This window comes from Siphateles boraxobius, unplaced genomic scaffold, assembly GCF_051911475.1.
Source record: "Siphateles boraxobius isolate OS27281-9 unplaced genomic scaffold, OSU_SipBor_1 5, whole genome shotgun sequence".
In the NCBI taxonomy this organism is placed as follows: domain Eukaryota; kingdom Metazoa; phylum Chordata; class Actinopteri; order Cypriniformes; family Leuciscidae; genus Siphateles; species Siphateles boraxobius.
In genome coordinates this window covers 17,321,973-17,559,026 of record NW_027509141.1, presented here as the reverse complement: position 1 = coordinate 17,559,026, position 237,054 = coordinate 17,321,973, and the positions used below count along the sequence as shown (strand labels likewise).

General features: G+C 37.4%; 8 protein-coding genes across 39 annotated transcripts in view; 5 read left to right on the top strand and 3 right to left on the bottom strand.

Moving 5' to 3' along the window:
• Positions 1-4,224: 4,224 nt before the first annotated feature.
• Positions 4,225-77,172, bottom strand: slc4a10a (solute carrier family 4 member 10a). Of its 9 annotated transcripts, none has more exons than XM_077202990.1 (27): positions 76,915-77,172; positions 69,130-69,156; positions 33,183-33,264; positions 27,598-27,741; positions 27,365-27,503; positions 26,004-26,164; positions 23,142-23,330; positions 21,370-21,458; positions 20,712-20,869; positions 20,511-20,598; positions 17,665-17,811; positions 15,518-15,618; positions 15,228-15,402; positions 15,012-15,145; positions 14,240-14,485; positions 14,018-14,123; positions 12,504-12,665; positions 11,883-11,996; positions 11,609-11,770; positions 11,255-11,506; positions 11,073-11,141; positions 10,237-10,410; positions 10,027-10,149; positions 9,833-9,897; positions 9,084-9,194; positions 8,275-8,311; positions 4,225-5,741 (listed from the first exon to the last, which is right to left on the bottom strand). In XM_077202990.1, the coding sequence occupies exons 1-26, from the start codon at positions 76,960-76,962 to the stop codon at positions 8,299-8,301; spliced, it is 3,279 nt and encodes a 1,092-aa protein (XP_077059105.1). In that variant the 5' UTR covers positions 76,963-77,172; the 3' UTR covers positions 4,225-5,741; positions 8,275-8,298. The 9 variants fall into 9 exon arrangements, with proteins under 9 accessions (XP_077059105.1, XP_077059106.1, XP_077059107.1 ...); XM_077202991.1 differs by having other exon boundaries at positions 8,275-8,290; positions 76,915-77,163; XM_077202992.1 differs by lacking the exon at positions 69,130-69,156 and having other exon boundaries at positions 76,915-77,170.
• Positions 77,173-79,610: 2,438 nt separating this feature from the next.
• Positions 79,611-85,243, bottom strand: tbr1a (T-box brain transcription factor 1a). Of its 4 annotated transcripts, none has more exons than XM_077202998.1 (7): positions 84,648-85,243; positions 84,092-84,264; positions 83,688-83,809; positions 82,576-82,734; positions 82,422-82,483; positions 80,766-80,846; positions 79,947-80,645 (listed from the first exon to the last, which is right to left on the bottom strand). In XM_077202998.1, the coding sequence occupies exons 1-7, from the start codon at positions 85,187-85,189 to the stop codon at positions 80,063-80,065; spliced, it is 1,722 nt and encodes a 573-aa protein (XP_077059113.1). In that variant the 5' UTR covers positions 85,190-85,243; the 3' UTR covers positions 79,947-80,062. The 4 variants fall into 4 exon arrangements, with proteins under 4 accessions (XP_077059112.1, XP_077059113.1, XP_077059114.1 ...); XM_077202999.1 differs by having other exon boundaries at positions 80,766-80,843; XM_077202997.1 differs by having other exon boundaries at positions 79,611-80,846; positions 84,110-84,264.
• A 1,777-nt stretch (positions 85,244-87,020) lies between these two features.
• On the bottom strand, positions 87,021-102,384 carry psmd14 (proteasome 26S subunit, non-ATPase 14). The gene is made up of 11 exons (XM_077202986.1): positions 102,277-102,384; positions 101,623-101,679; positions 96,116-96,187; positions 94,805-94,924; positions 93,946-94,016; positions 93,712-93,862; positions 90,734-90,841; positions 90,515-90,589; positions 90,307-90,432; positions 90,151-90,213; positions 87,021-87,206 (listed from the first exon to the last, which is right to left on the bottom strand). The coding sequence occupies exons 2-11, from the start codon at positions 101,668-101,670 to the stop codon at positions 87,108-87,110; spliced, it is 933 nt and encodes a 310-aa protein (XP_077059101.1). The 5' UTR covers positions 101,671-101,679; positions 102,277-102,384; the 3' UTR covers positions 87,021-87,107.
• Positions 102,385-121,741: 19,357 nt separating this feature from the next.
• On the top strand, positions 121,742-140,782 carry rbms1a (RNA binding motif, single stranded interacting protein 1a). Of its 7 annotated transcripts, none has more exons than XM_077203072.1 (14): positions 121,742-122,353; positions 126,698-126,879; positions 131,908-131,966; positions 132,935-133,026; positions 134,484-134,641; positions 134,760-134,839; positions 134,997-135,103; positions 135,352-135,398; positions 136,174-136,252; positions 136,359-136,409; positions 136,646-136,756; positions 136,870-136,950; positions 137,614-137,695; positions 138,603-140,782. In XM_077203072.1, the coding sequence occupies exons 1-13, from the start codon at positions 122,300-122,302 to the stop codon at positions 137,689-137,691; spliced, it is 1,179 nt and encodes a 392-aa protein (XP_077059187.1). In that variant the 5' UTR covers positions 121,742-122,299; the 3' UTR covers positions 137,692-137,695; positions 138,603-140,782. The 7 variants fall into 7 exon arrangements, with proteins under 7 accessions (XP_077059187.1, XP_077059185.1, XP_077059184.1 ...); XM_077203070.1 differs by having other exon boundaries at positions 121,993-122,353; positions 134,997-135,112; positions 137,617-137,695; XM_077203069.1 differs by having other exon boundaries at positions 121,995-122,353; positions 134,997-135,112.
• A 3,213-nt stretch (positions 140,783-143,995) lies between these two features.
• itgb6 (integrin, beta 6) lies at positions 143,996-162,414 on the top strand. 4 transcript variants are annotated; one of them, XM_077203065.1, is made up of 17 exons: positions 143,996-144,122; positions 148,226-148,295; positions 149,253-149,332; positions 150,332-150,530; positions 150,782-151,028; positions 151,256-151,421; positions 151,526-151,687; positions 152,762-152,857; positions 153,217-153,306; positions 155,348-155,482; positions 155,855-156,120; positions 156,196-156,347; positions 157,341-157,563; positions 158,701-158,795; positions 161,354-161,470; positions 161,574-161,740; positions 161,865-162,414. In XM_077203065.1, exons 2-17 carry the CDS (start codon positions 148,241-148,243, stop codon positions 161,952-161,954), a joined length of 2,340 nt encoding a protein of 779 aa, XP_077059180.1. In that variant the 5' UTR covers positions 143,996-144,122; positions 148,226-148,240; the 3' UTR covers positions 161,955-162,414. The 4 variants fall into 4 exon arrangements, with proteins under 4 accessions (XP_077059180.1, XP_077059181.1, XP_077059178.1 ...); XM_077203066.1 differs by lacking the exon at positions 143,996-144,122 and adding an exon at positions 147,850-148,107; XM_077203063.1 differs by lacking the exon at positions 143,996-144,122 and adding an exon at positions 148,075-148,138.
• A 620-nt stretch (positions 162,415-163,034) lies between these two features.
• Positions 163,035-190,929, top strand: pla2r1 (phospholipase A2 receptor 1). Of its 2 annotated transcripts, XM_077203049.1 has the most exons (30): positions 163,035-163,277; positions 165,266-165,646; positions 166,213-166,386; positions 166,837-167,001; positions 169,613-169,726; positions 169,821-169,967; positions 171,762-171,950; positions 172,028-172,185; positions 172,499-172,609; positions 174,735-174,847; positions 176,004-176,173; positions 176,259-176,467; positions 176,609-176,754; positions 177,816-177,900; positions 178,080-178,212; positions 179,620-179,655; positions 179,737-179,894; positions 181,238-181,293; positions 181,621-181,718; positions 181,810-181,946; positions 182,483-182,600; positions 182,812-182,924; positions 183,011-183,146; positions 183,835-184,073; positions 184,158-184,323; positions 184,415-184,546; positions 184,653-184,775; positions 186,396-186,572; positions 187,340-187,375; positions 187,616-190,929. In XM_077203049.1, the coding sequence occupies exons 1-30, from the start codon at positions 163,127-163,129 to the stop codon at positions 187,831-187,833; spliced, it is 4,389 nt and encodes a 1,462-aa protein (XP_077059164.1). In that variant the 5' UTR covers positions 163,035-163,126; the 3' UTR covers positions 187,834-190,929. The 2 variants fall into 2 exon arrangements, with proteins under 2 accessions (XP_077059164.1, XP_077059165.1); XM_077203050.1 differs by lacking the exon at positions 163,035-163,277 and having other exon boundaries at positions 165,531-165,570.
• A 2,101-nt stretch (positions 190,930-193,030) lies between these two features.
• Positions 193,031-225,020, top strand: ly75 (lymphocyte antigen 75). 2 transcript variants are annotated; one of them, XM_077203048.1, is made up of 35 exons: positions 193,031-193,364; positions 196,226-196,594; positions 200,636-200,809; positions 201,426-201,584; positions 202,004-202,120; positions 203,768-203,902; positions 203,986-204,183; positions 204,296-204,453; positions 204,615-204,722; positions 204,905-204,993; positions 206,598-206,767; positions 207,523-207,731; positions 207,823-207,965; positions 208,080-208,158; positions 208,292-208,363; positions 211,658-211,781; positions 212,079-212,114; positions 212,220-212,389; positions 214,122-214,189; positions 214,299-214,366; positions 215,215-215,351; positions 215,432-215,540; positions 215,637-215,800; positions 216,870-216,999; positions 217,088-217,308; positions 218,604-218,766; positions 218,919-219,077; positions 219,326-219,448; positions 219,995-220,183; positions 220,972-221,195; positions 221,305-221,488; positions 221,596-221,754; positions 222,160-222,282; positions 222,462-222,644; positions 223,746-225,020. In XM_077203048.1, the coding sequence occupies exons 1-35, from the start codon at positions 193,271-193,273 to the stop codon at positions 223,916-223,918; spliced, it is 5,181 nt and encodes a 1,726-aa protein (XP_077059163.1). In that variant the 5' UTR covers positions 193,031-193,270; the 3' UTR covers positions 223,919-225,020. The 2 variants fall into 2 exon arrangements, with proteins under 2 accessions (XP_077059163.1, XP_077059162.1); XM_077203047.1 differs by having other exon boundaries at positions 193,057-193,364; positions 203,983-204,183.
• Positions 225,021-226,783: 1,763 nt separating this feature from the next.
• The window catches only part of myom2a (myomesin 2a), a 23,734-nt gene continuing 13,463 nt past the window's right edge, over positions 226,784-237,054 (top strand). For 5 of the 10 annotated variants that reach the window (XM_077203044.1, XM_077203038.1, XM_077203037.1 and 2 more), the window contains exons 1-10: positions 227,222-227,340; positions 228,602-228,704; positions 230,677-230,769; positions 230,944-231,079; positions 231,283-231,434; positions 232,187-232,279; positions 235,317-235,405; positions 235,488-235,529; positions 236,640-236,804; positions 236,885-237,046. In XM_077203044.1, the coding sequence (XP_077059159.1) occupies positions 228,625-228,704; positions 230,677-230,769; positions 230,944-231,079; positions 231,283-231,434; positions 232,187-232,279; positions 235,317-235,405; positions 235,488-235,529; positions 236,640-236,804; positions 236,885-237,046 (1,012 nt within the window). In that variant the 5' untranslated portion in view covers positions 227,222-227,340; positions 228,602-228,624. Of the gene's footprint in view, positions 227,046-227,159; positions 227,185-227,221; positions 227,341-228,601; positions 228,705-230,676; positions 230,770-230,943; positions 231,080-231,282; positions 231,435-232,186; positions 232,280-235,316; positions 235,406-235,487; positions 235,530-236,639; positions 236,805-236,884; positions 237,047-237,054 lie in introns of those variants that run through there. The other 5 variants (XM_077203042.1, XM_077203041.1, XM_077203045.1 and 2 more) reach the window with 4 other exon arrangements.

Sequence of the window (237,054 nt, the reverse complement as noted above, 5' to 3'; positions counted from 1 at the left end):
CCTCTAAACACTTCTGTGTAAAACTGCACCACACAAATGCATAATTATTATTATTTTAAAACATAATTAAATATATGGAATGTCATAAATTCCATTTATCAAACCATATCTAAACATCATAAATAACATTCTGTACAATTGTTACATTTCCCATTCATTTCCCCATTTTTAGTTTTCACTTATTTACTTACATTTTGTGGAGGAGCTGCATCCACACATGGCTGAGCTGGGCTCTTTTCCACATTTTGATGTGAGCTGAAGGGCTGTTATCATCTTACTTGACATTGCCCTTGGGAGCCAGATCCTTTTCCAGGAAACGCACAGTGATGGGAAGCCATCTGTGCTCGTGCCATAACATGTAAACTTATTGTACATGTTTCACACAAAATATTTAGTATACATTTATTTATACCAAAATAATTACATAAAACAATGCAGTTGGAAATGGAAAGGCTAGCTAAAGTAAATAAATGCCCAGATAATTGCATAGAGAAAATGTAATAATTCAGAGCATAATAAATATTGAACTACTGCTGTTTAACCGGCAGGTGGCGCTGCAGGTACAGTAACAAACCACAGCAATGCAAGAAACCTGACCTGCGGCGCCTCCAGCTGGAACACACGAGTATGACTGTGACATTCATGTATCAAACACGCTTGATTGTACATTTTGTACAAACATTATTTTTGATCAATTAATATCGCCGTGGCCGATCGACTCAAAATACTGCATATGATCAAATAAGGTCTACTCCTGGCTTATCCTAAGCCCTGTCAGTGAAACCATTGATATAGTTTAACCAGATCTGATATTTATATCAAACTACACACTGAATGCTCTTTTGCAGCGTTATGAATTTTTTACCATACCAATTGGAGTCCCGAGAAATTAGCCAGGTTGAGACGAGGAAGAGAAAGCTATTTCTATTGTTGTCCGGTGAATTAAAAAAAACACCATCCTCTCTGTAGATCTAACCAATAGAAAAGAGCATTTTATATCTCTTAGTAGTTAATTTATATGCACGTACACTTTAAAAGGACGCTCTAACTTGTTTGTTGTTTGAGATGTTATTATAAACCGATAAAAGAAAGAAAAGGGGGAAACGCTGCTCAGCCATGACGTCCATTTGTAGGCCCACAGCTTCCCTCGAGACTTCACGACTCACGAGGATATCGGTTTTAAGTTTTATGAGTAAAATAACGCCTGTGATTTAGCATTAGGCTATTAGAGCTTTGTTCTCACGATCATACCTTAAATGTGAATTTTGAAGCCACCGTTTTTAACTAAATGTTTATCACTGATGTGTCAACGTAGGCCTACTTTATCGAGCAACTTTTTTGCTACTTAAATTGTACATTTAAGCTTAAATTTCACGATTGGTGTATGATTGTGTGTAATTTGTAAATCAAAACATGAAAGTCTTTTCACAAACTAACACAGAAACTCGAAACTAACCTTTTTAGATGGAAACCACCAGATCTTCCATGTTTTACAACTACAGCTTTTTTTGAGCATAGGCCTATTACACTCCCCAAAAGCAAAATACAAAACAACTTAAATTGATTTACTCTGACCTTTCAGTGTTTAACTTGTTTGATTGAGTACTTCAGTTTTCCTTAAACCCACTGTAAACGTTTCTCTTTATGAGCTTTGGTTAAGTGGCTGAAATGCAAATGTAAGCAACTGCCAGCCAGCATGATTTTTTTTTATAGCGGTCCTATTAATATAATAAATAAAAAAATTGACAGAAACTTGACAGAAGCCTTTATCTGGCCGAGTTCTTTTGTGCTGTCAATTACTCCCAAATCTTATGATAGTTTGATCATCTCCATTCAGTTTTCACACAATATTAGTTGTTTATTACGCCTTCGCATTACATTTCACCATTTCATGCTTTTCATCTTCAGAAAGATCTTTCTTCCTCCCCATATTGAATGAGAACTGTGACTTGTAATGAGGAACAACCTCTTGAAGTAGGGTTTCCATTTACCTAAGTTGACCTGGCAAACTATTTAAAGTCCCCCTATAGTCAATAATTTTATCCCTTAAAACTCACCTTAGATCACCAAACTGACATACCATCCCGCTAGCGGGACGCCTATGTTTACTTCACTATATTACAATTAAATCCTAATCTAATCATGACCTACTATATATCGTTGGAAAGGTATAAGACTCCTAAATAGATATATTAGCACTGCTTTTTGTTACAAATTATGTAGGAACAGTAATAGATGAATTTATGACAAGAGTGCACCTAAACAAATCTACATCATAACAGGAGTTCTGACCTTTGTCACAAAAAGTCGTCGCACACACTTTGAAACTTTGGTTTTCATGCTAAAAGTTCATTATAAAACATATAATCTAGTATTTGTCAATAAAAAATTATAAAATAATAATCCTCTAAAAAGTATAATAAATATATTATCCTCTAAAATATAATATTATCTTTTTTATCGCCTTTTTTATTACATCACATATTTTAATAGTTATCATAAATTAGGTATCATTTGAAAGCTTACGAACTCAGAATTAATCTTGTGAAAACTGTTAAAATTGATTGGACGTTGCGTTACCATAGAAACAGTACTCTAAATTCTTTTATCGGGCTCCTCCCCTTTTGGGCGCCATCATGTTTCATCATTTACGATCAAAACCTTTTCTAATCTTGAAAAAACACATATTGTCAGAAAGGTCTGAGTCTCAAGGTTCCATATTTTGTTACAGAAGTGATATTGGGACAGAAATTTATTAATTTGTTACGGTAGAATGGATACAATTAAATTCAATGAAATGTATGTCACCCAGTGGCTATTTTTGGTATTACACCTAAACAAAATTTGGAACACAACTTGGTTGGTTAGATATATGGCTTTGATTTTATAGTAATTTAATAGTAAAAAAATATTTTGTAAAATATATAGTTTATATAAAAGAAAAAATATTAAGTATATTATATTTTATTTACTGTCAATTTAAACTTCCATAACATTTTCATACTCATTTTTTGAAGTGCTTTCACTTCAGCAATAATCTGCTGAGTGTTTTCTTTAAAAAAAAAAGAAGACATTATGTCTATATTCCAAAGCATTCTTGAATTACACCCATTTAAGTTTGAATAGTGTATTTTAATGTCCATTCTCAAAAAGGGTGACAGTTAAGGGGTTAAAAGTTTTTTCCTTGAAAAGAATTATTCATGCCTTAAAATAGCTTGAATGTAAAATAAAACAGCGCTACACCCTTGCCTATTTTGGTATATGCGGTTCTATGAATATGCAAATTATCTCCGCCTCCACTCACTCACACCAGCTTAGAGATCCAATCGTTGATGATCACACGTTGACGTGATTGGTTACAAGGTAGTTTGCGACTCAGAAAAACCAGCAATGGTGTTGACTTATGAATTTGCACATGGTTTGTCTTAAAGCATATTAAAAACACCACATCCAACATCGGCTAATTTGCTATAGCTAGCCTCTCTGAAAATCACCTACCCTACCTAAATACGTGTGTTCGACTTCATGTCTAGCGACTCGAAAGCAATGTATAAGCACTAAGCTTCCAATCATGTTTTTTCATGTTGCTAGCAATCATGTTGTTAACATGTCTTAGCATGTCTAGCATTATTTTGCTGGCATGTTTATGGATTAGCATGTTACTAGCATGTCTTACCAATTGCTATGTTTTAACATATTGCTAGCATGTTTTAGCACATTGCTAGTATGGAATAGCATATTGCTAACATGTTTTAGCACATTGCTAACATGTTTTGTTTTAACATGCTGCTAGCATGAATGAGCACGATGTTACAGACATACCACCTCTCCCGGAAGTTCCAGGAGTCTCCCGCATATTGATAACCTCCCTGACGCCGCAATTTATTTTTGCTAACATGTACTAAGCTAGTTGCTAGCCTTTGCTAGTGGTAGATATGGTAAATGAAGCTAAAATACTCAATTAAAGTTATGAGGTGGTCAAAACTTTTATATATTATAATATATAAAAGTTTTGACCACCTCAATGTAAGTCTATGATTGTCCATTTAACGAAAACCATATCCAATCCAAAAAATATACAACCCGAGTTGTAGCTTTAAAGCTCTAGGAGGAGATAATGATTAAATTGTGTCTTAGAAGAAGCTTAAATATAGAATTTCAGTATGTTAGCTTTGTCATGTCAACATAAATATAAAGCATTACAAAAACACACTTTAGTGTCAGTTTATTTGCAGTTACATTTATTCTGATGAAAACTTCTCACAGTTGTAACGATATATGTTCATTTGAATGAATAATTTAACAAACAACAGTGGCTGTTTCCAGGAAGAAATGCTTATTTTACAGTAAAATCAACAGAACTTTGTCCTGCCGACATGTGCATGAGAGATAATGCGTGTCATAGTTTCGTCAACCAACCTCAAAAATGGCAAAACATTGTAATAACACTGACAGTAACATGAAAACATTCATTTCCCCCCACTTTATACATATTTAAATCTAACTACACATTAAATAACTTTTGTTATTTAAAATGATACACATTGACAAAATACAGAATCACATGTACAGTGCATGTGTTGATGATTAATGTTAGATTCATCTCAGGTATGTACATGGTATAATGCCCCTCTTATTAAAATTAATATTATTGCATTTCTTGTATGATATTTGTATTATCGGCAGTAATAGTATAATTCGTTCGTTTGAGCGATGAGGTCTCTTTTCTCGGTTTGTAAATGAGTCTTGCAGAGGAGACAGATACTCTGTCACGCAGAAACATTGTGAAAACAACAATATACAGTTATATTATTTGCAACGTTTTAACAAAATATATGTTTACTATTATTTGCATGGTTAAGTGCTACACAAAATGAGAAAGCTTTGTAATAACAGTTTTCAAAAATAACATAAAAAACAGTCAAAACGACCAGTGAATTTATGAATATGGATGTGTTTCATATCAAGAAGTTCAAGAGAAAATGTTAAAACGAGCACAGAGCACTCGGACTGTAAGTTTGTGTTTTTAGGGAAATATTACAATAAAATTCACAAAATGGGAAAAAGTCATAAAAGTACTTAAAAAAATATTGGTCACTGTTCGTAAGTAGCAAATGTTAACATCAAGTGTCTTATTTAGTGGTGTGGAACATTTTGACGTAACCGCACAGACATTGAAAAAGCTGACAAAACTGCATTTGCATCTTCCGTCAGAAATTTCTTCTTCCTATTATGATATTTTAACTATGCCCACAAATTAATATTTATCATTTATGCATAATAAAAAAAGAATTAATTTTATACAATAAACATATTCAGGCTATAAGACAAGGAATTTCAATAGGAACTACAGTCAAAAAAATATAAAACATACAAACAAAAACTGGTTGAAAAGAAAAGTAACCTTAATTGTTTTTACATTTCTATAGGTGAAACTACAATTGGACCGTTAAACACAACCCAACAATCCTCCTTGTGGCCGGCATCAGACACACACACACACACAACCCCCCTAACCCAACACACACACACAAACACAAACACACATAAAAAATATGTAAATATAACAAGGTGTACATACTGGCACACACAGACCTACAGAAGAGAAGCATCTAGTGGTGCTTGTAGTGTGGCACGATACTGTGTTTTGAAATACATGAACTCACAAACTTGTCTCTCTATCCAAATCTGTCTCCTTTTCATCACCTCGCTTATGTCCAATGGCACCCACAACTTTTGAGCTGAAGAATAATAGAGAAAGATTTACATCACCACAAGGAAAAAAAATGTATAGTCGAAAAGCTGACGAGAAACAGTGAGTCACGAGTTTGTTCTTGCAGCGAAAGAATACGTACAGTTCCCTTTCGAGGTGGAAGTCGACACTGAATCTTGGATTGATGCTACAGGGAACGCAATCATTGTGACCGGTGTCTGAAACACGTGTGTGTTCACCAAATATATAGTTTTGGTCTATATAGCTAATTTTGCCCTTCACGGCAACTGTGAGGGGGAGTGATTTTATTTATAACTCGTCGGTTTAAATTATATTAAGCCGTAAAGTTCTGCATAATTAAGGGCGTGGCCACTTGAGTGACAGGTGGATTGCCGCTGATGTCACTACTAGCCGTTTGTCTGCTGTCTGTTAGCCGTCACGACACCTCAGCTAATCCCGCCTCTTTGCCCAGTTTAGGTTATCCGGGAGCGACGGGCTGCCAAGATGGCGACAGCCGGCTCCGTCCACTTTGGGCTTCAAAAATGCTCTTCAGAAGAGACCTACGGGTGACGTCACAGACACTACGTCCATTGTTTTATACAGTCTGGTGTACACAACAATTTAACTGGCCGACGACAGTCCATGACATCATCGCCGAAGCGCCCGTGAGTTTTAGAGGGCGCCTGCAATGTACGTCATCCACTTTTTTCTCTTTAGGAGCCGTTTGTTTTTTTGTTAGCGGAGTGGGTATTTGTTCCCCATAGCGTCAATCCAAAACGCAGTGTTGAGTTCCACAAGGGAACTCCTCGGGTTCTCCATTTTAGTCGTTTTTTTTTAGTATATCAATTTAAACTAAATTAAAATGTGAAATTTTGCATTGCAAACTAGCTGAAATGAAATAACTTTAAATGTTTGTATATTTAAGTTTATTTTTATTTTAAATAACAAAAATGTTTTTATGGTCTTAATTTTGGTTTTACATTAAGTTACAAGTTACATTATTATTGCTGTCAAATTACCAAAATAATTCATTATTGTAATTAATAACTAAATATATCATATTATAATTATCTAATTATTACTATTTATTATTTTTAAATATGTAGCATTTTATTATTATAATTTAAAATATACTTTTTATAAATTAAATTTTAAATAGTAAATATTAATTAATATTAAACACTTCTTTTATAATTCATCTGTTGAAGCATTATATGGAAAGAAAAATAAAAGTCTAATTATTGGGTTGACGACTCTCGTAATGGAGTGTGCATATCTATGAACACTCTATACTTTTTATTGATCATCCCACATAGGTTTGATTTATAAATAATATGGTATGTACAGAATTTACTGATAAACATTACTGAGTTCTACTAGTGACTGAATATTCAGATTCACACAGGACAGAATGAAACAGAGGTCAAATTAAATATCAGACTTAAAAACAAAAAAAGAGGGTTTAATACATTTCGTTAACTGTATGCGTTAACTTTGATAGTCATTATTTTACATGACCATCTGATCCCAGTGAGTTGACCTATCTGAAATCATGCTTTTCCATGCATTTAACACTCAACAAATACACACAAACATGCACACAGAGGCTAAAATGCACAGGAAAAAAGAGCTTGAATCCCTTAGGAGGCCTGTGTTTTTAGAAAGATGCCCTTTGTAAACACTGGAATTATTTAATTAACATTATTACACGGCTCTGTGGAATACTTGATTCTGATTGGTCAATAGCGCCATCCAGCGGTAAATTATTCCCAGATAACAACCGCTTAAAAAAGGTAACGCAGGCTCATCCGGGTTACTGAAGTCAGCAGTGGTATCCTCCTGCTAGGAACGGGTTTTTCTTCATGGAAGTTTTGTAGTTGGTGAGCTAATAAAGTATTAAAACTCAGTCAAATCAATATTTTGTGTACAGTTATTTAATTATACCAGTATCGTGGACTCGCGCTCTCTTGTTGCATACAAACACAGCTGCTGCCATTTTGTGACTATTGTTTTGTACACTGTTGGATTATGAGATACAAACAGGTACGAATTTAAAAAAGTTTAATCTGAAATCAATATATCTTATCCCCATAATTATTTATGTGGCAAAATGCTGTGTAATAAGTGGTATGACTGTATACCATATCTCTTAAATATCCGTCTAGTTTGAAATTGCCGCGCTAGCAACCACTCTCCGCGGAAGCTTTGCGTTAAACACCTAATAAAATATTTCAACTGAAAGATCAATATTTCGTGTCTAATTATTTACTTGTGTGGCAAGTACCCGTGTAATAAGTGGGATAATGTACATCCAGCCGGTGGTTCTCTCAAAATAACCCCCTTCGGGCTGATTAAGATTCCTCATCACCCTGTCGGGGGTTATTTTGAGAGAACCACCGGCTGGATGGTCATTATCCCTTACTTAACCTCTAAAAAGGAAGACGCAACGTTTTTCAGAAAAAGGAGAAAAGGTTTGAACATTTAGGAAACATGAACCATCGTACCCACAGCACTAGTGTATATACAGTGATCATGCACAGACGGGTTGGGTTGTGTCTTACCTTTGGAAATCAGCATCTGAGACATTAAGAGAGGGAGCTTATGAGTGACAGGGATGAAAAATTCAGTCATGATATGAGCCTGATATTCACACTTTCATTTTTAAGAGAATAGCATGTTTGAGGAGTTCACTGAAAACATATATTGCTAGATTGCTAATTGCTAATTCCATTTTTTAGGGGCTCAGACATGACCAAACTCTGCTCTGAGAATGAAAATGTTTCTTATTTGATCTTTGACAGAGTTTTTAAAGGGGTCAAATAGAGAAATCAAATTTTCCTTGATCTTTTGACATAAGAGGTCATTGTACTATTAAAAAATCCTGTAAGTTTCATAACTTAAAACTGCTTTTATTGAAACCAAGCTCGCAAAACAACTCGTTTCGGATTTTGTCACGGTATGGCGTAATAGTGCGATGAAAGACAGTCTCTGCAGAAGAAGATCAACGCCTACCTCTCTTTGGCCCCGCCCACCAATTCACACCATGTCATGTAGTAGTAAATACGAGATAGATGCAAACACAGGAATATTCAAGCAACAAAATGATAGAGATACCTGTGATGACCTCAAAGAACATTAAAAAATGCAGTTCATGACCCCTTTAAAAGTAGGATTTCAGTTCAATGTTCCAAAAGGGGGAATAAAAGCGTGCCGTCACTGAATCGAGAAACTGAAAATGTCCCATGGTAACATAAAATACTATGTATTTTCATCTATCCTAATGCATTGTTTGCGGTGAGATTAAAAAGTGACATGTTTGAATATTGTTATGCATGCCAGAGGATGGTCTGAGGGAATATTCAATTCAAACCTTTTTGAGCTTTGATCTTTGTTGGTGCTGTCAGAGTTGAGGCCTTTCCAGACGTTTCCAAAAGACGTCTTTGTCATTTCATCTGAAATGTTGACCGTTGATGGATCGTCCCTTAATAAATGCAAACACATTAGCATTTTTAATGACCATGTCATATTTTGAAAGAACATTTTGAAAGTTTGTCCTTCAAAAAGAGAGGAGGCTATCTAAACATTTTTACATAAAAGTTTGATGCAGGCTGTTTCTACATGAAATTATACATTTTTGACAGTATGCTTTGTATATTCCGCTGAAAAAATGTTTCCTTCTATAAAAAATAAACAGTACTCTTCAAAAATGTTGTGTCTATGATTTTTGAAAGTAGTATCTTATGCTCACCAAGGCTGCATTTATTTGATTAAAAATACAATAAAAACAGTAATATTGTAAAGTATTATTACAATTTAAAATAAATGTACCTATTTTCTATTTTAAAATGTAATTTATTACTTTAATGTATTTAATGCAAATGTCATAGGTCATTCCTCCAGTTTTCAGTGTCACATTACCTTCAAAAATCATTCTTATATACTGTATAATTTCTTTTTAAAAATCTTAAGGGCTAGAGCTACGGGTTAGATTATGTAAAAATGGTTTCAACAGGTTACCAATATTAAGGGCTAGAGTTACGGGTTAGATTATGTAAAAATGGTTTCAACAGGTTACCAATTTTACAGTGTACAAACACTGTAAAAACAAACCCTACTTACTTATAATGCCCCTCTAGGGGCACTTGTACAATTCCCTCCTCCTCCATCAAGACACACTGATTCTCCTGAAAGTGAGAGAAAGAACATGTTGGTGATCTGTCCTTTTAAAACATTGCCTTCAGTGATTGGTCAATGCCGGCCAATAGCGTCGCCGCAGGCTGCAACCACTAGCAGTGTGTGATTGGGGGTGGTACCTCTTGCTGTGCATCTTCCATTTTTTTCTTCTTGCTCTCTGGCATGAGGTCATCAAGCCAGCTGAGATCTCGCTTAGAGAAGAAAAAATCCAACAGCTTACGGATGAACACAAGGGCTAAGACCTGCAAGAAAACACACAGACATCATGAGATCTTGATGATCATGCATGCACACACACATACAGTAATATACAAACATACACGTCTTACCATCATAGGAAAGACTATGGCGGCTCTGGAGGTTTTGATGACCCAGAGAAGCACCAGGCAGCTGAGCTGGATGATGGTGAACAAGTGAACTTTTCTCAGCGGGACGTGTCTCAGGTAAATAAAATCAGGCTGATGTTTTGTCGGCATCCCGAACAGTCGCAGACGATCAAAAAACTGAACGACAAACACGAACACGCCAACACGGTCAGAACTGTACAATATGACCCTGTATTTGGACACAATTTAGTCTTGTTAACTAAAGATAAAAACATTTTTTTTTAAATGTGTTAATTGAAATGAAGCTGAAAAAAATTATAAATTTAAGATGAAAAACTTAAACTTAAAAAAAGTAACAAAAATAAAATAAAATAAACCTTTTTACTAATTTTTAGAACTAAAATGTAAAATAAATACAAGTAAACAAATACAAAAATAAAATAACTGAATACAAATGAAAATAAAACAAAAAATATTATTTTTTAAATTTATGGTAAAAAAAAAAATGACAAGAGCACATGACAAAATTACTATAAATTACTTGATGAAAAATGAAAATGTAAAAATAAAAGCTAATTTCAAATATGAATAAATATTATAAAAGTATAAAAATAATACTAAAATAACACTCTAATTCAGCTTTCACAATCAATAAAATATATAAAAACAACTCTTTAAATTGTAATCTTATTTCACAATCTTACAGTCTTTACTGTATTTTTTAACAAAGAGCATAAAGGACTTATATAAATAATACTGGGACACATGAGCCACACCTACAAATGTCAAAATTAACAACTGTTAGGCACAATACAGTATATGACTAGTAATTGCAGTACTTGTATGCCCCTGAGAGACGACGCTCCCATATAGAGGAAAACTCCGTATAACACAGGCATCGGAATATGCTGAGGACAAAAACAAAACAATAATCATTAAAAGATAAAATCCCGCAAAAAAATTCGTATTTATTGCAAGCAAGTTTGTGACTATCATCAGTTGATCAAAGAAGATCACTGACCTTCAGTACGGAGGTCATAAATACTGAGCTGCCCATGAGGACGAATATCATGAGGCCGGTGAAGCGCTGCTCTCTGATGCCCAAGAACTTGGGCTGTTCACCGGGTGCGGAGCATTCGGACTCCAGTTTCAGGCTGTTCACGTGACTGATTGACAGCACCGTCGCAGCCACGAACCACGGGAGGCCCATGAGAGAGCACACCCCCAGCATCACAGCCACCACAAACAGGTCCAGATGATACCCACAGCCTTTCTGTGGATGCACACATACAAAACGAAAGACATGTGACATCTCATCAAGAGTACAAGATTATTTGTTAACCAAAAAGGAGCATATTGTGAAGTAGTGACAAACCTTCAGCTTGTGTTCCTTCCTGTTAATAATAACGGCAGTGATTTGTTGGTCCATGAAGATGAGGATGGTGCACAACAGAGCTGGGATGAAGCTCACAATAGTGGTCCACCACGGGTTTGGTCCCAGCGGGCTGATGAACCAGCCCCTGTCATCTCTGGTTGGCTGCGAGAGGTCATTTGATCAATTACAGATTGATATTCCGAGGATGTGGATTTATGTGAAAATCTACAAATGAAAATGACACAGTAGCGTAATACTCCTCTTAACGACTCACTTTAAACTCATTAGGAACCTGTAGTTTTGGAGAGGGGACCCCCAGAGCGTAGTCGGTCAGAACCATGGTCAGGATGGTGATGAAAACAGCAAAATCACTGATAACTGCCCTCACCTGTTGAGAAATACACACAATTGGAATAAGTGCTAGAAACTGAACATGAACAGAGCCTTGTCTCTGTTAGCCAGGTACAATGAGTCTAAAATTACTATATTATATTAGGCAACACTTTATTTTAATGGTCCACTTAAGACATTCTACTAACTATCAGTAACTTTGCAACTACATGTCAACTACCCATCATTAAATGATTAGTAGACTGTCTGCTTAATATCTGTGAACACTTTATTTTGATGCTCCCCCAACAGACATACTACAGACTATAAGTAACTTCACAACTACTTGTCAACTTATTCTACTAATCTGAACCGCAACATCTAACAGTCTACTACAGTCTACTAATACTTTAATGAGAGTTAGTTGACATGGAGTAGCAAAGTTACTTGTAGTTGGTAGAATGTCTCAAGTGGACCATTGAAATAAAGTGTGACATTATTTTCTTTCTTTCTTTTTTCTTCACATATTTAGATTTTTTCACAGGTAAATCCACAAGGTTCTTGCCTTGGTGGGAAAGTAACGGCTTGTTTTGAACTCCTTGAGGAAGGAGGACATAGCAACCGTAGAGAAGAAGAGAATGACAGACCAGAAGAGGACGTCAGGTACGTATGGACCATGATGGCCACAGGCGTTGCCTAGAAACTCACCCCTGTTCTCCACACAGCCCTGAGACACAACATAAGACACAATAATCAAATCTGCTTCTGATGAAGAACAAAGAAAAACACAACATCAAGAAAAAAAGGATAAAAATTCATATGCAGTCATGTGTTACTGTGGAAATATCACAAGGATTTGTTTATAGTGGATTAGATTGTGTGTGTGTGTGTGTGTGTGTGTGTGTGTGTGTGTGTGTGTGTGTGTGTGTGTGTGTGTGTGTGTGTGTGTGTGTGTGTGTGTGTGTGTGTGTGTGTGCATGTGTGCGTATGTGCGTGCGTGTGTGTGTGTGTGTGTGTGTGTGTGTGTGTGCATGTGTGCGTATGTGCGTGCGTGTGTGTGTGTGTGTGGGAGCTTAAATATAAACGGAGGGGAACTGAGGTGAAACAGCAGAGGATTTGTTTTTATTAGAGTCACTGAAATGTATTAACCTATATCTGAGCCAGAGAAATGAGACGCAGTCGTAGACGTCTGTGGGAATGTTCGGGATGTGTATACTACATACTGTTTTTGAAAGAAAGTAGTATGCAGTGTGTATGCCATGAACTGCATGCACATTTTCTGTATGCATCGATGATATACAACTAGAGCACAGTATATGTGGAACACATTATCCCACAATGCAATGCACTCGATGACATTTCCTTTTTGAGAGTGATAAATGAAGTACTGTGCTGTGTATTAACACTGTCTTCACTCATTATTTGGTCAGACTGGCAAAAAAAGACTTTCATTTTTAATTCGTACCATAAAATAACCATATTTATATTTGTCCAGGACAACAAAACAGTTGTGACAATTTCCAAGATGACATGCTATGGAGTTCATGTAACAATTTAGCATACTATTACTCCATTTAGAACATAGCCATATGGTGCATTCAAATCATGTTGGAAAGATCATATTTATGAGTTGAACGCACAGGAACACCACAGAAAAGTTATAATTACAAGTGGGAAACTTTTAATAAACAACTTTCTTTAAGCCCAAATTTTGGAGTTAGTGACGTGTCAGTGAGAAAACATGGTGGACATCTGATGATAAATGAAGAAATGTAGAAATTCAGGCTATTGTTATTTTTTTAATTTACAATAAAACTAGTCGCACGTACAAAATGCAATAGTATTGTACAGTTATGATAGGAGATATTACGATTCAAATTACCTTTGGAAATTGTATAAAAACATAAAAAATCTAAAACACCTGATTCCTATTCTTTATTCATCATTAGAGTTAAAAAAAATACTGCTGAATATTTTCTGCTCCTGAGTCCTGACTTAAACGTACCTGACGTTGTAATTACGACTTCCCAACTCGTAAACTTCCCAGGAGGATTTGAATGCCCCAATAGTCACACTCACCTTAACATCTAGGCCTAACCAGTCAACCTCAGATGCAGTGATGTTTTTTTCCTCCCAGTAATTCAGTGTGGCATTACTGGGTTCTGTAGGCATTGTGCACACACATCTGAAAAACACACACAAATACATCAAAATATTTCACATTGATAACATTATCAACATGTACAGCTGAATTATAGCTGTGAACTTGAGGAAGAATGATATGTGTGTGTCAGTACTCACGAGTACTGAGTGAGCTGGTTGAGGTTGCTGTGCATGTTGAAAGGGTATGTCTCTCCCAGATGAATAAGTTTTTCCAGAGCTTCGTAGATAAAGATGATGCAGATGAGGGAAGCGAAGGCTTCCTCTGTGAATCGCGTAATGTAACACACCAGAGAGCTGGCGTCTGTGGCAACCAGCAAAAGACAGAAAAAGGCCGTCCACAGACCGATGCACACGCGTAAGGAGAGGTAGGACAAACCATACTCTCTGGGGAGAAAGACACAGATAAAAATGAAATTGACTTGAATCAATTTATACTTTCAAAAATGCTCATTTGTTGTAGGGGAATACAATCGTATATATCCCTGTGTGATATTTTAGCTAATAAAAATAAATCTTTTATTATTATTATTGTAGTCACGAATCCCCCACAATCCATGAAAATGTATTATTATTATTTTTTATTATATCATTATGAACTAATACATTTTGATTTGTGAGAAAGTACTTTGTATTAGCTCTTTTTTTTAAATTGTCCCAGTAATTTAGACAGACAGACAGACAGACAGACAGACAGATAGATAGATAGATAGATAGATAGATAGATAGATAGATAGATAGATAGATAGATAGATAGATAGATAGATAGATAGATAGATAGATAGATAGATAGATAGATGTGAACATAAACAACGCTATTAGCACAACAGTTCATTCTTAGTGAATTGGCCCCATTATTCAGACTTTGAAATGCTTTTAAATGCTTATTGCAAATGAATCTAAGGAGCCTCACTTGCAGAATTTGAAGAGGATTTTCTCAAAGACCAAGACAGGTCCCGTGCTGCCCAGGATAGTGAGGGGCTGCCCAGCAATCAAAGAGTACGCTATACCCGTCATAGAGGCTCCAAACAGAGACTCAATCGCACTCTAAGAGAGAAATGGGAAGAATATATCATCAGTCACAGCATAATTAATCGATATACAGTACATGTCACTTATGTGTTCTTACTATGCGTCCTTCTGTAGCTTCTCCCAGGAGACCTCCGAAGGTGATCACAGGAGACATGCAGGCGCAGTACAGGAAGAGGAAAGAGGCGAGACACTGCAAACTTATGGCATCTGTGTAATCTGACAGGTAGTGAGGAGCCTTACGCTTGATGTCCAGAAATAAGCCACCAAATACCCTGTAGATATAATTAAAAGACATCATCTGGGATCTGGGTCTGTCTCAGACATGGAGATTGACAGAATTTATGAACACAAAAAGATATGGACAGTACATATTCACAGATTACTCACCTCCCTGTGCGCTCTAGCTCTGGTCCTCCATGGCCTCCGTGCTCCTCATTCTCCCCCAGATCAGCCCCTCCATTGGCCAGAGGAGGAACCTTCCGCTTCTCCTGCCAGATTTAGACATAAACCAACATTACCACTGATTTCAGACTGGAGATAAGAATATGAACTATTCCAGCTAGTGATGCACAGATGCACTGAAATTAATTTGTTACCATTTTCATTTCAGTGTCTCATTTCATTAAAGTTTTCATTCAGCTTAAAACGAAAAGAACATTTAGTTAAACAAGTAATTAAATGTATTTAATAATCAACACTTAATTAAAAACTAGGGATGCTCCGATTGATCGGACGCCGATCATGATCGGCCGATATTGGCTAAAAATAGATTGATCGGCGAACCCCAAAAGCGCCAATCAAAAAAGCCGATCACGTGACGTAAATTACTCGCGCGACTTTTTCCCACCTGCATGCGTGGCGCACGGGCACACAACAGCAGAGTGGAGCTTGGCAGTGGCAACATGAGTTCTCCTTCACCGGAACAAATAGGGAGTCTCCCAACGGATTAAAGCGCGCGTCTGAGTGAAGACCGTGCACCGCGCGAGGCACAACAGAACGCAGTATCTGCGCCACTGATCGGTGCGGCAACGAGCACTTTGATCACTTGATAAAAAAAAAAAATTTCAGCGCTAGATCGCCTCTTATTTAACAAATGAACAAAATGAATGCTCTGAGTTAACTGGAGATGTTTTTATTTATTTGTATTGGTAAATTCATGCCGCGAGGTTTGTGTCAAAAGTGGTGGTGGTATTTTATTTTTTTTGATCTGATGTACTTGGTTCCTCAACTACATCAGATTCAGATTCAGATTATTTTATTTAATGCCATGTCAGCATTCAAATCTATTTTCATTGCAAAAATTCAATTATAAAAATACAAATATCATATAAATACAATAAAACAAAACAAATATAAACAAGAAGTCATTTTATACAATATATATTTTTAAATGAACATATGATAAAAAATCCAAAACCTTTTCAGGCATAATCTCATTAAATATGTCCTTTAATGAAGTAACTTCATAAAAGAGCATTCTGCTCAACTACATCAGACGTTCATAATAATAACAGAAAAAACTTGCCATAGTTTTGTCCTTTTATCAGTAGCCAGTTTTGGTGTAACAAGTTGTACATTTTGTTGCCAATTAGTAAATGTAGTGGGTGTATTAAGAGGCTACAATTTCCAAATATGCCTAAGTGTAACTTGATCCCCTCCCATTAGGCTGATCTGATGTGTGTTGGTCTGCCTGACCCCTCTTTGTTTGGAATAATATAATGTTACTCTGCCTTATTTGGGAAAGCTGGCCTATAGTAGCCTTAAGACATCTCATTTTCTAAATACAATTAAATAAACACATTTCTACAAATGGTGCAAACTCTGCTAGATTATAGATAAAAGATTCAAATTCCCCTGTCATTCTGTGATCGGCAATCGGCAGATCATGATTTTGGTGATCGGTAATCGGTGATCGGCCCCAAAAATGCTGATCGGAGCATCTCTATTAAAAACTAAATTTGATTTTAACATTTGCACAAAAGGCAGTTTTATATCAACTTTTAAAGTTAAAATAATGTTTCTACTCCAATTCTTTGTTGAAATATAAACATTTAAACAGTGGCTGAAATAAAAAAATATTTTCATGAGTTTTATTTAAACATACAATAAAAAAATGTAAAGTAAAAATATAATGAATATGCAATATATTGCATATATTTACCAAAAATTCTTTCCTGAGGTAAATGTAACTTTATGTGACATATTGTTTACAATCTAATTGAGTGATTACATGAGACATGATGATACATTTCAGTAGGTATCTTTCAACATACCCTATGATGTTGATTCATGTTTATTTTGTACTATAACAATTAGTAAAGATGAAAAGAATCATCGGTTCACACATACTCCGCACTGACGCTGAATGCTGAATTGGGATTCTTCCCAATAATTTTGGCCCTCCAAAACTTTTGGCCAAAACCGAAAATTCATTTTTGGCTGGAATATTTTCAGTTGTCGAAATTTCAGGGCATCACTAATTCCAGTATCAGATCTGTGAGGAATTAGCACATGGAGTTTGAGAACTGGGTTACCTGTGAGGGCACGTTTTTGGGCGGCTCTATTCTGATGGTGGGATCCCACTCGCCAGGGGGCAGCACAGTCACCTGGTCCAAAAACTCATCGATTCCTGCCACAAGGTCAGAACGATCCTTTGCTTTATAAGCCACATCATGAAACACCTGAAAAAGAGACGTTCATGTGAAATTATCACACATACAGTAATAGCCAGCTGCCTATAGTATATCATAATGAACAGAAATAAACAGTAATTAGTTATTGCCCATAACTAGGGGTGACCCCGAACAGTCGAAGATTCGATGCAACGATAGGAGGAGCCTGATTCGACTACCAATCTCACAGTCGAATCTTCCAGAGGTTATAGGGGTGCTCAATGTCTGATTTCACATAGAACTACTGGTTTTCTGTCAATACGTTAATATAGGAGCCTATTATGATAATGCTGTAAATACAAATGTGCAAAGGAAGAAGCTTTAAATAAATATTTTTAACGTACATGAATAAATACAAACACCCCGTGCAGGGGCGTGGTAGCGGGGGGAAAAAGGGTACAGAGTACCCAGGGCCAGAGGCAGGGGGGGGGGCCCTTAGAAGCCGGAATGCCATTAAACCTCCAAGGTGTACGAATGATACTTTCCCCATTTCAAGTTGTACTCCTCCACTTTATCAAGCAACCTATAGGACAGTTGTTCAAGGGCAGCCAGCTGACCCAGAGCGACGTGCCACAAATCCAGTGCTGGTGCAGAAGGGGCTTTCCATTCTTTGACCAAACGTTTCCGGCCTAGCATGATGACAGTCTGGGTCCAGTTAGAGAGTGGAGGGGTCAGGTCACTTAATGCAGAGGGGTCCCCAAAAATAAACAGACTAGGGGTGAACGGGATATTCTGGTCGAAAATTTTCTCTACGATTGCATGTAGGGAAGACCAAAATGCCTGAATTTTTGGGCAACTCCAGAGCATGTGTACTAGGGTACCATTTTTGTCCCGGCACCTCCAGCATTCCGAGTTATCAACCAGACTAACCTTATGCAGCCTGGATGGTGTCCAATAGATTCTATTCAATATTTTGAATTGGATAAGTCGTGTTCGCAATTCCCTTGACATTTTTTTTCCCATTTCTAAGAATTCTGCCCCATTCTGCATCCGTGAATGACACCTTTAGGTCAGTTTCCCATGTCATTTTAAGGGACAATATATTAGAGTCTGATGCCGCAAGGATCATAGCGTAGTAGGCAGAAGCTTCATGGCCGCGCCCATAAATTGTGAGAACCTTCTCCAACAAGTCACCACTCGGTGGGACTACTGAAGGAGAACCGAAGACCTGCACCAGGAGGTGTTTTAACAGAAAATACTTCCATTGTTGATTACGTGGTAAGTCAAATTCCTGTCTAAGTGCCTCAAAGGATTTCAATGTCCTATCATGTTACAAGTCTCCGAGCACCCTAATACCTTTTTGCAACCAAAACTTCCAAAGGAAGGGAGATTTATTTATACAGAGCTTGGGATTTTGCCAGATCCCGGCAGCCTGGTGCAGATACGGATCAAATTTAAAGATCTTAGCTACTCTCTTCCAGACCCATTGAATGTGGGACATAATGGGATGTGACTGATTCTGTTGGGCTAATATAGCTGTAATGCATGCTATAGGTGTGAGAGGGGAGGACACCGCGCTTTCGAGGTGGTACCACTTGGGGGCTCTCTCCGGGGGTGGTAATGGTAAAAGAGCAAGTTGGGCACATCCAATCCTCCTAAGTCCACTGGCCTCTGCAGCTTACGGAGGTTCATTCTGGGGCGTGTGTTGTTCGATAAAAATTTATTAATAAAGTTGATCGAATTGTTTGAAATAGCACAAAGGAATTCGGACTGGGATAGCCTGTAGCACGTAGTTGAATTTCGGAGCACAAATCATTTTAATGATGTTTGCCTTGCCCCACATAGAGAGATACAATGGAGACCACCGCTCTATATCAGCCCGCAGTTTGTCCAGTAGTGGGTCAAAATTTGTTTTAATCAGATCCGTCAATATGGGGGGGAATGTAAAACCAAGATATTTAATGCCTTTCTTAGGCCAGGCTAAAGTGCCTGAATTGAAGAGGGATTTGGGACAATATGGTGTGAGAGGAAGAGCCTCAGATTTTGTCCAGTTGACTTTATAACCCGAAATGGATGAGAATTTGTCAATAATTTTAAATAGTGATGCAAGAGAATGTTCGGGATCTGTGACAAACAGAAGGATATCGTCTGCGTACATCATCAATTTATGACATTTGTCACCGATTTTTTTTTTTTAATTTATTGATCACTCAGGGTAATTAACTATTTGTGGCTTGTGTTTTGAATATATGTTCCCCTGCACTTTAGGCACTTTACACACATTTGTTCTGCATCTTGTGACTTGATTCAGATTTATTTTGTTTTTTTTGTTTGTTTTTTTTAGAAAGGTATATTCTGTTCAAATTTAATTCTGTAAATTAATTGTTGATTATTTTTCGGTGCATAGATGTTGCGCTCTGTAGGTACTCTGTAGGTACTCTGTGGTACGGTAGGTACTGTGCTCGCACAGGCAATTTAGCCGATTTAATTTGATTTGCATGTGAAATGCAAATCCTGTCTGCAGTGTGGCCTCTCTGCAGTTATTAATGTTATTTCTTAGTTGTATTGATCCGAAATGTTTTTCTACATTTTTTTCTATATCTTTGTGTGATGTTCTGTACATCGCAGCTTTTAAATGTTAAAGCCCCGCCCCCTCCCTAACCCCACACACACGATTCGACTATTAGTCGACTATAGGGAAGACTTGACGATTCTGATTCGACTATGAAAATCCTTAGTCGGGGACACCCCTACCCATAAACACTAACCTCGTCTGTCATGAGGGTGGCGATGGAACGGCCAATCTCGTGATACTGAGGCCCTTTCCCCATCGGGCCCAGCAGAATGAAGAGAAACCTGCACAACGACAAAGGGCTTGGGAGTGAACTCGGAGGCACACCACTCTGCAAAATGAACTTGAATGATTGAGACATTTTATGTGTTTTTTGCACAGATCACTCTGCTCTTACCTGGTGGTGATGGGAACCTCTGCCAGGCCGTTGAGCAGCACAGCGGGAGACAGACGGATGAAGGCCACCACAGGTTTCTCCAGAAACTCTAGCTCACCCACTAGGATGTTGGATGCCTCAGCCCCCGGTGGGATTTTCTTCATGAAGTGGAGGTCTATCTGCAGACACAAAAACATGCTTCCTCAGCAACACAACTTTTTTAAACCATCAACACTGACACTATCATGGTATTAAAATTGTTGGTATTTTACCAACTGTTGATAAACCATGCTTATAAAGCACAGTGTTGCCCCTAAATCTACCTGCCTTTCTAGTTATCATTATTTAAATTATGTAATTAAATGTATTTGATCAAAAGTCTGATGTTTTTGAAAGAAGTATGCTTATGCTCATCAAGGCTGCATTTATTGATCAAAAATACGGTAAAAACAGTAATATTGAGAAATATTATTACAATTTAAAATAACTGTATTCTATTTTAATGTATTTTCTAACAATGTAAAAGTCTTTACTGTAACTATTGATCAATTTAACGAATCCTTGCTGAAAATTCCTTTAAAAAAAAATCTTACTGACTCCAAACTTTTGAATGGTAGTGTATATTTGGACATTTATGTTCTGGAGTAAGATTTAAAGCTGTCTGAAATGTGATTCTTACTTTGCTGAAGTCAACAGCACTGTTCTCACGACTGCCATCCCCACGTCCCTCTGTAGTGGTGGGCTGAGCCTGAGGAGACACCATCTGACCTGGAAGCAGAGCAGCAAACACACAAAGCAGAGGAAATATATAACAGACTATCATATAAAAACAAATTTGATTGTTTAGAAGAAAGACAGTAATGTTAAGGTCATAGAGAGATTAGACCTATGCACACTTACCTGGTTAAAATATTTGTAAGAAACAGATTAAGGAAGTCAGTTACAAACCTCCTAACATTGTCTAAATCTAAATCAAATTTAAAACTTTAATCTAGAAGCAGTGAAGAAGCAATTAGATGAGGTTGGATATCTAATAGTCAAATATAAATTGCAGTACTCTAAAAACTACTTCATATGTGGTAAAATGCAAATTAAGTGGTTAAATGCTACGTTAACACTAAGGGTGTGTTCACACTTGGCAGGTTTGGTTTGATTAAAACTCTGGTGTTGCTCTGTTAGTGCTGTTCAGTTGAAAAAGTTTGAACGCTCCCATTCGAACTTTGGTGCGCACCAAACAAGTGGACTGAGGATGTGATGTCACAAGAAAGATGCAACCCTGAAAAGGACAGAATGCTCAAGGATACCTGGTTCTTCTCGTCATTGGAGATATGTTGCACATTAGTTTGGTAAAAGCGTCGGAACCGCCATCTCCTTACTGCTGTTTTGATTAATTTACACATTTTATAAGCTCTTTGCGACTTCTCAGCTGGTAAAAGTTTTAAAAATTGTACACACTAACAATGAGCACTTTAGCCCAGCATCGCATTGTTATGCACAGCACACGTCATAAAAACGAATGTTATTCACTTTTGAATGCAAAGCGAACCAGGACTACTGTAAATGTAGCCTATCTCCTTTTTTGGGGTTCGGACCAAAAGAACCAAGAGAACTGAACTATAAGTATGAACACACCCTTAATAACTCTTTACTCTATCAACTATTGCTAATTACCATGATACATTTGCATATCCACCACATTGGAAAGGCCCAGATTCACCCATAAACATGCAAATGAACTGACATGGAATCACCTGATTACGGTATCTATATATTCCATATCTATGCGTTAAGGTGTGGTCACATTTATCCACAATTTCTGCAAGCCAAATCCAGTTATTTCAATAGGAATTTCGCATGAGGCAAAAGGGCAAGAGGGCGATTTCTGCATGCGGATTTCGCTGTGGGTTCAAGTTGGTCAAACAAATGAACCAACTGAACAAATGTGGCGATGCTTCATACATCACCACTCTATTGATAATGGACTGCTTCTGGTTGCAAAATATTGCTGAAATTTCAATAATGTGACTGCACCTTTAGAGTACAAGCGTATCTATGATCATATTGCCTGATAGTGGCTCTTCTTCAGGGTCGATGGTGGGGATGACATGGTAGCCGGAAGGCAGGCTTAATCGTTTGCTGAAGGGGATGAAGGATTTTTTGGGTCGGATGAGGGGGTTGTCTGGGGCAGGGGGAGCAGAAGAGCATGTGTGGGGTTTCTGGGGAGCTGACGCACACTTGGGATACCTAATGGACCAGGCTTTACATAAGAGCACCTGTCTGTTTCTGACACTGCGACTGAACCTAGACCAGAGAGAGGAGCGGGGACTGGGGAGCGAATTGGTCATGAAGATAACTGGGAAACACAGACAGACACACCATTAAAAAAGAATGATAAGACACATGCATGGCAAATGTAGAACAATGCATCTGCTGGAGCGTGTGGAGCAGTACCATTCTTATCCATGGAGTGTGGTTCGGACTGCTTTCTGCCGATATCTGCGAAAGAGCGTACGATGGGAATCCGGTTAGCCAGTTTCTTCTGGTTCTGATGGTGGTGCTGTTTAAGGAGAGCATTTCGGACCTTCTTCCTCACCTCCTCTCCCAATAAACCTGACGTCTCGTGTTGGTCCAAAACCATATCTTTAAAAAAAAGAAAATAAATAAAGCCATTTCTATAGAATTTACATGACCATTCAAAAGTTTGCGGTTAGTAATATACAGGTGAAACTCGAAAAATTTGAATTTCATGCAAACCTTCATGTATTTCAGTAATTCAGATTAAAAGGTGAAACTAATATATTTATTATATATAACTATATACATATGCATGATTATACATATGCATGATTATACTTTTCAGAGGGCCGACATTTCTGTATTTAAATTTTTTTTTTATTGATTTCATGTAATATTCTATTTTTTTGAGATTTTGAATTTGGGGTTTTCATAAGCTGTAAGCCATAATCATCAAAATTATAAATTTTGCATGATATTCTAATTTTTTGAGTTTCACCTGTGTATATATTTTTTAATTAGCACTTTAGCAAGGAGATGTGTGAGAGTCCCAAACCATGTAATGGAAAGGGTTAGGGAAAGACCTGAAACTGAAGTGCATACTAATTCATATGGTATACTAAGTTCACCTTAGTGATCAGGAACACTTAAGTGATAAGTCTTGCTGTTTTATTGGGCTCTAAATATGAAGTGACACACAGGCCAAATTCCTATTGTCATCCATATGGGAAAGACCTGAGAATACAGTAATGTGTGACAAAAGGTTGTTGATAACCTGCACAAATCATGAAATGACTATAAGATTATAGTTTAATTGTTGGAATACTCATTTCCACTATCTGGGCAATAATTAAGAAGTTTAAATCAACTGGAGATTGTAACACCTGGAATCTACCTGGAAGAGGATGTGTGTCTATATTGGCCCCAGACACACTGAGGAGGTTGTTTGAGTCGCCAAACAAACAGTAACATCCAAACAAGGCTAACATCATTGTGATTGATAAGAGGCACCCTCTATCCTATACTTTTAAACTACTACCATCAGGCCGACGATATTGTGTCCCTAGATGTTTAAAAAATAGGTTTAATTTTTTTTTCCCCCCCAAGCAATCAAGTTTTTAAATTATCCTCCCTCTAGTGGTAGTAGATAAATAGACGCCAGACTGGATATCTTAATCAGGTTTACTATTAGATTATTTTTTATGTATTCAAATTGTAAATAATATGTCAAATGTGAATTTGCCAAATGTTGTGTGAGTGTACGCTGCAAACACAATTTCCCTACGGGGATAAATAAATACAATACAATACAATTCAATACAATGTAAGGATCGAAGTTGGAGAATTGCTGATGCTAGCTGGGCCTTGGGGTCAGAAAATCTCCAAAACTATGATCAGACCTCACCAATATATTCACAACTTGTTTGGGAATGTTGCAATAAAAAAATCATTTGGTGACATCAGACAGCAATTGCATACACCTACAGTTTGCCAGGTGTTACTGGAACCAGGGTGGGAATTATGTAATTTTAGGGGCAAGGCCATTTGGCCTCCACCTTTTATTTTTATTTTTTTGGGGGGGGGGGGGGGGGGGGGGGGGGGGCACCTAGGCCATATGACAGGGCACAAAGGCCATTGAGTACAATTCGATGGTTTTCCCATTCAGATTGATACCATAACATGGTAATTCCCTGTGCATCATGGTGAGCCTGACTGGCCTTACTGCAATGGATCCAGAGAAATCAAATTGTGAAATTTACAAAAACACAATTGCATCGGGAAATGCACATGTGCTGATCTGCAATGTATTGTCTATGGAGGCCTATACGATTGTACAAATAAGAAAATTCAGCTTGAGATCAGGGCTTGTCAAATGCAGCAACCCTTGAATGTATTGAAAGAGGTCTCTGTTTCCAACTACAACCTGTTAAGCTGCAACCCCACTTTTGAAAAATCCCCAGAAATGGCATACCCAAACTGAAACAGATACAGTTCATGAACCCTTTGTAATGAAAGCACAAGTATGATCTCATTTGAAAGCTGACACCTGGTAGTTTATTGTAAATGTAGAATTAATTATTGTCCTAAGGAAAAAAATAGTTATAAATTGATTGACCAGATGAGACCAAAATAAAGCTCTTTGGAAAAACCCCAAGGTGGGTTTGGCATTGACAGAAACATATCCATGTAGAAAAGCATCCCCACTGGGAAGTATGGTGGTGGATCTTTAATGCTGTAAACTGGGCCGTGGTTTGATGTTCCAGCATGACAATGATCAAAAGCACAACCCAAAATAAACAACAGAATAGCTCACTGACCACAGAATGAAGGTTGGGTCCCCTGACCCATAAAAAACCTGTGGGATGAGCTAAAGAAAAATGGAATAAGGAGGGAATGGTCTCAGATCTCTTGCCATATGTTCATCAACCTTATCTTGGCAAAGAGAGGTTGCACAAAGTATTAAATGAAGGGGTGCCAATAATTGTAGCACGCATTAGCATATTAGCTGAAAGACATGCACAGATCTCGAAAATCCACCCTAAAAAGTATATCAACAAGCAACTGTAGCACAATATTTTCAATGTACTATAATTTGTACTATAAACTATAACTAATCTAATCTTGAATATAATTTAGCATGTGCAGTATGTTAAGTGGGACACTAAATGTTAAATGGCCCTATATTGCAAACTGAAAACAGCAAACAGCTAATCCTAATAATTAAAATGCTGATTGCTTTAGATCCATGAGGAAGGACTTTAGAAGATCAGGTTTGGGCAATGTTTTCAGACTCTGTACCTGCAATCTCCTCCAGTGAGTTGGCCCTCATGTCCAGCATGACGATGCCATTTAGGATGCAGCTCCGCAGCTCAAACAGGCTATGAAGGGAAAGAGTAGCCACGTATGGCTTACTCCACCTCTCCCCTCCATCCTCCACATCCTCCTCAAACTTCAGCCATCTAGAGACAAATAAGGGACATGAGAGAGAAGAATAGGAAGAGTGGGAGAGAAAAAAAGAGAGAATGACAATTAAATTAGTTTTCTCATTTAGCTGCAGTACCACAAACTGGTATTGCATTAGCTGTAATGGATACATGCCTAATCCTCTCCTAATCTCTTATTCCAAACCACAAATATTGCTCTTAAGTAGGTTTGCTCTTGATTTAAAATACTTTTAATCACACTCCACTGTTTGGTTATGGCAGGTCATCAAACGCTCTGTGACCCATAATTTGGACTTCTGAAATTAGAAGCAAAGTCTCCTTATTTTGTTAAAGTCTTTGTGTAGTTCAATATAAATTCAGGTTCCAGTTCAATTAGGGTTACAACCTATACTATATTTTTAAAATTATAATTTTTATGGGCTGAAAATGAGAAAATATCCAGTGAGTGGAAGTTCTAGGTGAAACTGCCTTGTTTAAGCCAGAGTTCAGAGGAGAATGGCCAGACTGGTTCAAGCTGATAGAAAGACAACTTAAATTCAAATCACAACCAAGATCTGCAGAAGAGCATCTCTGAACCTTGAAGCAGATGGGCTACAGCCGCAGAAGAACCCTCCTGTCAGCTAAGAACAAGAAACTGAGACTACATTTCGTACAGGCTCACCAAAATTAGACAATAGAAGACTGGAAAAACACTGCCTAGTCTGATGAGTCTCGATTTCTGCTGCGACATTTAGATGATAGGGTCAGAATTTGGCATTAACAACATGAAAACATGGACCCATCCTGCTTTGTATCAACAGTTCAGACTGCTGGTGGTGTAATGGTGTGAGGGATATTTTCTTGCCATACTTTGGGCTCCTTAGCACTAATTGAGCATTGTTTAAACGCCACAGCCTACCTGATTATTGCTGCTGACCATGTTCATTCCTTTATGACCACAGTGTACCCATTTTTTGATGGCTACTTCCAGCGGGATAACGCTCCAAGTAACAAAGCCTCTCAAACTGGTTTCTTGGTCATGACAATGAGTTCACTAAACTAACCCTCCACAGTCACCAGATCTCAGTCCAATAGAGCACCTTTGGGATGTGGAATGGATCCTAATGGATGTCCAGCCGACAAATCTGCATCAACTGTATGTGGCTATCATATCAATATGGACCAAAATCTCAGAAGAATGTTTTAGCACCTTGTTGAATTTGTGTAGATTCGTACCTAGCCGTCTCTTTCCATTCTGCATCCTCTCCCTCTTTCAGGCAGATCTCGTCCAGCTCAGTGAAAAGAGCATGAGGAATATGTTCCTCATCATCCTCCATTCCCAGCAGAAACTGTACACGCTGTGATGGTGTGTCCGCTAGATAGAAACAAGTTTTTACATCTTATTTCTGTCCTTTTTGACATAATCAAACAAAAAGTTTTCATTTATCCTTCAAGAGTGTCAGTCCTACTGTATGAAGGTGATTCTCTGCCATCTTCGGTTCCAGAGTCTCTTTCCCGTGACCTCTTCCTGTGACGGTGTCCATGGTGACGGTGCCGTCTGTGTGATCTCCGACCCAAAGGTACATGCACCCCAATGTAGAGGGTACGGTGGCCTGCCAGGGACAAACAGAAGAATGTAGTTATCACAAAATCAACTTAACAAAATAACTACTATATAAATTCAATGGAATCATTCACCCAAATTGAAAAATAAACTGGTTAACCCACTGGACTCCCCATCTTCACAGCACAGTTAATGATATGCTAAAGGCCTCCCACATGTTGATGTGATTGGTTACAGGGTAGTTTGTGACGTAAGAAGCAGGCGATTTCAAACCGTGTTTTTGAAAATGTCTCGAAGGACTCAATTTAGGAAATTAACTAGAAAGATTTCTATGTCAAAGAGAGCAGAGCCCCAAAGCGCACCTACCTATTACGTAATCACCATGGACCAATGGTAGTTTGAAGGTGTTAACCAACTTTTACAGAAAGTTCGCTTTGGCAAGCTGTTTTGGAGTCCTGAAACAAACTTTATTTTAGCCTGATTTTGTTCAAAATGAGGTCACACCAGTTCATCCTTTGATTTCGCTTTAAGTATATCGGGGCCACTGGTTTGTAGCGCAAATAGTTTTACTATTTTACTGCACTTTTTTATTATCCTTATTTACCTATAGTGGCTAAAGAATTGTAAGTCTCACACATTCACAGAAAATAACTAACTTCCATATTGCAAAATATTGTGGATAGTTTTGTGGGGAGGGGGATATTTCATTATATGTTCATAAAATTTACTTTGGCTTCAATACAATGACACTATAAAAACTAACCATTTAATTTTGGAGCTGTTATTGTTGAACTGTTACTTTAAAGCTGCAGTCTGTAACTTTTTTGGGTTAAAAATTATCCAAAATAAATTTTTGAGCAAATAAATAACCAGCCAGTGTTCAAAACTATCTGCTTGCCTTAGCTCGATTCAAAATGGTAAGCTTGTAATAATGTTTTTAATTCCAGAGGTACTGGTGGATTTCCGCGGGAAATTCGAGCATGTCTTTGCGTCATTACGTCACATCTGTACACATAAAGAAGGTGTCTCGGTTAGTAGGCTATATTGCGTGTGAGGATATTGGAGGTGGAGATTTATAGCCTTTTCTCACAGCACTTGATAAAATTAAACTTATCAGTTTGATGGTGGATCCAGAAAGGTTCAAACGACAATCACCAGTGACCACTGGCGATTCAACCGTTGTAAAATGCAAAAGACTTCGGACTACGGAGTGGCTACAGAAAAAAGAGACTGCAACCGGGCCCATACGAAAACAAGGATAAATATTGGACTGGCATTTGAAAGGTGGCGTGAACTCCATGTTTTGAAGGGGTTCAAAACGGACGCAGAGACGGCTTTTTTCTGCTGGACAGGTAAGACATTTCAATAGTTCAATTATGTAACAGTAGCACACTTGTTCGCTTAATTCGGCACAACCCACGTAAACTTGATAGTTCCACGAATAACTGCAATTGCAGATTTCGAACAGAGGTGGCGACAAAGAGGAAAAACTACGGACTGCAGCTTTAAGATGAAAAGTTCATTTATTTGTTCATCTTAGAAATGTTTAACAGATGTAGAAGACTGTTGTGTAAGATTCAATATCTGTAGCCATATAATCAGATTCAGTGATTCTGTGCTTTGTGTTTCTGTTCTTGTTTACGGTCTCAGATTAAACTATACTGTAGCATTAAATCCCTCTCTCTCCCTCTGCAGCCCTGTCCCTCCAGCTCATTGTGTCTCTCTCAACATAAATGAAGCCGGACAGTTTTCGTCTGTGGGGAGAGTGTGTGTGTGTTTCCAGCCCTGGGCACAGACACAGAAAACCAGGAGCCACAAATCAGACCTTTACGTCACGACTTGAGTGTGTGAAGCAGACAGATGGGAGACCAAAAGCAGATCTGCATATAGAAACGGCTGATGGCCCATGCTGACAGTGTCTTCTGAAACACCTCATCAGTTTTTAATATAATCTGCGTCTCACTCTTCAGAGATACACACTCTAATGAGCTTTAGTTTCATCTGCTCACTCAGTCATGCAATTTAGCATCTAAATAAGTGATAAAGACCTCCAGGGCCAAAACAAACACACGCATGTGTGCTTTTATCTCATTACCTTCAATGATATCTTCCCCCTGCAGTCTTGAGGTATGTGTGTGGCCATGTGGTAGTTCATACAAAGCTGAGTCACTTTCTCTTAAATCAGTGAAACATCCTCTAAACAACATTTAAACACTACAATACAGAGCAGTTATAAAGACCTTAATAATATTTTTGGGTATTAAATTAATAGGTCAGTTTGTGTTATGCATTTATTTCTTCTGCAGAGTACAAATAAAGATTAGAGATGCACCGATTACAATTTTCTAGGCCATATTTGGCCTGCCGATACCGATTTTAGCCGATTCCGATTTAATTTTTTCTAACCACTTTACAGCAAACAAAAATATTTATTTTCTATCTTTTCTTTAATAGAACATTTAACATAGAACATACAACATTTTTTGAACAAATAAAATAAAATAAAACTATATAAATTATTACTCCTGGTGTGGGAAATTCACACATATCTAAATGCAGTGTTATGGTATGGAAGAACCATTTTCATTTCCATATATTCAACTAAAAAAAAGTGATATATTTACTTATTTACTAACTAAACGTCTGTATGAAAACAGGTAATGGCAATAAAATAATATATAAATAGCAAATAAAAATAAAATAAATATAGCCTTGCAGTATAAAGATGTTTCTCAAAACACACACACACACACACACACACACACACACACACACACACACACACACACACACACACACACACACACACACACACACACACACACAGCCTATTACAATCACTTGTACATGGCAAGTTTTATTTCGCAAACAGTTCTTCTCTCATCTGCCACATGTCCAGCCAGGCTAAACAATCACTTTAATTGAGCACGAGAAGCGCAGCAAAAATAGACTCTGCGCCGAAACCTCGCTTCACTGCTGCTCACGCGACGCTCCTGCTCGCCGCTCACGCGCTGCTCCTGCTCTCGGTGTGAATGCACTCATTGATAAACATGCACGCCGGGGGAAAAAAAACCCTGCGCTGCTCACGCTTGATGTGTGAAACGGCCATAATTCACGAGGTTTCCGACATGTGCGTTCTGTGTGCACGTGTGATGCTGATTTTGCAAGATGTTAATCATGCGGCGCCTGAGTGCATTTGACCGATCACGTGAAAATCGGCCGATTCCGATCACCAGCCGATCAATCGGTGCATCTCTAATAAAGATTTTGAAGAATGTTGGGAATTAAACAACATTGGAGCCCATCGACTTCATTGTATGGACCAAAAAAAAGACATTCTTCAAAACATCTTCCTTTGTGTTCCACAAAAGAAAGATAGATGTTAACACTTTATTTGATGGTCCCTTTTGAACATTCTGTTGACTATAAGTAACTTTGCAACTAGATGTCAATTTATTCTAACCCTAATCTAACAGTCTACTAATACTCTACGAATGACAGTTAGTAGACATGTAGGTGCAATGTTACTTATAGTCAACAGAATGTGTTAAAAGGACCATCAAAATAAAGTGAACCCAGAAAGACTTAAGTCTGGAATTACATGATGATGAGAGTTTTAGGTCCCTTTAACAAATTTTAACCTACTAAAATCCAAAAATCACAGGTTCTCTATTGGGTCTGAGAGACCCCAAGGCTATTTCAAGAACTAATACTTAAAAAATAAAATAAAAAATTATATATATATATATATATATATATATATATATATATATATATATATATATATATATACTGTATATATATATACTGTATATATATACATATATAGTCTTTATATAGTTTCTGGGGCAAACTGACTGCAAACAGAAACAATGTTACTAGCAAGCATGGATACCAGCCTTCTTTATGAAATGTGCATGCATCATTTATGGTAAAACATATGGACAAAGTTTCAATACTGTCATCTTAACATAAAATTCTTAACATAAAATAGAACATAGAAATAAAAAGTTTACAGACACACACTATTCACACACCCTTTCTCTGAAATCACACGGTCTTCACAGGGGTTAAGTAAAGATGAGGATGAAACATACTTCAGGCACAGACACTCTTTGGCTCAGTATGTGTGTGTGTGTGTGTGTGTGTGTGTGTGTGTGTGTGTGTGTGTGTGTGTGTGTGTGTGTGTGTGTGTGTGTGTGTGTGTGTGTGTGTGTGTGTGTGTGTGTGTGTGTGTGTGTGTGTGTGTGTGTGTGTAGGAGCTGGAATGAAATATTTCTCTAAATGGAATATTTCCTCAGGACTAAGAACAGCTAATGTCAAACAGTGGATTCATTTCCTCTCTACTTCTCTGTTCTCTGAAAATAAGGGCAGCATTCCACATTGGGTTTTTGAGCTTGTATGTTGGCATCTATGAGTTTAATGCCTGCTAAATGTCTAAATGTTTAAAGTTACTTTGGTGCACAACCAGTGCTGTGTAGATTACTTACAAATAAATTGTAGTTGGTTACTGATTCCAAAGTACATGAGAAAAATTGTAGTTAGTAATGTAATCCATTACATTGCACGTTTAAGGTCATATAATCAGACTACAATTTTCTGATTACTTTTACAAATACTTTTGACCTAACTCCTTAATCACTGATTTTTGATTGATTTGAATAGGATAATCTTGTACCATATTGAGATAAAAATATAAAGAGAAAAAAATATATCAATTTGGTTAATGAAAAGCTATTAAGTAATTAAATCATCATGTAATTAATAATGTAAAATTAAAATAAATAAAAAAACACTTACTAAAAAAAAAATGTAAAAAAAATTATTTGTTATACAATATGGGACCTTTAATGTGTTTGAAAGACAAAAGCCTTCCAAAGACAGTAAAACATGTTTAAATGACTGAGTGATAATTCAAACAATAAATAATGTGTTCGTCAGGAGCTGATTAGATATGCAATGTTGAGATCAAATGCTCTGTGCATGGGTCTCGGTTTTCAATGATCGGCACATGACTAGTGGCTAAGTGCAATTCCACAAACCTGGAAGACCTTCTCAATGTACATTAGCAGAAGTCTATTTTTAGAAAGTAAAATTTTAAAAATAAGTTGTACAGGTACTGTAGGGAGAATCAATGAATTATGAATAATTGTGAGAATAACTTGTAATCAATAAAAAAATAACTATAGTCTGATTATGAGTATTTTAAAATATCATAATTTTTGGAATATGATTACTTTTATTCACCAGAGGCCTTTAGACTACACATACATAATTTAGAAATCAATTGTTGTAATTTTTGCTGTTAGTTAAAGGTTCTACTACTATAAGGTGTGAGTAACAACATGCAACAATTGCACAAAAAGCTAAAAATTTAATATCCTGTATATATTGTGCTTATTTAACAAACATTTAATTTAATTTTTTATAATAATTTATCAGAAAGTGTGTTTGACTCATAGGTTTAGCGTGTGTTAAAGCTTCAATTACCTTCCAGCTCCTCTTTCTCGAAATTCGTGTTGAGCATGGAGCGAGTTCCACCCCTGTCCAGCACAGCTTCCTCATCGTTTCTCTGCCAAACAAAGCACAATGATTAAACACACAGTCACACATACAAATTCATGTTCTCTTATAGATGACCACTGACAAATAACTCATTGTACAATCAATATCAAACCTAAGCCTACATGCCAAAAATACAAGCAGAACAAACTTTACACATATAAACACATACACAATGCCATTCAAAGTCTGTAAGATTTTACCTTTTTAAAAGAAGTCTTGTATGCTCACCAAAGCATTAATTGAATCAAAAATACAGTAAAAAAAAAAATGATATTATGATTTGCTGCTCAAGAAACATTTCTCATTATTATTAATGTTGAAAACAGTTGAGCTTGCTTACAGTAATATTTTTGTGGAAATCATATATTTTGTTAGGATTCTTTGATTAATAGAAAGTTCAAAAGAACAGCATTTTTTTGAAAAAAAAAATCTTTTGTAAAACTTTAAACGTTTTACAGTCACTTTTGATCCATTTAATCATCCTTACTGAACAAAATAATTAATATCTTAATGACCCCAAACTTTTGAAAAGGTGTGTACAGGTATATACATACTATATACGTTAATGTTATTATCAGATTCATTGGTTAGTCATTGCAGCCATACTTGACTTGTTTTGAACCATGCAGGCACTTTTAACAAATGCACAAGGGAGGTTGGGACTCCATGAGTCACAACTGAAAGGATTTTTTTTTTAAAAGCAATTGTTGGGGAGCGCTGGCGAGCATCAATGGAGTAGGACGTGAGTTTGTAAGCTCCTGCCGATTTCGGTTAATATTATTATTTTTCTGCGCTTTTTCGTTACATATTTAGTATAGTCTTTACTCCGCAGTATTTTTTTACTAGAAAGTCTAAATCCGGAATGCGTAAGATGGCTGGAAAGAATTCTAAAACTCGCAAAACTATTCAGACACAACTGCGGCCTGGCCTGCAAGCTGCAACCACATCTTCGAGTGGATCATCTGTTACCTCAGAGGTCGAGGTCGCCTCGACGGATGCCAACCTTGACATTGCTGCACTCAAGCTCGAGTTGTTGGCCTCGGTGAGGAAAGATATCGCTGAAATTCTTAAAAAGGAACTCCAGGATACTCTCGGGGATGCATTGCCTACTATTAAGCTTGACCTGCAAGCGATGAAGTCACAGCTGGCTAATGATAAAGCTGCTACCGATTCTACCATGTCTGAGCTAAAAGGTACGGTCGGAGAGATGGAGCACGCACTCTCCGTGTGCTCCGATGATATCGTCGAGATGAAAACAACTATTGAGCGCCTCACAGCTAACATAGCCATGCTTGAAAATAAATGTGAAGACTTGGAGTCCAGATCACGGCGTAACAACATCAGGATAGTGGGAGTACCGGAGGGCCCTGACACCTGTACCACGGCTGCTGTGGCGGCCTTACTGAGGGAAGTGTTCAATCTGGAAAAGGAGCCGCTTTTGGACCGCTCCCACCAGACCCTGAAACCCAAACCCAAGCCTGGTGATCGTCCACGAGCCATTGTGTGCAGATTTCATTATTACAATGACTGTGTGGATATTGTCCGCCATGCTAGAAAGCTTAGACAGATTAAAGTCAGAGGCATGACCGTCTCAGTTTTCCCTGACCACACTGTCAAGATAGCTCGGGCTCGGGCTGCATTCAACGAGGTCAGACGCCAACTTCGTGGAATTGCCGGTGCTCAATATGGTCTGTTTCATCCAGCGCGACTTCGCATCACATACAATGGTGTTGAGAAGGATTTCGTTTCTGCGGAGGAAGCCAGCGACTTTGTCAAAACTTTGGTTCCTGGGTGAGGTCTAGCGTTTCAGATCTGTGTTCTAGGGGTTACCTCGGCTCTATATGACCATTTTAATTTTTTTCTTAAAATGGTTAATGGCAATATAGATCCCAGCATTGCTGGGTCAGGCACACCTCTCAGATTCATCAGTTGGAATATCAGAGTTTTTTTGCAGGAGACTCGTATTCGCATTAAAGACTATTGTAGGTTACATTGCCCTTGGGTAGGTCAAGTCTTTCACTCAAACTTGAATTCAAAAGCTAGGGGAGTCTCTATTTAATTAACAAAAAAGTTCAGTTCTCATCCACTGATGTTATTGCTGATAGGAATGGCAGATACCTCATGGTTGCTGGTACCCTGATGCAAAAAAAGGTTTTGTTGGTAAATGTATATGGCCCGAACTTCGATAATGTTGAGTTCGCTAACAGATTGCTGAGTAACATCCCCTTCTTGAATACACACCTGCTGATTTTCGGTGGGAATCTAAATTGTGTTTTCGACCCAATCTTAGATCGGTCTAATCCTCGAAATCTATCTTAATCTGCTATGTCTAAAACATTTTCTGTTTTTATGAAACAGTATGGTCTTATTGATCCATGGAGATCTCGTAACCCCTCTATTAAAAAATTCTCTTTCTTTTCCCAGGTGCACCATTCATATTCTAGGATTGATTATTTTTTTATTGACAGTATGCTTAATTCATGTGTTAATTATTCGGACTATTTAGGTATTGTAATATCCGACCATTACCCTTTATTATTAGATATTCAACATTCTACCTATAAACGTAGCCCACCACTTTGTGGAGATTTAACTCTCTCCTTTTGGCAGACCAAGAATTCTGCAAACTCATTTCAAACTTTATTGATGAGTTCTTGTCTTTGAGTTCTTGATGAGTTCTTGTTCAATGGTCTTCATATTCATTGCTGTGGGAGAGACATGTTACCTGAGAGGTCAAATTATTTCTTACTCTGCTCTTTCTAATAAGAAGATTAATGCCAGGCTTAATGCACTTACATCTGTGATTGTTGTCCTTGATCAAAGATTTGCGCTGAACCCTTCTCCAGAACTACTTAAGCAGCGTCTTGATTTGCAAGCAGAATTTGATCTCATCTCAACTAGAGAGGCAGAGCGCTTGCAACTACGCAGCCGCGGCTCATATTACAAATATGGCGACAAGGCAAGTCGTTTACTGGCACATCAGTTACGACGACAGGCCACTTCCCGTTTGATACCTACTATTAAAAACACGTACTATGACACTATTACTACAGACCCCTTGGAAATTAATGCTACTTTAAATCATTTTACTCTTTATTATATAAATCTGAATTTCCTATTGACAACACTAAAATGAATACATTTCTTCAGAATCTTTCGAACCCTGTCATTGATACAAATACTGCCACGCAAATGGACTCTCCACTCTCTCTTGAAGAAGTATTAATAGCAATTAATGCTATGCAATCTAATAAAGCCCCAGGCCCCGACGGGTTTCCGATTGAATTTTTTTAAACATTTAGTGGCAAATTAGCACCGTTACATTTATCCGTATTCAATGAATCCCTAGAAAGTGGTTCATTACCACCTACCTTGACACAAGCCACTATTGCTCTCCTTCTCAAAAAGGACAAAGATCCGACCTCCTGTGGGTCTTACAGACTGTTGGAGCCATTATGCTGAAATGTATTTTTTTGTGACACTAGAGGGCGCACTAGTATTTTGAGTGCATTTAAGCGCGGTGGTAATGAGTAACAGGTGCGCTTATGGAAGGTCAACAAACTTTTTGATCGTGCCGTGTCGTGCTGTGTCGTGCTGTGTCGAGCTGTGTCGAGCCATGTCATGTCATGTCATGCTGTGCCATATGGACAGTTGGATTATGCTCCTGCTTAACAGTATGTTTGAATCAGAAGTTTGATTTAATCCTTTATTTTGTTTATTTTGTTATTTGCAATGCCAAATGGACAATAAAAGGACTTGGCTTATATGAAATCGATTCTGAAGGCATGGACATTTGTTTATTTGAGTCAAGACATAAGCACGCGTCAGAAACAGACAATGGAGCCATATGCGTCACTATATTAAGTCAAAAAGTTTGACCAAAGGAATCGGAATGAGGATTTATCGACATCGACTGGAGCAGATCGAGTTTGAGCGACTACAGGAAAAGTCCGCGGATCTGAAGTTGGATAAGGCTCATTCGTAACAGTTTGTTGGATTATTTTGTGGATTGTTGCGTGGGTTTGATCGCCGCGGATTTCGAAGGACTACAGACCCGCACGAGGAGAACAGAGCACACGATCAACAAAGTCTTCAACGCCTTTGAACTGAGGTATGAAAGCGCCATCACTTGAACTTGAGTCAAATGGCCATATATAAAACAGTGTGCACACAAACAAACAAAGACAAATCCAATGCATTGGTGGTAAAAAAGGACATGTTTGAAAAGGAACTGAACTGTTTTATCATTATGAAATGCTTGTGTTTTCCCATGTTTTCAGTCTTTGAACGGATGTTTATGATGTAAATTATGCAGTTGGTAAAGGTTTAATAATGGCGGATGATGAAAATAAGTTGCCTGCTTCTGAAATCGAGCAAGATGGGGCTTCGATTCAGATAGCAGAGGTTGAAAATGTTGAATTGTCTGTACGAAAACGAGAGGTTAAACTTACTGCAAAGGGTTTAATGGCAAAACTCGATATTTTACAAAAACAAAGAAAGTCAAAGTTTGACAAAGCATCCCAATTGAAAAAGACAATACTAGAGTTAATGGGTAATAAAGAGTATGGAAATGAGATCAAGTGAATGTTTGAAAAGTTTGAAACACAATGCAAAGAAGCAAAGGAAGCGCACGAGTCTTTGATTGTTTTATTGCCTGATGAAGAGAAAGATCGGCATGAAACATGGTTCAAAGCAAAAATGATAGGGGTTGTGGAATTCAGCACTGTGGTATATAAATGGTTGGAAACGCTACAGGAGGAATGTGATTGTGCTGCAAGCGAAATTGAACCTAATGATAGCATTTCGAATGTTGAAACGCGGGTTAGCGGTCGCACTTCTCACAAGAGCAACCGCCACAGTTCCCGCTCCAGCCAATCTAATGCCTCTGTGCAACTGGTATGCATTCAACTTGAAGCAGAAAAAGCCGCTCTTGTTGCTCAAGCAGAGTCTTTAAAAACTAAGCATGATATTGAGCAACAGTTGGAAATGTTACAGAAGCGTAAGGAACGAATAGATATTGATGCAAAAATCGCCGCATCCAATGCAAAGATATCTGTGCTCAGGACGTATGAACAACGAGCAAACAGCATTATATCAGATGGAATGGAATCCTATGTCAGCAAGCAGGCAAAGCAAGCAACTGCATCTCTACATCCAGAAGTTGAGAGACAATCAAGAGCTATATTGCAAAGCAACTCAGGTGCTGCCTCACAACCACCAACATCATCTCATTTACAGCAACCTGCATCTTCAAGACCCAGAATTGCCACTTCAGTAGATGATGGAAGGTTTGATTTCAAGCAAACTATGCTTCAAAAACATCAAGAAATAACAGAGTTGTTAATAAACCAGCAAAAGTTTCAACATTTACCACCACGTGATATTCCAGTGTTTGAAGGGGATCCATTGCAATTCAGTTTGTTCACTAAAGCTTTTAAACACTGTGTGGAGGACAAAACGAATAACAAAGGTGATTGCTTGTATTTCCTTGAAAGATACACAAGAGGGCGCCCAAGAGAAATTGTTCGAAGCTGTATGAATATGGTACCAGAAAGAGGTTATGATACAGCTAAAGCTATGCTTAAACGGCAGTTTGGAGAGGATTATTTTGTTTCTGCTGCATATATGGAGAAGGTGCTAGGATGGCCTATGATCAGGTATGAAGATACAACAGCTCTTCAAGATTATGCACTCTTTTTACGTGGATGTTGCAATGCTATGGCAGATCTTCAGTATATGCAAGAACTGGACATGCCAACAAACATGAGAGCAGTAATTTCAAAGCTTCCATTTAAACTCAGAGAAAAATGGAGAACAGCTGCATGTGATATTATGGAAAGAAAGAAAAGAAGAGCCCAATTTAGTGATGTTGTCAATTTCATTGAGTACCAGGTTAAAATCATTTCTGATCCAATATTTGGATCTATTCAACATGTAGAGATGAGAACAACTGGTAAACCGAAGGATGTCTACAAATGGAAGTCACCATTCCAATCAAGGCCAAAGTTAAAGGGAGATAGTTTTGCTACCAATGTTACCAATGTTAATAAACCCAGTGTTGGTGAAATCCAAAGGGTAAATGCTAAACATCCTAGCAGGGAATTCAAGAGTAACTCCACTTGTTTGTTCTGTTCACAAGGTCATTCTTTGGAGCAATGCAAAGAATTTGAGAAGAAGATGCATAGGGAAAAGGTAAACTTTATAAAGGAAAAAGCTGTCTGTTTTGGTTGCTTACATGTTGAGCACATGAGCAAAGAATGTAAAAGACGCTTAATGTGCAAGGTATGCAACCAGAAACATCCCAGTGTTCTTCACATTCATTTTAAGGAGATTAAAGTTGATAAAGCTGTCAACACAAATCATGAACAGAATGTAGAACCAACTATCAACAATACCCTTGTATCTGCCCAAACGTGTGGTCATATTGGGGCCGGGAGTAGCAGTGGTATCTTGCCTATTCTTCCAGTCCAAGTAAAGTCTGCAAGGGGCAACAAAGTTATTCAAACATATGCATTTCTGGACACCAGCAGTACCTCTACCTTTTGTTCAGAAAGCTTAATGAGGAAGTTGCACCTGAACGGACGAAAGACAAATATTTGTTTGCTTACCATGAGTCCCAAAACAACAGTCTCAAGCTATGTGGTAAGCAACTTAGAAATTTCAAGTCTTGATGGTAATCATTTTTATGAATTACCGGAAGTGTACACACAGAAACAAATGCCTGTAAATCAAGCCAACATGGTCAATCAGGAAGACCTAACTAAATGGCCATATCTTAATGATATTCACATTCCGCACATTCAGGCTGAGGTGGAGTTGTTGATAGGTACCAACGCCTCCAAATTACTTGAACCTTGGGAAGTGGTAAATAGTCAAGGAGATGGTCCCTATGCCATTCGAACCCTATTGGGGTGGGTTGTCAATGGTTCTCTAGGCAGTGATCAAGATGAACTACACACTGCTAGAGTAAATAGGATCTCTGTGGAATCCTTGGAGTTGCTATTGGAAAAGCAATACCAGCATGATTTTAATGAAAGAATGTCAGAGGACAAGGAAGAAATGTCCAGAGAGGAGGCACAATTCATGGAAATCATGGAGAATTCTGTGAGCTTCAAGAATGGACATTATAGTTTGAAACTGCCTTTCAAAAACAAAGATATTGTTATGTCTAACAATCTTAACATTGCCCAACAGCGTCTTGTGGGAATAAAAAGAAAATTTGAAAGGAATGTTAAGTTTCAGCAAGAATATACAAACTTTGTCAACGATATGGTTATCCAAGGTTATGCTGAGAAAGTGCCAGAGCATCAATTGGATAGATCTGACGGTAAAGTTTGGTACATTCCACATCATGGTGTGTACCACCCTCGTAAAGGCAAGTTACGTGTGGTATTTGACTGTGGAGCAAAATACCAGGGCACGTCTTTAAACGATCAACTACTACAAGGCCCAAACCTCACAAGCTCTTTAATTGGAGTTCTTCTGAGGTTCAGACAAGAACTTGTTGCTTTCATGACTGACATCAGAGAAGCTTCAAATGTGACACAGTGGAGGTATATTCATACTTCACTAAACCCTGCAGATGATGCATCCAGGGGAATGACTGTACAACAACTAACAACCAATAAAAGATGGTTAAATGGACCAGAGTTTCTGAGAGAACCAGTTTCGAAGTGGTCAAATGACAACATTGAGTCAAGCATTGTGGATGATGATCCAGAACTAAAGAAAGAGCTTTCAACAAATGTTGTAAATATTGAAGAAGCCAATAATGCAACCCATAGGCTGATCAATTACTTTTCTGATTGGAAAAGACTCAAGACTGCAGTTGCATGGATGCTGAAAATAAAGAAAGTTCTACTTGAAGTAAGTTGGCAAAGAAAACAATTGACAACTTTAAATGATTCCAATGTGTTGGAAAAGAGGTTGCAACAAACCAAAGCTTCTTATGGAGGCATATCCTTATCTCCAGACGACCTTGCGGAGTCGGAAAAAGCTATTATCCAGTTCTGTCAGTGGGAAAGATTCGGTGTAGAAATTTCATCACTGAAATCTGGACGATCTGAAATCAGAAAAGACAGTTCTATTCACAAGTTAAGCCCCATTTTAGAAGATGGATTGTTGAGAATCGGTGGCAGGTTATGCAAAGCTGCTATGCCTGAAGAAAAGAAACATCCAGTTATTTTATCTAAAGACCAGCATATTTCCAAGCTGATTCTTAGGCATATTCATGTGCAGAGTGGCCATAGTGGAAGAAATCATATGCTGTCTATATTAAGAGAAAAGTACTGGATTACTCAAGCCAATGCAACAGCCAGAAAAATTCTTTCAAGCTGTACTTTCTGCAAACGAAACCTAGGAAAATTAGGTGAGCAAAAGATGTCAGACTTACCTGAAGAAAGAATAACTGCAGATCTACCTCCATTTTCTAATGTAGGTGTGGATTACTTCGGTCCTATTGATGTGAAAAGAGGTCGAACTTCTGTGAAACGCTATGGCGTAATTTTTACATGTATGGCCAGTAGAGGAGTCCACTTGGAGGTGGCATACTCATTGGACACTGATTCTTGCATAAATGCATTACGACGATTCATATGCAGAAGAGGTCAAGTATGTCAAATGAGGTCCGACAATGGAACAAATTTTACTAGCTCAGAAAAGGAATTGAAAAGAGCACTGGCAGAGTTTAATCAAAATAAAATCACAAAGGTTTTAGCGCACAAAGGAATTAAATGGAGTTTTAATGCACCCACAGCTTCACATCATGGTGGTGCATGGGAACGCATCATCAGAATGATAAGAAAGGTGTTGTCCTCCGTTTTGAATCAACAAACGCTGGATGATGAAGGATTACACACTGTTCTGTGTGAAGCGGAGGCAATTCTCAATAATCGACCCATCACTAAAGTATCCGAAGATCCAAATGATCTTGAAGCACTTACCCCCAATCATCTGCTTACTATGAAGAGAAACCCAACCTATCCTCCTGGTCTTTTTGAGAAGTCAGATCAGTATGTAAAAAGAAGATGGAAACAAGTACAATACCTTTCAGATCTCTTTTGGAAAAGATGGATAAAGGAGTACTTGCCGTTGCTACAGGAAAGGCAAAAATGGACAAAAGAGAGACGTAATCTTACAACGGGTGATATTGTACTCATTGCAGATTCTACAGCTCCACGCAATTCTTGGACTCTTGGAAGAGTACTAGAAACTTTCCCAGATAAAAGAGGTTTAGTAAGATCTGTGCGAGTTCAAACCAAAACAAACACAGTAATAAGACCAGTAACAAAACTTTGTCTTTTATTAGAAATGTGATAAAAGGTTATTCGAATGCATGGTTTACTTATGTATAATAATGGTTTGTTTGATGGCTCCTTATGTAAATATATGATTTTGAATTGTTTATGCCTTGTGTCATTAACAGTTCAGGGGCCGGTATGTTGGAGCCATTATGCTGAAATGTATTTTTTTGTGACACTAGAGGGCGCACTAGTATTTTGAGTGCATTTAAGCGCGGTGGTAATGAGTAACAGGTGCGCTTATGGAAGGTCAACAAACTTTTTGATCGTGCTGTGTCGTGCTGTGTCGTGCTGTGTCGAGCCATGTCGTGTCATGTCATGCTGTGCCATATGGACAGTTGGATTATGCTCCTGCTTAACAGTATGTTTGAATCAGAAGTTTGATTTAATCCTTTATTTTGTTTATTTTGTTATTTGCAATGCCAAATGGACAATAAAAGGACTTGGCTTATATGAAATCGATTCTGAAGGCATGGACATTTGTTTATTTGAGTCAAGACATAAGCACGCGTCAGAAACAGACAATGGAGCCATATGCGTCACTATACAGACCATTGTCTTTGCTTAATGCTGACGTCAAGGTATTGGCTAAAGTAATTGCATCCCGCTTAGAGAATGTGCATCCTCATATTATATCTGATGAGCAAAATGGTTTTATAAAGGGACGTCAACTGTTTTTTAATACCCGTACACTCTTCAATATAATTTACTCAAAACACTCAGCTGAACTTCCTGAGCTTCTGATTTCTTTAGATGCCAAAAAGGCATTCGACAGGGTAGAGTGGGAGTACTTGTTTGCAGTTTTGAAAAAATTTGGATTTGGTGAAAAATGTATTTCTTGGATTCGCCTTTGCTCTTTGCTATTGCTATTGACCCTCTGTCAATTACATTAAGATCTTCCCCTTTATTCAAAGGTATCACCCGTAATGGATTCGAATATAAAATATTGCTTTATGCGGATGATTTGTTATTGTATATAACTGATCCTACACTTTCCATCCCTTCGGGTTTGGGTATTCTGGAGAACTTCAGCGCCTTTTCGGGTTACAAATTAAATTTGGAGAAAAGTGAGTGTTTTCCCATTAATACTGCAGCGTGTCAGTTGCAACAGTCAGATTTGCCTTTTCGATTTAGTCCAGCAGGGTTCAAATACCTAGGTGTTAACGTCACTCGTTCTTTATCTAGCCTTGCGTCTGCGAATTTCACTCCCCTAATCTCTAGGATTGCATCCAATATTCAAAGATGGGGTAACCTCCCCCTTTCACTAATCGGCAAGATCAATGTTGTTAAAATTAATATTTTACCGAAATTTCTATTTTTATTTCAGTCAATTCCTCTTTAAGAAATTCCTCTTTCTTAACTTACTATTGGGCGGCTCAAATCCATAAACTTTGCTACAGGTTAAAATCCCCCGGATCCTCTTGGTGTAAATTGGAACTATCATCCAGTAGGGGATCTTCTATACCTGCTCTACTTTATTCCTCTTTACCTACAAAACCTTCTCTATACACTGATAATCAAGTGGTTCTTAACACACTCAAAATCTGGTATCAATTTAGACGACACTTTAAATTTGTAGATGCATCTTTCTCGGGTCCTATCAATAACAACCATTTATTTCCTCCATCACTTTCGGACTCGACATTTTCATTGTGGTATGACAAGGGTGTTACACAATTTAGAGATTTATATGTAGATGATGTCTTTGATAGCTTTACCAATTTGTCATCTCGCTTTGAACTCCCTGTTACTCATCTGTTTCGCTATTTTCCAACTCGCAACTTTGTGGCTAAGTGTTTCCCCAATATCCCCTCTTTACCTCCAGTTCATCGGTGGGAAACCATGCTTTCATTTGTCCCTCATCACAGAGGAATCATTTCAAAGCTATATGACATTATCTTAACTTTTAGCGACCATTCAAATGCCAAACTTAAGTGTACATGGGAAAGGGAACTGGGAATACAAATACAGGAGGAATCTTGGGAACAGGCCATAGAGAGGATACGTTCTAACACCTTTTGTGCTCGTCTTGGACTTATTCAATTCAAGGTTTTACATAGGGTACATTTCTCTAAGCTTAGACTATCTGAAATATACCCAGAAGTGGAAGACAAATGTGATAAATGCCATGGCTCTCCTTGTCATCTTAGCCACATGCTTTTTTTTTTTTTGTCCTGATTTGGTAGATTTCTGGGTGGGTTATTTTAATATTATGTCCTCTGTTCTTGGGGTAAATCAGCAAACCTGGCCCTCTAATTGCTATATTTGCGATTCCTGACCCCTCACTGGCACTTAACCCTACACAAAAGGACATCATAGCTTTCACATCCTTACTAGCAAGACGCTCCTTATTGTTACATTGGAAGTCTGCTAAATATCCTTCTATCTCCCGTTGGCTCAGAGACATCATGTATTTTTTTAAACTTGAGAAAATTAAATATACGTTGAGAGGATGTACAGTCAAATTTTTCCATAAATGGCAACCCTTTATTTCCCATTTCACTAATTTAAAGGTACTACCCAATTGAATGTGCACCTGTTATTGTTGTACTGTTTGTATTGCATAATTAACCAGTAATATGTGTGTTGGTCGTGCTGAGCTGAGTGGGGGAGTGGGTGGGGGGTTGTTTATTGTTTATAACAGAGCACTCTGTGATCTAATTTGATTATTTCCTCTTACATTCTTATTAGAGTGTTTTGTTTTTTATTATTATTATTCTTTTATGTGTATATGTGTCCGTGTACATGTACATATATGTTTAAAAGTGGGGGGAAAAAACAAAAAGGGGGAAAGGATAAATTGTATCTGTGAATGGAAGTTCTGTATTGTTTGTTATTGTTGTATTGTTTCCTTTTCCTTCAATAAAAAAATTAACCAAAAAAAAGAAAGCAATTGCTGGACACCGCAAGCTCATTGAAGTGTTTTCATTCTCATTCTTCATTAATCTATTTTCCTTCAAACAGGACCAGTCAGAATCATTTCCCCTGACTGTCTTTGTTTTACTGACGTCACATACGTACGACACCGGTCCATTTCATGTTTCCAGGGCAAAATATACACTTAATGATACGTTTCATCATTTACTCCTAATAAATGCCACACTGATGCCATAACAGACAGACCCTCGTTCCTGCTCACACCACCAATGGATGACATCCCGAAATAAGCAGCCGTCTGCCTGAGCCTAACCTTGGCAGACAGTTTCCATGACGACTAATGTGGCATGCCGCTAGCTGTCCCCAGAACATAAATGACATTGTTTTGGTCCCCCGTGAAGCCAAAGTCTCACTAGCCTGTGGCTCAGAATCCAAATCACCCACAGTCCAGAATAGATGGAGTACTCATTCATTCTCTTTAGCAGGGTAAATAACCGCTCACACATAATCAGTTGCATGTCTTTAGAGTAACATCTGGCTACGGCCCACAACAGAACCAAAGTAATTCATTTTAAAGGGACAGATGACTGCAAGATGATCCACATGAGAGCAGAAAGAACGATGGCATTATGGATGGACGACATTAACGGCCATAAGAAGAGAAAGACAAGATTGTTCACAGACAAGGAGAACTCAGGGCTGGATGAGACACGGACCACATGGGAAAAGATTATAAATGTGTGCTGGAACATCCCAACATACATAAGAGGATCCATGGGAGAGAGCCAAGGGGATCATGGGAGAGATCAGAATTATGCTGCAAGTTTGGTTGGTTTGACAACAACAATGGATATATGTGGAAACAAGGAATCGTAAAGTTTCATATTAACCCTAGAGTTCAACAGTTCCTGACACCTTTTTCAGCAGCGTTGGCTCCGGATGTATTTTTTCCATTCCTTTTTCCCAAGCGGATTTTTAAACGGTCTTCGTTAAAGAGTTATAAGCCATGAACCAAGCCAATCAGCTATGAGGTGAATCATAGCATTACAAGCTTTGATTTGAAGCAACAAAGTATATGAAAATCGGACAAAACGACAAAGGAAGGCTGTTGTACTTAAAAGGTGTTAGTGAGGGAAAGAACTACAATCCCATGAAGCACATAGCTAATCAGCATAATCTAATGAAAAACGATGGAGAAATAAAAAACTTTTCTTGTACAAATGTTGATTATATACATAAAAACAATACATTTTAACTTTTATTGCAAAATATGCATACACAAATAAAATATTTAGTATTTGAGATCGACTCGAATAAGTCATTTACGGTGCTTCATGGGAGTGGGTGGAGCTAAAGAGCAATTTTTGGAGCATGTTGCTTTTTCTGACTCACCAATTGGTGTAATTTTCTGTACAGCATCATGGGTAATGTAGTTTATTCACTGTTAATTCCGCTGTTACAATCGATTATTTAAAAAAATAAACTGAAATAATTCGGGCTGACGGCTTCAACAGAAGTACTACAGATTAACAACTTCATTGCTCACAGTAGGTCTGTCTTTAAAGGTTTAAAAGTTATCGATAAAAAAAAATCAATTTCTCTGAATAGAGTTTTTACTTCCGGAACCCGACTGTTGCCCATCTGACATGTCTGTCAAACTCTCAGCACTCTTCATTTCTTAATTGCATATATTAAATGTAGTGGATGCCAGGACGTATAAAGTTGCTTAGGTTTCCTTAGTGGGTTTTTAGTGAGTTTATATACATGCAGACTCAGGTCAGTAATGTTAAAGCAAAGCATCAGTAATAGTGATGTTTGCCTAATAAAAGTAACAATCTCAGAGCATCACTGCCATGGTGAGTCATTTTCTTGAGCTGTGATGCGTGCGTGTGTGGTCTGAGGTGGTGGCGGAGCACTCATGCCTGCAAGGAAACCATAAATGGGAATCCAGGATGAACTATATAGATTACCATGGAAACTCAGCCCAGCAGACTCATGGGAAGCTCCATTCAGTCTGCCTGTGATGTCATCAAAATGAGCCCTAACCTCTCCATCTTGTTCTTGGAGGAGAGATGAAGGACACACGTGCACACAGATGTTCGGACAACTCATTAGCACGTCTGTCGAACGCGTCATTAGAACGGCACATAACGAGGGGTTACTCTTATAGACATGGAGGGGAAAAAACAGTTTACATTGTTTTGATCGAGATGAAACCTGTGCAAACACACAGACAACCACACACACACATGATCGCGCCCTTGTGTGTTCAGACCTTACTAATGAAAGCTAACAGTGTGTCTCGCAGGACTGATCCTCTTTATGTTAATAAGCATCTTCCTGTGTGCAGCTGAGGTGTGACATTATATCCGAGATTATCTGAGATCCCCCAGGTCCTGTCCTTCCTGGCTTGCTATTGCTCTGTCATCCCTAATCTTTCACACTTCTTTTTCCCTCTCTTTGTAATCCATTTTATGTCCTTCTCTCGTTCGGTCCCTCACAGCCTCTGCAGCTTGCCGGGTACAGAGTCACATGACCGTGGCTGCTCCTGTTGAATAATGATGAAGCAGATGTGGACATAAATTTACATACACATGGGGTGGGGGAGGGATTGGGGTCACTCTCATATGCCGGTTGCATGTAGAGCAGAGAAATTTGGAGCTTTTTCTATTGTTATGTAAAAACTAGGGCTGTCGATTGATTTAGATTTTAATCAAATTAATTATATAATATTAAGAGATTAATTAAATTGATTGCAATTAATCACACAATTCAATATTTCATGTACGGTTCAAGGAGCACGGTTCCTTTCTGCATAATGTTTTTAGAATTAAATCAACATCTTAAATTAACAGTCAAAGCAAAATCACAATGGATCAGAATAATTTGGAAAATACTAAATGAGATAATAAAGCACAGTTCAATGGGATGTTAAAAAGATTCACTATAACAGCGATGACTCTTACTGCAGTTTTTCCATTAAATATTGAAATATATCATGAGCTTGACCTCATTTTATACTTAAAAACAGATTTTACTCCCTGTCTTCCAGAAACACAAACAAGCATAGCATTTACACAGGCTTAAAGACATGAACGTTGCTTAAGCCAACATGAAATCAACATTTACCATATTTTTAGTTTTTAATACATGATTTTGAAGATCTGTTTGTGCACAATTCATCAATCCATATTATTCCGAATATTAAAAAAAACGTACAATCTAAACATTTAGACTGACAACACAGATCATTAATTTTCAACCCCTTTCCTAGAAACACCTGACTTATGGTATGCCCACTTTTCATAATCCAATCAATTCCCAACAGATAATATCAAGTCCTGCATTTTAGTATCACTGAATATCATGTTTCTCCTGGAAATAAGTCAGATCAGGAAAGTAAAATTAGTTGCTTCTTTAATTTTCTTTTATTTTTCATTGTTTGTTGACTATATAAAGCTAAAGACTTAAAGGCACAGTATGAATTAAAGTCACAGTATGTAAGTTTCGCCGCTGGACGTCGCTTATTCAAAACAATAACAAAGCTATTATACTATTTTAACCAAGTAAAACCTGCGTTACTCCACATTTTTTTATTTGACAAATAAAGTGACCTGTGAGTAGTGATTTAGCACCTGCGGCTATTTGAATGAAATAAATCACACGGTGAATGAGCGTGGAATCATGGGAGTTGTCGTCTTCACCTCCAATCTGACAGGACTCAGGCAGAAATATGTTCATAGATGAGCTAATGTATTAAAGTTTTATTAATGTTACTGTGCTAGGAAGTACCAAGGACCAAGAGCCAGGGTCATTTTACATTGCTGCTTTTATTGTGCTTGTATGCCGCAGTCAGGCGCTGTTGCTCCTTTCATTTTGTTGTTTATGCTTATTTTATTATTAAAGTTACGTTAAACTTTCGCTTCCATGTTATATTATTTTATTCCAATGATAAGGCCGCAAGGGCTAAATTATTATTCATACAGGTCACTTTATTGGACAAATAAAAATGTGGGGTAACACAACACTGTTTTACTTGGTCAAAACAATATACTAAACATACATTTGAGTGTGCTGAAAGTTACATTATAACTTTCGCTTTATCACTCGGTGGCTGATGTTGCACACTGCAGTAAGCTAGATTGATATTAGATATATTAATATTAATAATAATCATTTTAATAAAAGATATATATATATATATATATATATATATAGCCATTTTACCTTTTGTGTACAAAAACACAAACTACTTTGTGTTAGTAGCGGTAAACCAAGATAACAACACAGTCGAAAAATAACTATATAACAATGATTAGTTTTCTGTCAATAAATGTATCCAAACAGCTGATCACCTGTCTAATAAAACACATAATATATTAAAGTGTCTTTGGTGTTTCCATGGTATTTACAGAAGTAAGACCGGAAATCAAGGGTAACACGGATGTGACGTCATTGACAGGTGACGCAGTGGCATGCAAAATCTTACATATTGTGCCTTTAAAACATTAAAAGATGATGGAACAAAACAGAAAAAAAAAATTTGTTCTGATGGAACAAAATAATGTTCATACCATTTGACCTTTGACATCGTAAACTTTCTAGCAATAAAATAACATGTTTAAATTGATCAATTTTATTTAAAATTAAATTAAATGTTTATATTCACTATTTTGTATTTAAATAAAAATACTAAAAACTATTTTTAAAAAATTAATAATTTTAATTGTTTTCATGGTCTGAATCATTTTATTGATATTGAACCGATTACTGGGAAAGAATAACCCTGCCAAATAAATTGTATTAGAGATGCACCGATTACAATTTTCTAGGCCGATTCAGTTTTTCCGATTTTTCATGAGTTTGGCCTGCCGATACCGATTTCAGCCGATTCCGATTTCATTTTTTCTAACCACTTTACTGCAAACACAAATATTTATTTTCTATCTTTGCTTTCATAGGACATTTTACATAGAATAGAACATTTTTTGAACAAATTAAATAAAATAAAACTATATAAATTATTACTCCTGGTGTGGGAAATTCACACATATCTAAATGCAGTGTTATGGTATGGAAGAACCATTTTCATTTCCATATATTCAACTAAAAAAAAAGTGATATATTTACTTATTTACGAAACTAAACTTCTGTATGAAAACATGTAATGGCAATAAAATAATATATAAATAGCAAATAAAAATAAAATAAATATAGCCTTGCAGTATGAAGATGTTTCTCAAAACACACACACACACACACACACACACACACACACACACACACACACACACACACACACAGCCTATTGCAATCACTTGTACATCAATGGCAAGTTTTATTTCGCAAACAGTTCTTCTCTCATCTGCCACATGTTCCGCCAGGCTAAACAATCACTTTAATTGAGCGCGAGCAGCGCAGCAAAAATAGACTCTGCGCCGAAACCCCGCTTCACTGCTGCTCACGCGACGCTCCTGCTCGCCGCTCACGCGCTGCTCCTGCTCTCGGTGTGAATGCACTCATTGATAAACATGCACGCCGGGGGAAAAAAAACCCTGCGCTGCTCACGCTTGATGTGTGAAACGGCCATAATTCACGAGGTTTCCTACATGTGCGTTCTGTGTGCACGTGTGATGCTGATTTTGCGCGATGTTAATCATGCGGCGCCTGAGTGCATTTGACCGGCAAAATAAAAAATCGGCATATGTCAGACTGACCGGCCGGTCGCCGATCATGGCCGATCACGTGAAAATCGGCCGATTCCGATCACCAGCCGATCAATCGGTGCATCTCTAAATTGTATTATATCACTTACTGTATAATTATATCAGCCAAAATCCACCCTACAAGATACAAACATCTTCCTTAAAAAATCCCAAATAGGTTCAAAGAATCCAAACTGGATTCTTTGCTGTCCAGCATCTCCCAGAACTTGAAGATAACGACGGCCTATCTTACTCCAGCAGCCGGAGAGTATCTCCAGCACTTCATCCTTTCAGTGTCACCCTCTTACTGTCCTCATGCCCCATTTAACGTTGACAAAGAAGGCCACTGTTAAAAGCATAAGAGGAGCGAAGCAAGACGGCAGAAAAAGAGACGGGACACTTTGAATGTGGGTGCCGAGATACATACTACCTACATTTGCCTCTCTGTTCAAACTATACTGAACTAAACAAATCAACATAAATAAAAGACAAATGTTGTTGTGAATGAATTAAGCTCCTATATATTTACTCCTTTATTTTCTAGAGTCCCAACAGATTGGACATCTTACAGGAAATTCCAGTGCCAGAACTGTGCGTATTCTCTAAACAGCATCCATTAACTCTGCAGAAGTGCACATGTATATTCACACAGCATTCCTGAATAGCAATGGATCTCATTAGACTGAATAGGAAGATTTTCTGCTCTGAAAGGCTCTTTTGTGCCATACTGTAAGAATTACAGTCTGAATTTGCACTAACATCTCTGTTCTTTAGCCATGATGACATTCTCAAAGTCTTCTCTCTGCATCTAAGGAGACTTCGGTCAACTATTTCCGCTAACAACGCAAGCCTCGAATAAAGCTGAGACAAAGAGGCATTATGAGGATTCGAGGATGTATAATCTGTCATCAAATGTTGCATGTTTTTTATGATATCAGACCCAGCATTAGATCATAACAGCCTTATGGAAACGGTTAATAGCGGATAAAAGGGTCAGTTATATATGGTGCGCGTGACGGATGTTGCTTTTCTGCTTCATCCGGAGCAAGTGAGCTGTAATGTGCGACTTTAAGGCTTTAAGAGATTGATGCCGGATTGGTTTACGCTCATGGTTATCAAGGACATTTAAAGGGTTAGTTCACCCAAAAATGAAAATTATGTCAATATTTACTCACCCTCATGTTGTTCCAACCCCGTAAGACTTTCGTTCACCTTCGGAACACAAATTAAGATATTTTTGATGAAATCTGAGAGCTGTCTTTCACAGGTGAAAGGTGTGTTGTCTCACCTTTCACACTTTCCCATCAAATGATCGTAAGCGCCATCTTCTCAGTTCTCGCGCATGTTTCGTGGCGCTCTCGTGAACTCACATCAGAGGCCCACAAGGAAGAAAATGAATAGTTGAATAAAGCCGTTATTTTTAGGGGGTTTTGCGCACAAAAAGTATTATCATCGCTTGATAAACTTAAGGTTGAGCCACTGTAGTCACTTGGACTATTTTAACAATGTCTTTACTAACTTTTCTGGGCCGGCAGATGCAATTACCTAGCAGCCTATGAAGGAGTGAGACAGCTCTCAGATTTCATCAAATATATCTTAATTTGTGTTCCAAAGATGAACGAAGGTCTTACAGGTTTGGAACAACATGAGGGTGAGTAATTACTGACAGAATTTTCTAGGGCTGCAACAACTAATCGATAAAATCGATTATAATCGATTATGAAAATCGTTGTCAACGAATGTCATTATCGATTAGTTGGTCTGCTTACGTCACGGGGAGCGTTTACTGGTACGCACACACACGCAAGGTCTCTCTCCCTCAGGCGCTCTGCCGAGCGCGCGCGCTACACGGTTTGGAGCAGTCTCCTCTGTCTCGCATGCGCGCTCTTGCTTGCGCGCTCTAGATTTCGGGAGTTTGAACTAATTCGCGGGCATCAGGAGACTCCCGGGATGTCTTGGGATGTCTGTATTTTGTCTCCAGCATCAGGTTGCGCAATCAGTTCGCTCGCAACGTAAGTGATGGATTAAAATAGCGCTACCGCAGAAATAGGTTAAATTAAAACGGTCTTTACAAAGCGAAGCACTAAATATAAAGGCAGTTAATAACAGCAGCAGTAAAATATTGTTTTTTAGTCACTGTACTCAGTGGTTTTCAGCGAATGCTTGTGCACTAATGCATAATTTCTCCTGTCCTTTACTCAAGCCTGTTAGCTTGCTGGGTAACGTTACCTCCATTCCGTTCTCTTTTTATAGCATTTGTCTACTAAGTTTTATTTGTTTTTCAAACGCGATCTACTGCGGCTCTACATTCACACAATTGTTTTCAGTCTTTCTATATTTATTTAATCAATTTATCCTTATATTATTATTTTATATATTATATATAATATATATTATATTCTTTATCCTTATATTCCTTATATATAATTAATTTTAAATAAAAATTAAATGAATTATATATTTTAGATGTTTTTAGTTTGTTTTTAGTTCAGATATTCACATCTGAACAACATGTCTGTGTAAATTTGTTTTAACAAAAATTGTGTTAAAACATAATATGTTGGATATAATTTTTTTAACAATAATCATGTTTGTCAACTTGCCATCAGCAATTATCATTAAAAACAATGCAAATATTGATATTAGTAAAACTCAATGTGTGGCTTTTGCACTTTTTAAAGTACACTTTTACACATAAATACCCTGATTTACGGTTTTATTTAGTTATAATAAAAAAAAAATCTTATTTAATTTCTATCCGATTAATCGATTAATCGAAAAAATAATCGTCCGATTAATCGATTATCAAAATAATCGTTAGTTGCAGCCCTAGAATTTTCATTTTTGGTGAACGATCCCTTTAATGCAAAGAGTAGTCAACAAACTACAACAAGCTGAGAACTGTGCTGAGATTTGTACTGTATAACACAATGAAGTCAACACAATGCAACTCTAGAAGGGTCTGCAAGAGATGAAACAAGATCAGATACTACTGGACTAATGATTCTTACTCCTAAATATGAGCAGACAGAGTCACCTCTGAGGAGGGACATCCAGTCAACTGTAGATGAACTGCAACTGAGGGCCTGGAGGGTCCTTCAGGCGATGTTCTCTCTAAAGTACACCATAAACACAACAGAAGTTTAATGGTGACAGACAACCAGATGCATAGTTGAAGACCCAATAATTTAATGTCCATGGAAGTTGGGGTATATGGATTCTAAAATCGGCTTTAAGCCATATTCGCTACAAATTCATTTATGGCACACAAAACATGATTTTTAAAACAAAACGATGCATCCCAATATAATATTGTACTGCAATGATCCATTGTTGGTTAAGATTTTTAGGCTAGTTATTGAAATTATTTGGATAAAACTATTTGGAGTTTTATTATGGACTCACAGATTTTTTTAAATTGTGGCCAATAATTTCATGTTATAGCATATAAACAATTAATTAAAACTCTTTACTATTTTTTCTAAACAAATAAAAAAATAAGACACCAAAAAATGTAATTTATAGTTTTATAATAATCAAGTCAATTTAGGCATCACAACCTTATAATGTCCAGAGTGAAAAAAATGGATATTCATTTTGGGATTTGTCTAAAATCACATTTACAGATTAAAGTTTTATTAGATGATTTTAATGATTAACGATATTGACTAACAATGTTGTTAACTTTAAAGCTGAAGTCTGTAGTTTTTCCTCTTTGTCACCATCTATGTTCGAAATCTGCAATTGCAGTTATTCACGGAATTTTCAAGTTTACGTGGGTTGTGCCTCGGCACGGCACAGCGCGGATGAATCCAATGTTTTGAAGAGAATGTGTGGCTGTCAGTCACCGTGCCGGTGTGGATACTGTCATTCGGAATCACAGATTCTACTTTTTGGAAGTATGCCCAACATAAGAATTTTCACCGGAAAATGTAATCTGAACAATAGCCTAAGTAACATCCACTTTTGTTCTGACCAACTAAGGGGAAAAAAGCATTGCAGTAAATCGGGCTGATTAAATCTAATGATCGTTTAATCAATCACATTAAACCGTGCAAATTATATTTTGTTCTCAAATTGTGAGTTAACAACATCAGCATTGCGTGACAGTGATCCAGAAACTAACATCCAAATCAAAACAAAAATGGGTCATGGAGCAAAAAATCAAGCATCTGCAATGGCCATCCCAGTCCCCAAACCTGACTGAACCCTATAGAAAATGAGTGGGCTGAACTGAAGAGAAGAAGCGCCAACATGGATCTGGGTTCTGAAGGATCTGGAGAGATTCTGTATGGAGGAATGGTCTCTGATCTCTTGTCAGGTGTGCTCCAAACTCATCAGGCATTATAGGAGAAGACTCAGAGCTGTTATCTTGGAAAAAGGAGGTTGCAAAAAGTATTTAAAGGGGGCAAATAATTGTTCCAAATGTGTTTTGGAGAAAAACATTTAATTCATAATTTCTAATTGCGTGTCTCTTAGTCCCACCATATTTGCCATAAACAGGCCTTTGCACATGCTATCACTTTCTGTTAATCTTCTTCAGGCTCTGCAGTTTTCTGGGTCACGGTACCTTGTGACCCACTTCTGCCTGTGGAACTTTATTAAATGATTAAACTGCATTTTCTGCATGCAGTCATCTCCATAAAAGATCACTTTTCAGCACAGTGCCAGATCATGACGCCGGACCCTTTTAACAGCCGAAACAGAACAACGTGTCACCTGCCACGGATCACGTTATTCACCAACTCTGTTCGTCTGTCCAAGAGATTTCCCTGCATGTGAGCCTTCAAAACCGCGTGATCATGCAGCAAAAACCGTGAGCGTTGAGAGAGGGGATTACTGGGACGGCTGAAGAGACAGAGGGGGGATGAATGGGATCTGAGCCATTCAATTGGTCGAGAGCAGCGGGACTGATCCCTACAGATGGCTCTGGTTACCATGGTAATGGAAGGATCAGCATCAGCATCCTTCTAGAAAGCCGAAAGCACTAGCATGAAACTCACACAAACAGCCCGTGACTCATCAGCATAATTAAACAGCACATTTGCAGCTTCATCCATCATCGAACTAAATATTTTCTACAGTCAAGTACAATATTTTCTTCCTCTGACCTTGTCGTCCTCTTCTTCCGGTCCATGCTATTTATTACCTCAGAATAAATGCTCACACACGCTTACAGCTGCATCCACCCTAACCCTAACCCTAAAGCTCACCCCTTCCGTTTGAGGGAGCTGGATCAGAACAACCCCCCTCCGACAACCAGATATAATTCCTTTCCCTCACAGAAAACAGAGAAAGATGAAAAGGACGTGAAGAGAAAGAACAATGTGAAACTGCGGAAGGACAAGAGGTACCAAAATAGCTTCTAGAAGATGGCAAACAGAGAAAGAGAGTAGTAGAAGATGAAGGTGCACCTGAACCAGGATGAAAAACACATCTTTAACCGTTATATAACAATAACTCAACGCTGAATCAACCACGTCTCTACAGACACAAGCAAACACTCTCAAGGACACAGGAGAGACACTCAGGATCCATCCTACCTGACAGTTAAAGCCAGTATTTTCAGAGGATCTGTGCTGCATGCTGTCTGCAGCAAGTCCAGACGACTGTCCCTTATCCCAATGTGAGGAAATTCGCGGAGAGGATGCACCAGACAGCAGCTGAGGTTCCTCTGCGCACCTCTCGCCGCACTAACCCTTCTGACACGGCAGTAACCCTGTTCGCCGGGCTGTGTTGTCCAACTGTTGAGATCGAGACGTGCAGCCTATGTTTGACAGAAGTCCCTCAACCAATCAGAGCGGAGATTAGAGTGCCGACATCACTTGGCTGCGTGGACTGGTATCTGGGCTCGGAGTGTATGAGCGTGTGTGATCTATGATTCACGTTCTGCGTGTGAGTGTTTTGAATGGACTGTGCACAGCTCTTGAGCTCCCTCCTCTCAGTATTCCAGCAAAAACATCAACTTCCTTATCTATCTAATGCATGATGGGAAATGTAGTGTTTCCATCTTAACCTTTATAGAGACACACAGACTGCTGTTTAATTTTTAGGAGCCAATTAAAGCTAGATGTCTATAAAATTGGAGTTATTTGTCCTATCAGAATCAATTTTAAGATTTTGTCTACAAAACAAGCAAACATCTTAAGGCTTCAGGCAAAACCATTTTTTCCTTTTCCATTTTGCAGATGTTACAACAAGGGTTGTGCACCCCTGAGAATTTAATAAATTCCGGAATTTGATTTAAATCGAAAAGATTCAGTTAGATAAATATTCTTTTAGTCAAAAATAGTCACAATTCATTTTGCGTTTTGGTCGATCAGATCACATGTGGACAATGCTAAATGCAGGTGTAAACATGCTCTAATATGTTTTGAGATTGTCCACTTTCGACCATTTCTAGAGGTAGTTGAAAACGCATTTGACAGGATTGCTTTCGTAGTGTAAACGGCACTCCCCAAAAAGACGTCTAATAGCCGTGCAAACACAGCCCTGATGTCTAGGCTAAAACAAGGCAAAATTTGGGCTGTCAGTGAAAATTTAATAGACGTCTAAACCATAGCCCAAGAATAGCATAGGCTACGCATAGAACATGTCAAAGAAATAAAACCAAACACCTTGTAATCACTGTTGACTTTGCTTACATGATGGAATAGCATAAATCTTGCAAGTTGTTTTTATCAAGTTATCAAGTGGGTTACACATAGATGGACTATATCGGGTCTATAGTTAACCTAGATGGTGAAATGCGGGATATTGCTGGGTCATGTGGTCAAATGTGTTCTAACAGTAACAAAAGACTGCATACTCTCCACCTACTGAATTAACAAGTAAACATTATGAGAAGCACACTAGTCGGATGGGAATTAAACTTTGTCGGCTGAAGACCAAAGTTTGGCTTGAAGACGAAAAACATATCAAGCACAATGTTCTCTCACCATGATTTCTAACACATACTCATCACAGCTTTCGGCATGGTCTTGTGGCTATCAGAGCCTAAATGAAAGCTCTTGGTATGTTTTTCTGTCCGCTCCGTGCGCAAATTACACAAGCTTATTTTGTCTATTATATCCAACGATCCTAAAAAAAACATAAATTTACCCGTCTATAGACCCTCTTCCTCAAAAAAATCAGAACAGAAGTGGTTGGAAGTAAAAGAGAAAAAGAAGGATTAACACACTAGATGTAAACGGTATGTGTCTCATCTACTTGTGATCCAATAAACCAAAACGCATTTTAATACCAAATGTAAACAGGGCCTTAGATAGAGAGGGCCTTGGATAGAGAGAAGAGGCTGTTTTTGCTGCTGTTCCTTTAACTGATTGATCCTTAAATATCAGCCTCTTTTTAAAGCTGGGCCAAGTTTCTCCTTTAGGCATTGCTGATGTGCAGATGTAGGCGGTATAGGGCATTTATTATTATTTCTAATGTCAGATGTCTTTTCAGCTGAGATAAATGCTCTTTTGAACTGGGAAGGAATATTTGAGCTCTGAAAGTTACTGTATATTTTCATAGAACAATAAGCTAAAAAATACATAGGAAAATTATTCCTCATGACATCACCCCTTTAAAGACCCATTAAAAAAAAGTCAGACCTGATTGGTCTGTTTCCAGTTTTAACAGTTATATATCATTCTGTTCTGTTTTGGATACGTTTCATTGTGCATTAGGGGCTGTTTACATCACACCATTTTCAACTAAAAACGTACTCGGTTACTAACGTAACCTCGGTTCTCTCTAGAGAGGGAACGAGTACTGCGTAATATCTTACGCTATGGGGAAAACCTCTTTTCCACGAGATATTGAAGCCAAAAATTATCCTTTAATTTTGATTAATGTAAAACGCTGTGCGGCAGCGTGCAGACATAGGCAAGACGGCTCGCGCGCCTATTGGCTGCCCTGCGGCCACAGCAGCAAGCCTATCGAGAGAGGCCCTGCGTGACGTGACGTCCAATGGGGGTACTTCGCGCCCATTTCGTCGCGTCCCGCCAGAATAGGCGTGGCCTTGGCCTATAAATACGCTCGACAGGCTGATACAAACTGGTTTTCAACGTTGAAGCGAACCAGCGCTGTTGTATGCACGGCAAGATACGCAGTACTCGTTCCCTCTCTAGAGAGAACCGAGGTTACGTTAGTAACCGAGTACGTTCTCTTACGAGAGTATCTCTCGTACTGCGTAATATCTTACGCTATGGGGAACACAATGTAAGACGCCGTGCGTACTGGGATCCGACACCAAAGTCCCAAGGGCAGTAGCCCGGGGCTCATATAGTGCATAATCACCGTAGACTCACAGAGAGTCGGAGAAGAGAGGCTACCAGCATCATTCCCCACGTAATAGCATCCCATAGGAGCTAGTTATGTCAACAATATATCCCGCAGACAGGGTGAACGCGTTCAGCCTGAACTGGGCAAAAATACGGGCCATTCAACACCCATGGAGGTGTTCCATCGATCAGTGAGTGATACTCAATCAAAACTCAGCATTTTGCGCCGGCGCAGCGGGACAGATAGTACTGAATTCTAGACCGACAGCAGCTTGGCCTGTAAGGCGGGAACTTCTAGGTTATAGAACCTTATAAATGTAGACGGCGAGGCCCAGCCTGCCGCCATACAGATATCATGCAAGGAAATCCCACTAGACCACGCCCACGAAGAGGCCACGCCTCTCGTGGAGTGCGCTCTGACACCCAAAGGACACTGCAGGCCCTTAGAGGTGTAAGCCAGCGCTATGGCATCGACTATCCATCTGGATAGGCTCTGTTTTGATGCGGCCAGTCCCTTGGAGCGTCCGCCAAACAAAACAAAGAGCTGCTCGGTCTGCCTGAAGACAGACGAGCGGGACACATAAGCTCTCAGCACCCTGACGGGGCAAAGGAGATTAGCATCCGCTTCCTCATTGTTCACCGGGAGGGCGCACAGGGAAATAACCTGGGCCCTGAACGGTGTGTTGAGGGATTTTGGCACGTACCCGTGCCTTGGTTTGAGTATGACTTTTGAGTCATTAGGCCCAAACTCAATACAGGACGCGCTTACTGAAAGCGCTTGCAAGTCCCCCACGCGCTTCATTGAAGCAAGAGCCACAAGAAATACCGTTTTGAAAGACAGGTGCTTCATGTCTGACAAATGGATTGGCTCGAATGGGGCACCTTTCAGGGCTTCCAGAACCGTAGAAAAGTCCCACATAGGGACTGAGGGAGGTCTGGAAGGATTCAGCCTCCGCGCTCCCCTGAGGAATCGCACGACAAGGTCGTTCTTCCCCAGTGACTGGCCAGACGTCGGTTTTGCAAACGCCGCTATGGCCGCCACGTATACTTTGAGCGTGGACGGGGTTCTACCCTTATCCAGCAGCTCCTGAAGGAAGGAGAGCACTTCCGTAACCCCGCAGTCTACGGGTGTAAAGCCCTGAGCTTGACACCAGGTAGAGAACACTGACCATTTCGAGGAGTAGAGCCGTCTAGTAGACGGGGCCCTAGCCTGCGTGATCGTGTTTAACACTCCCTCCGGGAGGTTAGCGGGTACCCGTTGATGGCCCACACATGTAGGGACCATAACTCCGGGCGAGGATGCCAAATCGAGCCCTTTGCCTGGGAGAGGAGGTCTCTCCTCACCGGTATCGGCCACGGGGCAGTGCTGGCCAGCTGCATCAGGACTGGGAACCAGGTTTGGTTCGTCCATAGCGGAGCCACGAGCAGCACTGGGCATCCATTTTCCCTGATTCGTTCCAGCACTTGGGGCAGGAGCGAGACGGGGGGAAAAGCATAGAGGGGGCGTCGGGGCCATACGTGGGCCAGCGCGTCCCTGCTCTTGGAGAAAAAGTCCGGACAGTGAGCGTTTTCCTGGGACGCGAACAGGTCCACCTGCGCTCTGCCGAATGTCTCCCACAGCAGTTGGATCGTCTGCGGGTGCAGCGACCATTCCCCTGCTGGGACATTGTTTCTGGACAGTCTGTCTGGTCCCAGATTCAGGTGACCAGGCACATGCGCTGCTTTCAGTGAAAGCAGGTTGTGCTGAGCCCAGCCCAGGAGGCGTTTCGTCAGCCTGTAAAGGCTTCGGGACCTGGTGCCGCCCTGGTGATTTATGTATGCCACCACTGACATGTTGTCCGACCGGACTAAGACGTGGCGGCCTTTTATCTGGGGACAAAAACGCCTTAGCGCGTTGTCTACTGCCAGCATTTCTAGACAGTTTATGTGTAGGAGCTTCTCCCGTTCTGACCACTGGCCAAAGAACGGTCTGCCCTCGAGCAGTGCTCCCCACCCCGAGGTGGAGGCGTCCGTGGACACCACCATCACACTCAAGGGAGTCCCCAGACTCACGCCTGACTGGTACCAGTCGGCTTTTTTCCAAGGTTTCAGAGCCGAGACGCATTTCCTGTCGACCCTGAGGCGAAACAGACCAGCGGCCCAAGCCCCGGGCGGAACTCGTGCTTTCAGCCATAACTGCAGTGGGCGCATGCGAAGCAGGCCCAGCTGAAGTACTGAAGATGCTGAGGCCATAAGGCCCAGCATTTTCTGAAACCGTTTGAGCTGGACTATAGAGCCGCGGCGGAAGGATTTCACGGCGCGCTGAATGTTCAGTCCTCGCTCCGGCGACAGACGTGCTGTCATAGACAGGGAGTCCATCACTGTTCCCAGGAAGGAGATTTCCTGGCTGGGAGACAGCGAACTCTTCGCCCAATTGACTTTGAGACCCAAATTCTCGAGATGCTCGAGTAATGCGGTCTTGTGTTCTATGAGCTCTGATCGTGATCGAGCTAGAATCAACCAGTCGTCCAAGTAGTTCAAAACTCGCATGCCCTGAAGTCTCAGGGGTGCGAGAGCCGCGTCCATGCACTTCGTGAATATACGGGGTGCTGGAGACAGGCCGAACGGTAGGACTGTGTATTGATATGCCTGGCCCTCGAAGGCGAATCTCAAGAATCGCCTGTGACGTGACGCAATCTGTATTTGGAAATAGGCGTCTTTCAGATCTATTGACATGAACCAGTCTCCCTGGCGCACGTGCGCGAGGATTTTGCTGGTTGTCAGCATTTTGAACTTGCGTTTCAGAAGCGCTTTGTTCAATTGTCGCAGATCTAGAATGGGTCTGAGACCCCCGTCTTTTTTCGGTACCAGAAAATATCTGCTGTATACACCCCCTTCGCTCTGAGCCTGAGATAAAGGTTCTATGGCCCCTTTGCTCAGTAGTTTCGCTATTTCGGTTCGAAGTAGATGAGATACTTCGTTGTCCACCGTGGTTTCGACACGCGCCGTGCAACGGCGGGGACGTCGAGCGAACTGTAGCGAATAGCCTCTCTTTATAGTGTTCAACACCCATTCTGATACCCCGGGAAGCATTGCCCATGCATTCGCGTGGATAGCTAGAGGCAGAATGATATCCGGGCTCTGGCCGCGGCACAGCGGCGGCTGCAGAGCTTCGGTGTGCTGAGACATGAACACTGCGTTTAGAGTGCGCGAGGCGGGGGGCGCGCCGATCACGGCGGGTAGGCTGTTCGCACTCGCTTTCTCTATGACACATTGTGGAGAGAGAACGAGCGGGACAAGCCCCGTAGGGTTCAGCGTGTCTGTGAGTGAATGTGGGCGCGGGACAGCGGGCACATTTACTGCACTGAAAACACCGTCGGCTTGCGCTGACTGAATATGTGTTGGTTTCGTTTTTACAGAAACCGTGGGACACGCACTGTGTAGTGTTTGTGGGCACTGTGTCGTGGGCACATTCACTACGTTTGCACAATCGACATGAGTCGATTTTATTTGTGCTAGCCCTGAACTGTGGCGGGCTGTGTCTGTGTGTGGGAATGGGCACTGTGACGTGGGCATTCTTACAACACTCATAACACCATCGGCTATGGCCGGGACACCAGAAAATACACTCTTTATTGGATTTATCTGGGTAGCCGTAAAAACGGCTGTTGTGTGCAGGCAAGCGGGCAAATGAACCGACTTGTTGACTGCTAAATACACTGGAACAGTCACATCGCATGGAACTGGACGAGCGAAATGTTTCGGTGAAAATCCGGCCGCAGCGAGATTTGAACACCGTCGCTTTCCTAGGATGGCTAGGAAGGCTTTGAGACCTCGGGCTTGATCTCAATCCTCGGCCGGGGCCCGCGCTGAGGGGGGCGGCGTCCAGCAGAGCGAGAGCGCGGTCTCTGTTCTCGGGCCTGGCGGCGCTGAGAAGCGGCGGCGGGTGGTGCAGGCTGTGGCTGTGAGCTGCGGGCAGACGGCTGTTTCGAGCGACCTGCTGCGGAGCTAGAGCGCTTCGGGAGGAAGTGCTTCATAGCCTGCGATGTCTTCTGAACCTCCTGGAATCTGTCCGCGAAATCTTTGACGGCAGATCCGGAGAGGCCCACTGGCGAAATGGGCGCGTCGAGAAACACAGAGCGCTCCGAATCCGTCATTTCAGACAGCGTTAGCCATAGGTGTCTCTCAGCCACGGTGAGAGAGGCCATGTTCCGCCCAACGGCCTGTGCAGCAGATTTAGCGGCGCGAAGAGCCAGGTCTGTAGCGCTCCTTAAATCCGCAACGCTGATCGATCCCACGCCTTCCTCGTCCATTTTTCGGAGAAGGTCGGCCTGGAAGATCTGCAGGATGGCCATTGTGTGTAGCGCCGACACAGCTTGCCCGGCGGCGGTGTAAGCGCGACCGTGCATGGCTGACGTCACTCGGCAGGCTTTAGATGGCAACACCGTCTGTGCTCGCCGTCCAGCAGAGGGCGGGCAGAGATGTGATGCTACCGCTGCTTCCACAGGAGGAAGAGAAAGGTACCCTCTGTCTTTCGCACCGTCTACAGTGGAGAATGCAGCAGAGACAGATGTACGCATTCTGGCCGAGAAGGGGGCGTTCCAAGACCTCGCGACTTCTTCGTGAAGCTCAGGAAGAAAAGGCGCGGGTCTGGACTGTGATGGGGCGTGGTCCTTCTTGAGGAAACATCCATCCAGTCGGTTGCGCGGGGGTTGCGCGGGCGCCTCCCAGTCGAGGCCGAGGTTGTCGACGGCTTGAGAGAGCAGACGCATCAACTCAGACTCAATGCCCGCTCTTTTCCCGGAAGGCTCGCGAACAGCGGAGGGGAGGTCCACAGAGCTCGCCCAATCTTCGCTGTCCGACGCCAGGACAGAACAAGCCTCGGCTGTTTCGTCGATCTCAATGGCGGAAGCGGTGGCAGACGGCGGCCGCTGTCCATCGGTGAGTGACTCGAGCGATGCCGGCGAAGCTAGCGGGCGAACCGGCGAGCTTAGGCGGGCAGGAGAGGGCTCGGGAACGCGCTGAGCGCGGCGCTTTTTACGGCGCGGCGTCACAGCGGGTTGAAGTGCAGGCTCTGAGAAGGATGCCAGGCGAGTCCTCAGAGTCACCATAGGCATTAGCTCGCAATGAGGGCATCCGCCTTCGACGAGAGCGAGAGCCGCATGATCCTCACCCAGGCAGGAAGCGCAGATGACATGACGGTCCCCGTCGCTGAGTGTGGCTCGGCACGAGCCGCAGGATCTTTGCATCTTTAAAAAGACGCTTGCTCTTTTAGAACAGATAGAAAACAGAGATAGAGTGTGAGTCGCAGCGGCGAACACACACTCAGCAGTGAAAAGGATATGAACGCCGGAAAGCGTAGCAGGTACGGCGGCTGAAGGCGGCGAGGTGCAGGCCAGCGACTTCAGGCTCGAAGGCTCGTCCCGCAGAAGGCTTACAATCAGACGGCGCGGCTTCTCACTCCGGATCCAGCGATGCAGTAGTGCTTCGCTGAAGAGTTGAAAATCAGTTTGTATCAGCCTGTCGAGCGTATTTATAGGCCAAGGCCACGCCTATTCTGGCGGGACGCGACGAAATGGGCGCGAAGTACCCCCATTGGACGTCACGTCACGCAGGGCCTCTCTCGATAGGCTTGCTGCTGTGGCCGCAGGGCAGCCAATAGGCGCGCGAGCCGTCTTGCCTATGTCTGCACGCTGCCGCACAGCGTTTTACATTAATCAAAATTAAAGGATAATTTTTGGCTTCAATATCTCGTGGAAAAGAGGTTTTCCCCATAGCGTAAGATATTACGCAGTACGAGAGATACTCTCGTAAGAGAACTTATTATGTATTTTTGGCCGTTCATTTACACGACAATGGCGTTTTGGGTCCCTGAAAACCCAAACTTTTGAAAACGGATTTCACAGTGCAAGTTTTTTAAAAACAGTCTCCGTGTAAACAACAAAAACGTGAATACAGTTTTTAGTCATTTTCGCGGATCCATGTGAATGGTGATCGTTTTGAGAATGGTGTCATCTGTACGTGGAAAACTCAAAGAAAAAACTTCTCTGTTTTAAGCATGTCTGTGGCGAGGGGTGCGTGGTTCAGCGAAGTCTGTAGGGGGAGAGCAAGGACGGAGCCGAGCGGTGAGTAAGTAGGTCAAGTGCAAAATGACGAACACCTGTCTCTGATTGCAGTAATTGGCGTGGGGAGACCGCATAAAAGCCGACTGGTGCGAGACAGCAGAGAGAGAAGGACTGGGTACTCGTGCACGACACGCGAGCTGACACTGAGAACGAAAGTGGAAAGAGTGTTGCCTGATATAGTGGAAAGAGTGATATTTTACAAAGTGGAAAAAGTGATATTTTATATAGTGGAAAGAGTATTCTCGCAACGTGAACGAGGTTTATGTTAAAGCGCGCACAGCGCATTTTTTCTGTTTTTGGACCAAATAAAAGTGTACGAGTCCCAGTTACGCCGACCCCTGTCTTCTTCCATCACACCTACACTGAACCTTCACTACAATGTCATTGTCGTGTAAACATACCCTTAGATCTGAGGCTGTTTGCCTTTGGGACTCAGGCCTTGTCCACAGGGACACGGGTAATTTTATAACCGTTACTTTTTTTACGTGGTTCAGCCATTCTTCCACACGGAAAAACAGTATCAGGTCACTGAAACCGAACATTTTGAAAACCCCTGCCAGGGTGAGGATATTCAGAAACGCTGGTCGCAGTGTTGTCGTATAGACAGTAAAACCAGGGCTTTTGCCTTGTGACGTCAGAGTGTGCGCCATTATCCGCTGTGTTTGACGTCAGATTGTGCGCGCTGCGTACGTCTTGACAGCGCTTGATAGCGTGTTTTTGCGTTTTCATGAGAAGGAGATTTTTTTAAACCGAGCATGTGTGGACGGGATTTTTTTTTAAACGCAGGAGGAAAAACTCTGGTTATAAAAATACCCGTATCCATGTGGACTAGGCCTAAGTGTCCTAGTGTGTGCCAGTTTGTTCCCTTTATTGATTATTTAGTTCATCTGTTGCCCAAGTAATTAGCTTTTTTGTTCCTCTGTGTATAGGCCCTGACTTCCTTCAGTTCATTGTTTGGTGTCTTCAATGTTAAGAGGCTGTTTCCCAGGCTTTGCTGTTATGGATGGATTAAAGATATTCTCCTTTGTTATGTGCTTCCTTGCACAGCCTTCTTTGTTTTAATACACTTTTTAGAAATAATAAGCAAGACATCATTTGACTATATGATTTAGAGATCATTCATATTGTAAGCTTTCTCGCAATCCATCTGGTCTATGTACATACATCAGGGCCCATATTCAAGAGTTCAAGAGTTCTCTTAAATAGCAGTAAAAGTTCTTAGCTAAGAGTTTTCTCTTAAAATCTATTCACAAAACTGTTGAGACCAAAGGGAATAGGGTAAGTGTACCTATTAAGCCCACCAAAATCTAAGTCTGGGTATTTTTCATAGATATTGACATAGTTTATAAGAAAAATCATTTGTTAAAATGCAAGATTTATCTCTCATTTGAAAATGTATTAATTATGAAAATGAATTAATGTATTAAAAAGTTAAGTAAGGTAAGGTTAAAATGTTGCTTTTACCTTAGTAAGGTAAAAAGCACACAAAGAAATATTATCATTAAACACTTTCAGAAAATTTATCAAAGTTTGCAATTAAAGGGATTCCTCATTGAAACACATAAGGTGGGCTTAAATTTTTTCCACTGAATAATCGTGAAAAAAGACAATGTTTTACTTTAAAAATGTAAGATATGTTTACAAATGCATGGAGCTTAAAGAAAAATTATATAAAATGATAAAGTACTATTTGTTCATACACAAAAAACAATACATGTATCTCTTATTTGATATAATATCAATGTTACCAAAGAAATGGCTGAAAATTGCAGAAATGTGTTGATTCCGAAGGGTCCCGAAACACCAAAGTTTTGGGGTGACTTTGTGTGAGGTCCCCTGAGACAGCATGCACATGGGTGGGGGTAACTCAACATTGCCAAATGTGACTGGTATGCAATAAACAATGCCAGGGAAGTAACAAATCACTGGATTGGTTAAAATAATAAGCAGCATGAAATATTATTTTCTCTTTTTTCAATTTGACTTCAGAGTTGAAAGTGGGCTTAATGGGTACACTTACCCTACCAATATGGTGGCACGGTGGCTTCAGTTTTAATGATGTCATGAGCAATCCAGTCATATCAGTGGTTGGACCCCCTTTTTTCTGGTCAGAAACAATACTCAGGTAGGCTGTGGCATTTAGACAAGTGTGCAAAGAAAATATTACACACCATTATACCACCAGCAGCCTGAACCATTGATACAAGGCAGGATGGGTCCATGTTTTCATGATGTTAAAAAGAAATACTGACCCTACCATCTGAATGTCGTAGCAGAAATCGAGACTCGTCAGACCAGGCAATGTTTTTCCAGTCTTCTATTGTCTAATTTTGGTGAGCCTATGTGAATTGTAGCCTTAGTTTCCTATTCTTAGCTGACAAGAGTGGCACCCAGTGTGGTCTTCTGCAATTGTAGCCCATCCGCTTCAAGGTTCGACAAGTTGTGTATTCAGAGATGCTCTTCTGCATTGCTCAGTTGTAATGAGTGGTTATTTGAGTTACTGTTGTCTTTCTATCAGCTCGAACCACCAGTCTTGTCATTCTCCTCTGACCTCTGGCATCAATAAGACCCTTTTGCCCACAGAACTGGCGCACACTGGAGATTTTTTCTTTTTCAGACCATTCTCTGTGAAGCCACATTCATGGCCATTTAAATCACCTTCCCTTCCCATTCTGGTGCTCAATTTGAACTTCAGCAGATCGTCTCGACCATGTCTACATGCCTAAATGCATTGAGTTGCTACAATGTGATTGGCTGATTAGATATTTGCATTAACAAGCAGTTGAACAGGTGTACCTAATAAAGTGGCCGGTGGATATATATAGATATAAATAGATATAGACACAAAAATGTATTATTTTAATATGATTGTTTTTTAATTAATCTATATCTAAACAAATAAAAAGTGTTAAGTCTATAACAAATTTAAAAAAATAGTATTAATAGCATTAATATAGTTTACACTTTCTTGTGAATCACCATTTCCAGCAAAACCTCTTGCATTTGACAAACCAACTCTTGGATGATGACATTCCCATGAGCTCTGTGGGCTTTTAAGCAGGGTGTGTTTGGTTATTAGAGTGATGAATCGTGCATGCAGTCCTCTAAATCTCTGGTTATAGAGACGTGTAGCATGCTGAGGTTCCCCACAGGTCTCAGAGCTCCATGTCCTCCAGAGCCGCATGTTTCCCCCGGTCACGCCGTCTGCTCACACTGGCTCTTCTCCAGCTCACTATATGAACAAAACTACAAGCTGTCCCCTCTCTCTCTTTAGACTCACAGCTACTCTAGACTAAACAAAGATCGGTGCCTAAAACATCTCAATATCTCTTCAACTGTACCGCTGACCAAAAGCTTGTGGATGGAGATTTGAATTAACAGTAAGTGACAAGCTTTACTGCATGTCTACAAATATCCAGTCAAGCGGTGTCACTCTCACATGAAGACATTAAAAATTGACTGACAATCAGTCACAATGAATCGCATCATTTGAATGCATGAAGAAGAGAAGACACTCGCTCATTCTCGCAAACAAACTAGGCTAGTAATTAATTTCAAAATTCACTGCATTGTGCATCCTGTGAAAAGCATAACATAGGAAATAAAGAACTGGGACTCACCCCATTATCACTAGCAGGACTTTGAACCTGCAGAGGAGCAGAAAGGCAAAAAAAATAAAAAAATTCACACACCATCACTGATTTTACACAATACACATCATTACAGTCAGAAAGATCTCAGACTTTTACAACCTACCTGCAATGTTTTCAATGTTAATGCATGAAACATTACAACAACAACAAAAATGGTTGCTAAAACAAACTATTTTAAAACTACACTGTGTCATTTTTTAAGTTGATTCTTAGCAAAGAACACTTTGTTCTTTCAAAATATGTGCTCATTCATGTGTAATTACTTTCACCAACTAATCAAGTATTCTCATAAGCGTATTCTCGGACATACGAGCGAGTCGCTCGAATAGCGACAGCCATGTTGTGCCTCCATCTTGAAAATACATAAGCCAAAGAGGGACATACCTGGAAGTCAGTGGCACCGTGACGAATGCGAGGGGGAGATTACTCGCGACTGCCGGCAGATTTAAAAGCCTGTTGAAGATGGAGGATCACGCCTATTCTCGAGGACATGTAACAGAGTCGCCAAGGAAGCGAAAGAGAGAATTAAAACGACAACGTGACAGGCAAATCAACAAGACCAATGTCAATATTGAAGAGGCTTTTCGAAGATGGAAAGAGCCCATGAGGAGCAAGGATTTTAAAAGCGAAGTTGCCTGCTTTCTTCTCGACAGGTAATTCAGCCTATTTGTGTAAATTCGAAGTTTTATAGGTGCTTGGCTAACTATGGGTGTGCATAACTAGAACGACATCTAGGATATTTTTCCTCGCGACAATGATGAATAAGATGAATAATTTTAGTTATTTTTCATTGCTTTTACTTTGTACACAATGTAGCCTAATCTGATAATCCTGGGGTAGCCGATTCCAAGGGTGATATATAATACGGCCACCGAAGGAGTTAAAACGGCCTCGGAATGGGAGGGGCTAGAAAAAAATATTTAGTTGGTAGTCATACATTTTCACTGCTAGATGGGAGAAAATCTTTCACAGTGTAGCTTTAAAAAAAGTTAATAGAAATGTAACATTTGTGTTCATGTTGGTTTCATGTGGTTTTGAAAAACCTTTCAACCATTTTCAAGAAAGGTTGACATTCGACTCTAAAAATGTAATGTGGTGTAACCATCAAGTAAAAGTAATAGAGTATTTTTCTTACACCTTAAATACATGTGAGTGTACACATTTTAATTATAATTTAAGTTTAAAAAATATATTTCTAGATCAAAAGTATTTTGACAAATATCATAAATTATCAATTCATAAATTCAATTCAAAGTTTTTGGGGAGTCACTAGGGGTGTTAATCTGTCTGATTTCCCGATTCGATTCGATTACGATTATTGAAGTCCCGATTCGATTACAGTCAATTTTCGATTATTAACGATTCTCGATTAGCGATTATTGATTTTCCATTTCACAACAGTAAACGAAAATACACTACAAAGTGATTGCAGTATTAAATAAAGTCAGCTGCTGAATTACTTTACTCTTTTATTGAGTAACAACAACTCAAAGCAATTTCTGTGTCGTGTAGTTATAACTTCAGAATTATTTGTATGTAGCTTATGTTCTGTAGAACACAGAAATGAATACATCACATTGTGTTGTGACTCATCAAGTTGAACTAAACAATAACAAATAAATGAAAGGCTTATTTCCTTTAGGAAGTAGATCAGAACCAACATACTGTAGAAATTGGACAATTTTCTTCTAGAAAGACAAGGTGTTGTTCAGGTGGAGGAAGACTACAGGTTGCAGTCGAAACATATCAAGGTAAAGAAAAGTTTTTTTCTCCACCTGAACACCTTTCTAGAAGAAAATTGTCCAATTTAATCATTAAGAAGACAAAATGAACATTTTTGAACAACTTACTGTAACTTCAGTAACACCTATAGGCCTGTCATGATAACAAATCTTGCTGGGCGATAAATTGTCCAAGAAATTATTGCGATAAACGATAATATTGATAATAAAGTCGTTCTGAGACCATTTTCTTCTAAAATAATGATAATGGCATAATAATGAAGGTACACCTTTTCAAAGATCAATACATTTTTATTTCTAAAGACTATTTAAATGAACAAAACAACCAAACACAATAAAAGCAATGGACTCTGTGTGTGCTCGCGTCTCATATGAGTATGTGCACGGAGAGTTTGTGTGTGTTCCGTCTCATTGAGTTTGTGCGCGAGTTTGTGTGTGTGTTCTCCGTCTCATTGAGTTTGTGCGCAAGTTTGTGTGTGTGTGTGCTCGCGTCAGTATGTGCGTGGAGAGTTTGTGTGCGCGCGCGCGCGTCTCATATGAGTGTGTGCGCGTCTCATATGAGTGTGTGCGCGCATGTCTCATATGTGCGTAGAGAGTTTGTGTGTGCCACGCGTGTCTCATATGAGTAGGCTATGTGCGTGGAGAGTTTGTATGTGCGCGCATCTCGTGTGTGTAGAGTTTGCGTGTATGTGCATGAGCGACTTTAGGTGTGTCGTTGTGCATTTCATATGTATTTGTTTGAGCATTCAGCAGTATACATGTATGTTTGACTACTTAATATACGTGTATGCAAGTGTTTCGTATATGTGTGCGTGAATGAAGTTTGATATAAGCCCTAAACGGCGCCTTATATGAGGGTAAGAGAGCGCGCGCGAGAGAGAGGAGAGAGTAAGAGGTAGTGCTTGCGCTACGGCGCTCTGCAATCAAATACGATTGTAAATAGGCTCAGTAAAAAAAACAATAATTAAAAAAACATTCGAAAATCAATGTGTGGCGGTTAGCGTTGATATTGTCATCCAGTCTCTTTGGTAGAGAGAGAGAGAGACGAGGAAAACAAGCATGCAAATGGAAATTATCGAGCTATTTTTTTTCATCGTGCGATTAATTGATTTATTGATTATCGCGACAGGCCTAGTAACACCCTGCCTCCTCTGGATGAAAGCGGGAAATGTGGGCCCTCAAGTTGCTCGTATTGCCGCAGTACTTCAGTTTAGTGTGGCAATGTCGACAGACGGCATGCGTCATATCAACATGTTTAGAGCTCCTGCCATGAAAACCAAAATGAATCCACACGCTTGCTTTGAGCCCAGATGGAGCTCGTTCCTGGTTCTTCCATTTTACACATCTGCTCTAACTCGCTCTGGCTGGTTACACCATAGACAGTGCGTTACACGCGGTTGGGCGCGTTCGTGACGTTCAACTTCCGGTATAAAATTTTTTACAAAATAAAATAATGCAATGTTTTTTTAAATAAATAAAAAATCGATTTTTGAAGATTTAATAATCGATTCATACTCGTCACGATATCATCAGTGCTTATTTCCACCAAGTAAAAAATAACCTGCCTTGTTGCTGTTTACACTAACTCCACCCACCATTGTCTGCTTGAGCCGGAAAAGAAATTCTGAAGAAATGCTGATAACAACAGGAGCAGTGCTGTGGAGAGCAAGGTGGCTGGCGTTAGCTTGTGACATGACCGACCTGATTTCGAATCCGACTTTTACCGATCTCACTCTTTGTCACGCTCACCAGCTGGTGGGTATCAAGGGCACTCTTCTCTAGTCCATTGCCATAAATGGACTACATTTCCCAGAATTCACTGCCCAGACTTATCCCTGATTGTTGTCAGCTGTGTATCATTAACCTTGTAAACTCTGCCTATATAAACCTGGTTTATTCAGTCATTCATTGCTAAGTCTTGTGTGTGTTACACTGCATTTCTGAGTGCTACTTCTGGTTTACGTGTCATGGTCTTGACCATCTGCCTGTGCCTTGGACTTTTGTTATTATCTGTTTGGTTTGCTCTGTGGTTTTCACCTTAAGCCTTTCATATGGATTACGATTGTGGATTACCCTAATATACTACTGCATTTGGATCCTCAACCCATGTTTCAGTGGTTAGGGGTACAGTAGGTGTAGGGGAGGGCTTTAGGGACAAGGACAAGTAATGTCCCAATAAAGCAGCATCCATTTATGATTTTAATAAAAAAATAGTCATATGAACTGAATAATTTGTTATTTCATACTTTTTTATAATAAACTTTTTTTATAATTTATTTACAGTAAGTGCAAATAGCGATAGATTCCATTTACACCACGTAAAATTAGCAGTATTTTCTTTGCAATAAGTGTAAATATTAGTTAGATACTATTTGCACCGCAGTATTTTAGTACATTATGAAACAGTATGCAATAACATAGTGACTACGTTTACATGCAGCCAATAACCCGTTCAAAACCGGGATATTAGCAATAACCCGGTCACGCATGGCCATGTAAACCCCGGCAAAACCCGAATATGCTCATATCCCGGTTTTTAAAAACCCGGATATGATACCTGGGGTACCCCTTTTCTAACCCGAATTTTTGGTAATGTAAACGCGTATCGGCATATCCCCATAATGATTTGTGTTCTGCGCATGTTCTATTCTCCAGGAATCTTGGTCTTTTGAGTAGAGGAACTTCTCGGCGCATAGAAAAACCTGCGTGCAGTATACCGGAAGTAAACATGGCGAGACGCAGCATAGCATACATTTGGAGCGAGGTCAGTGCCAGCACCAAAGCGCAAACAAAGTCGATCGCTATCTGCCCCGAACTATTCATTATCCGCGTGCTGCTGTTGTTGTTGTTGTCTTTGGATACAGGAAGAAGAATTGGAAATGATGCATATTGCGTCTTAAGGTTGTCCGTACGTCTACGTTTACATCGGGATATTGCAATTCCATGTAGTAACTCTCTCTGCTCACGCATGTAAACGGGTTATTTCTAATGTTTCAGAAACCCGAATAGTGACCTTAACCTGACCATAACCCAAATATTGGCTGCATTTAAACGTAGTCATTGAGTGTAAATGATTACATTTATTAAATAAATGCCGCCTTATTAGGACAGTAAAGCCCTACCTAGTCCCTACACTTACAACCTAACCCTACCCGATAAACACTTTACCATTAAATAACCGTTAGGGCACTTTAATTCCACTTTTCACATAATTTACTGAAAATAAATGCTTACCAAACTGATATGCGATGGGAAAAGTGAGGAAAAGAAGTTTGGCAAAATTCGGATTCGAACTCAGGTCGATCACATCAAAAGTATCTGCAACGCACCTTACTCCCTACGCCACGGCTGCTGACAGGTCACAGGCGTTTTTTGTACTTTTATCTGGCCCAACTAGACATTGGTGGGTGGAGTTGGTGTAAATAGCCTCTGCCAACAAGGCGGGCTATTTGCACTTAGTGAAAATAGACACTCCAAAAATATAAACAACCTCAATGCTAACAGACATTCACTAAAAAAACTCCCATTGTGCCAAATACATATGTAAACACATACATTATGTAATTTCTGTGTTAAGGCTAAAGGACAAAGATTTTTTCACTTTTCTTTGACCCGTTTAATCACACACACACACACACACACACAAACAAATACACAGCACCAGCTGCAACTAAGCGGACAGTGACTTCTGAAGGTCTGAAAAGGCCCTCTGGGACACGGATCACTGGCATCAGTTCAGCTCACATTGAGAGCTACAGATAAATATACCAGCCCAGTGGAGTCAATCGGCACACCAGAAACAATTCAACCGACCGCTGGATCTCTGCCAGTGACGTTGTGTTCAATCTGTCCCTCAGCTCAGCCAAAAGATCACAAAAAACATATATTTTACTGTGTTATATTTAAGCTACATTTTTAAGCCTTTCTATACTGTACACTTTGTTCAATTTTTCAACCTGTACGACATAAATATATAAAAATTGCAAAAATGGATCCTTTAACTTAACTGGGGCAGTAAAGGATGCTTAATTGATCAAAAGTCACAGTAAATACCTTCATAATTTTACAAAAGATTTGCATTTCAAATAAATGCTGTTCTTTTGAACTTCCTATTCAGCAGCAGAGAAAACAAAATGTATCAGTTTCCACAAAAATAATGGAATGGAAACTTCCAACACATTCTTCAACACTATGAATATCCTCTTGGTGTATTTCTGAAGGCAGCATCTGCTTTTTGTCTTGCACTACGCTATACTGAAACTCTGGTTTTCTGATGCGTTTATTACATGGCTAAAGTTCAAATGAGTGTTCGAATAGTCGGAGTGTCTGATAAAGCCTTAGTGCTGCATATGCACAAACTGTACTTAAGGATTTTGTAAGTGTACACTGCTCTTAGCAACGTTTGGAATCCTTTGAAGCGTGCACGTAAGGGATAAGACAGGAATGCAAACCACAAGCAGAGTGTGTTTAGCTGTGAATATATTCTGAGGAGCCAAATGATAGCAGAATCAATAAGACGTGGGCCAACTCTTCTCAACTCCAGCACCAAACTGTAACAGAGTAAGGAGCAGAGACCCTGGCAATGACCCATATTAAGATCTTTTCCTTTTTTCTTTTTTTTTTTGCAGGGATGAAAAGCAATTACAGTAGAAGGTTAGAGAGCGCTGCTTGTTCAGGGGTCACTTAACCAACAGATTATGAAACACAGACTGGAAGCGCCATGAAAAGCAATATGCTGTGATTAATCCAGGTGTTTTGGCTATAAACCAGATGACCCACAATGTTCTTATTTTCCAAAGAAGAAATAAAGTCATGCAGGTTTGGAATGATGTCAATAAATGATGACAGAATTTTCATTTTTTAGTAAACTATCCAACAGAGGCTCAATGGGGGGGGAAACATGCGTGTGGTGAGATTTCAGCATAATGATAGCCTATTACATTGCCTCTTGCACGTTTTGCGACAATTTTGGGTGTCCAGTGAGTTCCGCTAAAAGCAAGTTCACTTTTGACAAAAACGAATTAACGGCAAGGTTTTATTTCATTGGTTATTGTAAGTATCACACAAGTTCGGAAATTAAAAGTCTGGTTAGTGGTACTAAGCAACCATGCATTTTAGTCTTTGACAAATCATGCCCTGTGTTTCCCGAACATTGCAAGCTGTAGCAGGTGAGCTACCGAGCAAGTTTGCTATGTCAAAAAAGCCATACGAAGGTGGTTATGTGACACAAATGTCAAAATGTATTAGTTTACAACTCATGCACAATGATAAAAGTGTTCAAAACACTTTTACCATAGTGAATGGTAAACTAAACAAGTCTTAATTAATCGATATACTGCCGATGTAATCATAATATGTGTGAAAGGGAATAAAGGATGTGGTTTTATTGCCACTGGTGTTCATTTCAGCTGGAAACTACAGTAAATGGTATCTACGCAGTTGGTACGAGTTTTACACAAATGCAGGTGGCATGTTTTTCCATTGTGGCTAAGCTGGAACTATCTCTTTATTTTTTCATATGGTCTCTCCAACCATAAATATGTACATGTCCATGACATTGGCAATAAATGTAAATGAGGTGAACAGGTGGAATCTCGTGTCAAACGTGTGAAGGTCTCATCAAATTCAAGAGTAATGCAGGGGAAATTTGATTTATGCAACTCATGAGAATGCTGAACACACACACACACCGCATATAGGTCAATACACAATACTAAACGTGTGTAATTAAATGCATAATCCAGGCAAGCCGGTGTGTACCTTAGTCACCCCAAAAACGCCGGGTTCATGTAACATGAGCCATTTTCCCAGTAAATGAGTCTGTATTAAAGGTGCCATGAATAATTAAAACAATGTCTTCCAATGGTAGTGGGTGAATGATGCCCATAATGGGCTCTAACCCAGTGCAGCTCGAACCACCGAAACCTCTTTTCCGTAACACGCAACAGCATCATGTCTTCATTGTTCTTCCATTGACGGATCCAACATGAAAGATGAAACTGATTCTTACCGCAGGAAGAAGCGGCTCCATCTGCGCTCCTTGATCTTTCACATCCATCCCTGATATTTTGGCTTAGCCTTGTCTTGTTCGTCTGTTGTGACCTTTCTCCAAAATACTGATAGGAAGGAGGAAAAAATTTAATGTATATTGATGCGGTTTAGGTAGCGGTGTAACAGTTAGTGACCGTTGGGTTTTTTCGTTCTTCTTCACTCGTTCACGTCCTTGCGTGCGCTCCTTCAGCGTGTCATTTGCGCGCTCGCGTGACGCAGCTGCTACCGGCAGCACGTGAGTTAACAGAAACCACCGGGACGCGATGAGTAAATGGATTAAACACTCCGGGGACAAACGGATAGCATACTTGAGGCTTCGGTTTACTACAGTGTGGTAATATTATTTACAGAACGCCCTTAGTTAAAAAATGCAAATCTAAAAACGTGCCTCAGGTTATATAACATTAAATAAACTGTTTTTTTTTTATGTTTATATATATATATATATATATATATATATATATATATACACATATATATATATATATATATATATATATATATATATATATATATATATATATATATATTGACATAAAATCATTGTTTAAACCTATTGTTTCTATGCAACAACAGTGGAAATGTCCAATAGCATACTGTGCCTTGAAATTGACTTTCAAATATAAATCCATCCTCCCTCCAAATATATAGGCTACACACAAGGCTATAACTAACTTTTCAGCTGAATAGCCAGCAGTAGAATTGCAGCAAAAATTAAAACAACATGATTTAGGGGGGAAGTGTAAGGTTACCAGACCACACGTCTTAAACAATTAAATGTAAAAATGAACAGTAAATTTATGCAGTGATATTTCTACCCATCCAACCCTTAAGCTCAAGGAATTCATCCCTTCATAAAGACAATGAATGTGGTTTATCTACAAACTCGCATAGAATTGTACATAAAGCCTATATCACCTGTGGCATACAGTTTATCTAAAGTGCTTTACACTTTACAACCAATCAATCAATCAATCAATCGATCAATCGATCAATCAATCAATCTCTTACATTAGACTTTGACGCCACCTTGTGGTATATATATATCATATGCTGCTACACGAATTAGCCTAATAGGCTACTAGACAGTTTTGGAATAGTTGCAACGCAATGCTTTCGTTATTTAGGCTACTCACCTTCATGGTTTTCGAAATCCAGATTGTTATTTTTCTGTGGAACAAAAAAAAGATATATGCTCAAAATCTATGCCTAAAACCCAGACAGCAGGCAGGCCTATACATCTCTAAGATTTATGCTAAAGAGCGCTTCATCTGGAAAACGTCTGCTGTAGGCTACAATCTAAACGTATCAGAAAAAGGCAGTTTTACACATTCTAAATAATAAACATCTTAAAGACATTTTCTAAATGTTTATTTAACGTCTGACAGGAAATCTCTTCGAGGCATGCAGATGAGAAGACACTAAAAAATACATCTTGCAGATGTAAATGCAGATATCAAATAAACGTCTCCGTATGTGTGCTGTCAGGTACAAGAGGGGGAAACACATTAAAAGCACTATAAATATAACCTAGTTCATAGGCTACCAAAAGACATAGGCCTATGTTAGCTTTTTGTTAAAAAAAAAAAGATGCCTGAAATTGGACCTCTTTCTTTCTGCGTCCTTTCTTCCTTTTCTTAACCGCTAAAATAATAGGCCTATCAATTCCACATACGCAAACTGATGCAAGTGTTTGAGTAGATAAAAGCAACCCAGGAAGCCATAGCAGAGACCGATAGCTATAGTCCATCTATGAGTAGGCCTAACCCACTTCTATAGCCATAATAACCTTGAATTTGGTTGCATGTCGTTTTTGCCAAAATAACTTACAAGATGTAGCTATGATATTCCATCATGTAAGCAAAGTAACCAGTGATTACAAAGTGTTTGGTTTCATTTCTTAAATCTTTTAATTTGTTTGTTATCTAATTGATAATCGTCTATTCTTGGGCTATGGTTTAGAATCTATTAAATTTTCACTGACAGCCCAAATTTTGCCTTGTTCTAGCCTAGACATCAGGGCTGGGTTTGGACGGCTATTGGACGTCTTTTAAATGCAAAATTGCTTGCTGGGAATGAACAAGTGGCATTTTCGGTGTCAAGCCTGGGATTTAAACTTATAATTGGCGAATGAAATGGCATGAAGGTGAGGAAATAGTAAAAACATGTAGGCCTAGCCTACTTTTTGAGTGAACTATTCATGTAATGTTCATATATTCTACACATAAATCGATATATTAGTATTTAGAAATATGTAAGAAACAGTTTAGCCAGCAGAGCTGCTTTGTTTAGGTGGATCCCTGCTGGTTATTTCGGGTTCAACAGCTGCTGAAAGAGCTCCATTCTTCACTTGATCCCTTCACTGTAATGTACACTAAGAGAGTTTGTAACGGCATTTAGTGATAGATTCTGCTTCCGTGTTTAAGCCTATTGCTTATCGTACAATTAAACTGTTATTTCCTCCGGGTCAAGGACACATAAGCGGTGTCCCAAAACCTGGTCAGCTGCTTACATATCCCTCGTAGACTGCATTCGAAAGTGCGTTCTTGTATTCGCCGCTAGGTGTCAGTGGTGTGAAGTATTATACACCCACACCAACGTGTAATTTAATGCAAATAATACATCACTAAATAAAAAGACGAATCTCAACTGTAATTTACCTTGCAAAGACTTTGGGGGGATTTAATATGCTCAAAACATCTGACAGATATTTTAACATTATACATCAAACATTCTGACACCAGCAGAATGTCATGACTTCACATTAACATATTTTACAATACGCATCCAATCAATCTGTTTTGATAGATCACCATCATTAAATTCCCATATTAAACACTGTTGTGATTTTAAGCTAATAACAATTTATCTAGATTCATTATATTGGGACTGTATGTTTTAACAAACACTCATATGACAGTCTATTGATGTATGTTTTTGTCCTCTCTTTTTTCATATTAACATCACTGAAAACAAAAATACACCTAATACTCAGTTCAGACATGGTGCAGCAATGGTGTCATTAACATTAAAATAAATAAATATTGTATACATAATGTTATTTCTATACTAACAACATTTTAATTGCACACTCAGCCCAGGCAGGTTTACGTTTGAGTGCCAAAGTGAAAAAAGTCAGATTCTTTGATCACATTTCTTTCCCTGTTCTGTGAGAGCTGAATGTCTTTTGCAGTCTGAACATCTGAAACAGGAGTGATAGAGGAATTTCTCTGTTGCGCTTCTTCCAAAATCCTTAAATCACCGGAATCGACTGATTTAATGGAAGATTGAGTCTCGGTCCATGTCGAATCCGTGGCATTTTTTCCTTGAAGCTCCTCGGAAACCTCCAGAGCAGATCTGTCTATTTCCAACATATTTCCATCCTCGAGCATGTAATTCGCTTGTGTTGATCTTCCAAGAGTCGTATCTATGACCCAACCGGGCAGATTTGAGGCGGTTTTACTGCTGTTCTCTAGCGAACCCCTTGAATCCCATCCAGTAGCATTGGTGTAGTAATCCAAACTGTTACTAGTGCCACCAGTACTAGTAAAAGGAAGACCTTTGACCCCCGCTGTGGCGTAAGAGAGCAGAGCTGCTGTGTTAATATCAGTTTCGTATGATGGAGCAGCTGAGGACGACACAAACCAGCGCTGTCCGGAGTTGCTGCTCTCTTGGGTTTGGTCTGATAGGCTGTTAGTAAACATGAGTGGTCGGTCAGTAGTGCCAGGGTCAGGGCTAAGAGTTGTAAAACAGGATTTTGTGTAACTGTTGACTAACTGCTCCTGGAATAAGGTGCTTGTCATTGCGTACCGTGATCCAAGCAGCAGCTGAGAGTGTGGAGAGTCGCCGGGTGTCGGGGTCAGTCGGTCAGCGTCGCAGCCACTGTAACTTCTGGAGAAAAAAACAGGAGGAAATGAGGTAATACTGTAAGAAAAAGAAAAAAAATAATGTTTAAGTACAATCAACTCTGATGTTTATTTCATTTCGACTTCAATTTTGTTGAACTGACTGTAAAAAATGAGTTTTATGAGAAAAAAACATAACCAAAGTTGAAAATTGCGTAACTTATTTTAATGAGTTTAAGCAATGTAAAAACATATGTTGTCATAACTTATTGATCATATCATTTTTACAGTGCACCCTCTTCCTACGCCCCATGACGCTTTGCAAATTATGAGAGTAACTACTTTTGGTAATCTTTAAACAATCAGGAAAAGGTTGGCTCTGTGAACGCAATAATAAGCATTTTCAAAAGCATTTCCATCGAACATTAAAAGGAAATTTAAATAACAAACAGTATAACCCCAAAATCTCGATTAACTTCCATTGCAACCTTGCAGACATGCTAAATATCACTGTAGTGTGTCTGTATTATGTGACGTAATCCAAAATGTTCAATAACGGGTACATAGTAATATTATTTCAAAAGTGATTTTTCTGCATTTTGACAGAACAGTAAACACCGCTAATAGGGATTAGAAGTGAAATGGGTAGACAATTACATTTTAAAGAATCTGTGTGAAAAAAAAAAAACTGGAAAGAGACGTGAGGAGTTGGGGAGAAAAGTGAGAGATTCTTATCGCATTCCAGTGAATCATTACTGGATTTATTGTAAATTAAATTGGGAAGGCAGACTGCAAATGTGCAGTACGCTGTTTAAAAAAACAAACAAACCAAAAAAAAAAACTTGCTACCTTAAATTCAAGTACAATCACCTTGGCTGTTTACGTCATTTAAACTTAAATTACATAAAACTGACTTAAAAAATTAGTTGAATCTCGTATAACTTAAAAAATACAGTTTAAAATGGCTTAACTTCTTTTGATGAGTTGAAGTAATGTAAAAACATATGTTGTTGTGACTTATTGATCGTGTCAATTTTTTATGTTGTCTTTTCTCAAGAAAATCAGTACGAAAGAACGTAGCGACTGAAAAGAGCTCTTACCATAGATATTATTGTTATGTTAAAAAATACCAAGCGTTATTCTCCAGTCTTAAAATAGATCATGAAGGAAATTTTACAGCTAGTTCAGACAAACTGACGGATGAGGAATATACATTGTAGCGCGACCTTATGATTTGAAATTATTTGTTTCCGTCTATTTGAGTAGAACTTCCCCAAACAGGAAGTACTTCCCATAATCTAATATGCAGTGGGATTGTTAGGAAAAGGGTGAATAATAATGTCCATTGCTTCTGTAATTATTTAAATTTGGAATATGTAACATGGACATTGTAATGTACAGACCAAAATAAATGTTTTAGGATTTAATTATTATTAATATCATCAACAATAATAATAATATCATCATAATATTGTTGTTAATTTTAATAAATTCAATTTATTTAAATGAATTTTTAAAAACATGTTAATTTCCGCAGTCAAGTCAAAATTAAAATTCAGATCCGAAAAACCTGCAAGAGAATAAATTATCAATGCATTCATTTGCATGTAAATGGACTTACGAATCATAATTGTCCCGAAATCCTTTAGCAAATGGATTGTAATCAATTTTTAGTTGGGTTATCTGAGGAAATAAAGAAACATATCAATTAAATCAGTTCATATTCCTTAATTTTTTATTTTTGTAAATGAATGCCGTGAAAGACTAGTTCTTACATCAGTGTTCTGGTAAGCTGTGACGGCTCTGAATTGCGTCTCGGGAAAGGTAAATGTCTGTACTCGATCAGGATCACTTGTATCTTCATCTCCACTCTTGTTTATTTCTACCACGTGCACCCTCGGCTGATACTTATGAAGAGACTGTAGAACGATCATCTTGAAGGACAAAGAAAAAATATGTATAAAAAAAAATCACATTCCACACACCCTAAGAAACCTCACAAGCTGCCCATAAAAAATAAGGAATACATATATAATTTCCTTGCTTGCTTGTTACTACACCATACATTACAGGTATAGATTCATGTTTGTGCTATTACACAGTCTACAAACAAGGAAATAAAGTTGGTTGTAATATGGTTTATGACATTTTAGCTCATAATAGAGTGATAATAATTAAGGGATTGTTCAACCACATGAGGGTGAGTAAATGATGACAGCATTTTCATTTTTGGGTGAACTATCCATTTAAAAAGCATCACTTTATCTTCACTATAGTTCACTTAAAAATGAAAATTCTGTCATAATTTACTCACCCTCAAGTTGTAATATAATATAATGAATATATATTATATAATATAAATTTCTTTGTTCTGCTGAACACAAAGGAAGATATTTTGAAGAATGTTTTTAACAAAGCAGATCTCACCTCCCACTGACTACCATAGTAGGAAAAAAACACTATGGTAGTCAATGGAAGGAGAGATCTGCTTGGTTACAGACATTCTTCAAAATATCTTCCTTTGTGTTCAGCAGAACAAAGACAAGTTTGGAACAACTTGAGGGTGAGTAAATGATGACAGAATTTTCTTTTTTTGGGTGAACTATCCCTTTAAGGTAACTTGTTAAGATAAAAGTGAGACCCTCACAAACAATGTCATTTTGAAACAACATTGCAATCGTTTAAAAAATAAAAAACTTGAGAATATCTTTTTTAATTTTTTTCATGTGCCATGAAATCAGTTGTCCTGGGCTGCAGATGGCAATCGCTGACACATGAAAACATATTGTGAATGGCAGTCATTGTTGATGATTGACTCACCCTATATATTTAGACTAAAATCTTATACCGGTTCATTTCATGAAAAGAAAAGCACATAAGAAACCACCTGAGTGGAGTTGCTGGAAGCTCCCTTGTTGTTTGTCAGTTTCAGTTTTCCGAAAGAGATCTCCTGACGCATCCAGTGCGCGCCGGTGTTTGGAGAGTCCGGGTGCGTGTATACTTGGTTTCCTTTAAATAATAAATAAAAACATTTTAATTCATCTGTTATGTCTACTATTGAACGAAAGTAACAAACTTTATTATTACACTGTATTTAATATGTATTTATTAATATCTGAATTTTTTCCCCATAGTAGTTATAATTTGATCATGAGGTTATAGCTTTGGAAAAAGGAAGGAACATCGTCACAATTTTGATAGCCCACTTAAAACAACTGTGACTCTTTTTATCTGCTCGGTGCAAAGCTTCGTGTTCATTTCCTCTCCAGTCGGTTGATAATTAGAGTTTACCCGTAACAGGGGGTTTACCGGTGACATTAGTGTCCGCTTTGCCACAGGGAACCCATTTTCCGCCCTGGAACCTCCAGTGGTTTGGATCCGCCAGAATCACATCCACAACAATATTATAGTGACACGTCGGGTCAAGACCAGAAACACTAAAACTAAGAAACGGAAACATCCGGCTGCAGGAAAAACCGAAACAACAAATTACTTTTCAAAAAGCAAATTATATGCTAAGTAGGCTATTTAAATATTTCAAAAAGTAACTAAATAAAATATAGCCTACATATTTATATGTTTTACGCACTGAAATACCAGAAATAGGCCTAAAATCCGCCTGCAATAAATATGAAAATATGACTGAAAAATGTTAAATCAATTTATAATACATTATAACCAAAGTAACTAAAACAATTATAAACAATTTAATATTAAAAAAAATATATTGGGGAAAAAAAATATTGTTAAAAAATATAGGCTAAGACCATTCTTTTGATTTCTCTCTAAGCTTTCAAAAAATTCTGTTACAAATCGATTTAATAGATAAATTAAAAAGTAGACTTACCGTCCCTGTTTAGTAATGATCATTTCTGTTTGGTGTCTGTGGAATTTGAACCACAGCGCCCGGTTACACAGGTAAACCTGAGCTTTACCGGGCACCGGGTGGAAAGGATAGACTGCGGCGTTTGTGTGTCCGTACGGCTGTGAGTACGCGTAGCTCAGCCCGTTGTACGGCCCGTTGCTGATGACCGGGTGAGGCGTCATGTAGTGACTGGAGAGTGCCGGGAGCGCAGGCACTATATGCTGACCCGAATACGAGAACATTGCAGAAGACGATGCGAAATCTGTCCGCGCTTGACTTGATTCAGGTAAATTACACTTGTCCGCGCCGTCACTCTCATCCCGTGCCGCGGAGACGCAGTCCAGAGCGTTTTGGGTGTTTCTCATCCCTGTTGAAAGTCTTTTGAAAGGTGGCTCGTTCTCCAGGGTGTCATCGGAGGAGGAGACGCGCGCGTCCCCTGCGGCGGTGATGTGCGTAAAATCATTGTCCACACTCACTGGTTTGTTGGCCAGTGCGGACGGTGAAGGGAGTTGTTGCAGGTGCATAACTCAATGGGAAAGTTCTCGGAGTTGTTCAACCTGGGTTGAGAACTTCAGACCTCAGACTTAGACATGCTTTGACTGGGTGTCCATGCCCTCTGCTGCACGTGCCAGTCTGTTAGAGCGTGTTCACACCGAGCTTAATATAGGAAAATGACGTTGCTCCGCAATTTATAGCAGCAGAATGGGGTGGTATTTGCATTTAGATTGGCATTAAGCATACTTAAGCGGTTTCTTGGAGTAGGTTAAGAGTGTATAAACTGTTCCAGCTACCTGACAGATATCACTGGTGTCCTGACATCGAGTGACACCTAGCTGTAACTCAAAAGCTGTGTTAAACTCAACCACTTGGTTTTATTTTTTAGCACAGTTCTGGATATTTTTGTTATTATTAATGGTCATTATTTTTGGTCTAATTTAGCTTGGTGAAGCTTTAGAACATCATTTACATTAAGCAGCTGTAAGCCTTTTTTTCTAGCATACAAAGCTGGCCTATATGGTCAAATAGGCCTAAATATTGCATAATAGCAGATGTTGTGCCAAATTATTACCCTCCCGGTATTGGTAGGTTTTTAGGATTATTTGTGGGGAGGGGTGAGGATTAGGCAATCGAGAGGGGTAAGAATTTGGCAGGGAGTCGAAATTCGGCACAATACCGGCCGCTGTTTTTATAACTATCAGCGTGCACGGGCTCCTTTCAGAGAATGGATCAATGGCACGCCCTTAAGATTTAGTTATCAGTTGGCTAAAGGAGATGCAGACTTCCGTATTCACCTTGAAATAAAAACTTTTTAATGGAATATTGTAGTATTTATTATAAATGATTTATCCGTGCATCTTCTTAAAGTTTGATCAAAATAAATTCTTGCAGCAACACCTTATCTCTGGTGATGACGTATTTACTGGCGCGAGGGCGGAACATCCCGTCACTCACATGTCGTCACAGCAATAGCAAACCATAACGGCCCAATCAATTCACAAATCAAGTCCCGCCCTTCTTTTTTTTCTTGTTCGAGAAGTCGTTTCATTCAGATGTCACACAATAGGGAAGAAAAGCCTATAGCAACTTCCTTTTCATGCCTACTTCAATTTTAATATACAGTGAGCAGAAAACTGATACATTTCTCGAAGTTTAAGAGTCGGCATGACAACGATAACATGGTAGGAAATTGTAGCTTAACAAGTTAAAGTTATCTAATTAGCCCATAGAAAAACATCTCTCTCTCTTTCTCTGGCAGTGCTTAACACTGTTGCTAGGACTGTTGTTTTCTACATTATCCTGGTCTTTTTTCTTAGCGGTAGCGATAAAGTAACCTACAAGTAAAATAATTTACAGCCAGACAGTAATTAGAAGAATAATAGGCCTACTCTTATATCACCTTGAAGGGGGCTGTTGTGCAATAGTTACATATTTGCTTAATATCAGAGACAATGTTACTTAATCTAAGGGACAGAATTCGAGAAGGGTTTAAAAAGAGGTGCCATCAAAATATTTCTGAAATCAAGTGAAACCGTTTAGACAAGAACAACCATGTTTACCGAGCACAGAAATAAATATTTCACACTGATGCTCACTTAAGCATCGTCCTGAAGTGCTGTCATCTTAAATAAGGTGTTTCATTGTTGTTCTCTGAAAATCTCCCTTAGAGATTGCATTCCTTAGAAACTTCAAGGGGAAATGCAAGGACAAACTGATTTACACTGAAACAAACCTTTGCAGTAATAATTCAAGATCTATATAATAAATCTTAAAGAGTTTGGTCATTTCTAGAGTTTGAACAATTGTTTTCTACATGTGCAACCTTTCCTTGATGTCCATGAAGGAAAGACAATGGCGTTACTGGAATTTTGTGTTTATTTCTTAAAAAGACAAAACAGTTGTAGAATATGAACATTTATGCACAGACGGAAACGGAGAGGGAAATCACTGGAACACAACTGTGTCCAACATTGCTGCGAGGCACTGCACAATATTGGATGTCATAAGAACATCCACATGCTCTTCCAAATGCCGTTTGGGATCCTACAGAGAGAAAGAGAATAGCAGACATGTGGTCCATTAAGTCCTGTAAACCTCTGAGACTACAAAAATATGTTAAACACTAGTATTTACCAGGTCACCTATGGTTTACATTGATTACTAGGACTAGGCATTGACACATATTTCACAATTCGATTCACAAGCACCCCAATTCGATTTCGACTCTGTACAAGGAACCCTAGTTGGTTCATCACTATAATAACTACAAGGTTAAAATGACCTGATTTGTAGGCAACTTACATTTAAATTGCACATAAGGAAGTTTCTTATAATAATAACTTTATAATTAGGGTTGGGTATCGGTTGGGTTTTATCCGATACCAGTACCTACTCGGTATTTTTTAAACGGTTCCGGTGCTTAAACGGTTCTTGAACTGGTACTTAAGAAAACGAAACCGCACACACTTGGTCAAAAAATAATACAATTTTATTTACAGGGCTAAACTGGACACAATATTAACTTAAATCTTTAAACAATATAAATACAAGTAACATATGGTAATAATAAATAAACCAATATAAAATAAAAATTCACATTTACAAAATATCAAATAAAACAATATTGTATCAAACAATGTAATAATACTGGAGATTAATAGAGATTACTACCAGGGTAATCTAATCTCACATGGCTCCAGGTTCCCATGTTTTGTCTGCTTGCACCAGTCCTGCAAGTTATCTGGTCATTGTACTAGTTACGGCAGCGCTTCGCTTAGTATTTCGTTCCCACTTCATGGTACGGCTCGGTACGGCTCAGCACGGTTCGGCTCGCTTCGCTTTTCCACTGCGTGGTACGACTCGGCTCGGCGCGGCTCGGTTCGCTTTAGCTCGGTTGCTTTTCGACTGCAGTTAGTACCGCTTCAAAGTGGGTGGGATTATGACAGATCGTTATAGTTTATCCGCTCCGCGGCAACCAACAAGAGGAACGTCTGCACTTCTCGTTCACTGACCACGATTCAGCCATTTCTTTTTTGGAAGTTTTTTTTCTTCAAGAAAGTCAAGCAAGTAGTTTTAAAACAGCTGCTACAGCGGTGGCTGTTACTGGCTATTTAAATCTAGCGGGTTTGATGTCTCGCAAATACAATGACGCTGGTAGTGACGATTCTGTCTGTCTGACCAATCAGTGAACTGCAGTGTTTTCACGTCACATTTTAGTATCGGTACGGTACGCTTGGAACCTCAACAGAGGTGGTACCATTTAAAGCGAGCCGAAGCGAGCCGTACCATGCAGTGGAAAAGCGCCAAAGCGTGCCGTACCGAACCGAACCGTATCGTACCATGCAGTGGAAAAGCTCCTTGTGCTGCCGACAAGCTTCCTTTTTCGGCTGAGAAATCTGAGGAGCAGATAATGTGCGCGCAAATATAATATGGCGACGTAAGAGCATCGAGGCGGCGCCCGCGGCTTCAATCAGCACAGAGAGGGCGTTCTGACGCGTAATTTTACACTGATGCCCGCAAATTAGTTAAAATCTCCCGGAATCAAGAGCGAGCGAGCAAGAGCGCGCATGCGAGACAGAAGAGACTGTGCTACAAACCGTATAGCGCGCGCACGGCAGAGAGGGAGAGAGCGAGAGACCTTGCGTGTGTGTGTGTGTGTGTGCGTGCCTCATGAAGCGCATGTAAGACAGAGAGTCAGGCACCGAAATTTTCGTTCTTATTCGGTCTCGTTACTACCGTTTACGTCGGAACCAGTTTCGTATTGGCACCTTGTTTCAGTACCCAACCCTAGTTATAATACAACATTATTTTCTTTCCTTTTTTTGAAATAATACAATTTTAATTGTGGCTAACATGACCCATTTATTTAAAAATACATTAAATATTGAAGTACAGGTTAAGTACAGATAGCTGACTGATGAGTTTTGAATGGCTTTTCTGAGGTAAATGTAATTACGTGAGATTGTTTACAAGCTGTTTTATTGACATCTTTTAGCAGTTGAAACACTAAGCGATAACGTGACGATACGGATTTCAGTAAGTTGTACTGTATCTTTCAACAACATACCTTCTGATGTTCATTCATGTTTATTTAATGCTGTAACTAGTAGTAGAGCGAAAGAGATCAGTTCAGGTGAGGCTACAGTGAACGGTCACACCACATTAAGAGCGCCAAAACGGTATTTATTGTTTGAATTTTGCAATAAAATTGACATAATATGAAAGCTGAAAATTTGTTTCATATCAGAAGTAACAAAGCTTATTGCGATTTATTGGATGGGAGGTGCGCTACAAAGTTTAAACTGAAATCATCAACTGAAAACAGCATAGACTGAAAGATCGATTCATGGAATTTAAGGGCCCGTTTACACCTGGTCAACTTCATGTGTTTTTACTGATCGGATAGCCATCCGATTTGTTAAAACGGTTCCATTTTCACTTGGCCTCATAAAAGCGTCTCAGCAAAAAGGATATAAATCCGATCTTCAATTCCCACACTATATCCAGATTTAACAGTTTACATCAGCGAAAGGCAGTTTGCTGAACAGATACTCGGCTACTCATCTGCAATGATGCGTGTTGCTGTAGCGCTGTCATATCTGGCTATAACGTCATACAGCCTTTAACACGCTCTCACGTTTATTTTGGGAGGAGTAAAATTTACATATGTGGTTTCAACAACCAGATGCATTTACACTTGTCCAGTTTCCTCTGGAATGTGTCTCAGACCACCTCCTGAAGTTAGTTGAGTGATCAGATATAAATCAGTCTCAAAAGTTTTTCGGTGGGCCTGTACACCTGGTCTTTTTTTAATTTTTTTATTAGAAAACACATGAAGTGACCAGGTGCAAACGGGCCCTAAAAATCAATATCGGTCTTTAAAAATGAGAATTGATTCAAATCGAGAAATCCATATATTTAACTCAGCCCTAGTAAATATGACAAGCCACTAACAATATAAAGAAAGAGACAAGAAAAAACTAAAAACCTGTTTTCCAACGTTCTTAATGGCAAGCTGCTCAGGAGTCATCTTGTCTTCTTCCTCCACAGCCTGAAGGGACGATTTTTTTTTTTTTTTAATCAAACATACTTTAACTATTCAGACTTGAGAGCAAGACACCCACGTTCCAGTGCATTTTCTCACCTTATTGTAGTTCTTGGCCAGTTCGAGCATCTCCTTGACGATGGTCTCGTTCAGTTTGCAGTGTTCACTGTAATCCTGCAGGGTCAGACCCTCCATCCAGCTTTTCTTATGGAGGTTCAGTAACATCTGAACACATAAACACAGTATGACTGTCTGGTCTTAACAAACAAAGAACTAAAAGCATGTTAAAACATCTATAAGTTCAAACCTTCTGTTCCAATTCATTTTTCCTGTAGTTGATAGTAATGGAGTAATAATGTCTGTTGAGTCCATGAATCAAAGCCTGCACAAGATATACAACTTTTAGTTAAAGTCTACATTAAAAGTAATATATACATTATTTTTATTTCATAAATATAATCAAATAAAATAATAAATATAAAAATTTGACACTTATTCTTTATATATATATATATATAAATGTAACCTGAATAGAGGGCTTGTTGAGGTGTCCCAGGTTAGAAGTGGTTTGACGTGGCTCATGACCCAGTACCATCATATTGGCATTTATTAGCCTGAAAGCGTCAATAACAACCTGGAGGAGGAAAATGAATAGTGGTGTTCACATTCTTACGTAAATCAATAGTTTATATAGAAAAAGGAATTTTTCGTTAGAATGCATTATGGGAGCTACAAAATAACCTCACTCTGGTTTTAGAGTAAGAGGACACCAGTAAATAAAATCTGATCTAATCCAGAGGACAGAAAAAAAGACATTTATAGTAAGAGCGCAGGCTTTGTGCTGCTGTCACATCACATATGCGATGATAACGCACATGAGCTCACACACAGGTCAAGCCTGCCCACATGAACACTGTTGAGCAGAGCAACCGTCACACACAGAAACATCACAGCCATGTACACACATAATGGAAGAGAGGTGACAGACGATTTATGGTGGCGACTATATAAACCTCTTTTCCAGCATCGAGCTGAACACCTCTTGCAAAACCGTGACATTCTGTGCCCCATTGTGGTTCTAAAATTGTAGGATTAGACGTTACATTGGTGGTTTAAGAGTTGGCGACAGCTATTTACCGTAAAAATTGAAGGAAGTGTGCCATGGAGGATTTTATTATATAATATTATATTATTAGACTAGCTGCAAAGGACATTTATTGACAATAGTATACAAGTAATATATTGATATAAGAGTTTACAAAGGAAAAAGTGGACGAGTGAAATAAAATTAAAACAAGATGAGAGAAAAAAAAGAAAACTAATAAATAAAACAAAGTTAAGAAAAAAATACCTTTGGTTTAGATAAGTGATGTCTTTATATTCAGGATGTAAATATATATTCCATTTTACATATATATTCTGAAATGCATATACTTCCAGATGACTTTTCATATACATATAAGACTAATATATTTATATTTATTTTATTAATATCATTTTTTTTAAACCTGAAGAAAAAATGCTTGAAAATGTTTAGTAAATAAAGACATGGAAAGCTGGTTAAACAGTTTTTCATATTTTTAACCAAATATAGAACTGTATAGTGAAATTTTATGATGAATTACATTGTATTAATTATATTATCATGGTCTATTTCCAAAATTAAAGGGAATATGGCGATGTGGGCAGATTTTTACAGCATAAAGAGGACCAGCAACATAAGACCGTACAATAATAAAATTATAATTATAGCCATAATAAAGAATAAATAATAAAGTTGTATTAAAGCTTTAAAAAAAAAAAAAAAAAAAAAAAGACTTCATTATGCATCATACCTTGTTTCACATGCAGTGTCACAATTTTTTATTAGGCTTTTTAATTGGGTCTCAGGTACACAAAACACCTACTGATGCTACTGATTTTAAATAGGATGTGATGGAGAATATAAAAAGCAGAAAGAAGTGAAATAAAACACAAGTAAAGCCTTAGACCAAATCACAGCGATGGGAGTGTTTGTCTTGGACAAAAGAGTGTTAAGTAGGAGAGGGAGCAGATTGTCTGGAAGAGCACAAAGTAACGCCTCTTGAACCCTGGGGACTCGTTAGATCCTGACTGAATGAACTGGTGTAAAATCCTGCAGTGCTCCACATCTGTGCTGAGGGGGACGTTCCCTCTGGCAGGGTGAGTGTGTGATGCTCGGAGGGTGCACAGGAGAAAGACAGACACACCGTGTAGAGCTCCTGACACCATGAAGAAGTCACAAACCCTTTTTAAACCACTTGTACTGTGTTCAGAGAGACGTGATGATACTCTGGAGGTGTGGTACATGAATATTTTAAAACCGAAAAGTGCAATGCAATGAAACCTTTCAGCTCAAATACTAAAGTTTAAGTTAAGTCAGCTAAATGTTTAATTCCAGTCCCCCTCCACCACTCAAATATGTTAAGTAAAAATCTATTTTATTATTGGTCAAATTGACTCTCGGTGCACATAAATAATAAATTAGTGTAATAGATGTATTACAATAATGTAACCATCATAAAGAAGGTACACTACTGTTCAAAAGTTTAGGGTCATTAAGATGTTTTAATGTTTATGAATTAAATCTTTTTTTTATTAAAAACAAAGTAAAAACAGAAATATGTTAAAATATAATTACAATTTTAAATAACAGTTTTCTATTTAAATATACTTTATTCCTGTGATGGCAAAGCTGATTTTTTCAGCATCATTACTCCCGTCTTCAGTGTCACATGATCCTTCAGAAATCATTCTAATATGCTGATTTGCTGCTCAAGAGACATGTATTATCATCAAAAGTTGTGCTGCGTAATATTTTTTGTGGAAACCATGATACGGAAGAACAGAATTTACTTTTATTACTAGAATTTACTAAATTTTCCTTTGTTACATTAAAATGGCTTTGCTGTCACTTTTGTTCGATGTAATGCATCCTTGCTGAATAAAAACATTAACCTCTTTACAACCAAAAAATCTTACTCTAAACCTTTGAATGGCACAGTTAATACATTTTTATATGCATGTTATTATTGGTCAGCCTTAAAAATATTTACATCCATAATCAATCAAACTGAACTATATCTATGTTATTTGCTTTCTCGTTTTCATCATTTATTAATGCCTCCTTCCTCTTCCTATAAAAGCATCTCCTCTTCCTGTCCCCATCCCCCTACAGAGGACTGAGATGGAGATGGAGTCCTCACACTATCTCACGTGGTTCAGAGGGTGCTAATAGAGCTCACAGCGGCAAGCAGACAAGAAAAATCACAGACATCCAGACACTCTCACACTCTGACAGGAAGTGTGAGCGCCCGTTCACATACGGCAGAAAAGAAAGAAGAATCTCTGCAGAATGTGTATGTGAAGCGGTAACATCTGTTACTGTGCGTTCAAAAGAATAGGAGACCCAAAAATGAAAACACTTTTATATAATGACCAATACCATTAAAACGAGTGTTGCATTGTGTGTTTATGGACCGCTACCTTTCCCTTGACGCTCTGGATGGGATCGACCACCACGGCAACAGCGCGCTCCGACAGCGCCTCAAAACTCTGCTGTGTGTTAATGTCCACACCCGACAACCAGCAGCCAAAACCAGGGTGACTGTGGTACCAGCCCACCACCATCTCAGGCCTACACAGAGATCCCAAGCCCTCATTATCTGACATTCAGTTTTATATCAGAACAGGTTTTCATTATCACTCAGATTCTCTCACCTTCCCGTCTGCTTTAACATATCCAACATCTTGGCTTGAAAAACAGGGTCTACGGCCTCAACGCTCACACCCTGTCAACAGAACAAACAGTCAGAATCGCTCTAGGAGTGTAAAACACACTAAAGCTTGCTGTCAAATACATAGATTTAAAGGTGATGTGACATCTTTAGAAATACAATAGTAATCAGAGTATCTGCAGGGTTTTTAAAATCAAATATAAGCCCTGCACAAATAAAATTGCCAAATTGACAAGATTATGCAAAATCTATGGTAACATCCAAACCATAAAATGATGATTATATATATATCCTATTTGTTTAGATTTTTATAATGCGCATTAGCTTCTTTTCGATCCATTCGCTGAATGAAAATGCAATATCACTCTCTCTATGGAACAGAAGAAATATAACGGTTACTCTGGTAAACCCTGTATTCAATGCAGCTATGCTTTTTAGAAATGCAATGAGTTTGCAGATATGAGATAATGACCATAAGGTAAACATTGTCATTATTCAGTAGATAAGCAATAAGCAATCTCTTGAAATAAATGTGTGGTACTCATTGATTCCAAACTGCTCTGAAACTATGAGCCTGTAGAACATCCAGTGTTGCGTTTTTACTTTGAAACATGCAGTGCTCGATTAAATCAGTCTTTTGAAGTTTAATAATTACATTAAATCATATTGTGATTCCTGATTTTCTGTCCCCAAATTTAAGACCTCTTGAAATGATAATGAGGACTTTCCTATACCCGTTAATATATTTCATTGGCCTTACATTTGATACAACTTAATTTAAGACTTTTTAAGGACCCCCCGGTGACCCTGATAGAGCCATGATATCAAAAATGTTCACTCACCGTTCCTGACTGCGGCATGGCAAACACGTCAATCACGCGTACAGTGTAATCATCCACAAACTCTCCCAGCATCAGACCCATGACTTCCATGGGCACACCAGCACGGCCATGTTTCAGCATCTACACACACAACCAAACATGGAAGGAAAGAGGAAAAATAACAATGGTTCTTTTTCTCTTAAAGGGGTCATAACATGAGAAATCAAATATGCACTCAGCTATTAAAGGGGTTTTATGCAAAATGTGTTTATGTGAACTTTGTGTGTTTTTGACATAACCTTTCGTGAATTTTACAGCTTAAGCAATAAGACGTGAAAGAGACGCGAACAGATTCTGGCCGTCTGACAGCCAGCTTTCCGTGCGTTCAGAAAACCATAGAAGTTTAAACTGATATGGCTTTAAAACTTATGCACATAATACCTTTCTTGATGTTGAACTGCAATGTCAAGTAATCGTGTTGGCAATAGAGATAATAATCAAAATCAAACAGATGTTACGTGTGTGGCAGAGTGTCCGAGGCACCAGCTATGAAGGCATGAAAAAAGCATGTTTTTGCTTCAACTCAAAAATGATCTGTGGGGTATTTTGAGCTGAAACTTCAGAGACACATTCTGGGGACACTTGTGACTTATATTGCATCTTGTCAAAAGGCCAGGGGCATAAAATGTCCCCTTTAAATGAAAGATAAAATATTTTAGAGCAATAGAATAAACAGTGAAAGTAACAGAAGCTTGTACAATACATTTTAACAGGTTTACTAACAATACATTATACAGGTCTACCTAACATGTTTAAAAATGGCAAATGCAGTGAAGATACAGGTATTGGTATCAGCGAGTGCCAAAAATGAAAGAATCTGTATCGCCCTCGTTCTGGAAAAAGTGGTATCTGTGCATAACGAGGATATACATTTGCATATGACTTAAGCATATCAGCAAATCATACCAGTGGCCGTTTTCCGACAGGCCTTAAAGGAGTAACCCTTTAAAAAGTGATCATTTCAGACAGAAGGTCAAATTGAGGGTTGAAAATCATTTTACTGCATATACATTTGCTTGTTTTTTTTGTGCAAAAAACTTTATCAACATGGTAGGCCTACCTCAAGGGGGAAAAAATGCTTTAATGCTTTTAATATGGAAAATCAGATTGGTATAATAGACCAATCACAGCATTAAAACTATGTTTGTGGCCTCAAATTAGTCTAATCATACACCCCTAATAGCAACATACAATGTATTTACAGAATCAAACTGAAACCGCGACGACAGAACTAAAACCAGGAGAGAACGTGTGTGCATCCTGAGTCCTGACCTTCAGCAGGGCGAGAGAGGAGATGTACACCTGTTCAGCTGTGTCCACAGCAGGGGCATCTGTGGGAGGACCCTGCAGAAAACACACACAGTTACACTTCAGTCCAGGGGAATCACATCTCTTTAGCAAAAGACTGCTCATATGCTCTATGGCAAGCCGATTTGACTTCAAACCATTCCCAGGAAACTAGTTTTTTATATCAACAATTCTATTTCCTCTAGAACAAATATGAATTTATGATATACAAAAAGTACATAAATACTAGGGGTGTGATGATAAACTTAGCTCACGAGACGATACACGATATTTGGGGGTTACAAAAACGAGACACTGTTAAGAAACACTGTATTTACGAAATCTTCAATGACAAAACATGGCTGGAAAAATAGTCTATTATTCGAAAAAAGTCACAAAATGCAAAACAATGCAGGTGCATTTTACTAATTTAACAAATCTAGGGCTGTCACTAACGATTATTTTGGTAATCGAGTAATTGCCAATTATTTTGAAGATTAATTGAGCAATCGGATAATATTTTTGTGGTAATAAAAAGTGAATACACTTTCAAATGACTTAAAATACATATATAATAACAACGAGACAATAATAATCGGTTTACATAAAGTATCAAAAGCAAGAAATGTTATGATTTTATTAAACAATACTGTTAAAATCCATAATATTATAAACAATAACTTATATGTATTATAACAAATGCCTGCAGATGGCGCATGGTCAAATCTTTGTTTAATATTGGCCAAACTCAATTTAATTCACATTTCTACAAAATCTTTAATATTTGGACACTTCTTTACAAAAGAAATGCCACTGCCACTGTCATTTCTTGAACAAGAACATGTGGACATCAAAACATACAAACTAAGAGCGAGGGGTTAAACGTATCTTGAAATCATGAACAACAATTCGCATATTTAGAAACATACTGATGTATTCTGTGTTAGTGTAGGTTTATAAATGACAGCACTATACTGTGCTATATTATGATTTTAAATTGTTTTAATATATCGAGCAAATTTGTGTCAGCCCTACACTTATCTTGTAATGTCACTTCAGTTCTACATTCTGAGTATGAATCATATGGAATACAATACAGCAATAATGCAATCACTGTAAAAGATTTAGCCACAAACTCAACTCAGCCATGTTGATATCGCAAGACAGCTTTTCACCTCAACGAGATAAAGATATATATTCACTTTTTAATATAGCATGGCACAAAATCACCCATGTAATAACTATCTCATAATTATAACACCCCAAATAATTACAAAATATGAATTTTTGCTAAAAAAAAAAAAAAATTATTCAGACTATTAAAAACTTAATTTCACCAGTTAAATATTCCATTCAAATGCAATTACAGATATTTTTACTTGCTGATATTAAGAATTAAAGAGCCCTTTTACAAAGTCTTAATTTTGTTTTTGGGGAGTACTAGAATATGTTTTCATGCTTGATGAAAAAAACACATTATTTTCCACATATTATACATCATTACAGCTCCTCTCTCCCCAGTCTGGTTAAACGAGTTGTTTTCGATGAAGCCCCTCCTTCCGAAATACGAAATGTGCTGTGATTGGTTATCAGGCCCAGTGTGTGGCAGCGCTTAGCGTGTGTTCGGGAAATGTCACACCCCTTCATAACCGCAAGCTCTAGCCTACTCTTCCTCTTCTCTAAAGCAGCTCAACATGGCCTCAACTCCTTTGTTGCCTGTTCCGGGGGGCAGGGTTTATGTCAATTTTTGGGTTTATGTCCATAAACCAACCTGGGAAGAAGCTCGTTGTAGCCCCTACCAGCAAAAGAAAATATCTCCCTTTGCATTGAATTTCAAGAGTCGTAACTTTGCAGATGTTGTTTATGCTCAAACAGCAACATTACACACCACCTAAAGTTAAAAAAGCGAAATCATAATCAAGAACCCCTTTAAGATTTGAACTAGTGAAAATTTTATTGTTGACATCAAAAACTCATTTCCCAACCCTTTATATAGAGTAAATCCATTGTACATGCGACCAAATTTCAAATACAAGGCGACAAAAAAAAGCCTTGCTAATGTACACATTCAAGCACAAGACGACGCAAAAGAGAGCTCAATTCGGTACTCACGCTGTGTGAGAAGTTTTGTATGCGCACATTCAGAAAGCAGTGTCTGACAGCACGTGAATACTGAACTCATTTCTCTTTCACATGTTCTTTCTCTTGAATTTCACACTAAATTATGTCAAAATGCCTGTTTTGCAGAGTATCCAAGTAAACATAGCCGGTTATGTCTTAAATGAACGTAGACCGACAAAACGCATGTGTACAGTATTAGTTTATTGGATCTGTGCATTGCATCTTAAAGTGACAGTAGCCTAATATTCCTTTTAATGTAATCCAACAACAAAAGACTCCCTGCAAAAAAATCACTCAATGCTCTAAACTATAACTTTTGTTACTTTAAAAATAATTAATCTATATGAATCTATACAGTGAAGACTGTGCGGTGTTTTACATTTGATTACTATAATTAATCCAACTGTATCCAACTACTTAGATCTACATGAAAAAAAAGCACTGTTTACTTAATTTATATCTTTGTTTTATTGTTTTTATTTGTGCCATTGCTTGAAGTTTGATTGTTTGTTCTTATTTTATTACAGACTGTTACTGTTTACTTCTTTAATAAGGCTTGAAATTTATATTTTCATATTTATATCGATTTTTTATTTGCATTGTTCTTGCATTCCTTGTAAAACGTCTGGCGAGTAAAATACATTTTGTGCCACAATATTTTTTAACCAGCCCTTAGTGAGACATGGGTTTAATGCTAGTGAATGGATCATCTGATCTTCACTGGATCCGTTTACATCTATTATTAAAATTCGCCTCGGACAGAGCAAAACATGTAAAATAAGAGAGATAAATTACCTTTTCAAGCTAGGTACAGATTCAAAAGATCTATCTTTGGTATGTCTGACATCAACATGCAGTGAAACAAAGTAATGCAGGAAATCGCAAAATCAGAGACCCAAACTTTGACACAACAGAGGCGGATGTTAATTCCAGGTGTCAACAGAGTCATTAATTAGGCAGCTTATTACAAAATCTTTGAAACATCTACTAATACCGTGAGAAGTAGAATGTGACTACCGGATCTTAAAGACTGAGAATTTGTGATAGTACTAAATGTAATAAATCTGCAAACAAATGTAATGTGTAATAAAAATGATAATGGCAACAAAAAGATTGACTGATGTTATTTTTATTGGGGATTTAAAGTTTTTTTTTGTTTTTTTTTAAGATATGAAATAAAGCTGCTTTCCATTATGCGATTCCAGAAATTTCAAGAACTGCGTGTTCTTCAATAGGAGCAATATTATTTAACTTATTGAGGGGAGAGAAAGAAAAGATTGCAGTTTACTTGATTATGTTTTGAATTTATATTTGAGTTTGATTATTTTAGTATATTCATAATAATGTATTCATTTAAATATTCCATCCTATGGAGGAAGTTATACATTATCAATGTTGTACCAGTACTTTTTGTAAAAAATAAAATGTATTCAAATCCGAACACAAATGCAGGAGCAGGAATCGTTCCTAGATTGAGAAGTGCGGTCTGATTGACAGCTGCCCCCTAAAGCACAGGATTGATGCCAGCGTGACACTCGACAAACAGAAGAGTGAAGAGATATCCTGCAAAATCTATCCATCACCTTAGGAAACATCTTTTCGAGGTTAAGCGACCCTTGTGTAATTGTCATGTACACATTTATGTACCTCAATAATCATCAAATACACACACATTCGGCCATATGGATATGTGTGAACACCAAACAGCCAATCAAAGCTCACGAGGACTGAGAAAATGACATTTGGAACTGCAGAAATCCAATCAACACTGTCCAAAATCCAATCAATCCTTTACCAAATATTATCAAGTTTTAAACATTAGGAATATGCAGCTGCGGAAATAAAAGTATGAAACCAGCACGGATGAAAAGAAAGGAATAATGGGCGTCCCCCCGTCCCGTTTTTTTCCCCCTCTTTCTCTCTCTTCCGTTCTGCCTGCTGGAGTGGGGTGTGAATGAGAGGCAGCCTGATACTGGAAGTGTTAATTGGCAGAGAGAGCTGAGAGACATCTCTCTACCCATCATGCACAGGCCTTGAGAAAAAAACACATGAGGACACTCTCAGAATACCGACACCCTCCCCCCTCAATAACACCACCCAAAAAAAGCATCCCATTTTGTGCACCTGCTTACCACCTGACACATCTCTGCTCACATGAAGTTCCCAGAAAATCTCAAGCAAAGGGATTTTCACTAACGGGAAGCGTTTGCAGTAATACAGATGTCATTATGTACGAATCAAATGCTTTTAACCTTGCTGGAAAAAAACAAAAACATCTTAAAACAGTCTAAGCTGGTGTGATGGCCATAGTTGATCTCTCACTCTGGTTATAAAGGGTTTTAGGCATATTTTATATGGTCTCAAGGGCTGGTTTTCAGATTGTTGTTTTTCAGTATGAAATAGTGTTTAATTGTACACTGTCGTTCAAAAGTTTGGGGTTGGTAACATTTTTAAATGTTTTTGAAAGAAGTCACACCAAGGTTGCATTTATTTGATAAACAATACAGTAAAAATAATATTGTGAAATCTTATAAATTCGAAATAACTTTTTCTCTATTAACTAATTAATTTATTCTTGTGACGGCAAAGCTAAATTTTCTGGCATCATTACTTAGTCTTCAGTGTCACATGATCTTTCAGAAATCACTTTTTAAATCATGTTATAAATCACTGAACAAAAACATTTCTATCAGTGTTGAAAACGGTTGTGCTGGTTCATATTTTACATAAAAAAGTTTAATGAATAGAAAGTTAAAAAAATAGCATTTATGTGAAATAGAAATATGTAACATTATAAATATATTTACTGTCACTTTTCAACTTTAATTTAATGCATCCTTGCTGAATAAACAATTTCTTTAAACAAATAATGCTATAATTTTGCAATAAAGGTTCCATTTGTTAACATTAGTTAACTACATTACATAACATAAAATAACAATGAAAAATACTTTTAAAGCATTTATTAATTGTACTTTGTTCATTTTAACATTTACTAATACATTTTAAAAATCAAACACTGTAGGTCTTTCTGTTAATATTTAATGGACCTGAGCTAACAATTTAAATTTAACCAGTTCTAAATTAAGATATACATTTTTGTAAGACCATTCGCCTTAATGTGAACCTTTTAATGGACATTTATCAACTTTAAATATCCACTAATAACATGCAAGTGCATAATGAAGATTGTCAGGGATTATCTCGCAGTGTGTTTGATGGCAGTTATAGTAAACATCAGTGTTGATGTGCTGAGTGATGCAATCTTCAGTATTCAGCTGTCTAATGACTGCAGGCTCCTGTCACAGTAGATGCCATTCACAACATCATGTTTATCAGATATATCTGAATATCAGAATAAATATTATTACCTGGCTGAGTCCCGGCATCCCCCCTCCAAGCCTCAAAAGCCGGTCCATTCCTTAGATCTAGACACAGAGAAACAAGGAAGCAGATGTTTTTAGTTTACGAGCTTGTCAGGCTTTCTTTTTTTTTCAAAGGAACTGGGCAAGGTTGTGAATGTTGCTGAATCATGAATATTCATTCACATAGTAGTAGGTATTCAAAAACACCTACCTATCATAATGAACTGTTTTTGAACTGTATCTAATAAAATATTCCAAGGTGTCACCCTCAGATATTAATATTAAAAAGCCGTTATTTGTGACATACTCAAGACAGTTTTTTAATTCACTGCCAGACCTCAACTGCTATCATGCTAAGCTATTTAGCATGGTGCTATTTACACGGGCACATGAAACTTCTGAGAACACACACAAAGGGAAAACGACAATGTGTAGACATAAGATATACTGTAAAATAAGAGAAATAATTTTAATTTTATTCATGTATAATTTAACTTAACCACCAAACAACTGTAAGCAAGGCTAATGATGCTACAGAGGCAAAACTAATACATAACTCAACAACACACAAAGCGTTTTTAATCACATAAACAGCCTCCGCAGACTGCAATATTCCATAAACAGCTATTTAATGATAGAAAATATGTATTATTCTTTTACCTGTGGAGTAAGAATGAGATAGTGTCAGAATGCCAGCTAAGTTTCAGCCCGTCTACAATGAATCAGCCAGAATTACCAACGTGAAATGTACCACAACAGGATTATACAGGACAGGCAGATCGGATTTTCAAAATAAAAGTCTCTTAAACGTTTAATTAATTATCCGAATTTAGAGCTATATCACACGAAATATAACACAACATCGTTTAATTCATCATATAGTTTTTTGTATAAAATATGCTTAAGTTTTAATGCTTCATATACTTTATCAGCATTTACTAGCTGCCAATCAACGTTTCTATTCTAATCTATTCTATTTATTCTATTCTATTCTATTCTATTCTATTCAATTCTATTATATTCTATTATATTCTATTTAAATTGCCAAATCCCTAGCTTCACAAACGAGGTGGATAATAAGCAATTGTTTACTCTCGATCACTGTTTTTAACATAAACATATTTTCCCTTTCATTTCCTCTTCTCCCTCTAGGCAATTTGACACCTAGCAGGATGTTCAGTCTCCTGCTGCCCTTCACTCATAATCTGAATCCTGCCTCCATCCTCCCACCAGTGTGAGGTTCTCATGACCTCAGAAGATCAATGCAGAGAATAACATCTGATAATTGTGTGACAACAGAGAACCATCTGCTCATGTTGGACCTCCCTCTAATTTGCAGCTTTATATTGGATCGTATACAATGGATATTTATGTTGTTTCACTCAGACAGTGGCTAATGTGGTATAGAGAGAGAGGGGGGGGGGGTATGTATCATGTGCTATATGTTATTTAGAGCATTTGGAAATCTCTGCATTTTTATTTTATTTATTGTTTATTTTTTATTGTTTATTTTGAAACTGGAAATGCACAAAACATTTTAGTATAAACATTTAAGCTAACTCATGACATGAAAAGAAATTCATGAAGAGGTGCTAAAAAAAATTCTTGACACAACAGCGTCATATAGCTCAAGTGATATACACTTCTCTCTATGGGTAGAGCTCTCCTGTGTTGTAATGAGAGATAATAACCACTAGATGGAAGAGTTGAGCTGTGATCCGGTAACTCCTTATCCGGAGACCTCCATCCAATACAGCGTGCCCAAAAGGCTCAATTTCCCCTGTGACACTTCACATTTAAAATAAAAATTGTAAACCATATTATTTTTGCTACTTTAGTTTGCTAAAAAAGAAAGAAAAGAAAAAGCCTTTTTATGTGTACATTATTATTTTATACTTGTCCCACTTGCTACTTTTAAAAATATTTAATATTTATTACATTTTAAAAGTCCACTATAATAAAGTTTCATAAACAATTTCTCTATTTATTGTGTGTAATTTATTTATTTATGTTTACTCAAATGATGAATCTCAGTCTCTCAGTTGTTGAATCATTTCTACCACAACCAAACAAAAGTCTATCAGTGAAGAGGTTGAGATTATGTGATGACTAGAATTATAAAAAAATTATTGAAGGTAAATATCACTTGTGACCAAAATATTCTTGTGCACCATTTCCAATCAAGCTGTAATTATTATTACCTTAAATAATGCTTAAAGCTGCAGTCCGTAACTTATTTTTTGTGTTCAATATTTACAAAATCTACATAATAAGTGAGTACATCATGAATCTTTTCCAAACCGTGTTTTGTCTTATCCTGAATCACTACGGTACACCTATAATAAGTGTTCATATTCTGACTATTTTTGTACCAGATGTGGGCCGGATCTGGGTCGACACTATGTTGCTGTCTGGGAAGTAGCTCAGGCTACAATGTTCTTCCGCAAGTTGCATGCATTTATTTTTATTAACCGCCAATTATTATGGACTGCAGCTTTAAGGATCATAAAGTTCATATGGTCATAAGTTAAGAATGCACCACAATTACATTTTAAAATAAATAGAACATTTTAGAGATTGCAGAGCCAATGGGTGGAGCTTGACGTACAGCTCCTCCCCCCTAGTAGTGAAGTATGTGATTTTGGATCCAGCCATTGTCAGAGGCCCTTATGAACACATTGTTTTTTATGTGGATAAAATTCCACAAAATAACATTTCATAATAACAGTCCAACTAGTTCTTGTCTATGAACTGGCAAACATTCCCAGAAAAATAAATGTTCCTTCATTTGGTGCGTCACAATTCTCAGTATGTTTCAGAATGATGTTTAATAATGTTTAATGTGGAATCCAAGTGTACCAGATGTAGGCCGGACCTGGGCCGACACTATGTTGCTGTCTGGGAATATGTTCACCATGGTCCATTTCTGTATATAAAGAGTATAAACTGTATCGCATTCGCATCTTAGTGAGATATGTCAACATTTGAACCGCTTTAAAGATTTTTTTTTTGTATCATTAGATATTTGTGTAAATTGAAACCTAATCCCTAACCCAATCCATAATTTACTAAAATCCTACAATTAATTAATGAGCTTATTAATTGTAGCATTGCAATTAATAATTATTAAACTGATTCGGAATTAATAAAAAAAAAAATACCATGCACGATAACTTTAGAATTGATTCACGTAATACTTCACTATAAATTCTCAGCAGGTCAAAGTTCAGAATATGACCGATAGAAAGAATCCCGTCCACCAATCACAGCGGAGCTCGTTCGTGTTTCCACGGTTGCTGAGGTGTCTGTTCAAGTAATTATCCCCACAGGACTCCAGCGCTTATGAGAGTCAGGCATGACCTCAGGGTAAAGTTCAAAGGAGACCTCTTGTCCTAGCAAAAACGAATTGTTCTCCAGAGGGTGGCAGTATTCCTCTCACCGGCGGGAACCTCCCGTGGAGAGTTATGGGGCGTGGCACATTAGGGTAGAGCATGCAATTTTGTGAGCTGTCAGTTATGATATGTGACAACCTAAAGCTTTGTAGCCTTTAAATCTTCTTCAGATTATATCAGTATCTGGTATGCAACTTTTTCTGCTGTGAAACTTGAGCAACTTCCTCTGGTACAGCCCCTAACAGGAAGTGGTACAGTGAGAGGTGTAGGATGACTTCCTGTGGATCTCTTTACTAATCAAATCAGATATGCTGAGCCTCGTCTGATATTAGAACCACCTGACAATAAGGCTAAACAGCCACTCTTCATGTTTATGATTTCACATCCGAGAAAGTACTCTGTGGTTCTCAGCTGGTTTTGCTTCAGGCCCAAGATTCTATAGCTTTAATGGATATTGTGGGGCGAAGCAACATCAGAATACTTTTTATTCAAAATAATAATACATATTATTGTTAGATGTATGTCTTATTTTTGATGGTTTGCTGCTCTCAACAGCCAATAATGCACTGCATGAAACCATGCTTTTCCTCGTCGTATTTAATGTGTTCTGCGTTGTATTTTAGACATTTATTTTACATTTACTATGCTTTTATCTAATGCAACTAACAGTGAATGTTATTTTATCAATATATTATTATTATTATTGGTTTCTAAATATCTATTTTTAATTTTATTTTGATGGTTTTTGTTGTTTCAACAGCCAATAATTCACTTCATGAAACTATGCTTTTCCTTATTGCATTTAATGTACTGCAGTCTGTGCTGTATATTTTTTTGCGTTTAATATAGTTTTATCTAATGCAGCTTACTGTGCATTCATGATGCATTACCTGTCAAATCCATCAGTTTTTTTCTTTAATTTCAAGAATGTTATGCTAATTAGGCATCCAGCAAGCAGCAGATCAAGTTAAGATAAAATAGAGCAGCGATTGATTAAATGCACAACCTTTGACGTTACCAATAAAAGATAAGGAAAGCAAACGTCCTTAACTATCCTAATTATAATTATATTGTCAATTAGCATTGCACTACATGCATTTAGCATAGTTTTTCCATACTATCCGTGACCAGAACAGACCTGCAATCCAAGTGCTCATGACTGCCCAATATTTTAGACCTACAACATACATGTAGGATGATGGTATGGCACAGACACAATGATGACGGCAGATCAACAACACACTGGAACAGCAGGAACAGATACAACAGCAGAGTAGAGACTTTGGAAGATCATTTCAGAATAATTTGATGGATTGAGATACAGTCTTCTCTTTTGTAGGTCGACGACAACATACTAGGCAGCAGAAGAGATGGGAATATGACAGGACGATGACTGGGAAGACTTTAAACAGGACTTGGAAGACTAACAAAAGGAATCCTCAGATGAGTAAGGAAGGTAAGTGAGTCTGTATACTCTGATGAGGCCTGACCACGTGTGAGTGTGCGTGTGCGTGTGTGTGTGTGTGTGTTTGTGTGTGCTATAGTACTAGTTGCGTCCCAATTCACAGGCTGCATCCTTCGAAGGTCTGACTGAGCATTGTTCAATGGGAAGGTCTAGACTACGGATGATTGTTATTGTCGCCTAGCGACGAAAGCTGTCTTTGATGAGTGACAGTAACGTTTGTACTAGACCTTTTTGAAAGTTATATTAAACTGTCTGAAAACAAAACAGGGTTCGCAAACTGTCTAAACCCAGAACATATTGTCTCCCCAGATCCGGCCCACATCTGGGCCGTGTGGAATCCAAGTGTTCAAGATGTGGGCCAGATCTGGGCCGACACTATGTTGCTGTCTGGGAATAATGTTCACCATGGTCCATTTCTGTGTATAATAAGAGTATAAACTGTATCGCATCTTATGCCGACTTCACACTGCCTGATATTCAAAGTAGTCAGGGGACAGGTCACTGTTCTTTTCACACTGCACGACTGGGGTAACATTCCGTTGCTGCTGTGTCCACACACTGCACGATGGATCGAGGACAAGAATCGCAGACACAATCTGTCTTGTCCGCCAACTACGTTTCACAAGCAAACACGCGAGAAGTGATGAGGAAGTAATGCAAGATCACGCGTGCGTGAGACCAAAATTATTATTAAAAATGATAGCCCGCAAGAAGCTTGCGATCCAAATTGTCTGTGCGCTGATTTACAGCGAAAAGGAGAAAAGGAAAAATCTATTATGCAGGAGGAAATGGTTGGGGAGACGCGGGGAGCAAGGATTGTGTGTTCTGCGAAGAGAGTTGGGGGTAAATAAATAATTTTGCAATGCGCTGCTATTGCTTCTGGTCAAGCAAATGTTTGTGCTTTATTTCTGTTTGATATAATTGTAAATCTAACTATTAAGATACTGATATTCTGGTCTATAACTCCTCCCCGAACATCCTGCTCCCCTTTATCTTGCTCTCTCTCATTGGCTGGTGGTCATCGCCGATGTAATTGTCAGTCAGAACACTTTCATATAGCAGGATTTTTAATCACTGACAGGTCCAGATATTTAGCATTCCAAATATCTCACGGCAACTCATCGGCGATTCTCGATCTCGTCTTTGGTAAAACACACACTTGTCTATTATTATTATTATTATTATGATTCCGGGCATTTGTCGGCGATCTCTCAAAACCTTTCGGCGAGTGAGAACCGGGGCTAAAAGTGTGCAGTGAACTCGGCATTAGTAAGATATGTCAACTTTTTAAACCGCTTTAAAGGTGTTTCTTTTTTTTACATTTGTATCATTAGATATTTGAGTGAGCTGAAACACAAAACTTGCTTTTAAAAGTTTAATGAGGCAATTTCTCTAATACAAAAAATCCTGTCGTCACTGGCGCGCAGTGAATTCTGGGCTATGCAAGGATCCATCTGCTGTCTCCTTCATTTCTCGGGAAACGAAGGATGCATTTGAAGGAGCCTTCGAATTGGGACAGCCTTCGTCGCTCAGCGGTGGTGACGCACTCGGCCTTCGAATGCGGCCTCTGGATTGTGACGCAGCAAGTGTTTGTGATGAGGGCTGATGAGTGACAGGTATGTGTGGTTAAGAGCCAGGGAGGATCATGGAGAATGCAGTCCTTGACAATGAGGTATAATATTCTAATACCACAGCAGGGGGAGGGACGGGACAGAGAGAAACATGGGATACGTAGCATGTAAAAACACTTGTTTTATAATCCCAGACTGACCCTTCACCTAGAACAGCAGTTCCTTTTCCATCTTCTTGTCACAAGAAGTGATACGATATGGCTGTGAGGCAGCAATCCGTACTGCTTAATGTGAGAAACACAACGCTTTCAAAACCACAGACTCCATCATCCGCGTTAGTCATTTGCCCAACGGGTTCATCTCTGTTACCACCAGAGATTATATGTTTAAGTATGTGAAACCGATCTTACATTAGCACATGCAAGGAATGTGTTAAAAGCAATCATAAACCCCTGGTGGGGGTGAGAGTATGTGCTAGATATCATGCAATAGTTAGTATGAGAAAAAGGGGGAATGTGTGTGTGGCTGGTAAACCTATACAGAAATGTTTGGTCCCCCTGAGGAAAACAGCTTATAAATCATGTTTTTGGATACGAATATACAGTTTGTACAGTATAAAAGTCATTATGTCTATGGAAAGTCCCCATAAAACATGGAAACACAATGTGTGTGTGTGTGTGTGTGTGTGTGTGTGTGTGTGTGTGTGTGTGTGTGTGTGTGTGTGTGTGTGTGTGTGTGTGTGTGTGTGTGTGTGTGTGTGTGTGTGTGTGCACTCTAAAAATTAGCTTTGCAACCCACTGATGGGTCAAAAATTGGTTCTTCCCATAGATGGAATGATTTTTTATAATGTACAAACTTAATATTCTATCCCTTTACACTAATATTACTATCGCCATCTTTCTGGGGACATTTTGTCTCCATAATGTAGGGTTTACCAGGCCACACACACACAAACACACACACACACACACACACACACACACACACACACACACACACACACACACACACACACACACACACACACACACACACACACACACACACACACACACACAAAAGAACAAATTTAAAGTCACCCAGAAATCAAAATGGACAATTCTTGTTTTTATTGAATGTCGCAGTATGTATTATAAATAATTTATTTGTGCACATCATTATTTTTTAAAAAAATTCACGTACCCTTGTAAGCTTTTATCAAAATAATCTCCCTCTTGATACATAATCTCTTCTCTCAGATTGCAACAATAATAAACCCCCGATTGTAATGTATAAGCATTTCATTTATTCCGTGATTGGAAAGTGTTCTTATATCCATGTCTACTGGCATCCTTATAGTTGGCTCTACAAACATACATGTGATTACAAAGGGGAGTGACGTTACACTGATGAACAAATCAAGTCCCACCCTGCATTTTTTCTTGTTTGAGAACACGTTTCACTAGGATATACGTCACAATAGAGAAGAACATAATGTGTGTGTGTGTGTGTGTGTGTGTGTGTGTGTGTGTGTGTGTGTGTGTGTGTGTGTGTGTGTGTGTGTGTGTGTGTGTGTGTGTGTGTGTGTGTGTGTGTGTGTGTGTGTGTGTGTGTGTGCGTGTGTGAGAACAAGACAGGATGAGAATGGTTGTGAAAACCAGACTTCTTCACTGGTATGTCAGTAATGCATTATGTACCCCCCCATCCACCGAGGGGGGTTTGGTGGAATCTCAGTCTCCAGACCCCTCGGCCCCTCAGCCATAAATGCCTCCAGCCTTTCTCCGACCACCCACCTACCCACCCTTCCCATCTCCTGCAGGACAGGATCCCGTTACAGCCTTTCCCTCTGGCCAGCTGGAGATAAGACTTAAGACTACAACTAAAGATTGCAGATCATACCTAAACTTGCTCATTATGCAGCCGAGCTTTCGTTCTGCGGTCCTCGCCTATCATGTTACTGCATTAGAGACTGGGCCTCTCGAGTGGATAAAAATGCAGGATTAGAGTGCAGTATTATACCGTGGACTCACTAATGGAGCTGCTCATGGTTCAGAACAACATTATCGTAGTTCACCAATGTGAAAGTGATTGGAATGTGAGTCATTTAGTCAATATGTGGAGAATTTCGTCATGACCTGGCGGTGGAGGATGTGTGTTTTGGTGGTGGAAGGGGGGGTGGTTATTCCTGGAATGCTGAGAGTAAAAGTTCATAGATCAGATTACAGGAAGGAAACCACAGGGAGAAAAAAAAAACACTGAGAGGAAACAGGCATCAAACTACCGCCTGGTTTTTAGACTGTGCAAATTCAGTAAAATACTGAATACTCTGAGTTCTCCGATTCAGTTTCAGATCTCATTCAGAACTTGATTCAGTTTCTTTTCTTTTTAGAAGGTCGCACTATTTTATTATTATTTTTTTGTACATGAAATAAATTACTTTCATGTCGATTTTGTCATAGACAACATTTTTTCATTATCAAATTTTTCCAAAAATGATTACTACCCTCAATTGTGATGTCATCTCTACCAAAACTAAAATTCCCCTATAATAGATTTGTCTTGGAAACCATATTACTTTTGCCTTTTATGTGTACATTTTATTATCTTACATTATTATTTTGTCCCACTTTAAAAAAAAGAAAATATCATAAAAATATGTACTATTAGACGATTTCATAAACAATTTAAATATTTATTGTGTGTGTTTAATGATTTTACACAAATTACGAGTCTCTCAGTTGTTGAATCAGTTCTACCACAACCAAACAAAAGTCTCTCAGTAAAGAGTTTGAAAGGATATATGAGATGTGAATAAAATATAGAAAATTGAAGGTAATATCCCTTGTGAACAAAGCATTTTTGTGGATCATTTACAATCAAGCTGTAATTTTGTCAAATTGGGGGAAAAATTGTGAAAATATTAATTAACTGTGTGTATTTAAGTTATATAAAATGCTATATATGAAATTAGACGAGACAAAGAACGATTTTTTATGGAAATTCTATCACATCTGTAATAATAGAATGTGATTAAACAAACACAATAGCCTAAATCTTTACATACAATTCAAATTAAATGGACAAATTAAGAGTGTAACTATAGAAACAAACTAGAGTTTATTTTTTTAAATCCTCAAGGTGAAAAGTCGGAAGAAACACCCGTCTTTTTCTTTGTGTGACTACTCTTTCCCAAGCTGCAAACAACCCCTGATTCCTTTTTTTTTTCTCCCAACCCAGCAGATTTTGTGTGGTTTGACCGGGTCTTTGGAGCAGTAAAGACTGGGATCCATTTGGCCAATAAGTGAACCGTGTTCGGGAGCCTCCCAGTAGGTGATCGCAGTGGGCCTGAGGGAAGAGGAAGCTCCTCTGGGAATAAGAGAACAGCACATGCCATCTATTATTCAGCAATGGGGTTTGAGATGACGCGGGCCCAGAGCTTACGGTGAAATATACCCTGTTATTTTGCTCTTAAAATAGATGCAGTTCAGGTTTTGCTGACCGCTATCTAAAACAAAAGGAGAAAAGAATGTAAAATAGAATAGAAATCCAACTGAATAGCTTTCAGGGAACAACTTATGCTGTTATTCACGTTATTTACTGCCATAGAATGTTTAACAGAAACATATGTTGATGGCGCCATGCCTACAAAGTATTTCTGCTATCACTGGTGCCTTTAACAATCCAGACTTTGTTATTTTCAAGACATATTTCAAGATCATTCCACATTTATGAGAAGCAAATGAGTTTGGCTTATGATGTATGTTAAATTGCTTTCAGCTGAGCACAACTGTTTCCTCCGAAAGGATTTTAACATAGTGGTTGAAAAGCATCCAGTTCTCTTGGCTCAATATAGCTAAACAGGCTTTACTGTTACACGCTCGCCTGGCTCAGATCAGTCATTAAAATTCATGCATGTTTAATGCAGCAAAATTGCTGTATAGATCAATCGCTTTTGGGAGAAACTCTAAACCGCAGTGTTTTAAATCAAAAGAAGAGAGAAGTAGATCCAGCATTTCCAGGAAAGAACATCGAACATGATGTGCCATAAATGTACGACGTGTGGTCGCACAGCTCTTCGTATCAGGATTGGACTGGGCAAATGGATCGCTTTCTCAGACTGAATAATTAAAGAGGCGATGCAAGAACATCCCCTCTGTCGGATATGAGCTATTTACCCCCCTTCATGAAAAATGATCCAGCCCATCAGACGTAAAGCACCTCCAGCTGATAACATTGATCTAGGTTTGAAAAAGTTTGACTTTGAAACATTGGTACATCATGTGCTTCAGTTAAATCTCCAGATCAACATTCTCGAGCATGTACTGTACATGGCACATAAATGTTACAACAGATTGATTTAACTGATGCACGTGATGTACTGTAGGAAATGTTCAATATGAACTTAATGATGGTGGTTGGGTGTGTTAACCAGTTTTTGTAATTTTGGCTCTTCTCTGCTCTCAAGGGAGATCATTTACTGTGATAGGCTACATTTTATGACTGATGAACTAGATTATATAAAATGTGCATTGTAAACCTGGCAGACACTGTGGTATTGCAGTTATTAGAGGAATGAGAACGAAACTGCAGCCATTGGCCTTATGGCGTTTTAAAATTAAAGAACAATATGAATGTTTGCCTGAATGTTTAGTAATGGCAGACAGAGTTAGCAAAAGTACATTTAATAATGTTTGTTCAAGATCAACTTGAATACATTAAGTTTACGCTAAAATAGCTTGTAAAGGTGCACTCAATGTAATGTACGGAGCCCCAAAAGGGACATGGTGATGGATGAAAAAATATGAGATTGTGTTCTCTCCCAAAATTTTAATGTTCCCCTGAGAAACGTTGCGTTCCCCCGATACACTTTGTGTTCGCTCACAAAAACAAAGTTCGAAAGCAAAGTTTCTCAGGGGAACACAAACATTTTTCAAGAGAATAATTAATATAATCATCTTGGGTAATGACACCTAATGGTTTAGCTAGAAATTAGCAGTCAAAATGTCCAATAGCAGGGGTGTTAACAAGATAAAGGCTGTGCTGGACTTCTGATTTCAGAAACTTTCAACTTCCTGAAGTGACATTCGTGTGGTGTTTTGCTTTCTTTATTGCAGTCAAATATTTTTTTCAGATAAGGAGAAGTTTGTAGTATTCAGCCAATCATGTGAACTCAAAATGGCAGCCTGAGGTGACCAGTTCAATGTAAAAGTTTTATTTTTAAACGATTTATAATTAAGTTATAAAGCTTTTATTAGACTGAAGTCTTCAATCAACTCATGTAAGAGTACAACATCATTTTCTACATTTGTATTTATTCAAGTGAAAAATATGTAATGAGGGGGAAAATTACTAACTGTACCTTTAATCGTAAGATCTATGATTTTTTTATTTTCAGCTGCCTTGGTTCTGGACGTATTTCTCCCAGTAATATTTCACCACAGGAATTAAAAAAAAATTCTTTGTTTTAAGATTTATAAACTGTTAACCAAGCGAACCAGCTATGAGGTGAATCACAATACAAACATTTATTTGAGACAAAAAAGTACTTAGAAAATCTGTCAAAAGTAGTTTGAGACCGTTGGAATACTGCCTTGATTACATCCTTTGCAATGATTTGTGGGAATCGGGGTGTAAAAGTGCTCTTTTGGTGCAATTTGCTTGACAAAATTCTCTGGTAGGTGGAAACATCCCTGCGAAATCATGGATAATGTAGTTTCTCTCCTGAGCCCACTAAAACCCACTAAACACAATTATTTAATTAACAAATAAGTTGAAATAATGATTATAGCTCACAGTGTATCTTTCTTCTCAGTTTAAAGGTTAGTTAAAAATTATTAAAAATACATTTTCCTGTGGAGAAAATGAATGGGATTTTTGCTGTTGCAAAAAAAAGCAACAACTGTTGCTCAACAGGTTTCCTGAACACACCCTTCATCTGCTATTGGCTAGAAAAACAAATAGCCCTGCCCCCAAAGCACACCATTGGTTGAGTCACTGTTTATATGTCATTCTAGTCAAGAAAGCAGTATTTAAAAAAAAAAATGGCTTTGGGATTTTATGGCTGTTTGCATATTAAATTAGGGGAGATTAAAGCATTTCAATATAATTAAAGATGATCACAGCTTTTCACCACATACTCACTTTTCACAGTGAAATTGCATAGTTTCCAGATTTTAATAAAGAGATCTGCCTCTCAAAGGCATAAAAACTATGTGTTCGGCTCTTCTCTGATCGTACTCATGTGGAAAGGATGATTAGTTTATGGGTCATGCATACTTACATTTTCCCATTGGCTGTTTAATGGAAACAATGAGCGGTAAATTAAACTCTAAATTTAGATTGTGTCAGGTAATGTTGTATATCTACACTGTGAGCTTGACCTTTCCCCTGCTGCCATTCATGAGTGTGCCATGGGAGACTAGAGTGTTGTAGAAAGAGAGAAAGAGAGCACGTGCTCACTGAACTGCTCTATTTGTGTCTGGGCATAAAGCCAAGCGTTCTGGCTATACACCATAGCCTTGAGTGGGGCCATCGGCCCTTTAAAATACACCATTGTGAAGTGTCTCCAACGTACGCGAGGCTGTATGTATATGTGAATGTGTTGGTGTGTGTTTACCTGTGACTGAACTCTGTCAGCATAGCGTGCTTGTTGTTTGTGCAGCCCTGCAAATTTATGGAAAAGGACATGAACGCAACAGGGGATTGCACAAACACAAGAGCCGAGCCGAGACGAGACTCTTGCTGCACGCAGACTCAACAGTGTTTACTGATTCCGTTTGGATGGTTGCACGGCAACGGCAGCAGCCCAGTCACTACGGGCCACTATTGCTTTGTTTTGCAGCATTGTAACTGTGGGGAAAAGTGTGTGTGTGTAATGGAAGAGGAATGCATGTTAAAACCCATGACTTTTGGACAGGAACTGACTGAACACCCACATGATTCCTTGCATGTGTGTGTGTGTTTGTGTGTGTGTGTTTGATGGTTGAGTATGTATCAGTACCATTTCTAGTGTAAACCTGACAGACTAGAATAGCATTAAATGTGCAGAATTTGTTTGTACTATCGCAATTACAACGCAAAGATGACTAAGTAAGCCATTCTTAGGTTGTCTTCCGGAAAAGTGTAAAACAATGTGGCTCTGTGGTGCTTTAAAACATTGAGCAATGTTCCGACATGTCACATTCTAGCCTTAAACAATGGCGAGTTTGGGGTGGAATTTCCTGTTTGACATCATTATTGGTGTTATAAATAATTATGAATAATTTCTATTGCTCTTTCATATGCCTAAAATATACTTCGGTATTTGCGCGTATGCTAGGGTGCTGTAAATTTTCGCACATGCGCCAAGAGCGTTTTTTGCTATAATGAAAGTAGTTAGTCCACAAGGTGCGTTGTTTTACAGTCGAAAAAAGAGACAGAGTAGACGGAACAAAGATAAACTGCTGGAGACAGCAACAATAATAGATGCCTGTGCTAAGACATTTTTATCGGCCATAACTTCTGGAGAGAAATAGTGCACACACTGGAAATAGTGGACAAAGACAAAATTTTCTAGTGCACGTTTTGAGTACCTAAGTTCATGCATGCTATCCAAGCACCAACCCTCTGTCTTGAATCCAACACGGAAGTGGCTTAAACTGCAATTCATCAACTGGCCGCTAGAGACAGGCTCCAAAAGAGAGTCAATCCCATAGACCCTCATGTTAATATGCCCAACTTTACAGCAGAAACAAATATGTTTACAGCCTGGTACAAAAAGTGCTTTTGGTCTATATAGCTAATTTTGCCCTTCATGACAACTGTGAGGGGGTGAATTATTTTTATAACTCATCCATTTAAATTATATTAATCCTAAAAGGCCCCCCGGACAGCATTGTATGATGCGTTGACTTAATTTCCACAGAAACAGGAAGCTGAGGCGTGACATATTGAATGGCTTCTCCGCCTTTTCAAATAGCCAATAGCGTTTTGTTTTCCTCACAGACTGCGAGTCGTACTTGACAGCACCATGGAAACGAATCTGAGCGCTGATACGTTGATTCAATAGTAGCGTTAGAGGTGTGAATAAATTCTAGCCATTTCATTCTGAAAACGGAATAAAACTTGAGCGTTTGAGCAACCGAACACATATCTCCAACCTATATTTCTCCGTAACGTGACAACGGTAGTGATGTCCGGTCGAACCAGTTCACCAAATCGAACTGGATCGTTCAAAACAGAGTCAGCGCTGATCCAGTTACTCACTTTCGGACGTGCCTGACAGTCACTCCGACTCAAAATACTATCCCGGAGTGTATGTTACTCCATTAACTCCGACAGTTCTGATGGAACTGGTGAGCACGAGCAGCTGACACTGAGCATGCGTTTACTGCCGAACGTATAGTCAGGTACAGCCAGGGTTGCTTTGGCCAGGTGGTAGATTGCATATGATTGGACAGAAGATGTGATGAGAAACTGAAGTCCGCGGTGACGCCATACAAATCCGTGATCCATTTTAGCGGAAGTGAGAGACTCTAAGTTTTGAATGCTTATATCTCCTAAATGCGAATTTTGTCATTGTTTTGGAACACACCAGCTTATTTATGACATTAAGGCTAACATATTCATCCTAAGAGCTGAAAAACTTGTCTATATCAGGGGGCCTTTAAAGTTCTGCATAATTAAGGGTGTGGCCACTTGAGTGACAGGTGGATTGCAGCTGCCTCCACTACTAGCTGTTTGTCTGCTGTCTGTTAGCCGTCATGTCACCTCCGCTAATCCCGCCTCTTTGCCCATTTTTGCTTATCCGGGAGTGACGCGCTGCCAAGATGGCGACGCTGGCTCCGCCCACTTTGGGCTTCAAAAATGCTCTTCAGAAACCTATGAGTGACGTCACAGACACTACGTCCATATTTTTTTACAGTCTATGATGCTGTCGCATGGAGTAAACTTTGAAAAGCTATGCATTTGGCTGTACACATACACTTAGCGTTAAAAATCTAACCATACGTGCTTTGTAATCGAATCTTGCACATGCGTATACCATTTTTTGGGGATTTATTCGTCCACAAGGTTAGCAACACTGCCCCGGCTCATTGACTACGTTTACATGCAGCCAATAACCCGTTCAAAACCCAGATATTAGCAATAACCCGGTCACGCATGGCCATGTAAACCCCGGCAAAAACCCGAATATGCTCATATCCCGGATTTTAAAAACCCGGATATGATACCTGGGGTGCCCCTTTTCTAACCCGAATTTTTGGTCATGTAAACTCGTATCGGCATATCCCCATAATGATTTGTGTTCTGCGCATGTTCTATTCTCCAGGAATCTTGGTCTTTTGAGTAGAGGAACTTCTCGGCGCATAGAAAAACCTGCGTGCAGTATACCGGAAGTAAACATGGCGAGACGCAGCATAGCATACATTTGGAGCGAGGTCAGTGCCAGCACCAAAGCGCAAACAAAGGCGATCGCTATCTGCCCCGAACTATTCATTATCCGCGTGCTGCTGTTGTTGTTGTTGTCTTTGGATACAGGAAGAAGAATCGGAAATGACGCATATTGCGTCTTAAGGTTGTCCGTCAATGACTACGTTTACATGCTGCTTGTTGGCTGCATGTAAACGTAGTCATTGTTTGACAGTCAAAAAAAGAACTGAGTTAGGCGGAACAAACACAATTTGTGCTCGAGAAAATACAACAACAGAAGATATTTTGAGAAATGTCTATTTTCAATGGTACCAAAACAGTTTGGTTAATTACAACCAAAATTCTTTAAAATATCTTCTTCTATGTTCCCCAGAAGTAAGACATACAGGTTTGGAATGACATGATAGTGAGTAAATGATTAGAGTTTTCATTTCTGGGTGAACTATCCCTTTAAGTACTGAACTTTACTATTTTTTCCATGCAAAAGAATGATAAAGATCATCATTTTTTTACAGCCATTGTAGAACCTTAGCATCACTCACATTTTCTACAGAAAATGTAAAAAAATATATTTTCCCTACATAATAATTTACTGCAAAATAGACATATTTCCTCTGAATATTACTCCACAAATGCAAAGCCAAAAGCTCACCTGACAATGTGACACTCTGAACAGACTGTTACAATCTGCTGTTCTACGTGATTCTCCTCAGTGACCTCCCACAATGCTGAGTCAGAGCTTTCTACCTCTCAACTTCTCTCCCTCTCCTTTCCCATCTCTGTTGACCTATTGAATTTTCCCTTACAGCTTCATGGACTGCTGGGCTTCATTCTGTTTGACCTCTGGTGTTCAGTGACTGACCCTGTGCTGTGAAGGCACGCGCCCCTGGAGACATACAAAGCCTAGGCTGAATTTCTCTTCATCCGTCCTATGGAGACCTGACCGGGTCGAACAAAAGCCGTCTTGCTGAACTGATCTCTGGTACTCGCAACAGAGAATACAGAACATAGCTTGCTTTTCAAGCACTTTAAAAGAGCTTGTCTACATCAAGTCCCCTAATTGACTCTGGGGGTGAAAAGAACTGCCTAATTGCATGATTTAGTCTCTCAATACACCCTGACAGATGACACTAATCACAGTGGGAATTATTAAGCCATTTTTCTTGCTTAGACAGCAAATGGGATGCGATAAAAGGTCACACATATTGGTCTTATGATATGAGAGCAGATTGTGGTTAAAACGGCTCATATGCAGCATTGGCCGTGTGTGTGTGTGTGTGTGTGTGTGAACTCACTCATCGAAATGCTTTCAGCAGAGCTCGATATTAAACCGTGTTTAAATGTGGCCCTTTGCACCTGCACTGTCCCAAAAGATAATAATGACACGCAACTAACCAAGATTGATGAGATGTAATTAATATATGATTGTCAGTTTATAAACAGTCCCGAGTGTGTGTGTGTGTGTGTGTGTGTGTGTGTCTCTCTCTCTCTCTCTCTCTCTCTCTCTCTCTCTCTCTCTCTCTCTCTCTCTCTCTCTCTCTCTCTCTCTCTCTCTCCTGGTAAACCTTACAGATGGCAATTTCTGAAATCCTTGCCCTTTTTGGGATTTTTTTTTGGTCGCAATGAGGAAACCGCTTATAAATCATATTGAGGGATGTTTTTGGAAAATGTAAAAATGCAGAAAGTTTTCTGTGATGGGTAGGTTTATGTTAGTTAAAGGGGATAAAATATATAGTTTGTACAGTATAAAAATCATTATGTCTATGGAGAGTCTCCATAAAACGTGTGTGTGTGTGTGTTATTTTGCTATTGGTTAGTATATTGTAAATTACTGGCAGGCTTTTTCTAGATATTTAACCATACAACTAATGTCAAGTATGGGGTTTTCAGGTTGACTGTGTTGGGCTGGTGTGGTTGGGGTTTTTGGTTGTGTATTTGGTCAGTGATGGAAATTCAGATTTACTTTTTTCATGTTTGTCTGATTATCATCGGAGGAACGTTTTACTTAGTAATATATTAAACTACTGGGTTAACCCATGATTTGGTCAAATAGTGAAAAACCCAAGTGTTTAAATTTTTTTATTACATTTTTAAACCCAACGGTTGGGTTTGTCCATACTTGACCCAAACATGGGTTGAAACAACCTAGCATTTTTAGAGAATAAGATTAATAAACCATGTTTAATACTAATTTTTATAGTTAATATTCAAATGTACATTAATAATTGTTATTATATTTATTTATATTTATATATTTATGATACCATTTATTATCATATTATTATATTTATCATTATTATTGTTGTTGTTGCTGTTAAACATTGTTTTTTGAATACTATTTTCTATTTTTAATTTTTTTTATGTATATTTCATATTTGATTGTATCTTCTTTATTAAAGCCATAAAAGATAATGAAAGAAATAAAAATGTATAGAGAGACAAGAGTGTATGAGTGAACGAATGTAATATAGACCATTTACTTCTGGTCCTTCCCTCCATCAAACACTTTCATTCGTTCTGTTTTTCACATGCACATAATTCGAGCTCGGTGGCCTCAGATTCACTCTGGCTTTCAGCCTCACTTAACTCTCACACACATCACAAGGCGAGTGGAATTAGAAATCACTCTTAGAGGGTGTGTGTGATGAGATGAAATCTTTCTCTGTCGGCAGCAGAGTCTTTGTGCACAAATAATTATAATATCACTGTAACAGCTTTCATTGGACAGTAAACATGCAAGCTGTTATAAGACACCCGAGAAAAACAACAAGCTTGTTTTGACACTCGTGCAATTTCCAGTCACAGAGGCATGAGAAAGATACTCAACTTAACAAACCTAATAAGACAAGTCAAGTGAGCGCTTAAATACTTTCTCATTAACCTTCCAAACACATGTGTGGCATTTTAATTTAGGCCTATTTGTCCTGCACCAAATTGCAAACTGTCATTGAATAACACTATGTGTTGCTTGAATCAGTACATAAGCTGTGAAATGTGATTACAGACGAACATTACCATGACAAAAAGTAGATAAGACATGCCCTGGGGAACCCTCTAGGAGGTGTCATTTCATTTCAGCCTTGCTATTATTGTTGCAAGAGGGAACTAGTTCACACCTCCCTGCTATTAAATACCACACAGGACATTTGTTTCTATTAGTTTAAGTTAGGAAGTTAGTTGATGCCCTCATTAAGTTTTGTTGGCATGTGGCTGTCTCACTCATCTTAATAGTAGTAAGTGCATGGTTTTGGACTTTATATGAACATCTATACATTAAATTTGATTACTAAGACCCTGTTTACACCTGGTATTAAGATGCGTTTTGGTCGATCGGATCACAAGTGGGCGATGCTAAATTCAGGTGAAAACGGGGTCTAAACCTTTTGACCACTTCCAGGGGTATTCGAAAACACATTCGACCAGATTGCTTTCGTAGTGTAAACGCTCATGTGATTGAATGTGCTCGAACAGCCACAAAAGACCGCCTACTCTCCGCTTACATAATCAGAAGCGTGCTAGTCAGATGGGATTTACGCTTTACCGGATGAAGACCCATGTTTGGCTTGAAGATGAAAACGTACCAAGCACAATGTTCTCCCACCATTCCTGATTTCTAACACACACTCTTTGCGTGTGTAAGAGCAGAAATGAAATCTGATGCTCACCATTTGTTTTTCTCTGTGTTGTAAATTGTGCGATCTAATTTTTTCCATTAGATCTGAAAAAAAAATCTATCCGCCCATAGACCCTCCCCTCAAAGAAATCAGGACAGAAGTGGTTAAAAGTGGACAAAAGAGAAGGATTAAAACACCAGTAAATGGGTATGTGTCTCCCTCGTCTACTTGTGATCCGATCGATTACAATGAGTAAATTAATTAAAACACGTTTTTAAACATATTAATTAAACTCGGCATGAAATGTTAAATGTTATTTATTTTGACGTTTATCCAGGTGAAACGGCTTCTCGGCCAAGATTTTTATTTGTTATTTCGTCCATCTCATGTTGGTGGCAGGTTGTCCCGCCCTGGTGCCAGTGAACACGTCATCTGAAAAGATGTCACTGCAGTAATAATAATAATAATTTAATTAATTTAACTAATTAATTTCATGGTGACTTTAAAAATGCTATTCATTTCTTTAGGTAGGCCTGCCATATAACTTTTTAAATAAGCAACAAAAAAAAAAAAAGTAAAATCACCTTTAAATCCGTTCAGAGCATTCAAATTTAAAGAAAATTGTTAATTAGGGTGTATATATAGGCAGGGACCACCACCCAGGCCATAGTGGGACGTTCTGCTGTGTGTATTGTAGATGGGATCTGATAGCGAGGTAGTGGAATGTGTTGCATGCGTGCGGGATTGAACCAAACCTCGTGTAGGGGGAGACGTTTGGCGCTGACAAAATATGACATGGTTTGTGTCTATTTTTTTTTTAGAATTTAAAAAATGTTTTGAGTTTTTGTAATAGATATTTACCGATTGTGTATAATTTAGCTTTATACGTCGAAAATACACGTCATATAGGATTAATTAATACGCCATCACCCTGCCGCCTGACTGCAGAATGGATCGTTCCTCAGTAGGTGGGTCTACGCTGCGGGCAACAGTACCGAGATCAATGAACCAGGCGATTTACCGAAACTGGTCGGACGAGCCAAGGTGGGAATAAACCATCGATCAAGAGCGAGCTTTTTATTTAGCAGAAATATTTATCTGTTCAAGCACGGATTATAACTTCACTCCAAAGCCAACATTAAAGTGTGCGATGTGGAAAATTTACAGTTCTCTATTGTAACCTAATATCAACTGATTTTGAGAGTAGATTTTTAATTCATCGTTGGGTCACATAACAGAGGGGAATACAGGATGATCTTCGCAAATACGGCCAATCCACTGAGAACTTCGTCATATCGAAAGCAGGTAGGTAAAGTATGGCATTGCAGTTGTAATGATGATAGAGAGTACAGGATGGACTCGCAGTGGGTCAGTAGATCCTTTACCTGGGACAGAATGTATTTAACTCCTCTTGCTCGTGCGTGCGCGTTCTCGCACAGCGGCTGTGTCTCAACATCTAGTGAGCTGCCTGCCTAGACAGCATTTTAGGGCGCGTGCGGCGTTTTTGATCTTTGCTGTCTCGGAACGGGATTATGGTGGACAAAATTAATGCACGCACATTTAATGCTAAAACATGCCAAGTCCCTGTGTTTTGAGACGAGGACATTGCCTTTAAAGCTATATTTAAATATTAATCGTACACATTTATGTTAATTTGGTGTATTACACAACACCACTTCATTTGACCTACAGTTGCACAGTGTCATATTTATAAAGTCTGTTGACAGAACTGAAAGCGTCTTTTTCCAGCTTTGGGATGTCACACTGAGTCTAGAAATAGAAATGAGACCATAACGAAGTGTCATTTCTGTAGTGTTCTTCACTGAATTACTCCTGACCTACTACATTTGTTAAAGAAATTGTGTAATAATAATGTCACTGTCTTTTTAAAAAGAAGAACATTAGCATACTTGGTGTTAATGAGTGAAGGGAGATGAGGATGAGAGAAGCCTGTGGTGAAAGTCTCCCATGGCAACTTGTGTCAGTAGATTCTTGGGTGTGTTATGAAGAATCTCAGCCTAATTAATATTCACGAGTTTTCCAGCAATTGGTGGGCCAACAGTGGGTGTGGCCTGCGGAATTCTATTTAAACATGTCTGTCTATACATTCCAAATCTGCAGATGTGAGAATTCATGGATGTCACACACACACACACACACACACGCCCTGCATGAAATCACACATTTACACATGCATTTGCATAGGCGTTCATGTGGTGGAGCTGAGAGTGATGGCTACGATAGAGGCAGCAGAAGTTAATAGGCTTCAGGATTTCACAGTTTATAGGAACCATATGGTCGAGGATGACTACAGCGCATAGCTCAGGACCCAAGGGACACGCCGACGTATGAGAGATGGCTTGGATATTGAATGTGACCCGAACCCCCCCCATTCCTCTCCCATTGCTTTTTCTATGTCTCAGTTAACCTTCCCATGACTTTGTTATTTTCCCTATTGATAAAACTGGACATGTTGCCTTGAGTACAACACTTGAAATCAATAGATTTTCATCATGAAAGGGAAAAGAAAGACAGAAGAAAGTGTACGAAAATTATCATCTCCTTCTTTCATTCGACAGATTGAAGAGAAATTTAGGACAGGATCTCCTTCTGTCTGTCCTTTTCAACTTTCTCATTACATTTTGTGGATGAGCTCTATGAGTTGCTCAGTTATGTTACAGAAATCATCCATCCATCTCAGCATGTGATTTTCATGCTGTTGTGTAAGGAAAAGTGACTTGATCTCTTGCCTCAGTAATTTACAGGCGCTAACAAGCTTATGGGACCACATCCAGTTTCACCTCAGCGCACAAGTGTGCGAGTCGCTCATGTGGAAATGGGTCAGTGTGTCAAAAATGGAGTACTCCCACTAACCCAATAGAGTTACAGTCAGGTGACCGCACACATACTGACTCAGTTTTACATGCATGTATATACATTCATATATGTATATGATAGTTTGCGTGCTGTAAGAGCCACTGTCTTTTTTAACTGCGTGTGACGTTTTGAGGTTTTGGTGTCACTTTTGTGGTGATTTGTTCTGTGAACAGTCACCCGCTGATGTTTAACAGGCAGCCATTTTGTGACGGCTGAGAGAAATGGAGCCGTTTTAATGAATGACTAAGAAACAGGAAGTGAGTCAGTGATGTGGTCTGTGGTGGCCGCTGCTCGGGGTGGGTGAGAGGCCCACACATCCTGTATCCCAGAGCGCTCCTGTATCATGCGATCTTTCTCTGGAAAACATTCCTTCCTCTTAGCTAAAGCAGATTTATGGAGAAATCGCAACTCTCGGTTTGAGTGAACATGCCTCAGTCTGTGGTGAGTTTGGTACTGCGGTTTGGTAATGAGAATGTTTGGCACTGAAAGGTGAATAAAAGCATCATTTTCAGATATCCCTCTAAATTCTCTGAACATTTTTTTTTTTTAGGATGCATTTTCAAAATTGTTCGACCTAAAATGAAAATTCCATCATGACTTGCGTCCCGTTGACAACAAGGAGGATAACTAACTAGGCCTATATAACGATAAAGATATAGTTCAAAAAATCTTTCAAAATGTAAAGGAATAGGAGAGTGCACACCACATATATAACGTTAACGGCACAGTAAAATTATATAATGTTGGAATCACTTTCAGAACATTTTTTTTCCCAGGTGATGAACGATAAAAACATTGACACAGCCAAGCCAATCAGAATCCATCCTGCTTTAAGGAGCTTGAGTATTTAAAGTGGCAGATGACAAAACTTCAGCTTGTGCTTAGAATTAATAGAATGACATCACGCGTTGGTGTAGACACTAATATAGTTATTAAAGTTATCTTTATTGGTATCGTTCTTGGTGTGAACGGGCCTTTTTGGCCAACAGTAATACTATTTGCAGGATGTGCTACTTATGCTATACCAAGGTTAGGGTTAGGATTAGCAGTCAGTCAGCACTGTGATTGACATGACAAATTAAAACTTTAGAACTGACTGTGGGGCGGGGTTTCCGTTGAACGATTCGAGAAAAGAATTCATTCGCAAGGAAAGTAATGTCTCAATATTTCACTATTTAAATTTCGGTATGTTCCTCAAACAAAGCTATCGTATGACGTATGATTGGAAAGTAGCGCCTAAGTTGTACAGGCCACTTTAAAGGCCCACTGAAGTGCCTTGAAACGCGCAGCATTATTCAATGTGTTGATGTTATTTCCACTGAAACAGAAAGACAGGGCGGGAAACATTGATTATCAGCTCCTCCTCTTTTTTAAAATAGCCAATAGCATTTTGTTTATATCACAGCTCGACCAGAGCCGTTGACCTCTGCAAAGCCCCAGTTTCCTCCTAATCTCTAACTCTTTCTTCTCCTAATCTCCTCAATATCGCTTTACATTACAATATACAATTCTGTGGAGAATTCAAATGGGGTTTTATGGTCTGCATAATGAGTTTCATGGACTCACGCATATGATCTGCTCTGTGCTATCGTGTGGACGCTGCGGCGGTTCGCGTGACACTAACTGACTTCATTCACCCCAGTGGAAAACATATTTACACTATCTGAATCATTTCCTATCCCCTACATAGTGCACTATGTGCCATTCACAATGTAGAAGATAGTAAATGTGTGAACAAGTGACTGATTTTAGCCACAGCTTCAGCCTCTATTTGTAGTGTAGGGGGCGGGACGCTTTAGATTCTAGAGAGCATTTGATTGGACAGAGAATCTGATGAGAAGTTAGTTAGTGCAGAGTGATGTCATCAAAATCATTGATCCATATTGGCGGAAGTGAGAGACTGTAAGTTTTGAATGCTTGTATATTCCAAATGCAAGTTTTTCATTGTTTTGGAGCACGCTAGCTTAAAGATAACCTTAAGGCTAACATTTTCATACTAAAAGCCAAAAAAAAGGTAAATCTTGGTTTATTAGGGACTTTAACGGTACCTTTACATCTTGTTTGAAGCTCGAAAGCTCTCCATCCTGTTCAATTTAATTGCGTGAAAAAGAAAAGCCAGCACATTCTTCAAAATGTCTCCTTTTGTGTTCTACCGAAGAAAGAAAGCCATATGGGTTTGGAAAAACATAAGGGTGCCTACAGATGCCAGAATTTTCATTTTTTAATGAACTATTCCTTTAATCATTGCACATTGTGGCAAGCGTTGAAAGAAATTGATGCCGCATTAGGAATTTCTCCAAAGTTGCATTGGCTTTCATCCAGTGAAATAATCCCAACACATTCAGCTCTGGAGGAATGCGTAGATTGGACTGATATGAGAGTTGAAGGGCCGACTGTGCCTCTAGGCCTGTTTGTGCTTCGCTTTAATGGGAATTAGGCTGTAGGGAGCTGTGGATGTGGGCAGACTCACTGGCGATGGCTGACTGTGTAATAACAACACCAGTTCACTACAGATAGAGGTTATGACGAAAGGAGTCTGACGAATGGGTTTGAGGGAAGGTTGAGGTGGGGCTATTTTCTTTCTATGATGATATTATTGTGGTTATTTTTCTTTCCTTTTAAGAAACTCATATAGTGTTTGGTGAAGTTTGTCCATGGTTTGATTTGGAAGGTGCTATTTTTGTTTCTACCCCAAAAGTTTCAGTTATGTGATGTCATCTCCTACGCATTTCCATTTGTCAAATCAATGAAATCTTTGTTCTCCTATGACAGCCTCCTGTTGCTCCGCCCAGCCTCCCAATGGCCCCGCCCAGCCCGAGCACCAATAGCAGCACCAACAACAGCAGTAGCAGCAGCAGCACGACCGGCTGGGAGCAACTCAGCAAAACAAACCTCTACATCCGCGGCTTACCACCAGGAACCACCGATCATGACCTGGTCAAACTCTGCCAGCCGTGAGTATTTACTGTTATGTCATGACAAAATCACCAGTAACTGTCCTGGATGTATGTTAAACAAAATAAATGCAGTTTTTGATCTGTTTTCCCCTTGGTGTGATATTCTGCAGCACAGCAGGGCCTGTTGTCTGTTAACAGCTTGAATGTGTGAGATTGTCAGAATTGGGTCAAGTTATTGGATAAATCCTCATGAGCCCCTGTTTACCCGCCAAACATCCTCCACAATCAGCTTTTTCAAGACTATACCTCTAATAACCAGTTAAAACCACCTCTCTCATGTCAGTGATATCATAGCCTATCACATACGGTGGGCCAGTAGTGCACAACACAACACAACAAAACCTAAAAAGCAAACATAAGTTCACAACACAACGGAATCAAGCCACAACACAACGGAAAAAAGACAAAACACAACGGAAACAAGATACAACACAACGGAATTAAAAAAGGCAAACATAAGTTCACAACACAACGGAAACAAGGCACAACACAACGGAATTTAAAAAGGCAAACATAAGTTCACAACACAATGGAATAGCCGCAACACAACAGAATCAAGCCACAACACAACGGAAACAAGCCACAACACAACGACATTAAAAAAACAAACATAAGTTCACAACACAATGGAATCGCTGCAACACAACAGACATTCTCCTGACCACTAGGGGGCAGTTGGTCTGCCGAAATGGGCAATTGCTCGCGTGGGTTTTTGCAGGTGGTCTGGATGCTTTTCACTCGCAATCTTCTGCTCGTTTCATGAATCGATACATTAAGATTATTAGGATATCAAAACATTCAGTAAAAATATAATTACACATATTAAAATCACATCACTTACGCAGAGAATCTCTTGTCGTATCAGTTTTTCAGTGCCCACACTGCCCCCTAGTTATCGGGAGCATTTACATTGTGTTGTGGCTTGTTTCCGTTTTGAACATATGTTTGCTTTTTCATTGGGTTGTGCACTTCTTGGCCACCGTAGAAACATGATTCTCATCAAGTCAACATGAAATGTTGTTCACAACCAGTTTTACTTGGATAAGTCTAATGTATTCCCAAGTTTAATAGGATATTCCACACAAAAAAATTAGCGCAGAACTTGATTTTCTCAATTACACTGTGCTGGACATTGTGTCCCTCAATCCAGTGCCTGATTTCTGCATTTTAGGATTTTAGCAAAAATTTTACCGGGATGTCTTTCTTTACTCGTTATTTCAAAAATAATTTATTATTTTAAAGTCAACCTAAAATGACATTTGCAGCTGTTTTATATTCTGGAAGCTGATGTATTTCTGAGTGAAACGGGATGTTAAACAATAAAAAAATCATAGCTTGGGACATGGCTTTATCCACCAGGAATTGATTGGATCATGAATAGTGTATGTTAATTACCAGGATAAAGAATTTTGGAGGGAAAAGTAAAAAGTAAATAAAGTGCAAAAGTTCTTATTCACTTTTTCTGCGGCCTTGGTTCTGGTATTTTTCCGCACATTTTTCCCAAAGGAGTTTTTAAAAAAAGGTCTTTGTTAAAGTGGGTGGAGACTAAAGAGATTTCTTTGGGAAATGTAGTTTCTCACCAGGAAAACATGATTATTTATTTTAAAAAAAAAAGTAAAAAAAAAATGCAGGATTATGGCTTCAACAAAAGCATGTACAATCAATCAACAACCTCGTAGCTCACAGTAATCTTTATAAACTTTATAGATAGGGTTCTTCTCATTTCATGTTGACTTTTTTTAGTATTTAAAGTATTCAGTATTCATTTAGTTTTAGCATTACAGTTTTAAAAGAATTAGATCGTATTTGTTAATTTTCTGTTTTTAAACTAGAAACCATGAATGTGTAATGATATACTTTTAACGTCAAGTTTCGGGTCAGCTATTTATATATCAGGGCTTTCTCCTCTAGTTATTCGTAGAATACTCTTCACGCATCACCCTCTAAAACTCAATACATACACACACCAATGAGTGTCTGTTTGTGATCGTCTGGTTCATAAGAGCCATTCTGCCTGCAGTATAAGACCAGCAGCCATGATTCAGCAGTTACTGGAGCAGGGAAAGTCTTAAACAGTTTAAGTTCCTTAAAATTTTGCTGTTACTACTGTTGCTAATTTTATCTTGCTGAACACAATGGAATATTTGGTCATCTTATTATGGACACCCATCTTCACATCGAATTTCATACGTTTGTATCGGCGAGAGTGCTTGTTTGTGCAGAGGCTTTCTGATCCCACATGTATTCCCTTCAAACATTCCCACTGTGGGTTAATTTCCCCCTCGCTGCCCCCAGGAGACCAGTCATCACCATGGTAATCCTTCAAATTGATTCGAAAGAGTCAGATGGGTGGCCCATAATCCTCTTGGCTAGTATTCTAGTTAAAAATGAAGCTGAGGTCATATGTACATTATAACTATACACAGTACAGTATGGATTCACGCTTATGATCATTTTGGTTCAAACTATGAGGAATGTGTCAGTTCAGCTTTGAGGTATCGCAGTGACATCGTAACCTCGCTTTCCAGAGCCGTTTCAATCACAGAGAGTGACCGTTCATGGCAAAGCCGCGGATTGATTTGCCTCGATCTGCATCAGGCAGAAAAACAGCGTCGCTCTGGGAGCTTCTGACGGAATTCTGCCAGTGGGGGCAGGAAATGGGGCGTCCCCGCTGGAGCGCACGGGTCAAGGCCAAGGTCGCGCGCTCCTCTGGCGCGTGGAGTCTTGTGATCTGTGTGTGAAACGTGATTGGCTCCACTTTTCCCTCCCTTTTGACAAGGCCCAGGACGCGCCCCAAAAATGCTGTTAAGTGTTTGCTTTGCAGCTCTGCTGAACGTCACACTGAATACATATTTATTCGTCTAAGCCAAAGTTTTAATGGCACAGGAAGGTGGTTTATAAATATATGAACGTATTTAAATTTCAGTTTGGAAATGGAGCCCTCGGTGAAGGTGAATGAAAAGCAGTCCTTAGCCTGTCAGCACTCCTGTCACAGCTCTTTCCTGCACAGCCTTCGTGAGAGAGACATCAATAAATCTAAGCCAGCAGAAATGTGAATTTATTTTTCAGTCTACAAGCACTTGGTGTAGCGGTTAGCGTACACTACTGTTCAAATGTTTGGGGTCAGTACGATTTTTTTGGGGGAAAGAAAATAATACTTTTATTCAGCAAGGACACAATAAATTGATCAAACATGACATTAAAGACATTCGTAAATATTTTTTTTTTACTGTTCTTTTGAACTTTCTAGACATCAAAGAATCCTGAAAAATATATATTTTGGTTTCCACGTAAATATTAAGCAGCACAACTGTTTTCAACACTGATGATAGTAAAAAAATATTCTTGAGCATCAAATCAGAATATTATACTGATTTCTGAAGGATCATGTGACACTGAAGACTGGTGTAATGATGCTGAAAATTCAACTTCACAGGAATAAATTACATTTTAAAATACATTGTAATTATATTTCGAAAAATTTCTGTTTAATTGTATTTTTTATCAAATAAATGGAGCCTTGGTGAACATAAGACTTTCAAACGCACAGAAAATCTTACCAGCCTCAACATTTTGAATGGTATTGTAAATATGATGAATTAAACAAGGTTTATGCTTATCATTTGGTAGTAAAACAAAACAATTCAGTAACATTTTACAATAAGGTTCATTAGTTATTATTGGTTAACTACTAGTTAGTTAACATGAACTAAGAATGAACAAAACTTCTTCAGCATTTATTAATCTTCGTTAATATTAATTTCAACATTTACTAATACGTTATTAAAATCATGTGAACTAACATGAACAAACAATGAAAAGCATGTTAGTTCATATATTAACTAATGTTAACTAATGAACCTTATTGTAAAGTGTTACCGAGTATGTTTTACAAGAAATACCATTTCAGTCTTTCTATACTTAAACAATTTGTTTAATTCAATATGTATCTGTCCATACATCCATCTATCTTACTGACCCAAAACTTTTGAACTGTTGTTCCAGACATTGTGCTTTGGTGCTTGTGTGGGAGATTTGGGTTTGATTCCCATATTTTGTCAAAATCACATGTTCCCTCTGTCTCGCCGTCCTTTCTCTCAACCATCATTCCGAATAAAAAGTGTCTGAATCCAAAATAGCATATTAGTGTACTATTTCTGCAATAGGAATTGAATGATATGTATGCATTGAATGCTCTTATGACCTACTAAATTTGACAAATGTAAACTGCACTAGGTACAGTATCCCACAATGCAATGCCCCATTCAATTTTCAGTGTGATAAATAAGCCAGATATACTATTTTTACTTAAGTCTTTAACATTTAAATAGTCTTCCAAAAAAAACAAGTATTAACAAATTAAAAATGTTGGATGCCACTTGGAGAATTAAGTATACAACACGATGAGGTCATGCTGCAGTTTGTAAACCGTTTGTAAACATAATCCGTACTGTTTCGCATACTATTTTTAAAAAAATAAAGTGTAAAGATGTGTGAAATCGTATGAATTATGCAATGATAATCGCATTCAGAAAGCAGTACGCTGGTATGCATTCACTTACTCCAGTGTTTACCCCTTGTTCACTGCACCATTAATGGCGAGTTCCTTTTCACACACACACACACAAATGCGTGCGCTGAGACAAGCGTTTCCTTTGAACCGTGGTGATTTGTGCGCTGTAATAACAGGTTTCACATGGACACTCCATTAAAGCAGCTCAATTCTCGTCTGTCACACAGTGACTCTAAAGCACCTGGGCTGTCAGCATCAAGTGTCCGTGGATGATTCTGTCACAAGTAACTCTTTGTTTCTGAATTATATGCGTTTCAAGCTGACTTTAAAAGCTCTTTCGGGTGGTGTTATTTTTTCCCAGCTCATGGATAATGGTAGATCTTGTGTTTCATGTGCTTTAGGTCATGAATTCCTGTGCTGTTGTGTCATTTGACACATTGACTGACTCGTGAGCTGAGCCCGTGTTTAACTTCTCTCATTGTCTTTCTCTCTTTTTGTCTGTCTGGAAACAGATATGGTAAAATCGTGTCCACCAAAGCCATTCTTGACAAGACTACAAACAAATGCAAAGGTTTGTCATGTAATTTTACTCTTACTTGTATTCATGTATTACCAGGGTGACTCTCATATCATTCAATATAATATATTACGTGGCACAATAATACAATATATAGAATAGGATAATAATAATACAATTAAAATAATCCAAAATACAGTGCCATGACCTTTAAAAAATATGGTACTTTTTTTTAATCAACTGACAAAAAGTTAATTTTGAACTTTGTGTTACCGTCGTTATACAATGTTTTTTTTTATTTCTATTAATTTGAATTACCATGGTATTTTTTCGAAATTGTACCATATACACTACCGTTTAAAAGTTTTAGGTTTGTGAGTTTTGAAATAAGTCTCTTATGCTCACCAAAGCTGCATTTATTTGATCAAAAATGCAGTTAAATCAGTAATATTGTGAAATATTATTACAATTTAAAATAACTGTTTACTGTTTTGATATATTTAAAATATAATTTATTCCTGTGTTGGTAAAGCTGAATTTTCAGCATCATTACTCCAGTCTTCAGTCACATGATCCTTCAGAAATCATTCTAATATGCTGATTTGTTGCTAAAGCAACATTTATTTCTGTTGAAATTGGTTGTGTACAGTTTTTTTTACAGGATTTTTTGATGAATAGAAAGAATTGTTTTTATTATTTGAAATAGAAATATTTTATAACATGTCTCTATCACTTTAATGCAAATTCTTTCAAAAATAAAAAATCTTACTGACCCCATACGTTTTGAACGGTAGTGTAAATACCATAGTACATGAATACGGTAATCATTTCGTACCATTGTGTTTGTCTGTACTTTGTACATCCGATACCATCACTAACTGATCATTAAAAAAACACACAAAAAAAAAACATGTACACATTGTGACATCGGGCAAAATTAAACAGAGTTGTTATTTAAAGATGTGTGGTTGGTCTAGCTTTTTACTGTTAGTATGTGGTAATGAATTGTGTCCTCTTCATAGGATATGGGTTTGTGGATTTTGACAGTCCAATGTCCGCGCAAAAAGCCGTCACAGCACTAAAGACCAGTGGAGTTCAGGCTCAAATGGCCAAGGTGAGTCATCCATTTTTTACATTACTTCCTCTTCCTAAGTAACTAGTTCATGACCCATCTGTGAGGACGATTCAGGAAATGTCGATCTAAAACATTAAAATTTAACCTCTGGTGTCTTTTCATGTGTTTCTCCCTCATTTCCTCTCTTACACACACACATTTCCTGTGTATCTTTTTGCCACAGAGAAATGTGTGTGTGAAAATCCTGCTGTGACCTTCTCCCTGGTTCTGCTGTGTGTTTCTGCCTGCATCGTCAATTTTTAATCTGCCCTCTTTTTCCTCTTCCTCCCCACTGTCAGCATATTACTCTTCCACTTCCCCGTAATGCGTGTGTGTATCTTGTAAACATGTTTGACGCATACATGTTAAGGAATGTTGACGTCTTAACTCATTTCTGCTGAGGCATCTAGAATAGCGAGCTGAGATTCTGCCTTCAGCCAATCAATTGTCAGATTGAAATCCAGCTTAAGAACATATAAACCACAAAGTGATTTTCTATCATTTTTCATTTTTAAGACACCAAATTAATCAGGCACAGATAGCTAAGCTAGCAGGCTAATCAGTTAGCATTATATTACGCTTGCAGGCCAACCATTTAAACTCAGTATGAAACGGAAGTTGCAAAATTGTTTTCGTCTCTATTGTGATGTATATTAGAGTGAAACGGCTTCAGGAATGAGAAAAATGTAGGGCAGGATTTGATTTCGTCCTTCGGGAATTGATTGGATCGTAGGAAGTTGGGCATTGTTAACTAAATGGAAGCAGATCTGAATTTAAGTTTGCAATTAGTTGTGGAGGATATTATGTTGTGAGACATACGTCATGAAGAGAACAGATGTCGTTTCTAGGGGAAGTGGAGGTTAACATTTTCTGATTAAAAATTACGAGTGCACATGAATAAAAAAATAATAATAATTGTCCATACAATGATGTGTATGGATAAATCATTTATAATAAGCACTGCAACATTCTGTAAATAAATTTGGATTTCATGGTGACTTTAACCATGCTAAGCCAGCAGACTAATCGTCTAACAATATGCAAAGGTTAGCATTTAAGGTAAATAAGTAGCTTTTATACATGTGCTTTAAAAAAAAATGGTAGTGACATTTTTTAAGATCTGTCAGTGCAAGTTGCTTTCAGTTAAAACAGATCAAACATGCATTTTAGTCTGGGACTAGACTTAAGCCTTGTCTGTGAAACTGGGGGTAACAGTAGTATGCTAAGCTAGCAGGATAATCAGTTACCAGTGTGCTAAGCTAACAGGCTAATCACCTAGCAGTAGGTTTATGAGTTAACAGAAAAATGACAACATTGCTTTGACCATTACATGAAGTACATAAAGGTCTTTGGACTCACTCAGTCCTCACAGTGGCTATTATGTCAGCTGAATAGACATATGAAGGATGCTTAATTACGTGTGTAATATCGTGTTGTGTGTTTCATGTTTTCTACAGCAACAGGAGCAGGACCCGACTAACCTTTACCTGTCCAACCTGCCCGTGTCTATGGATGAGCAGGAGCTAGAGAACCTCCTCAAACCCTTTGGACAGGTCGTGTCCACCCGAATCCTCCGCGACACTAATGGAGTGAGCCGGGGAGTGGGCTTTGCCAGGTTAGTGAGACTACTGAAATGTGTGTGTATGTGTGTGTTCACGTGTGAAATGAGGTTAGATCTACACTGTTCATGCATGTGAATGTTTTGTGATATCTTTATTCCGCTCTATTTCAAGGATGGAGTCTACAGAGAAGTGCGATGCCGTGATCTCTCACTTCAACGGGAAGTTCATTAAGTCATCCTCCGGGATGCTGGGTGAGTATTCAGCACAATATTCTTGTGGAGTTTTATTATAATGCATATTTAGTCTATATGTAGGCTACAGACGGTAAGCTATATAGTCTTTGTCTTCAGTACTGTTAAGCTAAGCTAAGCGTGTGTGTGTGTGTGTGTGTGTGTGCGTGTGTTTTAGGGGCATCAGAGCCTTTGCTGTGTAAGTTTGCTGACGGTGGTCAGAAGAAGAGACAAAGTCAGGCTAAATATGTCCCTAACGGACGAACCTGGACACGGGACGCCGAGGTGAGACTAGTAAGTCCTGTTTACAATTGCGTATGTGTGTGATGCTGACGGTGACGGCAGGTGAATAACCATTCTTTAATGACATCATACGTCATCCTTTGTTTGGTTTCCAGCTATTGTACTATAGGCTAATTAAATATAATAATGGACATATTTTAACTTTAATTTTGTCAATTGTATAGTGAAACTGCGTTTATTTGTATGAAACCAGCTGTGGTTGAAACCTATTTTTATTTTACTTTCTTTAGAGTGGAATGACCTTGACCTATGACCCTAATACCGCCCATCAGAATGGGTAAGAACAGCTTGAACATGTCTTCAATTTATTTTTCACATTATTTTAAGTTTATGATGTTTATTTTCTACGCTATTCTACAGAGCCCAGCAAATAACATGCGGAAAAAATTATTTGTTCCTATGACTTAACTAATTCCCTAGTTTTAGTTTAATCATTTCCATGTTGTACTGATTCGTTCCCCTCATTTTTATTTCAACTGTGGACACATTGTACTGATTCATTACCTCATTTTATTTATAACATGGCCAAATTGTATTATTTTGTTCCCTCGTTTTAGTTAAACTGTGGCTACTGATTCGTTCCCTGGTCTTAGTTCAGTCGTGGCCACGAGTTAACTAAATTAAAACCGGTAAACAAATTAGTCAGTTACAGTTTATAAAATTACAATTATGGATTAATTTTCTTACAAAAAAGCAATCTCTTCGCTTCAGAAGGCCCTTATTAACCCCCTCGAGCCGTATGGATTACTTTTATGATGGATGGATATGGGGTTTTTTTGGGCTTCAAAATCGCAGTTACTATTCAGGAAATGTTTTAATATAACTCTGAGTTTGGCTGAAAAAAGAAAGTCATATACACAGAGGATGGCTTGAGTGTGAGTAAATTACGGGATAATTTTCATTTTTGGGTGAACTAACCAACCAACCCCACAATGTTCAGATGTTTTTCTCAGATGTACGTTGTGCATTTGCCATTAAATAGTTAAATTATGTGTAAATGTCATATAAACCCTCAGAAACATTGAATCCTTTTTTATAATGTGTTTTTATAGGTACTATGCTGCTCCTTATGTTATGGGAAACCGGTTAATGGCTCAGCCAGGAGTGTCTCCATACATCTCTACATACCAGGTACTGCTTTTCTTCACTTCCCTCAACTTCACGGTCACGTTGTGTTGATGTGATTGTTTCTGACTACCACCTGCTTTCTTGCTAACATCTACGTTTGTGTCTCCAGGTACAGAATCCTTCATGGATGCAACATCAGCCTTACATCATGCAACACCCAGTAAGGCCAAATTATTCTCACTTTTTTTCTTTAATCTCGTTATATCTCTCCATTTATTCTACAGGAGATGACTCACAACCAAAGTCAGAAAGACGTGTGTGTGTGTGTGTGTTCACACAATGTTCCCTGTTTTTGACCTATTGTGGGCATAATTTCTCTGTTATTTAGTGCTGGATGTCTCGTTCTTTCTCTGCAATTGCTAAATATAATAGCTATATTCTGTTTTTTTGACTCAGGGAGCCGTTCTGTCGCCCTCTATGGAGCATCCCATGTCACTTCAGCCGTCCGCTATGTTGGCTCCCCTCACCCAGCAGATGGGCCATCTCTCTCTGGGCGGCACTGCAACCGTATGATCCTATCACACAGATTGCAATACTATGGCACAGGCGTATATGCTAATTAATAAGTAATATTAACACCTGTGATTTTAATAAAGCCACATAATTCTTTTCTCCTGCAGTTTATTCCTGCCAACACAGCAATGCCAGGAGCTTACATCCCTCAGTACGCCCACATTCAGCCCGCTGCCATCCCACCTGAGGTCAGTCCTACACTCTGGTTACCAGTGACAGTTACACCGCAATTATAATCGGCATTTATACCACAGACTGCCATAGTTTTCTGTATTGTCAAGACGCCTGTACAAATTTAGTTGATCTTGCTTAAAAAAAGCTATTCTTGTTTTCAGAGAATGAAATTACGTTTTTTTTTTTCTTCTACTAGACAGGCTTTATTTTTGCTACCAAATTATAAGCATAAACCTTGTTAAAATGTTGAGGATGGTAAGATTTGTTGTGTTTTTGAAAGTCTTATGCTCACCAAGGCTACATTTATTTAATCAAAAATACTGTAAAATCATAATATAGTGAAATATTATTAGAATTTAAAATAAATGCTGATTATTATACATATATATATTTTAATTAAATGAATTATTGTGATGCAAAGCTAAATTTTCAGCATCATTACATTACATTATAAATATCTTTACAATCACTTTTGATCAATTGAATGATTATATTATATTATAATATATTATATTATATTACAAAAAGAAAAGATTAAGAAAGATAGACCACACTTTAATATTCTCTGAAAATGACTCATACAGTTAAAGTAAATTTAGCTTAGATTATTATTATTATTGGAAAAACCACACAAATATTGAAATAAATGTTACAATTTATTTGTTTGTTTTTTTCAGCAGGAAAGTGGTGTACAGCCACAAGATGTGTCCTCTTCGGATCCTTCATCGTACTCTTTTCAACCCAACAAGCAATAAAACGGTATTTGATTTTCATCTTTTTATTGTTGTGGTGGTCAGTGTTCTGTTCACTCACTCTATGTTCTGTCAAACCCATATGACTTCCTTTTTTCTGTGAACACAAAAGGAGAAGTTGTAGAATGGTGACGGTGCTCTTTCCCATACATTGAAATCCCATTCACTGGGTAGTGGCAGTAGTCTCATGGACGTCAAAACCTTGTTCGATACATTCCACATTTGAATGAGATTTTAGAGATACAGCAGTTCAAATTTAAGACAAAGCCATTTTGTGGCTTCAGAAGACTAGGAATACAGCACACAAGTCTTATGTACTACTTTTATGGTACTTTTTGGACTTTGAAAGCCCTGTCCACATTAGTCTCGCATAGCTAGACCTAAAGACCTTCAGGACCGCCCAATGGGCAATTACTGACATGTAAAGCAACCAATCACAGTTTGTTTTGTTCAGCATCATGTTTAGAGGCGTGAAAATGTAAAGTCGATGTCCTTACAATAACAGGAAAATTCTTGGACATATTTCAAAGAGTCTACGTCGGCTTTCTTCTTCCATGAGGGGGTTTGGCATCACGCCGGCTTTGTTTCCAGGCGGACCGTTAAAGAACGCGACAAATCCTGTAGAATTCAACCAATCGGACGACGACTTGGAAACTCTTGAAGTGTTTCCAATTTTGTGTGCCATATGCATTTCTGGAACCGTCTGAGACTGAGAATGTCCACATTAACTCTCTAGGACGTACTACAAAATCACGACTTTTTGTGTTTCACTGAAGAAAATTTTTCTTTTTTGGAGGAGCTATTCAATTATACGGAGTCTTAAAATGATTTTGAGTCAACATTAACATAATTCCAGAACACCTCTTACATGTCCATAGTGTTCAGTATTTGACTAGTGTTGTTTTTTGTTTCAGGTTCTGAGATCAGAGCCAGACTACCGTACAAGACGTTGCTACGGTAACAACGTTTGTTTTCTCTTAGAGGAAGTGACATCATAGAGGAAGCGACGCTCACGCACAGGTTCCAGAAAATTTGTCCATGATTTAATCATCTACTAAAAGAAATCAACAAGAAACCTCAGAAAACTCATGTGCAAACATTTTCTCCAACAAATCAAGACAAGGCAATATCACATCAACTATGGACAACAAAAGGGAGCAGAGTTTTATTTTGCTAGAAAGAGGAAGGAGATGATGACAAATGCTTATTTTTTACCAAGAACTTTTAACACAGACCATGTCTGTGAGTAACAGTGAGTGATGATGACACCTTTCGATGCATGATGTTTTTTTAAATATGGTTTTTATTATGTTTTTACGGACTGTTTCTCAAACAGACAAAAGAAAAAAAATGTGCAGGTTGCAGTCGAAATGAAGAGGTTTCTGTTTGCTTTTTGGTCTTCCACTCTTTGCCTTTTTAGTAGTTCAAATAGTTACCTTTTAAATAAGGTGGGTGGGGTTTAGACTGACTGATGCAATGCTTGCTGGCTATTGGTTCTTGCTCCTGTCTCTCAAAGCAATGGCTTTCCTGTTTCCTTTTTTAATGTTGCTCTGAATCAAACATGATTTGTTTCAGAGATTGTGTGTCTGTTGTGGAGGAGTCTTTCTTTCCATTGAATTCATGTGTAAAGTCTTTCGGTAGATGTAGAAGTGGATGTTGAGACGAAGGTGGGTTGGGTTTCGTGGGAGGCGGGGCATGAGTGGGTGTGGTTAAGATAGCTGAGGTATGTGGGCGGGGCTAATAAAAGGGATATTATGGATTTGGGAAAGCTGACATTTTTCCATCTGTTCACAGGATGATCGCGATTTTTATTTTCAGTGCCATTTTTTATTTATTTTATCTTTTTTCTTCAACTTTTTTTACACAACACATCAGGATTTCTTTGATGCGCAGATTAAAGGCAGAAGTGCAATGTTTCTTTAGGTAGAAAAATTTAACCGAATAGTTGAGGCCTAACAGATTATAAACATAAAATAGAACAGTTTTGCAAATGAATGCATTTCTGAATAAATAATGTAAAACATTCAATTTAATAAATAAATAATTTTAACAAAAAAAAAAACATGCAACTTCAAGGCAACTATGACACTTTCCACCAAAGACCTTTTCTGCCTACTATTGAACACAATAGTATGGACTACTGCAATAGGTTTTGGTCAAACTGAATGGTAGTTTGTGTCTTTTTCGTCAATCTCAGCTTTAATCTAGTTTTCGTAGGTGTGGACACATGAACATCTCTAAGCAGTTGGATGGAGGGAAGACTTGATCGCGGGTTCATAACATGGTTGTAAACAAGGCTTTCATCCGTCTGTCTTACAGTTAGTTAAGCAGATTTCTGTGTGTCTGTGTGTGATTGTGTATTTAGATGTCCAGGTCAGCTTGGCCTTTGATCTACCTCAGAGTTGTATCTGTTGTCTGATTGGTCGGGCTGCAGGTCTATCCTGTCCAATCAGATGTAAAAGCGCCAGCTCAGGAGCTGGTGTCATGCAGAACTTCATCTTTAATGCGTCTATTTGTCATCCTCTTTAAAGTAACATCTATGTTTTGTATCTGTATGTCTTTCTGTTGGTGTGTTTTTTTTTAACATTGCATTGAGATGTTTTGAGCTTGATTGTGTGGAGAATTTCTTTATGTTCTTCTTTGTTTGGTCCATTTTCTTCCTGATAGGTGCAGTAAAAAAAAGAGAGGCTTGTGTAATTTTTCCTGCATTGGTTTCATTCATTTTTTTTCAAAAATCCATGTAAACTACCTTCTCTGGATTTTTTTCATTTTTCTGTAGCCTCTCCATGTTTAGAGGCCTAATCTGAAGAACCAAAGTTAAAAATTATCATGGTGACTAATGTGCATCAAAAAGCAGCACATCATAATTTCATTGGACAGATACAGTGTCTTTATTTTAGTCAAAGTAGACGTTTCAGAACGCAATCATTCACGCAGTGTAAATAGAGGACTGTTGTTGAAATTATTATTTTTTTAATTGTTTTATTGAACACCTGCCACTTGCTCGTCCAGACTTTTTTGTTTGTTTTTATTTCTACATTTTCTTTCTGTTGTGAAAATATTTTTTTTTTCTTATTAAAAGAGCTCAAACTTGTGTTTTTGAGTTTGGTTTGTAATCCTGTGATCTTTAGGACCTGGTAAGGCTATATTACCACATGCTTAACTTGTGGGAACGAACTGTAATTTTATAGGAAATTCTTGTCTTGAAAAAATATCAACCATGATATTTATCATAATCTGTAGCAGCTTTATTATTAAAAACATCTTCATCAATTTGTATTTTATTAGTTAGGCTACACTATAGAATTTCTTCTTCTTTGCTAAGAACCCAACAAAATGATATTAGGGAGTGCAAAAAAAAAACTTCTTTCAAATCCTTTCTTTACTTAAATACACTTGAAAAACCTAATAATGATTTATAATTTTGAGGTGAAGAGACGGATATGGCGGGAAATTGCATGGATACGTCATTCGCCCGAGCGAAACGTCATATGTGCACACAGAAGTTTCTTCAAATTGACTTCAAATAAACTGACATTAACCTGTAGGTGGTGCTCTAAGCCATACAAAACCAATATTTAGAATGCTTGCTCTCTTTCTGTGCCTTGGGTGTTTCCATTGTCATATCTCATTCTCAAGTAATTCTCAAAGCCTACCTCAAGAATATTCAGTGTAATATCAAAAGACTAGATCAACTTCAGTGTATGTCGACTCATGTAGCTGTAAATGTCTGTGGACGAGGGGTTCATAAAAAGTGCGTGTGTCTGTGTCCACAATCTGTTTGAAATTTTCAAAAGCAGATATATGTATCACCTCAAGTAATCGGACTTACGTTTCTTCGCCAAAAATCGCATAGGCCTACTGAATGTAACCGGGCTCTGGTGGAACCTTTTACTGTCTATGGGTGGAACCAAGATCAAAATATCATTTAGGGCAAAGATTCTTTCGACGTCAGTAAGCAACCCATGAGCAACGTGCTAAATAGATCACAGAACACCTTAGTAACTACATAAAAGTGACATTCATCATTCATCCTTTTTATAAAATCTAGTTTATAAAGTGACTGTAAATCGTTATAATTTAGGATTGTCTTACTGGCATTGACCAGCAGATGGCGTTATAGTTTAAACCACAAAACTATAAGCAGGCCTAGGCCTATCAGCTCATCTTTAGCATTTTTGTCTTTTGCCTTGATTTTAAACTGAACTGCCATAGAAAGTACATTTGCATTCAGGACTATATTTAGATAATATATATTTGGCAGTCATCTCTTTGGAAGGTAATTTTGCACCTTAGCTGAGAGGGGCCTTCCCGATGGGCACTTTGTAATATCAGCCTGCTGGGTTTTATCATAAATCCAGGAGATTATGTCTAAGACCCACAGGCACCTTACATATGTCTCTGTCTTTCGCACTGTGCATGTGTGTGTGTGTGTGTGTTTTCCACTGTCTAATTGCCACATACTCAAACTCTAATCTAAGAAAGCATATCTGCGGTAGTCCTCTTCCTCTGTTTCTAATCCTTTTTACTCTCTTTTTCATTGTCTTTCTTATTGTTTCTGTCAGATGCTGGCTTCTTGATCTATATTAATGACAAGTTCATATTTAATAGCATGTACACCTGTCTCTTTCCCTCCCCCCAGACAGCTGAGAGGACACACACCCTGTATCCTGGTGGGAGTGTGAAGTTTAGGTGCATCATGTATGTGCGAGTGTTTGTGAATTAACATGTCGGTGCTTGAATGTGTGTGTGTGTGTGTGTGTGTTGCATATATAGGAGATCTGTCTCTGACTTTTTAAATCTAAATACCACCATCACCACCAACCTGTCAATCAAAACCCACATGCTGAGCCCCACGATGGAAAGAGACCGTCACAGTTCATTATAAAGCTATTTGTTTAGGACAAACTGTTGGCTGTTATTTTGAACTGATAATTTTGTGTGTTTGTGGTTTTGTGTAGCTTTACTTTCAGAGCAAAATAATCCCCAGTAGTCTGCTAAATCTGCTTGAATTAATTAATTAATTAATGCAAATGTATTCATTCATTAAAATGAACAAATAAAAAAAATTAATTAATTGAATATCATTAAATAAACAAACAAACAAACAAACTCCAAATGATGATCCTTAAAGGTAAAACTTAAGACTATGGTGCATCCTCATTCATCGAAGTATTAATGTCTCATAAACATCTGAAGTGCTCTTCTTTTAAAAGGCCAAATCATGGTTTTGCTTTGAATCTAATAAAGTTCATTGTAAGATCATTACCTTACTATGTAACCATTGCGTTACTAATAGAGCTTCTAAGGTCTCACTCTCTGTGTGTGTGTGTGTTTGTTTGAAATAGTTCAACCACAAAGCTCTCTCTGCCCACCTTATTTTCCCTTTGACTTAATATAAAAGAGACACTTTCCCTCAGTGTCTCTCATTCTCTCTACTTTCTGTCTCTGTTTCTCCGTGTTCCATTCATATTTCAGTGAGGAAGAATGAGTCTTGTCTGTCCCATTCATTTCCGGTGAGTGTGACTGCAGCGCGCGCACACACACACACACACACACACACACACACACACACACACACACACACACACACACACACACACACGCACACACGCACGCACACACACACACGTTTGCCTTTCTATCATTGTGGGGACTTTCTACAAACTTCAGTTGTTTTAACACTGAGCTGATGATGTTTTCAATCTCTTAACCCTTTAACCCCTTTTTTAAAGTTTTCAGTAATATGTAATTTAGTATCTTTGCAATGCCATTTTCCTCATGGAACCCTTGGCTGAGAAGTCGATACATTTTTGTGGGACAAAATTCTCTGGAATAAATATGTTTTTTAACATTGATTTCCCCATGTAGAAAAAACCTGACGCGCGCATATTCACACATAGAAGACATGCCAAGGCCTGTTACTAAACAACAAGAAAAGCTCCTGACACTGATGGTGGATTTTACTTGCCACATAATCAGTTTCACTGTCTTGACAGACAACAGAAAAAACCCCATTGACCTACATGCTGTGCACACACACATTCAACACAATACACAGTCACACATGGCCATTTGGCCTGTTAGTCTCTCTCTCTCTCTCTCTCTCTCTCTCTCTCTCTCTCTCTCTCTCTCACTAATGAAGAAGCTTCATGCTGTGTGCATGTGTGTGTGTGTGTGTGTGTGTGTGTAGTCCTGCAGTTGCTGCCGTCATTCATGCAGAAAAGTGTGAGAGAAAGAAAAGGGGGTGAGGAAGGGAGCGCAGGCGTCATGCTCCATAAAACCACTGTGATAGTTTCAGCGTACTATTGCTTCCGACTCACACTTCCAGCCGGATAGACATTCACACGCTCCGGTATCGCTCTATCCCACTTGCTGCTGTGGTTTTGGTATTGAGAGAGAGGACAGCATGCTAGCTGCCGAGGCCTCCAGGGGTGAGTTACTCCGTTCTAATACATCCGAAATGAAAAAAGAAGAAGAAAAGGTTAAAGTTTATATAACTCATGGGCAAGTTCAAAAGTTAGTTAAAAAATCAGTCACACACATACAGCCAATGTCAAATGTAAGACTAATATATGTAGGATATTATAGATTAGGATAGAATTATAATAGGACAATATATCTGTAGGATAGGATATACATAGGATATGATAGAATAGGATGGGATGGGATAGGACAGGATGGGATATATAATATAGGACAGGATATGATAGGATAGAATGGGATATATAATATGATATGATGGGATATATGATAGGTTAGGATAGGATAGGACAAGATTTGGATAATATAGGAAGGGTGATAGGATAAGATAGGATAGGATCGGATATATAACAGGATAGGATAGGATATAGGACAGGATTGGATACATGATAGGATAAGACAGGATAGGATGGGATATAGGATAGGATGGGATGGGATGGGATGGGATGGGATGAGATGGGATGGGATAGGAGTGTTGTAGTGCTTGAGTTCAGACAAGACCAGAATCAGGTCCATTTCAAGTCCAAGACCATTTTCTCAGATGCATTCCTGGCCTGGCCTCGAATAGTCATACAAATATGGTCTTAGGGTGTGTTCACAATTGTAGTTTGGTTCTCTTGTTTCTCTCGGTCTGGAACAAAAAAAAAAGAAAAGAAAAGAAAATTATACATTTATTCCTGGTCCCCTTAGCGATCACGCTGTCATTTTTAAAACCGAACGTAAAGACAAAAAAAAGGCTTTTATGACGTGACGGAACTTCTAAAGCTAAATGTGCTTGCTGCATGTGCCTACATATGATGGTATATGATGGAGCTGACAACTTGTGTAAAAGCACACAAATGAAGCTCTGCTGTGAGGAGACGCGGTTCTGATGCCTGAACTATGATGGGCAACATCACGACTATGATGAGAGAAAAACAGGTATGCTTGAGCATTCTTGTGACCGGATGTCCTGTTTTTGGTTTGTTTACATGTCTTTGGTCCGTGTTGCGTTCATATGTCAGTCAAATTACACCAAAGTTCATTCGAAAGTGGACCGAGATCCATCTTTTCAGGGTTCTCGATCAGCTTGTTTTGTGCGCACCAGGCTTCGGATGCCAGCGTTCACACTTATTCAAACCAAATCGCATTAACAGAGCAATCGCACCAGAGTTCGTTTTTATCGAAGCAAACCTGCGAAGTGTGAACACACCCGAGATGGGCTTGAGTCAAAGTACGGATGCAAGTATTACAATACTGTAGGATAGGATAGGATGGCATATAGGATAGGATAGGACAAAAGAGAAGAGGAAAAGTTTGAATTGTTAAAGGTTTGAGTCATGGTCTTAACTGCAGTTATACAGCGCCTTGACATCTTTATCTCTCTCACTCCTCTTCCATCCATTAATAGCTACATCTCCTTTCTTACTTTGAAGTTTCACTTGAAATGCCATTGTTCTAAATGGAAGTGATTAACCAAATACACACTTCAGGAAAGAAAAATCACAAATGCGATCTAATCTCTGAAATTTTAAATCATTTCAGTTGTAGAAATTGAGAGTAAATGAGGTTCAATCTGGTGCTTCTCAAACTTTGCTCCGAAGAAAAAGTCCCCAGTAATCTCATGTCTCTTCTAGAGTTTCAGAAGACATCACAACAATGTCTCAAACTGTGCTTGGATTTGCCAAGGAATTTTAGAAGGAACAGAGTTGACACTTTGAAATGATACATAACCAAGTATATTAAGTCGAAGGCTGTGAATGAGCAACGTCTGAACTACAATATTTCCTTGTGGTCACACACTGATCTTGAATTATGCTTGTAAATGAAAACAATACGTTATTCATTCTATTGTTCCTGTAACAGTAAAATCTATCCCAAGGCCTCATCCACTCATTCCCACTGGTGGCCATCCCGACAATTTTATAATCAGATGTTAATCATTACATTCTGTCATTCTTTTGAAATATGAAAACAATGACCTGCGGTCATTTTGTATTACCTGATCAGTTAAACATTGACTTGGTTTTATCTATATGTCTGTGCTCTCAGACAGAGTCTGAGTCACGGCTCTTCACGGCCAGGCGTGGCTGGCTCGCGTGCACGCACGCACACACACACGCACGCACACACACACACACACACACACACACACACACCTGTTTTGTGGAATGTGTCACATGCAACCACACTTAACAAATATTAATATCAGTCAAGGCCATGGGGATTCCCGGCTTTGTTGAAGAATCAAGCTGTTCCCAATGGATATACAGTATATGGCAATACACATATAGTCAATGAGAGTGCTCTGCAGAAAACAAGATATCAATGGAATTGATTCCCAAAAGACGTGTTTGCGAAAGCCATATTTAGGGGTGTTTTCAGAAGTAATCCACATTATGATTGAGGTCAGTGACGGGATTGGGCAGATGTTTGATATCTAAAGTAATGTGCTGATAAGGCATGATTCATTGCAGGGTCATAGCCTGAGGTTAACCTCTATGTTTGCTTTAGGCTTGCTGTCAGTCTTAATTACATTTAACTGATGAGTGTGGAGGTAAATACTGTATAATTATATACTGCATCAACTAAACAATGAAAGCAAAGATACATGTTTATGTGTAGTTCACACTGATTGCTATTTGCAGAGACTATGTGACCAGAAAACATTCGTTTTTAAACTTGGCAGGTGAGTGACAGGTGATATTTTTATGTGCAAATGTGGCATTATGGGCGACTGCCAAAAGGAGTCAGTGAAGCCCTTGTGATCTGATGCCTGACAAGATAGTCAAACAGGAATCACAACCAGTATAGTGACTCGGGGGGCCTCCATTGATTTAATTGCACTCAGTTAGGGTGTGAATTATGGGGCTTGATTCCTCTAATTAAAGCTCAAACACCCCTAAAAGAAATCAAGACTACAGTTAGCATGTACTACGTTTTCATAATTCATGCAAGTCTACATTTATACATTTCAACAGCATTTTCAAACATTTCAGAAACCACAAAATTAGATTACATGTTCGTCAGCATAATATCTCAGAAACGTCAGTGTTTTTTAAAAATGCCTTTAAGGTTAGCCGTTAGCTATGTGGACAACAAGACGTGGGTCAAGACCAAAGTCAACAGACTATGCTGTTTTGTTTATAATGTTTTATAAAAGTTGAGTAAATTAAACGTCAGTGAATAGGCTAATTCACGCAATGCTTTGAAAGCTTGTTTACATATCCTATATTGTAGCCTACATAGTATTTGGATTTTATAGATAACAATATATAGCCTAAATCAAGTGGCTGCATCTTATAAATAGCTTTAACTTTCATAGTCACATTTAACATTTAATATTTAACTAGTGCCAGAGTGAGTTTAGTGAATGGAAGTCACTTCCCCTCAAGTTCACACATGGAGTCCACTGAACAATGTGCAGTTCATTGCATTAACTATGTTGTATGGCCATGTTAGACCAATATTTTACAACCAGAGAGTATCTAAATACTTTTAATCTTAATTTTTTAAACAATATTTTGTGATGTAACACAATAGCATGGACATTTTACTAAGACGAATAATTCACTCTCACTGTCGCAACTTCTAACCACATTAAACCGTGTTTGCAGAAGTGAGAAAGACATCTGAGCAGAACAGCCAACCATAGAAAGTGCCAACCTATATATTAAACAAACTTGATCATTTCTAGACAATGAAAAAGGTAGAACTTCGTCCGAATTGTATCGCTGAATAAACTATCTTACGACAAATTGATTATTAGAGAGAGTGTAGTTCTCAATCTAGCCTACTCTTGTAAAAAAGCCTACTCTTGTCAATCTATTTGTGTGAAATAGATTGACTACTGCTGTGCTGCGACACAAGTATTTGTGTGAAATACCTGCACTTGTGAGAAAGTGACTTACCTGTTGTGTTCTCACTTGCACGGAAGTGCATATAAAGGTTGGGCAGGTAAGCGCACGCGCTGAGTGTGTCTGTCCAGGTGAGCTCAGACCTGCTCGCGCTACATGATCGCATCCCGCGTTTGTTTGTGTGAGAATATGAACTGTATTTTTTCTCTTGTGATCAGAAACCGTAAGGACTAATGGGGATTGTTTCATTCTACCTTGTCCTTCACTTCTGGCTCGGGACTGTCGGAGGTAAGACTGAACACATTTTTGATTAATCACACACACATAAAGTACAGTCTATACGTGCAGTTTCGCTCCTCGTTCAGCCTAATTCCGGCTTTAAAAATATATAAAATATGAATTAAAAATATGAATAATTTAGAACTAACTTTAGTTTTTATTTATTTTTACTTGCATTACTCACACTTAATTAAAAAATATTTAATTAAAAGAAAAAATAGTTTTTTTAAATCTGCATTAATGTTATAGATATGTAAATCTAAAGTCTGTAATTTTAAAAAGAGCTCTAGGTAGGTTGTTTTCCTCATTTGCATTTAAATTGTTTAATAATGTGCTTCTTATAAAGGTGTGTTTTCATGAGAATAATGTCAGCGTTCTTGTTGACTTACAGTGACATAGATAGGCTAAATACTCACCTGAAGGCTCTCAAGATATAAATCAACCAATATGTCACATATTAAAACTTGGTATGAAACATGACAAGGAAAATAATTAAAACTGATGATTTTAATAGTGGAACAAACTCATACGGACATCACAAGACAACAAGTTAATAAACATGACAACTGCAATAATGTAAAAAAAGGTTAAACAGTAAAAAAAAATTAAAAATGCTACATACGTATTTACCCTAACCCTAGTGCATGCTGGGAGATGAACCACAAACCCTTTTCTTTCACAACATGTGTCAATCCAACTCACCTGCTATGTTTGTTGGTTTCACTTTAAAAACAAAAACAGTATATTGTAATAGAAAAGTAGAAATATGATGTGTTCTTGCAAATGAAGCAAAAAACTAAAACAAAATAAAATTGATTTAACAATAATCTTTATACTTTTAAGTGTACTTTGTTGCTCAGAATACTTTTTTGGCAGAGAGTAGAAATATCAGCTGACTTTCTATGGTTTTGATGTTGCGTGAGAAACAAGCGAACCGCTTCCACAAACCACTGTGCACTTGTGCAGGGACGTGTTCTCAATTCAGCGCTGTGTCCTGTGACGAGTGTCTGCAGCTGGGGCCGCAGTGCGCATGGTGCACACTACAGGTAACACAGCACTCCCATCAGAACAGCTTTGGAACTATTTGTGAAATGTATTAACATTAGTCAAAATTGTTTAAAAGGAAATCCTTTACGCTGAAAAAATTATATGATCAATAAATTATGACAAAATATGTTTTTACATTGCTTTAACTCATCAAATTAAGTTAAGCAATTTAAAAAAAAATTGTTATACATGATTCATTTTTCAAGTCAGTTTAATGTACTTTTAAGTTGAAATGACTTAAACATCCAAGTTAATACTTAAAAATTAAATACTTAAAAAGCAACTTTTTTGCACTGTACACATATTTTGCTCTCTCTTTCTCTCTCTCTCTCTCTCTCTCTCTCTCTCTCTCTCTCTCTCTCTCTCTCTCTCTCTCTATATATATATATATATATATATATATATATATATATATATATATATATATAATATAGCAAAATTGGCAGTAAATGTTTCTTCACATCACAATTTTTAAACGAGTTAATGAATTATTAGGGCGCATGAAGTAAAAAATATTTTATACCATTCTCAATTGAAATATTATTTAATTAATGACATAAATGTTTTTTTTTCTATTATGGATTTAATGTGTTTTATGTGTTGTGAATAAGATGTAGGATATGTGTATGTTGTTACACTAAGGGGGCCAAAAACAAAATTCCATTAAAATGGATAATACAGTGAATTTTACAATTCATTACAAAAAAGCGGCAAGTAACACGTTAAATTAAACATGAAATTTTGAAGTAAATATTCTTGCAAAATATAATTCAATAATCTTTGTTTTATTTACACCTTTCAAAAAGAATCAAATCACTGTTATATTATATTATATTATATTATATTATATTATATTATATTATATTATATTATATTATATTATATTATATTAATTGTAAAGCTGCGTGAAATTATTTTTATTTCTATTTTGGTTAATTATGTCACTCTGCAACACTGTAAAGCATTACTACTAATAATAGTTAAACCTGTTTATCTAGAATTTCACAGACTTTTTCTCAATTGACGAGAGATGCGACACACCGGAGGCTCTTCTGCAGAAGGGATGCTCTGGCGAATTTGTGGAGTTTCCCGTCACGAATGTCAAAGTGCTGAAGGATCAAGGGTTAGGAAAGCGCACCGGCCACACCAATGTTTCATACATCGCCCCTCAGAAGATGCGCCTCCAGCTTAGACCAGGTATAAAAATGGGTGACACAGATTTTGAAAATCAAGTGTGTCTCTCTACCCACAGCTGTTGAGGTACTTCCCCTGACGGTAAGATCTCGTCATTCAGAGACCGAAACCAATCTACAGACAAACTAAATAATGTCTACTGGTTAGAGTGGGCACTGAAGATCACTCTGACCTGGAAAACATTTGTACCACACATGGAATCTTAGAATGTGCAATTGGAATTTTGAGCTTTAGTTGTCATTTCTCTTCCACAGGAAGTCAGCAGACCTTTCAGATTCGAGTCCAGCAACCGGAGGACCATCCGGTGGACATCTATTACTTGATGGACCTGTCAGCATCAATGATTGATGATCTGAAAAGGATCAAAGACTTGGGTTCGACTCTCTCAAAAGAGATGGCTAACCTTACCAGCAAATTCAGACTAGGATTCGGCTCCTTTGTGGAGAAACCTGTTCTGCCTTTCATCAAGATAACACGCGAGGAGCTGGCCAATCCCTGCAGGTATTTCTCATAATACACCACCATAGCCAGATCTAAAGGGTCGGCCAGAATAAACGCATAGTGAGATGAATCGTGACAGCCGATGGGACATCAGTGGGGGAAATGTGTGATTTAATTTCAACCAATCATGTTTATGACCAGTGCGTTACATCATCTTCCATTTAGAAGTGAATGATGAACTGTTTCAGACAATAGCGACCCACTTTTATCGCTTTTGTCTTTCGCAGGAGTGTTGATTTTGAATGTCTCCCCACATTCGGATACAGACACCTCCTGTCTTTAACAAGCAGCACCGACAAGTTTAATGAGATCATCTCAAAGCAACGGGTATCCGCGAACATTGACGTGCCAGAGTGCGGTTTCGACGCCATCATGCAAGCGGCGGTGTGTGGGGTGAGTCGTTTTCCAAAGACGCACTTGAAATCCTACTCAGTTTTTGCTTTTATGGAGGAATGCCATTTTATTCCAACTTTCTGGAAATGTCCATGCCACCTCAGGACAGGATTGGCTGGCGGAACGATTCCATGAAGCTGTTGGTGTTCGTGAGCGATGCTGATTCTCATTTTGGGATGGATAGCAAGATGTCCGGCATCGTGGTCCCCAATGACGGAGAGTGTCACCTGGATGGCAATAATGAGTATTCAATGACTGCCCACCTGGTAAGGTGAAGTCTGCAGCTTCAATTCCTGAGTAATCGGGAAATTTGGATCACTTAAAGGAATATTCCTGGTTACAATAAATGGAAATGAAACTCTATAGTCATTTTTCATCAGATACAAATAAATAAGAGGCTGTGAGGGATAGATGTAGTTTCTGGAAGCGAATATTGTCAGTATTTCATCGGCTGAACAATCCATCAAGATAAAAAATAGAGAATAAATTTGATCCTTCAGTTTCTCAAAGGAAAAGTAATATGTTTACCGGTATGCGTTTACAATAATATTCATTTTGGTAGCTGATGGGAACTACTTTTGGGAAGTTGTTTCCTGCGGTTTGACACGCTAATACTACTACAACTTTTGTAAAAACCATCTTCCTGATTTTTATTAAAAATAAATTAAAAGCATTTTTATTTATAATTTGTATTGCAGATTTTATTTGTGGTAGTCATTAAATGAATGCATTCATTGAATCATTATTAAAAATATATAATATAATGTAATATATAATATAATATAATATAATATAATATAATATAACATAATACAATATAATACAATATAATATTATATTATACAATATAGCCCAATATTATATAATATAATACAATATAATATAATATATCATATCATATCATATAATAACACACTATAATGTAATATTTTTTTGTAAAGCTGCTTGAAGTTATTCTTATTTTTGTTTTAGTTACTTAAAAAATTAAATAGTGAAAAGCTCTACGGAAAAAGAAACATTTTATTCATCAACTACTTCCTCACAATAGTAGCCTGTGGGAGGAAGTTGTCTAAAAAGGTTTTCAAAACAGAAAAGATAATATTTTTGTAAAAGCATTTACAGTAATTGTTCAAATAGATACGACAATAGAAAACTTATCATTTTCAGAACGTAATTTGTATTAAACCTGGAATATTCCTTTACAAACTGCAATTTTGAGTTGTTGTTTTTTAACAAAAATAATGAATTATGGTTTTTTAAACAAATGTCCTTTTTTTTGGTGAATTTGTTGTTGTGTGACTGGGTGTCTTGTTTTTGGTGCTTTTGTCCTCTATATTTAGGAGTATCCAACATTAGGGCAGCTTGTCGACAAACTGGTTGAAAACAATATCCTCCTTATATTCGCTGTGACTGATGAACAGAGACAGAATTATGAGGTGAGAAAAGAGTTAGGGAATTTTCATATTAGGCCACAGTGAGGCAAACAAACAGGTGTGTGTTTTTCTGTGCATGTGGAACCTGAAAGGACCTGTGAAGGAAAATATATCAGAATGTGAATACACTGCATGAATCACTAGTGTATTCAGTTCTCCTATAACATGTTCAAACACAGTCTTTATCACATCACCCAGACCGACCTCTCACGACACCGATATTTAACGTTATCTGAGTTCTCCTTTTCATTTCTTCTTCCCTCCCTTTCTCCTTATCAATCTCCCACATCTCAAATTCTGTGGCTGTTCTCCAGGAGTTTAGTGTTGATGTTTAACCACTTTTTATTCTGCATTTCTGACAGAATTATGCGAGTCTGATTCCTGGTGCTACTGTGGGGGTGTTGGCATCTGATTCAAGAAACATTCTGGAACTCATCATGACCTCATATAAGGTAAATGAACACATTTTAGTCTTCACAAGTCTTTCTGGACGTCACCTGCCATATCAGGCCAACGTTCACATTTAATGATCATGTACGGGGTTTTATGGTTTGCAAACTTGTTTATGTATTGAATGTTTTGCGAATCCTGAAATGTTATCTAGCAGGCCGACGTTGATGAGGCTTCAAAATGGCATCATTTTCCAGCAAAGATGTTTGAATTCTTGCTGTGAGATATTGCAAATTAAAAGTAAATTATTTGTTGTAAAATAATTTTCTGAAAGAATCCATAAAATATACATTGATACATTGTATACATATATGTACAAATATATATTAATGTTTTATAATGCTGGGCAACAATTAATCACATCCAAAATAAAAGTTTATGTTTACATAATATATGTGTGTGTACTGTGTATAATTATTTTGTATATATAAATACACACGCATGCATGTATACATTTAAGATTCTTTATTTATATATAAGATATTTATATATAATATAAATGATGTATAAATATAAATACAATTTATACATGCATATATTTCTTAAATATATACATGCATATGTGTGTATTTATATACATATTATGTAAACACAAACTTTTATTTTGGATGAGATTAATGGTTGCCCAGCACTACTGTTTTAACACCTTTAGAATCAAGCTATTTAAAGTTTTAAGTAAAAATTATTTATTATAAAATAATTTATAATAATACCCAAACACACCACCACCACCAACAACCAACAACCAAAAAAAGAGCAAAAAAAACAGTTATAATTAAAAATGTAGTCCATCTCTGTTAGTCATTGAGGAACTATTAAAAAAAGCAGAAACCAAATTATTCATGATGATTTGCAGGAAGTTACAAAGATTACCAAATGATCACTGAGTATGAAAGAATAGTTTATTTATGTTTTCATGCTGACATGTCTTATCTGTTCAAAATTTCCCCTCCCTTTAACCCCCTCAGCTCATTTTCTTGAGAATCGCCGTGTTCACAGAGCGTGTCTGCACTCGTTCTTTGGCTGTTGTTTGATCTCTTCATCTCCGCTTCTCCATCCCCCACTCTCTCTTTCCTCTGCCTGCACTCTAATCTTCATTAGAACCCTCTAAAAACGGCGCATCCCACCGACCTGACACAGGTGCACTATGGTGCTGTATTATTAATTGAAATGTGAAGTCTATGACAAACCCCAGTCAAAATAGTAGAATAGACTATTTGAATTGAAGTTGACCATCTAAAAATGCTCTGGACGTGTTGGCACCTGGTATGCTCATATTGCTGACTCGACACGTGAGTCATTCAGACACATGATGGACTCCAGCTGAGTATACCGCATACTTTAGGTCAAGTCACCTTTATTTTTAGCGCTTTAAACAATACAGATTGTTTCAAAGCAACTTCAGTGATAACAGGAAAATGATTCAATGATGCAAACAGTCCTTTTTCACTGCAAAGCAGCTCTAAAAGAAAACTTTGTCATGGTTCAGCTGAAGTCAGTTCAGTGTTGATTCAGTTCTGTTGTAAAGATCATCAGTTTTTAAACTTCATCTATAAGGCTGTTCTGCAGTAAACAGTGATGTCATCGTCCAGCTCAGTTCAGTTCTCATCCAATAGTTTCAGTCATATAACATTGGTTTGAGGCCTTGAAGCTGATTGGCTGACTCACTGTTCTGATATTTAGTTTTCTTTGTTATCCAGCTCTATGAAATACTTGATTATTATTAAATACAGCATTATAAAATGACCACTAAACATAATTTCAAACTGCGCTAGTTTAATGTCTCTCATATCACTCTACTGTGATCTTTCAAATGAAATGTATTTTGAACTCAAAAATGTTTTTTGTTGTTTTGGCTGGTTTTTTTGGTTTTTTTTGCTATTGTGTTTTGTTTTGTATTGTTTTGCTTTGCTTTGCTTTGTTTTGTTATTGTTTTGACTGGGTTTATATTGCAGTAATGACCGGCTCAAGTTTTTATAACACTGAGAAAATGACACACTTCACACATTAAAGGAGTTTATGTATCTGTTGTTTGATTGACAGGAACTGAGGTCGGAGATTGATCTGGAGGTTCTGGGCAACACTGAGGGTCTGCAGATTTCCTTCACGGCACTCTGTCAGGACGGGACCATCATCCCCGGGCATAAATACTGCTCCAATGTCAAAGCTGGTGATGTGGTCAGTTCTTTATTCTTTATTTGCTTACAATAATACTGCCCTAATAGGATAAAACAGGACTGAAGCAAAAAAAAAAAAAAAACCTTTCCTGTGTCCTGCATCTGATAATGACGAAATAGCAAGTATGTCATGCTTAAGTATGATATATAACGCCATGAATATACCATTATTTTAGTTTAGAAAGGTCTTTGCTCTCATTGTTTTGTGTACATAACAGTTTTGTATTCAAGCAAATCAAACGATTTGACAGCTACAAACAAACCTCTGCAAACAAGTTGGACACGTTTAGAAAATATTAGCTCGAAACGTTGATAAATATGTCCTGTTTTCTGTAACAATCACTTGAAACAAAACTGATTTTTTTTCACTCAGGTATCTTTTAACGTTACGGTCGAGTTAAAAGGCTGTCTTGCTGGCCCACGGCTGTTTTACTTGCGGCCGGTGGGTTTCCAAGACACCCTGGAGATCGAACTGGAGTCCCAGTGTGTGTGTGACTGCCATCAAACCCCCGAGGCGAACAGCACACACTGCAGCCGAGGGCACGGGGCGCTGGAGTGCGGCGCCTGTGTGTGTGATCCGGGTTTTGTGGGGCCGAAGTGTGAGTGCACAGAAGGCCAAGACCAAGTCAGTGACTGCAGGTGAGAACGAGCGTCGTGGAGTGTTTCCTGCGAGGCGCGCAGACGCAGTTTAACGCAAGTTTATGTGTGTGGCAGGGCATATGAAGGTGCGGAGATGTGCAGCGGCCAGGGCGAGTGTTTCTGCGGACAGTGCGCGTGTCACCCGTCCAATTTCGGTCGCGTGTATGGGGCGTACTGCGAGTGTGACGACTTCTCCTGCCTCAGGTTCAGAGGAGAGCTTTGCGGAGGTCAGGACACACTTGTGACACTGTGATAAAATTTGAGGGGAGGAAAAGAAAGCGCTGATGGAGTGGGGGGATATTTGATCTGCTCTCACCCTGTGGAATGTTGATGAAAGAATAACACACTGATAACTGCCAAAACAGTTGCTGTGCCCGGGAGGACGCGGGCGGAAGGGTTTAGTTTGGGCCATCCCATGTTTATATTTATGTCCATGCAAATGTGCAATGGAAGTTTATTTATATCAATTTTATGGCTGTCAATTTAGTGTGATAATCATCACAATCATTTATTATAATTATTATAACATATATTATTTATCATAAATTATTAAAAAAAAGATTTGAATAATTAATCCCCATATCTGACTGGTCTGACTATTTATTAGTTAAGTATTTATGGCAACTATATATACAGTATATATATATATATATAATGTATATATATAATGTATATATGTACACGATCACACACACTTTTTGAAAGAAGTTACTTGTGCTCACCAAGACTGCATTTATCTAATAAAACTGTAATATTGTGAAATTATTACAATGTAAAATAACTCTATAATTAACTTTTATTTGAAATATTTTATTATGTTTTAAAATGTAATTTATTCCTATAATGGCAAAGCCATTACTGCAGTCTTTAGTGTCACGTGATCATTCAGAATTCATTCTAATGATGTTTTGGTGCTCAAGAAACAATTCTTATCAATGGTGAAAACAGTTGTTCTATTCAATTAAATTTTTTCAATTCACATTTATTTGTATAGCACTTTTCACAATACATATCGTTTCAAAGCAGCTTTACAGAAAATGTATTTGTCTACATTACAATTTAGAGTGATCTGTTATCAGATGTGACTAAGTTATGTATTTCAGAAATGTACACAGTTAGCTAAAACATTATTAATTTAACCAATGTAATAATTTGAATATTTTTGTGGAAACCATGATAGAAATCTATAATTTTTCCCATCATTCGTGCTGTTTGTGTAGGTCACGGGGAATGTGACTGTGGCGAGTGTGTGTGTCACAGCGGTTGGATGGGGGAGTTCTGTAACTGCAGCACCAGCACCAGCATGTGCACATCAGCGGATGGGTCCATCTGCAGCGGACGGGGCAAGTGTGTGTGTGGGAAGTGCGAGTGCACCCTTCCCGGAGCCTCGGGAGAGCGCTGTGAAAGGTGCCCAACCTGTGAAGATATCTGTAACTTACCCAGGTAAAGAAATGCACATTTATCTGTGACAGAAACTGACTTTCAAAATCCGTATGAGGCATTTAAAGTCATTTGTTTTGACCACCCACAGCCTGTTTGAATCATTGCGGGCTGTCTAATTTTTTTGTAATCACCAGTTCAAGAAATTATTCTGAAACAATTTCTTCCCCACAAATAATTAAAAAATGTTTTTAGAATCGTGAGATTTGTTTATTTATATATATATATATATATATATATATGTTTATATATGTACATATACATATACATATATACACGTGCGTGTGTATTATTTAAATAAATATGTATTAAATATGTTTATTTTTTTAGAACGATAATTATTTTAGAACATTATTTAGGAACATCTGTTATTATTTTCAATTGGAAAATTTGCTTCTTAACGCTTTTTATTCTTTCGGCTCTAATGCTCTGGGGCCAGTGTTATTGTAGTATCATTCAGTCATTCAGATATTATTGTAGTTTTATTCATATTTTGAATTAGATTTTATGTTTATATTTTCCATTTTTATTTTCATTTTCGTTGAAGTTTTAGTAATTTTGTAGTTTCTTCTCATTTTAATACAGTAAGTTTTTGTTTTTTTGAATGTCTTTAAAAATAAATATGTTTTATTTATTTTAGTATTTTAGTACATCAAATAAAGCTCTCTCTCTCTCTCTCTCTCTCTCTCTCTCTCTCTCTCTCTTATATATATATTGCATACAAGAAATAAACTACCTAACTAGTAATACAATTTTTGCAACTGTCATACAATGTGAAACAGTACATAATTTAACATAATAAAAACTAACATGAATTGATTTCTTTGATTGACATTGCACCCCATGTCTTCACCTGACCAGGCCCTCCCTCTGTGTTTTTCTCATGACTGTGTGTTTGTGTGAGTCTTCCTCTTGTTCACTCATATCCAGAGGGCATATATGAGCACCAAAAGGCATGTGGCAGCTCTGTGGGATTGCATTTCCTTCACACTAAAGATCCGGTCACCCTGTGGGTCATTTGACTCTATGATAGAGAGATACAGAGAGAATGAACTCGCAACGAATACAAAACTAAGCCTCCTCTAGAGACAAACTCTCTGTGAGGTCGACAGGTTAATGTTGTCATTATGTGTCCCACAGGTCTTGTGTGGAGTGTTACCTAAAAGCTAAAGACCCATCGGACGAGTGCGCCGTGAAGTGCAACTCCCTACATGCCACTGTCAGCAATTCCACAGGTCAGAATCCATTGTTTTGTTCTCTGCAGTGCTCTTTTATCGGTCACCGTGATTTTGCCAAGTAAGACATGTTCCTGGATCAACATATTTTGTTGATCCTGGAATAACATTCCTGTCCCAAAATTTTGTCCTTACCCTATCCCTATCCCTACCCCTAAACCTAACCCTACCCATAACTTTTTCCTAAAATCAGAGGGAAATGATAGGTGAATAACACTGATGTTGAAGCACCTAACCCTGGTTGTAAGCCTAAACTTGACATAAACTGTAAACTTGTCCCTCAAATCTGATTGGTTGATCTGAAAGTTGTTCCAGGATCAACAAAGATGTTGATCCAGGAACATGTGGTACTTGGTGAAATCCGGTTCACCCTCTTTTATCCGTGCTCACATGTTCAGTTAGGTAGTTGTTTATTAGGCAAACATTTTACTTTACACCTCTTTTATAGGTATAGAATAGCTAAAAAAAAATTCATTTACTCACCCCGATGTTACTCCAAACCTGTATATTCATTTATTTTAACTCATAAAGACAATTTTATGATACTTTAACCCTGATTTCTTGATATACTCATGCACGCACATAAAAAGCAGCCATTCTTTAGATCATCCCTCTTGACACTTTACAAAGGAAAACACGCTACTTAGCTTGTTGAGTGGAGAGCCTATTGTTGGGGCCCATTGAGTCTCAAGACCCTCAAGTGTCTATACAAGATCAGTCTATTATATGAACCCTGAGATCACAAGCCAGCTGGTATTGTGGAGGTGGATACGGCCTCTGACTGGGAGACGATGAAAAGACACAAAACGCGGTCTGTCTTTGATAAAGACTCAAGAGGAACAAAGGAAAGAGATTAAGCGAACAAAATGAGGTTTGAATGGGGTAATATCTTGGTCACCGCCATTTTACCAAGTAATGCCGGGCGTACACCAAAGGATTTTCACAGTCCCAGACTAAAGACCGGCAGTCTTTAGGAATCTTACTGGAGTCTCGGCGCGCTCCCGTCGTCTCGATCGTTAAATGTGAGGTGATAATCTGCAGTCGGCGACCCGATTTATGCCAGTCTTTCTCTAGTCTTTCATATCAAACATGTTTGATATTATCGCAAGTCTTTAGTCTGAGACTAAAAACTGTGAACCCAAGTCTTTAGATGTGAGCTGATAATCGTATAAAGTCTTTTCTAAATCTCTTCAAAGTCTTTAGGTGTACAGAAAGCATTAGACAAGTTCCTGGATCAACATTTTTTTGTTGATCCTTGAACAACATTCCTGTCTGAAAACATAGTCTTATCCCTAACCATAACTTAATATCTGAGAGAAATGATAGGTAAAAACACTGATGTAGGAGCACCTAACTCTGGTTGTAAGCCTAAACTTGACATAAACTGTAAACTTGTGTCTCTGACTGGTTGATTGGAATGTTGTTCCTGGATCAACAAAGACGTTGATCCAGGAACATGTTGTACTTAGTGAAATCCGGTTCACCGTAATATCATGCATGCGTGACACTGGTGAATTTTGGAGTGACGAATAACTATTTTTGAGAACAGAATGTAGTACATATTTAATTTCGTCAAGAGTTGATTGGATTGTGAAATGCGGCTCTTATAGGACAGGTGGTTGGAGAGGCTGGGTTTAAAAATAAGAGGGCTTGGTGTTGTCATCAGAAAAATAATGTTTTTTCCAAAGGTGGAGCAACTTATTTTACATGAATTAAAGATTATTAATTCAAACCTTTTCTTTTTTCTTTTGAATAATCCTAAATTTTGTCGGTCTTATTTCACACATTTCAGTCTGGCAATAGTTCAACTAGTAAAATGTGTACAAGTTCATGTAACAGTAACATGCTGACTAATGTAAGTACGAATAAGTAAGTAAGATTTACTGATGGTATCCTCCATTGGATCAAGCCACACATCGCGTTCTTCTTCTCCTGAGGTAAATTCAAGGCTTATTCCTCAAAGCGAGTATTATTCTTCCAAACTCGATGAAAAGTAGATGAACCTGATGAAGCTTGATGGTTTGTTTATGGAGGTAATGGGGGCGTTTACAGGTTTGCGTGCCTCACCGTGTGAATAGCTTGCATAGCTTGTGGGTGTGGCTGTGGCCACATTAAAAATAATGAGCAGTGGCGTCAAAAACTGTACCTCTCGTTGGCTTCATATGGATTACATAAACCGAGAATATTTGTTTTCGATATGAATTACTTTTTTTAAAAGTAGACACATCAACCTTTCTAAAGACATATATCTAATGTCTGTGTGGCAAGTATTCGCAGAGTTTCGGTTCATTTTTGAAACTCGTTTCAGAAAAAAGTTCACAGAGACTGAGATGGCAGAAAGCGCACGTTGTTGTTTTTCGGGTGTACGCAAAAACAATATACCATTTACAGTTTCAAATGATATATTACTGTCTGTATGACAAAAAATTACGGAGTATTTTAAGTTCTTTTCACCATTATCAGGAAAAAATGCAAGTGATCGTGCCGGCGCCTCCTGAGGGTTAATACAATATTCTGTACATTTTTTTGGTAATCATTTTATTTATTTATTTTTCTAGATTTTGAGGAAAGTCGGGCAGCATTTTGCACCTTACAGAACGAGGACAGCTGCCTACTATCTTTCAGCTTGGAGGACAGCGATCACGGCAGCATCATTTACAACCCCAAGCTTTACGGTGAGATTAAAGAACATATGAACATATACAGTTTAACTAATACATTGTGGCATTATACACAAGAACATATTTAAAATAGTTTGTGTCTATAATTATCCTACAGCCTGCCCTGAGCCACCGAACGCACCACTGATTGCTCTGGTCGTGTGCTTGTCTGTCCTCGTCGTTGGCATTACACTCCTTGTGATCTGGAAGTTTCTTGTTTCTGTCCATGACCGGAAAGAGGTTGCCAAGTTTGAGGCAGAGAAGGCGAAAGCAAAATGGCAGTCGGTATGATAACATTATCGAGAGTTTTTCCCTATACCAACATGTTTACTCGTGCATTTCACTGCAATTTCCATTCATTTTAACGTGTTAATGGCCCTATTTGCTTTTATTTATCTTTTATTCCCAGGGCACAAATCCTCTTTTCAGGAGCTCGACATCAACATTTAAAAATGTGACCTACAAAAGCACAGGGCTGCAGAAGAGTGATATTTCTTAGGGCTACTGACCAACTTTGTGTGTTGAAACAGAATGTAGGCTTCTATTTACCAGGAGCAAATACTGTTTTTATTTTTTATTTATTTTCTTGTACTGTACAAGTGGGACACTGTGTGTGTGCAATTGTGTGCTTGTAAAGTGGGGGCAGGATTGTCAATTACTGGGAATGAATTTATCTTAAAAAATGTAAATAATTTTGAACAATGTGTTGTGCTGCTAAAGGTGGTAAAGGTACTGTTAAATCTGGGCAACACTGGATCTTCTTGTTTTACATTTAACATTTCTTGTGGTTGTTGTAGCGAAATGTTTTTTTCTGTATTGTTTGTGACCGTTGTTTGTGATTGTTTAGTTGAGGCTGAGCCTTTTGTAATTAGATTTATTAATTCATTATGATTTTGCAGGATCAAATGTAAAAAGTCTGTTTTGTACTTGTGTTTTTTAATATATTAGATGGTTTTCCATGTTGAGTCTCGCATTATTTCTCAAATGTATTTTTTTACATGGCCAACTTATTGCTGTAGGCTTGTGTGATCCAAAAAAGTTAAAACGTTTTTATTTATTATTTTATCTATTAACATATTTATTCAATTTAGTTCAAGCTTAGAGCTTTTCACAATACATCATTTTTCAAAGCAGCTTTACAGAAAATGCTTGTTTCAATGTTACAACTCAGGAAGTATTCACTTATCTATCAGCCAGAAATGAGTTTCAAAGTAACATTGTTTTCAAAATATGATTTCTGCATTTGTAATTAATGTGTAAATGCAATTATGATGAAGAGTCGTGCAGTGTAAGGTCATTTTTCGTAGGATAGGCCTATAACCAAGCAACTTCAGATGCAGCTTCTTTGCCGCATTTTACAGTGCAGTGATTTAAAACAATTTGTATATTTAATTGAACATGTAATATAAGTATTGCTACTTTGGTTAATTTCTTGCTAAATGTTCGATTTCAAGAGAAAAAATGCACGCGAGTGAGGCGACTCAACGGGAATTTAAAACGCGTCTTATCCGGTGGCGTCACGTTCAGAGCAGACGGGCTGTAAGAAGAGAGAAATATTTTGCCTTTTATTGCCTCATAGAGGGACCAGTGACGTAAAGAACCTAAAAAACTTTCGGAAAGTGTGGAGAAAAACAGGCTGCAGTCTATGCGGCGCGCGCAACTCCAGTGGAAATGCAAGGATACACTCAAACTCTTCGTATTCGCTTCCATGAAGCGCTTTATGCCCTTTATATCCTGCTTTATATCAACTTCGCTTGTGCTGCTGTGGAAGCGTCGAACATAACTGAAGTTTGGGACAAAACTCAGCTTCTCGAGCTGTACAGTAAGTGGATTCGGCCTGCGCGACATATCTGTGACATTTCTTACTGAAACGATACTTTGCGCGATGGCATGTGCGCGTGGGTTTGGTCAGGATCAAGAGTTTATCGTGTAGATTAAGTGTGTTGTGCTCTGCAAATTACATTAGTATGTAGAGCGCATAGTCCAGCTCTTCTCTATGAAAGACTGACCGTGGTGTGTCATTCCTCGTCTGATATAAACCTGCACTGATTATTAAATCAGCCTCAAGCGGGAGATTATATAAAATATGTTTAGTAATGTGTTTTTAAGACGTGCACAACTGCTGCCCATTTAACTTGTTTAAGGGAAAGTTAACTGCACACAAACAAACCGATAGGCGCCTGCTCATCACATGATACAACAGAGGCAGTTTGGACGGAACTCAAAGTACACTCAACATTTTTAAATAAAACGAAGGAATTTTTTTGAGTGCCCGTTTCCCCCAAAAAAACCCAAACATTTTATTGAACACACGTTGACCGTTGTGACAACATGACCCTATGGCAAACAGAGTAGGATATGTATTCACAATGACATTTGACATTCTACAAAACTGTAAAAGGAAACAACAGACAAATATACAAAGCCACTGCTAGAGAAAATAACCTTTTAAAATAATAATAAAAAATAGATCAATAAATTAAAAACATTACATTTACTTTCATGCATTTGGCAGATGCTTTAATCCAAAGTGACTAGCATTGCATTCCAGGTATACATTTACTTGGGAACCAGCATTGTGAGTCACCCCACTTGTTATGAACAGGGTCAGATGAGGTTAGCACCACATACATAAACACACACCTACACCCTCGCTCAGACCCATAACAACACCCTCGAAATACCTCATTTGGGTCTTGCAGTTCCAGAATTTTATGATCTTACATAGCAAATAATTAATCTGTCTCAGAGATATTTAGGGTTGTTGAATACTTTCAGTTTTGTTTCAAGAAGTAGGAAGAATTTAGGTAAAGTAGGACATTAGTTTTGAACACAAAAGAAGATATTATGAAGAATGTTCCACTGTTTTTGTTCATATAATGAAAGTCAATGGGGCCCAAAACAACACTGGACCCCAAAACAAATGTTTCAAGATATCTTTCTTTGTATACCTCTGAAGAAACAGGATTGGACACACTAAGTGTACTGAAAAAAATTAAGATAAACGTGGCAAAAATAAACAAAATTAAAATAAAATAGAAAAAAAGGTAAAGATAACTCTAGGACATATTTGTCTCCTTAAAGTATTCCTGGAAAGGGCACTACATTTTAAAGTAAAACTTAAGCTTTCACTGTGAATCTAATCTTTTCCATTTAAAAAAATTTGTAAAGATCTTCAGCTATATTTAAAACGGTGTTGTGTGAAGACTAAGCCATTTTATTAACATATTTTGAAACATTGCAGATGAAAAAAAGACAATATTGTTCCGATTCCCAGCACAAGCACGAGAAAATCCTATACTTCCTATATACTTTCCGACTCAGACATATGGCGAGGATAATGCATAACTTCCCTTTGAAGTTTTAGAATACTCTGTGTGTGTACGACTGTTTGAGAATATCTTTGTCTTTGGCCCGTATCTTCAATTACTCTTTCGTGTCAACGCCCACAAAAGACCCTCAGCCCTGACGACTCTGAGAACTCTGAAATATTAAGCCCCATTTTGTGGAGGTGAAACTGGAGAGAGCAGCTCTATCTTTCTATCTATTCACTGGATAATCAGACCTGTCTGATACCTCAGTGCCTCTGAAAGGCTTAGAATCTCCAATATCACTTGCCATTATAATATAACATGGCCCTGCATGTAAATGGCTATATAATACTCCTAAAGAAAGGCTTTTCCCACTGGTCAAAAAACCCAAGGGCCTCACATCTCCCAAATTTATTCGACAAGAAAATATGCTTTACCTTGCCATATTCGAAAGCTGCCATATTCAATATTGTCGTGCATCTGTGTTTGTGTGACACAGGTAAAGGAGTTTTCCGGTTGGAAAGTGTATCGCTGGAGGGTTGCCTGTCAGCAGACTCGTCCGGTCTATCTCTGGCCAGCTGTGACCCCCCGTCTGGCGCCCTGCTTTGGAAATGGGTGTCCCGGCACCGTCTCTACAATCTGGGCACCAATCGATGTCTCGGGATAAACACGACCAACCAGCAGCCTGTGGTTGGCATCTTTGAGTGTGATGTTTCCCTCCCAACCATGTGGTGGCGCTGTGGGGGCAGCATGTTGTACGGAGCGATGAATAATAAGCTAGCGGTGGTGGACTCAAAAGTGGTGGTAAAGAAAGCCGTTCTGCAACAGTGGAGGATTTATGGGGCGGCTGGTGAAGGGCCGTGCGCTTACCCGTACGAAGGCAAGATGTCTTCAGACAGTTTTTTCCAAACAAATACGAGTGTCCGCGATAAAGATAAAGTAAATATCTAGTTTAAAGGCGCGTTCACACCACGGATAATAACTATAACGATAACTATATTAGCGTCCACACCTACACCAAAAACACATGTACCAAGTTCTGGTGGACCTTGTTGATTTCGTATGGTTCTGAAAACTTTTAAACCATTTTCAAGAAAAGTTTCAGTTTTTTATTGAATCAGACAAACTTAAAAAGTTTATTTGATATTTTAAGGGACCTTGACAAAAAGGTCATGATGGTCATAATTTCCTGTTTTATGTGTCTTTTCCTGCATGGTTTTGCATGTTGGTTGCACCACATGACTTTGATGTGGCAGAACTTAAACTAAACTGCTGTCAACGCGCTCTCTAGATGTCTGTATCAGCGCTAAACTGATGCCCCATTTTGGTTGACCACTATCAAACTAGTGCATTCAGTGGATTGTTTGATGAGGTTTATTTGATGTGGCCGGAGTCAGACAGATTCTACTACGTGTTCTGTAACTGTTGTTTTCTTGCCATTGGCAGACATCCACACACTACAGGGAAACTCTCATGGCATGACCTGCTCCATACCCTTCAAATACAACAATAAATGGTTCTGGGATTGTACCTCTGAGGGCAGAGAGGACCGTCACCTCTGGTGTGCCACCACAAACCGCTATGATCAAGATGAGAAATGGGGCTTTTGCCCCAATTCAGGTAAAACCATGTACTAATTCATTTTTCCTTTTTATACACTGCCATTCAAAATTTTGTGGTCAAATTTCTATTCAGTTAAATTGATAAAAAGTAAGGACATTTATCATTTTACAAAAGATTTCTGTCATGGTTTCCACAAGGATATTCAGCAGAACAACTGTTTTTACCATTGATAATAAAAATAATTGATTCTTGAGCACCAAATCAACTTGTGATTTCTAAAGGATCATGTGACACTGGAGTAATGATGCTGAAAATTCAGCTTGAAATTATTAAAATAGAAAACAATTATTTTGAATTGTAAAAATATTCTACAACATTAAATTTTGATCAGATAAATGCAGCTTTGTTGAGACTTCTTTCAAAAACGTTCCCGACCCCAACCTTATAAATGGTAGTGTATTTTGAGTGGATACTAACTAACTAAAGATCTATGTGTGTTTTCTTCAGTGTCAGGCTGCAATGAATTCTGGGAGAACCATCCGGAGCTGAATGCCTGTTACCAGTTTAACTTGTACTCCATCCTCACCTGGAGTCAAGCTCTTACTTCCTGCCGAGCACAGGGTGGGAGTCTTCTGTCCATCACACAGTCCAGTGAACAGAGCTATATCAGAGGTATACACGCTCAAATGTCCGCACATTCAGATTATTTTGACAACATTTCTTTGTGTTTCTTTGCTGACATGCATTGGGTTATGCTGGTTTAGGTTTGGTCTGACTGGTGGATAACTAACATAGCTATTGTATTTGCCAGATATATTTAGCTGGTGGAGATGGTCTATGAGCACGGTCTGTCTGGTGAAGCTAGTTTAAGAAAGTCATGCTAGTTTAGCTAGTACTTACAAATGAAACTTTTGTCATCATTTACTCACCAGCTTGTCTTTCTAACCTTGAATTATTCTTTTTTTTCTTGTGATACACAAAAGAAGATCTTTTTCCATTGAAGAAAAGTACACTACCAGTTAAAAGTTTGGAAGAATTAAGACTTTTTATTGTTTTGCTCTCATGCTACATTTATTTGAAGAAAAATTCAGTAAAAAACAGTAATATTGTGAAATATTATTTCCGTTTAAAATAACTATTTTCTATTTGAATGTTTTTTAAAATGTAATTTATTTCTGCAATGGCAAAACTGCATCATTACTCCAGTCTTCAGTGTCACATGATCCTTCAGAAATCATTTTTATATGATGATTTGGTGCTTATTATAAACATTTCTTATTATTATTAATGTTAAATACAGCATTACTGCTTAATTATTTGTGGAAACTGTGTTTGGTGCAAGGCCGATTTTTTAAACATGAAATAAATTAATACTTTTATTTAGCAAGGACACATTAAAGCTGCAGTAGGGAGTTTTGAGAAAATGTTGACTTAGCCTGAAAATTTGAACAAGCACAACTTACAGGTCCAACCCCCTTGCTCTCTGCTGCAGCCCTCCCCCCACAGCGGAGCCTGCCGTGAACGCGCAGGCTAGTAAGCAGGACCACCGATGACGGCGGATTATAAACACTTATGGAACATTCACTAATAGGGACGAAACATCAACAATATGCTTTACATTGACTGTGGCCTGCCCATACTTTGACTACAAACTTGGTCCTCAAATCATTATGTATTTTGCAATACATGTAACTTTATATGGTTGCACTCTTTCTATAAGTTATAGCTACTAAGATAACGTTAAAGGATTAGTTCACTTTAAAAAAAAACTTTTGCTGATAATTTACTCACCCCCATGTCATCCAAGTCCATTTCTTTCTTTGTTCAGTCGAAAATAAATTAAGTTTTTTGATGAAAACATTCCAGGCTTTTTCTCCATATAATGGACTTCAATAGGACACAAACGTTTCAAGGACCAAATGACAGTTTCAGTGCAGCTTCAAAGGGCTTTAAACGATACCAGACGGTGAATAAGGGTCTTATCTAGTGAAACGATCGGTCATTTCAAAAATAAATAAAAAACTTTAAGTTTTATAAGCACAAATGCTCGCCTCGCTCTGTTCTGTGATGCACGTTCGTGATCCTGTTCGAACTTGTTCATCCAAATGAACAAATCTTTTTTTGAGTCATTTCGTTCGTTGAATGAACGAAATGACTCCGAAAAAGACTCGTGCAAAATGAACAAATCTTTTTTCGAGTCATTTCGTTCGTTGAATGAACGAAATGACTCGAAAAAAGATTTGTTCATTTGGATGAACGAGTTTGAAGAGGAGAGTCACGAACGACGGAACGCGCTCGCGCTGTGCAAGAGAGGGGTGATCAGCGCGTACTCGAGTGTGATTGACACTGCTAAGACATTCCTCCTGGCTCTGATTGGTTGTTTCTGACCGGGAGCGGTGTATTTCTGCAAATGGCAGTAGGACCACAGGGAGGAGCCAGAGGAGCTTGATTTTTTTCACAGATTATCTGTCTCATATTCTACTGTCAGGACATAATGACAGTTTTAACAAATATTTGTTTACAAAAGCTACCAACTGGAGCTTTAAATTGACCAAAAGTTACAGTAAGATTTATTATGTTACAAAAGAAATGTTCTTTTGAATTTTCTATTCATCAAAGAATCGTGGGGGGAAAAATATCACTGTTTCCTTGTTTTCAACACTGAAAACATTACGATTTTTTTCTTGAGCAGCATATTAGAATGATTTCTGAAGGATCATGTGACACTGAAAACTGGAGTAATGATGCTGAAAATTTAGCTTTGCCATCACAGGAATAAATTACATTTTAAAATACATTAAAATAGAAAACAATGACATAAAATGTTAATATTTCACAATATTTTATTATTATTTTTAAATAATAATAAAAAAAGAGATACATATGCAGGATGTTCATTATATCACAATGGAGGAAAACAATAAGAGACAAACAAATGTCCAATATACATCACATTGACCACATTTCTATACAATAAATGTAGCCTTGGTGAGCATAAGAAACCTATTTTGAAAATATCAAAAATTATTCCTATTATTATTATTATTATTATTATTATTATGAATTATTCCAAACCGTTGACAAGTGGTGTATATGGCTAGTTATACTGTCTTTCCCCAAAAAAAGCATTGACACCTTTTATGGTGCTTTTGCTTGTTTTGTTGCAGCTTAGCATTATACATTTCCATCCACTATTGCATGGAAAAGATGAGCTCAAACATTCTTCCTAACATGCTGTGTTTCATGGAAGTGTTTCATTGATGCATCATTGTCGTTCCACCAGAAAGACTCTCAGATATGGGTGTGATGGTCTGGATTGGATTAAACCATCTCAGTCAGCATGGGGGATGGCAATGGTCTGATGGATCTCCTTTGGCTCTTGTCAATCATACCTCAGGTATAACTGGCTTATGTTTTTAAGTAGAAGAATTGTTCTTCATGGGTAGTATTAATTATTAAATGCCATATTCACTGTTTATTCATCTGTCCAGATCTGACCTCCACGCCGGTGCAGCAGAACCAGCAGTGTGGGGTGTTTAACTCCACGCAGGGTTCCTGGCAGAGTCTGTCCTGTGAGTCAGCCTTGCCCTACATCTGCAAGAAAACCACCAACTACAGCCGAAATGCCGAGCCGCTTGGTAAAGAGATGAGTTATCTGACTGCTGATTCATCCTTCCTTTCATTAATCCAGCTTTTTTGTCCGTCCATCCATCCGTTTCTAATAGCCTTGTGTCTTTCCCTCTAACATAACTTTTCCCAGACTCTCCATCCACCTGGTTTTCTCAAGTGTTGTCTAGTTTAGCTTCAGCCTCAGCATGTGACAATCATTATTACGTAAAAAGTGTGTCATTTTCCAGTGCTCATTATTGAGGGAATGAGCACGCTGTCAGATACACCAGTGACTATTGTTTCCATGATGGTCAGCATTGATTGTGATTGGTTGGAAGAGAAGAATGTGGGTGTCTCCTGAGATTTGTTCAAAGGCACAACAGCTGTGGCTCATCTAGAGTCTGAACTACTGCCCCTGGCTATCAAACACACACAAATACGCACATTCTCACAGTGTGTGTGTAAATATAGAAACGGTCGGGGTCATCTGCAACAGTCTAAAAATCAGTCCTTTCCTTACAAGGGTTGGCTTGATACCAACACTTTATATATATACAGTATATTATATAAATTAGTAGTACTACTAAAGGCCGTTGTTTTTGAAAGATTATACATTATACAATGTTGTGATGTTATTTCCATCAAGAGGTGCATCAATTTTCGGTCAAGCTCTTGCATTGACAATGCGAGAGTCAAGCACTCTGTAAAGTCTCCTCCAGTTTATCCCAAAGACTTTCAATGAATTTAAGGTCTGGACTCAGAGGAGCCTATTCATGTTCGAAAATGATTTTTCATGTTCCATTCTTTCAACCATTCTTTCACAATTTGAGCCTGATGAATCTTGACATAGGAATATGGTCAAAATGTGTCTCCCTACATGGTTGTTTAAGAAATGAAAAGCTACACACTCCATCGATTAGGGTTAGAAAAACTGTTGCCAGGCAGTATATATATATATATATATATATATATATATATATATATATATATATAAATATGACAAAGATTTAACTTTTAGAATCACTATTTCTTGAAGAGCGATTTCTTATAAAATTGTTCTAAGGACTTTCATTCAAACACTTTTTCATTTATTAGGCATCACATAAATTGATTTGACATGGTCAAAAATTGATTGATTTTCATTTTGATTTATTATTATTTTTTATTTTTAGAATTTAGTTATTTAGAATAACTTAGAATTTAATTTTGATATCAGCAAATTATTCATAACTTGAAAACAATTTTTTATATTGGCTAGTAATGTATTATTAATGCAGCCATATTGTTTTGGCCAAAAATTACCATTAAAAGTTTGGGATTCTTAATATTTAAAAAAAAATATATATACTTTTATTCAGCAAGGATGCATTAAATTGATCAAAAGTGACAGTAAATACATTTATAATATTACAAAATTATTATTAATTAAAATTATTGTGAACTGTCTAGTCGTCAAAGAATCCTGGAAAAATCTATAAAAGGTTTCTACAAAAATAAGCAGCACAACGGTTTTCAACATTGATAATCATATAAGAAAGTTTCAAATCAGCATATTAGAATGATTTCTGAAGGATCATGTGACTGAAGACTATAGCAATGGCTGCTGAAAATTCAGCTTTGCCATCATAAGAATACAATTTTCAAACATTTTACAATTGAACAATTGTTTGTTTTTACTGTATTTCTGATCAAATTAATGCAGTCTCAATTAGCTTAAGAGCTTTTGTACAAAAACATAAAAAATATCTTTCCAACCCAAACTTTTGAATGGTTGTCTATACTGTAGTATTTATTTAAAAATATTCTCTCTGTCTGTCTTCAAGATAACTGGCAATATAAGGAGACGATTTGTCCCGACGATTGGTTGGACCACAATGGGTTTTGTTACCGGTACCTGGAGAAGAAGTCGAGCTGGGACGGCTCTTCGAGCGCATGCAAGTCTCTTGAAGCAGAGCTGGTCAGCGTCCACTCCCTCTCCCAACAGGAACTGCTGCTGAAACTTCTCTCGAATGGTTGGCTGGATGTATTTCACTTTATAGTGTAATTTATTAAAGTTACAGTGATCACAATATGTAATTGGTTGTGTCAGGATCCAACTCTAAGGTGTGGATCGGCTTGCACAAGGAAGTTAAACTTCCAGCAGTCCAATGGTCAGACAACTCTCCTGTCACATTCACATCCTGGTCCTCTCAGGAGCCTTCCCATCAACATGGCGACAAGCGCATCTGTGTTACAGCGGACTGGAAGGTAAGTTCAAAGGGTCAGAGATCAGATTAATGTCACAAGACATTAGTCATAAACTGAGCATACAGTATGTGGTCATAAAGGAGGCACGTGTCCAAGAATCACCCCATAAATCATACAGCAACTGTGTGTTAGATGAACACGACGAGATCTGATTTCAGAGACAGTCACTGCATGGAAACGTTATCCTGGGTGATCAGATGCACAGTCACCAGTTAGTCACAGTAGTAAACCAGCAGGTCAAGTGACAGATCTGCTCGTTCTGAATTTTCTTCTGTGCTTGATGAAATACTTATTGTGTGTTTGTGTGTTTTAGGAAGGCAGATGGCAGTTTGCGGAGTGTGAAGAGCAGCATGCCGCAATCTGTAAGGTGTCAGGTCTTGTGTCTCAGCATCCTGCTGGAGAATGGGATGAAGGATGTCCAGAGGTGAGAACGTAACACACATACACACACACACACATCATAAAATCATTTCTGCTTATGTTTTGTTAGCCAATACAATAGCTGTATGTTTTCATGTGTCTGGTATTTTCTGCAAGCTGTGTAGAATCAAAACTTTTGATGTCTATCAGTGTTGTCATTGTTAACTAAAACTATATAAAAAACAAAAAGTTTTTTTGGTTATTGAATTAAAGTGGTAATAAAAGAAAATATAAATATTACTTGAAACACTTATATGAAATGTTGCCTTGGCATGAAAAAGTTTAAGTCGAAGTTCTAAAATTACTAAAACTAACCTGAAATGAAAATAAATTAAAGCTATATAGAAAAAAACTAATAGAAAGTACATCAATTAATTTAAAAAAAATCAATAAACAATTTAAATATACAAATAAAAGCTCAATATATATATATATATATATATATATATATATATATATATTTAGTCCTTTTCAGTGAAATTATTCACTCACAATATACAGTAGGTTACTGTAAATATCCTGAATTGGTTAGTCATTTATTCTGAATCATTCAAACCATTCATTTTATAAAGAGAGAAAGAGAAAGAGTAGTTTTGGAGTAGTTTGCTCAACATTATCTGCAGGTGTATTTGCCACCTCCCATTCATCTTTTGCCGATTTCGTTTTTGTTTTTTGTGTGATTAATTAATAAACTGACTATGTAGAATAAAGTAGATTTTTCTTGGGCACTAATATAATTGAAGGTCATATTTCATAATAAAAGCACAGCAAGAACAAAAAGTCAGAACCAAAAGTTTCCCAGAACAGTCACACACACACATTTACCATGTCATTCCAAATACATTGCGTGAGAAACATGAATAAAATGCAGTGAATGAGCGGAGGTCCTAACAAAAAAACTCCAATAACGAACCTCTTTTTCCCGTCAATCTAATTACCAGCACTCTCATTCCATCTCCATTCCTGCATTTCTGATTGGTTGTGCTTGAGATGTGCTTTGTGTGGGGTGAGGAGGGCAGACAGGCTGTGTGTCTAGAGGATGGAGCGGCCGTCAGCGAGCGTAAGAGCGGGTCACGGCCGGAGAACAACAGACTGATTCAGATCTGCTTTCTGCTTTTACTGGCTGTGAAACAAGATGGCTACGAGAAGGACGAACGTGACGGATATGGCCAAACAGAAAAAGGGCACTTTTCAGAGATCCACACGTGCTAGTGAACGCTTATGTGTCACACCCACACTTACTCATCTTGTACTGTGTGGGAAGAACAACCATTTATCAGTACTGTATCTACTGAAATGGTTTTGTATTCTTCTAAAGGCAAAAGAGTGTAAAATGATGAAAAAACATATCGGTTTTAAACTAAAATCTTGATCTTGAATAAAAAGGTTCAAAGTTCAGCATCAGCTACTCGAACGAGTATGTTTGTAGCTGTTAAAACGCTTGTTTCAATCTGGTCCAGGTTATATGAAGGACACTGAATCGAGGCCATTAGACTCAGGGTTAATGGAGAACAGGTGTGAAAACAGAGCTAGATGCCAATGAAGCTAATGCTGCATACCAAATTACCTGCGTTTACCATGAACTATGCTCTATTTATAGTATAAGTAGTATCGTATACCGTATCTGAGCCACCCGAGTATGAGCTAAGATTTACTATCAGCTTGCACCAGCGCACACCCTAAAGGCATTAAAAAACTACTGGAATTTACTACATGCAGTAAAAAATTGGCGATGAAAAGGCATGGACAAAGTTATTTTTGTGACTGACCTTATTGCATACTCATTTGTTTCCTTTTCAGACGTAAAGAAAAGCTTGTCTTAACTATTTTTGCGCTTGACATGGCTGCATCTGTTCTTTAATTTGCACATTGCTTGGCTTACAAGGCTTAAGCAAGGCTTACTTTGTTGTCCACAGTACATGACACATTAATCCTATACCTATACTACATACTACAAACCATAACAATCAGATTTTGTGAGGAAAATCTGTATTACATTCACAAATATCTCAGCATGTTAATATTACTGTGTTCTTTCAAGTCTTCATTTTATATGATTAATATATCTGTATATCAATGAAAGGCCTTGCTGAATCTATTTAAAGTTTGCTTATTGTGTGCATGTGCAGGACTGGAGGAGGAAGGACAACTGGTGTTATAAGATCACCGATCAGGAGCAGACGTTTGATGATGCAGTGAGAGGATATTACTGCAAATCTCCTCTTGTTACTGTAGAAAGCAGGTATGTAGAAAACTTATTGATGGAATTTAGTTGGTTTTGAACAGAATATGCGGTAACTGTGAACGGTGGCAAATTAGTTTGTACAAATTAATTTGAATAGAGTAGAATTTAGTCAAATAAACAACTTACTCATACGCTACTTTTTTATTTGCTACAATAGCTTGGCAAGTGCATTAAATAAAACATGAAATATGAAATTACCTAAAATGTCTATTTTATTCTTAACAACATCACTTTAACTTTTTAAAATCACTTGCACATTGTATTTACCATTTTGGGGGAAGAGCAAGGGGTGTGTAATAATAAAAAGTTAAGAAGTCTCTAATGCTCACTAAGGCTGCATTTATTTAATTGAAAATACAGTAAAAACTGTAATATTTTGAAATATTATTTCAATTTAAAATAACTGTTTCCTATTTTAATATATCTTAAAGTGTGTCTATTCCTGTGGTGGCAAAGCTGAACATGATCCTTCAGATCATTATATTATATTAAATGTTACAAACAGTTTTGCTGCTTTATATTTTTTGGGAAATCATTATAAATTTTTTAGGATCCTTTGATGAATGTTACGTTCAAAAGAATTGATTTGAACTAGAAATATCAGTAACACTTTAAGGGTTCAATTCTCACTATTAACTAGTTGCTCATTAGCATGCATATTACTTTTATTAATACTTACAAAGCACATATTGATGCCTTATTCTGCATGACCATATTCTACATCCCTTAATCCTACCCAATACCTAAACTTAACAACTAGCTTACTAACTATTAATGAGCAGTAATTAGGAGTTTAAGTCAAAAGTGGTAGTTAATAGTTAATAGTGAGAATTGGACCCTAATCAAAGTGTGACAGAAATATCTTTTATAGCTTTAAAAATATGTCACTTTTGATCAATTTAATGCATCCTTGAGGAATAAATGTATTAACTCCCTTAAATAAACTTCTGAATGGTAGTTTATGTAACTAATGGAACTTCCCAGGATCACAAACCGATCTGGAATAACCAGGTAAAGCGTTTCATAAAGTGTTAACCTCAAATGAGTAGCTGAGTCAGACAATGCTTAATATACAAGGATAATTACGATGTTTACAACATGAAAGAAGCAGATACATTCATCACAATTGAAGTGTGTGGTTTCTCTGTGGCAGGTTTGAGCAGGCCTTTCTAAACAGCCTGATCAGGGAAATGGGGGGTTCTGACTCCCAATCCTACTGGACAGCTCTACAGGACAAGGACAGAATCGGAGAGTACCGCTGGCTGACCCTGAATGGCTCGTCGTCACCCCTCAACTACAACAACTGGAATAGACACCAGCCAGGTAAGCCTTTAAAACATTTACATCATAAACCTGGGCTCGCAGGCACAAACAGACTTTATTTGATGGTCTCTCCCTCTGCCTGCAGTGAGTAGTGGGGGGTGTGTGGTGATGTCTGGAGGTCAAGCACTGGGTCACTGGGAGGTGAAAAACTGTAACACCTTTAAGGCCTTGGCTGTGTGCAAACAGGAAGTGAGCGACAACCATGACACCCTGATGCCTGTGCCACACATAGATATAAATGCACCATGTCCGACAGGATGGGAGAGCCGCAAAAGCCTGTCTCACTGTTACAAGGTGCAGAGAGTATACACTCATAAATCAACTATAGAGTAACTGCATGCTCTCATTGAATCTTTTGTTTGATACATTTTTACCCATTGTTTACTTAATATTTAGGATGTTTGTTGGATCATGATCTGTTTGTTTGTTGTTTAGGTGTATCACAGTGAGAAGATCCTGATGCAGCGCACCTGGACCGAGGCTCAGTTCTTCTGCCGGGCTTTGGGTGCTGATCTGGTCAGTTTTCATCACAATGAAGATCAGACTTTTGTCAAAAATCTCCTTTCCATGATGTTCCAAAGGTTGGTTTACACGTTTACCCACGACAGGTGGGGGTTTATAAGCAATTTTTGAAGTTTTGTTTAGATTTTTTTTTTTAAAGAAGTCACTTATGCTCACAAAGGCTGCATTAACAGTATTTATTCGCACAGTAAAACTGTAATATTGTAAAATAATATTACATTTCAAAATACCTTTTATATTTCAATTTAAACTCAGATATGATCTTAATTTATACTAATATATACCAAAATAGAAGAACATTATTACTATCAATGTTAAAAACAATTGTGCTTCTTAATATTTTGCTTAATTAGCTTTTTTTCAGGATTCTTGTAACTTTTGCAACATTTTAAATGTCTTACTTTCACTTTTGATCAGTACTAGTGTGGGTGTATATACATAATGCTAAATAAAAGTGTTAATTAAAAAAAAATCTTACTGACCCCAACATTTTGTATGGTAGTCTATGTAAGTGGGCATTATATATACTGTAACATATCTCTCAAGACCACATTGAAAATAAAGGATTGAAAATGTAGTTTATACCTGAAAGGTTTAAATATTATGTAAATAAATTTGTAAGGTTCTGAATTATTTATAAGTAAAATAAACTAACCAAACAAAATAAATAAAATAAATGTTTGACATTGTCAGGTTCACAGACTTTTGGACCCCACTGTATCTGGATATATTCTTAAATGTTTTGTCTCCAATTTTGACAAGTAGCCTAACTTATACAGTATAATAATTGATTAAAAAAATAGAGTGAAATACTTTTTATTTATTTTTTTGCAATTCTAAATTTTATTGATTTATTTTAGTGCTGTAAAATCGATTAATCTAACATAAAAGTTACACACACACACACACACACACACACACACACACACACACACACACACACACACACACACACAAACGAATATATATATATATATATATAACAACTTTTATGTTAGATATAAACATAGTTCTATGCTAGATGAGATTTATCGCGACTAATTGATTTAACAGCTCCAATTTATTTTTATTTATTTACTTATTTTTCTCTCTCCTTCCTTTTCTTTTTGTCTCTTTTCAGTACAGAGGGTCGCTGGTTTTGGGTGGGCTTTACTAAGAGAAACCCCAGGTCCGAGGGAGCCTGGGAGTGGTCAGATGGCACGCCGGTAAGAATTCAGAGAAAAAAAGAGATACAAACAAAAAGGAAAAGAGAAAGCAGAGAGTCGAGTGATTTGGATATGTTTGAATATATTATCTACATGTATAGAAAAAAGACTTTCATGGAGGAACCAGCTCATCAGCTTTAGTTATTTTAAATAATTGTCATATTCGTACCATTCTGTAGGTGGTGACATCGTTCTTTGAGGATATGAATGAAGTGGATTCTCACATGTGTGCTGTGTACAGTGACCTCACAAACACTCTCACGGCCCACTCATGTGACTCCAAATATGAGTGGATTTGCAAGGTCCCCAAAGGTTTGTGTTTAGGATGTATGGATATACATTTCAAATATTTAATGAAAAATTCATTATCAACCTGCTGAAAAGACCAGGGGCCAGTTGCATAAACAGCCATTAAGTTAAGACTGTGTCTGAAGAACTAGAATGACCAACTAGCAGTTAGTTTAGGGTAATCACTCTTACCTTTCAGTATCAATTTAGACCGATTTACGTTTTTATGTAACTGATTTAAAAATCTATGAACAGAAAAAAATTTGATTACTAGTGTTAGTGGTTAATATGGAAGCCCATTTCCGCCACAGCCCATTTCCGCCATTTCCGCCATAGTCATAATACTTATCTCATTATATTGAGAAAGTTTCTCGTAATTATGACTTAACATCTCATAATAATGAGAAACTTTCTCGTAATTATGACTTAACATCTCGTAGTAATAATGAGAATCTTTCTCGTAATAATGACATAGCATCTCGTAATAATGAGATACATTCTCGTAATAATGACTTAACATAATGACTTATTTTCTCGCACTTCTACGCATGCGCAAAGCAGTGGAGCAGAAGGGAGTGCCACGCTAGCGACATCCACTGGTCAAAGCCGTGTAAATGCATCACAGCAAACATGGCACAGTCTGCAAAACAGTTGTGATCTACTAAGTGCAATCTGTAAATATAAATATATATTGTATGGTAGTCAATGGCGAGAGACAACAAATATTTGGATCCCGTTTGAATTGTGCCCTGAATTACACATATGATTTTTGTCAATTTAAAAGATACATTTTAAAGTCAAGAAGTTGACTTTAAAGTTTCTCATTATTACAAGAAAGTTTCTTATTATTACGAAAAAGTTTCTCATTATTACGGGATGCGTCATTATTACAAGAAAGTTTCTCATTATTACAAGAAATTTTCTCATTATCACGAGAAAGTTTCTCATTATTACGAGATGTTAAGTCATCATTACGAGAAAGTTTCTCATTATTATGAGATCTTAAGATATTATTATGAGGAAGTTTCTCATTATTATGAGATCTTAAGATATTATTATGAGGAAGTTTCTCATTATTATGAGATCTTAAGATATTATTATGAGGAAGTTTCTCATTATTATGACTTACAGATTTATATGTGGCGGAGACGGGCTTCCACAGGTTTATGCAACCCAGCCCTAGCTTAGACATTCTTAAATTTCCAATTTCCTTTAAAGCTAATAATTTTAATTGTTACCTTTTTAATTATTTTGTATTTCATTGAAAGACGTCTAGTCATGGTCTCTGATTTATAACAATACTAATAACAATAATATGCTTTTTTTGAGGATAAAAAAACAACATGCTTGTTGTCTTTTAAGCAGGAAGAACATCCATAAATCTGCACTGAAATATAAATGAATTGTTGAAATGTAGGCATTTTTCCTCAGGTGTGGAGTTGGTCAAGCCATACTGGTACAGCGACCGTAAGTACAGTACAGGTAAATACTATAAAGGCTCACTTGTGATGTTGATGATGATGACATTTGTTTTTGTTTATGGTGCAGAACATGAGCCATGGGTGTTTTTCCGTGGAGCTGAATATTACTTTGCCAGTAAGCCGTTTCCCTGGGAGGCCGTCGCCTTCGCCTGTAAGATGATGGGCGCTGATCTTCTCTCTGTTCACTCTAGCGAGGAACTGAACTTCATCAGAGAACGCATAAAGGTTATTATATAGTTATTTACTTCTGTACCATTAAAAAATCTGGGCTCAGGAAGTTTTTTTTAAAGAAATTAATACTTTTATTCAGCAGGGATGCATTAAAGTGATCTTATACTACGGGGCTGTTGAATGCTTGAACTTGATTAGTTGACAAACGTTCTAAGGTGTGCAATTATTTTCAGGGAAACGCACGGCTAAAGTAGTTCCAGGCAGGTCTTGACCACATTACAGTTCCATATCACTTCGCCAAATGATTTCAGTTATTTCAAAGGTCCTTACAGACTACAGAACCAAAACCCACAATGACACTGACCAAGCAAATAAATCTAGTAAACAATAGGATAAAAACAATTAATTATTTCAATGTTTTATTTGCCACAAAATTACGTTTTATGTACGGAAAGCACATACTCTCGCTCTCTCTCCCACTTAAACGCACACACATACAGTACGGGCACACACTCGCACAGAAATCTGATGATTTTATCAGTAAAATAGTGTAGCAATTTAAAAGCTACATGACATTTCTCACTAGCAATTTAATAATGGCACTGATTTTGAAGCAGATAAACTTACAGTCTCGCTATTAGTAGACGCTGCTGCCGAACACTGTGGAGAGACAAACAGACTCAAGTAATTCACATATGCATAATCTCTCTTGAACAATGTCTTGAAATACATCATCTGAACAATGTTTTGAGGTGTGGTAACCATATTATAAGCAAAATAATTCTCTGCTTGGCGTCGTGGCTGCAGTACCACCTTGGGTGTGCATTATTTTCTGATAATTCAATGGCCCGTCGTCAATCATTCCTTAAAAAAGTGACAGTAAAGACATTTATAATGTTACAAAAACTTTCCTGTTTCAAATAAATGCTGTTCTTTTGAACTTTCTATTCATCAATTAATCTTTAAAAGGTGTATCATAGTTTCCACAAAATATTAAGCAGCACAAGTGTTTTCAACATTGATAATAATAATAAATGTTTTTGAGCATCAAATCAGCCAATTAGAATTAATTAATGTGACACTGAAGACTGAAGAGTAATGGCTGCTAAAAGTTCAGTTATGCCTTCATTGGAAAAAATTGCACTTTAAAATATATTCAAATAGAATATATTTAAAGTAATATTTGTTTTACTTTTTTTTTTTTACTGTATTTTTGATCAAATAAATGCAGCATTAGTGAGCATAAGAGACTTTAAAAAAAACGGACTGACCCCAAACATTTGAACAGTTGTGTGTGTGTGTGTGTGTGTGTGTGTACTGTATATATACATAAATACATATACTAACTATATGTATGTATATAAAAGAACATCTTTGTTTGTGTCTTTGTTTTTTAGGACTCTAAATATTGGTGGATTGGTTTGTCTGCTAACAGCAATCACAATGGCCTCAGGTGCCTTTCTTTGACTACCATAATGAGGCTCTTTTACAGTAGAATTAAGTTAAACATTTGACTTTTTTATGTATTTATTGTTTTATTATAAGTGAAAGATAAAGGCAGAAAGAAACAGGAGAAATGTTATTTATTCAAAAAAATGATTGCATTTTTCTCAAGTTAACTTGTCAAGATAACAGTATTTTTGCAATTGCATTTGGTCAGCAAGTATTACAGAAATCACACACTTCACCTTTAAGAAAGAAATATGAGCATAACGGATACTATACAGTATGAAGCAGACTTGATGTTGGGATTTGAGGGTTTTATGTGTGTGTTATGCAGTTGGACTGATGGATCCGCTCTGGATTATGAGAACTGGGAAAATGGTCGATTTTCCCGAAAGCTTGGCCAAAACTGCATCCAAATGTCGTCTCAGTCTGGTAAACAATACATGCCCACACAATATTTTAAGCACACACAAGTACCATTATCCAGTATACTCAAACACAGCTTATCGGTGTTGTTGTGCAGGTCAGTGGTCGACAGGAAGCTGTAAAGATCTTCATGCTTACGTGTGCAAGCGCAGAACGGTGTCTTTAGTGGAGGATCCACTCGAGCCTCACTATATCGGCAGCTGCCCTGAGAACTGGTTTTACTTCGGACACAAGGTTCATATACCTTCTAGAAGCTGGTTTAGCAGCCTTGTGAGAATGTAACCTAAATCAGTGGTTCACAAAGTGCATTTTCCTTTCATATTGCTCTTGCGAAGTAGTATCATTTCATTTATATATTTACTGGTTTGTCTATTTACTTTGGAATGTTTTTCTATTTTCTATTTTTTGTACCATTTAAAATGTCGTTTTGCAGCACAACTTATATTAAACAACAAAATCCAATTCATTTTTATTCAAAAAAATCTAAAGCTTTTAAAAATTCAGAATTTTTTCCACTACAGTTTTTCAACAACAACGTAATTTAACAATGAACTCCTAATATTTTAGACTCATACCTTTTCTCTTTCACATGTATCAGTTTTTTTTTTTAAAGGAAATGATATTAATAGCTCACCAGAATTATTTCATTGAGTATGTTTCTATCCATTTTCTTCAGAGATGAGCTTTAGAAACCAACAATGTACTGATCATTTTAGGTTCTTGTGTTTTGTTGTATGATTGAGAATTGCTTGTTTGTGATTGGTTGCCAGTGTCTGTTTCTGCATCTCCCAGCCCGTCCGGAAGAGGGGAAAACTTGGCAGGATGCTCAGTCCATCTGCTCATCCTATTCGGGATCTCTGGTGTCCATAGAGGATGAAATCGAACAAGGTAAAGATCACGCTCAATTCCGATGACATTTCCGATGTTGAACTTATTCTAACCCCAACCTAACAGTCTACTAATACTCTACTATCCCTCTGATGAGAGTTAGTAGACATGTAGGTGCAACGTTACTTATAGTCAACAGAATGTGTTAAATGGACCATTAAAATAAAGTGAAAGTGACATTTTTTCATGACTTTTATCTTTATGGTTGAAGCCTACGTCGTCATGCTGCTTCATGGCAGGTCAGCGGGGGTTTGGATCGGTGCACAGGGGCGTTTTTCTCCCAAATGGATCAACGAGAAGCCAATCGTCTATGATAACTGGGAGGTATAAACTCAAGATTTAATATATTTGAAATGTAACTTGATTCCAATATTGTTTTTAAATGTTTTTTTCTATGTGTGTGTCTACAGAAGTCTTATTATAGATCTCCTATGGAACCTCATTGTACTTACCTGTCCAACAGTCACATCTTCCGTATGACAGGGGAATGGCAAGATGACGTCTGTACTGAGAGCATCTATGGCTTTGTCTGCCAGAAGCTACAAGGTAGGCTCATTTTCACAAAATAAATAGATTTTTCACAATAGAGATTTTTATTTATTTATTAGTATCGACCGATAGTAGATATTTATTTAATTGCGGATACACATTTAATCAATTTTTACATTTATCTTGCCTTTGCCGTCATCATCATTAACTTAAAACACACGTGATTTAATAACACTGTTAAATGTTATCTTTAGCAAAGCTAAAAAAAATATTTTTAAAAAAATTCTGTGAATTACATTGTTATGAAGCTGAAATTCACTTGTTGCATTTAAAATTATTGATTTATTTAGACAAAATAAAATAGGATTTTATTGCCCAGCTAACAGGGAACATTCTCAGAACTTTGGCTAACGTTCTGGCAAGGTTCGCTCAAGGTGATGAATGTTTTTTATCAATGTTTTAGTTTAGTCTAAGACATTTTTTAAATGTTATTGTTTTAGAATTTTCTTTGAACATTCAAAAGTAACGTTACAATAATATTTTACAAATTATAAAATGTACCTTTGGTTAACGTTCATATAATATTATATATATATATATATATATATATATATATATATATATATATGTATATGTTTTGAATGTTCAAAGAAAATTCATATTTTTGTTAACTGGGTGGTTATTGTTCATAACATGAAAATAATTCTAAGTTTTTAATACCAATGCCATCCCTACTTTATCTCAGACATCACCAAGCGTCCAACCCAGCCCTATTACACCGCTTCCTCTCTGGACTCATCTGAGTATAAGAACCACAGTTACCGAATCATCCACGGCAACTTGAGCTGGTACAAGGCCCAGAAAGCATGTTTGGAGAAGGGGGCGGCACTTGTGCGGATCACAGACCCGTATCAGCAGGCCTATCTCAATGTGCTCATCAACAGGCTTGAAGCCCCGCTCTGGATCGGCTTGTACAGTACAGATGTAAGGAGGCTTTGAAATCACATTGTGATGTATTTTGATGAGTTGTATTGGTGTATTAAACAAGAGCGCCCTCTATCTCCATAGGATGATATAGATCACCAGTGGTCCGATGGCAGTGAGGGATCTTTCAATAACTGGGAAATGCCAAAAGGAGATGGAGACTGCGGGTTCATGGATGTTAATGGACGCTGGAAAAAAGCAGAATGTGACATGCTGTTATCAGGAGCGATATGCTTCATACCTCCTTCGAGTGAGTCCATTCCTCCTGTCTTTCGATTCATTTTATTCGTTTGTAAATTTTTTGAAATCGGACTGAGATTCTTGTTTTTGACCTCGCACAGAAAGCATTGCCTACTCCTATGAAGTGGTATGTCCTGAACGCTGGCTGAAGTTTCGCGGGAGCTGCTATTATTTTAAAAATGTTGTTGCAAAGATGACCCTGGAGGAAGCGAGAAATCACTGTAAAAAGAATGGTACTACATTTTAAAATTTAGATCAAGAGCTCCACCTAGCTCTTGGGGGTTTTGATCATCGTTGGTTGCATTTGCATGGTTTAGCAAGACTTTTATTTTTTCTCAGGAAATTCTTCAGACCTTCTGACAGTTCAAGATGATGAGGAGAGCCGGTTCGTCATTAACGAGTTGGTGCGTTATTACAAGGGGCCTCAGAAAGTTTGGCTAGGAATTTTCTACAACACTGACAGTAAGAGCCTTATTGTTAAATATTGAGCATTTAGTAAATGTATATCATAAATATCATATTATATAAATGAAAAAATATATAATGTATTTAGAATTAACCCTCTATATATACATATATTACAGTTTTATAAACTTGTGTAAAATTAAACCAATGTATAAAAATAATTATGGATAAAAGTATAAAATGTTTTATATATACTATATATATATATATATATATATATATATATATACACACTTGAAAATTAATTTTAATTTAAATTATTTTGTATTTATTTTAAGTTTTATATGAAAATGACTTATTATATTGATATTTATTCTTATTTATATTTTATTTTTATATACACATTGTTTTATCTTGAATTTAAAATATGTTATATTTAAAGTGCCCCTATTATGCTGTGTAACGAGGTTAGATGTTATGGGAAGAAGGAGGCGGGAACCGGCGAACGTTCACACACATTTTAATGACATCAAATAAAACAAATACAAAATGAAAGTAAAAGCCAGCAGCCCCTCACGGACGACTGCTGTCACATATAACAAAACAAACACAACACAAGTTTAGGCCTGTCCTCTCTCGATCTCCACTGTCGTCGCTCCTCCTTTTACGCTTCCGCTCGTCTGTGAGAGATTCGAGACCGATGCTTCTCATCACGCCACCGGCCAAAAGCCGTTCTCTCATGTCCCTCAACCTCATCCTGCTCGCCACATGCTATTTTAAAGGTTCCTACTTCTGTTTTTGAAGTCCCCTAAAATAGGTTTACATGCTTCCAAGATAAAAAAAATAAAATAATTATATTATCGGTTTTTAATTTAAAAAAAAATTTTTTTTTACATTTTCTCATAATATACATTGCAGCATCACCTCTTTTCTCACAGTGTCTAAAACAGTTCAATAAAGGACCCAGTCGCTCTAAACCCCTCCCTTCCTAGAGCCTACTCTGCAGTGATTGGTCAGATGGCCCAGTCTGTTGTTATTAATTTACTGCTCATGCTCCTTATCATATCTGAATTTCAGTTCCAGATGCTTCCTCACTTGTATACACAGTGATTTGAACAGTAATGATGGCGTCGGTTGTTCCATATCATTTCGAGCCCGAGTCCTCATCCTTTGGGAGTGCATGCAGAGTGGATTTGCTTTTGCAGCACAGAAAACACTGTTTTTTTCTACATGTCAGCAATACGGACCAAACTCTTCCTGGGCTCATCAAGAGCTACAGTGTTTGAGAGCAGGTCAAAGTAGAAGTTGTTCACAGGCAGCCACTGAAGACCATAGGCTGGCATTATGCAAATGTGTAATGAACCTATATTGGTTCCTGTTGGAAGTAAGACTGGAATTACTGACGGCTCGTTTCAGGCAGTTCAGAATCGGTTCTTTCTTTTGGGAGACGATAACTCCATTTAGCGTATTTAACACTTGATCTTTGAAACTTTGCAGACCCTTTACATTCATAAACACTACACTATTATAGGAGCACACTACATGAAAGGTAATATCTAAAAAAACATAATAGGGGCACTTTAAAGTTTTAATGCGAACGTTTTTATGTTATATTTATTGAAAGTTTTATCTGAAAAATAAAATTGTCCTTATGCTACCAAAATGCTTATTTTTTAGAGAACGCTTTGACTCGACTGGATGGCTCTCCGCTCCAGTACACTTACTGGCGCTCCAAAGCTCCAGATCCCAGTGTCATGAGGGCTGGTCTGTGTGTGACTATGCGGATATCAGATGCTATGTGGCAGTTAGACAACTGCACTGACACCCAGGGCTTCATCTGCAAAACCTCATCAGGTAAAAGGAATGACCTTTGACTTCATAACCACCACAAACCACCAGCAGAGGCTCAATGTAGTCCCACACAGTCTATGTTTACTGCAGAAACCGAACAGGAAATGACTATTGGCCTTAGAGTGGCAACTTCTTTGTTGCAGTACTGTGTCATTTGTGTACTGACTAACAAGTTTCAAAATAAGAATCTGTTAACGCCATCCTATCCTTCCGTAGTTGTAATTAACCTTTTCCTCATGGGTCAAAATAGCCCGAAGCCCTAAAATTATACTCTTTTTATTTTGTCCAGAAAGCTTATATCATTTCATTTTGATAACATTTTTTATTGCAAATTGTTTGAGAGATTTTTTTTTATTCTATTTACCTTTAAATTACTATATTTTATCAATAAATTATATAAACTCAGCACATTCTTTACATTCTTTCAACTTTATATCAAAATAATCCCCCCCGTTTACTTCTTCAGTATGCAGTCAGGTATCTATTTTTTGTAAAGTTTTAGCATTTTTAATTTGGACCATTTTTTATAAAGTTTTTCTATTTATACTGAAGTGTCAGATATTGTGACAATTAAAGTAAGTAAGGTGGACAGCAGGAAAAAAACTTTTTATATGTTATAAATTCACCATTTATGTTGCACACGTGTGGGGTGGGGTTGTTCTGCATTGTAAATGTGTTCAAATCTAAAGGATTAGCTCTCACAAATGTAAATAATAATAATTTTTAAAAAAAAATCATTATTTATTCAGATGTTTTGCTTTGAATCACAGGAGCCATCAAAGAGGTAGAAGTGGAGCCATTGAAAGGTTAGAATAATCTTTTTAGCTGAATCAACTTTTTGAGGAAGTGACACTTCCTCTGTATACTCTGCAACACCATCAGCGCTATTTTGAAGCGATAACTATACAGTACCTCAAAAGTGTAAATAATTTTATAATTTGTCTACAGTGTTTAGTTATCAGTTTCAATCATGGTCAGGCATCATATGAAAAAGGAAAACATGTTATAAAGTATGTTCTAAGACTCAACGTGTCATTTCGTTTCAGGTCTGCACCGAGGTGTGATCTCAGTGGCTGCTTTGGTGGCCATTGTATTGTTTGCTCTGGTGATTGGATCATTGTGGCTTCTTTACAAGAGAAACTCTCTTTGCATCCAGAGGCTTCCGACCTTTGGCAGTGCCTATTACAGACAGACAAGCTCCCAAACCAGTGATCAAGACGAGAACGTTTTACTCCCAGACCTAGAGACACAAGCACGGGACTAGTGTGCGTGTGTGAGTGTATATGTCCATGAGTGATTTGCGTGAGAGGGTGTTAGTTCAGTCAGGGAGACTCCAGTGGGAATATGGTCAAGATATTTGAGTTTTCTGTCCGTACTGTAGCTACAGGAGGATATTGTGCACATACAGGTGTGCACAACTACAGTCCATTTAAAATCAATATGAAAGGGATATTCTTTATGAAGTAGGAAATGGGGCTTTTTACATTTTGTCTCATATTCAGGACAACAACAGAATTCCTCTAGAATGTAAAAGTTAAAATGGCTTGTTGGTTGAATGTGGTTTGATATTGTTTAGGTGTTACGGCCTGTTTTGCATCAACACGAATGTTCAGCATGTAAATTTTAGTGCAATTTTCGCGTGCGATGTCTGTTCAGACCGATGCGTAAAAACCGTCAGGTGGACTGAATAAAACGGCAGTTTCACTCTCTGACAGTAAGCCGAAATACCAAAAGGTGTCTGAGAAGAAAACAAACCAGTTTGCTTATCAAAGTATTCTTTTTGTGAGCACCACCAAGTCATAGGCTGCGTCCGAAAGCTTAGGCAGCTGATTTGTTGCCCCGCCGCCTTATCAGGTAGTGACAGGATTTGGCAACGAAGGGACCTCATGAAACAGTTTAATGATCTACAAAATAGAGAGCAAAACATTTCTACAACAGTAATTTCTCACCAGAAATGACATCCCGAATGGAAAACTTTGGTCAAAAGTGCACATTTACACACAAACTGACCAGCAACCACAACTTTCTAATGGCATTTTATTTTTAGCTTAAAGGAATAGTTCACTTCAAAATGAAAGGAGGCAGGAAGTGAAGCTAATATTGGTTTCAGACGTGCTTTGATGCCTTCATATCTTGGAATGTATCCTCCAAAGGCAGCGTTTTTAAGCTTTCGGACGCACACATAGTTTTATGGAACAGCAGTGGCTCTAGGCATGTGACTAAAAAAGTGTGAATTTCATTGGTTGGCCAGTTCATCACCAGCAATAGAAAAGAGTTTACAAGCCTTCTCTGTTCCATCACGTTGACAGCATGGGGATGTTTGGGAAGGTTTAACCCAGACACATAAACTTCCGTTCATTCCAATTCAAATGTTTATTGCACTTATTTTGCTTCGAACATTCGGCTTTTTGTGAACAGGCCTTTAAAGTCAACATGAAATCAAAATTGTCCCAATTTACTTTCGAAGAAGTTGATGAAAAATTATTAATTTGAAGTGAAACATTTAAATTGAAATAAATTAATAATCAATAACAAATTAAACATATGAATAAGGACATTATCATAAAAAATGGCCATTTTGGATACACCTCTTTCTTAAAGGTGTACGCACTATTTTTTTTCCTTAAAAGTTGTACACATAAAGATTTTTTTTATATGAAAAATGTGTCAAACAAAAACATAACAATTACTGAGTGTACTTTCAATGCGCATTCCTATTCAGTTTGTGCAAGTTTTGCCTATCTTTGTAAGAAAAAATGTATCAAAATGTAATAACTCGCTCCTCTGAAACGACTTTCCTTTTAAACAATGATTGACTGCAAACTTTTGTATGAAACAGCCACTTTTAATGATGTTACAATTTGAAACATCCATCACATTGTAAAAGTAAAAGGGCTAGTGGATGTCATTTCATGTTGACTTTATGTTTTACTCTTCAACTATTGCAACTATTAAACAATGCAACTTTCGGATCTCTGTCCCAGCTAACAAAAATATGTTCAAAGAACTTTTGGCTAACGTTTCCATTAAGTTAACATTCAAAAGGTCCATGTTTGTTTTAAAAACGTTTAATGGGAACATAATGGGAACGCTTTGAGAGCATTTAAAATGTTTCCATGAATAATGTTTAATTACGAAATAAACGAATAAACGAAAATTCTATTAATATTACTGGAAGAACATAAATTTGTTCATAAATTTGAGAGAATCGTGCCAGAACGTTAGCCAAAGTTCTGAGTAGGTTCCCTGTTAGCTGTGGTGATCCTCCTACCCAGGACCAACAGATCTTTTGAAGTCTTTTAATAGTTCATCTACAGCAGGAAGCTTGTTTTTACAAGTAGCTTGTTCTAGATAGAACAATAAACCACAGTAAAAGAGTCCACATATTCAAAATAAGTCACTGCTCACCAAAGCACATCAGAACAGTGTGGCCATGACTAAATGTTTACCTTGCACAGTTGGTGGTGTCATCAGTAATACAACCTTATTTTAGTATTGTATTCTCTCCTTTGATACCTGAAACTAGTTTGAGCTAAAGTGTGTTTGTTTGGATTACAGGTTTGTTCTTTATACACCTTACCTTGCACAGTTCCTATACTTCAGATTCTTCTTCGGTGGTTACAAAACCTGACCCAAAGTTCAAAGTTCAAATCTTCATTTCGGCTGTTTTGCTCCTCTGTATTTTACTGAATGTGCTTCTTTGACTTTTTGAATTGTCTAACGGAAATTAGGCTATTAGTGCTTTATTAATTTTCACAAAAAAAGTGAATGAAGCACACACACACACGAAAGGCTGCACGTTTCAGTTTCAGGAATCCCCTTTGTAATAAGCAATGAATATAAAACTGGCTTGGAATTTTTTTTATTTAATTTTTTTATATCTGGCATGACAATCGTGGCTTCATAGTTTTTGTTTTTATTTAAACAACACACATTTCATGTATTTTTAGTACATTTTGATAAGCATTTATATTCTGAACTTTTATGTTACTGTAAGACTGTGTGTTTATATTTGTGATTGTGTTTAAAGGGTCTTCATAGTATTATTGCGTGTCACTGTTTACATTTGTAATGTGTTTATCATCGTTTAGCAGGTTCGTTTTTAAAGAAATACAATGGTCAGTGGACTTTTTTCTTTTCTTTTTTTTTCTTTTCATGTCCAGTTTTCAAGAAAACTTTGAAAAAATATTAAAATCTTCTTGTCTTCTATAATTATACAATGAATCTATAAACACAATTCATTTGAATTATAACAGCAAAGAGCAACAAATTAATTTGTACCACCTCATTATATTAGTCACAGGTTAATGAAATAGATTGTTCATATGTAAAACCAATTAACCAAAATAAGCAATTGATATTGGAGTTTCTGTGTCATCTATGTAGTAACATTGTTCTTATTTTATTGCTTCTATTACTCTCCTCATTTGTAAGTTCTTTGGATAAAAGTGTTTGCTAAATGATTAAATGTACTAGGCCTATAACCATACTAAAAAACAGAACAAACACATGCACACACCCACATGTTGGGTTCTCATGTTTTATGGAGACTTTCCATAGACATAATGATTTTTATACTGTGCAAACTGTATATTATATTCTCTAACCCAAAAACCTTTTGACCTAATAAGGACCAAAATGTCCTCACTAGTCAGTTGTCATAATATTTCACTATAGTGAGGATATTTGGCTCTCACAAGCAGTGTTGGTGAAAGTTACTTTTTAAAATGTTTTACAATATTGCATTACTCCTAAAAAAGTAACTAATTGCATATACTTTTATGGAAAGTAATGTGCTACGTTACTTTTGCGTTACTTTTCCCCATCAAACCTGGGCTTGCTTGTTTGTTTTTTAATAGGCTAACAAAAAAGTTATATTTTTGGCAAATCTAAAGGCCATTTTACATCAAAGGGGAAATTAATAACCTGGCTGAAGGAAATGTAAATTTACACATGTACAGCTCAAACAAACCTTTTAGCTTTGCTGCTGAAGAAAGTTCAACAGTCTTACTTCGGCAATAAAAACAAAAAAATGTGATGTTTATCTAAAGTTATTTTTGTTTATTGGTATGGTTGAATTGGATAAAGTATATTTGTGTAATTTAACATATTTACTTATTGCAGGTTTGCATATAATTCTGAGTATGCATGCTACTGTGTACTGTTATTTTGATAAATACTGGATACTTGTGTGCAAGTGAGATGAGTAAACGCCTGCCCACATGAACTACAATAACCATCGCTTTTTAACTTAATCCTGATTTCTCTTAATTAACATGGGGATTGGAGAGGTGTCAGTAAATACATGGCATAACAAAGTAACTTGCGTTAGCTACTTGTTTGAAAAAGTAACTCTGATATTTTGTTTTACATTTAAAAGTAATGCGTTACTTTTACTAGTTAGGCTACTTGCAAAAAGTAATTGATTACGTAACTACCGTAGTTACTTGTAATGCGTTACCCCCAACACTGCTCACAGTATACCCCCCCTTCCCCCCCCATCACAAAAATTCCTCAACGTGAAGTTCCACTCCCTCCACTTGCTGGCAAAAAGCTTGCTCGCGAGTGGCGAACATGACTTCTTTGTCAGAAAGATGTCGTTAGTGTAGACACTAGTCAATCAAACATGTCTGACCAATAGAGAAGAACCCGCCCACTGCGGAACATTTGTGTCAAAATGATTCAATCAAAAAAATTTGAACTTCAAAACTTTTTGCACTTCAAAAAAAAATTTATTCAATCAAAACAATTTGAACTTCTACATTTTTTTCACTTCAAATAAAAAAAACAACAACGAAAAAACACATTCTCTTCAATACTTTTTTTATTCACGGGGTAATTTTTTTTTTGCATTTGAACAGTTTTTTCTTTGATTGAAAATATTTTTTTTTGATTGAAACAACTTTTTTGGAATTGAATGATTAAGACACAAATGTCCTACCCATGTATGGCCCAAACACAAAAAAGATTACTTCAATCAAAGAGAACATTGTCAATAAAAAAACAAAGTGTTCAAATGCAATTTTTGGAGTCTCAAATATTTTATTTGCTTTCTAAAACGATTTTCTATATTTGAAAATGTTTATCTTTTAATTGAAGTGACTTTTTTATTGATTCTGTTGTTTGTTTGTTTGAAGCAACTTCTTTTTTGATTGAATGATAAAGAAACAAATGTCCTACCTATTATATGGTCCAATCAAAAAACAATGTTACTTCAATTAAAAAGGTTGCTTTAAACAAAACAAAACGGACTTCTATCAAAGAAAACATTTTCAATCAAAGAAAAGCAGTGTTCAAATGTATTTATTTGAGTCTCAAATATATTTTTGGATTCAAATACTTTTTTTCTTTGATTGAAAAGTTTTTCTTTTATTGAAGTGAAGGTTTTTTTAATTGAATTTTTTTTTTTTTTGATTGAATAATAAAGAAACAAAACTACCTCCATAAAGCAGCAGCCCTTTATAGGGCGTGGCGTTTGCACCATGACGTATCCTACTTGACAGCTGACACACACACACCACAGCGGCCCTTTTGCGTAGCAATAAACACAACCGAAAATGTTTCAGGAGTGTCGAGGCAACATCATCAAGGGGGATTTTCCGCCGCTTAAAGCGTGAGAGCACAAACCCGGCCTTTACAAGCATATGTAGTCTGGAGAAACGTGGGACTGCAGTCAGGAGGGATTGTTTACATTTCTCATCATGGATTGGAGCACACAGAAGTTCTTTTACACTATTATATTCCTACTTTCAAGAGAAAGCGTAGCTCCAAGTTACGCATCAGCTGTAAACAGCGGTAAGTCTGCCTTTCTCTTCTGTATGATATACATCCTGTGTTACATCATACTAACTGCTATTTATACAATTATTATTGAACCATTTTGAAATTTAAAACTTGAAAAGCCTAAAATGACCGAAGCCCGCCGCTAGTCTGATAGTGAAGGTGCTGTTACCTCGAGAGGGAGTTAAAGCAGGTTGTTTCAGTTCGTTATAATTTATGCGTTCTGAAGCACACTCGTAAGTGGGCCATTTGTTAATTCAGTTTGCATGTGTGAATTCGTGGGTCTGGTGTGTCGTTCACATGCTTCCTTTTAGAGGGTCATGACCAATATTTGGAAACCAATACACAGTTTTTTTTAACAGCACTGACACAACAAGCAGATCACGGCTCATATCCGCCTTCTGCTAAATACATCGTCATATTTCTGTGTGGTGTTTGTGAAAACGTTCATTAGCCTACACCATTTTTCGCCCTTTAGCCTTCATGGTGAAGTCCATATCCTTTATATACCACATCAGCTATTTTTACTGTATTATTTATATTTAAGTTGTCATTATATACCCAATACGTAGGCCTATATGTATAAATATCATTGATTAAACATTCTAATTAATTAAATATTTGAAATACAATATATTACATCAAATTGTATTGATATATTTAATAACTATATTTATACAATATTTATTTGAGTTAGTGGGGGAGGAAGTGAGACAAAGAACCATTTTAACTTTCATGACACTTTTTATGGCCTCACGCCTTTAAACTGTTTTCCTTTGAGGTTTCAGGTTTGCCTTGAATTTTAAGGATTTACTATATCATTTATATTAGTTTCCTAAACATAATTCGAACACATAATTTAAAACGGTTTATATTATAATATATATCAACGATCAGATATGATTACAGTATATATTAACAAGCATTTATTTATATTATATTGTATTAACATTTTCATAGTTTATTATAGTTAAGTTAATTATAAAACTATAGAACAAGATTATGTTACATTCATTAAAATACGTTATTATATATTAAATATATGGTAGCACTTTACAATAATGTTTCATTAGTTAACTAACTACTTTAGTTAACATGAACTAAGAATGAACAATACTTCAAAACATTTATTAATCTTGGTTAATATCAATTTCAACATTTACTAATACATTATGGAAATCATATGTTGTTTTTGCTCTGTGAAGGATTAATGCTCTGTGAACTAACATGAACAAACAATAAATGATTGTATTTTTATTTACTAATATTAAAAAAGATTTATAAATAAAAAAAATGCAACAAATGTACTGCTCATTGTTAGTTCATGTTAGTTAATACATTAGGTAATGTTAACAAATGAAACCTTATTGTAAAGTGTTACCGAATAGATTATTAATTTCTAGCATGCCCACACATATGCGTTTGTATGTTGGTTAGGCTAAATAAACAATCAAACAAAGATTTGCAGCCGTGTTCTTCAGAGAAATGTTGATGTAGTGTTTGTTTTGTTAGGCCTGCGGTGACGCGCCACCCTCGACAGAGCTCTCCATGACTCAAAAAGCCCTTTGTCTTCTGCCTGTTGTTCCAAACAGCGAAGTGCAAAGCAGAGTGCAGACACCATTATGACACAACTATGACACTGTATCAGATGTGGAAAAATAACTTTTGGAAGAGAGAAATACCAATTAATAACCCAGTGTTTATTTAAATGCGCTCCAAGGCTGCTTCACCAATAACACACTGCTGTATAAACAAAGATTGCAGCCGACTCTAGACATTCTGCACATCTATACAAATAGATATGTCTTGATTAACCCATAAACACATACCTCGGGTCTTTTGTGGCCCGGGACGCCATTCACTACCCTTCTTCTCATTCATTTTTTTGAAGTTAGACATCAAACTTCTTAGTATTCCTTTATCAATTCATTATAAAAAAATAAAAAAATAATAAAATAATGTTAAATGTTACAAATATAGTTTTTAATTAATTTTTTGTAAAAAATTGTTTAGGGTCGCTAACGACCCGAGGTGTGTGACAAAACAGTGTAAGCATATTTTTTCTGCACACCAGTAATTGAAACTTTGATGAGTGAATAATTGCAATTCACCTTTATTCCACAAGGTGATACACAATGGTGAAGTGACGTTTCTCTCATAGTTATCGCAGGCAGAAAACAAAAGAATGGGAAGTATCATCGAAACTTGAAATGGCTCAGCGATTTACTGCAGAGCTGAACTGAACGCAATCAAATATTAGTGTCACTGTCACTTGATGGTGGAACTGGTGAAGAAGCTGTCGGCGATCAAAATATTGGTTTTTGAAGATGTTAAAAATGATAGTTTTAAGAATATGTTTGAGATTGAATATGAGCCAGATGCCGAATGTACTAGGAAATGAGTTCTGACGAGGACAGTGATGATGGTGTAAAACATCTGCTCAAACTGAAACCTTCCAAGCTCCAAAAGTTAACAAAACATGCCTTGTTTTATTCTTTTGTTATTGTTACTCTAATTTTAGGAGAGTTTTATATTATCGGTACAGGTAGAGATCCATCCGTGTTAGATATAGACCCGGGTTGCTTAAGACCTGAACATATAATAATGATTGGCAAAACATTTAAGGGTTAAAAATGTGCTTTCCTCATGTGTTCACCAAAACTTCTCTATGGCGTCTGTAAAAAAAAGGGCATCTAAGGACACTTGGATCTTAATTATCGTTGTTGATTTACCTAAAACAGTGATTAAAAGCACACAGTGGTTATGAGACATAATACAGTGTTTGGTTTTTGCACGTTAGATTTCAGAGTCGTTTTCTCTCCACTGTCATCTTCTCTCAGATAATCATCAAATAGCAAACTGTTTTATTTACGCAGGAGATGACACGTTTACTATCCAGAACAATGGGAATGGGAAATGCCTCCTGGTCCAGAACGAAGCCTTGAAGTTGGGAGATTGTTCGTTAGTCCCGGCCGTGTCGTGGAAGTGGGGTTCGGCCCACAGGCTGTTCCACGTGGAGTCGTCTAAGTGTCTGGGTCTGGAGGTGCGCTCCAAAACCGTGACCCTGTCCAGCTGCGACTCCAAGGAGATTCTGCGGTGGAAGTGCTATGAGGACGTCATCTACACAGAATACCAAATGAAACTCAGCGCCGGGCTTAACGACTCTGTAACCGCCAAGAGGGACGGACAGGACACTTGGAAAAGAGGAGGGAGCTTGGATGACATCTGTCAGCGGGCGTATCGAAGTATGTCACTACCGCTTTCTATATACCTACACTACATGTCAATAGTTTTTGAAAAAAGTATCTTGTGCTCACCAAGACTGAATTTTTTTTTTTAAATAAAAAATACAGTAAAACAGTAACATTGTGAAATGTTTTACAATTTAAAATAACTGTTTTCTATTTTCTATTTCAATATATTTTAATATGTAATTAATTCCTGTGATGGCAAAGCTGAATTTTCAGCATCACTCCAGTCTTCAGTGTCACATGATCCTTCAGAAATTGTTCTAATATGCGGATTGAGTGCTCAGTTTTTATTAATTATTAATGGTGCTAAATTATTAATAATGGTTCTTATTATTATCAATGTTGAAAATTTTGTTTTTGGTGCTGGAAAACGTGATGCATTTTTTCAGGATTCTTTGATGAATAGAAGAAGATAAAAATTTGAGCATTGAATCCACATATTAGAATGATTTCTGGAGGATCATGTGACACTGAAGACTGGAGTAATGATGCTGAAAATTCAATAAATTATATATTAAAATTAGGGCTGTGAAAGGATTAATCGCATCCAAAATAAAAGTTTGTGTTTACATAATATATGTGTGTGCACTGTGTATAATTATTTTGTATATATATATATATAAATACACACGCATGCATGTATATATTTAAGAAATATTTGCATGTATATATTTATATATAATTTATATTATATATAAATATAAATATTTTATATATAAATTAAAAAAAATTTATGTAATGTAAACACAAACTTTATTTTGGAGGCGATTAATCGCGATTAATCTTTTCACAGCCCTAATTAAAATGTAAAAATTAAACAGTTATATAAAATTGTATTATATTTCACAGTGTCACTGTTTTCACTGATTTTTGATAAAATAAATCCGGCATTGGTGAGCATTAGAGACTTAGGTTATTTCAAAAACATACAAATACTTTATGCTGTAATGGGTCATAGGTAGCTGAATAGTTTCAGATTCAAAGCCCAGAAAAGATAATGCATGAACCATTGTGCCTTTGAAAAAGGTCATCCAGGGTGACTGACCTTATAAATCACTTTAGATAAAGTTATCTGCTATCTTGACGATCTTACAAGCTCTAATCTGATTGGCTGACTCCACAACTTATTGGATTGAGGGCTGACTCCACAACTTATTGGATTGAGGCCACACAATTATATATTTATTTACTTTGTCAGTTTGCCTGAAAATAAAGTTGTGTTTACGGAATGAGGTTGACACATTGAGTATTTATGAAGACATTATCATTTTATTTTATTAAAAGGGGATTTCCTGTCGCTACATTGATAGATACAGTAGGTACATTTAGAAACATTTCTGTGTTTGTGTTAATGTGGTTTAATGTGTTTTGTGCTGTCGGTGGGGGGGGGCTGCTGTGGTTTAACTGTTGTTTAGATCATCTGGTTCATCTGCTTTCCGTTGCTCTACCCTGCAAGAATAGTTTTCGGTTTTGCTCTGGATATTTCCTTACTGGTTTAACCACTGTTGTTGTAACTGTATGTAACTGTAGCAATACTGGAATGGAGTTTCTGGGAAACTCCACCTGCTCATACAGTTTTATGTGCACAGCGATTGCTTCATATCTGGCCGTATACAAGTTTGACTCGTATGAATTTACTTTCTGTTTTTCTTTTGACAAATTTTTGTTGCTCTGTGCCCAGCGAATCTGCACATTCTCAGATAATAAAGATTTCGAAACCAAAATGTTTGAGAATTTGGTGTCAGGTCTACTAAATACGTTTCTATTTTCATCTTTTAAATGTGTTCCTGTTTTTACATAAAATATGCACTACCATTCAAAAGTTTTTTTTTTTTACTACCATTTAAGTCTCTTATGTTAACCAAAGCTGCATTTATTTGATCGAAAATAAAATACAGTATAAAAACTAATATTGTGAATATTACAATTTAAAATGTATCTGTTTCTGTGATGCAAAGCTGAAGTCTTCAGTGTCACATGATCCTTCAGAAATAATTCTAATATGCTGATTTAGTGATAAATCAGCATATTACATATTACAACAGCATATTACAACAACCCCTGGTCAGAACCTGATAAATTTGAAAAAAAAATTGAAAAATGCTGTAAAAGTGGGCAGAGCCCAGCGGAAGGGGGGCGTGCACCTGAGAGCCACATCTCCCCGTAGGCAATGGCGTGGTGAGCTGGTGCCATAGATATAAACACTAAATGTCGCCTTGGCTACGGCAGTTCATTGGAACGAATGCGTCAATAGAGCCGCCATCTTGAAACAGGGGAACCCCTCATCAGCGTCAATGTAGGAAAATGTCTAACGGAAATAAAATCACCATAAATCCTCATGAATGCGATTTTCTAGTTGTTTTGGTTCATTCCAACGGTCAGACATGTATTTATTATAGAGTCCAGAGAAATTTAAAAAAATTTACAAAATTTCACAATCTTGTGAAATGTAATCCCTTGCTGTCTGATTTTTAGATTTCGTTCGTGTAAACATCCATACGCAGCACAAAAGTCCGGCATCATCCATGATTCAGCGTTACCTAGCTACTTCCTATGACAAGGCCCCTGTTCCAAGATGGCGGCGGTTTTGACGCATGTTTAGAACCCCAAGGCGACATCTAGTGTTTATATCAATGAGCTGGTGCTTGCTTACTTCATGCAGTACAGTACCACAACATCCAATAGGAATTTTCAACTGCAGCAGCCACCGTTCAACCTGAAGAGGGCAGCACTCAGACGTTTTTACACCATATATTGTAGAATTAAAACACTTTATACCCAAATGTCAAACAATGTACTCTAATCAATGAACCGCATTAATAAAGCCCCAGTCTTACAGATCATTAACTAAAAAAAGTTTTTTTAGGGTTTAGTTACCCTTAAGAAACATTTGTATTATTATCAGTTACACAGCTGCTTAATATTTTTGTGGAATTTTCATTTTCAGGATTTCAGCATTTATTTGAAACGAATCTTTACTGTCACTTTTGATCAATTTAATACATCCTTGCTGAATAAAACTATTAATTTCTTAAAACAAAAATCTTAATGATCCTTCATTTTTTAATGGTGGGTTTATTTTAATTTATATAGTGAATTAAAATATTGTATTTTGTATGTAAAATTAAAGTAGTAAATTAATAAAATAATTATATATTAATTTTAGGGCTGGGAAAAGATTAATCGCGATTAATCGCATCCAAAATAAAAGTTTGTGTTTACATTATATATGTGTGTGCACTGTGTATAATTATTTTGTATATGTATAAATACACACACATGCATGTATATATTTAAGAAATATTTTCATGTATATACTGTATATATTTATTTATAATTTATATTATATATATATATATATATATATATATATATATATATATATAAATGTTCTTATATGTATACATGCATGTGTGTGTATTTATATATATACAAAATGATTATACACAGTGCACACACATATATTATGTAAACACAAACTTTTATTTTGGATGGGATTAATCGCGATTAATCTTTTCCCAGCCCTAATTAATTTATATAATTATTGTTTTATTATTTGTTGTTATTATTATTAATGTTATTATTATTACTGTAATTTTTATAAAAGTTAATTTGACTTTAATTTCAAAAAATAATATTTTCATTTTATACTTTTTATTTTTTATGTAATTTTATATAATTTTATATTTTTTGGGGGGGGGGGAACTCAAACTAGATTTTTAATGATGATTTTAACTTGTTACTCACTGACTACATGGATGTATCCATGAAGGTCCTGCTAGAATTCTGTTATATATTTTTGTGCAGTCTTGGTCTTTACTGTATTTTTTCAGCCATAGTCTGTTTGCTAAACTTTAAAACTAAATTTACCCCATGTTTCTACCCTGAGGAACATTTTCTTTTATGTATGAGTCATTTATTCTTTTGAGGATGTGACCGAGGGGACATTTTGTCAGATTTAGTGGACTTCTGGTGAGCAAAGCATAGCTACATAAACCCACAAACAGTATAAATTCCTGTTCCTCTGTTTTTCAGGAATGCACACAAGGGGGGGGAATTCTAACGGGGCACCCTGTGAGTTCCCCTTTCTCTACAATGGGACCTGGCACCACAGCTGCCTGCCTGGCACTGGCGACAGAACGCTGGACTGGTGCTCTACTACAGCAAACTATGATCTAGAGAAGAAGTGGGGAACTTGTCTGAAATACGGTAAAGTTTAAATCCACCACAGCTTCTGGGGGGGTTTTCCAGAGAGCACCTGAAAAAAATAAAAAATAATGTGCATTTAAACATATGACTCATTTTACAAAACAACATGACATTAAACTACTGACTATTGGATACTTTTATTTATTCATTCCAACGCAATTACAACTGATGTAAACATTGGTATAATAAAGGGACACACTTTTTGTAATTGGAAGCTGTTTTTCATTTATTAGTTTCTTAATAAAAAAAACAATGTGTGGAGATAAATACATTAACATAAATTACCTACCTTGGTTGACTGTTTTCCCACAAACACCATGCTGACCTACTTAATGCGGAACTCATGCTGGTTTAAGCTGCAGATTTCAGCAGGGAAAAGACATTGACTTGCACTGTTCTGTTCTTGCAAAGCCACTATAACTCCTGTTTGTTGCACATTCCTGTATTGTGGCTTCCAATAATTTCTGAAAAAAATATATGGAAGAAGATTGCAGAGTTGTTCAACACTTCAAAAGTCAGAGACAGAATGATAGAATCACATATGTGAGACAGACATATGGAGGTCTGTACAGTGGACGAATTTGAACTAACCTCCCACCTGTTTTCTTTTATTTAGTGGAAGGATGTTCTACTTTATGGGAAGAAGGCCCAGTGAAAGGACGCTGCTATCAGGTGGTGTCCACAGCGGTGGTGTCCTGGCACGAGGCAAGGGATGCCTGTCGGAGTCAAGATGGTGATCTGCTCAGTGTGTCTAGCCCTCAAGAGCTTGAGTTCTGTAAGACTCATATCTCATTTTCACTTGCTTTCAAGTTTTTTAACCAGCTCTATTTCTGAACCTCCAATAGCAACCAACCGGAACTCCCTATTTACAGTATATTTACTATATTTACAGCATATTGAACAGCCTAGTAACTGGCTAGCAACACACCAGCAACGACCTAGAATATTTTAGCAACCGCATAGCAACACCCTAGTAATCACCCGGATTACCCTAGCACCTTCATAACAACACCCTATAAACCTCACATAACACCCTAGCAACAAATTCTAGGCTTTCTCAAGTCAACAAAGTTTGTCTTGACAAACTTTTTTATCTAGTTATTTTTGCAATTCCATTTGGTGGTGCCGAACACTGATCTCAAAGTTTGAATCCATACTTTATTTATTGTTCATTCTCTATCTCTTTCCATGCAGTTAAAGTGCGGAAAGACTTGCCAAGCAAGCTGTGGATTGGCTTGAACCATCTGGACTGGATGCAGGGTTGGCAGTGGTCCGATGGATCAGCTTTATCTTTTGCCCCTTGGGAAACAGGTGATTTCAAGCACATGGTATATAATAACTAATATTATTGTAAATCATTGCTTTTTATTCTATGTTTTAAAGAGATATTTCAACCAAAATATAAAATGATGTCATAATTTACTCAAGCCCTGTGTTTTTCAAGCAAAATTCTAGGAGAGGTGAAATGTCTGACATACAGTAGTACATCTGACATTTTTCTTTTGAAAGAACAAGGATTTCCCTTTTACAACCTGCTGTGCCACATTCTGTTGCGTCCTACAGTGCATCTACAGTACATTTACAGTGTTCTCGGAGGATCTATTCTCCATCTTATCTTGACACGAGTCTGCCGTTGGCACTGACAATGACACTTCTATCACTGTTAATGTGGCAGTGTGTGTATGGGCATACAGTGAGATTTGTTTTGCTGAATAACAAACTAATGAGTTGAATGGCGTCTTTATGCAGTAAACACAGGCAGAATCAGTCTCTGTCTCTGAGGACAGTGGTGACAGCATTATCTCTGACTGACGGTCAACTGTGATGATGTGGGCGTTCTGTCTCTCCTCGCCCCATGTGTGTGTTGTCAATGTAATGAACTGTGTCTATGAACACTTTTTTATGCCAATTATTTGCATACATTATTGGAGATGTTACTGCAATAATGCAATCCTAATCTAGATAACTAGATTTGAATGGCATTAATAGTTGCTTTATTTTATGTTAATTGTCACTTTACTGACTAATTAATTAATTTTTAAAAACGAATTAAGCTCTTGTCCTTTTTTTACTATATCAACAATAAAAGGATGGAAAGCAAATTGTCATTTCAATTCTCAATGCAGTTGAGACCTTTTTAGACCTGTATTGTAATATTATTTTATGCAAGCATTATTCTTTCAGGTTAAAAAAAAATTCTAAAAAGCTATAATTCTATGGTTTTGAAAAACTTTTACTTTTATAATATACTGACTAAAAATATCATATGCTATGGCCATCTTGTAAAATAACAACTTTAATACGTACACGTCTGAAAGTTAAATGGGTTGTTTTTTACGGTTGGGTTATAATTTTTTCATAAATACTATTGTTTTTTGGAGAATTGCACCATGTGATATTTTAAATCCTGAACTAACCTTACCCTGTCCTAAAAATATCAGATAATTAAAGAGAATTTTTAGATAATTTAAGAAAATATTAAAATACATTTTAATTGAGACATCAGAATCATAACTTTTATAGAAGTGGTGCATTTAAGTCATTGAATGAATGATTTGCATTTTAATTTATTTTTGGATGAAAATAATAATTCAGAAAAAAATGGGGATATAATTTATGCATTTATGATATTGTAAACTATAATAATTGATTATATCTTTGGCTAATTCTGGCACATTAACAGTATTGTTTATTAATGTGCACTGCCCCTGCTAAATAAACAAACAAATAAATATAACATTATTGACACTTAATAAAAAAAATGTTTTGGGATATTAAATTTAGGCATAATACTAGTAATTTTTCTCCATAAAATAAACATAAACATACACACACACACACATATATATATATATATATATATATATACATACACACGCAAACACACATATTTTATATGAATAAAAATATTTCATGTTTGCTTAAATTTTTGTTTGTCATTTGGCATATTTTTTTTAGGGATCCCAATAAGATCACTTTTGTCGGACGAGGATTGTGGGGTTCTGAAGGAGCCGCTGCATTTTGGCGCAGAGAAGTGTGAAAATCGTCTTCCATTCATCTGCATGAAGAATAACAAAGACAATACGAGTACAGGTCAGAGACTGTTCTCTCGTACTGTTTTCGTTCTTTTCTTTCTCTCTTTCTCTGCACCATCTCCCTTCCTCTCGTTTCAGCAGTCAGGGAGGTCTATAAGCCCACAGTGTGTAAAGATGGTTGGATTGGGTGGAAAGGATTCTGTTATAAACTCCACAGTGCAACAGAGTCCAGACTGTCCCAGCATGAAGCTCAGGACATGTGTAAGATGGATGTATCTGAGCTTGCCAGCATGCACAGTTTAGAGGAAATAGAAATGATACACACAAACTTTCACGCAGGTAAACACCTCTCACTACACACATGTATCAACAACATGTTCTGAGAAATTATATATAACTGTTTTTGTTTCTTGTTATATCTGTCCAATTTGCATTATAAACTGTGTGACAGATCTGAAGACCGATGTATGGATTGGTCTTTTGGGTAATGGAAGCACGTCAGTCTTTGAATGGATTGATAAAGTACCAGTGTCTTTCACATACTGGGCCAGAGCTCAACCTCCACCACTTCTACCAAATACCATCAACTGCGTGTACTATGCAGGAGAGGTGTGTGTGTGTGTGTGTGTGTGTGTGTGTGTGTGTGTGTGTGTGTGTGTGTGTGTGTGTGTGTGTGAGTGTGTGTGTGTGTTTCATCAAGTCAGATTTTACTTGAGCAGTATCACATGAACATGAGCACTGTTCTCTGATTTCTCTATTCATGTTTGTAGCATCACACATGGTCTGTGTCTGACTGTGAAAAGTCAAAGGCTTACATGTGCAAGGTAAAGGGGGACGTGAATGAGAGCGCCCCAGAGGAAGGCTGCCCTCCAGACGGGGTGAGTGACCATTACTGACTGACACTTGACAGAGAGGGCCACTATTGAACAATTCATTGTAACTCCAGGGGAAATACATCAATCATGTTGTTGTTATTGCCATCCATTTAGATTCCACATGTGAATCTGATTCCGATATTACTGTATAAGCAGACATCTGTTTTTTTTATTCTACTCTCTAGAACTGGAAGAGACATGGTGATGCTTGCTATAAAGTAGACACTGAGCTTATGCTCTACAAAAACAGCTGCCACATCACCATTAATAACAGGTAACAGTTGAGTAATTTGTAGCGCTGTCAAATCGATTAATCACATCTAAGATAAAAGGTTGTGAATATATGTGTATGTATATATATATATATATATATGTATATATATGTATATATATGTATATATATATATGTATATATATATATACACTCCCCTAAAGGATTATTAGGAACACCATACTAATACTGTGTTTGACCCCCTTTTGCCTTCAGAACGGCCTTAATTCTACGTGGCATTGATTCAACAAGGTGCTGAAAGCATTCTTTAGAAATGTTGGCCCATATTGATAGGATAGCATCTTGCAGTTGATGGAGATTTGTGGGCTGCACATCCAGGGCACGAAGCTCCCGTTCCACCACATCCCAAAGATGCTCTATTGGGTTGAGATCTGGTGACTGTGGGGGCCATTTTAGTACAGTGAACTCATTGTCATGTTCAAGAAACCAATTTGAAATGATTCAAGCTTTGTGACATGGTGCATTATCCTGCTGGAAGTAGCCATCAGAGGGTACATGGTGGCCATAAAGGGATGGGCATGGTCAGAAACAATGCTCAGGTAGGCCGTGGCATTTAAACGATGCCCAATTGGCACTAAGGGGCCTAAAGTGTGCCAAGAAAACATCCCCCACACCATTACACCACCACCACCAGCCTGCACAGTGGTAACAAGGCATGATGGATCCATGTTCTCATTTTGTTTACGCCAAATTCTGACTCAACCATCTGAATGTCTCAACAGAAATCGAGACTCATCAGACCAGGCAACATTTTTCCAGTCTTCAACTGTCCAATTTTGGTGAGCTCTTGCGAATTGTAGCCTCTTTTTCCTATTTATATTGGAGATGAGTGGTACCCGGTGGGGTCTTCTGCTGTTGTAGCCCATCAACCTCAAGGTTGTGCGTGTTGTGGCTTCACAAATGCTTTGCTGCATACCTCGGTTGTAACGAGTGGTTATTTCAGTCAAAATTGCTCTTCTATCAGCTTGAAGTCTCAGTCTGCCAATTCTCCTCTGACCTCTAGCATCAACAAGGCATTTTCGCCCACAGGACTGCCGCGTACTGGATGTTTTTCCCTTTTCACACCATTCTTTGTAAACCCTAGAAATGGTTGTGCGTGAAAATCCTAGTAACTGAGCAGATTGTGAAATACTCAGACCGGCCCGTCTGGCACCAACAACCATGCCACGCTCAAAATTGCTTAAATCACCTTTCTTTCCCATTCTGACACTCAGTTTGGAGTTCAGGAGATTGTCTTGACCAGGACCACACCCCTAAATGCATTGAAGCAACTGCCATGTGATTGGTTGATTAGATAATTACATTAATGAGAAATTGAACAGGTGTTCCTAATAATCCTTTAGGTGAGTGTATATATATATATATATATATATGTGTGTGTTATATAGGTTCTTGTTGCTAGATAGTTGCTTTCTTCTCTAAGTGAAAAAAAAAGATTCTGTTGATATGACTGATTAACACTTTTGTTCAAATCTCTAACCCCCAAGTATGATCAATAATAACAGTGAACCGCTAATTACATAATAGAACTCATGCTTATTTTTCACATTTTCTAGTAACATAAGGATGTGTATTCCTATATTTAGATTTGAACAGGCCTTCATTAACAGTCTTCTGAAAGAGCATATCAGCTCTGGGGTTTTGAATTTCTGGACGGGGCTTCAGGACACTAAAGGGTCCAGGGAGTACCAGTGGATCAGTCAGGATGGGAGAGCAGATCGGGTCACCTACACCAATTGGAAATGGCTAGAACCAGGTGATGCATATTATAGATTTGGCTGTGGTTGTTCAATATCCTAATACATTTTTTCAGCATGATTTGTAGCATCTTATTACTGTGCATCAGGGCTATCAATGGATAATTTGTTTACTCGCAAATATTCGCACGCTTATTGTGAAATTAAGCATGTACCATTTCTCTAATTTAACATGTTAATTGTCATCTATTGCTATATCCAGCAAAGTAAAATATCAGATTAAAGGGTGACTTTCACAAAACTGTATTTTCTGCAAGCTTTTCTCAAGTTAAATTTAGGTCTCTTTCAAAAAAAGGACACTTTGAGACTCTAAAAGGACACCAAACAACCAAATGACATGAGTCGTTATAATTTATAAATGTATGCACACTGAAGCACCTATTAAAAAAATAATTCACTTTGTATAGTATGTGTACAGTGCAACAGCAAAGATAAGTCAAGTTACCGAACACACAGAGATGCCGAAAAACGAAACCTAAACCAATAGCCTTTACATATAACTATTACAGTAGACGGATCCATTCAGAATTACTAATCACAGCAAAATACACATTTCCGGATAATGTGTTGATCTGTCATGTGTGGAAACACTGTGAATTTAGTGAAATTTGTCTGTGCATAAATACAATATACATGCAGGCATTAATAAATGCATCCATGCATCCAAGAACACAATATCCTAACTTTTTAAATATCATAAATTAAATAATTCAAAAGATTTTGCATTGAGTTTGAATGGGAATATGTGTTCCAGCTTTCGCCGGTGGCTGTGTGGTGGTGTCTACTGGGAATCCTTTGGGCCAGTGGGTTGTCAAAAACTGCACTCTTTTCAAAGCTGGTAATATCTGTAAGAATCCCATAAAATCCATGGTCCAACCCACCCCAGATCCAATTGTGCCCAACCCCAATGCTTCCTGCGCACCAGGATGGGTCTCAAGGGAAGGCCTAAACTACTGTTACAAGGTGTGTTAAGTTTGTATTCATCAAGACAATGAAGACATTTTCTCGTTAGATCCAACTGACATCTTTTTGAATGTGTTTTCCGGGTCTACAGGTGTTTCACGAGGAGCGTTTGAGCCGGAAGCGCTCGTGGGAAGAGGCGGAGCGTTTCTGTGAGGCGCTGGGAGGTCATCTGCCCAGCCTCGCTGAGACGAAAGATATGCAGGCGTTACATTTCATCCTGAGAGACTCTATCAGGTACAGTTCGCACAGTTTTTTTCCCCCTATAACTCCTATTATCATACCCACACACAAAACCAAATACTGTGAAATGTATTGATTTATATTTGTACTCTTTGTTTCCCTTTACAGTGATAACCGTTTTTTTTGGGTGGGACTAAATCGTCGAAATCCAAATAACAACAACTGGGAGTGGAGTGATGGACGCCCGGTGAGTCATTGACATGTGATTTTTCCAGAACAAAATAAAGCCATCATTTGCTTCTTTATTAGTTTGTGTACTAAAGCTAATGTGTGAAATGTGTAGGACGGTGTTGTAATTTGTTTCTGTGTCTTGGTAACAGGTCTCTATGATGATCTTTCCTGAGGAGTTCAACGAAGATGATGCCTATAACAGGGATTGTGTTGCCTTTAAGGTGTGGTAAACAAAACCCCCGAAACATTACCCTAGCATTGCATGACCTCTCATAACATTGTAATTCTGCTATATAATGCAATATTATATATAAAAAAAATATATAATACACAAGAAAGGCTGTTACAGTCATAATTTCCATACTAATAAAAATACATAATTACAAGTTAAAATCTTTAGTAACTTGACCATTAGAGATATTTGGATGGCTGTACTCTTTGATATTTCAAATCATTTTAATATTACAATGTCTTAATAAATAAAATTTTATTTTATTTTATTTGACAATTAGCACACATCAACAGTAAAGTCAGATACAGATTCATTTTTGTAGATTAATTACACTAAAGTAACAATTTACAATAAGGTTGCATTAGTTAATTTACTAATACAACCCCATTTCCAGAAAACGTTGGGACATTTTGTAAAATGCTATAAATCAAGAATCTTTTTTTTTTTTTTTTAGGTAACACTTTATTTCGATAGTCCACTTTAGATATTCAACTAACTATAAGTAACTTTACAGCTACATGTCAACCAACTGTCATTAGAGTATTAGTAGATTGTCTGCTTAATATCTGCTAACTCTATATTTTGTTGGTCCCCCAACAGACATTCTACTGACTATAAGTAACTTAGTAACTATAAGTCAACTTGTTCTCCTAACCCGAACCCTAACACCTAACCCCTAACCTAACAGTCTACTGACAGTCTACTACAAGCTACTAATACTCTAATGACAGTTAGTTGACATGTAGTTGAAAAGTTACTTCTAGTTAGTAGAATGTCTAAAGTGACTATCGAAATAAAGTGTAACCTTTTTTTTACTTTTATTTACCTGACAAAAGTACAAAGAAAAGATTTTCACTCACCGACTTCGTTGTATTTTGTAAATATAAACAAATTTTGATTTTGATGGCTGCAACACACTCCAAAAAAGTTGGGACAGAGGCATGTTTACTGTGTCACCTCACCTTTCCTTTTAATTACACTTTTTAAATGTTTGGGAATTGAGGACACTAATTGTTGCAGTTGTGCAAGTTTTTGAGTTTTTGCCCAATCTTGCCTGATACAAGACCGCTGCTCAAGAGTCTGTGGTCGTCGTTGTCTGATTCTCCTTTTCATGATGGGCCATACATTTTCAGTATAGTGTAGTAGAGTGTCTAAGAAACCACTCTGTTTTAGGATGTGTAGAATGAGGCCTGCCATTGTTTTGCTTCCCATGAAAGATGTATTCTTGATGACAGTTTATGTCTGTGTACAATCCCAATACATCTCCATGTATTGGAGATTGTAATGGTACCCTCATACATATGCAAGTCACCATACCGTTTGCACTGATGCACCCCCACACCATGACAGATGTTTGCTTTTACACCCGTCGCTGATGAAAGTCTGGATGGTCCCTTTCGTATTTGGGACTTAGAAATCAATGTCCGTTTTTCCCCTAAACAAGCTGAAACGTGGACTCCTCTGACCACAGCACACATTTCCACTGTCTTTTAGACCATCTGAGATGAGCTCAAGCCCAGAGAGACTGTGTTTAAGTGACAAGACAATGGTTTTCCAAAGTACTCCCATACCCATGTGGCTATTTTTTAACACCATAGCATGATGGTTTCTCATGAAGTGCCATTTGAGGACTCGAAGGTCACACACATTCAACAGAGGTTTCTTGCTTTACACAAACTGAGATTCTCTGGATTCCTTGAATCTTTTTTATGCTAGATGGTGAAAGACCTAAATGCTTTGCATTCTTGCATATAGAAATGTGATTTTTGAATTGTTTGACAAATCTCTAATACAAATGTGGCACAAATTGTTGAGCCACGACCTAGCTTTGCTTGCAAAGACTGAGTTTTGGTGAATGTTCCTTTTATACCCAATTACTGTATTCCCTCCTATTAAAAGTTCACCTGCTAATTGTGGACGGTTTCCAAACTTGGATATTCTAAAATATAACTTGGATATTCTGTAATCTTTGCACTTTTATTCTGTCCCAACTTTTTTGGAGTGTGTTGCAGCCATCAAAATCAAGATTTGTTTATATTTACAAAATCCAGTTATTTTGGCCAGTGAAAACATTGAAATGTTTTTCTTTGTACTTTCGTTAGTTAAATTAGAGTTCAAGAGAATTAACAAATCACTGATTCTTGATTTGTATTGCGTTTGAATTGGGAATTGGGGTTGTACAACTGAAAACTCATCTCTTCCGTTAGCACTTAACATAGGGGAAAAAAAAAATTCTTTCATTTTCCTTTAAATCCTCCCTACTCTGAGCAATGCCTGAACTTTGTATTTTGAGCACTTCTTGCGTTGTTTTTGCCTCTTCACAATGACTTGACTTGTCTTTAGTCCTTAGTTGTAGGTCACTTGGGATAAAAGCATCTGCTAAATGTAAATGTACATTGATAAAATGAAAAGTTGTATATTAATATTATTTAATGGACCAGTGATAGCATGAGCTAACCATAAACACTTGTATTTTTATTAACACAGATTAATAAATACTGTGACAAATGTATTGGCCATTGTTAGTTAACTTGCATTAATTCATGGGACCTTATTGTAAAGTGTTACCAATAATGCAATAAATGTTTCCTAAACAACCTAAAATGTTAGATGAAACACTAATGTGCATAACTGATCACAAAAATTAATAAGAAACATAACTATTTAAGTAAAATGTAGTGAAAGCTAATGCATCACATAAACATTTACTTACAAAAAACATACTTTTAAACATCATTTTAATGAAAAAGCTAAAATAGTGCTTAAGGTTATCAAATTTTCGGTTATATAACTAATTAACAGGTTTTTCCTGTAGCATTTTATTCTTTTTTCATTAAAATGACATTATAATGTAACTTATGTAATTCAAACATGATGTGAAAACAGTGTTAAAGTTAATGAATATGTGAGTTTGATGTTTTAGTTTCACTGGAATGTGTACATGTTGAGGAGGGGGCAGTAATTGACACAAAACAGCCTTTCACCCATTGGCAAACAACAGCCAATCAATAATCAGAAACCTAGAATAGTCACAGCCTGACCTACATATGGCCTCCACCTTCTATTTGGGAGTAGAGAGAGATGGGAAATAAATCAGATCGATGTATTGTCATCAAAAAAGATTCAAATACTCAAAAACACATCAGAGTTATCAAACTGCCAATAATAAGAAGAACAAGAAAAACCTGGACAGTAGATGTTACACTGTAGAAATCAAGAAATTTTGAATTAAGACAGCTTGTGATAATTATTACTATTTTGTGTTTTTGTGTTTTATCTTCAGTCTTCGAAAGGAACCTACAAGCCGTTTCTCTTCTTACTGTATCATAATGTTCTTCCACGGTCGTTTTATCCCAGCACCTTTCACTGTCACGCCAAACTGGAATGGGTGTGTCAGATTCCGCGAGGTAAACAACACCCAAAGCTTTTAAGACTGCTTCCTGGCAAAGTGTAGATTATAGTTTTAGTTAATACTGCTCACATAGATTCTATATTTGCTTTGCAAATTTTTTTTATTTTAATTTGCAATTAAATGAGTTTGAAAAGTTCAGTTTCCTTCATTGTAATACTGTTAAAGTGTGACAAGTGCATTCAGAATTTATATTTTCTAAGGAAAAAGTAACTGCAAACAGGTTTGGAACAGTGTTAATATGTTTTTAACAAAAGCATTTTGTGATTTCATGGTGTTTTGCATATTTCTTTAGGTCAAACACCTAAAACTCCAGAGTGGTACAACCCAGGTAGAGCATTCATTTCAAATGCCTACATTTTTTTTTTTTTTTTGTGGATTGTGGGGGTTTTTTGTGTGCGGAAATCAGTGACATATTTTGTTTTACTACTAACAGATGGGCACCATAACACATCAGTGTTTATAGACGGACAGGAGTTCTGGTTTGTAACAGAGCCAAAGCTGTCGTTTGATGAGGCCATGTTGTATTGCAGCAGCAACAACAGCAAACTCGCCACACCCGCCAGCATTAATGCTGCCCGCCACCTTCAGGAACATCTTTTTCAGGTACAGTACCAGAGAGGGCCGACATTTGAATTACAGGGCAGTTAAGGGGTTGACTGAGCCCTTGATTAAAACTTTACCTTCTGAAGAATGTCAAAACAAAACGTTTGTGAGGTCTTAAAAAGTAGTAACGCAAGTAAAAAATACAAATGCTGTTTATGTGTAACAGAGCCAAAGTTCATGCAAAGACAGACCACAAAACATTATTTAAAAAAAAAAAGTTTTACTTTTAATCTGTTGTCATTATTTAAAAAGTAATTTATATAGATATTTTAAAAATGAACAAATACAAAAATTAATTTTGTGTTATTATTTTAGAAACTTATTCAATAAATACACTGCAGTTCAAATGTTCTCTAATGCTCACCAAGGCTGCATTTATGTGATCGAAAATACAATAAAAACAGCAATATTGTGAAATATTATTACAATAATTATTAAAATAATTGTTTTCCATTTTAATAAATATTAAAATGCATATTTTAAAAGCTGAAATATTAGCTTAATTACTCTAGTCTTCACTGTCATGTGATCAGAAATCATTCTAATATGCTGATCTGCTGCTCAAGAAACATGTATTATTATCGCAGTTGAAAATGGTTATGGCGATTCAATATTTTTTGTGGAAACTGTGATTAAATGTTTCATGATTCTTTGACGAATAGAAAGTTCAAAAGAACAGCATTTGAAATCGAAATCTTTTGTAACATTGTAAGTGTCTTTACTGTTACTTTTGATCAATTTAATGCATCCTTGCTGAATAAAAGTACTCATTTATTTTGTACATTTACTGCCCCCAAACTTTTGAATAGTAGTGTACTGAACCAGATATGAACCAAGCTGTCTGCAAATTTACTGTCTTTTATTTATTAAATAAATAGCATTGAAATAATATCATGATAATCAAGTCAAGTCAGAGTCAGTATAGATTGCTTCAAGCAGTTTTACTGGGATAAACAGGAAAATAAGGATCAATGATGCAAACAAAGTTCAATTCTGCTGTAAAGCAGCTCTAAAAAGACAATAGTGTCATTATTCGGCTCAAGTCAGTTCAGTGTGTACTTAGTTCAATAACAGTTTAAAGTTCATCAATTATGGAATTAGTTTAATTCTAATAGCAGCGCTACAGATGACAATAGTGTTGTTATACACTGAATCAGTTCAATGTTAATTCAATTCAGTTCAATAACCGTGTCAATGTTGCAAAAATGAGTCGAAACGAAGTCGAATCAGCTATAAAGCAGCTCTCTAGACAAAAGTGGGGTCATCGTCAAGCTCAGTTCAGTTCAAGTTTTGATCTCATCCAATGGTGTCAGAGCAGTCAGATCAATAATATTACTGAATATTAAAATGATTATTTAATCACAAATTTGCAAAACTAAAACTGAGCTTGCCATTTTACCTTTTGCAAAATAAACACACGTGGAAGTTGCATTCATATATATATATAGCACCACTTGGCTATGGGTGCATTTATTATTATTATATACATAATTTGGTGATTTTTATATACTTAGTGTATCAAAAATTAAACAAATTAGTTTGTTTCTTTTTTAAATGTTTAAAAACCCCTATACTCTGTACATATAAATGTACAATGTTTGATCCACAACACAAGAAAGTAGAGATCTGTTGGGTAATAATTAAATTATATATAATGATTAAATTAATATGAGTGAATATGTGATTGTTCCTATTAGCCAGTAATGAATTTAATTGTAATGACCTTTTGTAGCATGCAGGAAAAGAGTTTGTGAGGTGGTGGGCAGACCTGCGTTATCCTGGTCCTCATGTTCCCTTTATGTAAGTTGGTGTATCATACCTTATCTAAACCACAATTACTGGCATGAACCTCTCTTTTATTAATCAATGATTGTCTTTTTATGTGTGTCTTTATTGTGTGTGCTTGCAGGTTCAGCCACTATCATCCAGCGTTCCTGGGCAGATGCCCTTCCATCACTCCCATCTCTATTGAACCCGGTATGAGAGTTTTATTGTGATTCCTTAAGTAATTTCAACATCTTGCAGAATTGATCTTGGAGCAGCTTGACATGTTTTTCATTTGAAGATGTTTCATGGCTCATTCATTCATCCTAGTTGTTGCAGAATGGTACATTTCTGTGAATGTCGTAAAACCCATAAATCACTTCTAGCTTGGTCAGGCTTGTGATTTCTTTTTTTCTCTTTTTATTTGCCCTGGTGACATTTTCACTGAACTCAAGCAGAAATGAAAAATGTTGAGTAAATATCAGTATAAATTTTATAAAAAAATTAATTGTTTTTTAGGGTGTGTTGGTTCGCTTGGATTATTTGCTCCGGACAAAAAAAAAAAAACAACAAAAAACATTTAATTTAGTCTTGGTCCGCTTAGCATTCACATTGGCATTTAAACACTGAACTTAAAGGCTTAGAGATATGTTCACAACCTGATTGGTCGGCTTTTATTGCGTATATTTTCCAACGGATCTTACTGATCATCCAAATCAAAGCTGTGTGCTGGGCTAAATGCTCTCATACATATTAGTCACTTTGATTAAGTTTGATAAATTTATAATTATTATTAATTTTCTTCCAGACACACTACTTCTAAATGACCCCTCCAAAATGTTGTTTATTAGTACTATTATATAATTATGAGGTCCATTTTGTACAAGAAAAGCCAATAAAGCATTTGAATTACTTTCATAATATTACGGATACGAAAGACAAATTTAAGTGTAAAAGATAAGAAAATGTTCTAAAATAATATCTCTCTGAACTGAAAGCAACAGTTATGATTTATGAATCAACTAAGATGATCCTCTTTAATCTTTTTTTTCCCCCTGAAGGTTATACCAGAAGCTGTAATGAAAGACAGCCATTTGTGTGCGAGACCCTGAATGTCACTTCTGCGGAGAAAGGAACCCCAGAGCCGCACCCAGCCGGCATCTCATGTGAGGGAAACTCCCAACACTTCAAAGACAAGGTCTGACATGCCAATCACATCCCTTGAAATTTGAAGATGTGTGTGTTTTTTAATGCCATCATTGTATATGTGTATTGCAGTGCTACAGGCCTTTACCTAAGTCTAATTTCCAAAACTTCAAAGATGCCAATGAGTTCTGCAAAAGCCTGAGAGGCTCGATGCTCACCATATCTGACCAAGTTGAACAGGGTTTGTTTGGTTTGAGAACTGAGAACATATTTAAATATTAACGCATATTTAACACACTTAACAACTTTCCATCCTGTGCATCTTGCCTCCATCTAGACTTCATCACTACAATGTTACCGCAGTTACCCGGGCAGCCTCAGAAGGTCTGGATTGGTCTGAAGTTCAAGCTTCATGACACTCAGTGGGTGGATAACTCGCCAGTTGAATATCTGAACTTCAATCCTCTCCTGCATGGCCAGTTACGACCCATATTCATCAATGCAAGTGTCCATCTGCTTTAATAATCAACAGTCTATGTACAGCATTTGCGGCATGCGGTGGATTATACAGAGAATAGTTTTGTTTCTCATTTTATTAAAACAGGAAATATGTTTAGAATAATGGAAGAATGGAAGCTTCTTTTATATAGGTTAGTTTACCCAAATATTAAAGCCTCAGAAAATATATATATATTTTTTTTAGCATGAATGCATTATATTGATCAAAAGTGACCGTAAAGGCATTTATAAGGTTACAAAAGATGGTAAAGATTTTAAATGTTAAAAAAGTATATTCATCAAAGATTTTTTTTTTTACACGTATCCATAAATTATTAAGAAGCACAACTGTTTTGAACATTGAAAATTATAAGAAATGTTTCTTAAGCAGCAAATCAGCATATTATATTTATTTCTGGAGAATCATGTGACACTGAAGACTGGAGGAATGATGCTAAAAATTCAACTTTGTTACCACAGGAATAAATTACATTTTAGTGTACATTACAATTGAAAATGTTTATTTTAAATTGTAATAATAATATTACTATTTTACTTTATTTTTGATCAAATAAATGCAGCCTTGACTTATTTCAAAAACATATAAAAAGTCCCTAGTCTTTAGAATGGTACTGTAAAAGCAACATAATATTGATCATCACACTTGAATTGTATTCTGAAGTCATACAATAACTTGAAAACAGACATGCAAGAATATTTTTGAGCTTGACAGCCTCAGTCCCCATTCACTTTTCACTGTATGGAAAAGAGCATCATGAACATTCCCCAAAACATCTTTTTATTTGCTTAATGGAAGAATGAAGCTCATTGTCGTATAAGTTTTCATTTTTATGTGAACTAGTCACTCTAATGCAAAATGAAAAGTGGAGGAACACGTTTTTTTTTAATAATCTCCCATACACCACGTCATGCATTCAGTTGGCTTTACTTTTAATATCATAAGCAAACATTTCATTCAGAATTTTACTTAAAAACATTTTGAGGCCATAGATTAATCCCTTTACACCTAATCTGACTTATTTTCTCCTTTTCCTCTTGTATTGCTTGGCAGACGTTTGAACAAGACTCCCTGGAGCTCTGTGCCTACATGTACAATGATGATCATTCTGACATGATGGGCACCTGGGACTACACCTCCTGCTCTGACCGGCAGAATCTCAGCATCTGCCAGCATTACGCAGGTTTGAGCCACCAGCGACCGTCTCAGTCTTCTGTATGTTAAATTAAATGGCATTCTGTTGATTAACATCCAGCTGACAATTTCCCCAGATAAACCAGAGGAACCTAAGCCTGAGGATAACTTCACAGTTCATAATCATACATTTAAGGTGGTACAGCAGGACAATTTAACATGGTCAGAGGCTCTTCAGTTGTGCCGGAACAACGATATGGACTTGGCCAGCATACCGAATGCATATGTCCAAGCAGTGCTTACTGTGCAAGTTTCTCGAAGAGGACAGCCACTCTGGATTGGACTCTTAAGCGAAGACGTGAGTGAAAATCACACACTTGCATACTCTACCGTTCAAAAGCTTGGGGTCGGTATGATTTTTGAATGTTTTTGAAAGAAGTCTCTTCTCAGCAAGGCTACATTTATTTTATCGAAAATGCAGTAAACAGTCTATTGTGAAATATTATTACAATTTAAAATAACTATTTCTATTTCTATATATTTTTAAAATCTAATTTATTTCTTTGATGGCAAAGCTGAAGTTTTCTTCCAGTTACGCTCCATTTATCTGTCTGCTCTGGCACGAGTGTGCTCGTTGTACTATTTTCTTTAATCTTCTGTTAAAGACACAGTTGCGCAAAGGAGCAACTGTGTCTAAAGTGCTAGAAAAGAGAGAGTCAAAAGTTTCTGTTGCAATATCGAGTTCTTCTAAGCTATCTGGGATGCTGAGAAGATGAAACTGATCAGGAATATTATTAATAAAGCAATCTTTCGTGGCAGAAGTGATAGGTCTAACATATTTGTAACACCGAGTTCACTTTGCAGCCTTGGCTAAAAGAAGTTTACACGAGACTAGATAATGATCTGAGATGTCATCGCTCTGCTGTAGAATTTTAACGGCATCAACATTGATTCTATGTGAACATATTAGATCTAGAGTATGATTACGACAATGAGTATGTCCTGACACGCATTGTCTAACTCCAATCAAGTTCAGAATGTCTTTAAATGCCAATCCCAATGCATCTTTTTTGTTATCTACATGTATATTAAAATCACCAACAATTAGGACTTTATCTGCAGCCAGTACTAACTCTGATAGAAAATCAGCAAAATCTTTGATAAAGTCTGTATGGTGCCCTGGTGGCCTGTATACAGTAGACGGTACAATACCGTATTGTGTAAATAAATACATGTTTTTACATTGTACTTATATATAAAAATACTTTTAAATTACATCTGTAATTACTTCTTCTATAATAACACTGTTGACACTTCCCTTACCCCATAACCCACGCTTAAACTTACCCATACAACCATATTGTTCATAACCTTACCTGTATCAAACTACAGTAGCATCAAAAGTGTTTTTTTGTAATTGAACATGAGCACAATACGTACATTGTAGTTAACTACACCTAATATAAAGTGGGACCAATCATTCTAATATGCTGATTTGTACATTTCTTATTATTATCAATGTTGAACCGTTTTGTGTGTTAATATTGATATTGTTAAAAAAACAAACTTTTTTTACACTAGTTTATTACTTACTGTACAGTACATACAGTTCAATGTCATGAAAATCTTTGTTCGTTTTTGTTTTTAATCAAGGAAGGGGAGCACTACCACTGGACAGACCACAGCCACACAGAGTTCAACCGCTGGTCCTCTGAAGCCACTGAAGGGGCCTGTGTGTATCTGGACACTGATGGTTTCTGGAAGGCCACCGAATGTGAAGAAGAGCTTTCAGGAGTGATCTGCCACATCCCACACAGTGAGGATCATTTGTTCCAAAGCTAATTAAATTCATAAATACTAACTGCTAACCTTATCTAATGATATTGGCATAACTGGAACTGACATTGGAACTGCTTTTCATTAGTTACACTCATATGTTTTGCTTTAAAATGCATTTTCCCATAACAGATAAGACCGTCACTCCTGAAGTGGAAACTGTCACATGTCCCCACAAAAGCAATGGACAGAGCTGGATCCGCTTTAAGAAGAACTGCTACACAATGCTGCTGGGTTCTCCCAGGTGGGCCAACAACAACATCGGTGAACAGCAGACCTGCAAGACTCTCGGTACGGATGGTGCTTAATCATATCTGGGACTTAAAACACTAGATTAGCTATTCTGCAAAATATCTTGTTCATGTTTGCTTTTCGTCTTTTTCAAAGTTTTATTGTATGCAGAAACAGCAACTCTAATCAGCCGTGGTCAACGCTGTTGTAAAATGATTATAGACATAAATCCCAATGTTTGATGACTTCTAAGGAGCATTACCTGAATCTCATGATTTTGAATGGTAAATCCTTCCTGTATGTTTTAGCTGGGTATGGAGAAATCCTGACCATTCGTGATGAGGCCGAGAATGATTTTATCATGCTGCAGCTGCGGCCGTTCAGAAGCTTGGTGTCGTTTGTGTGGCTGGGAATGAACCGAAACAAGACCGGTAAGATGATCACTTCTGAAAGTTCAATCTTGTCAGTTGTGTTAGCCATTTATCAGACAAAATATTCCCAATTTTTATAGACTACACAACTTTTAAAATCTGATTTTAAAACACTAAACATGATACATTTGCTGACTTTGTAAATGGTTAGAGAGAAAACACTTCCAGACCTTCAAGTAATTCCAAATTCCTGCAGAAACATGCACCTTTTTGCTAGGAGACGCACGACAATTGAAAATAATATATGTTCTAAATTCAGGTAAAATATCAAACATGTTTGATCTCCTCTGGATGGAATCATTGTCCGAATCTAAAAAATCGGAGCCCATCATACAATGCACAATTTTCTATGAAATTGGTCAACTTCGACTTCTAAAAATCTGCAGGCTAGCTCTGACTTTTGCTAAGTCAGAGTGATGGACTCCTCCAGACTGTTAACTAGGGCAAAAATCTTTCCAAAAGTCATGCCAGCTTTTATAGGCAAAGATGGATTGAGTAAGAAAGTATCACATATGGTAATGTATGGTAATAATGTCTTTGTTTTAGATGAGCAGCTGAAATGGCTTGATGGAAGCAATGTGCAGTTCTCCAACTGGAAATATGGTCAAAGACCAAACATCACAGAACCCTTTATGGCTGGCCTCAACGTGATTGGAGAGTGGGAAATAATAACCAACCAACGTCTTTTCAATGCCTTCAGACAGCGAAGTATTGTGGTGTGCAAGATTGAAAATGGTAAAGCAACACCAATAAGTTTTCAGCTTGTTTTACCCTTTATATACTATACAAGTATATGGTGCCAGCAACCATATCACCCTGTAGCCCAAGACTGGTTGCCCACTGAAGATAAGCAGGGTTGAGCCCCAACCATGATGGGAGAGCCCCAGTGTAGTGATGGGAACACTAAACCGAGGTCCTCACTCTCTGTGGTCACAAAAAAAAATCGATGTTATTCTTTTCTTCCTTTTTGTAACGTATATCAGAGTGAAAAATGTAGGGCGGGACTTGATATTTTTTCTGATCGTGAATAGATTATATCAATTGATGGTTGTGGTTTGCTATTGCTGTGATCTCAAGTGAGTAACATGTTGTGCTACCCTCATCAGAGAAGAGAAGAGATGTCGCTACAAGAGGGAGGGAGGATATTTTTGATTAAAGATTATGAGGCCACATTTAAAAAAACTGTTTAATAATGCAATATTCCATAAAAAAAAAATTGTCCATTTTGATTTCATGGTGACTTTAATTTTTTTGTTGAAATTGTGATGCATTTTTGATTTTTTTTGGTTAATCGAATGTTCAAAACAACAGCATTAAGTATTCTAAACAGCATTACGCATAAGAATAATAAACAGCATTATTATTAGCATTTGATGGGTATTACAATTATCAGTCCTTGCTGAATAAAAGTATTAATTTCTTTTAAAAAATTGTAGTTTCGGTCCCTTACATCTATGTAGATAGTAGCCAAAATTCTTGATATAGCTTGTTATTTGTCAACTTACGAAAAATGTCTTTTACAGATTCCAAAGATGAATTCATGAAGGGCGTGGTTGACGTCAATACTCGGGATGGCATAAGTTACCGTCGAGTGGCCAAGAAAATGGACTGGTATCAGGCACTGCAAGAGTGTGGCAGCAATGGAGGCCATCTTGCCAGCATTAGTGACCAAACGACTAATGACAACATGGCGCTGATCGCCAAAAGGGACGGCTTTTCACTGTGGATTGGCCTCTCCAAACAAGATGTACACAGTTTTTGTGATAATAGGAACAATTGACCGCAATTACTAACTGTGAGCTTAAACTTTTTCTCTCAATTGTTATAATTATGAATTTTTATGGCCTTTTCTCTAGATAAGCGGATGGCCCTTTGAGTGGTCAGATGGGACCGCGGTACAATTCCAACCAGATGGATTTGTATCTGATGGCCGTGATTCTGAGGAAAAGTGTGTGTTTGTTGACTCCAAAGGCAGCTGGTCATCTATCAACTGCCATGCAGCCCAAGAAGGGGCCATCTGCTACAACAACATCAATGAAAGTAAGACAAGCATGCAATAACACAACACAAACGCAACTGTTGTTCTGAAAAGTTCAGTCTGAAACTGTTTTTTCTTTCTTTCTTTCTTTCTTTCTTTCTTTCCCCAGGAAGTAGTGCACATCTCTCTTCTCAGTCCAGCAGAAGTTGTCCTGAGAGTGATAGTCAGACCTCTTGGGTCCTGTTTAAAGATCACTGTTATGCTTTCAACATGTACAACTACTCAGTCTTTACCATGGAGAGTGCCAAGAACGTGTGTCAGAATCTGGGTGAGTATTCTACTGTGTCTTTAGCTTGGTTAGACAGGAAGCGACAACACACACGCGAATGACCAGTTTGGCGAATTACTATTTTGGGGCATATCTGAAATGTATGTCACCACGATAACCGACCAACATGATAAAACACTCAAAATACAAGTGGTTTTACAGACAAAATCTTGTGTGCTTAAAAGTTGTAATTTCAGTCATCTCTTGCCATTTTTCTGTGCAATAAGCACCGGATGCTGGGTGAACAGACGCAGACTAACTTTCAGTGGCACTTTACATGGTTACTGTTATTTCTACCCCTATTTTAGGAACAATTTCTCAAATCCAAACCCCTACGTAATCACTAGAAACTGTACAAACCACCCAAAAATCTATCTAACAACATCTTGTATTTCTCCTGTATAGATTCTTCCTCCAAGCTGTTAACCATCAAGAGTAAAGAGGAGAATGATTTTGTCTCCAACTATATGAGTAAGAACCCTTCCATCACCAGCCGAGTGTGGCTGGCGCTCAACATTGACGCCAAAGGTAAAATAATAATTAATCTACCTTCAAGCTCAGCATGTCCTTTTTTAAGACTTTTTAAGAGTTATATATTGCAGCATGGATCATTAAATTACACAGTGTAAAAATAGAAATGTTTAAAAATGAGAAGAGATAAACTTTGTGGACTTATTTTAGCTCTGTAAATCTTTGTTTCCTCTAAGGTAAGCCCACTGGTTGGCAGGACGGCAGTGAACTGGACTTCTCTAGCTGGGATGAAAAATTAGGGCCGAATTTATCACCGAACACATCGCCAGTCTGCGCAGTCATGGTCTCCAGCAAAGGCATCTGGACCAAAGCCAACTGCTCGCACAGTCGCAGCCGACTCGTCTGCAAAGCACCTGCCTGTGAGTCCTCAGCTTCTCATCTTCAAAATGCCTCATAATATACATGTAATCAATAATAATATGCGATAAATATACAATAAAGTTAATATATTCTATTAATAATTCATAATTTGATTAACTTTATTGTACACACACACACACACACACACACATATATATATATATATATATATATATATATATATATTCATTAATTGTATTATAAATATATTTTATTTTGTACATTTTTGAAAGTGGATGTAAAAGTCTACATACCCATGTTCAACCACGATGAATCATATCAGAACTTTTGCACATTTAATGTAAAAATTACAACCTATGCAATGCCACTGAAAAAACATTTCAGAGAAAACAGATAAAAATAAAATTAAAATAAAAAACTTAAAATACCCTAACTGCAGAAGTTTGCAGACCTTTTTTTGTTTTATTTGGGTATGTGGTTGTGTTCAGAATTAACTAATCATCAAGCTCATGTGAAATAGTATAAAATCTGATTAAGTGAATCTGATTAACTTCAAAAGGCTGCAACTAATGATTATTTTGATAATTGATTAATCTGTTGATTATGTTTCCAATTAATCAGATGAAAAAAATTAAATATTTTTTTTTATTCCATTATTTTAAACAATGTTATTCCACAACCTGCCCAATGCTGTCCCCCAAACAATGTGTAATATAAAAGCATATGAAAACTAACGTAGTAAATGTATCTATGCAGGTTATGATCTATATTATAAGCAAAAAAGGGTTAAAATTCAAACATTACATTGCTAAACCTAATAACAACTGATTGCTTTTTTGAAAGCAGAAATTAAAATGACTAAATTAAAAATAATAAGTTAATTTGTACAAGGTATGAGGAACACATTTATTTACTGAACATAGTGATTACATAAATGGGCTATTCCAACAATAGTGCCTTTACTGTGACTGCTCTCATAAATATGGTTACATGTATATTTTTAAACCAACTACACTTCATTTCTAACAAAAATATTTGATTGTTGATTGTTTTTTTTATCTATCGATGGTTTTCCGTGGCATTGCAAATTCAAAACAAAGCAACATTATGGTATAACATGTTGTATATTGCATGTGCAGATCCAGGTAGCCCTGTGGCTCTGATCTTCTTCATCGTTGTACTCCTCTGCATCATCGCTGCTGGCGTCTTCCTCCTATACCAGAAAAACAAGCATCGCTTCCATTCGACTGTGCGTTACCAGCGCAACTTTGATGACGCGGACAGTACGAGTATAATTAATCATGCTGAATAATGCCTCAACTGAATGATGTCAAATTAAACGATAGCTATGATGTGCCTTTTACTATAAACACTCTATGCCATCAACAGGAACACCTGCTTCAGTGGTTCAAACTAAGGTTATTTATTATCCACCTCACAGCATGGCTTGAATGGATGACAACATTTTTTTGTAAATGAAAATAGGAGTGGTTATGTATGAGGTTTTAATGTTTAAATTAAAATGTCTGAAATGCTTGTGTATATTTTAATGGGAGGACTGCTTGTACTTTTCCGTACTTTAAAATTTTGATTGTGTTACTTTGGGTTTTCTTTAAAATTACGTTATCAAAATCAGGGTTTTTCACTCCTCTTGAGCAGCACTGAATATTAACTTGCACTTAGAGCTGGGGAGATTTTAAGATTGTACATTTTGGAAGATTTTCCTCTTTTCTTTTTGAAGATGTTATTTTAACAGAGCATCAAGGATTTCCCTTTTTTATTAAATTTTTTATTTTATTTCTGAAAGCCACTCTTTAAATTTGATAGATTGATTAGTCATCACTCAATAGAACTTTCCTATCAAACTTGCCATAATGGTGTTTTTCCACAGTGTTTTGTTTTCCTAAGATGATGTATCATGTACTACTCGTATTTTGGCTTGGTTTGCTTTCATTAATATCCAAGTTCTGTACAACAGCTTATGGTAACGCATGTGCACTGAGTGCAGTGCAAGACTCTTATGATAAAATTTCATTCAGAGATTATATCTATGCACTCTTTAGCTTAATTCACTCAAACTACTGAAATCTGATGCACTTTAATGAGCTGTTTGAATCGAACTATTAGGGAAGGATTTAGTACATGCTTTGTAAATATTTTATTATATTTTTGTTGTTGCTGTTGATTGTTTGTTTGGGTTTTTTCTTTTTTACTCCAAACTACACCAAAGATGATTTGGGAATTTATGGTATTATATTGCTAACCCAAGCATGTTAACTAAAGCTGCTTTTGTAAAAAGATTTTTTTTTTAAGAGAATCTTTTGTGATCCTTGTCTTTGATTTGAATACATATCAGCTTTCCTCTGTTCTGACCACAGCAGAAGATGCTCAATAAAACAATATACGTCTTCTAATAGTATATGTCCTTTGTTGGTGAATATTAAAAGAAATGTTGGTTGCATTTTATTTTGATGGTCCCCTTTAGACATTCTGTTGACCCTACGTGTCTACTAACTCTCATTAGAGTGTTAATAGAGTATTAGTAGACTGTTAGGTTAGGGTTAGTAGAATAAGTTGACATGTAGTTACAAAGTTATATTAAGCAGAGAGTCTACTAATACTCTCTAATGAGAGTGAGTTGACATGTAGGAGCAGCATTACTTATAGTCAACCGAACGTCTAAAGGGACCGTCAAAATAAAGTGTTACTGAAATGTTTTTGGGTCACAGTGTTAAATTAATTCATAGGTTTAGTAAAGTATTCATTAGTATCTACATGCTGCTTTAGTATTTATCCAGGCTGCCTAAAAGACAGTATTTGATGCACAAGTCATTCACACTATAGGAAACTAATGGTTCAGGGCAAATAGAATATTAAAGTGAAGAACAAATTAAACAGATGTACTTAAAGGTGCTCTAAGCGATGTCACACGTTTTTTGAGACCAAAACATTTTCTATCACGTACAGCAAACATCTCCTCACTATCCGCTAGCTGCCTGTCCCCTGAACACACTGCAAATAAGCGTGGTCTCTGCAGACACCACAGGCTCCACAAACGGCAACAAAAACAAACTGGGCTAACCCGCACCACGAAACATAACAAACTGTTCCAGCCAATAAACGACAAGAAGGATTTGGGGGTGGGGTTTGGGGGGTTAGTGCGCGGATGAGGAGGAGGGAGGGTCTAGCTAGTCTCCGTTTTGTTTGACAATACTTTAAACGTCAACAAGAAGGGACGTCACCCGACATCGCTTAGAGCATCTTTAAGGTGGCTTGGATGTCATTCTGTTGTATGTCATTCATACTAAACTGAATGTTATACAATGCAAGTAAATTGCATTGTACAGTGTATGGAAAAAGCATAATGTAGATAGGTAGGCAGGTGGCACATGTCAAATGTACTTCCACATGAATGGCTGGACACAGGGTTCATCCAGATCTGATGTTCGCGTGCCCATTGTACACCGTTTTGACGGTTGACGGGGTTCATCATAGGCACTCTGATTGGTCTGCAGCTTTGCAGCAACATAGGCAGCACACATTCCACCAATAACCATCATTAGGATTTTGATATGACTTGTGCCACAGTTGACCTTCTGTTGGCTCAGACCAGATGGGGTAGCCTTCGTTGCCCTCGTGCATCGATGAGCCTTGGGCGCCTCACCGGTTGGATGTTTGTCCCTCCTCGGACCACTGTTGGCAAATTCTCACCACTGTTGACCGGGAGCAACACACAAGCCTTGTTGTTTCAGAAATACTCTGACCCAGTGGGCTTGCCATAACAATTTGGCCCTTGTCAAAATCGCTCTGATCATTAATCCTGCATCCAACATGTTGAGTACAAGAGCTGATTGTTTGCTTACCATCTAATATCTACCCAGACCTTAATATGGCCTTGTTAGGAGATGATCAACGATTTTCACTTCACCTGTGACTGGCCATGATGTTTTGGCTCATCATTATTCTGAATTTTTTTTTTTTTTGTGTGTGGTCTTGTTCTACATCTACAGGGGTTTGACAGGCACCATTAATTAGTTAATGTCTTCTATAGCAGTACTGTAACTGCAGGGTGTCACTTACAGTCTCTCTCTGTTTTATCTCCTGTTAAAAATACATTTTGGCAACTGTAGCCCAGTAAGAGGGAGGGTAGATTAAACCCCTAAAAAGGGGCTCCCAAGATGCCGACTTAGGCATCATTTTGGAAATCACTTCTCTTTGAAAATAAAATTTAAAAGCTGATAAGAAATTGTCTTGTCATCAACCCACGGCTTTTTGAATATATTTACAAACTGAAGCGTCTTTCAAAATTGTGCAGAGGGCTAAAAGATTCTTATTTTGAACAGAACTTAAACTTCAAAGTTGCCATGAATGTGCTTCTCTCCTTTAGAAGTTAGTGAGGAGGTATACATGCTTACGATCCCTCTAGATTGTGATTCCAGGTAAAATCCTATCTTACCCTATTTGTATGTCTCAAGAATCATCAGATAAGTTAAAAAGAAACAAATGAACATTTACCCCTGTTAAACTAAATATGTTGTCTCGTCCTCTTTCAGTCGGTAAAATGGTCTAAAAATTGAGGTAAATGCTATATATAGTCTCAAGAGTATCCTTACATGGGGTGGCTGAGTGAAGGCATTCCCTAAGTGAGCGCATTATTTTTGTTCCATCAGCAGGAGCTTTCCAACTGCTCTCAGGCTGCTCTTCCAACACTCAAAGCTCTTCTTTTCTCTTGGGGTAAGTGCAGCTTTATTTTATTAATCTGTTAACAGATATGTATTGGGACACGTACGTTGCCCAGATTATCATATTGGGTGTAATTCACATATACGAATTGAATATTGTTATAAGATATATTATTGAATACTTAGGGGGGAAAGACTGTGTGTGACATGATTCTGGACTTAAGATCATAACCAAACGTCTGTGGTCACTTTTGATTCTTCCATATTTAATATTCGTTTTTGTGAGGGGGGGAAATGGTATTTACTTTCCCACAGGTTGAGCTCTAATTTTAAAGAGTTCATGTAATGCAGAAATATGCACAAATCCTTAATTTGTTTAATGATTTGTTTGTTTCCACATGAAACATTGTCGCCATAGTCATATTATGTGCAGGTCAAAGGTCAAATCTAAGGGATTTTGCTCAAATTCTTTTGCTCCGACTTGGATTCTGAGATGTGTGTGTTTGTGTCCATATGTTGTGCCAGTTATTCTTGGGTCAGCTTTTCACTTTCTGCATGTAATGTGATGCACTTGAGCTCATGGGTGTTGCTGATGGGCTGGAATGTGAGTAGAGGCGGTTTGGGTGCTAGTTTACAATAACTAGTACACTGTAGTAAAAAAAAAGTACAATCAACTTGGATGTTTAAGTAATTTCAACTTAAATTACATTAAACTGACATGAGTTGAATCTATAACTTTGTTGATCTATAACTAAAAATTGTTGAAAATTGATTAACTTATTTTGATGAGTTAAAACAATGTAAAAACACCTAAAAACTAAAGTAAAAAAACATGGTTTATTTTGGGCAGGCAATATTCGGTTTTGGTTTTATCTGGGATTGTGTTTATAATCTTATTCCCTTTATTACTTTCCCTTTATTTACTACTAATGAATTAAACTCTTAAAAATAAAAAAATCCAATATGTTTTTTTGCAGTTATCCCAAATTCAGTGAAAAGTTCTTTAAAAACATTTTTATTGTAAGAGTGAAGAAAATTTGAATTATTTAAAGAACCTTTTTCCCGCTTTAGAGAACCTTTTGTGCAATGGAAAGATTTCGTGGATGTTTCCATGGAACCATTGATGCCAATGAAGAGCTTTTGTGCATATCATGATAACCTGAGTTAAAAATATTTCCCAATATGTATTCGCAAGCATAGTAGCACTAGCTCTGTTCCATATTCATATTCAACATTCTTGACTGTATTTTGTCCAGTATGAACCCTTTTAAAGGTGATTTAGATTGCACAATGAGTATTGGTGTGGTCATTAGGTCTTTTTCAGAGTGTTCCCGACATGCCTGCGAGGGCCATAACAATTTATCGGCAGGAGCAAACGCAACATCAAAGCTCAAAACATGTTGTCCATCACTCAAGGTATGGGATGGATGTGTTTAAACTCAGCTTGATTGGCCGAGCATACGGATAGCCTTGGCGTGAGCTTTGCTCAGAGGCTTTAGCTGGCCAGAAGAACGCCTTCGCTTATGCTAATGTCGCTTTCTTTGTTGCTTCATAAGACATCTAAAGGTCAAGTGACCTGATTGGATACTCAGATGGCTGATTTGAACCCACGGTAAGGCGTAAAGATTAGCAACGCTTGTGTGCTCTGTAAACAGTTAAAGGTTACGTCATGCATCAGTCGTGAGAAAGGAGAAAATGTTGCTTCACAGTACAGTAGGAAAATATGATATGAAGCATGGCACTCAAGCTTCTCAGCTGTCAAGACAGAAAATGGTTTGTATTCAGTTCACATTTTGGGTGAAGAGAAATGCAGATTTGCTTCAGTGTGGGGGCTGTTTCCTTCAGGTTAACAAGCATGAATAAATCAGCTTTTACCAATCCATACATTACAGGGACTGATTATTTTGCTGTAATCAATTTGGCCCTCAAGATTTTGCAATAATTTGCTGTATGAATCCAGACAGCATACTTGGCAGAACAGATTAATTACCATTTAATCACCATTTTAAACATGTTTTTATTTTATTTACATATTTTAATTTATTTTGTGTTGAAGACACACTGTAAAAAGTGATCAGTTGACTTAACTTAAAAAAAGTGAGGAAACCTGTTGCCTTAAAATTATTAAGTTATAAACTTCATGCGTAACTGAAAAAATTAGGTTATGTGAACTCGACAATTCACCATAACTTAATTTTTTCAATTACGCATTAATTTTTTGTACTTAATTTTGAGGCAACGGGTTTCCTCAGTTTTTTTCAGTTGTCGGCTGGTCACTTTTTACAGTGCAAGATTAAAGCCGTTTCTAAAGCTTTGTTGGCGCTGTTGAATGAAACATGCTGCATTTGTTTAGCATTTCCTGTTAGCATTTGTTCACATGAGCTTATTAGATCTCTAAAGTTGTTTAAGAACTCTTTTAAAAATAAATTATAAATGAATGTGCTTCCTGTATTGTGCAAACTTAATGTAGCATTTTGGACACTTAAATGAAATGATAATGTATTATAGTTTAAATGTATATTAAATGCGATTAACTGAACTTTGTTTTGTTTTTTTACTTTCACTTAAGTACATTTTTACATGTGATTTCATAACTTATATTGTCTTAGAGATATACTTTAATGTCATTTCAATTGAAACTTGTTATGTATTTAAATATATTTGTAATGATGAAGTTGTAATTTAGTACACTTATATTAAGATTTACATTTAAATCAACTTTAAATGTAATACGCTTTCATATGTTAGCCAACACATCAAAATAAGTGTTCTTTAAAGCACGACAAAATATTATTATAACATAATTTGATTTCAAATGTACTTAATATACACTTAAAATTACTAGACATTTGACATTACAAAATTCACTTTTTAAAAGTCATGAAAATGTACTAGCATTAAGTACACTTAAGTTTAATTTTATTCAATTCAAATTATATTGTCTGCCAGGTCAGTTTGAGTTTTTTAAATGTACTGTACTTTTAAAATTTGAAGGACACTACAAGTTCACAATTAAGTCACTTCTTTTTTTCTTTCTTTTTTTATATTTTTTACAAGGGTTAATTTGCTACCAAACTTAATTAACTCAAATTATGAAAGTGATGTTAGAAATACTGTTAAAAAAAGGTTAGGCTAGGTTCGTCTTTTGGAAAAATGGTTTCCTGATCAGGCTGGGCTTTGTTGGGTTTAGGCACTTGCCCTTCATCATTTATAATAATAACCACCATATAGTAAATCCAAAATATACTATACTACTATAATAAATCAATAATCCATCCTTCAATACTGTAAGAAAAATTATGGCAAAGTGTGAAATGTAACAAACTGCTCACACCTGCTGTCACACAATGCAAACATGTCTCAAATGCTGTTCTGTTGTGTTTGTCAGGAAATCAAGTTCTCAGGTAGTGAAGAAGAAGCAGGTCCAGGCCACTGAGGCTATGGCGGAACCAGCCTACACAGTGCCAGACTTCAGGGAGAGGTGAGATTTTACTGGCTCCTGCATCTATTACAGTTCAGAAGGCTATTTAAAGACAGTGTAAGAGAAAACCAGAAGCCCACTTCCATATTAACAGACGACAAAAAATGATAGTGTCACTTTACTCTTAAGACTAAACCTGTACAGAATGGAATGTCATTTTTTGTGTGTGCGCAGGGCTCCCGAGGGCATGCAGGAGTATCAGAGAATGGCGGCTCACTTTGGAAGAGATTTGGTTAATCTGCAGCAGGAGCTGCACAGAATGAAAGTGGCCACACATGAGCAAGTGAAAAATATCGAGATTACTAGAGAGGTGATCATCTTCTTAAACCTCCTGGAAGAATATCTCTACAAAATGCCTTTAAAGGGATAGTTCACCCCAAAAATGAAAATGCTCATGCCGTTCCAAACCTCCTGGAACACAAAAGAAGATATTTTTAACAATGTTGTCCATACAATGAACGTCAAAAAGCAGAACCTTTGGCTCTTTACTCTGTTCTTTTTGTATTTTTACAGGTGAAGGGAATGTCTTTGAGGAAGGACGTTCCTGCTGAGGTTCCCAAAGCACCGGACTTCCTGGTCAGTCTGAGATCTCACACTGTGTGGGAGAAGACTCCCGTCAAGCTGTTCTGCACTGTGTCCGGCCAACCCAACCCCATTGTCAAATGGTTTGGATTTCCGTTTTAAATTCCAAAACCATAATCTGTTTTTGATTATGATTAGATGACTCAAACTTTAAAGCCCCCCTGTTGTATCCCTTAAAACTCATCTTTGATCACCAAAATTACATATTTTAAAGTTTTTTCCTTAAAAAAAATGTCTTCATGCGTTAAAAAAGCTTGGAATGTAACACTACACCCATTTAGTATACTTGGTTCTATGAGTATGCAAATTAGCCCCGCCTCCACTCACTCACACCAGCTTAGAGATCCACTCGTTGGCGATCACACATGATGTGATTGGTTAAGGTAGTTTGTGACGTCAGAAACACCAGCGATTTCAAGCCTTGTTTTTGAGACTGTCTTTGGTTCACTGCAGTTTTAAGGAGAAAAAACTCAGCAATGGTGTTGACTTATGAATTTGCACATGGTTTGTCTTAAAGCATATTAAAAAAACACACATAGATATAACATATAACATTAAAAAACTTAATTTTCATTACAGGGGGACTTTAAACAACATAAACTGTTTGTAATATTATTTGAATATTCTGAGAGAAAAAAAAAACATTGAAACATGAGAAGAAATTTGTTTGTAAATTGTTAGTTAAAACCATGCTTGAATAAATTGTCAGATGCATTTATTCTGCTCATGCTTCATTAATGAGGTCCATCATGTGTTTACTGTTATTGTACTTTGGCTCTCTCACTGATGTAGTTAAAATTGAGCACAACTAAACTTTATTTCTCTGTATTGGCAGGTATAGGAATGATGTTGCCATTGAACCCTTGAGTGCTCCTGGAAAGTACAAAATTGAGAACAAATATGGGGTTCACAGTCTGATTATTAGCAGGTATGACCTCACACACCCTCAGTTTACAAGTAGGCTTCTAATAGTTTCCTTTTTCCATTTTAAACTAACTTATAGTTGCAAAATAAGCAACTTAAGTAGATATTGTTTTACACATACTGTACTTACATGAATTAGCAGCACATTTTAGTTCCAAGAGAACTCGGATTCAATAGTTACTCGTCCTTTGTCTTTCAAAACCCATTTGATTTCTTTCTTCCATGGAACACAAAACAAGATATTGAGAAGAATGTCCAAGCTGCTCTCTTCCATACAATGAAAGTGAATGGTGACCTGCCGAACTTGACTCATTTTCCACAGAATAGATACAGAGAGTTGACACACAAACCCGCCTCGCCTCTCTCACTCGTTTCATTCCCTATAAATATTGTTAGAGTTACAGGGCTTGAATTTCGGAGTGGGATTGCGCGTATTGCGCATAATTTTACTCATTCCCGCAGATTTTGTGCTCACTCCCAAAGTGCACACACATAAAGCTGCCTCTCAACACTAAATTGAGTTCTTGTTTGCTGCTTCTTGCACTTAAACAGTCAAACACACACAAAATAATGTAAAAATCCCGGTCTTGGAGAGTATTTACATAAACACAGTCATTTACGTTTTCAGTGAACGTAAACAGTTGAGAAAAGAAAATGCATGTGTAACAGTACAATGTGTCATGTCTTAAGTGACTGCAGCCTAATATACCTGCTACCAAATAATGAGAGAATATAAAACATTATGAGATCATTTTAAAATATCTATATAGCAGTTTTCCCCCATGGTATTGATGTCAAAATTGTGGCCAGTGAAAATGCTGATGCTAGTAGCTTTGGAGAACCACTAGCCACAAAAAAAAGGTAATGTCAAGCCCTGGTGACCTGTAAAAAATAAAGTTTGTCGTTTTTAAAGAGTAAGACAAATGCTACAGTTAAAAACCTGTTAGTTGGTTAACTGTAAGTTGCCTTAACATGTATTGTAAAAAATTGTTAATAGTTTAACATTGCATGTAATTTCATGTTTGTATGTAATTTCACAGTAAATGACTGTCAAATGCAGGTAATTTTAAGAAAAAAACTATGAACTATGAAAAACAGTAAAAGTACAGAAGGTGTTGTTTACCTTGTGTTTGCCATGTTACCTTTTTACCATGTGTTACATTGTTTCATTTGCTTGTTTTTTACCTTGTGTTTGCCCCAATGCTAACATGGCATTAAACAAAAACAAAGTCTCTACTCCCGTAATTTGGGAAACAATGTCACACAAAAAAATAAAATAAATAAATAATAATAAAAAAATAAAAAAATTATAATTATAAAAAATATATATATAAAAGCTGAGGGTTTTTCATACATTTAATGGAATGTTTTTTTACAGTGCAAATGATGACCATGACTGTGAAGCAAAATTTTCAAGGCAAATTTGTCACTGTCTAATTACTTAAATTTCATTGGTTCACTCTCACAAAGCTATCATATAGCTTAATGTAGCCTACAATCCATATGACCTACTTTTATGATCTATTCTTTTTTCATTGTTGGAGATTGACTTTGTTGGAGCCCCATTCACTTTCACTGTATGGAAGAGCGCAACTCACCCCTCCCTGTTTGTAACGCCCTGGGAAAGTGAATGAAGTGCTTTTAAAAGCGACACTTTCCTATTTAGTCCCAGTGAGGTTCATCTTGAAGAAGTCTCAGCTGTCGGTTCTGCTCAACTTAGCTATGCGTCATTTGATCCTGGAACGCCTGACGCCAGTGAAGACTCAGAGCCGCCATTACAGTAAAACCTCTCAGAGATCACAGGTCATCGCAGTGGCCACCGTTTGATCTAACCAGACACTCGTTCATTCTCAAAAGAAAAAGCTTGTTGCATATTTTACTACAACTCACAGAGCAAAACAAAATGCAAATACATAAGAAAATGTCCTTAGTTAGGACAAACTTGCCCAATGCATTGCAAAGGAAAAGGAGTGGCTCTAAAATAGTCCACAGGGACTGAAGGTCACATTTCGGTGCTCTGCTCACACTCCTTCAAGGAGAGCACAGCATGTCTGAGACCAGCACACTGCTGCCCAGTGAGATCATGTTCTGGATGCAGAATTCTCTCCACTCGTACCAAATGGTTCATGAAAGATGTGTGAGGGCCACATAGAACACGTTTTCCACCCTGTTAACTAGCCATACAACCAACAGCGGATCATAAAGCAAAAAAATTGTCTCACCTTTAATGCTGAAGTCCATTTAAATACTTTTCTTGTCCCAGTTTAATAAGCATAGACAATTGTAAGACATTCGTAAAATGATTTAGCCAAAAACAAGTCTTAAACCTTTTTTAAAAAGCTGTGTTTTGTTTTTTAACATTTTGACCAACCCAGCATAGCAACAGTGGCTCAACCAATGGCGTGAGTTGGGGGCGTGGCTATCAGTTTATTTCACCAATGACAGAGATGGCGAGTGTTCAGGGAAACCTTTTTGAACACAGTCATTCTTTTCCAACTCTGTTCAAAATAGAGGCACAGAAATTACACACTTGACCTTTAAATGATCTAACAAGTCACCTTACAAAAATGGAATTTGTTCTCTAATACTATTTATGAGTTTATTTGTGTTCATGTCGTTGGTTATTAACTTGCTAGTTCCTTAAGGGTTAGTTCACCCAACAAAAAAAACAACAACAAAAAAATCTGTCGTCATTAACTTGCTCTCATTCCAAAATTGTGTTCTTAATTTATTAATTTTTGTCTGTTTGTTTTGTCCATACAATGGACGTCAATGGTGACCAAAACTGGGTTCCAACATCCTTCTGAATATATTTCAGAAATGTGAAAATATAGGTTTGAAATATATGTTTCACAGAGGAAAGGAAGTTATTCAGATTTGAAACAATAAGTAAATGAGGATTTTCATTTTAGGCGAAACTATCCCTTTAATCTGATTTCTAATGAATATGTTCCATATGGCCACTATAAACTATATTTTGGTTAGAAAACTCATGTTCAGTCTGTTGACTGACGTTGTGAAATTGTGTTGTTTTATTGCAGATGTGCAGTTACTGATTCTGGAGTGTACAGTGTCGTGGCAACCAATCCACAGGGAAAGGCCACCTCCAAGGCTACTGTCTGTGTCAGGAGTGAGTGTCTCTTCATATCTTTTCTCATTCTCTTTTGGTAAATGTTCTTTTAGTGATCTACCTCGCTTGTGTTTCCATGTAGGGCCACAAGGGGGAGGAGAGCTCTCCCATCTGCCAGGACAAGGTAAGATGAAGCTTGTGATTGGCTGACGCCCAGGTCTGAAGGACCTTACTTGAGATCATGAGCCATGAATATCTGTTCTGTTCCAGGCGCTAAGTCTTGATAAGACATGGAAACAATTTCACATTTTTCCCCCCATGGTTCATTTGCCCTTGTAAACAGAAGGCAGTGTGGTAAACACCTCCTAGAGTTGTCAACAAACAAAAAAGTGCATTTATATTTACTTAATCCTTAAGTTATTCTAATAGTTTAAATTTCTGTTATGTGGACAAGTATGCATAGAACAATTTGCTTTGTTATATGAAATTTGATATGAAATGTAATAAATATATGAAAACAGTTGGCGTTACTATAACATGGATGGAGGGATTTACCTCTTGGGGGTTTAAGAAAATAAAGTATGGTTGATAAATAAATATAGAAAATAAATTTTTATTTAATTTTAAATAAATAAATAGGACTTTTTAAACTCTTGTAACTCTTATTATGAGTACAATGAAAAGTCATAGAAATTAATATTTAGATAATTATAATTAAATTTAAATATTTAAAAGTCATGGAAATCCCATTAGTGATTTTTCTCATTACTCTTGAGCTCTAAAATATTTCCTGTAGGTTAGGAATTGATAACAGCGAGTGCAATCCAATAACCATGAAAAAAAAAAACAATCATGCAAATTCATCAAAATGTGTTGGAATAAGTAAATGCATAAATAAATATCAGGATTTATCTAATAGATTTATATCACAATAAAACATTAGCTAAATTCAATTAAATTCACATTTATTTGTATAGCGCTTTTCACAATACATATTGTTTCAAAACAGCTTTACAGAAAATGCGTGTCTACATTACAATTAAGAGTGATCTGTTATTAGAGGTGACTGTCCAAGTTATGTATCTCAGAAATGTACATGTACTGTACAAATCACACAGTAAGCTAATAATGTATTCATTTAAACAATGTATTAATTTAAGGCAGATAAAATGAGTTCATTGAAGTAATAATATGTTAATAAACATGTTTTGCACAAGCAAATAATGTGGTTTGGTTTGTTATGGATCATAACTGATCAACAGGGGGTCTTGGGTTTCTGTTGTCTCTCCTATAGTTCCTCTGCTCAGCAGAGTTCATCGCAGTAAGCTTGAGGTGACCCTGCTGGACTCTTTTGGAGTGACATTTGGTACCGAGGGAGAGTCTATTAGTCTGGTGGCCAACTATGTGGTGGTGCCGGACCTGCCAAACCTGCCACCTGAGGTCATGTGGTACAGAGATGGTGAGATGCTGCATTTCTCATTCAGTTTAGAACCACTGAAAAAGTTTGAACTCATATTAACACTTTACATATGTGTGTAGATACTTTGCTAATGGCATCCAGGTGGACTGAGATGTCTATTGGTGGTGGAGTCGCCAAGCTCGCTCTTCCTCACCTGAACAAGGATGATGAGGGTCTTTACACTGTCCGCTTCTGGACCAAGGATGGAACCACAGAACACAGCGCTTACCTTTTTGTTAAAGGTAAAAAA

Bases quoted from the DNA above. Each gene is read 5' to 3' on its own strand.
- tbr1a (XM_077202996.1), bottom strand. From the start codon at position 85,189: ATGCACCTGCAACAACTCCCTTCACCGTCCGCACTGGCCAACAAACCA. The intron at 82,484-82,575 runs GTAAGAACTAGT...TTATTTCCTCAG, and splicing joins CAGCTTACCAGAACACTGAT to ATAACCCAACTAAAAATTGA. The intron at 80,844-82,421 runs GTAAGTCCATTT...TTTCTCCAGAAG, and splicing joins TTTCGGGACAATTATGATTC to TTACAGTGGCTGCGACGCTG.
- itgb6 (XM_077203065.1), top strand. From the start codon at position 148,241: ATGGGGATTGTTTCATTCTACCTTGTCCTTCACTTCTGGCTCGGGACT. The intron at 149,333-150,331 runs GTAACACAGCAC...CTGTTTATCTAG, and splicing joins GCGCATGGTGCACACTACAG to AATTTCACAGACTTTTTCTC. The intron at 161,471-161,573 runs GTGAGATTAAAG...ATTATCCTACAG, and splicing joins TTACAACCCCAAGCTTTACG to CCTGCCCTGAGCCACCGAAC.
- slc4a10a (XM_077202987.1), bottom strand. From the start codon at position 76,962: ATGGATGTGAAAGATCAAGGAGCGCAGATGGAGCCGCTTCTTCCTGCG. The intron at 69,157-76,914 runs GTAAGAATCAGT...GCTCCTCTGCAG, and splicing joins TGGAGCCGCTTCTTCCTGCG to GTTCAAAGTCCTGCTAGTGA. The intron at 11,142-11,254 runs GTCAGTGATCTT...TTTTGTCCTCAG, and splicing joins TTATGACCTCCGTACTGAAG to CATATTCCGATGCCTGTGTT.
- rbms1a (XM_077203067.1), top strand. From the start codon at position 122,300: ATGATCTTCGCAAATACGGCCAATCCACTGAGAACTTCGTCATATCGA. The intron at 133,027-134,483 runs GTGAGTCATCCA...TGTTTTCTACAG, and splicing joins TTCAGGCTCAAATGGCCAAG to CAACAGGAGCAGGACCCGAC. The intron at 136,757-136,869 runs GTATGATCCTAT...TTTCTCCTGCAG, and splicing joins CTCTGGGCGGCACTGCAACC to TTTATTCCTGCCAACACAGC.
- pla2r1 (XM_077203049.1), top strand. From the start codon at position 163,127: ATGCAAGGATACACTCAAACTCTTCGTATTCGCTTCCATGAAGCGCTT. The intron at 176,755-177,815 runs GTTGGTTTACAC...GTCTCTTTTCAG, and splicing joins CTTTCCATGATGTTCCAAAG to TACAGAGGGTCGCTGGTTTT. The intron at 187,376-187,615 runs GTTAGAATAATC...ATTTCGTTTCAG, and splicing joins AGAAGTGGAGCCATTGAAAG to GTCTGCACCGAGGTGTGATC.
- ly75 (XM_077203047.1), top strand. From the start codon at position 193,271: ATGGATTGGAGCACACAGAAGTTCTTTTACACTATTATATTCCTACTT. The intron at 196,595-200,635 runs GTATGTCACTAC...TCTGTTTTTCAG, and splicing joins CTGTCAGCGGGCGTATCGAA to GAATGCACACAAGGGGGGGG. The intron at 215,541-215,636 runs GTTTGTTTGGTT...GCCTCCATCTAG, and splicing joins ATCTGACCAAGTTGAACAGG to ACTTCATCACTACAATGTTA.
- psmd14 (XM_077202986.1), bottom strand. From the start codon at position 101,670: ATGGACCGGCTTTTGAGGCTTGGAGGGGGGATGCCGGGACTCAGCCAG. The intron at 90,590-90,733 runs GTTACATTTATA...TATCTTGTGCAG, and splicing joins TCAACAAGCCCTCTATTCAG to GCTTTGATTCATGGACTCAA. The intron at 90,214-90,306 runs GTGAGAAAATGC...TCGTCCCTTCAG, and splicing joins TGGCCAAGAACTACAATAAG to GCTGTGGAGGAAGAAGACAA.